Source organism: Theropithecus gelada, chromosome 2, assembly GCF_003255815.1.
Source record: "Theropithecus gelada isolate Dixy chromosome 2, Tgel_1.0, whole genome shotgun sequence".
NCBI lineage: Eukaryota > Metazoa > Chordata > Mammalia > Primates > Cercopithecidae > Theropithecus > Theropithecus gelada.
In genome coordinates, this window is record NC_037669.1 from 191,613,089 (window position 1) to 191,828,451 (window position 215,363).

Consider the following 215,363-nt stretch of genomic DNA (forward strand, 5'->3'; position numbering starts at 1 on the left):
TTTTGAGATGGAGTCTCGCTCTGTCACCCAGGCTGGAGTGCAGTGGCCGGATCTCAGCTCACTGCAAGCTCCGCCTCCCGGGTTCACGCCATTCTCCTGCCTCAGCCTCCTGAGTAGCTGGGACTACAGGCGCCCGCCACCTCGCCCGGCTAGTTTTTTGTATTTTTTAGTAGAGACGGGGTTTCACCGTGTTAGCCAGGATGGTCTCGATCTCCTGACCTCGTGATCCGCCCGTCTCGGCCTCCCAAAGTGCTGGGATTACAGGCTTGAGCTACCGCGCCCGGCCAAAATCACACATTTAAAGGAAAAAAAAAAAGCAGTTTTCATCACAAACAGAAAAATTTACAAAATATGAACTAAAAAATAATGGGAATGCCAGGTGCAGTGGTGTGTGCCTGTAATCCCAGCTATGCGGGAGGCTAAGGCAAGAGAATCGCTTGACCTCAGGAGTTCAAGACCAGCCTGGGCAACACAGCAAGAATTCTTACCAAAAACAAAACAAAACAAAGAAATGGAGTCCAGGCGCAAAGGCTCACGCCTGTAATTCCAGCACTTCGGGAGGCCGAGGCGGGTGGATCACCTGAGGTCAGGAATTTGAGACCAGCCTGGCCAACATGATGAAACCCGGTCTCTACTAAAAATACAAAAAATTAGCCACCACAAAAAATTAGCCAGGCGTGGTGGCACGCGCCTGTAGTCCCAGCTACTCAGGAGGCTGAGCCAGGAGAATCGCTTGAACCTGGGAGGCAGAGGTTGCAGTAAGCCGAGATCACACTGCTGCACTCCAGCCTGGGCGACAAGACCAAAACTCTCTCTCAAAAAAAAAAAAAATTAGCCAGCGTGGTGGCGGGCACCTGTAATTCCAGCTACTCAAGAGGCTGAGGCAGGAGAATGGTTTCAACCCAGCAGGCAGAGGTTGCAGTGAGCCGAGATCGTGCTGATGCACTCCAGCCTAGGCAACAAGAGCAAATCTCCGTCTCAAAAAAAAGAAAAAAAAAAAAAAAAAAAAAAAAGGGGGCCGGCCGCGGTGGCTCAAGCCTGTAATCCCAGCACTTTGGGAGGTCGAGACGGGTGGATCACGAGGTCAGGAGATCGAGACCATCCTGGCTAACACGGTGAAACCCCGTCTCTATTGAAAAATACAAAAAACTAGCCAGGCGAGGTGGTGGGCGCCTGTAGTCCCAGCTACTCGGGAGGCTGAGGCAGGAGAATGGCGTGAACCCGGGAGGCGGAGCTTGCAGTGAGCTGAGATCCGGCCACTGCACTCCAGCCTGGGCGACAGAGCGAGACTCCATTTCAAAAAAAAAAAAACGTAATAGGAGCAATGTTATGCCAGGACTGATAAACCCTTATCCGACCACTGATATCTGGCTAGAAGTCCCCAGACACTAGACCCTCACCCCTCACACCTCAACAGAAGAGGTATCAGTTCCCTCCGGTCATTTGCAGCTGCCTCCAGGCCTTGAGTGAGGCTGCTGGAACTGGGCCCAGTATAGTGGGGTAATCCTAGCATGAAACACTTACTCCAAGACAGGATGAGCTCGGCCCTGAGGCTGGATCTACCCCTGGGCCAATATTTCTGATGCCAACTAAGAGTGCCAGGCATTGTACACAGGGATGGATGATAAGACATGATATAGTCACAGTACCAGGGAAGTAGAAGAGGAAAGAAGGGACGGTTCCTTGGCTCCAAGGAGGGGATGGTATCTGAAGATGGGTAAGACTTGGAAATGGAAAGAAGGAGCACCCCAACAGTGGGAATGACAGAAGCAAAGGCAAGTAGGCTGGAAAGCACTGGGTGTGCAGCAAGAGCTGCAGCGGGAGCTCCGGACAAGGGGATAGAGATCTGGCAACGGTGCAGAGTAGGCCCAGAAGAGATGACAATGCTGATATTCCAGGTGGTGTTTGGAGACCTGGTCAAATTCCAAGATCTGCCCAGACTGACCCTATGGCCAAGGGCCCTCAGTTTTCTACCGCGAACTAGTGCAATGTTTCTCAAATATTAGAGTCATTAGGATCACCTGGGACAGGTTGCCAGGCTCCTCCTCCAGAAAGGAGCTTCAGAGGTCCAAGGGTCTAGGGACTTTCTCAGGGGAGGTGAAAGCTGAGTAAAGAATGGCCAAGGGCCCAAGAGGACACTGCAGGCAGAGAGTACAGCACGTATAAGACCCACTCTACACATAGCTAAGGTATGAGGTGCATGTAAAGAAAGGAGGAGAGGTGAAGCCAGAGAGGTGGACCAGGCTCACAACACAACAGCCCTACCAAGAAACTGGGACTTGACTCTGTAGGCAACAAGGAGCCACTGCAGACTCACGAAGCCTGCAGAATCCTGGCAGCAGCTCCCCTAGGCACTCACATAAACAACTCCTACCTCAGCATGCTTCCCCAATCAACATCAGTCTCCACCCTTTAATATCACCTACTACTCCTTTTCCAAAATCTGGCCTCGGATCCCCTCTGTACAACTATTCAAAATCAAATAATTCGACCTAGGTAATTCCCACTATGTCAGGAACCCATCTCAGACAAGGAGAGCCAGGCAGTGAAGAAAGATGATAAACAGAGATGGAAGCTGTCATGGAGGCAGATTGGTCCGGCCTGGGACAAGGCGGCCAGCTTTGCTCTCCCCAGATCATATCTGTTCCTCTTGAGCTTTCTCTTCCTCATTCGGAGAAACTCCAGGCTTCTCTAAATGGGTTCATGACCCTTGGAGGAAGGGGTAAAAGGGACACAGAGAGGAGATAAGATGGTTCACAATGAGTTTGACCAGATCCGACCGAAATACCTTAAGAGCAATGAGAAACATCACTGCAACTTCAACACTTCCAGCGGCCTCACCAAGGCCCTCTCCAGTTGCTCAGAATGACTACTGGTGACCAGTCTCATCCTCATAAGTCAAAAACTGAGGAACATAAACAGAGGTGCAGACTCTGAAGGCAGTGCTGAACCCTGCAACGTTAGCAAAATGGGGGCGTGCGGACTCTCCCGGGGGCTGCACTTAATTGGGGGAGAGGAAAGCGAGGCGGTCATTAAAAACGCAGCTCCACTCCTCAGCACCAGCTGAGCGCGTCTGGCTCCGGGACACGCCCCCGAACGACACCTCCCGCAGGTTGTGAACACTAGCTTGCAAGCTAGTTCCCCGGATCCCCTCCGGGAGCGCGCACTGACCTCGCCTAGGATGGGGTGGGCCACCCACCGGGAGCCCCCAGCTGCGGCCCGCTCACCTTGCACTTGAAACCAGCGGCGGGCGGCATGAGCTCCCGCAGCAGGCCCTTGGCCACCTCGCGGCTGGCCTCCTCGCTCACGAAGTGAAGGTTAAGCACCTCGTGCGCCTCGAACTTGGCGAGGCGCAGCAGCGAGCGCAGCGCGACGCGGGCCTTGGCCTGCAGCGCGGCATTGTGCTCCGCCTTGGTGAACATCATCAGCAGGTGGTAGTCCACCGGCCCGGCCCCGCCGCCTTCCAAGCTCTTGGCCTTCGCGCCGGGGGCTGGCGCCACGGAGCCTCGCGCCACCTCCAGCGCGGGCGGCGAGGGCGCGGCGGGAGCCCCGGCGCGGGCCTCCTTCAGCCTCTTGGTGGCGCTGGAGAAGGTCTCCCGGCCCGAGCCGAGGTAGTAGAAGGCGCAGACGGCCAGCGCCGCGGCCAGCAGCAGGGCGCAGTAGTGGGAGCGCACAGCGCCCAGGCGCGCCATGGCCCGAGCGCATGGGAGCCCGCCTCGGAGGAGGCCCATGCGCTACGAGACCGCGGCGCCAGCGGTGCCAGCAACGCGGGAGAGCCCTCGGGGACCCGGACGCCGGCGGCCACTTAGCCCCGGCGGCAGGCGGCGGCCATGGCGGGGGCGGGGCCGTGCCGCCTGGAGCCAATCGCGGGCGCCGGTGCGTGGAGGGGCGGGGCCGGTCTGCCGTAACCGCTGGGTCTTAGGTTCCGAGGGTGTTAGAGGCCCGGCTGGGGGTTCAGTGGGATCCCGTGCCCGGCGTGGGAGGGGCGGACTGGGGACCCCAGCGTGCTGAGGGCCGGCCCGCTGTCCCGGCTGAGAAATGGCGGCCTGCGCGCCGAGCCCCAGAGGATAGCTACCCAAGCTGAGCCTTGAAAGGAATGGAGGCGCCCGAACGGAGGAACTTAGGTTAGCAAAAAGCGAAGCTGGAGGCACCAAGAGGGAAAGCTTTAATCTCTGCACCTTTTTTCCCCCAGTTTCTTGGAGGCTTTAAGCCTTCTCCGCCTCTCCCTGCACCCGAGCTGGAGCTAGGCAATTTAAACCGGCAGCTCCTCCCTTTTCCCGCTGCCCTGGGAGGAAATGGCCCGGGCCGCACGTCGTCCCGGAGGCCGAGCGGAGGGAGGCTGGAGGATGCGGCCAGCAGGGGGACCCCGCCGCCCGCACGAACCTGCGAGGCTGCTCCCCGAGCCCCAGCGCAGCAACGCCCTGGAGGGCAACTTTCATCCGTTTTTGTTTTATAAGCAGACTTTTAACACTTTATCAAGAGCCTTTTTGGGAGTATCAGGGAGTTTTGCACACCGAGGTCCCCCGCCCAAAGTCACACAGCTAGCCAGTGGCAATTTCGACCCTAGGCAGTTAGTTGTACACTGCTAACTAGATAAAAACGTACTAACTTCAGGCTTCTAAGAATTGAGGCTATCCCAGTAGGTTTTAAGTAAACACGCACAAGTGCTGTGCATGCTTGAGAGAGGAGGAGGTGAAAATAATGGACAAACGCACATATAGATTGGTCTCTCAGAGTTTGTTGGGCTCTGCCATCATTTCTCAAAGTGTGGATAGAGCCCACCTTTCCCAGATCTTCGGTCCATCTCATTTCTAACTCTTGTTCTTTTCTATTGGAGCAACACTTTTCTGGAAAACACCGGATCTCTGAAACAGGCCTGCAACAAGTTCACACATACTACTCACCTAAGGGGAAAACCCAAATAGCAAAATTACCACACTCCAGCAGTTCATGTGATCCTTACAACTCTATGAGATAGAAGTATTTTACAGTGGAGGAAATTGAGATTTAGAGAATTACCCAAATGTAGTAGGCTAGTAAATAAAGGAGCTGGAATCCTAACCCAAGTCTTACTGTTTCCAATTCCAAGCGTCTAGTCAAGATTAGCTCCAAAAACAGTTAACTCAAGCTCTGAGTTGTGTGTATTTTACCACAACTGTTAGCATATGGTTAACAGCTGGTTAAGAGAGCAAGCCCTGGGGTGGATGATCCAGGCTGAAATTCAGGCTCTTCCACTACAGGTTGTTGGACTTTACACAAGTTACTTAATTACGCCGAACTGCAATTTCACTATATAGAAAATGGGGCTACTACTAGTATCTATGCTTCATTGGCTTATGAGAGACAACATTTAAAAAGCAGTTAGAACAGTGCCTACCAATAAACTCTACTAAAGACACCACACTCCTTTTTTAAAGCCTAAATATCCAACACATGTGAAAACACAATTCGGCAACCATAAGCTTTTCTGGGGTATTTACAAATAAACCCCAAATCTCTATTAAAGCTTTATTATATGTTCCACAGGCTCTCCAAGAAGCATGCTAGAGTATTATTAAATTCTAATTACTGTTCACTAATAAAGGAGAATTCTAGAATTTGTGCCTTTTCGTCCCCTACCTACACCATCAATAAGGTGAGTTTTTTTTTTCCCCCTCTTATTTTATAATCAATTTATTCAACAAACATTTCTTCAAACCTTTGTAAGAACACTACTCCCGGAATTTATGGCTAAGACATAATGATCATTTAAATTTTACATAAGGTGTGACCGGATGTGGTGGCTCATGCCTGTAATTCCAGCACTTTGGGAGGCTGAGTTAGGCAGATGCTGAGTGTGCAGATCATGAGGTCAGGAGTTTGAGGCCAGCCTGACCAACACGGTGAAACTCCCGTCCCTACTAAAAATACAAAAATTAGCTGGGCATGGTGGCTGGCGCCTGCAGTCCCAGCTACTCAGGAGGCTGAGGCAGGAGAATCGTTTGAACCCGGGAGGTGGAGGTTGCAGTGAGCCGAGATCGCACCACTGTACTCTAGCCTGGGTGACAGGGTGAGGCTCCATCTCAAAAAACTAAAATTTTTAAAAAATCAAAAATACAAATAAAGTGCAGTGGTGGCGCGATCAGGCCACTGTAACAAAAAATAAATTTTACACAGAAAGTCAGAAAAATAATTCTGACTTATTATATTGTTCTGACTTATCACTGATAATGCATCATTCTGACTTATCAATATTATTGTAGCTTATCATTCCCAATTATTTGCCTATAAATAAAAATTAAAAGTTGCAGCTTCCTGAAGTGTATTGCGGACAGAAAGCAAAAACAGTAGGTTCAAAGTAGCCAGTCAGCTATTTATCCAATAGATACTGAGTGCCTATAACATATGAAGCATAGTGGTAGCACAATTAAAAAGGATGCAATATGACTGATGGTAATATTCGCTGTTTTCTCAGAGATAGGTAACTGGTGTATCATAACATGTCTAAATACACAAAGAACTTGAGTTAAGCACAATAACCTTTCAGTTCTAACTTTGGCCAAGTTCTCTGATTTCTGACCAGAGATTAGGTAAATGTTTTTCCTGTTGAGCCATTTCCACATTGTAAGGTTGCATAGATTATCCAATCTCTCTGCTTCAGACCCTGGCTTACATGTCACTGCCTACACAAATGATCTTTAAATACCTCCTATCCAGTGTCTGGGCTAAGTGCCATCCTCCACAATTCTGTGAGGGCCACCTATATATATACTACCCTAGTCTCATCTTTCTTCATTGCAAGAACGTGACTCCAAGAGAACAGAATATACATTTGTTTTTTATTAACCACAATATACCAAGAACCTAACAGTGCCTACCACATTGGATGAGTCTCAAAAATATACTCAACCACTGAAGCAGCATTATTTCTAGGAATTCTTCCTAATTTAAGAATGTTCTAAAATATTTAACCATAAGAATAAAGCAAGGCCAAGTATGGTGGCTTAGCCTGGGAATGGTGGGTTACGCCTGTAATCCCAGCATTTTGGGAGGCTGAGGCGGGCGGATCACCTGAGGTCAGGAGTTCGAGACTAGCCTGCCCAACATGGCGAAACACCATCTCTACTAAAAATACAAAAAATTAGCCAGGCATGGTGGCGGACACCTGTAATTCCAGCTACTTGAGAGGCTGAGGCAGGAGAATCGCTTGAACCCAGGAGGCGGAGGTTGCAGTGAGCCGAGATTGCGCCTCTGTACTCCAGCCCGGGGAAACAGAGCAAGACACTGTCTCAAAAAACAAACATAAAAATAAAGCAAAGTTAGGTTCATGAAGGCAAAAAATTGGAATCAAATGGTCATCAATGAAGTAGTTAAAGCTAAAATAATGCAGTCATTAAAAGTGAAGTTTTCAACAAACTGCAGGTGGAAATTTTAAAAACAAATGGGTGAGGTGGCTCATGTCTGTACTCAAAGCTATGTGGGAGGCTGAGGTGGGAGAATCACTTGAATTCAGGAGTTCAAGGCTGCAGTGAGCTATGATTGCCACAGGACTCCAGCCTGGGCAACAGTGCAAGACCACATTTCCAAAAAAAAAGAAAATAGTAATGGTAATAAATGGAAGAAAAGTCTATACAAACTAAGAAACATATTCACTAACTGCAATGTATGGAACTTATGTGAATTCTGATTTGCACAATCTATTTTTAAAATCATATTTGAGACAACCAATTTGAATACTGATTATGTAGTTTTGTAGCTTAAGAAGTGTTACGATTTTTTAAACAGTCCTTAACTTTTAGATGTACATACAGAATGATTTGCTGGTGAAAGGTCTAGGATTTGGTTCAATAAAAAGTCCAGGAAAGGGGAAAAATGGGTAGGAGAATAAATATAAGCCATGGGCTTATATTATAGCTATTGAAGTTATTTTCTCTACTTGTACATGTTTGAAATTTCCCATAAATGTTAAGGTCTCCCCATCTATTAAGTGAAAAAGTGGGTAACAGTATGATCCCATTGCATAACTGTATAAATACACACACCCAAAGGTCTAGAAGGGTATACACCAAAAAAGTAACAGTATCTCCCTCAGTACTATCCAGTAGAACTTCCTGTGACAATCTTCCTCCTACAATCTCCCCCGTTCAAAACAATAGTCACTAGCCACATGGGGCTACCAAGTTCTTAAAATGCAGCAGTAAGATTGAGGAAATGAACTCTGTCTAATTCCAATTAAGTAGCCACATGTAGCTAGTGAGTTCCATTTTGGACAGCACAGGTAAGACAATGGAATTGTGAATGAGTCTCTTGCTGCTTCTTAACATTTCTCCACAAGCAAAAAGCTTTGTTTTTGCAATAATTAAAAAATTAAACTGTTTTCACTTAAAATATTTACAGACTACTGATGTGGGTTCTCCACAGAACTATTCTGAAAATGAAATGAAGCTGAATAAAACAAGTTATATTGAAAAGTTTATGTGTCTGCTTTCAATTAGCTCTTTTTAAAAGCAAATGCAGGTGATTCACTTCGTTTGGTTTTTTCAACCTTCCATTCCTTCAGTCCCAATCACAGACAAACGTGTGTGTCTGTTTACTAAAAGGATAAAATGTGAATGTACTGCATAGATTAGGAACATTAATGTCCATCATAATGGAAAAAAATTAGAGCAAGCCCCTCCCCACTCCCCCAAAAAAAGCTTTTTATCTTTTTGCCAATGAATTAGGGGCCATAACAGCTCTGCGAACAGAGAATTGTATAGTTAAAAGATCCAAATGGATTTATTGATTGAAGTAATCAGCAAATAGGATGAATGTGGATTTGAAAGGGCTGGGAAGAAATACAGTACCTTAAAAACAACTGCTGGTGACAGATATGTTCACAGTGTATTTCACAAGAAAATGTAAGTCAGCATGAAAGAACTAAGCCAGAGGTGAGATTTTTATTGACTTATTGTAATTTTTTGGCATACAAAGTACTTAATCAAGTATATTTACAATTCTTACATAATGTACATTTTGGAATAAAGATAATGTACTTTGCTCCATTTATAATGAGAAACTATTGTAAAACTACATTCATGAATTAGATACAAATCCTCTACATACTAATAAAAAGTAAATGGACTGTTGGTTATACATTCTTTAAAATATACCTTTTCACAGGTAGCAAGAAATAGTACATGTAATAAGTCTCTATGACTGGAATGATCCAGAAATATCACAAAGCACGAGTAAACACATATATAAAAGTAGCTCATCATTTCCAAAAGTTAACCTTTAGCCTTTGCGTAAAATAAATGGTGCCAACAACCTTTATAATGTAGCAAGCTTTCCCTGTTTAATATCCAAAAAATGGAGGGTGGGGAGGTTGAAGAAAATTAAGAAATTCAGCAAATAAGATAGTGAAAAGACCAATGCAGAGAAAAGTTTATGTAATCAAACCTTGCTTTGTCTCCACATTATCACATTTTAAGTGGATAAATTTATGTAAACAGAAAAAGATGTCCACAAAACCATATCTGTAGATGTCATCTGGAAGCATCAATAAATTGATAAGTATATGGTGAATTAAAATTACTTTTATAATGTTTTGCTTTCATTAATGTTATGGCAAAAATGTAAGATTTCCTACAATTTTGTCTTCAGATCCCAATCGAGCCCTTCAAACTTTTATTCAGGTTCTCCAGATTATTTGGAGTCTTTGTTATCAAAGCACAAGGAAAGCTGGCATTCATTATCAGACTTTGCTGCTTTACAATGATTTCAAATCATTTCATGATACAAATAAAGTGCCTCTGACTGGTAGTCAGACCTGGGTAGTGGTGCCAACTTTGCCACCAGCTAGCAAATCAAATGACCCTGCTCTGTAAAACAAAAGGAGCACCCTAGGGTCAAAAAAGTAGACAACTTCGGAGCTCTTAGATTAAGATCTCAGAAATCCTACCGTGAGAATCCAGGGAGATAAAGCAATGCCAAAGTACACTGTAAGTAGCAAAACAGTATACAAAGGGATGTTTTTATGTTTTCACCTTGTTTCATTCCACTCATTTTAATTGTGAGGAGCCCTGAATCCAAAAAGGGTAGTGACTACTAGTCCAGTGCTCCTTCCACTGTATCATGCGGTTCTAAAGTCATTCTGGACATACAATCTATAAAAATACATCATTCTTCCAGCTCATGTCCATGGTCCAAAGTGATATTATACAGAAGTGTTATCTGACAATATAAGAATGATCTGGGAATGTCTGATTATTCAAAATGGTAGTAAATTTAGTCTTACACACAATTTACTGCGACCATACTTAATATGCATAAAATATTTTTAAAATACAAACTTAAATTGGCCAGATTCTGAATGTATATTTTTTTCTTTTTCAAAATGCACTCATGAAGAACCAAAGTTCATATTCCAAATTAAATCTGTATGTCTGGAAAAGTAACCAATCAAAGTTCATTAAAATCTACAGTGAAAACCAGTATAAATTAGGCAAACACCATAATCTAATATCAGGAAATTTCTGAATTTCTAAGGATTGTATTAAAGGTAACTTTTAAAACCTTAGAAATCTTAAGCACATAAATGTTGTAATGAAACACTGCAAATAACTGCTCAATTACTTTTATTCTAGCTCTAACATGAAATTGCATTTTATTAACTCTTCATAGTGCTATTCTTATTTTGATATTAATCTAATTTTTAAGTTAGTAAGCTAAAGATAATGAGCTAACAGATTAATAAGGAATAAGAAATTAATAATAGCAGATTTAAGTTATGGAAAGAAAATAAAAAGGCCAATTACACTGACCAACGAAGCCCAGAAGCATGACTCACATTGTTTAAACTATGATTGCTTATAATGCACTGAATAATTCACAGCATAACATAACTCAGATTTGTTACACACCATAGAAAAGCTATTAGCTGACATGGCTAAATTCACCTAAGAGCCAACCTACCTTGTAACTATTAATTTAATTTAAAGCCTTGCTGTTTACTCCATCATTTCTGCCAAATGCAGTCCAAATTGGGTCTCAGCATATTCAAGAAATGAAGTCACAGAAATGTATTTCTGTATTGCCAGCCTCCCTGCAATATTAAAGATTTTGCTTTCTCTGAAGATATTCTGAACCATGATCATCTTTAGGGCACTTCAAATACATTTCTGACCACTAAATTTAAGTAGATACTAATTACTGCCACATTAACAACTCATAACTCAAGCCGCAGGAGGTAAGCATGTCATAAGGAATTGCCTTTGCAACCACAGAGACTCCAGAGGCGATCTGAAGCACACACCAATGGCCAGATCCAAAAGGAAAACTGCCTCGATTTCCTCAGACAAAGGTCAGGATCTTTAGGAATGAAATCCTGGGATTAAAACAGGCAGGGGCACTATCATTGATGGAAAAGTGAGGTTTCTTTCTTTTTAACATTCTTCTTTTCTTTGAGCTTCTTGGTCAAATAATTTCAAGGTACACGCTAATAAAAACTACAAATCAGATTTTTGCCTTTAGTGAAGGTACCTAAAAAGCCAGATGATCTATGACTTTGAGATCACACAGCAAAGATAAAAATTTAATGTTCCTGTTATTGTTATAATTAAATACAATGCTGTGGGAGTTAGCATTTCCTCAGAAATAATTCACAAATATATTTTTATCCTCATCTAACATATAGTGACTATTACTAAATAAGCATTGCGTGCATGCAATTTGGCCAAATTATGGAACCTTTTCTGTGATGTGAACTTATTTCAATATAATTCCTGCTTGGCTAGATTCTGATTTGATGTTTAATCAATTTGTAAAACTCTAGTTACTGGGAAATGTTAGAAAATTTATCTATAATTGGATCATAACATTTTTAAATATTTAAAAACCTCTTTTATTTAGAAAGTATCAATAATATCATTTACATATAATTTCTAAAAGAAGAATAAACTTAATTGTTGACAACAATGGAAAGGAATCAAAACGCAAATTAGGCTGGGTGCAGTGGCTCACGCCTGTAATCCCAGCACTCTGGGAGGCCAAAGCGGGCTGATCATCTGAGGTCAGGAGTTCGAGACCAACCTGGCCAAAATGGTGAAACCCGTCTTTACTAAAAACACAAAACAGCTGGGCATGGTGGCGGGTGCCCGTAGTCCCAGCTACTTGGGAGGCTGAGGCAGGAGAATGGCGTGAACCCGGGAGGAAGAGTCTGCAGTGAGCTGAGATCACACCACTGCACTCCAGCCTCAGTGACAGAGCAAGACACCATCTCAAAAAAAAAAAAAAAAAAAGGCAAATTAATTATTTTATACTTGATAAGACATTTCAAAGATGGAATCAGACTAATTTGTGGCATATAAATGGTAATATGTTTATCCATAATATTTTGGAATTCAGGGGTCTGTGAATCATGTAACCAAACACTAAAGCTATATACATGATATAATTTAAAAGAATGTACACTGTGTACAAGTACACAAAATAGATGTAGAAAAAAATAAACAGCAATTTATTGCTATATATTTTAGTATTAACTAAGAATAAGTGGGGTTCTTTTTCTCCTTTGTACAGAGATTCTTTCACTAGGAGCAACAGCAAAACTATATCTTTAAAAGGACAAATTTCAAATATAAAAATGGCCTATATTATTTTATAAATTGATTTTTCCTTTAAAAGTTAAATTTTGATGAAAGCATAATTTTGCAACATTCAAGCAACCTGTTAGACACAGTTTTATTACATCGATACATCTGTCAAGGCTTCAGGAAATCAACCCAACAATGAAGAACTACATATTTTGAACTGGGTTTTTTTTTTTGTGATTAAAATTTGCTGCATAAAATAAATCTAAAGGACTGAATTATGGTCTACCTGTACAGCCATTATACATACATACATTAAAGTACTGGACAATAACCTGTCATCTAAGAAGTATAACTGCATTTATGAACAAATGGGGAAAACACATTCTCTGGTTCTAATAAATCGTATATTGAGTGTATGAAAGCTAGGTTACCAAAACACATAAACACACACACCTATTTCTGAACCACCAAAAATCATCAGGAAAGCTAAAGAAAAAACATATTCTTGAGGCAGGCAGGACAGTTGGCTCCCACTTGATGAAGACATGCTTGACTGAATGATCCTGGGCAAGACGCACGGTGGGAAAAATTCAGTGCTACCACCCATTGGCAAAAGAATCATTTTCATCTGACCTCCTAGCATCTTGTAACCTAGAGATGGCCTAAATCTAGACTGAACTTTTATCTACAGAAATAGCCCTTTAAATAGGCTTTTTTAATAAAAGAGGTCCTAAATTAGGTTCCTCTCCAACTACTAGATAACTGTTTTAATTTGTAAATATATGAATGGGTACCTTTTTCCCAAGCCATTCAATATCTACCAAAATTAAGTAGAATTAAAGCAGTAAAAAATTGTGAAGTTTTAGCTGTATACATTAGGGGGTCACCAGATTTCATATTTTCCCATTTAAAAAAAAATTCAGAATTTCTGTGAATCTTGCTGGAAACGATTTAGTTTCTCTGGATTATTGGATGCCATTTGGGAAAAATCACGAAATATGTCCTGGTAAGTTTCATCACCTGCATGAAATAAAATAAAGACACTTTAAACATTTACACAAGTATTAATAAAACAACATTCATATTTATTACTAGTACTATTTTATAATTCATTACATTAAAATTTTGTTCAGATGAGCATTTTTGGAAGAAAAGGGGCAACTAAAAATAAATGCTGAAAAATTATGTAATGAAAGAAAACAAAAAACTATACCTGAAAAAAGCACCTCAGATGCAGCCACAGAAGAAAGCTCGGAGTTAGAAAAGAGCAAAGATGCAAGTGTGTTAAAGCAATGTGAAGAAATACGTTTATTAACACATGAGGGGGAAAGTCATTCTAAATGAGGTATAGTAAATGAGACCTCCTTTCAATAAATGTTTCCCTTGATAAAGGCCAAAAGAAATGACTAAAACCTAAATACTAATGTTTTGGATGGATGCAAGTTATTAACAAGACAAACCGATAATCAGGACAAACTGATACTCAGGGAAAAATAATACTGTCTTTTAATTAAAAGGAATTTAAAAGAGCATGTAAAAAAGTAATTTTTTAAGTCAAACTTTAGTGCGTAATTAAAACTAATGCACCTACATCCACTGCTTACTAAACTCATAAAATCTGGTCAGGTGTAGTGCCTCACGCCTATAACCCCAACACTTTGGGAGGCTAAGGGGTGGTGGGGGGAGAACTGGTTGAGGCCAGGAGTTCAAGACCAGTCTGGGCAACATGCTGAGACTATGTCTCTACAAAAATTAACAACAAAATCCTAGAAAATGGCTTTAAGGTAGGGCGTGGTGGCTCATGCCTGCAATCCCAGCACTTTGGGAGGCCGAAGCGGGCAGATCACCTGAGGTCAGGAGTTTGAGACCAGTCCAGCCAACAGGATGAAACGCTGCCTCCACTAAAAATACAAAAATTAGCCAGGCGTGATGGTGAGTGCCTGTAATCCTAGCTACTCGGGAGGCTGAGGCAGAAGAATTGCTTGAACCCAGGAGGTGGAGGTTGCAGTGAGCCGAGATCGCGCCACTGCACTCCATCCTGGGCGACAGAGCAAGACTCTGTCTCAAAAAAAAAAAAGAAAAAAAAAAGGCTTTAAAATCATAGTTTTGCATATTTAAAGTTGGGTTTGTTTTTGTTTTGCTGCAGGTCATATGAGCAAGAATGCTATGACAAAATGCAAGTAAATACCAAGGACATCTGTTAAATTAGAAAAATAAATGTGTATATGTATAAATATGTTGTCGAGAAAGAGATTATAGATACTGATATTATAGCTGACTGAATACCGTTTTTCTTGTCATGAGAAACTAAATATACACACACATACAGATCAATCCCTCAGACAAAGGAATCTTATTTTCAAGACAAATCATTCATTATTAATGCTTCCTGCTAACATTAGCCTTATACAAATGCTTGGCATAATTCTGTTCTTAAGATTTCAACCACAGAATACTGTTTTTGAATATTATTGTTGTAACATGTTTCATAATTATCTCCTATAAGATAACTTGCATTCTCAAGCCTGTAATCCCAGCACTTTGGGAGGCTGAGACGGGCGGATCACGAGGTCAGGAGATCGAGACCATCCTGGCTAACACGGTGAAACCCCGTCTCTACTAAAAATACAAAAAAAACTAGCGGGGCGAGGTGGCGAGGGTCTGTAGTCCCGGCTACTCAGGAGGCTGAGGCAGAAGAATGGCATAAACCCGGGAGGCGGAGCTTGCAGTGAGCTGAGATCCGGCCACTGCACTCCAGCCTGGGTGACAGAGCGAGACTCCGTCTCAAAAAAAAAAAAAAAAAAAGATACCTTGCATCCATCTTATAACACACTCATTGCTACAGTTGTTGTTAATAGTGCAGTAAGTTTTGTCAGTTTTTAAAAGGTGAGATTTTTGAGGCAAGAGATGTCATACCAAAAGCTAGAGAATTTAAAAAAAGTGAGGATAGGAATAAAGATCTAGTAAAAAGGTCTAACAGCATAAGCCAAGATTTTGAATTAAAAAATTTTAATACTTTTGGCCGGGCGCGGTGGCTCACGCCTGTAATCCCAACACTTTGGGAGGCTAAGGCAGGCAGATCACAAGGTCAGGAGATCGAGACCATCCTGGCTAACACGGTGAAATCCCGTCTCTACTGAAAATACAAAAAATTAGCCAGGCGTGGTGGCGGGCGCCTGTAGTCCCAGCTACTCAGGAGGCTGAGGCAGAAGAATGGCATAAACCCGGGAGGCGGAGCTTGCAGTGAGCCGAGTTCAGGCCACTGTACTCCAGCCTGGGTGACAGAGCAAGACTCCACCTCAAAAAAAAAAATGTTTTTTTTAATACTTTTTAGTCACTTTTTATATTTAGTCTAGGTAAAAAGCAACTTATTAACATCTCTATATAGTTTTCATTTAGCCCTGGAAATTTATTCCTGACTTGAATCAATCGATTAAACCTAATCAGTCTACTTTAAAAAGGAAAAAACAGTAAGAAGAGATTATTAACAGGTGGCTGAGAGTAACTAACATCTAACTCATATTGACATGACCAAAATAAAAGGTTGATACGCTGGAACAACTGGTAAGACAATCCAATTATACCCATGATTTCGTAAAAGTTTACTTCCACATCAAAAGACAAACATTGCTATTCTCATTTTTAACCATTCTAAAAGATATAAAATAAATAGAGAAGAGAGCAACAAATAGCAACAAACCATATAAAATATTTTTTCTAATTTTTAGATATTGAATTAAAATATTTAAAATATTTATTGTAAACATTATAAATATTTTTAAAAGACTATTTAAACTGGATAGTCTGGAATTTTCCTTTCCAAGAAAGTGTAAAGTGCAGATTATAATACAAAAATACCACAAAGATTTTACCATTCAACACTAGAAGTAACTTAAAAGGCACACATTATACATTCAAGAAGAAACAGGAAGAAGGGTCTAGCAGACGTGAATACCAAACAGTCTACAGGTAGCACCAGATGAGCACTGTTAAGTATTACAACAGTACAATGGCAATATATGGCTTCTACTATTAGCAATGCATATTTTGTGTAACAAGCTATGGAATTTTTTAAATGGTTTCTCTGTTTTTGTTTTTAAATCATCTAGTACCTATTACAGAAGTCTATTTTAGTAGAACCATTGTACCATGCAAAACAAATTATAAGACTCTATTAAATGTTTCCTTGAATGAAAGTGTTGGTGCTATAATAATCATTGGTTTCACTGACTGAATACATTTAAAAAGCGTTAATACAAAAGGAAGTTGCCACCTTCACATACACACACAAAACTTTTTGTTAACATTTAGCTTCTAACAAAACATTAATTAATGCACTGTTAAAGTACTACCTTTCTTAGATCTCAAAACGTGTTGCCAAAAGCAAAGCAAACGTTACAAGAACAATAGTGACCAAGATATTTAATACAGCTAACACAAATTGAACTTCAATGTGATTTTTTAATATTTAAATATAATTTTGATTACTTAGAATTTTTCCCAAGGCAAATATAATTTGTCTACATAACAACAACCCAGAATATGCTGCCATGGAATGTTCCCAGAAATACATTTAACAGTTTATTATAAATGGTAAACAACTAATCACTCAACATTTATAATACTAAGCATATTCTTTAAACTTAACCACATTCTATTTCCCTTCAGACACTTAACTATTCTATGTGCCTGGACAGCTCTGAGTTTTTAAAATGCAGACTGCTGTGTTTCCACTGACAGTTTAAATTTATTTTTAATTTTTGGTATTCAGAATATCTACCACAACAGCAGTTATGACAATTCAAGAGTTTGCTGATTTTGCTCTTGAAATGTACTCCCCTCAAAGGGATGGCAGCATGTGAGACCCACCCCCAGGTCATCATATGCATGACCTTACCCCCTCTGGGTTGGTAACAGCTTACTTTCATAATTGCTTAGATCAACGATTCCCAACTTGTGCTTGCTACATACTCACATAACCAGCAGTGGGTCCCTAAAGCAGTGATGATTCTCAACTGGCTGAGAGCCTGCCAACAATCAAGAAGAGTCACAGAGCCAGAGACTGTGGGAACCACCAAACTGGTTTCCAATAATTGAGAGAAGAGTGTGCTGTTTCCCTTACCCACCCACGTCTCCTAAGGGCTACAGGGACTGCCAAAGAGAGACACACCTTCTTTTGAAAAAAAACGTGTGCTCTCACATCACCCCACGCAAGAAACAGGGAGTCCCAGGTCCTTAGGGTTGTACAGATAGAAAGTTCACAAGTGGGGTTTCTTAGAAATAAATCAGTGATTGCCAAAGATTACATCTGAATCTTTTAAAGGATAGAGCTCTTCATTATCAAAAGATTAAAAATACCTGCATTTAAGTTACCCAGAGTTCTGAAGTCTTCATAGTATTGCTAAGAAAACCAAAAAAGGATCCCAATAAAACAAGTAACCAAAGCGTTTGATAGAAAAATGTCCAGTGATAAGCAGAGGAAAAACAAAGAGCCGCTGCCTAAGCCAAACATACCCGCTCTCTAAAGACTCATAAAGGAAAAGAACAGTAACCGGAGAGCAACTGCTACGCCATTTCACCATGTCCCCTGTCTACGCATAAAATTATCCTGCTTTAAATATCAGGCCCTCTGAATGAGTTAAAAATCTAACCCTTTTCAAGATGATCCTCACATAAATTACAAAAATCTCAATTTTATTCTGATATACTATTTCCAGAACTCTGATCTTTTAACCTGTAGAATGTGAGAATGGTAGGAGAGCTTGTTTTAAAACGAGGCTTTTTTTTTCAAGTTTTCATTAAAATAAATTGGAAAAATCTTTTTTATACATTTTAAGTTTATGTATATATAAACTCAAAAATGACAGTGAAAGACATTTGAACGCTCCTAAATGATGGCAGCAGAAACCCAAGCAATTTGGGTGCAACTAGAAGTGGCAAGAACTTAGAGGCCCTCTCCTTTCAAGCTTCCCAACTTCAGAGAAGAGTCTACCACTGACCACCTGGCTAATCAGCCGGGTGAACGTCATCAGCAAACACCTTAAGGAAAGAGCAGCTAACCAAACATTGAAGTTAAAAATTTCAGGGGGAAAATAACTGTTCAACTTAAAATCTTGAGGTTCACTCTTCTCTCACAAATAGCAGGTCATATTCTTTAAACAATTTTTATTTTAAAGTGCTTAAACACAAAGGCCTCAAAAGTGGCCTAGTAATACTATCAGTTAAGAATATCTGTTACAAAATTATAACCTATTTAAAATCTAACATTCAAGTTTAAAACAAATGGGTGAAATCCAGAATTAATGCTAGAGCTTCACCCTTAATCAGCACTCTTACATCCTGGAACTTCATGAGCCGCCTAGTATTGTACGATCCATAGGATTAAAGTGGGACACCCTAGATGAGAAATATCTAGCTGAAGTGCCTCTATTCTTAACGTTCTTACTTGTTCCATATTAAATTAGGCCAAAAATAAGCAGTAGTACATATGGTCCTCTGAGGAAAGAATGGCCTCACATTAATTATATATTAATCTCGCTAAAATAAATGGCTGAAGTACAGAAATTTCAAAATGTATTTAAGCAGGAAGAAGAGATGATATTACCAGGTCACTTTAAAAATAATGTAACCATATTCATTTTTAAAAAACCAAACCTACTCATTGCAAACTGAACATTCTCAAGTATTTTAGTCATGAATTCCTGAAATTTTTTACTAATGTGCATATAAATTTAAAACAGAGTAATTCACATACTCAAATTCATGAAACAAGAGAACCAATAATTACTCTCTTCTCTGTGAAAAATGTCTAATCAACGTGTTCATCAAAGAGAAGAATCTGATGGGCAATATTTCTTCCTTGACATCTTGATTCAAAGGTGAAAATTACTCAAAATGAAACTTCAGGTGATCATGAATTGAAATTTCTCAAGTAGAATAAATCTACTCTGCCATCAGCTGCAAAAAGTATTGTTCTAAATAATTCCACTTATCTAAGAGATAATGTACAACTGCCTGGAGGCAAAGCTTTAGATTTAGATAAAATGAGACCTTTGCCCTCAGTCTTTCAAACTAGCTCCACTCACATCATGGACTTCTCCACCTGGTGAATTTTCATTTTAAATCTTCAACTCATTTTTAGATTGTAGTACAAAACTCATCAGTAAACGTTTTCTTGGTATTTTCCATACTGGCTTTTTATATGCCAGACACATGGTGATTTTTTTTTTTTTCCCTGAACGTAATTTATAGAAATTCCCTGAATAACAAAAAGAAAACAATTTTGTTATATTCACTTGACAGCTAAAAAGAATTCCAAAAAGAAAACAACTATTTTGCTGCTGTAAGTATATAAAGAATATTTTTACCATTCCATTCACTTCACTGGAATGTATATGGAAGACATCTGTACAGCAAATAAAGAAGTCAGCAGCCAGAGTTAAATAGAGCAAGTCAACGTGTACTGTCATAGGAAGAGTTACGAATTTTTAAAGGCCCAGGATTAGCCACCCAAGGATTCAGTTAAGTACAGTACAAAGCTAACAACTCACAATTTACAAGTAGGTTATAAAAACTCTATAGTATCACATTAGTTTGCTAAAGAACTATGAATCTTCCAGTTGTAAACTGATAAATTCCTGAATGCATTTCTTATACTGCATTTCAGTATGGTTATTAGTAGAATATTGACCTGGCTGTCCATAAAGTCCTTCTGATTCCCGCATCTCTTCATTCATTCTTGCTAAACGTAACCTAAAAATAAATAAAATAGTGTTTTAGATGACATTATACAATGTCATAAATAAAGTCTATAAACAGGTAATACATGTACTAATGTAATTGTCTTTTATTTGCCATTAAAATAATCTGGCTTTTAGTTTATCAAACCCAGCAATCTGAGGTACAAAGGTAACTATCTCACCTTCATACAACTCTCAAGAGAAAGGACAGGCCGGGCGCGGTGGCTCACGCCTGTAATCCCAGCACTTTGGGAGGCCGAGGCGGGCGGATCACGACGTCAGGAGATCGAGACCATCCTGGCTAACACGGTGAAACCCTGTCTCTACTAAAAAATGCAAAAAATTAGCCGGGCGAGGCGGCGGGCGCCTGTAGTCCCAGCTACTCGGGAGGCTGAGGCAGGAGAATGGCGTGAACCCGGGAGGCGGAGCTTGCAGTGAGCCGAGATCGCGCCATTGCACTCCAGCCTGGGCAACTAAGCGAGACTCTGTCTCAAAAAAAAAAAAAAAAAAAAAGAGAAAGGACAATAAAACTTTTCCAACCACTGCATTTTAGTTCTATTTCAGCAGCATCCCTGCAGTACCTCTAGTGGCTTGCTTCCTCCAGATGCCTGAGAATTCCTGGCTCTTACAGCAACCTGTCAAATTTTAACTGCCAACTGTTGAAATTATTGCTTCTACAGTGCAGAAGTGAGACCCTGTCATAAGTTCACTCTGGTTCGCCCTGAAGTGAGGTCGTTCCAGACATATAAACAGCATGTGTCGCCTCTAAATACTGGGAATATATTTTGATATACAAACATTATAATAAATGACTATGGGTTATCAAGAATTTTCCAACATTACCATATTGCTTATATATTCTTTTTAGGTTATTCATCTTGGCAGCAGATGACATGCAGCACCAGGTTCAGAAGCTAAGTATTTCCTTTAAGCAACATTTTAAAATAGACAAATACTGTGTTTGGTACCCCTCTCCTACTCTGTACCTCTCGTCTGTCCTTCTGGGCCACCATAATTCCACTGCCTTCTCAGACCTCCATCACCCTCTTCTGAAATGTTCTCTTTGGCAACTGCAGCGTGTGACATGAAATTTTCCTATCTTCAACGTTCCACAATTCCCTTCATCTCCTCACCTGACCACTCTGTGTATTAACAACAGTTCCACAAATCTTCCTTTGGCATTTGGGTTTTTACAGAGGATGCTTACTTACAAAAATTTTTAAGTGAAACTGAAGCACTCACACCAAGTAAAACAAGAAAATTTAGACGATCTGAGAACAGATTATTTTTAAGGGAAGCGTCCATTGCTATATAGGTATTGCCTTGGAAGCTGCCTGCAGAGCTTCTTTATATCATTCCTATCTTTTCTTGAATAACTTATCTTTCTTCTACTGTCAATCTGTAATGATTTAAGAGTTCTACATTTTCCTGCAATAGCCTCCATAATAACAGTAACCCCTCCTTGGGGGAAAGGATCTGAGAAAGTATGTTTTGCTGTTTTGATTTTTTATTTGGCAGAAGGGTGACATATGAGAAGTCAAGAATTCTCAGTAGGAGCTCAGGAGTGTGAATGGACCTATTTCTTCTCCAATGATGGGGGATAAGCAATTATGGGCTTCATTTAGCCCAGGATAAAATGAGTAAGTGACAATACAAAATATGCTTGAGATTTCCTACATAATAAGGTATAGGTGGCAATTAATTTTCTGAATTCCATGTGTAATAAACTACTTTGATCTGATATGTAAATCAAATTAAGACCTCAAAATTATTTAAAAGATAACATTAAATTTTATTCAAACATTCAAAAGCATGCATTTTAATCTTAAAATTAAGTATTCAGGTAAATAATTTTTTTTTTCTCGTTCATCCTCCCAAGTAGCTATGACTACAAGCATGTGCCACCACACCTGGCTAATTTTTAATTTTTTGTAGAGACAGGGTCTCGCTGTGTTGCCCAGGCTTTTCTCCAGTTTCTGGGCTTAAGCAGCCCTCCCACCTCAATCTCCTGAGCAGCTTGGATTAGGGGTGGCAGCACCTGGTTTTATGTGAACAATTCTTTTTAAAAACAAGTACAAATTCCTACCACTGCCCAAAGGTAATGGAACTTCACAAATTACTAACATCAATGCAACTGTCTTGCCTACAGAATTGTAGAATCCTCTAATTCTCAAGGTAGTAGAATAATTACCTGTTACTCTAACAATCCCAGCCTCTGCCCTAGTACTATACAAAGAGATAAAGAAACCATTTTAGCCAGGTGCAGTGGCTCATGCCTGTAATCCCGGCACTTTGGAAGCCCGAGGTGGGCAGATCACCTGAGGTCAGGAGTTCAAGACCAGCCTGGCCAACATGGAGAAACTTCATCTACTAAAAATACAAAATTAGCCAGGCATGGTGGCGCATGCCTGTAATCCCAGCTACTCAGGAGGCTGAGGCGGGAGAATTGCTTGAACCCAGGAGGCAGAGGTTGCTGAGTTAAGATCGTGCCGCTGCACTCCAGCCTGGGTGACAAGAGCAACACTCTGTCCCAAAAAGAAAAAAAAAAAAAAGAAACCATTTTAAAGTCACTGGTTTTCTGTTTCTGTATCAGGCAGTATAGCACAAATGGCTAAGAACATGGGTTTTAGGGACACAATTCTTGGTTTCCTATCCCAACTCCACCACGTACTAACATCTCAAATGATCTACGGTTTGGGTTCTTTTTCTATAAAATGAAGACAATATTAACAATATCTTCCTCATAGAGCTGCTGCGAGAACCAAATAAGTTCATGCATTTAAAGTGTTTAATACATTTAACGTGCTTAGAGAAGTACACGGCACAAAATAAATACCAGCCAACTTCGAGCTCACACAATGCACAACGCTATGTTAACACTGTGTGGAAGTACAGTTGGCTGTCCTTCTCTGTGGGTTCAACCAATCACCAATGGAAAATAATCAGGGGAAAAAAGGCAATAAAAAATAACCATACAACAATTTAAAAATACAAATAATCAGCCAGGTGTGGTGGCTCACACCTGTAATCCCAGCACTTTGGGAGGCTGAGGTGGGTGGATCACCTGAGGTCAGGAGTTCAAGACCAGCCTGGCCGGCATGGTGAAACCCGTCTCTACTAAAAATATAAAAAAATTAGCTGGGCGTGGTAGTGGGGGCCTGTAATCCCAGCTACTAAGGAGGCTGAGGCAGGAGAATTGCTAGAACCCAGGAGATGGGAGGTTGCCAACATGGTCCCACTGCACTCCAGCCTGGGTGACAGAGTGAGACTCCGTCTCAAAAATAAAAATAAAAGTAAAAATAAAAAATAATCACTACGCACAGTGGCTCACCCCTGTAATCCCAGCACTTTGGGAGGCCGAGGTGGGTGAACTACTTGAGGTCAGGAGTTCAAGACCAGCCTGGCCAATATAGTGAAACCCCGTCTCTACTAAAAATACAAAAATTAGCAGGTTGTGGTGGATCATGCCTGTAATCCCAGCTACTAGGGAGGCTGAGGCAGAAGAATCTCTTAAACCTGGGAGGTAAAGGTTGCAGTGAGCCAGTGCAATCCAGTCTAGGCAACAGAGCGAGAGTCGGTCTCAAAAATAAATAAATAAGTAAGTAAATACAAATACAAAACACTATAGTATAAAAACTACATAGTATTTCCATTGTATGAGGTGTAATAAGTAGAGATGATTTAAAGTATATGGGGGGAGGTACGTAAGTTACGTGTAAATGCATACCATTTTATATAAGGGACATGAGCATATGTGGATGTTGGTATCCACAGGGTCTTGGAACCAATTCACTGCGGATAACCGAGGGACAACTGCAATTCACTGTATGGAAATAATCAAGTAAAAAGGAAGTACTTACAAGGTTACTATATCAGCATTGGCTGCTTCCACAGCTATACTCAAAGGGTCTTTCCCTTCTTCATCAGTGGCATGTTGATTGGCACCTCGTTTTAGGAATAAACATACCTGCCTGTTTAAGAAAACAGCATTTTTGAGATATTGTCAGTAAGAAAAAAAAATTAGTATTCACCTTAAAAAAGTACTACTTAACTTAAAGAAATAACATTTTCATTAGGAAATTCTTCTTTCATTCTACAACTATTAATTGAACACTAACTCTACTAATAAAAGCTTATCAAGATCAACATTTTACAAGTCTCAAGGTATTTTTGCATACGTTATCTTATTTAATCTGGTGCTATAAAGACAGCATGGTGGATATATAAGGTGTGGTCCCTACCCTCAAAGAGTATCATAAAAAGGCCAGGCGCGGTGGCTCACGCCTGTAATTCCAGCACTTTGGGAGGCCGAGGCGGGCGGATCACGAGCTCAGGAGATCGAGACCATCCTGGCTAACATGGTGAAACTCCGTCTCTACTAAAACTACAAAAAAAAAATTAGCCTGGCATGGTGGCGGGTGCCTGTAGTTCCAGCTACACAGGAGGCTGAAGGAGCAGAATGGCCTGAACCCGGGAAGCAGAGCTTGCAGTGAACCGAGATCGTGCCACTGCACTCCAGCCTGGGCGAGAGCAAGACACTGTCTCAAAAAAAAAAAAAAAAGAATATCATGCAAAGATGCGCACAGGTATCCATAAACCTAAATGAAAAAAAGATCACTCAAGGTCACTATTTGAAAATGAAGAAAGCCAAGGCAATGTAAACTTCACAATAATGATAATACAACAGCAAAGAATGGGAAGTAATCTCCTTGCTGTACTCGCAAATATTAATGACTTGAATAAACTGATAAAAATTTAAAAATATGAAAGAATGACTAAATGGAGTCTATGAAATAAAATGGAAAGAATTTTGATAGTTTAAGAAGAAAATAATGGCTGGGCAAGGTAAGCACCTGTAATCTCAGCTACTCAGAAGGCGGAGGTAGGGGGTATCACTTGAGGTCAAAAGTTCAAGACCAGCCTGAGCAACATAGCAACACTCTGTCTCTAAAAAAAATTTAAAAATTAGCTGGGAGTGGCAGGGCGTGCCTGTAGTCCCAGCCACTTGGGGAGCTGAGGCAGGAGACCCTGAGCCCCAGAATTCAAGGCTGTAGTGAGTTGTGAATGTGCCTATGAACAGTCACCACACTCCAACCTGAGCAACACAGTGAGACTCCCATCTCTTAAAAAAAAGAAGAAAATACAAAGTATGAGTTAAGTACTACCTTAAATACTACCTTTTTTAAGTGTAGCAAGTTTTAATGATGAAGTTGTCAGACTGAATCTCCTTGCTTCTTGCTGATAGAAGAAAAGAAGCCAATGTAAAAATGCCCAGACATGACCGGGCACGGTGGCTCATGCTTGTAATCCTAGCAGTGTGGGAGGTCGAGGCAGGCGGAACACCTGAGGTCAGGAGTTCAAGACCAGCCTGGCCAACATGATGAAACCTCATCTCTACTAAAAATATAAACAATTAACCCAGGTGTGGTAGCGTACACCCGTAATCCCAGCTACTCAGGGGGCTAAGGCAGAAGAACAGCATGAACCCAGGAGGCGGAGGTTACAGTGAGCTGAGATCGTGCCACTTGACTCCAGCCTGGGTGACGGAGCAAGACGTTATCTCAAAATAAACAAATTAATTAATTAATTAATAAAAATAGCCAGACACAGGGCTCACGCCTATAATGCAAGCTACTAGGGGAGGATCACTTGAGCCTAGGAGCTCAAGGCTACAGTGAGCTATGATCGCACCTCTGCACTCCTGCCTGGGCAACAGGGTGAGATCCCATCTCTAAATAAATGAAGATGCTATTTTAAAAATATTTTAAAATAAGAGCTTCTTGCTTATCTGCCACGTAATAATCGGATACCCTGAGATGTCTTATTAAGAAACAAGCTTAAGACACAAATTTTTTATATAAAGCCAACATTTTCTTTCATGTATACTTCCTAATAATAGAAAGTCAATTTTCAAGGTTTTATTGTTCTGTGAATCTTACTATCACTCCAGAAGACACATCCATAACCCAAAGTAAGAATTTAGTTTAGAATTTGACTTTAGTTATCCTATGGAAAAACTAAAAATTACAAAGTCATCAAATTATCCTTAAATAGGTTATGTGTGTGCATGCTATGGAAATAATGTATATGTACCTGCATAAACACAAAACATAGGCTTAAGTTGTCTGACAAAATCACCAAATTTTACTAACAGAGAAAGTTAAGTACTAAAACTGATCTATTTAGTGACAAGTTAAGGTCAAAGTAAGCCTTGAAATTTTCATATCTGAAAACCAATAGTAGCTTTTTCTGAATGAGATTTTTTTAACTTTCAAATTCCATCATGACAAAGTAAGTCACGGAACACATCTCCTTACAAACACGACCTAAAAACTTTAACCTGAGAAAAACTACAACATTAATTCAAAACAATTTTTCAAATAAAGTCTCCTTAAATATTAAAGCACTGCAGTTACCCTGTGTGCCCTAAGACGGTGGCATGGTGCAATGGTCCCCGCCCTTGGACATCTCTTTGGTTGACATTAGCACCATTCTGTAGGAGGAACTCACATGTCACCAAAGAGCCCTTAAAGGAAAAAAGAGGATAACTATATACAAAAGCAAATAACAAGAAACAGTAATACATTTCTTTTTAAAAACAATTAGTTCTCTTTACTCAAATAGCATTTCCATTTCATTCTCTCCAAAAGAAAGAATATCCCTCAGCCAAAGCAGAGAAATTATAAATTATATTATTTTCTTCCCAAGAATTAATTCTAATAGAGATTCATTTGCAGTTTGTGAACTAGCAAAACACACTACTTTCATTATCAGAATTCTCTCCCACTGCAAAAAAACTGTTGAAACAATCAAAGTGATGCTCAAAAACCACTACTATTAATAGCACAGAGGCTCCTTCTATTTTCCAACCCATCTCTTGAAGCAAAGATAATACTAAAGCCAGTTCAGAATGTATTATGATTTTTTTTAATATTCAGTTGCTACTGAAAATGTCATTGTATAAACACATACCCCTAATACAGCCTGAATAAGTGGTGTTGCTTTGTTTTCCTCGGAATTGGCCCAATTCACATCTGCGCCATGAGCCAAAGCCTCAGCCATTTTAGGAAGGTTTTTTTCATATGACGCCCTGTAAAGCTGAAGTCCTGGATTAAGATGTTTCGAGTCCAGAAACACGGAAGAATCTTGCCTTTCTCCTTCTGAAAAGCAAACACAAATACATCAATAAAAATGAGCTCTTGGCAGAAAAAGAAAAAAAATATTTAATAGGTATAGTTTCAGTTTTACAAGATAAAAAGAGTTCTGTGGATGAATGGCACTAATGGTAGCACACTAATGTGAATACACTTAATGCCACTAAACTGTACACTTAAAAATGGTTAAGATGGGCCAGGCACAGTGGCTCATGCCTGTAATCCCAGCACTTTGGGAGGCCGAGGCGGATGGATCACTTGAGGTCAGGAGTTCAAAACTAGCCTGGACAACATGGTGAAACCTCATCTTTACTAAAAATACAGAAATTAGCCAGGCACAGTAGCAGGGACCTGTAATCCCATCTACCTGGGAGACTGAGGCAGGAGAATCACTTGAACCTGGGAGGCGGAGCTTGCAGTGAGCTGAGACTGCACCACTGCACTCCAGCCTGGGCAACAGAGTGAGACCCAGTCTTCAAAAAAAAAAAAAGGTTAAGATAAATTTTATGTGCATTTTATCATGATTTTTAAAAAATAAAGCTATGATATAAGAAACCATTAATCTATCATAATGAGCTTATGGGAGATTTTCACATAGATATTCCCCAACATTCCACCTTCTTCTCCTATAAAGACAATCACTGATACGTCAGGCCTTTCTGTTCTTGCCAGTATCCAAGGGATAGGCTAATTACTCTGTACTATATTAAAATTGAGTATATTCCTAAATGTTGGGACTTAAGAAGCAGCAAGAATCCATAAAAACTTTTACTACTAGACCAAACCTCCCTTCATTCCTAGGATGGTCCAATTCCATCCCAATTTGCACTACAAGCACTTCAAATAATTTAAGGAGTGCTGACTCCCCTGAGTATTCTGCAGGACCAAAATCACTGAAATCATGGAGGAGAGAACAAAGGCATAAAGCACAAGTCAAAAGAGAAATCTAATGGGAGGGAGTTGCCGATCTCGTTCTCCTGGTAGGACAGCCACAAGGAATGATAAAGGATAGTAAGACACACAGTTCACGTGGATTAAAAATTATCCATGGCAGTTGGTAAGGCAATTTTAGCACATACCATGAGGCTTGGAAGAATGTACAATTATGGGTCAGGTGTGCTGGCTGATGCCTATAATCCCAGCACTTTGGGAGGCTGAGACACGTGGATTACTTGAGGTCAGGAGTTCAAGACCAGCCTGGCCAACATGATGAAACCCCATCTCTACTAAAAATACAAAAATTGGCTGTGCACGGTGGCATACGCCTATAACCCAGCTACTCGGGAGGCTAAGTGGGAGAACTGCATGAACCCAGAAGGTGGAGGTTGCAGTGAGCCAATATTGTGCCACTGCACTCCAGCCTGGACAACAGAGTGAGACTCAAAATAAAAAATAAAATGTACGCCAGGTGCGGTGGCTCACGCCTGTAATCCCAGCACTTTGGGAGGCCGAGGTGGGTGGATCACGAAGTCAGGAGATCGAGACCATCCTGGCTAACGCATTGAAACCCCATCTCTATTAAAAATACAAAAAAAAAAAAAAAAAATTAGGCATGGTGGTGGGCATCTGTAGTCCCAGCTACTCAGGAGGCTGAAGCAGGCGAATGGCGTGAACCCAGGAGGCGGAGTTTGCAGTGAGCAGAGATCACACCACTGCACCCCATCCTGGGTGACAGAGTGAGACTCCATCTCAAAAATAAATAAATAAATAAATAAAAATTTTAAAAATGTATGAACAATATATAACTAGGACAGAATTTCCAAATATGAAGAAATTGCTGCTTTCTCATTTAAGAGTATTACTCCTCCCCTAGTTACCTTCTAAAAAACTAACCCCTTCCTTTAAAATATTTCATCAAGAGTAGGGCCGGGCGCTCAAATCCCAGCACTTTGAGGGGCTAAGGCGGGTGGATCACGAGGTCAGGAGTTTGAGACCAGCCTGGCCAACATCGTGAAACCCCGTCCCTACTAAAAACCCAAAAATTAGCTGGGTGTGGTGGTGGGTTCCTGTAATCCCAGCGACTCAGGAGGCTGAGGCAGGAGAATCACTTGAAACTGGAAGGCAGAGGTTGCAGTGAGCCAAGATCACAACACTGCACTCCAGTCTGGGCAGTAAAACTCCATCTCAAAAAAAAAAAAAAAAAATATATATATATATATATAATCAAGAATAGACATTTACCACATGCATTTTTCAGCAAACAAAACCAATTAACATTGAGTTTCATCAGAACTCACCAGGCTCATATAAACTATTGGCTGACACTGTGGAGGGTAAAGATTCTCTTCCATCATCAGAGCTCTGCTGAATTCCACTGTCATTACTTTTGACTGTTTTAAAGAAAAATTAACTAATGATTAAAGTTCATGCCATTTAGAAAGCAATCTCCCACAAACAAGGTTTTAAAATGAGCTCTTACACATCAACATGAACTCAGGCACCACGAGTAGAATGCGTTTAATATAATTTTAACCCTTTTCAACACTTAGCTTATCAAGATATAAATCAATCACAAAACCTGAAAATAAACTTATTTTCAGAGTTGTAACACATCTCATTACTCCATAATATGTCAGGGGTAGTAAAGAGCTTAATTTATGATATGACTGTAAGAATGTGTAATTCTCAGACAATGGGTAACATCTACAGAGATGGCCACACCGCACAATGACCACTGGCACAGACTTGGAATGCTCCACAAGAGTAGTACTTACTACTACGCAGTTTTGAAGAAGTATCAAAGTAGGAGAAGAGTGAATCTAGCTCATCAGGACAAAACAGAGACTCCCGCCTGGCCTCGTCGCTATTTACAGCAATCACTGGGGACATGCAAGTTAGCAAAGCACAAAGCAGGCCATAAGAAGGGAAAAGGGCAGGAAAAAACGTTACTGGGAAAAAATTTAGGAGGAAAAAATAGGAAGGAAATCAGGTAGTTAATCAGATACTTAGGGCTTTTGGAATGTCAGGTTTACAATTCCCATCTCCCCTTGCATTTTAAGCAGTTTTATTCCTTAGAATATACGTATTACCTAGAAAGGTGAAATATTATGGCATTGTTTAAAGGTAACTATTTTAAAGACATAGAAATTCAGTTTTTCTTAGAATATGTAGAAGGGAACAGGTTTTTAACATTAAAAAATATGACAATGACTATTAGTTCAGGGATTATAAAAGTGATCTGAGCTTAAGAAAACAGCTATAGACACAGTAAGAAAGTTTGCAATACCTGAACTTTGGGCAGATGCTCTGACTTGGTCCCCTGGCCCAAACTTAGAAATGCTCAGCCTCTTTTCTTCAGAACTCTTAGAGACAAACTTTTTTTGCTGCTCAGGAGGTGATAATGATATAGAATATTTATCCACAAATTTCCTCTCCACATATTTTGCTTTGATATATGCCTCCTTCTCCTGTCTGATATACATAAAAATGTCATGATGTTGTGCTTAACCTCTTAGCATGGCTAATACTAAACAAACCATTATATACTGAATATATTCAAACAAAGTCACTGAATGTAATACTGGTTAAAACTGAATCTGTGACATTATACACATATATATTATGTTTTCCTTCCAAATACCTAATGAACTATGATTTCACACTCAAGTGAAATATAAACAATAACCTAAGTGAAAAATCACAAATATTAATATGATACTCTTCCTTTCTCTTAATTTCTGTGCTATTCATTTCTATACTCCCCTCATGCTTTTTGCAGAGTAGAAAACATCACCAGAAAAAAAACTTAAACATTTACAGAAAGTAACTTTATTTTCATTTTTACTCAAAGAAATAATTTCACATACTGAACTAGCACTACTGATGGCCATAATTTTTCATAAGACCACTTTAAAACAACATATAGCATTATTAATTTAAGAAGAAATAAAATAAACTTCTAATTTATGATACCATCATAAAATGCCATATCTGTTCTATCCTTTTTACTTATATCCTCTTAAAAAGTTTTGGTCTTTGGTTAAAATAGAAGGCTATTTCAAGGTCTGAAATAACAGTCTTGTTTTAGCAAATAATTAAGATTCTGATTTAAATGATATTGGTTTAGACAGCAATAACTTTCAAATACAATTGGCCATACATAAAGACTTAGAATGAAATCAGTATCAACAACAAAAATCATGTGCTTTGCAGGTACCAACTCTTAGCCACTGCATTCAATGAGCCCTCCTTATACAGAATTGGAAGAATAATTTCAAACACAGCAATCAAGTACTCTCCCCTTCCGGAGGCACACTTTGCATCTTTAGTTCTTCGATATTATAATGACATGCATAAACTATGTGATTAATAAATCTTTGCTAAATTAAGTATGAACAATGTAAAATTATCCACTGTAGATGAACAGAAACTTGATCCTTAGAGACAGTAATGAATAGATTACCCCTTTTGGAATGCTGCTGCCGTGGACAGAACTTAGTTCTGCTTTAACTGACTGTTAAGGGTTTCTACATTCCTATGTAGAGCCCTAATTTTTTTTTTTTTTTTTTTTTTTGAGATGGAGTCTCGCTCTATCGCCCAGGCTGGAGTGCAGTGGCGTGATCTTGGCTCACTGCAAGCTCCGCCTCCCGGGTTCACACCATTCTCCTGCCTCAGCCTCCCGAGTACCTGGAACTACAGGCGCCCGCCACCATGCCCGGCTAACTTTTGCATTTTTAGTAGAGACGGGGTTTCACCGTGTTAGCCAGGATGGTCTCGATCTCCTGACCTCGTGATCCGCCCGCCTCGGCCTCCCAAAGTGCTGGGATTACAGGCGTGAGCCACCGCGCCCAGCCTTGTAGAGCCCTAATTTTTAAGCTCTCTCTACCCTAGAGACTATCATTGATTATATGTTCAATACAATATAATTATCTAATTAACATACTGAAGAAAGAGATAGCCAGCATTTGAACAGAAGTGGCAATGACTGCTTCTAAACACTTTGTCTCAATGTTATAAATCAATCACTACGGTGAAATAAAAATCATAGCTATATTCCTAATTAGGGGGAAACAGACAAGTGAAATAGTACCTTTGTCCTGGTTGTGGTTTCTTTATTCCCATTTTTTCCACATTAGCTTCATAAACTCGATTTATAACATCATTCCCCAACTCACACATAAGCTATTTGGCAAAAAAAAAAGAAAAATAAGCTATACATTAAAGACCTTAAAATAAGCTAAAATTTAAAAGTCCTTTAAGCAAGTACAGTTAACTAATTCCCTTGCATATTCTATAGCTGCTTATTCTACAAAGAAGTTTTATGTTAAAACAAAATGAAACAAGAACTGAGAGTAATATTATCACTTTGCTGTTCTTCACCAAACTACCTCCCCTAGAAGATGATCAACCCCACCAGAGTCATTCTCTCTCTGTACATGTCGATCTATCCACATATCACAGCTATTGTATCTATCTCTATGTCCACAGTAAGGCAAGAAGTATGACAACAAAGCATTATCTATACAGCAAGTACTAGCCAGTCTTAGAATGGTAAGTTAAAAATTAAGTATCTATTCTTTTCAGTTTTCATGTCTAGTTCCTAGAAATATGCAAATCTATCAAATCTACAACTTTCTGGTAATTACTTTTGAACGTACCTCTTTTTGGGTTGGGTTCTGTCTTCAGATAACAAACAACTCCTAGTCATATGTTCCAAATTCTTCTCGATTTTCCTTTCCATCTGCTACTCACCTCTTTAATTCTGTTCAAGCTCTCCTTGCCTCGCTAGTAAATTATATCTCTACCTTCTTGGCTAATCTTATTGCTTCTAGTTATGCCCAATTCCAGGCTTGACCACAAAAACAAACATTTTTACCACCAGCAGATCACCCAAACCATTTCCCTGAAAAATCATATGTAGGTAAAAGGGACCCTAATAGACATTAAGATGACTTTACCACTATCTAGAGAATAGAGGTTAAAGTATTGGGACAGGTGAGATGTGGGAGTGGGCAAGGCCTGGGATGAGATAACAAGAGGATTAAACTGCTCTCTGGACCCAACGACAGGAGTAAAGTCTGGGAAGAGCACTCTCACAGGCAAGAGAATGGTTTCCCTTTTTCTCCTATTTTTATTTTATTTTATTTATTTTATTTTATTTTAAGTTTTTTGAGACAGAGTCTCATTCCATCACCCAGGCTGGAGTGCAGTGGCGTGATCTTGGCCCACTGCAACTTCCACATCCTGGGTTCAAGTGATTCTTCTGCCTCAACCTCCCGAGTAGCTGGGATTACAGATGGCCATCACCAAACCCAGCTAGTTTTTGTATTTGTAGTAGAGACAAGGTTTCGCTATGTTGGCCAGGCCGGTCTCAAACTCCTGACCTCAAGGATGATCTGCCCACCTCAACCTCTCAAAGTGCTAGGATTACAGGCATGACCTATCACACCAGCCTCTCTCCTTTTCCTTAATCATGAGCCCTTTTGAGGTTCCATTACTTCTATGACATCCCTCTTCTGTCATTTCCATTTATTCCTTTTTTAATTTTTTTTTTCCGAGATGGAGTTTCACTCTTGTTACCCAGGTTGGAGTGCAATGGTACGATCTCGGCTCACCGCAACCTCCGCCTCCCAAGTTTAAGTGATTCTCCTGCCTCAGCCTCCAGAATAGCTGGGATTACAGGCAGGCACCACCACGCCCGGCTAATTTTGTATTTTTAGTAGAGACGGGATTTCCCATGTTGGTCAGGCTGGTCTCAAACTCCAGACCTCAGGTGATCCACCTGCCTCAGCCTCCCAAAGTGCTGGGATTATAGTCGTGAGCCACCGTGCCCGGCCTTCCATTTATTGTTTCTATTATTTCTCCCTGTCACTTTCTTTCCCCTCATCCCATAGCCCAGCTACCTCTTAAAAATCTTAAATGTGCTAATTCCTTCTTTGACCAATTATTACTCCTAGTTTTACACAGCATATTTTTCATTTTTAAAGTAAAGATACTAATTATTATATACAAAGTCTTCTTTAAAATCTGCACTGGTACTGTGAGGCATCACTGAGATTAGTAGCACAGAAATCAACCTTATTTACAAGAAATTCAATGTAAGGCAAAGGAAAAATAAGAAAATGATGGGAAAGGAAAGGATCTTTCAATTACTGATGCTAAGAAAGTTGGCTGTGGATTTGGAAAAATTGGTTGGATGTGGTGGCTCATGCCTGCAATCCCAGCACTCTGGGAGGCCGAGGCAGGTGGATCACTTAAGGCCAGGAGTTCAAGACCAGCCTTGGCAACATGGCGAAACCCTGTCTCTACAAAAAATACAAAAAAAAAAAAATTACTCGGGAGGCTGAGGCAGAAGAATCGCTCGAACTCAGGAGGTGGAGGTTGCAGGGAGCTGAGATTGCACCACTGTACTCCAGCCTGGCCGACAAAGTGAGACTCCGTCACAAAAAAAAAAAAAAAAAAAGGAAAAAAAGAAAAAAAAAAAGGCTGGGCACCGTGGCTCTCACGCCTGTAATCCCATCTCTTTGGGAGGCCGAGGCAGGCGGATCACAAGGTCAAGAGATTGAGACCATTCTGGCTAACACTGTGAAACCCCGTCTCTACTAAAAATACAAAAAATTAGCCAGGCGTGGTGGTGGGTGCCTGTAGTCCCAACTCCTCGGGAGGCTAAAGCAGGAGAATGGCGTGAACCCGGGAGGTGGAGTTTGCAGTGAGCAGAGATCGCACCACTGCACTCCAGCTTGGGCGACACAGCAAGCCTGCCTCTCCAAAAAAAAAAGAGAGAGAGAACTTGGAAAAAACTATCAAGAGTTAGGCACACATTTTTTACGTTAAATAAATTCACAATATACTATGATTAAAATTTGAAAAATATTGTCATAAAAATGAGTGAATTTAAAAAAAATAAAAAACATTCTATTTTAAAAAGAATGGGAATTAGTATCTGCTTTCTTTTTATTTTGGAGACAGAGTCTTGCTGCGTCGCCCAGGCTGGAGTGCAGTGGTGCGATCTCGGCTCACTACAAGCTCTGCCTCCCAGGTTCAAGTGATTCTTCTGACTCAGCCACTCCAGTAGCTGGGATTACAGGCATGTGCCACCAACCCGGCTAATTTTTGTATTTTTAGTAGAGACAGAGTTTCACCATGTTGGCGAGGCTGGTTTCAAACTCCTGACCTCAAGTGATCTGCCCACCTTGGCCTCCCAAAGTGCTGGGATTACAGGTGTGAACCACCACACCGGCCACAATTTTCAGACAGAAACAAATGAGTAGATATTCCAACCCTTAAACTCATCTATTTTCTACAATATGGTAAACTAGGTGGCAGGAATTAAAAGGATTATACTACTATTTCAAATTTTGTAAATCTTATCAGAAACCTGTAGTGGTCTAAAATTATTTATGACATTTTCATAGATATAAATTCTTAGGGAAAAAAGGAAGACTTGGTATGATGACTCCTAACCTGACAAATGTAAATTTGCAAATCACCCTATGCTAAAACAACCCAGTGGGGTCAAAAGCTTTACTAATCCATCATGAAGTTTAGTATAGCAATAGACTTCTTATATATTTAATAAGAATCTAATCAGAAAAGATTAAAATTAAGGCATAGAATCTGAACTAGGCCAAGGGTAGTGACTCACACCTGTAGTCCCAGCACTTTGGAAGGTCAAGGTAGATGGATTGCTTGAGCCCAGGAGCACGAGACCAGTCTGGGCAACATGGTGAAACCCTGTCTCTACAAAAAGTATGAAAATTAGCCGGGCATGGTGGCATGAATCTATGGTCTCAATTGCTCGGGGGGTCTGCAGCAGGAGGATTCTTTGAGCCAAGGAAGTCCAGGCTACAGTAAGCTGTGATGGCACCACTACACAGCCTGCACAAGGGAGCGAGAAAACCCTGTCTCAAGGAAAAACAAGAACAGTGAACTAACCTGGAGTTAAGAGTGCTATATACAAATGTAGCCTTTTTCTTTTTTTTTTTTTTTTCTTGAGACGGAGTCTCGCTGTCGCCCAGGCTGGGGTGCAGTGGCGCGATCTCGGCTTACTGCAAGCTCCGCCTCCCGGGTTCACGCCATTCTCCTGCCTCAGCCTCCCAAGTAGCTGGGACTACAGATGCCCGCCCCACCTGGCCAATTTTTTGTATTTTCAGTAGAGATGGGGTTTCACTGTGTTAGCCAGGATGGTCTCAATCTCCTGACCTTGTGATCCACCCGCCTTGGCCTCCCAAAGTGCTGGGATTACAGGCGTGAGCCACCGTGCCCAGCCAAATGCAGCCATTTTTAAAACTTAGAATGAAAACACCAGATTTGCCAAAATAGCCTCAGATATGTTTCAATACAATTTAGCTAGCATACATTGTCAGCATGAAGAACTCATACATTTGCAAACCAAGATTCTAAAATCTTCACTTTTATGTGAAAATATGAAAATTTTAAAGCAAAATTTTTTGTTGTTGTTGTTTTACCTTTAAAAGTTCCGGCTCCCAGGTGTCTAAAGTTAAAGATCGTACTTTTGAAAAATGAACCCCAAGACTCCTAAGTGGAAAAAAGACGACCGCATTACTATCAAGTCTCCGTTTACATATTCGTGCAAATTCTTTTTTAATGCGACACAGGCTCTAATAAAGCCCTCAACATACACAGATAGGGACATATCTTCTGTTTAGTAATGAATGATGAACCAAAGTCCTCAAAAGCTTTTACAAACCAGGATTTTAACCACTTCTTAAAAGGTACAAAGATACAAACTGGTGATTAAATTAGGGAAGTGGAAAAGGGCAGCTAACAAATGAAACATGACCATTTCAATCTGTGTTTATCCAAAAGAAGAAATTCTAATCCTGGGCAGGCCTACCCACCGGTGAATTCCGGAGCACTCGATACACAAGGTGATGCCCAGGTTGATGCTGGCCCACCGTGGATCTGCCAGGCCACAGTCACAACAGCTGGCATTGCCAGGGATACACTGGACCCGCTGAAGCGCACTTTCTCCTTTCAATAATTTCTCTTTTGACTCACTTCCAGAATCTAGGCTTCCTGTGGATGGAGATGATTTCTTATCCAGCTTCTAAAAGAATTAAGAATTACTTGTTTTTTTAAAAAAAAGATTGAAATACTTTGTCGCACACTACATGCTCCAAACTAAAGCTTCCAATCAATAAATTAAAGGCCTGTTACAAGCATAAGCCAGGCAATATTCTAGCTAGAAATTCAAGGATAAAAAGAAGTAGGTTCTTCCACCAGTGAACTTTTATTCTAGTGGGGAGAAACATTGTAAACATTTAAAATTATATATAATAAATGACACAAGGAACATATGTACAGAAAATGAAGACAGAGAGAAAGGGGAACACTAGTTTAACATGCAGAGTGGAGACAGAGGTAATAGGTAAGGGATTATTAAAACTCAAGAATGAAATAAATTATTGTTTTATACCACACTTTTCCAAGGTGTTCAATAAACTTTAAGCTAGTCATTTTTTTTTTTTCAGACTTCTCAGGGATAAAGCAAGTTATTTTAATTACTACAGTGAGTAACTAGGAAAGGTATGAGCTTATATAAATACTAAAGAAGAGATCAACTACATAATTATAACTACAGAGTGAATCAAATATAGAACATATAATGTTTAAAACTTCAAGGGATATCAGGTAAAAGAGGAAAAAAATAAAAGATAGCTGATTAACAAAAAGCTAATATTTTGGCTGACAGCGGTGTCTCACATCTGTAATCCAAGCACTTTAGGAAGCTGAAGCGGGAGGATCACTTGGGTCCAGGTGTTCAAGATCAGCCTGGGCAACAGAGCAAGAGCCTGTCTCTAAAAAATAATAAAAAATAATATGTCTGGGCACAGTGACTCATGTGTGTAATCCCAACACTTTGGGAGGCTGAGGCGGGTGGATCACTTTAGGCCAGGAGTTCAAGACCAGCCTGGCCAACACAGTGAAACCCTGTCTCTACTACAAATACAAAAAAATTAGCTGGGCATGGTGGCACACGCCTATGATCCTAGCTACTCAGGAGGCTGAGGCATGAGAATCACTTAAACCCGGGAAGCGGAGGTTGTAGTAAGCCAAGGTCATGCTGACAGAGTGAGACTCCAACCTGGGTGACAGAGTGAGACTCTGTCATACGAGTGTAAATACATACATACATACATACCATACAAACATACAAATTAGCTAGGCATGGTGGCGCACACCTGTGGGTCACAGCTATTCAGAAGGCTGAGGCATGAGAATTGCTTAAACCCGGGAAAGGGCTGTTGCAGTGAGCCATGCCACTGCACTCCGGCCTGGGTGACAGAGTGAGACTCCATCATACGTACATAAATACATACATACGTACAAATTAGCTAGGCTTGGAGGTGCACACCTGTGGTCTCAGCTACTTAGGAGGCTGAGGCATGAGAATCACTTAAACCCAGGAGGCGGAGGTTGCACTGAGCCAAGATAATGACACTGCACTCCAGCCTGGGTGACAGAGTGAGACTCCATCATATGTATGTAAATACATACGCACATACATACATATGAGCTAGACATAGTAGGACACACCTGTGGTCCCTCAGGAGGCTGAGGTGGGAGGATTGCTTGAGCCCAGGAAGTCAAGGCTTCAGTGAACTATGATCACACCACTGCATTCCAGTCTGGGAAACAGGGCAAGACTCTGTCTCCCCACCGTCCCACTACATGGCCATAATGACCAAATACAAAGATGTGGTACTTAGATCCTAAACAAGGACAGATATGGTCTATAAAAAGTCTTCTGGTTTAAAAAAATTTCAGGTCGGGCACAGTACCTCATGCCTGTAATCTCAGCACTTTGGGAAGCTGAAGTGGGTGGATCACAAGGTCAGGAGTTCGAGAGCAGCCTGGCCAATATGGTGAAACCCTGTCTCTACTAAAAATACAAAAAAAAAATTAGCCAGGCATGGTGGCACATGCCTGTAGTCCTAGTTACTTGGGAGGTTGAGGCAGGAGAATAGCTTGTACCTGGGAGGCAGAGGTTACAGTGAGCAGAGGTCACGCCATTGCACTCCGGCCTGGGCGACAGATCGAGAGTCTGTCTCAAAAAAAAAAAAAAAAAAAATGAATAAATAAAAAAATTTCAACCTTAACAAGCCAGTACATTAGTAAAGAATCAATAAAAATGCAATTTGGCTCTTGTCTTGCCCTTCTTGAAAACGCTATTGAACAGCCATTAGATAGGACCACGCAAGGTGAGAGTGTGTACACAGTATTCTAGAGAGGACCGAGCTGGATGAAAAACAGAAGCATAACCATGCGCAGGCTGTCAGATCCCAAGAAGGGTAAGCAGCATGTCTGCATAGGGAGGCGGCTCAGCAAGGGAAGCTGAAGCCTGAGGAGGGAAAGGAAGGCTGCGAAGCAGGAGTGCCACCTAGTGTGAGGTGTCAGAGTCTGACGGAGCAAGAGGGCACCCCATGCAGAGCTGGGAGGACAAGGTTAGGGCAGGTGGCAACAGATACAGAATATCGGTTACATACGGGGGATCAAACATAAAAGTAAACATGTTAAAGACAAATGGGAGCCAGATTTCTCAACACAGAGAAAGGAATTATTGATATGGAAAAGGAGAAAACCAGAATGAATCCTATCAAATCTGGAGATACCAACAGGCACACTAATGGTTTTCAACGTAAATAAATGTATTTTTAAAAGATGTAAATACGTATTATGTGTATACACACCCAAAAACTTATTTTGATTTCTAAACACCATTCTCTGCCAAAAGTTCATTTCAAAGCACCTCCTCAACAAAATACTTATTACCTACAAAGTTTAAAAGATTAATCCTACAGTAAAGAAACCCACCAGGACACTCCCTGAATCAAATGATCAAAGTTAACATCACCAGTGGGAACAAATCAAAATCATGTGACCCGAGAGTATAAAGTGAAAAGAACACAATATCATTTATGTAACATTCCTGCCAAATTGAGGGACATTCTACAAAACAACTAGTCTTTAATTTTCGAAACTATCAAGATTAAGAAGGTCAAGGTAAGAATGAGGAACTACTCCTGACTGAAAGAGATTAAAGAGACGTAACAAGTAAATGCTATCTATACTTGTAAACTAGATCTTTTTGCCATGAAGAACGTCATTAGGACGATTGCTAAAACTTGAATGATGTTTGGAAATTAAATGGTAGTCACGTATCGATGTTTTATTTCTTGATTGGTGGCTCTACTGTGATTATATAGGAGAATGTCCTAGGTTGTAGGAGGTACTCATTAAAGTAATGATGCAGGCCGGGTGCAGTGGCTCATACCTGTAATCCCAGCACTCTGGGAGGCTGAGGTGGGCGGATCACTTGAGGTCAGGAATTATGACCAGCCTGGCCAACATGGTGAAACCCCAGCTCTACTAAAAAATACAAAAAAAATTAGCCAGGTGTGTTGGTGTACACCTGTAACCCCAGCTACATTGGAGGCTGAGGCACAAGAATCCCTGGAACCCAGGAGGCAGAGGTTGCAGTGAGCTGAGATTACGCCACTTCACGTTGGCCTGGGCAAACAGAGTGAGACTCTGTCTCAAAAAATAAACAAAAGAAAGTAACGATGCAGGACAGGTGCAGTGGCTCAAGCCTGTAATTCCAGCACTTTGGGAGGCAGATGCGGGTGGAGGCAGATGTGGGTGGATCACTTGAGGCCAGGAGTTCCAGACCAGCCTGGCCAACATGGTAAAACCCCACCTCTACTAAAAATACAAAAATTAGCCAGGCATGGTGGTGTGCGCCTGTCATCCCAGCTACTCGGGAGGCTGAGGCACGAGAATCACTTGAACCCAGAAGGTGCAGATTGCAGTGAGCTCAGACTGCACCAATGCACTCCATCCGGGAGGACAGAGAGACTGTCTCCAAAACAAAAAAAGCAATGATGCAGTGATGTGGCATCACGCTGGCAACTTATTCTCAAAAGGTTTGGGGGAAACAGTTATTTGTTCTGTACTTAGAACCTCCCTGTGGGGCTGGGCGCAGTGGCTCACGCCTGTAATCCCAGCACTTTGGGAGGCTGAGGTGGGTGGATCACCTGAGGTCAGGAGTTCGAGACCAGTCTGGCCAACGTGGTGAAACCCCGTCTCTACTAAAAATACAAAAATTAGCTGGGCGTGGTGGTGGGCACCTGTAATCCTAGCTACTGGGGAGGCTGAGGCAGGAGAATCGCTTGAACCTGAGAGGTGGAGGTTGCAGTGAGCCGAGATCATGCCCCTGCACGACCGCCTGGGCAACTGAGTGAGACTCCATCTCAAAAAAAAACTTCCCTGTAAGTTTAGGATTATTCCGAAATTTTAAGAAAGAAATATTTGTTTTACCAGAACATGTTTGATAATGGGAATTAGCTAATGAGCAACTATATAAGGAAAGAATGTCAATATTATATACAGAAATCAGGTTGGTTCATTCCCAAGTTTTCTCTATATGCTAATGTTTTTGCACCAAATTAGAGAACTAAGTACACAAGCACAGCATAACTTGGGTCAGCCACTCCAAGGAACACAGCACTGAATATGACACCAATTCACAAAAGTATTAATAGGAGGAATAATTGTTTAAGCAGGACAGTTCAATCCTATTGTCGCCGCCCCCCATCTCCATGCCACTAGGGGACTGACTGCTCTCTACACATAAACACAATGACGAAGTTATCCTCTGGAGGATTAAAACAGAGTGTCTCTGGATCGACTTCACCTGAAACGTGGAAGCCAGAGGATTAAATGAACATACATACAATATGCTAAGATACCCAGTGCTTAGCTCCCCACCAGTCCCTCACACCTGTGAGGCGAGATCAGTGAGTCTTCTCCGGGAAATCACACCAGCCGAAAAGACTCAAAAAGACCCTGACGATGGTTGTTCCTCAACAAATGGTCCAGACTTAGGCGAAGGCCACAGTCAACAAAGTCCTAATTCTGTGCTCAGAGCTTCCAAAGAAGTTTTTAGTGCCTAACATTTATGATCAGATAGCCAAAGGAAGCCTTTAACGCAATACCTCTCAACCTTGGTTGTTTATGGAACTAACCTAGAAAGCCTGTTAAAGTATTGATGGTCAACTCCATCAAGTGTTCTGGGGTGGTACCTAAGCAATGGGGGTTTTTTAAGCTCCCTGTGTGATGACATCATAGTACGCAATGATGGTTAAGAACCACAGCTCTAACACTGATTCCATGAAAAAAGAACAGGTCTGTATTTATAAACAGTTAGTGAACAAACGGAGCTCTTGGAAATTAAATATGTGCTAGCAGAACTGAAATATTCAATAGAAGACTTGAAAGATTAACTGAGAAGATTTCCCAGAAAGTCGAGCAAAACAACACACACGGACACAAAAATAAGAAAACCATAATACCAATCCAGAAAATACAGAGAAACTGCAGAGGAGAAATACAAAAGATCATTAATAAGAAAAGCTTCAACATCAACACTGGAAACTAAAAAAACAAACAATGCTGTTAAAATTCTCAAGATTATTTCCAATCTTAAAATATCCAGCCAAACTACCAATCAAATATGAGGACAGAATCAAGACATTTTCAGACATGCATGGAATCACAAATGCCTAATTTTCAGGAAGCTACTAGAGAAAGTACTTAAGTTTTTCTTAAGAAGGAGAAAGATACGGGATACGGGAAAGAGAAGAATCTCCAGAAATGATTTTGTAAGGAAATTCCAGACTGACAGCCATACTGCAGGCTTAGGGAGCAACTGGTCCAGACTGGAGACGTGTGATTCTAGAGACAGACATATTGAGGGCTATCTTTGCCAACATGCCCTTTGTCAATGTTCCCATCATTTGTACCCAGACAAGTTCACATAAGCTTGGCTTCTGGTCCACTTCCTGCTTTCATCTCTACGCCTTTCTGCTTGGATCAAGTTAGTCGCCCCCCACAATCCCATGCCTGAAAAGGTTCTGCTTTGATCTATATTTGGGAGCTGGAAGTTGGTCACGGTAAGTTTTGAAATACAGTTTAGAGAAAAATCGATTCCCCACATTCCCGACAATTATCTATCACTAAGCCTATGCCACAGTCTTGCCAGATGACCCAAAAGTGCTGAGTTCCATTTCTCAGGACTCATTTACTCACTCATTGCCTTGCCCAAAAGACTGTCTTAGTAAGCTCTTTGAGAAATGAGGCCAGACTATGACCTAAGTTTCCACATTCACCTTATCTTTTTAAGGGGCCTTCACCTAAGAGTCAATATTGCGCTTCCCTTTTTTGCTTTCATTCAGTTATAAATACCTTTCATGACGATTACTTTATTATATAATTAACTAAAATGGCACAATACTTTGGGGGAAAAAAAAAACAGGGAAATACCTTATTCCAATCTGGTTCACACATTCAAATATTAAAACAAACATACATTCATAAATACTGAAATAAAATGGCAAGTGAAATCAAGAGAAATAAAAAAGAAATCCACATTTTAAAAATAAAACTCATTTCAATTACATAAAATCATCTTCCGTAAAAAACGATGTTACATATAGTCACATAACATTGCAACTAAAATCAAGAATTTTGGCAATATATTATTTGGTATTGCTAATACCTCTACTAACCTCTGATTCATCACCCTTCTCTCTATAAGCAGTAGCAATACTGGTCTGAACAGCCTTAATCCATGCCTGGCGCAGCTTTTCGGAATCTGCCTGGAGCATACAACTTCTAAAAGGAAATAACATATTTTCTCAGACACTCAGTTAATGCCAAAAACACCCTATAAGCTTTGTATGTTTTTCACTTTGCTATTTAATAATTTTCTAGCAAAAAAATATATATATAATTTGTTGAAAAAAGTTTTTATTTCATGTATCTTTAGGGCAAAGTATGTTGATGAAGAAATCAAGGTGCCAATGAAACAAATTATCTCTTAAAAACAAATAACCCATCCCTGAATATTTAAAAAAAAAAAAAAACTCTTAAATTTACCATATAAACATAAAAATACTCATTTTTTTTCTACTGGGTACAAATATAAAATGATAGTTATCAAATAAACTCATATGATTTTAATTCATCATCATAATAGCTAAAATTTTCATATGAGCACATAAATCACCTTTATGGAATTAAAGAATAGGATAAATGGTAGAAGTTACATAAATATCTGACTATATCTGTAACCATTAATTATTGAAATTTATTTTTAAAACTTTTTTTCCTCTTTAGCACAGAAAATTACAGACAAATGCAAATTCCTCCACTCTGGGAAGTTCTTTAAGACAAACTATAGAAACATAAAAGCAAATCACAGATCCTTTAGAACCACTTACTTTGTTGGTGAGACCACCTCAAAGCAGAATCGTCGCTCTATGTCTTCACAATGTTTCACTGTGCAGAGCCTGAGGTCTTCAACTACTACAGTCGGATTATCCTACAGGGAGGAAACCACATTTCCACACTTTTCCACTTAGGTTTTAATACTACCAATAACAAAATACTTAAAAATAGTACTTGGCATAAGCGGTCTAATTTTTTAGACACAGATAGGGGTTATCAATATAGACATAAAAGTAATTTTGTCCTGTTAATAATTGTATCTACCTCATAAATTACATAGAGAGTAAATGAAATGGTTTACATATAAAGAGCCTGGTCCAACAGTTGATACTTAGTAGATTCTCAATAAATGTTAATGTTCTGCAGCTTTTCTTCCATTTTCTTTCATATCCACTCTCCTGGTCCCCACTCACATATAATAAAGCTACTTTCCTCCAAAAGAGAAGCCTTTATTCAGTCAAGTTTTAAATAACTCAAAGAAAGCTACAACTTCCTAAAATACCTAAGTGAATCAAAAAGATTTCATCACTTTCTACTATTTAATACCAAGTTTATCAGAATAGAAGAAACCATGAACTAATTAGCTGATTAAACGGCTTCTGTCATACACACCTGCTACCATAGAACCTTGCAAATAAAATTTCAGTGTCATCTCAAGAGTAGAGATTTGAAATTTGCAGTTTACAGAATGTCATTCAGATAATCATTAGTTATGAGAATAACTAATGATTCATTTTTTGTTTCTAGTTATTTTAATATTCTCAACTCACATGTAATCCCAATATGTCTTTCCCATAAATAATACTTGCTCATCCTTAAAATAAGGTTCAGGAAAACAAACATATAAAACAATATTAACAAATTTAAGGGGTTCTATTTAAATTACTTTCAGCTTACATTTTAATTAATGTAATTTTTAACCATTCTGTCCTATCACCTTTGGCCCTATTGTGACATTATTTAAAAGGCATCCTCTCTTTCATCTTCAAAACAGTGGTATGGAATGGCAGTGTTATTTCTGTCATGCACTAGACAAAGATACATTTAAAGAAATAAAAGTATGTTGTATATTTCAAAATAGCTAGGAAAGGAGATTTGTAATGTTCCTAAGACAAAGAAAAATGTTTGAGGTGATTGATGCCCCAGTTACCCTGATTTGATCCTTACACATTATATACAAGTATCAAAATAGCACATGTACCACAAAAGTATGTACAACTAATATATACCATTTAAAAGCTACCAAAACATTTTTTAAAATCCTGTGACCCAGAAAAATCCATCTCAAAGTGAGGAAGTAAGAATTCAGGATTCAACATCACTTTGCTTTTAAGAATGAAATGTTGAAATTTTCCACCCTAGAGTCCTCTTACACCTGCTCAAACAGAAAACTAATAATTATATTAATTTTACACACATGAGTATTTAGAGACTTCAATGTTTACCAAAACAAGAAGATAAATAACTGAAATTGATAACTCATTAGGTTTTCACTTATTAACACCTACCTTAAATTTTTTCTGGTAAACCAACTGATTATTCTGTATTGAAAACCAGCGCCTACAGAAACACAAAATAGATTAAGCTTTCATAAACATAATTTATTTCCATTGTTGTTAGAAATGAAATATTTGAGAAAGCACTGGAAATCACATTGTGGTAATTATGTTTTGAGAAGTGCATTGTATTATTTTGCTTTATATAAACTGATTCTAATATGGGAAAACTATTGAAAGTAAAAAACAAAACGTTTTAAAACCACAGGTTAGGAAAATTAAAGTACTACATTTTGATTAATTTCATGTCATAAATTTACATCCTAACAAAAGCAGTTACCCTTTATGCTACCACCAAATAGTAACTGTTTTAAAGTACAAATTTAGTTTCTGAGGTTCCTCAAAAATAACTGAACTCTTTCCCCAGAAATAATTGCTTTTCTTATAAAGTTGGTATAAATGTATATTGTGAATAAAAGTATACACTTGTGGCCAGGCACAGTGGCTCACACCTGTAATCCCAGCACTTTGGGAGGCCAAAGCGAGTAGATCACCTGAGGTCAGGAGTTTGAGACCAGCCTGAACAACACAGTGAAACCCAGTCTCTAATAAAAAATACAAAAATTAGCCAGGTATGGCGGCAAGTGCCTGTAATCCCAGCTACTCAGGAAGCTGAGGCAGGAGAATCACTTGAACCCGGGAGGCAGAGGTTGCAGTGAGCCAAAATCACGCCATTGCACTCCAGCCTGGGCCGCAGAGCAAGACTCTGTCTAAAAAAAAAAAAAAAAAAAAAGTATCCACTTATATACAGTAAAACATTGAAACAAATTGTGCTTTATTTTCAACCTTTCAGCAGATAATTCAGTAAGAGTCTGATTTCATAAGCACAACAGAAAACTAATCATGTCAGAACTGACATCTAACAAGAGACAATCACAAATTAGCTTGGTCTTAGTTTCATATAAAATACTCCTAAGCAAATTAATCAAAGTTATTACTACAAATGATTCACTCAAGTATTTATATGGTTCTGCTCGTTACTGTAAATTATTAGGCAAACAATTTACTTACGACCTTCTTTAGAAGAAAAATCTAAGCTATGTATGACATATTTACTAATTCTAATTTATTAAAACAATAAAAGACCTAAAGGCATAAAAAAAAATCACAGCCAAAAGCCATTCAGAAAAGAAAGCAAAACTTCTTATAAAGCATGAAAAGTAAAACAGTATTTGAATCATTATTTTAAAATTAGTTTCATGTGAGATGATTTCTACTGTAACATTAGTTATTAATCAATTAGCAGATAGAGATTCTACCTTTTCACTGGTACTAATATGAAGCATTAGCAATTGTATTTAGACATTTAGAATTTCTATTTTTAAAAATTAAGTTAATTATCCAAAGCTGTTCTCATCTCATGACTAGGAGATGCTTTTCCATTTTTAAGCCATTCACTAGAAAGACTGTTAGGTTTTCTTACCACTTAAAGAGGAATCACCTTTACCATTAAAAAATACATTTGTTAAAGAAGCATCTAGATAAAATGAGCTGGGTTGCCTCTAAATGCAAATCATCAAGAGGTAGGCTAGAAAAGGAAGAACTTCTGGGTTTCTTTACTTTGGGACAGATAGTTGGTTAGAAATGTTAAGGAAGTACCTACAAACAAACAAAATGGTGCAACCCTGCCACATGGGATGACATGCAATGGAAACAATCTCTGATACTGATGAAAGCGTTTATGTAAAAATCATTTGAAGTAGGGTGAACTGTAGTAATACAAAATCATTTGTTTTATATCATAGTCAATTCCATAATTCGATGAAAGCTACCAAGAGTTTTACTGAGCAACAAAAATCACACTTATGTAAACTTTTCACGCTTCTGAGGTCTTCAAAAAATTAACTTCTCTTGACCTGCTGCATCTTAGGACAATATCTTCTAAAAATAGTATCAAAATGCTATATTAAAACGTATGTTGTCAGAGACCTATCCCTCTGATTATTAACTCTAAGGATCACATGTATTTCTGAAACCCAGTTCCTCTGCCATCTATCTGCTTCTGAATGACGTTTTCATATCATCAGTTTTTATAAACTGAGGAAAGAAAATATAAACTCTTAATTTTACATCTCTTAAGGAAAAATGTCATACATCCTAGGTAGAAAACATTTTTTCAATTATTATACTAAGATCTGTGTGTCTTACGACACTATCACTCCTCCATTGTTATTACAAATAAAAAAACTAATAACCTAACATTGACCAAAACTTTAATCAAGTAAAAGGGAATATAATTTTTAATTCTTTCTATAGAATAATCCTAGTTGTTATTAACATTTCATTGTTGTTGTTGTTTTTGTTTTTTTGGTTTTTTTGAGGCAGAGTCTCACTCTGTCGCCCAAGCTGGAGTGCAGGGGTGCGATCTTGGCTCACTGAAACTTCCGCTTCCTGGGTTCAAGCGATTCTGGTACCCTAGCCTCCCGAGCACCTGAGGTTACAGATACACGCCACCACACCCTGCTAATTTTTGTATTTTTAGCAGAGATGAGGTTTTACCATGTTGGCCAGGCTGGTCTCTAACTCCTGGTCTCAAGCGATCCACCCACCTTGGCCTCCCAAAGCGCTGGGACTACAGGCATGAGCCACCACGCCCGGCTCTAATTGTTACTAACATTTCTAAGAAAAGGAAAAGTAAGACTTAAAAACAGCTCATGGACTATGAAATATAGAAAAAATACTTAAGTTTGGATTCAGAAACTGACCACAAAGCCAAAATACAAGATAGCTTTTTGTTTTGTTTTGTTTTGTTTTTTGATTTTGTTTTTGTTTTTGAGACGGAGTCTCACTCTGTTGCCCAGGTTGGAGTGCAATGGCACGATCTCGGCTCCCTGCAACCTCCGCCTCCTGAGTTCAAGAGATTCTCTTGCCTCAGTCTCCCGAGTAGCTGGGATTACAGGCATGCACCACCATGCCCGGCAATTTTTGTATTTTTAGTAGAGACAGGGTTTCGCCATGTTGGCCAAGCTGGCCTTGAACTCCTGACCTCAGGTGATCCACCCGCCTCAGCCTCCCAAAGTGCTGGGATTACAGGCATGAGCCACCGCGCCCAACCAAGACAGTTTTTAAAATAGAAAAATTTGCTTCATTAAGAAAAATAAGGTACCACTTTGTATCTCAAATTGAAATAACTCAATATAATACACATTCTATTAAATTCTAAATATTATACTTTAAAAATATATGTTGTAAATATTAAATTTATAAATTATTAGTTATTAATATTAACATACCAATTAGAGTTTCCAAATGACAACATTTGGGCAGGAAAAAATATATATATATATACACAAAAAAATCTTTTACCATGTTTGATCACTAGTCCCACACTGCTCTTAAAATCAAGAACATGAGTAAAAGTCAAACTTTGAAACCTGTAGAAGCTTTATTACTAGAACTATAAGGATGATGGGTTTATTTACATATCCATTTAAGTGCCAAACAGGTAAACAATTGGTAAAAATTAAAAGCCTGAACATGAATGCTCCTTAACTTCAATTTATATATTTATTTCTTTTTTTTTGAGTCGGAGTCTCGCTCTGTCGCCCAGGCTGGAGTGCAGTGGCACAATCTCGGCTCACTGCAAGCTCCGCCTCTCGGGTTCATGCCATTCTCCTGCCTCAGCCTCCCGAGTAGCTGGGACTACAGGCGCCCGCCACCACGCCTGGCTAATTTTTTTTGTATTTTTAGTAGAGACGGGGTTTCACCATGTTAGCCAGGACGGTCTCGATCTCCTGACCCTGTGATCCACCCACCTCGGCCTCCCAAAGTGCTGGGATTACAGGCGTGAGCCACCGCGCCCGGCCTTCAATTTATTTTTATACAGAGAAAATAATGGCAAAACAAAAAAAGGTAAGGAACTGACAATGTATTCTTTCAACATAATCAATATGGTTTTACCAAAAGGACTAATCCTAGTTACTGCTCAAATTTTTAAAAAGAGTTTACTAGCTTATTTCCCTCTATATTTTTATTTGTTTAGACATATATGTAATTTTTTTAGAGACACTCAGCCTGAAGTGTCGTGGTGCAATCACAGCTCACTGCAGTCTGGAAATCCTGGGCTCAAGTGATCCTCCCACATCAGCCTCTGGAGTTGCTGGGACCACAGAGGCATGCCACCACACCCAGCTAATTTCTTATTTGTTTATATGTATTTTGGCAGAGACGGGGTCTTACTATGTTGCCAGGACTGGTCTCCAATTCCTGGGCTCAAGTGATCCTCCAACCTCGACCACCCAAAATGCTGGTATTACAGGTATAAGCCACATATCCAGCCTTTCTCTTTTTAAAAAAATAAGACATATTTAAAAAAGGAAAATTACTCAATCTGTATCTTCTTTGGGTAATTATAAATAAATCAAATATTCCTTTAAAGATTAAAACAAATTGAGGAGATGTGCAATTAAAAGGTATAATTCCATTTCTCAAATAAAATATTTATATTTTCTTCCCAATTTAAAACATAAAGAGACTTTTTATCCATTGCAAGTAATCCAACTGAAATGCAAGTTAATTATGAGCTTTCTCGTGCCAAAAAGGAAACTGGAGTAAGATGAGGGTAAAGGGAAGGAAGCCATTTGGTACCTGATATGATCGGGCTTTTTCCTGTCATGTGAAAAAACGGGGCAGGATTAAAACATAAAGGAAAGGTGGTAAAAGAATGAAAACGAAAAATGTGCAAAATAAGCAAAGGACTAGCATGATACGAAAATAAAGCAAGAATTAAGAAACAAGCTTAAGCTCTTAACCTAACAAAATAATCAAAAGTATCTATTGCATTTTATTTACTTTTTATACACATATGCATTTGTACAATTAATTCCAATTCTTAGGACTCTGAAAATTTCAGGAATATTCAAAAAGTTCTTCAAATACTATGTCATAGGAAGTTCTGATAGGACTTAGCATACTTGGGCATCTCTCTACTATTATTTTCTGCCTCAAAGTTCATGGCTATAAAATATAGATAGTACCTCGCACCTCATCTTAATAAGCTGCTCCTAAAAGTTAAGGAAAATAATCACTGTAGGAATTGTCTATATAAACCTGAGATAAATGAAGTTTTCATAAAGAAAGTAGGTTCACTAAACAGAGGATGTCAAAGATTATAAAATATAACCAAATAAACATTTCTCCCAATTGCCCATCCCATTTTCATGAAATGATATACGGGACTTGAAGGCCACACATACATAGTATTAACCTTTCATCTATGTATATACTTCTTATAATACAAAAGGCCAATAGAAATAAAACATTTACATCTACATCAGCAGCATACAGAATATTTTGCTCTAAAGTATCGTGTAGTATATTCTATGCTTTTAGTTGTATTTTCTATTTAAACAAAGACAGAGCATAGCAAGCAATTATTCAGTTTTATTAGTTTTTCCAAGTTATCACTAAATAAATTATGTTAGTATCTATTTATTTTCCTTCTTCATTCACCTTTTCTGAATTTATCATAAAAAGCAAAAGAGAAGTTAAGTTCTAATAATCCAATAATGTGAGCCTGAAAGGAAGCTGCCATACTGAGAAAATGACCCGACAAAGAAAAATTATTGTGGTGACCTCACATTATCTTCAGAAAAATACATTGTATAGATTTATAAAATTTTTGAGATATTACAAACTACAACAGTCCACATAAGAAATAAAACTTTTTACTCCTTATGCTATTTCAATCATATCATACAAAATATTATCTATTCAGTTAAATTCCAGATTTTGGAATCATCTGAAATACACTTGTAATTTATGAAGCACAAAGTGAGGTTTAAAAACTATCTGGAAATTCCTAGTCACACTCACATTTCCCTGAGGAAGAAAGTATTTTTTTTAATTTTAATTTTTGTGGGTACATAGTAAGTGTATCATATTTATGGGAGAAAGAAGTTTTTTTTTTTCTTTTTTTGAGATGAAGTCTCGATCTGGTCATCTAGGCTGGAGTTCAGTGGTACAATCACAGCTCACTGCAACCTCTGCCTCCCTGGGTTCAAGTGATTCTCCCACCTCAGTTTCCCAAGGAGCCGGGATTACAGATGCGTGCCACCATGACCGGCTAATTTTTATATTTTTAGTAGAGACAGGGGTCTCACCATGTTGGCCAGGCTGGTCTTGAATGCCTGACCTCAAGTGACCTGCCCGCCTTGGCCTCCCAAAGTGCTGGGATTACAGGCATGAGCCACCATGCCCAGCCAGAAGGTCTTTTTAAATAGTTGATTTTGATAAGACTGTATGCAAAAATTCCACAGAAGTATAGGTAATAGCAAATGTGTGGTACCCTATGGTGACTAAAACAAAAAAGGTGCCCTAAAAGTAATCCATAAACAATCCCCCAAATCTTCATATTTGAATCACTGGATTCCTGAATTTTTAAAATTAACTCACCAATATCATAAATACAGTCGTTTACTCAAAGTCTAGTAAAATAAATTAAGCTGGACAGAGAACTGAATTTTGAGATACTTTAAGAAATTTAAATTCCAAATTTTTAATATTAAAAAGCAGAAGATAATTCTAAATAACATTTAAAAGATTACTCTTCTTTCTTCTCCCTTCTGTCTAGTTCCTTATCTATCGCCTAGTAAATACTTAAAGACTTTAGTCACAAGGTTTGGACTTTTGTTGTTGATTGGCTGATTGAGACAGGGTCTCCGTCACCCAGGCAGTGGCACAATGCAGAGGCTCAATGCAGCCTCAATCTCTTGGCCTCGAGCGGTCTTCCTGCCTCGGCCACCTGTGTAGCTGGGGCTACAGGCACCACACCACCGCACCTGACTAATTTTTGTATTTGTTTTTTGTAGAGATGGGGTTTCACCATGTTGCCCGAGCTGATCTCAAATTCCTGGGCTCAAGCAATCTGCCTGCCTTGGCCTCCCAAACTGCTGGGATTAGAGGCATGAGCCACAATGACTGGCCTTATATGCTATATTCTTGTACAAGTCAGAATTTTACTAGTGTTTTTGGCAAAACGTTCTTCAACAGGATGTGAAAATGGTATTAATTTGCTATCCATAATTTTTCCTAATGTAAGTGTTTCGGGAAGTTCTTTTAAAGTGAAGTATTTTTTCATAGTTGAAGCTGTATTTTGTTCTATCAAAATAAAGATGGTTTGGAATTTTCGCAGCAAGTAAGAAAAATGCCATAGGATACTTGAGGAAGAGTTCAGAGTTCCAGGTTTTGCACCTCAATTTGTTCACAAACCAGCTGTGTGACTTTGAACGAGTGACCACCTCTCTGAAGCTCCATTTCTTTACTGAAAATAAGGGTGTTCTACAGTCTATGATTCTAATCAATAAGTGCCATTTCACTACGGATAGATGGCATCTCCTTTAAAAATAGCCTAATTTCCAAAGCAATGTTTTTTCACTTTGTAAATAGGAGGTAATGTCTACAATTGAAAATTTAACCATTATTCCTCACTTGATTTCAGCTGCATTTTAATATCCATGTCAATGTAATTCAGAAAATAAATAATAATGCAAAGGTTCATGTATAAATCAAAATTACTTTCCTTCTACTGTCCTAAATGGCAGTGCAATATTCCACTAACACTTACTATGCTTCATTTTGAAGTCTGAGACCATCTCTCATTGGAGTAGTCCATGGAAGTTCATTTCTTTTCTTCTTAACATAATGGTATGTTTCTACGGATTTACTGTATTTTCACTTTGCTAAACTCTAAGTAGGTTGTTTTGAAATCTGAAGGCTGAAATTCAATTCTGCCATTATACCATGAAAACATACTGGTGAGTAATCTTTATTATAATGACTCACCAGTCAAGCTGTTTTTTTTGCTTTTTTTTTTCCCCCCCAACTTCTACTCTGGCTACAGAAATTTATCAGGAAAGGCTTAAAAGACTACTACTGTCTTACTTTTTAGAGCTTAGAAAATGTAATTTTAATTTTTCATTTTCACTTTAGTTAGAAATATTATTTCTAACCACACCACTTGAGTTGGTCCTCCTATATTCATGTACTATTCTTATTTTTATTTATTTATTTATTAAGAGACAGAGTCTCACTGTGTCGCCCAGATTGGAAGTGCAGCAGCACAATCTTGGCTCACTACAACCTCTGCCTCCTAGGTTCAAGCGATTCTCCTGCCTCAGCCTCCCAAATAGCTGGGATTACAGGCATGTGCCACCACATCCAGCCAATTTTTTCTATTTTTAGTCAAGACAAGGTTTCACTGTGTTGGCCAGGCTGGTCTCAAACTCCGGGCCTCAGGTGATATACCCGCCTCAGCCTCCCAAAGTGCTGGGATTACAGGCATGAACCACCACGTCCAGCCCATGTATTATTTTTAAAGCTCTCTAACCTCAGGTTTAACATCAAATATAATCATTCTTCTTTCCATTTTTATATTCACTCTCAGGTTCAGAAAAATTATTTTGAATAAAACAAACCATCTACCATGTAAACATCCGTCAATATCAAATGGTGGGGAAATGCTCAATAAATCACTGACATTCAGAAATGTCAGTGAATGCTTTCTTTTTTTTGAGACAGATCTCACCCAGGCTGGAGTGCAGTGGAGCAATCTCGGCTCACTGCAGCCTTTGCCTCCTGGGTTCAAGCAATTCTCCTGCCTCAGCCTGCCGAGTAGCTGGGATTATAGGCATGCACCACCACGCCAGGCTAATTTTTGTATTTTTAGTAGAGATGGGGCTTCACCACGTTGGCCAGGCTGGTCTCAAACTCCTGACCTCAAGTGATTCACCCGCCTCAGCCTCCCGAAGTGTTGGGATTACAGGTGTGAGCCACCATGCCCACCCAGTGAATGTTTTTTCTATATAACCTTGACACCAAGACATAAAAATAATTACACTAGAAATCCATTTTAATAAAACATTAAATTTTTCCATTTAACAAAAATGTACACAAAGTTAAACTTACCAGGAAATTATATTTACTAACGTCCATTTTTTAAAAATAAAAACAACCTTCTTTATCATTAAATTCATATTCTGGTCAATAAACACATTATAACCAATAATAATAAATCAACCAGAATCCAACTACTACTCATATTACAGAATTTTGACTACTTTTTTATTTTTGGCAAAAATAGAGGCATCCTTGAATAAAAGATTAATCACTGATACCCAGAAGAATGATCCTGCGACAACCAATCTTTCAGTTGAAGCTTTAATGTCTGAAGTTATTTCATTTTAGTATATTACTACATGAGAAAATACAATGAAATATTTTATACATTCTTTTAACAGACATTTAACAGATTTATATTTTATAAAAATTTGTTTAGCAACACCTTCAAAGTTTTTGGTAGCCATCAAGTTTACAATAAAGGAGCATCAGCTGCCACAACTTCACATATGAAAAAATTCCCATTTCCTAAAACTCCTGTTTTATTGAAGTTATTGCAAAGAGCTAAAGATCAGGATCACCTAGCTTAAAGATTCATAAACATTTTGTTCACAAAGTGCAGGAAAAAAAAGATTCATAAGTGATATGGACTGGTTCTGTCACTACCCAAATCTCACCTTGACCTGTAATCCCCACGTGTCGTGGGAAGGATCTGGTGGCAGGTGACTGGGTCACGCGGGTGGTTTTCCCCACGCTGTTCTCGGGATGGTGAGGGAGTTCTTAGGAGATCTGATAGTTTAAAAGTGGTAGTTTCCCTGAGCTCGCTCTCTCCTACCACCTTTGTGAGGAGGATGCCTGCTTCCCCTTCCGCCATAATTCTAAGTTTCCTGAGGCTTCCTCAGCCATGGAGAACTGTGAGTCAATTAAAACTCCTTTCTTTATAAATTACCCAGTCTCAGGTAGTATTTTTATAGCAGTGTGAACATAGACTAATACAGAGAACTGGTACCAGCAGAGTGGAATACTGCTATAAAGATAATCTGAAAATGTAGAAGCCACTTTGGAAATGAGTAACAGGCAGAGGTTGGAACAGTTTGGAAGGCTCAGAAGGCAGGAAGATGAGGGAAAGTTTGGAACTTCCAAGAGACTTGTTGAATGCTTTTGACCAAAATGCTGATACTGATATGGACAATGAAGTCCAAGCTGAGGTGGTCTCAGATGGAGATGAAGAACTTATTGGGAACTGGAGCAAATGTCACTCTCACTATACTTTAGCAAAGAGACTGGCAGCATTTTTGCCCCTGTCCTAGAGATCTGTTCTTAAACTTGAAAGAGATGATTTAGGATATCTGGCAGAAGAAATTTCTAAGCAGGAAAACATTCAAGAGGTGACTTGGCTTTTCCTGAAAGCATACTGTTATATGCTTTCACAAAGAGAAGATATGAAATTGGAACTTAGTTTAAAAGGGAAGCAGAGCATAACAGTTTGGAAAATTTGCAGCCTGACCATGAGGTATAAAAGAAAATCCATTTTCTGAGGAGAAATTCAAGCCAGCTGCAAAAATTTGCGTAAGTAATGAGGAGCTGAACGTTTATATCCAAGACAATGGGAAAAATGTCTCCAGGGCATGTAAGAAATCTTTGAGGCAGCCCCTCCATCACAGATCCAGACCGAGAGGGAAAACAGAGTTGTGGGCCAGGGCCCAGGACCCTGCTGCTCTGTGCAGCCTTGGGACTTGGTGCCCTGCGTCCCACCCACTCCAACTTCAGCCACGGCAAAAAAAGAGGCCAAGGTACAGCTCGGGCCACTGCTTCAGAGTGGGCAAGCCCCAAGCATTGGTGGCTTCCACGTGGTATTAGGCCTATAGATACATGGAAGATGAGAATTTAGGTTTGGGAACCTCCAACTAGAATCCAGAGGATGTATAGAAACGCTTGAAGGTCCAGGCAGAAGTAGTCTGCGGCAGGGGAAGAGCCCTCATGGAGAACCTCCCCTAAGACAGTGCAGAAGGGAATGTGGGGTTGGATCCCCCACATACAGTCCCCACTGGGGCACTGCCTAGTGGAACTGTGAGAAGAGGGCCAACATCCTCCAGACCCCAGAAAGGTAGATCCACCAAGAGCTTGCACCATGCACCTGGAAACACCGCAGGCACTCAGTGCCAGCCCTGAAAGCAGCACAGGGCTACACCCGCAGAGCCACAGAGATGGAGTTGCCTAAAGCCATAGGAACCCACCCCCTGCATAGCCTGCCCTGGAATGTGAGACATGGAGTCAAAGGAGACTTTAGAGCTTTAAGATTTAATGACTGCCTGGCTGCATTTCAAACTTGTGTGGGGCCTGTGACCCCTTCGTTTTGGTCATATTTTCCCATTTTTAATGGGAACATTTACCCAGTGCCTATACCTCCATTGTATCTTGGAAGTAACTAACTGGTTTTTTATTTTACAGGCTCATAGACGGAAGGGACTTGCCTTGTTTCAGATGAGACTGTGGACTAGGACTTTTGAGTTAATGCTGGAATGAGGTAAGACTTTGGGGATCTGTTGGGAAGTCATGTTTGATTCTGACATGTGAAAAGGACATGAGATTTGAGAAAGGTCAGGGGTGAAATATGGTCTGGCTCTGTATCCCCACCCAAATCTCATCTTAAATTGTAATCCCCACATGTTGAAAGAGGGACCTGGTGGGAGGTGATTGGATCATGGGAGTGGTTTCCCCCATGTTGTTCTCATGATAGTGAGGGAGTTCTCACAAGATATAACGGTTTAAAAGTGGTAATTTCCCCTGAGCACTCTCTCTCTGCCGCCTTGCGAAGAAGGTGCCTGCTTCCCCTTCACCTTCTGCCATGACTGTTCCCCAGCCATGGAGAATTGTGCATCAATTAAAACTCTTTTCTTTATAAACTACCCAGTCTCAGATAGTATCTTTATAACAGTGAGAAAATGGACTAATACAATAAGCAAACACTAAGTCAAAATGTACATAAACATCATATAGAGGAGAAACCAAAAAAGAAAGCTCACTTGTCCTATTCATCTATCATATTCATAATTTTTACTCAAATTTATTTTATGACAAATACAGGAGGTAGACCATATTCAAAACTGATTTACTATAATGAGCTAGCCAGCCACTATAGACCAAGCATTATAAAAATTTTCCTTGCTTCCTTATTTAATCCTTGCTTACTTTTAGAATTTAGAATTAATGATGTTATTCTTCACCTGCTTCTAAAGGGCATCTCTCTTCAATAGCCTGGGTTCAGGAAAGCTTCTATGGAATTTACAGAAGTTAAAGAATTACGAAGGAGAGAGCTGTCAAATCACAGAGAAAGTTGGAAAATCAAAACTATGTACAGATCAAGACCAGTATTTGAAATATATTACCTGTTCCAAGTTTTGAAGGCATTGCTGGCTCGTTTGAACAGATATCCTTCCATAACTATGCCATTTGCAGCATCTACGTTATATTCTAACTTAGAATCATCACTGGAGAAATCCTAGACAAAACAACATATAAAGAAGTTCATATGACTTGACTAAGTTTCCTAGACAAGAAATGGATCCTAAGGAAAGAGTTCAAAAGGAAGAAAAGGTTTATATTAAGACAGTTACAACAACAATATTAATAAGAAAAATGAAGGGAGACTTAAATGATCAATAATAAATAAATGTTTCAATACATTAAAGTATTTGACTTTAGTGAATTATTTTATGCAATACTTATTGTGATGACCTAAGGACAGATAATTGTATAGAATATAATGCAAAACAGAAAATAAATCAATATAAACTGTATCTACATTGTGATTAAAAGCACAAAATAATATGTATACAAATAAACAAGGGAAACAACTAAATACTACACAGGCTATTATGTTTAAAATTATCACAACTTTTTTTTTTTTCTTTTTTGAGACAGAGTGTCGCTCTGCTGACCAGTGTGGAGTGCAATGAAGTGATCTCAGCTCACTGCAACCTCTGCTCCCGGGTTCAAGTGATTTTCCCGTCTCAGTCTCCCATGTAGCTGGAATTACGGACATACGCCACCATGCCCAGCTAATTTTTGTATTTTTGTAGAGACAGGGTTTCACCATGTTGGCCAGGCTGGCCTTGAATTCCTGACCTCAGGTGATCTGTCTGCCTCAGCCTCCCAAAGTGCTGGGATTACAGGCATGGGCCACTGCACCCAGTCCATCACAATATTTTATGGTGATATGTGTTAACAATTTTTTTAAAGTATATGGTTATATTTAATTGGGATTATTTAAAGTTACCACTATTTTCTAAATATATTACTACCATGATAGTTTTTTTGTTTTTTTTTTTGAGACAAAATCTCACTCTGTTGCCCAGGCTGGAATGCAGTGGCACAATCTCAGCTCACTGCAACATCCACCTCCTGGTTCAAGTGATACTCCTGCCTCAGCCTCCTGAGTAGCTGGGACTACTACAGACGTGTGCCACCACGCCCAGCTAATTTTTGTATTTTTAGTAGAGACGGGGTTTCACCATGTTAGCCATGCTGGGCTCAAACTCCTGACCTCAAGTGATTCACCTGCCTCGGCCTCCCAAAGTTCAGGGATTACAGGCATGAGCCATTGTATGCCTGGGTATGGTAGTTCTTGAATCTGACAGTGTCTATGGCATTTTTTCCTAAAATAAAATTTAGTTTTCAAAGGAAATGGATCTTAGTCTACAGTCTGAAGTGGGCAAGTTGAACTCCCTTTTTTATGAGTACTATGAAATCACTCATAGTCTTCTTCAAGGGTCTTAATGATCTAAATCTTCACCTGAATGCAATTTAAACTTTCAATTTTCTTCCAAACATTCATGAAGTTTGGAAATCAGAAATTCAATATTTAAAATATTGCCTAACAAACTTCCAAAGCATTTTGAGTAAAACTCTAAGACTGCTGTTTTCAGCAAATTTAAAACTCTAAAGCCAGTCCCATAACTTTTAAAATTCCTCCTGGACCAATAATGAAAATGAGAATTCTACCCTACTAAGGAGCAGCAAACCTCCTGTCGTGCGAAACATTGTGGCAGCATCTGCTGAGACGCTGGGGCCCTGCCTGGAGGCGAGCAGAGCGACAACCATCTAAGGGCCCTCCAAATTGAAGAGAGTACTAAGTCAGGAACAGGAAACAGACTAAATTCAGAACTTTAAAAGAGAAAAAAATAATAATAATAACCTCTCCTGACGCCTTTGAAACATTAACCACGAAAAGACATGATAATCCAAAGTAATCAAATGAAGCAGAATCTGTAAACGACTTGCTACATTTCTTCCTACTTTTTCTTTGGGGAAAAAAAATCAGGGAAACTTTAATTCCCTCATTTAAAATTTATTTGAGGCTATAATTTATTTAATTATACAGACAGAATTAAGTAAGCAATAAATATAATTGACTTTGTTAACATTCTAAAGGTTTCGTTTGTAACATCTTCAGTTTTTCATAACTTTGGTCAACTTAAAAGACTTCCTTGAAAGTGCAGTGTATTACAAGTGTTTCTCTAATTTTCAACTATATTTCTTGAGATAAACTGTCTTCACTTTAATTACTATTAATACCAACTAATATTTTGTAGTACTTAAAATGTGACAGATTTCATAATTTTAGCAATGAAATATGTTGGACGAAAGACATAGTGTTAGAATCTCCTTAAATACATTGATGACCTGATAAATCAGGAAGGAATACTCAAAGGCAAGAGACTGAGTGAGCACTGGAATTCAAAGAGGTAAGGAGAGCAAGGACATCTGCCTATCAGGAGAACTTGAGTTTTGGTGTGAGGTCCAGGGAACAGAATGTAAAACCAAGGTTGGTCAAAGGGGAATCTAATAGAAACTTCCCTTTAAAATAGCAAACAAGACAAGAAAAACCACTGTTACCACTTTCACTCAAGATCACAATGAAACTCATAGCCAGCAAAACAACAAAAAAAAGTACAAGATTAGAAAGAAAGGAAAAAACTATCATTATTGGTAGATGATAAGACTTTATACACATAGCATCCAAAATAATTGAGAGATAAATCAATATTAAAAGAGATTACTGGTTACAAAATCAATACAGAAAAATCAATGTTATCACAGACAGAACAGTGGTAAAATAAATAAATTTAAAGATAACATTTAGAATATAAATATCTAAGAATAAATCTAACAAAAGATGTACAAGAAAAATCATAAAACTTTATGAAAGCCATTAAAGAAAACTTAAATAAATGGAGAACATAACAAGCGCATAGAATCAAAGATATAATAAAATAAACATATCAATTTTGATTCATAGAAGCTTGAAGGAGGAAAGGTAGGAAGATTTGCTATTACATATCAAGAATTTGCTTGCCAGGAACAGAATGACAAACATTCATGTTCTCACTTATTTGTGGGATCTAAAAAATAAAACAACTGGACTCAGGGAGCTGGAGAGTAGAAGGATGGTTACCAGAGGCTGGGAGGTGTGGTGGGTACTGGGGGTGTGGGTGAGTGGGGATGGTTAATGGATACTAAAAAAAAAAAAAAGAGAATGAATGAGACCTAGTATTTGATAGCACAACAGGGTGACTACAGTCAAAATAACTGTACATTTAAAAATAATTAAAAGAATATAATAGGATTGTTTGTAACACAAGGATACATGCTTGAGGGGATGGATATCCTGTTTTCTATGATGTGATTATTATGCATTGCATGCCTGTATCAAAATATTTCATGTACCCCATAAATAATACCACCTGCTATGTACTACCAAAAACTAAAAATGAAATTAAAAAATTTTAAAAGCATTTGATCAACAATTAAGCAACCTGGTGGGAAAATGAGATAAAAAGACTAATAGTTCACAAATAGGATATCCAAATGACCAGTAAATATAAGATGCCCATTGTCACTAAAGAAATCACTCTAAAGCCAAAAATAATTAAGACAGCATAGTATCGACAGTTTAGACAAAAAGACAGTGAAACAGAATAGAGAAACTGAAATGGACCTCACATACGTGATATATAACACAGGATATACCACAGAGCATTTGGGAAAGAGCAAACTTTTTAATAACTCGTCTGGATCAACTGACTACCAGTGGGAGAATTAAAGGAAACGATCTCTACCTGACACCACACACAAAAACCCAATTAAAGATCTAAAAAGTAGCACGGTGGCTCACACCTGTAATCCCAGCACTTTGGGAGGCTGAGGTGGATGGATCACCTGAGGTCAGGAGATCAAGACCATCCTGACCAAAAAGGTGAAATCCCATCTCTACTAAAAATACAAAAATTAGCTGGGTATGGTGATGCGCAGCTATAATCCCAGCTACTTGGGAGGCTGAGGCAGAAGAATCACTTAAACCCAAGAGGAGGAGATTGCAGTGAGCAGAGATCGCGCCACTGCACTCCACCTGGGTGACAGGACCAAAAAAAAAAAATAATAAAAATAATCTAAAGAGTAAATCTATAATACAAGATATATCTCTTCATGATCTTGAAATGGAAAGAATTTATTGAACAAGACACAAAAAGCATCAACCATAAGACTGATAAAAATAAGCTATATGAAAATTAAAAACACATATGCCTCAAATGTATTATTAAGTTGATCAAACAGTTAGGCAGCCTGGTGGAAAAATGAGAGAAAGATTAATAGACGTTTTACAAGTAAGATACGCAAAAGACCAACAGATACAAGATAAGGTGCTTAAGCTCATTAGTCACTAAAGAAGTTAAAACTACAAGAAGATGTCAGTATCTACTGATCAAATCGGCCAAAATCTAAAAGTCTCATAATATAATGAGGTGGCAAATAGGAACTCTCATACAGTGCTGTCTGCTAAGATAGTATAATATTTTGAAAAACAATGTAGCATTATCTGCTTATGCTAAATGATCTACTAAAGCTAATACATCTTCTAACTCAGCAGTTTTACTCCTAGGTATAAATATATCAGAAATGCAAAATGCATGCACGTATCCACACATGAATGTTCAAAGCATCACTGTTTCTCCAACTGATCAATTTAAATTTTTGAAAAATCTAAATAACTGCATGAGACATACTTTCCCTTAGTTTTTAGTGGATTTTTTTTTTTTACCTGTAATGCAGCCTTGTGTCAGCATTTAAGGGCAGAAAAGAGGTGAGCATTCATAATGAGCAAAAAGCAGCACTATTTTCTTTAAAGGAAAACAGCTGAATATTATTTAAAATCAAGTAAGTTATTCTTAGAGTTAATAATTTACCATTTTGAACCTTCAGTACAACACTGAACTGTGTTCACAATAGGAAAAGATATTAAAAGATGTGTACTGTTTATTAAATAATTCAATTTAAGGAAATATTCAAATATTCCTACAAATACCATGATATCTCATTTTAATTAAAAACAATTGGTCCCAATTTTTAGCAATCTTTTCATGATCATGTCATTAAAACTCGTTACCCATCAAAACATCAGACTGTACACTTTAATTACGTAAAATTTTTATTTGTCAACTTAAAATAAAGTTACCCAAACAAAAGTTAATCTAACTTTAAACAAAACAAAATAAAACGTGGAGTTTGTCTCACCTGACACTAACCAGAAAGTAACTAACTTAAAGGTGGTCTTGTAGAAATCTTTCCTTTTTTAATTATTTTTCTTTGAGCATTAATACTCCATCATCAATTAAATTTTTCTTACTTTTACTACTGATTTTGTTTTCTTTTTTCACTGACATCTTCTATATCAGATCTAGTTTACTGGTATTTTAAATTCTAAATAAACCATTAAAAAGTTGATTTTACTGCTCAATACCAAGAAAACAGATTTCTTAAAGCAATGCTAGATGGCATCCTGTACATACTTATATTTCTATATTCAACTTTAACACTCTCCCTTTATTTTCAGATAACTACACAAAAAGTACCACTGACGATATAAGAAAGTTGAGTTGCAGGCATGTCACACTCAACTCTTTTAGCATGAAGAAATAAAAACTGGTTTAATATTTGAGTTTTCATTTTTAAAAACATTATTTTCAAAGTCAGTTTTGCTAGCTTTAGGCAATTCAACAGGCAATGCAGGTGAAGCTTTAGCATCTCGTCACAGAGGGGAAAGGCTGCCTTGCAGTGACTGCAGTTGGAAAGTCTGTAAGGCCAAACACGCATGTTGACACTAAGATGCATCCACACCCCCTGCCCCGCAACACACACACAGACACACTCTTTTACAGGGAGTTGGTGGTATCCTGAATGTAATTATGAATAGTGTTTTAAATTCTAACTAAAGGCCACTTTTAGCTTAGTTACGGCTCTAAGAGATTTAAATTTTTATAAACTGATTCAAGGAGCACAGCTTTCAAAGATCCGAAAAAATAACAAAATACGTCCCTTAAAATCTGAAGAACATTTTGCTCTTCAAAAACAGAAGAGGAATTTATCTGCACAATTTAATTATTAGAACCACCCAAAGATGTGTTCCAATACAATGACACCTTGCATAAACCAACAACCAAGCGACTGTGTAAAACGGAATTAATTTTTAATTTCCCCTGAGGTACCTTTTGTTGAATGGTGGAATGTTTTTGCTCCATTTCTCTTTTCTCCTTTGCTGCATCCACAACCAGTCGATCCAACTGTAAAAAGGGAAAAAGAGAAAACTGCAGACTTAAAAAAAGTATGGATTATTTTTTCAAACCATATTCCAAATCATTTCACAGATAAATAAAAAAATCACTCAATTTAAGCTTATTTAAAAAGGTTTTGGCTAAACTTTGAAGTAGAAGTTCATATTTTTTTCTGCTATCAAGTTCTCTTTGAGAAGATCCATATCTCCATTAGAAGAAAAAAGATTTCCAAGAATAGTCATGGTGCCGTACATACATGATTGGAGGCCTTGTCACAGGTACCCCAGTGATACACTTTCAATCCTTAAATAAGGAAAATGACTCTAGCTTAAGCTGCCTGCTGACCTACTAAGCAAATTCAGGTAGTTAAAATCAAAGATACGAAGAAGACACTAGTGACTTCTTTCCCATAATAGCAAAAAGTAGTGCAGCTAAACTAGTACCAACCAGCTACACCAGCTCTCACAAATTCACTCTAACAGCTACTTCCAATCATTCAAGATGTTTCTTCATGTTTTCAGGTTGGCTCCCTAACGTCATAATCAAATCTAAAAAGAAGAAAAAATAATTCACCAGATAAAAGAGAAAGCTAAAAATAATAAAAGAATAGTAATCATTCATAAGACCAAGGTAGGAAATCAGCAATTCTTAAGGCTCATTTTTAAAAGCTCAAAAAACTTAATAAAACTATAAAACCCGACCGGGCGCAGTGGCTCACGCCTGTAATTCCAACACTTTGGGAGGCCAAGTCGGGCGGATCAGGAGGTCAGGAGTTCAAGAACAGCCTGGCCAACACAGTGAAACCCCGTCTCCCCTAAAAATACAAAAAATTAGCTGGGCATGGTGGCAGGTGCCCATAATCCTACCTACTCGGGAGGCTGAGGCAGGAGACTCGCTTGAACCCAGGAGGCAGAGGTTGCAGTGGGCTGAGATCACACCACTGCACACTAGCCAGGGCGACAGTGCAAGGCTCCATCCCCCACCCCCCCCCAAAATAATATACACATATATTAAAAACCCATTTATTTCTTGTTCCTTTGTATTAGAAAGGATATCCATCATAAGGGAAGTATTCAATTTCCAGTAATATGTCACAAGAAATGCACTGGCTTCTTGAAATCATATTTGCTAAACTAACAATAATTGGGTTATACATTATTAATTATGTGGGTTTCATTGTCTAGACAAAGATGATGCTTTCCAACTCTGAACCTCCATCACCCATAAATGATTAACACATGTTCGATAAATGAAAAAATTAAAACATACATATCAGATCAGCAGGAATATGGAAAAAAGCGTTAAATGTCTAAACATTTTAAGTTGTATCTTTTAAAGACTAAATTTTTAAAGTCTCTTTCAAAAAAGCTATTTGATCCTTTATCACAAATGATTTTTTTCTACAGAAGAATAATTCTAGTCAGATAGTATTACTGAATAGTAATAGAGATTAACCAAAAAAATACCCACAATAAAACAGATCTATCACTATTATAAAGTACGTGATACAGCTGGCAACCATACTACTCTAGGATCTAATACACACACACCTTAGTGACATGTAGCATTGATTTAGTGGGTATGCTATACATGGTGCACTAGAAAAATATATTCTCACACAAATTTCTTATGCGGAATGAGTGGACTAACCATCCTATGGTTTTTATGGCTCTGAGTGGCATATAAATATTATTCATTCAGACTGAAATGCAGCACAAGGGAGCCCCCAAATTCAAAATATTTACAAATATGCACGCATATACTTTACATATGAATTCTGCAATGTAGGTGATGGTTTTCTGCCTGTCTAATGGGTAAAGACATATCTCTTGCAGCCAGGCGCAGTGGCTCAAGCCTGTAATCCCAGCACTTTGGGAGGCCGAGATGGGCGGATCACGAGGTGAGGAGATCGAGACCATCCTGCCTAACACAGTGAAACCCCGTCTCTACTAAAAATACAAAAAAAAATTAGCCGGGCATGGTGGCGGGCGCCTGTAGTCCCAGCTACTCTGGAGGCTGAGGCAGGAGAATGGTGTGAACCCGGGAGGCGGAGCTTGTAGTGAGCCGAGATCGTGCCACTGCACTCCAACCTGGGCGACAGAGCGAGACTCCATCTCAAAAAAAAAAAAAAAAAAGAAAAAGGAAAAAAGAAATGTCTCTTGCATCCCTAACCCCATTGCTATTACAACAGGAAAGTGGGGACAATTCCGCCTCTCTGATGGGGAAAAAGAATAAAGAAAAAATATCTTTCGTGATGGTGGGGGTTTGGGAAAAGGCACGAGTTGGGGAAATGTGAAGACTGGCAGAGTCTTATCTTCTAGACACTGGGAAATGTATCAGGAAGATAACTTGGAGCACAGTAAAAAGGGCCCCGTGTTTGTGTTAGTACTGGACATTATCCATTTTAATAGGTTCCTATCACTAAGCAGGTATCCCTGGTCCTTCTGTGTTTTAAATCCCTTCCACTCCCACCAACCTCAGATATCATCACTTCTCTTTCTCCTTTTCAACTTCTCCCTCGAACTACCATCTGCTTTTAAGTTGGTGCAAATCATTCTACCTTAATAAAACCGCTGGGAGTGGGGAGGGATTGCATTGGGAGTTATACCTAATGTAAATGACGAGTTGATGGGTTCTGAGGAGTTGATGGGTGCAGCACACCAACGTGGCACAAGTATACATATGTAACAAACCTGCACATTATGCACATGTACCCTAGAACTTAAAGTATAATAATAATAATAATAATAATAATAATAGAAAAAAAAAAGAATCAGGAAGTTCCAAATCAAAAGCAGTTCCTGAGCTCCACTGAGGGAATGCAATGGGGAGGCTTTTACAGAACAGACACAGAAATAAAGCAAACACAATATTTGGTTATAGTTAAAAATAAAATAAAATAAAACTGCTAACCCATACTCTTTCTCCAGCTACCACATTCTTTCCCTCTTTCCTTCATAACACAACTTCTTTAAAATACTACCACCTTCTCTATTTGCCCCTTCCATATTAATCTACCCACTGTAATTCAGCTTCTACTGCCCGGGTCCCCAGCGCCATGGAAACAGCATCTCTCACAGAGGTAACAACTTTTTGCTGTTAAATCCAACAGGTATTTCTCAGTCCTAGGTTTACTTAACTTTCTAATAATTGAAGCTGATAACCACTCCTTCCCTTTGAAACACTTTTCCTGGCCTACAATGCCAGTCTCCTGTTTTTCCACCCCCTCACTCATCTACGTCCTAGCACAGCTTCTCTTACTGAGCCATCTCAAAATTTAGTCCTTCTTAGGTCCCTGCCCCAAGTCAGTTTTTTTTTTTTAACTCAATACCAGTGGACCTCAACCTTAACTTACAAAATAAAAATCTTTATGTATGGTGTCTAGGCAACTAGATTTTTTAAAAAATAGCTCTATGATTCAGAGATATCTAACTCACCCCCCATCAACTCACCCACTCTTGTGGTTGCAATCAGCAACTATATGCTACTGATTTAGTCTACTTCCCTCTTTTGAGCTCCACAAATACCCACTTACACGTCTTATCCTCACAAATCAATATATTTAAGCGTGAACTCATCACGCCCTTCCACCCTCGAATGGGCTGCATATTAACCCTCAAATCTAACCATTTCTATCTCTACTGCCATGACCTTAGTTGCAGATGCCATTATCTACTAATTATGAAAAGAATATCGCAATTGGCCACCTCCAACCCGGACATCTTATCGACCAGGCACTACAGGCTCTGGGGCTTAGATGTTTTTCAAGGACCTGCAGACTTATTTGAGATCTGGGGTGGGCGGGGGGGGGACCTATAAAACTAAAATGATTAAATGTTTAAAAAATACATAGTTTTTTCAGCTAGCCAACTGCAATTCAACTCACACTGCTTTTATAAATTATGCTGAATATAAGATGACAGTGTAATCTAATATTTGATAGTATGTGAGGAATGTCTAAAACCTAGGAAGGTCTCTCCTTCCCCCCAAGTCCGGCTTACATGTCCTGTCTATATGTTCCTGCAACACTTTGACCCTTCCCCATATGGTGGAAAAGGCCAGCTGTCCCTCAATATCTGTTTTCTCCTTCTTCCTTAACAATGGAACCCCTAAATTCTAGCAGGTCACGTGGCTACCTGGCATTAAGGTTAATTTCCCTTGCAGCTACTGTGACCCTGTGACTAAGGACTTGGCATTGGGATGTATGTAGAAGTGATATGTACAATTTCTAGGAAATGTGCTTAAAAAGAGAAAAACGTATCTTTCATTCTCCCTTCCTTCTTCCTATTAGCTGGAATATGGGTATGTTAGCTAAAGCTTGATTAGCCACTTTGAACTATGAGGTAGAATCAAAAAACAGAAGCCTGCACTCCTGCTAACCAAGTTGCCGCCATACCATGTCTTCAACTTTACATAAGAGAAATAAAACTCTCTTTTTTAAACTACTAATATTCTCAGTTTTCTATTATTTGCAAACAAACCTCATCCCAACTGTTACACACACAAGGTATTCAGCACAGAGATTAAGAGTGTGGTGCCTTGTTGGCTTCTCCCAAGAGAGTAAGTTCTGTAGAGGCAGAAAACAGAATACATGTAATCCACAGCATATGCCCTACATGTCCTTCCCTGTCTCAACACACACACACACACATACACACACACACACACACACACCACAACTCACACATACTCTGGTCAGTAAATGCAATCCCCATTCCACTCTTACCTTTTTCCTTAAACTCAATTTTTCTTTTCCTTTTTTTTTTTTGAGACAGAGTTTCCCTCTGTCACCCAGACTGGAGTACAACGACCCAGTCTTGGCTCACTGAGAACTCCACCTCATGCCTCAGCCTCCCGAGTAGCTAGGATTACAGGCATATGCCACCACACCCAGCTCATTTTTTTTCTTTTTAGTAGAGACGGGGTTTCACCATGTTGGCCAGGCTGGTCTCAAACTCCCAGCCTCATGTAATCTGCATGCCTCAGCCTCCCAAAGTGCTGGGATTACAGGCATAAGCCACTGTGCCTGGCCTAAACTCTATTTTTCATCATCAGTCCCCTCCTCTTGGAAACTAAACTGAAACATCTTGAGAAAGAAAATCACCTAAAAATCAACAGTGTTAAATAAAGAATGCTCATCAACAAAAAACAAAGTCCCCCGAACAGATCTAATATAACGTTATGATCAGATATGAAAAAATAGTTTGAACATAACGACATTTTTATACATATAAAATTTGTATGTATATGTATAGAGCTATTACACATAGCCATAGATAGCCACATGTGACTATATGAAATGAAAAAGTTCCCAAGAGCTCTATAATTTTAAGATTCTAAAATTTTTTTATTCAAATAACAAGATACAAGTTTTTAGAAAATAAAAAAGAGCTCTAACTCAACTGAAAAGCAAATTGGAACAATAATTCAATTATCCAAATGTATGAAATTTAAAAATAAGTCCAGTTATGTAGACTGCAAAACACACACTTTGTTTTTATATTTTTTATTTTATTTTATTTTTTTTGAGACGGAGTCTTGCTCTGTCGCCCAGGCTAGAGTGCGGTGGCACGATCTCGGCTCACTGCAACCTCCGCCTCCCAGGTTCACGCCATTCTCCTGCTTCAGCCTCCTGAGTAGCTGGGACTACAAGCGCCCACCACCAAGGCTGGCTAAGTTTTTTTTATTTTTAGTAGAGACGGGGTTTCAACGTGTTAGCCAGGATGGTCTCGATTTCCTGACCTTGTGATTCGCCCGCCTTGGCCTCCCAAAGTGCTGGGATTACAGGTGTGAGCCACTGCGCCCGGCCACACTTTGTTTTTAAATTCTCCTTTTCAATACCTTCATATACAAACTATAACATAAGGTTCTTTTTACCTTTGATTTCATTTTTTGGGTATACCCAAAATGCAAACATTTGAGTATTAACCCACATATAAATCTGCTATAGCATCCAACTTCATTCTTCATTAAATAAATAAAACATCAAGTCCTCCTTGATATGGTTTGGCTGTGTCCTCACCCAAAATCTCATCTTGAATTATAATCCCCATAATCCTCATGTGTCAAGAGAGAGACCAGGTGGAGGGAACTGAATCATGCGGGGGCTTTCCCCCATGCTGGTTCTCGTGATAGTGAGTTCTCACGAGATCTAATGGTTTTATAAGTGTTTGGTAGTTTCTCTTGCATTCATTCTCCCCTCTGCTGCCTTGTGAAGAAGATGCCTTGCTTTCCCTTTGCCTTCTGCCATGATTGTAAGTTTCCTGAGGCTTCCCCAGCCATGCAGAACTGTGAGTCAATTAAACCTCTTTCCTTTCTAGATTACCCAGTTTGAGGCAGCTCTTTACAGCAGTATGAGAAGAGACTAACACACCTCCAATATGCTAAATTTCTTTAAAAATACAAATACCAGTGTATAAAACAGAATCAAGAAATATACCGCAACATTACCTGTGCACCAAGATCCTTCATGTAGGGTCCAAGTTCACTAAACAGATCATATCCTTGATGAAAGAAGGCCAAATGGGCATACATAAATGACAACATCTAAAGGGGGAAAAAAAAAGATGACCATTTTAAAATCTACTCGTAGATAGACATTCTGAAATATTTTATATATATAAAAAAGACAGCGTCTTGCTCTGTCACCCAGGCCTGGCATGCAGTGGCACAAACACAGTTCACTGCAACCTGTACCTCCCAGGCTCAGGTGATTCTCCCACTTCAGCCTCCTAAGTAGCTGGGACCACAGGCATGTGCCACTATGCTAAGCTAATTTTTGTAGAGACAAAGTCTTGCCATGTTACCCAGGCTGATCTCGAACTCCTGGGTTCCAGCAATCCTCCCACTTCCACCTCCAATAGTGCTGGGATTACAGGCATGAGCCACCGTGCCCAGTTCATCAAACCTATTTGAAAATTAAACTGAGTCATCTGTTTTAAAAGAGTATTTCAAAAATATTTTCAAATACAATGAAAATAAATTTTATTTAAAAGAAATTTCCCAGTGGTTTAAAATTTTTTTAATGTTCAAAATTTTAGTTGTTTAGACTATATTTAGGTGATCAAAATGTATACAGCAGATTCAAATAATCCAATTTTCAATAACTCTACTATTTTCCTAGGTCCATTATAAAGTATTTATGTCCTCCTTCAACCAAGCTCACTGACAAACCTTAAACTGCAAAAAAGGCAAAAAGATAAGAGAAATATAAAGTGCTCAAAATAAAACACAAATACTTTACAATCTACTAGAGCACCAAGCACAACCTAAAGTAGGAGAATGCTGGTTTTTCTCTCAAGATGCCAAAATAAAATGAGTCAACTGAATTTGCCAATATGGAACTTTCTTACATTCATTCCACAAATCTAAAAAGCTGACATTAATGAGCAGAGATTTGTCCACGTTTTCCCATATTTTACCTATTTTAAAGAGAAAAATCACCCTCATTTTAATTAAGTTTTTACATGGAAGGAATTATGTAATTAAATGAATACTGAAAAAATATTCTAAACATCCATGTTATTTTTAACAAGTGGCATCTGTTCAATTTTCTGAAGTCTAAAATAGGTCATAAAGTCCTTAATACTCAAAAATCCTCCAAAAAAAACTACTTAAAAAAAAAACATTAAAACACAGAGGCAAAAGGACAAAACTCAGAAGAGGAAAATTATTCTGGAATTAGATAATAGTGATCATTGCACAAATTTGTGAATAAAAACTGATAAATTATTTTAAAAAATTAATTAACAATTTAAAAAGAGGGATGGGATTAACAGCTAGGACTACATAAAAATATAAAATATGCCTGTACATCAAAATGCAAAACGAGCATATTAAAAGACAAATGATAAACTAGGGAAAAACACATGACAAAGAATTAACAGTCTTAAGATGTAAGAGATGTTGCAAATCAACATGAAAAAGATGAACACTCCAACAGAAAAAAAGACGAACGACATATGAGGTACCTAACTGGCCAAAAAACACGGAAAACCATTCAAACTCATTTGTATTAACAAAATGCAAAACTGAATAATGAGATCGTGCTTTCTATCCAACAAACTAGGGGCAGCATGGGGGAAAAAACTGGAATGCTCAGTGTTGGTAAAATGTGGAGGAAAACCCATTTTCACACAATATTAGAAGAAATATTGTATAACTCTTGAAATTTGACAATATTTTTCTAAAGTCTTAATTCTTTGACTATATAATATCTTCTTTATAAATCTATCCTAAGAAAATAATAGGATTATTCATTAGAATGATGAGGACAAAGCTATGCTTTAATGTCAAAAACAAGGAAATTATTTGAATATCCATTAATAGGTGAAATTAATTTATGGTATATTCCTTCAAGGTCAGTAAACTATGACCTGCAAACTTTCTTAGGCCTCACCACTTTTTTGATAGTCCATGAGCTACATGGTTTTTACATCTTTAAATGATTTAAAGACAATGAAAATAAATGAAATTTATGATATGTGAAAATTACATGAAATTCAAATTTGTGTTTATTTATAAAGTTTTATTGGAACACAGCAATGGCCATTCATTTACATATTGTCTTTCTCGTTATAATAGCACAGCTGAATAATTCCAACAGAGACCATGAGGCCTGTAAAACCCACCATATTTACTACCTGGACTTTTACAAAAAACATGTGCCAAACCCTAGGATATTCAGGTGGTAGAATTCTACCCGGCCACAAACGCCATCATTAAATAAAGGACATTTAATCCAAACCCTAGGATATTCAGGTGGCAGAATTCTACCCAGCCACAAACGCCATCATTAAATAAAGGACATTTAATGACATATAACTTTGCAGTGTACTAGTGAAAAGAGAAAGTTATAAAATAGTATGTAGGAATGATTCCCATTAAAACATTAAATGTGATTTTAAAAGGCATATATTCAAGTTTATGTACACACACACACACGCACACACAAGGACGGACATAGAGAGTAAAAAGACGAAGATGTATGCCATGATATTAATAGTGGCTTCCCCTTGGTAGCAGAACTAGTAAGTCGTTTTTATTTTTCTTCATACACATTCTAATTTTCTACAACTAATACACATTACTGTCAATCTCGAAAACAAGTGGGGTATAAACATTATCTTTAAAAAACAGGAAGTACAATGTGTTTACCTGATAATTTATAACACAAATATATACATACAATTTAGAAAAAAAGCTAGGTGGGGACAAGGATCTAAGGCTACTTAAATATAGCCTTTTGGGGGAAAAGTCAGTAAGTAATTCAGAGTTGAGAGATTATTACTAAAGTTATCAAAATATAAAGATATGATATGCCATACCATATCATGCCCTGCACACTTCTTCGTTAGCTTTTTTTTGAGACAGTTTGCTCTTGTCACCTAGGCTGGAGTGCAACGGCACGATTTCGGCTCACTACAAACTTCACCTCGGGTTCAAGCAATTCCCCTCAGCATCATGAAGTAACTGGGATTACACGCGCCCGCCACCACACCCAGCTAATTTTTTTGTATTTTTAGTTGAGAAGGGTTTTCACCATGTTGGCCAGGCTGGTCTTGAACTCCTGACCTCAGGTGATCCACCTGCCTCAGCCTCCCAAAGTGCTGGGATTACAGGCATGGGCCACCACAGACAGCCTTCGTTAGCTTTTAAGACCAAAAAAACGGCTCCCCACCGCAAAAAAAAAAAAAAAAAAAATCATTGTCATGGGGTGAAGAGGCTCAGGGAAAAAAGTGATCCCCCAATTTCATCCCACTGGTTCTGTAACTGCATACCAAAGAACAAACCAAAAGAATGATCCACCATCAACTCTAAGGGAAAAATTCTCCAAAAATGATACTATTCATATAAATCCTCAATCTCAAATATTTTTAAAGTCCAAATAATGCCAAAAATCATAAAGAAAAATGTAAATATGTTGAAAGAGGTTGGGCAAAAAAATTTTAAAGCAAAACAAGTGAGAAAAAATTCAAAACCTAAGTGTGACAGTTTTTTATGTTCATAACTTTCGAAACAAATTCTGAAATATTCTCACAGGTTTTTACACCAAACATTTTTAGTTATTCACCAAATGGTACTGGGCATCTAGTGCATGTAAAGCAACATATTAGGATAAAAGAAAACAAAAACGTTTAACAGTAGAGAGTGTCCCTTATGGACCTCACAGTGTATCAACAGACGAGACACACAAATAACTCGAACACAAAGGAGACAAAGAAGTCCAGTGCCACATAAGAAATACAGATGAAGATCGAAAAGAAGAGCAATCATAAACCTTATCATGTACATAGCAGATGTTCTTTCAACACCTAAATATGTACATTTAGTTTCATATTAAAATATTTAAAACATCATTTCAATTAATATCTTACTGATTTTAGGATTTCTGATCTCCTTTTTGATTGAAGAACATTAATCTAAGGGAAAACACATGTGGTTAATCACCCATGCATTATTTTAAAGCTAATCCATAACGCAATATTATAAAACTTATTTTAATGGTTTAACACTTTTCCAAAAAGCAAATAAAAACAAAGTTCGAGCTTTTTCATCCTTCAACTATCCTTTTGCAAAACACAGTTAAGACAAACATTCCAGTGAAATTCTCATACATTTCTGAGCTAAAAGAAAAACTGGTTATTTAAATATTAGAGTGATGGAACTATTTTGACATTTGAAACTCTGGGAATTCCATCTTTTTCCCACCCTCTTTATCTCATTGCTCATCAAAGTTCAACATACAACCTAAATGCAAATTCTCATCACTTTACCACTATCACCATCATGTCTTTTCCAGACTGCTGCAAAAGGCTATGAATTAGTCTCTTCTCTGCTTCCATCTGCTTCCATTCTCGACTCCCTACAATCTATTATACCCACAGCAACCAGTCAGCACTTTTTTTGCTTTTTTTTTTTTTTTTGAGATGGAGTTTTGCTCTTATTGCCCAGGCTGGAGTGCAATGGTGCGATCTCAGCTCACTGTAACCTCTGCCTTCTGGGTTCAAGCAATTCTCCTGCCTCAGCCTCCTGGGTAGCTGGAATTACCAGCATGTGCCACCATGCTCAGCTAATTTTTTGTATTTGGTAGAGACACGGTTTCTCCAAGTTGCTCGGGCTGGTCTTAACTCCTGACCTCAGGTGATCCACCCGCCTTGGCCTCCCAAAGTGCTAGAACTACAGGCGTGAGCCACCACGCCGAGCCCACCTTAAAAAAATATAAATAAGATCATGTTACCTCTACCTTAACACCCTCCAACTTCCTACCATGGCTGGCAAGGCCCACTGTGATGTAGCCCCTACCCACCTCACCTCTTCAACCTAGTTTTCTATTACTTTCCCCCTTTCTGTACTCCAACCACAACCTGGGACCACTCCCACCTCAATGCCTTTGTACTGGCTGTTCTGTCTACACGTTATGATGTTCTGCCTAGATGGGTACCAGGCTCTCATACTAATCAGGTCTCAACTTAAATACCATCTCCTCACAAAGGTGTAAGGTAGCTTCTTATGCACTGTCTAGTACACCAACCCTATTTATTTTACTCAGAACATTAATAACTACCTTATATTTTCTGATTTGTGTCTTCTCCCTAACCAAAGTGTAAATTCTAGTGAGAGCAGGGTCTTTGCCTTATTCCCGGCTGTAGTGGCACACACTAAGCACTCAATAAATATTTCTTAAATAAATTAACAGGTTTTGTTTTTAGAGACAGAGTCTCACTCTGTTGCCCACTCTGGCCGGAGTGCAGTGGCACGATCAGATCTCACTGCAGCCTCGAACTCCTGGGCATGCAATCCTCCTGCCTTAGCCCCCAGCAATTCTCCCATCTCAGTTTCCTGAGTAGCTGGGACTACAGGTGCACACCACCAGACCTGGCTAATTTTTTTTACTTTTTGTAGAGATAGGTTCTCACTGTGTTGCACAGTCTGGTCTCAAACTCCTTGCTTCAAGCAATCCTCCCGCCTTGGCCCCCTAAAGCGCTGGGATTATAGGAATGAGCCCCTGCACCCGGCCAGATTTTAAGTAAATGTTTTAATTAGACTAAATTTACTGAAAGATCAATAAATTAAAAGATTTCCCTTTTAGGGGATCTCTCCCAACTCTAGAAATTCACAATAAACATTTTATTTTTGTCTGTTATTATGTATCAGCTTAATGAAATGTTTAAGAATCATTCACTCTTTGCCAATACTGTCAAAAGATTATAAAATATCTCTTTAATATGTCCTTCCGACTGAATTCTGTATTTTATCAAATAATTTTAAAGCATTAAATAAAAGAAAAGAAAAGAAAAATCTAAGTAACTTAACTATAAGACTAGTTTCTGGCTGGGTGCAGTGGCTCATGCCTGTAATCCTTGCACTTTGGGAAGCTGAGGCGGGCAGACTGCTTGAGATCAGGAGTTCAAGTCCTGTCTGTACTAAAAATACAAAACTTAAGCCAGGCGTGGTGGTGGGCACTTGTAATCCCAGCTACTCCAGAGGCTGAGACAGGAGAATCACTTAAACCCTGGAGGCGGAAGTTGCAGTGAGCTGGGATCGCACCACTGCACTCCAGCCTAGGCAACAGAGCAAGACTCTTTCTCAAAAAAACAAAAACAAAAAAAAAGCCTAGTTTCTTCTACATGTATTTCAAAGCCTATTCAGTTTAGAGAACTACAATATTTACTTTCAAGTGCTCTAAGTAAAGCAGAAGCTGCAAATAGCCTACTACTCAAACGCTGAATAATGTTAAAATGCCTGTTTTATATGTCCTTTTTTCTATTTGAAAAAAAATTAAGTGCTATATAAAATTTTTAAATTTAAATGTTATAAATAAAATAAAATGTATATAAAATAGATTTTTATATTATATAATTAAATTATATAGCATTTAAATTATTGGAGGAAAAAAGTAAACTCAAATATTTAGAGTAGTTAAGACAAACTTTATACATTTGGATATTTATTACTTACTATTCTCTAAAGTAGACATAAATGAAATAAACGCCATAAAGTGATAAAATAGTTCCCATCAGAAAAATCAAACAAACTAATAGGTATTTGTTGGGGGGGGGTGGGCATGAGGAGGCAGTGTGAGAATTCCTAACTTACATATGGATACCCAAGAAAATAACATATAACTTTAAAAATAATGAAAATTTCAGCTAATCCTCTCACTATAAAATTTGTAACATTAAGCCATTCGCTCTCTCAAAAACCATTTACAACATATCTATTTTCTAACCACTGGACTAGAGGCTAGGGATACAATCTAGAAATAGAAAAAACATATAAATAAATAGTTGCAATAACGTGTAAGTAGTCTAACTGCAATGTGTACGAAAATACAGGCACACAGAGAAGGCAGGGGCAAAAATTATTCCTTTTGGCCTGGAGAAGTCTGAGTAACTCTGATCATAAAACAGAATGAATTAGTGACAGGGCAAGTAAAAGCAACGCAAGGCAGACCAATTTCATGAGAATACCTTAATACTCCAGACAAGATACGGTAAGGCTTGGTTAGGGCTGCAGCAAAGGTGAAGAAAGAACCCATTTAAGAGGTACATAGGAGGAATTTTCAAGACATTTTGGCAACTACATATACTGGCTTAGAATGAGGAGAATATCTGACATAATTCTCTCATTTCAAACTTCTATGAGAGTAAAAAAGTGACACTATTCAAATAGATAAGGGCAAAAGGGAAAGAGAAGCCATTTTGGAAGATGAGAGATTTCAGTTCTGAACATGAGAACGAAGTACCTCTGTGAAAAAAACATTTGGTCATCTACTTATAACAGGTAGTGATTCAAGCAAGGGGCATGATGAGACTGACAGAAAACAATGAAGAAAAGAAAAGAATAAAACCAAAGATGGAACACTAGAAAGGAAAGTGCAAAGGCAGACAAAGGAGTGAGGCCCAAGACAGAACTGGAAAAGAAACAGAAGTTGGGAGGAAGACCTAAAAGCAGTTTCAGATAAATCAAGATAAAAGAATGTTTCAAGAAGGAGTAAAACAGAATAGCCAAGTTGGTTAAAAACTGAAACATGTCTAGCGAATAAAACCTCTGCATGAGCCATTTTAGTGGGGTAGGCAGGGCGAGTACTCACACTACAGCAGAAAATGGTACAATGTGAGGTAGCTACAGGACCCAGGAAATAGCCTACTCAAGTCTAGCAACCTTTCCTCCAAAAGTACAGTCAATTAATTTTAAAACTTTAACTTCCCACTTACTGAACAGGAACTTAATGGAAAAAAACTTAGTTAATTTTCTATTGTTTTGCAAAGTTACCTAAGTAATTTTTAATTACTAATTTCTATTTGGTATTTTTTCTTAAGAAATACTCTGCGATCATTGTGAAGTAAACAATCTCTGAAGACAACCACTACTGTTTTGAAAAGAAGATTTATATGAGGTAATTCCCTAAGCATTCAAGGTTTTTTGGCTTTAAATTCCATGATATATAGAAACAAGCAATATAATATGCCTTCACTTTTCCCATGTTTCAAATACCTTTAGAGACCTATCACATTCAAACTAGTTTCAGTTATAAATTAGACTGGAAGATCACCAAGCAATTTACCAAATACAGATTTCTAGTTTTTAAAAGCAGCACCTAATGCAAAAATACGGTAACACTACTTCTAGAAAGATTTTTCATTTGGCAATATGGTGAACCTTAGCACCTCTAAGAATCTAATCTAAAGAAATAAGAAGTGTAAAGATGTTATTATCACTCACAATTACTGAAAATTATATTTTCCCTATTGCCAGTAAAAACTTGAACACCGCCGGGCGCGGTGGCTCAAGCCTGTAATCCCAGCACTTTGGGAGGCCGAGGCGGGTGGATCACGAGGTCAGGAGATCGAGACCATCCTGGCTAACATGGTGAAACCCCGTCTCTACTAAAAATACAAAAAACTAGCCGGGCGTGGTGGCGGGCGCCTGTAGTCCCAGCTACTCGGAGGCTGAGGCAGGAGAATGGCGTGAACCTGGGAGGCGGAGCTTGCAGTGAGCCGAGATCGGCCACTGCACTCCAGCCTGGGTGACACAGCGCGAGACTCCGTCTCAAAAAAAAAAAAAAAAAAAAAAACTTGAACACCATAAATGTCTTTTACAGCAACTTAGAAGGAACTAGGGGCCCTTACCCTAAAGGAAGTAACACAGGAACAGAAAAACAAATGTCATGTGTTGTCACCTATAAGTAGAAGCTAAGTTGTAGGTTTTCAGGGGCATACAGAGTGGTATAATGCACACTGGAGATTCAGAAAGGGGAGAAGGTTGGGAGGGAGGTGAGGGATGAAAAATTTCCTGTTGGGTACAATGTATACTACTGGAGTGACAGATACAAAAAAAGCCCACACTTCACCACTATGCAATTCATCATGTGACCAAAAACCCACTTGTACCCCTAAATTTACTGAAATAATAAAATGATATAAAAGATAATTAAATTGATACAACTCCAGAGAACAAAATATAGCAACTAAAAAGATTTTTAACATTTTTAAATGGGGAATATAAAGTTAAGAGAAAAGAGGCAGAACTCAGAACCCAAGGAATATACATCCATACACACATAGATACACTATAGCTATACAGATGGAAATTTTCCACGAAAGATTATGTTTTAACTTTAAGCTCAAAGTAAAAGTATTTATTTACTCTTCTTAGGGCAATCACTCAAAAGTAACAACCTATTTAGTAAGCACTGTCTGAAAACCTACACAGTAAGAAACTACATACCTGAAGCACATAATCGAGGGCTATATGTCGAAAACATTTTCTTGTTGCTGTCAGAATGTTGGTGGCTTCTTCAACTTCATGTTGTTTATTTCTTTGTACTTGGGCATTTTTTACTAATGCGTTTTCTTTTTCTTCACTGACTTTTTCGAATTGCTTCTTGGCATCTTTGAATTTTCTAAGATCTCTAAAAAAAGAAAAAGTGAAACTTTCATAACTTGCTTCATTAAAAAACTTTAGCAGGCTGGGCGCAGTGGCTCACGCCTGTAATCCCAGCACTTTGGGAGGCCAAGGTGGGTGGATCACGAGGTCAAGAGATCGAGACCATCCTGGCCAACATGGTGAAACCTTGTCTCTACTAAAAATACAAAAAAATTAGCTGGGTGTGGTGGCACATGCCTGTAGTCCCAGTTACTCAGGAGGCTGAGGCAGGACAATCACTTGAACATGGGAGGTGGAAGTTGCAGTGAGCTGAGATCACGCCACTGCACTCCAGCCTGGCAACAGAGCAAGACTCCGTCTCAAAAAAAAAAAAAAAACAAACAAAAAACAAACAAACAAAAAACTTTAGCAAAATAACATTTAGAATTGAATTCCTATGTTCCTCCATTTTTTGTTTCACCTCACATTGAAACACATTCACTCTTCAAACTAAAATATGTACTGTTTCTCAATTTTGTATAAAACCTGATGAAGTCAGCTAAAATTTCACTATTTAAATCTATATAACTTGAGGTGACAATAAATTATCAAGTTAACATTACAGAAACATAAAGGAAAAGTTCATTGTTTTTCTAAAGACAAATTCAGGGATACGTACTATTATTTAACCAAATGATTTGTAAACGGTACTATACATAAGAATCACTATAGGGCACTTATTAAAAATGTAATTTCCAGAGCTCTTTCCAAGAGATTATAATTCTTTAGCCTTCAGGAAAAATCCTAGAAATCTGAGGAGTTTATTTTTAAGACACACCCGTGATTTTACTACTACGGGTGGTCTACAGACCACACCCTAAGAAACAACATTCATTTCTCATGCTGTGGCAAGATCATAGCTCACTACAGCCTTAAAGTCCTGGGCTCAAGCGATCCTCACACCTCAAGCCTTTCAAGCAGCTGGGATTATAGGCACATGCCACCACACATGGCTAATCTTTATTTTTTATTTCTGTGGCCTCACATTATTGCCCAGGCTGGAACACATCAATTTCTGAAAGAACCGTTACATCAGCAAAGAATAACAGTATCCCTTTCAATAGTCTGAAAATCTGAAACACTTGGTTCATTAATGACCTTACTCACATAACACCCCTTTGCTTGTATTTTTCTACTAGGGAGCTAGGTAAAATAACTTGAAGACAAATGATTTTATAAAAATCATAATAAAGTATATGTAAGAAAGACATTCAACTCCTCGAAAGAAGCCATAAACTGTATGTGTGCATTCTATGAAGACATTCTAAGTATTAATCTATCACAAAGTAATTTATAAAGAATCTAGTTGGGTGCACTGGCTCATGCCTGTAGTCCCAGTGCTTTGGGAGGTTATGGTAAGAAAATGGCTTTGAGGCCAGGAGTTTGAGACTAGCCTCAGCAACATAGTGAGATCTGCCTCTACAAATATAAAAAATGAAAGAAAAATTAGCCAGAAGTGGTCCACGCCTGTAGTCCTAACTACTCAGGAGGCTGAGGCAGAAGGATCACTTCAGCCCAGGAATTCGAGGTTACATTGAGTTATGATCAAGCCACTGTACTCCAGCCTGAGTAACAGAGTCAGACCGTCTCTATATTCAAAAAAGAAAAAAAGAAAAGAAACTGTGATACATAACCTCCAGAACAACAAATTCTAACCTATTAAAAACAGTGTACTATCTTAATGAGATCTAACACCACCGTACAGCTCTATTATAATAAACTTTATCTGTAATTTTATATATTCCCAGCCAGGAATCAAGAGAAAAAACTGTATTATTAATATGAAAAAGAAAAACTTTCCTAATTTGGAAATTTCTGATTTTTAAAATTTCCAGTTCTATTTTATTTCACAAAGAAAATGTGATGAATGTGACACAAAATACTCATAAGTAACAAAAATCATGTACTTTTTTTTTTTTTTTTTTTTTTTTTGAGACAGAGTTTCACTCTTGTCGCCCAGGCGGGAATGCAATGGCGTGATCTCAGCTCACTGCAACCTCCACCTCCCAGGTTCAAGCGATTCTCCTGCCTCAGTCTCCTGAGTAGCTGGGATTACAGGCATGCGCTACCACGCCCAGCTAATTTTGTATTTTTAGTAGAGATGGGGTTTCTCCATGTTGGCCAGGCTGGTCTCGCCTCCTGACCTCAGGTGATCCTCCCGTCTTGGCCTCCCAAAGTGCTGGGATTACAGGTGTGAGCCACCACACCAGGGTCCAAAAATCATGTACTTTCATGACTCATTCTCATATATTCCATTATCTTCTCTTCAAAGAAAACACCACACTGAAACACTGAAATAACAGAAAACATAGTTTCAACTACAATAGCTAATAGTATTTCATCCACTTTTGGGGTTTTCTTTGATGGTGAAAGAACAATTAGATTATTTACATTAAAAATATTTTTTAAACCTACAGCTATGTATCCTAGCTAAGTATCCTCCAGAACACGTATTTGTGGAAGAAGTGATTCACTGAAAGATATCAAGTCTGATCTACTTATAGAATAATTCAGGAAGAAATGCAGCATACATTTCACAAAGCAAATAAAAACACCAATATTTTCAGTAATTCATGGTATATAACTTCTTCCAAAAGATACCAATTCGCAGATTGATCATTAACTAGTTAATTTTCTTTCCTCTTCACTGCAATTGACTTACTCTTTAACAAAGTTCTGAAGCTGTGCCTTAATTGATCTCTGAGTTTGGTCAAACAGGATCTAAAAAATAAAATGTAATATTAAGTGATTAGAAAAGTAAACAAAATAATTTTCTTATCGTTCTATAAATACCATACCCCTTCATCAATTCTCCAATTCTAATACTGCCTATATTTCTTCTTGAGGGCTACAAAAGAAATAACCATTTAAAAATAGAACCCAAAACAGATAAGCCAATTTCATCTCTCAGAAATAATATTACTTCTATTTACAGAGGAAAACAAACCTGCTTTAATATTTAAATAGAGTGCTCAAACAGTGGAGCAACATAGTTCCTTAATTCTAATTCAGGCTTTGGAAGACAATCTAAAACACGAATACAAATTCTGGTCCACACATTACAGAAATTATTTACTCCAATACACTACAGCATACCAAATGAAAACAACTCCAGAAACACCATATACCTTAGCTGAGGTAGAGGTTACTCATTTGGGAAGACTTGCAGACTTAAATGAGTATTTTGAATTCAAGTAAACATGATATCATCCTTCAGGTTAAGTAACTGCTAACGGTAGAGACAAGAATGAAATCTGATTCCTCCAGATAGTATTTTGCCCAACTTAAAAGATGCCACGTATTTCGCACAGATGGCTCTGTGTAGGATAAACATTCAAATGCTTGTCATGGTGATTCCACCTTTAATAATTTACAGATACACTTCATTCAGAGTTTGAAAGAAAGTTAGATGAACAGGCAGAAAGATCAATATTCAAAAGAAAATCCTCCTTTCTTCTACTAATTAAAAATACCACAATTTCATTATCTCTGAAGCTCTGTCTTCTGTTTTCTCCCGAATACCACATACACACATTCCCCAAGAATCTGGACGTTTCAAAATCTGTCAATTTACTTCCAGAGAGAAATTAAATTTTGTATGTATTATGTTAAACTCAAAGTACTAAGCCCAAGTAAGCAGAAGAAAGAAAATAATAAAGATCAGAGAAGTCAACTAAATAGAAAATAGAAAGTTAACAGAGAAAAATCAAAGAATCAAAACATTTGGTTCTTAGAGATTATAAAATCGATAAACCTCTAACCACAGTGATCAGAAAGAAGACGCAAATTTCAAACACTATGAAGGAGAGACATGTCTTTATTACTGATTGCATGTATATTAAAAAGGTAATCTGCGAAGCTAAGAAACAACTGTAGGCCTGCAAATTCAACAGATGAAATGCATACATTTTGTGAAAGACAAAAACTATCAAGTCTCATTCAAGATGAAACTGATACCCTGAACAGAGTTTAAAAGACACAGTCTACAGTTTAAAACGTTCCATATCATATAAAGTTAAAATTACATGAACATGAAATACAACAATCCCAATCCTACGTATTTGGCCAAATGAAATTAAAACTTATGTTCACACAAAAACCTGTACTCAAATGTTTATAGCAGTTTCATTCCTAATTGCCAAAATATAGAAAACACCCAAATGTCTTTCAACCAGTGAATATAGAAACAAACTATGATACATTCATACAGCAATAAAAAAGAACGATTATTAATACATGCCAACAACATAGGTGAATCTTAATGCATTTTGCTAAATGAAACAAAATTTGTATGGCATCCAGGAAAGGGCAAGACTGAGGGGATGAAAAATCAGCGATTTCCACTGACAGGAGGAAGATGGAAGGGTTAATAATGGGGCAACATGAGGGTTTCTGGGGAGTTGATGGAACTGTTGTACATCTTGACTTTGGTGTGGAAACCCAACTATATGTATCTGTCAAAACCTATGAAGTTATATGCCACAAAAAATCAATTTTGCTATATTTAAATTTAAAAATAATTTTTAAAATATGAAGAATGAAAGTGTAAATATGAAACAATAGATTTTTAAATGAATAAAGAAGAAACAAATAGCATATTAACTAGGTTGGTTGAAAAGACAGAGAAACATAAAACCAATGAAAAGAGAACACCCAATCTTCTCAGGAACACTAACAACATTTAAGAGAACTGACCATATAGTAGGACATAAAGCAATAATATGACATTATATTAAGTTATACTACAAAGTATTAAAAAGAGAGAACTACTGAAACAGGCAACAATACCAATCTCAAAAATGTTATTCCAAACAAAAGAAGTCACACACACACGCACACGCACACACACACACACACACAGACACACACATATGTACAATATGATTCCATTTATATGAAGTTACAGAAAAAGCATAACTACTTTACGGAAGAAAATCAGAACAAGAACAGCACTTGCCTTTGGAGGTGTGGGTTGGGCCTGTCTGAGAAGTAGTATGGGAGAACTTTCTGGATAATGGTAATGATCTGTATCTGTATCTCTCTCTCTCTCTCTCTCTCTCTCCCTCTCTCCCCCTCTCTCTCTCTCTGTGTGTGTGTGTGTGTGTGTGTGTGTGTGTATATATATAAATAAAATAATGAGCCAAGCATGATGGCACACACTTGTAGTCCTAGCTATTCAAGAGGCTAAGGCAAGAGAATTACTTGAGCCCAGGAGTCCAAGGTTGCAATGAGCTGTGATCATGCCACTGCACTGAGCTCTAGCCAGAGCAACAGAGTAAAAGAAGAAAAGAAAAGAAAAGAAAAGAAAAGAGAAGAGAGAAAGGAAAGGAAAAGAAAGGAAAAGAAAAGAAAAGACAGAGAGAAAGAAAGAACTGTAAAAAAAACCTAAACCTGGGAATCTATTTGAAAAAGAAATGTTCTTTTGTCTATAAATTATTTTAAAATGCATTAATAATATTGAGGCATGGATAGAGGGGAGGATAAATGAATAGATATGTGATAAAGCAAATGCAGCATAATATACCTTTGGGGCGAGTATATGGATGTCAACTGTAAAGCAGTTTCAACCTCTAATTATAAAGTATCAGAAAGAAATGGCACACATACCTTAAAAAATAAATAAAAAGGAAAACACATCCTACAAATACATTAAAAATTAAAAATAAATAAAAAGAAAAAATGTGAAAAACTCCACAAAGATGTCTTCACATCTTCATTGCTGAATTCTACCAAACATTTAATGTGGAAAGAACAGTACTTCTACACAAACTCCTCAGAAAAAAATTCTCAGAAAATCTAGTCTCTGAGAAAACAGAACAAAACCAAAGACGCTGTAAGAAAAGAAAGCTACAAAGCAATATCCCTCATGAATATAGATGCCAAAATTCTTAACAATATATAGTAATGACATATCAGAATAATACATAAGAAGGAAAACACATCATGACCGATTGGGATATATTCCAGGAAAGAAAGATGGATTTAACATTCAAAAAAAATCAACGTAATTCACCAGGTTAACAGACTTAAAAAACAAACTGTATGATAGATACAAAAAAGCACTGGAACAAAAACCATCCATTCCTGATTTTTAAAAACTCTCGGGAATACAGACATATAAGGTAACTTCCTCGGTGCAACAAAGGGGACATATGAAAACTCTGTATCTAACACCCTGGCTAGTGGCAAAAGGCTACTTTCACCCTCAGACCAGGACCAAGGCCAGCAATGTCTACTCATCACTTCTATTCAACATTACACTAGAAATTCTAGCAATGTAATAAATAAATTTTTACAAGAAATAAAAAGCATACAGATTAGAAAGGAAGAATATAAAATTGTCTTTATCCACAGATGATGTGATCAGCTCCATAGATAACCCTATGGAACCTGCAAAAAAAAAACTGCTAAAATTAATAAGTGAGTTTAAAAAGGCTGTAGAAACAAAGTCAAAATATAAAAATCAGTTGTATTTCTAAGACCAGCAATGACCAAACAGAAACTGAACATTTAAAAAAAAAAAATACTGGCCAGGTGCAGTGGCTCACGACTGTAATCCCAGCACTTTGGGAGGCCGAGGTGGGCGGATCACATGAGGTTGGGAGTTTGAGACCAGCCTGACCAACATGGAAAAACCCTGTCTCTACTAAAAATACAAAATCAGCCGGGCGTGGTGGTGCATGCCTGTAATCCCAGCTACTTGGGGGGATGAGGCAGGAGAATCACTTGAACCCGGGAGGCGGAGCTTGCAGTGAGCTGAGATCATGCCACTGCACTCCAGCCTGGGCAACAGGAGCGAAACTCCATCTAAGAAAAAACAAAACAAAACAAAAAAACCATTTACAATAATAAATAGGAAATGCTTAAGGATAAATTTGACAAAAAGTATGCAAGACTTGCACAGTGATGACCACAAAACATGCTCAGAGAAACTAAAAAAAAAACAAATGGAGACAATCTTTCATGCTCTTCATTTCTAACTTGGGTCCAGCAGAATGGCTCCACAAAGATGGGCGGCAAGAAAAAGAATCATCCTGCCATCAGTAAGGTGACCTGAGGGTACACCATCAACATTCAGAATCATCCTGCCATCGATAAGGTGACCCGAGGATACACCAGCAACATTCAGAAGCACATCCGTGAAGTGGGCTTCAAGAAGCGTGGCCCTCAGGCACTCAAAGAGATCCAGAAATTTGCCATGAAGGAGGTGGGAACTCTAGATGTGCGCCTTGACACCAGGCAGAACCAAGCTGTCTGGAACAAAGGAACAAGCAATATCTCATGGGTACCCATATGTGGTTTTGAAAACATGATGAAGCTGAACATTCACAAGCTCTATACATCGATTACCTATGTGCCGGTCACCACTTTCAAAAATCTATTGATAAAGTCATTGTGGACAAGAACTAACCACTGATTGTCAAATAAAGTGAGCAAATCATACACAAATAGAATAATTATGGCCCTCTACTTTGAGTAACACATATACTATTTGGATTGGAAGACTGATTATTAGCAAAATACTGATTCACCTCAAATTGATCTATACATTGAATGCCATTCCACTCCAAATCTCAGTAGAAACCGAAAAGTTGATTCTAAAAGTTATATGAAAACATAAAGGACCTAGAATAGCCAAAATAACCTTGAAAAAGAGGAACAGAGTTAGAATACCCATACTACCTGATTTCAAGACTTACTATGAAAGCTACTATAATCAATGGAGTGTGGTAATGTATAAAGACAGGCAAAGGCTGGGTACAGTGGCTCACGCCTGTAATCCCAACACTTTGAGAGGATCACTTGAGCCCAGGAGTTGGAAACCAGCCTTGGCAACAAAGTGAGACCCCACGTCTCAACAAAAATTCAAAAAATTAGCCAGGCGTGTATGTAGCATGTGCCTGTGGTCCCAGCTACTTGGGAGGCTAAGGCAGGCGGATTACTTGAGCCCAGGGGGTGGAGGCTGCAGTGAGTCATTTTCAGTTCACTGCACTCTAGCCCAGAAAACAAAGCAAGACTGTCTCAGGAAAAAAAAAAAAAGAAAAAAGACCAATAAAGCAGAAATTACCCACGCATATGGTCAACTTTTATTTATTTATTTTTTTACCAAAGGTGCCAATAAAGATGGGAAAATGTACAGAGCAAGCTGCAGAGCCATATGCAAATAATTTAATAATAATAAAGAGGAAAAAGAAGAACTTCAACCCTTACCACAGGACATTTATAAAATTTAACCTGAAATAGATCATAGACCTACACTTCTACAAGAAAACACTGAAAAAAAATTACTGACTAGGGTTAAGCAAACATTTCTTAACAGAACACAAAAGAAAATTATAAAAAACTAAAATCAATAAATTGACTTCATTTAAAAAAGTTTGATCTTTAAAAAACACTGCTACAAAAATGAAAAAGGCAAGCCGAAGCATGGAAGAAAATACAAGCAAAGCAAAGCATACGATAACTCAGCACAGATGAAGATAAATCCTTTTTTTTTGGGGGGGGGGGGGGGGGGGGNGTTCTGCACACATTGAGACTGATACTATATTCCTATTCTTTCCCGAATGAGAAGAACATGAGTTAAATGATTCTGAACTTAATACTTCTTTTTTTGGTGGGGGGGGGACAGAGTCTTGTTCTGTCGCCCAGGCTGGAGTGCAGTGGTGTGATCTTGGCTCACTGCAACCTCCGCCTCCCAGGTTCAAGTGATTCTCCTGCCTCAGCCTCCCAAGTAGCTTGGATTACAGGCACGTGCCACCACACCAGCTAGTTGTTGTATTTTTAGTAGAGACAGGGTTTCACCATGTTGCCAGGACGGTCATGAACGCCTGACCTCAAGTGATCCGCCCGCCTCAGCCTTCCAAAGGGCTGGGATTACAGGCAAGAGCCACTACCCCAACTGATAAATCCATTTTTTTCTTTTCTTTTTTTTTTTTTTCTTTTTTTGTGCGTGTGTGTGTGAGATGGAGTCTCGCTCTGTCCCCCAGGTTGGAGTGCAGTAGCGCGATGTCGGCTCACTGCAAGCTCCGCCTCCCGGATTCAGGCCATTCTGCCTCAGCCTCGAGAGTGGCGGGGACTACAGGCGCCCACCACGCCCAGCTAATTTTTTGTATTTTTAGTAGACACGGGGTTTCACCGTGTTAGCCAGGATGGTCTTGATCTCCCGACCTCGTGATCCGCCCGCATCGGCCTTCCAAAGTGCTGGGATTACAGGCGTGAGCCACCGTGCCCAGCCTAAATCCATTTTTTTAATGAACAAAAGATGACACTTCACCAAAGAAGATCCATAGATGGCAAAGAAACAAAATACTCAACATCATTACTTATTAATAAGGAAATGCAAATTAAAACCATAAACAATTTTAAAAAGTGACCATGCCAAGTGCTGCGGGGCACGTGGAACCCCTGCACTCTCCTACACTGCTGATGGAAAATGGTACAACCCACTCCGCAAAACAACATTTGTGTAGGTTTCCTTTACAGATATTAACCTTCTTAAGAAATGTGAAACAGTCATGTGCCGCATAATGACATTTTGGTCAAAAACAGGCCGCACATATAACGGTGGTCCCATAAAATTATAGTACTGTATCTGTACTGTACCTTTTCTATGTTTAAATACACAAATACCTACCATTGTGTTACAAATGCCTAACGTATTCATTACAGAAACATGCTGTATAGGTTTGTAGCCTAAAAGCAATAGACTATACCACATAGCCTAGGTGTGTAGTAGGCTACACTGTCTAGGTTTGTGTTAAGTACATTCTACGATACTCACACAATGAGGAAATCACCTAACAACACATTACTCAGAATATATCACTGTTGTCAAATGATGCGTGACTGTATTAAAAATTAATATAAACATTAATAAAAGAAATTAAATATTTTATTTTCTCTTAGCAATGGTTTATAGTCTTTACTTTAAAAACAGTAAAAATTTAAGCATAACAGTATCTTACAAACTAGCCATTTTACGCCTAGCTATTCACATAAATAAAACTATATGTCTACACAGATTTTTACATGTATTTTAATAAGCATTTTTATTTGTAATAGTCAAAACCTAAAAACAACCCCTAAGTCCATTGCAGTAGTTTTAAAATATGACAACAAATTCTTTAACACTGCTTTCTTCAAAAGCAGCCCCAGTTCTTTGCTCTTTGTGTGTGGGTTGGATGGAGTGACTTATTTCTAGCAAATAGTATCATGAAGAATGTGACAACGTGTGACTGCTGAGACCAGGTTATAAAAGGCATTGAAGCTTCCAGCCAGACGCGGTGGCTTAGCACTTTGGGAGGCTGAGGCAGGCGGATCACTTGAGGCTGGGAGTTTGAGACCAGCCTGGCCAATCTGGTGAAACCCCAACTCTACTAAAAATACAAAAATTAGCTGGCTGTGGTGGTGCACGTCTGTAATGCCAGCTACTCAGGAGGCTGAGGCACAAGAATCACTTCAACCTGGGAGGCAGAAGTTGCAGTGAGCCAAGGTCATGCCACTGCACTCCACCCTCAACGACAGAGTGAGACTTTGTCTTAAAAAAAAAAAAAAAAAAAAGGCATTGAAGCTCCCTGTTTGCCCATGCTGCTCTTGGATCACTTGTTTTAGCAGTTACCAGATTCCATGTCAAAAGGACACTCAATCAAGCATCCCTGCAAAGAGGATCCTTGGTCAGAGGACCAGAGACCGAGGCAATCTCATGAAATTCCTCAGTCAGAGTCACCCAACTAAGCCACTCCCAAATTCCTGGCCCAGAAACTGTAAGATAAGATATGCATGCTGTTTCATGCCACTGAGTTTTCAAATAATCTGTTATACAGCAGTAGATAGCTAATATAACCATCCACAGGTGGATGGATTTTAAAACGTGTGATAAATCCATACAATGCAATCATATTGAGCAATAAAAAGGGAATGAAGGACTGAAACATGCAATATAATTGGATCTCAAAATAACAACACTGAAGAAACTAGACCACAAAAGTCCATTTACATACAACTCTAGAAAATGCAAACAAACCAATAATGATAGAAAACATATTCACGACAGACTAGGAATGAGGGAAGAAGAGAGAGAAATAGAAATTACAAAGTGGCAAAGAAAAACTTTTAAGGCATGATCGTTATATTCACTAAATTATTTGTAGTGATGATTTCATGGAGATATGCGGATCTCAAAAGTTATCAAATTTGTATGCTCTACCTATGCAGTTTATGTCAATTATTCCTTAATAAAGCTGTTTTAAAAATCATTATATTCCAAAGAGAAAAGCAGAACATTTTTCTCTTTTTTGCTTTTCAACTTTTTTTTTTTTTTTTTTTTTTTTTTTTGAGGCGGAGTCTTCACTCTGTCCCCCAGGCTGGAGTGCAGTGGCACCATCTCGGCTCACTGCAAGCTTCGCCTCCCGGGTTCGCGCCATTCTCCTGCCTCAGCCTCCCGAGTAGCTGGGACTACAGGCGCCGCCACCACGCCCGGCTAATTTTTTGTATTTTAGTAGAGACGGGGTTTCACCTTGTTAGCCAGGATGGTCTCGATCTCCTGACCTCGTGATCCGCCCGCCTCGGCCTCCCAAAGTGCAGGGATTACAGGCGTGAGCCACCGCGCCCGGCCGCTTTTCAACTTTTTTTAACTTTTAGGTTCAGGGGTACATGTGCAGGATGTGGAGGTTTGTTACATAGGTAAACATGTGTCACAGGGATTTGTTGTACAGATTATTTCATCATCCAGGTATTACACCTACTATCCATTAGTTATTTTTCCTGATCCTCTCCCTCCTCCTACCTTCCACACTCCAAAAAGCCACAGTATATGCTGTTCCCCTGTATGTGTCCACGTGTTCTCATCATTTAGCTCCCCTACTTATAAGTGAGAACATGTGGCATTTGGTTTTCTGTTCCTATGTTAATCTGCTAAGGATAATGGCCTCCAGCTCCATCCATGTTCCTGCAAAGCACACGATCTCATTCTTTTTTATGGCTGCACAGTATTCCGCAGTGTATATGTACCACATTTTCTTTATCCAGTCTACCACTGATGGGCATTTAGATTGATTCCATGTCTTTGCTGTTGTGAATAGTGCTGCAATGAACATACACATACATATGTCTTTGTAACAGAACCATATTCCTATGGGTATATACTCAGTAATGGTATCTCATCCAGCTGATGTGAGATGGGATCTCACTGTGGTTTGGGTTTGCACTTCTCTAATGATCAGTATGTTGAGCTTTTTTTCATATGATTGTTAGCCACATGTACATCTTCTTTTGAGAAATGTCTGTTCATGTCCTTTGCCCACTTTTTAATGGGGTTGTGTTTTTCTTTATAATTTAAGTTCCTTATAAATTCTGGATGTAAGAGCATTACCAGATGAATAGTTTGCAAATATTTTCTCCTGTTCTATAGGTTGTCTGTTTACTCTGTTGACAGTTTCTTTGATTGTGCAGAAACTCTTTAACTAGATCCCATTTGTCAATTCTTGCTTTTGTTGCAGTTGCTCTTAGTAACTTCATCATGAAACCTTGGCCCATACCTATATCCAGGATGCTATTGCCTTTAAAATGTAACATTACCAAAATTAAATTTTCTATACACTTGAATAGAATGACAAGTATTTCATGAAATTAGATGTCAATAATCTAGGCTATTTACTGATTTTGTTTTGGAGACAAGAGTATAACTCCATCACACAGGCTGGAGTGCAACGGCATGATCTCGGCAAGCAATTCTTGTGCCTTAGCCTTCTGAGTAGCTGGGACACAGGCATGTGCCACCATGCTCAGTTGATTTTTGTATTTTTAGCAGAGATGGGGTTTCGCCGTGTTGGCCAGCCTGATCTCGAACTCCTGACCTCAGCCTCCCAAAGTGCTGGGATTACAGGCGTGAGCCACTGCACCCAGCCACAATAATGTAGGCTGTATACTTTTAATACTTCCATTAGTGTGAAAAGTATGTTGTCAATAAAGCAACAATTCTGTCTCTGACTTGCCAATTCTCAAGTCACAGCTACCTAACAGCTAATTCTTTCTTTTTCTTCTTTTTTTTTTTTTTTTTTTTTTTGGTAGTAGTTGTTGTTCTTAAAGCCCTTCCTCATGGACAGCTAAGTCTTTGCTATACTAAACTGCTACACAGAAATTCCGCAATTAGTCTACTGGTATCTAAATCTCTAGTCTATACCTTCCCAGGAGAAAATTCACACATTTTCCCATCATAAAAGTTTAAAAGCCACCAACAGAAAAGCTAAGGTTCACTTATATTTCTGGAAATTAACAGTTTTATTCCAAGCAACATATATATTACAAATAATCAAAAATGTCAGTTGACCAATCTGCTCATTATGAACTTACAAAAGTGCACAGAATAATGTATGACTCTTTAAAACCAACAGCTCACACTAAAGTTATTCCTCATACATGTATGAACACAGTTAAAGCGGCACTATCTCTGCTCTATTCAGGAAAGGATGAAAGCTAAGATGCACTTCAAAGAGCTAGTCCAGAAACGTTAGTAAAAGAATAGGCTGCATATCCATAGACAGCATTATCCCCATTTCCAGTTCTTACAAGTAAGGTGTCTTTGGCTCTAAGTATACATTTTGTAGTTTAAAGTCCCTGTGATTTATTTAAATATTATTCAGGGACAGGCAAAGTGGCTCATGCCTGCAATCCTAACACTTTGGGAAGCCAAGATGGGAGGATCACTCGAGGCGAAGAGTTCGAGAACAGCCTAGGGAACATAATAAGACTTCATCGCAACAAAAGGCAGAGCAATATGGCCAAATAGAAGCCTCCACTGATGGTCCTCCCTGCAGGAACACCAAATTTGACAACCACGTACACAAAAAGCACCTTCATAAGAACCAAAAATCATGTGAGCAATCATAGTACCTGCTTTTACCTTTGTCTTGTTGAAAGAGGCAGTGAAAAGGATAGAAAAGACAGTCTTAAATGGCTGGCCCCAGCCCTCCCCCACGCGCTCGTAGCAACCACACGGCACGAGGAAGAATCTGTGCTGCGCATGCGGAAAGAGCACAGCCACCGTGGGACCATTCGCCGGAAGGCAGCGCTGCCAACCCCAGCAGGACTCAGCCAGCGCCAATGAATGCAGCACTGAGACCAGCCCCAGGACAGGACAATCACACAGCTTGGAGGGTGGAACTGGAGTTTTCGCAAGCCTCGCCACCACAGGTTGAAGTGCTCTGGGGTCCTAAATAACATTAAAAGGCAGGCTGGGTCACAAGGACTGTAACTCCTAGGCAAGCTGTAGTGCTGTGCTGGGCTCGGAGCCAGTGGACTTGGAGGTACATGACCTAGTGAGACACCAGCCAGTGTGGCTAAGGGAGCTTGTGTCACACATTCCCCAACCAAAGGCAGCAAGGCTCCCAGCTCCAAGAGATTCCTTCCTTCTCCTTGAGGAGAGGAAAGAATAAACAGGACTCTGTTGTGCAGCATAAATACCACCTCAGCCACAGTTGAATAAGGCACCAGGCAGAGTCGTGAGGTCCCCATTCTAGGCTCTAACTCCTGGATGATATTTTTAGACACACCCTGGGCCAGAAGGAACCTGAAGGGAAGGATCAAGGCCTGGAAGAATTCATCACCTGCTGACTAAAGAGACCTTAGACCCTGAATAATCACCAGCAGTAACCAAGTAATACACACTGTGGGCCTCAGCTAAGACTCTCTGAGACATGCAGGCTTCAGGTGTGACCGGCCACATTCACAGTTCCGGTGGCTACGAGGAGAGACTCCTCCTGCTTCAGAAAAGGGGAGGGAAAAATAAAGGGGATTTTGTCTTGCGGATTAGGTACCACCACAAACATAGCTGGGAGGAGCACCACGTGGGCTTCTAGGGTCCCTGATTCCAGAGAATACTGGACAGCACCTCTGGAATCACCCTAAACCAGAAGGGAACTCACTGCCCTGAAGGGTGAGTCCCAGGAATGGCGACATTCATGAAAAGCTGAGCCCTTGGGCCTTAAGTGACCAGTGACAACATTGCGGCAGTACTCCCTGTGGGCCTGTGCGGAGGTGGACACCGGGGGTGACTCCACTGCCTGGGGGAGGAAAGGGAAGGGTGGAAAGGACTGTGTCTTGTGATTTCAGTGCCAGCTTAAACACAGTTGAATACAGCGCCAGGGAAATTTCTAAGGTGTCCGATTTCAGGCCCTGGCTTCCAGGCACTATCTCTGAACCTGTCTGGAGCCCAGAGCCCAGGGGAATGCACACACCCCGAAGGGAAATACACAAGAATGACTAGCTCCAGCCACTCTTGAAATAATGACTGTATAGCCTGAGGGTCTTGAGAGAACACAGGTTGCAGCCAGGTAATAAGTTACAGCAGGATGTGGGCAAGACACAGTGCTTTGCCGGCTTCAGATCCGACCAAGTACAGTCCCCACAATGGTGGCGACAGGAGTGCTTGTGTCACCCCTCTCCGAGCTCCAGGCAGCTTAGCCAGAGAGAGAGACACAGACTGCATTCATTTTGGAGAAAGTAAGGGAAGAAAACAAGAGTCTCTACCTGGTAATCCAGGGAATTCTTCCAGATGTTATCCAAGACCACAGTATTAGTCCATTCTCACACTGCTATAAAGAACTGCCTGAGACTGGGTAATCTAGAAAGGAAAGAGGTTTAATTGACTCACAGTTCTACACGGCTGGGGAGGCCTCAGGAAACTGACAATCATGGTGGAAGGTGAAGGGAAAGCAAGGCACTTTCTTCAGGAGGCAGCAGGAAGGAGAATGAACACAGGAGGAATTACCAAACACTTACAAAATCATCAGATCTCACGTAATGCACTCACTATCACCAGAACAGCATGGGGGAAACCACTCTCATGATCCATTTACCTCCACCTGGTCTCTCCCTTGACACGTGGGGATTACAGGGATTACTATTCAAGATGAGATTTGTGTGGGGACACAAAGCCTAACCATATCAACCACCAAGCTGGTATCTCTGTAAGTGTCTGAGAACTACAGCATTACGAGGCTTGGGGTGCCCTCTAATGCAGCTGTAGTGACCAAAAACTTAGATCATAACAACCAAGTAGGTTTGAATACTTGCTTAGCCTTCTCAAGAAGGATGAGTACAAACAAGCCCAGACTGTGAAGCCTACAATAAATATTTAATTCTTCAATGCCTAGATATTATCAAACATCCACTGGCATCAAGACCATTGAAGAAAACATAACCTCATCAAAAGAACTAAATGACATACCAGGGGCAAATCGGAGAATTGGAGATATGTGACCTCTCAGACAGAGAATTCAAAACAGCTGCTCTAAGGAAACTCAAAGAAATACAAGATAACAGAGAAGAAATTCAGAATCCTATCAGATAAATTTAACAAAGAAACCAAGCAGAAATTCTAGAGTTGAAAAATGCACTTGACATTTAAAGAATGTATCAGAGTCTCTTAACAACAGAATTGATCAAGCAGAAGAAAGAATTCATGAGACTTATGAGCCCTGTTTGAAAACAGAGAAGAAAAAAGAATAAAAATGAATGAAGCATGCCTATAAGATCTACAAAATAGCCTCAACGGGACAAATCTAAGAGTAAGGTAGAAAGAGGGAAATAGAAAGTTTATTCAAAAGGATAGTAACAGAAAATTTCTGAAACTGAAAGATACAAATATTCAAGTAAAAGAAGGTTATAGAATATCAAGTAGATTTAAAGATTTAATCCATTATTAGTTTAATAATCAAATTCCCAAAGATCAAGAATAAAGAAAGGATTCTAAAAGCAGCACAAGAAAAGAAACAAATTAACACAATGGAGCTCCAAAATATCTAGCAGTAGACTTTTCAATGGAAACCTTACGGCCGAGAGAGTAGCATGACATATTTAAAGTGCTAGCAAAAAATTTTTTTACTCTAGAATAGCATATGAAGCAAAAATAAAAATAAAGATTTTCCCAGACAAACAAAAGTTGATGAATTTCATCAACACCAGACCTGTCCTGCAAGAAATGCTATAGGGAGGTTCTTCCCTCTGAAAGGAAAGGAGGTTAACGAGCAAGAAGAAATCATCTGCAGGTGCAAGGTTCACTGGTGACAGTAAGTACAGAGACAAACACAGAACATTATAACACTGTAATTGTGCTGTGTAAACTACTCCTATCTTAAGTATTAATAGAAAGATGAGAAAATAAACCAAAAATAATGAGTATAACTTTTCAACAGAGACAATACAATAATATGGAAACAGTAAAAAAGTTACAAAGTGAGAACACAATGTTAAAGTATTGAGTTTTTATTAGTTTTCTTTTTGTTGGTTTGTTTACGCAATCAGTGTTGATTTGTTACCATAAGCTACTGTTTGCAAGCCTCATGGTAACCTCTAATCTACAAACATATAATAAACAAAAAATAAAAAGCAAGAAAATAAAACATATCACCAGAGAAAATCACCTTCATTAAAAGGAAGACACGAAGGAAGAGAAAACCACAAAACAACGAGAGAACAAATAACAATATGGCAAGTGTAAATCCTTACTCATCAATAATGACATTGAATGTAAATGGACTACACCCTCCAATCAAAAGACAAAGTGTGGCTGAACAGATAAAGAAACAAGACATAATAATCTGTTCTCTTACAAGAGACACATCTCACCTATAAAGACACAAATAAACTGAAAACAAAGGAATGGAAAAAGATACTCCATGCAAATGGAAACCAAAAAGGCACAGAAGCAGCTGTATTTATATCACACAAAACAGACTTCAAGGAAAAAAAAAAATTTTAAGAGACAAGGTCATGATAATGATAAACGGTTTAATTCAGCAAAAGAACATAACAAGTGTAATTACATATGTACTAAACACTGGAGCACCAAGATATATAAAGCAAGTATCATTAGAGCTAAAGGGAGAGACAGACCCCAATATAATAACAGCTGGAGACTTCAAAACCCCACTTTCAGCACTGGACAGATCATCCAGACAAAAAATTCACAAGGAAACATCAGACTTAATCTGCACTATAGGCCAGGCAGAGTGGCTCACGCCTGTAATCCCAGTACTTTGGGAGGCCAAGGCGGGCGGATCATCTGAGGTCAGGAGTTTCAGACCAACCTGGCCAATATGGTGAAACACCATCTCTACTAAAAATACAAAGCTAGCTGGGTGTAGTGGCACGTGCCTGTAATTCCAGCACTTTGGGAAGCTGAGGCAGGAGAATCACTTGAACCCAGGAGGCAGAGGTTGCAGTGAGTTGGGATCGTGTCACTGCACTCACTCTAGCTTGGGCGACAGAGTGAGACTCCATCTCAAAAAAAAAAAAGAAAAAGAAAAAAAGAAAAAAAGTCTGCACTATAGACCAAACAGGCCTAATGAATATCTAAGAACATTTCATTGAAGGAGTGTAGAACACATATTTTTCTTCCCAGCACATGAATCATTCTCAAGGAAAGACCATATGTTAGGTCACAAAACAAGTGGTAAGAAACTCAAAACAAACAAACAAACTTGAAATAATATCAAGGATCTTCTCTAACCACAATGGAATAAAACTGGAAATAATGAGGAATTTTGGAAACTATATAAACACATGGAAATTAAACAATATGCTCCTGAATGACCAGTGGGTGAATGAAGAGATTAGGAAGGAAACCGGGCTGGGTGCAGTCGCTCAGGCCTGTAATCACCACACTTTGAAAGGCTAAGTCAGGCAGATCACTTGAGGCCAGGAGTTTGAGACCAGTCTGGTCAACATGGTAAAACCCCATGTCTACTAAACAATACAAAAATTAGCCAGGTGTGGTGCCACGTACCTGTAATCTCAGCTACTCAGGAGGCTGAGGCATGAAAATCACTTAAACCCAGGAGGCAGAGGTTGCAGTGAGCAGAGATTGCGCCACTGCACTCCAGCCTGGGTGACAGAGCGAGACTCCATCTCAAAAAAAAAGAAACTAAAAAATTTATTGAAGCAAATGATAATGGAAACACAACAAACTGAAGCCTATGTATGGGATACAGTAAAAGCAGTATTAAGAGCAAAGTTTATAGCTAAGAGTGCCTACATCAAAAACAAAAAACCTTCAAATAAACAACCTAATGATGCATCTTAACTAGAAAAGCAAAAGGAAACCAAACCTAAACCTAAAGTTAGCAGAAGAAAATAAATAATAAAGACCAGAGCAGAAATAAATGAAACTGAAAAGAAGAAAACAATACAAAAATCAATGAAAAAGTTAGTTTTCAAAAAGATTAAAAAACTGACAAACCTTTAGCCAGACTAAGAAAAAAGAGAGAAGATCCAAGTAAAAAAATCAGAGATGGAAAAGGACACATTATAACCCATACTGCAGAAATCTTAAGGATCATTAGAGGCTACTATGAGCAGCTATGCGCCAATAAATTAGAAAACCTAGAATAAATGGATACATTCCTAGACACACACAACCTACCAGTATTGAACCACGAAGAAATTCAAAAGCTGAACAGACCAGTAACGAGACCAAAGGTCAAATAAAGTCTTCCAGGCTGTGCCTGGTGGCTCACTCCTGTAATCTCAGCACTTTTGGGAGGCCAAGGTGGGTGGATCACCTGAGGTCAGGAGTTCAAGACCAGTCTGGCCAACATGGCGAAACCCCATCTCTACTAAAAATACAAAAAAACTAGCCAGGCGTGGTGGCACTTGCCTGTAACCCCAGTTACTCAGGAGGCTGAGGCAAGAGAATCAGTTGAACCTCGGAGACAGAGGTTGCAGTGAGCCAAGATCGCGCCATTGCACTCTAGCCTGGGCAACAAGAGTGAAAAATCCACCTCAAAAAAAAAAAGTCTTCCAGCAAAGAAATACCTGAGACCAGATGGCTTTACTTCAAAATTCTACCAAACATTTAAAGAACATCTAATACCAATCCTACTCAAACTATTCTGAAAAATAGCAAAGGAGGGAATGCTTACAAACTCATTCTATGAGGCCAGTTATTACCTTGATACCAAAATCAGACAGAGATGCATAAAAAATAACCACACACACACAGAACTACAGGCCAATATCTCTGATGAACATCGATGAAAAAATCCTCGACAAAATATGAGCAAACTCATTAAACAACACATTAAAAGGATTACCAACTGGGATATAATCCAGGAATGTAAGGATGATTCAACATACGCAAATCAATTTGATACACAGAATTAAAGACAAAAACCATATGATGACTTCACAATTGATGCTGAAAAAGCATTTGATACAAGTCAACATAATAAAAACTCTCAAAAACCTGGGTATAGAAGAAACATACCTCAACATAATCAAGCCCATATGCAATAGATCCAGAACTTGTATAATAGTGAATGGGGGAAAACTGAAAGCCTTTTCTCTAAGATCTGGAAGAAGACAAGGATGCCCACTATCATCACTGTTAATCAACATATTATGGAAGTCCTAAGCTAGAGCAATAAGAGAAGAAAATAAAAAACATCCAAGTTGGCAAGAATAAAGTCAAATTATCCTTGTTTGCAGATGATACGACCTTATATTTGGACTAAAGACTCCACCAAAAAAACTATTACAACTGATAAATTCAGTAAAGCTGCAAGATACAAAATCAACATACAAAAATCAGTAACATTTCCATGGGCCAACAGTGAAGAATCTGAAAAAGAAATCAAGGAAGTAATCCCATTTACAATTGCTACAAATAAAATTAAATACTTAGCAATTAACCAAAGAAGTGAAAGATCTCCACAATTAAAACTATAAAACACTGATGCAAAAAGTCGAAGACACAAAGAAATGGAAAGACATTCTATGTTCATGAACTGGAAGAACTAATATTGTTAAAATGTTCATACTACGCAAAGGAATCTACAGACTCAATGCAATCCCAATCAAAATACCAATGACAGATGAGCACGGTGGCTCACATCTGTAATCCCAGCACTTTGAGAGGCCGAGGCGGGTGGATCATCTGAGGTCGGGAGTTCGAGATCCGCCTGACCAACGTGGAGAAACTCCGTCTCTACTAAAAATACAAAATTAGCTGGGCATGGTAGCGCAAGCCTACAGTCCCAGCTGCTCCGGAGGCTGAGGGAGGAGAATCGCTTGAACCCAGGAGGCGGAGGTTGCAGTGAGCCGAGAAAGTGCCACTGCACTTCAGCCTGGGCAACAAGAGTGAAACTCCATCTCAAAAAAAAAAAAAAAAGAAAGAAAAGAAAAGAAAAAGAAAAAATACCAATGACATTCTTCACAGAAATAGAAAAAGAAATCCTAAAATTTATATGAAACCACACACACACACACACACACACACACACACACACAGAAGAGCCAAAACTATCCTAAGCAAAAAGAACAAAACTGAAGAAATCACATTACCTCAAATTATACTACAGAGCAATAGTAACCAAAGCAGCATGGCACTGGGATAGAAACAGACACATGGACCAAAGGAACAGAATAGAGAACTCAGAAACAAATCCATACATCTAAAGTGAACTCATTTTCGACAAAGGTGCCAAGAACATACAACAGGGAAAGGGCAGTCTGTTCAGTAAATAAAGCTCAGACAACGCCAATGCAGAAGAACGAAACTAGAGCCCTATCTCTTGCCATATATAAATATCAAATCAAAGTGGATTAAAGACTTTAAGACCTCAAATTATGAAACTGCTAAAAGAAAACATAGGGGGAATTCTCCAGGACATTGGACTGGGTAAAAATTTCTTAATACCGTACAAAAGCACAGGCAACCAAGGCAAAGTGGACAAATGGAATCACATCAAGTTAAAAACCTTCTACACAGCAAAGGAAACAGTCAACAAAGTGAAGAGACAATCCACAAAACAGGAGAAAATATTTGCAATCTACCCCTCTAGCAAGGAATTTATAACAAGAATATTATAAAGTGCTCAAATAACTAGGAAAAAATCTAAGAATCTAATTTAAAATGGGCAACAGATCTGAACAGACATTTCTCAAAAAAGACATACAAATGGCAAACAAGTATATGAAAAGGTGCCCAACATCAATGATCATCAGCGAAATGCAAATCAAAACTACAATGAGATTATTTCATGTCAGTTAAAATGGCTTTTATCTAAGGCTGGGTGCAGTGGCTCATGCCTGTAATCCCAACACTTCGGGAGGCTGAGGCAGGCGGATCTCCTGAGGTTAGCCAGGCGTGGTGGTGGGCACCTGTAATCCTAGCCACTGGGGAGGCTGAGGCAAGAGAACAACTTGAACATGGAAGGTGAAGTTTGCAGTAAACTTGACATCCTGCCGCTGCGCTCCAGCCGGGTGACAGAGCAAGATTCTGTCTCAAATAAACAAATAAATAAACATTTTTATCCAAAAGACAAGCAATAACAAATGTTAGTGAGGATGTGGAGAAAAGGGTACCCTTGTACACTGTTGGTGGGAATGTAAATTAGTACAACTACTATGGAGAACAGTTTGGAGATTCCTGAGAAAACTAAAAATAGAGCTACCATACCATTCAGCAATCCTACTCTTAGGTATATATCCAAAAGAAAAGAAATCTGTTTATCAAAGACATACATGCATTCTCATGTTTACTGTAGCATATTCACAGTAGCCAAGATTTGGAAGCAACTTAAGTGTACATCTGGTTGCAGAAAATGTGGTACATATACACAATGCAGTACTATTCAGCCATAAAGAATGAGATCCTGTCATTTGCAACAACGTGGATGGAACTAGAGGTCATTATATTAAGTGAAATAAGCCAGGCACAGAAAGACAAACCTCTCATGTTCTCACTTATTTGTGGGAGGTAAAAATTAAAACAATTGAACTCATAGAGAGTAGAATGATGGTTACCAGAGGCTGGGAAGGCTAGGTGGAGGGTGGCGGGACATGGGGGTGGTTAATGGATACAAAATATAGTTAGAACAAAATCTAGTATTTGCTAGCACAACAAGGTGACTATAGTCAAAAATAATTTAACTGCACATTTTAAAATAACAAGGTGTATAATTGGATTGTTTATAACATAAAGGATAAATGCTTGAGGTGTTGGATACCCCATTTACCCTGATATGATTATTATACATTATCAAAATATCCCATATCATATGTCCCCTAAATATATACACCTACTATGCACCCACAAACATTTTAAATAAAAAAATTGTTTTTAATATTGTTTTAAAGAACAAAATTAGCAGGGCATTGTGGCATACACCTACCATCCTGAGGTGGGAGGATTCCCAGAGCCCAGGAGTTCAAGGCTGCAGTGCTATGATCATGGCCCTGCACTCCAGCCTGAGTGACAAAGGGAGACCCTGTCTCTAAAAACACACATGAAGTATTACTCAGCTACCACAGCATGCTCTTCTGATGATTCTCCACGACACAATCATTCCTGTCCTCTCCAGAATATACAGCAAAGGGCAAGGCTATGGCTTGTGCCACTACAGATTCACTGGATCTTTTGGTTAATCTCATTAGGCCTATAATAGAGAGGCCTAAAATCAATGAAGAGAACTCTTCTTTGCAATCATCATCAGATTGGTCCCAATATGTTAATGAATATTATTTAGTCCTCTCTACTTTCTCTGCCTATAGTAATTTTTTTTTTTTTTTTTTTTTTTTTTTGGAGACAGTGTCTCCCTTTGTCACCTAAGCTGGAGCGCAGTGGCGCAATCTTAGCTCACTGCAACCTCCACTTCCTGGGTTCAAGCAATTCTCCTACCTCAGCCTCCTGAGTAGCTGGGATTACAGGTACACACCACCACACCGAGCTAACTTTTGTATTTTTAGTAGAGATGGGGTTTCACCATGTTGGCCAGACTGGTCTCGAACTCCTGACCTCAAGTGATCTACCCACCCCCTCGGCCTCCCAAAGTGCTGGGATTACAGGTGTGAGCTACCACATCTGGCCCCTTTACCTGTACTAATCTGTTTCTCCAAACCATTTCTTCCTTCCTCTAAGGCAGGGGTTCTCCTCTGGCTTAGGTTTGTATCACAATCACATGGAAAGCTAAAAGAAAATACAAAGACGCAACCGTGTTGAAGAAACACAGGCTGCTTCTGTATTTTTAGGGAGTTTGCTAGATGATTCTGTTATACAAACATTGGTACCAAACTGCTCTACCCAGCGGTTCTCAAATTGGTTGCACATTGAAATAACTTAGGCAACTTTTAAATACACAGATGTTGCAATAATTAGAGACACTGGTGAGACTCCAGAATCAGTATTTTAAAAGCTTGCCAGGTGTGACCGAACATTATCCACATCACCTGGGAGCTGGTCAGAACTACAGAATCTCTAGAACCACCCCATTCTTGTTAGAAATGGAGAATCTGAATCTCCATGTACCAAGATCTCCAGGTGGTTTGTTTACAGGAAACAATCCACTGTTTCTAAAACTGGGCTGCAGACTGGAATGACCTGGGGAGCTTTAAAAATTACTAATGCCTGCTTCTTACTCACAAACAATCTGGTTTTAATTAGCCTGTGTTGCAGCCTGGTTCATCCACCACTTTACTGAGAAGAATTCATCAAAGGCAGCTAAACCACTAAGTCACATTCACTAACATTAAAAGGACCACTCTTCAGTGTGTGTCATGGCAGACACAGTCCCCGTAAATGGGAAAAATAAAGGAGAAATTGCCTTTTTGCTTTCCACAATGGTTGAACCAATTTACACTTCCACCAGCAGTGTATAAGCAAGCATTCCCTTTTCTCCACAACCTTGGCAGCATCTGTTATTTTTTTACATTTTATTAATACCTATTCTGACTGGTGTGAGATGGAATCTCATTGTGGTTTTGAGTTGCATTTCTCTAATTATTAGTGATACTCAACATTTTTTCATATGCTTCTTGGCTGTATATGCCTTCTTTTGAAAAATGTTCATGTTCTTTGCCCACTTTTTAATTGGGTTGTTTGTTTTTTGCTTGTTCATTTGTTTAAGTTCCTTACAGATTCTGGATATCAGAGCATTGTCGGATGAGTAGTTTGCAAATATTTTCTCCCACTGTAGGCTGTCTGTTTACTCTGTTGACAGTTTCTTTTGCTGTGCACAAGCTCTTTAATTAGGTCACAATTGTCAATTTTTGTTTTTGTTGCAACTGCTTTTGGCATCTTTGTCATGAGATTTTGCCAGGGCCTACGTCGTGAATGGTATTTCCTAGATTTTCTTCCAGGGTTTTTACAGTTTTGGGTTTTACACTCGAGTCTTTAATCCATCTTGAGTTGATTTTTGTATACAGTGTAAGGAAGGGGTCCAGTTTCAATCTTCTGTACATGGCTAGCCACTTATCTCAGCAACGTTTACTGAATAGGGAAGTCCTTTCCCTCATGACTTGTTTCTGTCAGCTGTGTTGAAGATCAGATGGTTGTAGGTGTGCGGCCTTATTTCTGGACTCTTTTCTCTGTTCCACTGGTCTATGTGTCTGTTTCTGTTCCAGTACCATGCTGTTTTGGTTACTGTGGCCCTGTAGCATAGTTTGAAGTCTAGGCCAGGTGTGGTGACTCACGCCTGTAATCCCAACACTTTGGGAGGCCAAGGCGGGAGAATCACTTGAGGTCAGGAGTTCGAGACCAGCCTGGGCAACATGGTGAAACTCCGTCTCTACTAAACATACAAAAAATTAGCCAGACCCAGTGGTGGTGTGCACCTGTAATCCCAGCTACCTGGGAGGCTGAGGCAGGAGAACTGCTTGAACCCGGGAGGCAGAGGTTGCAGTGTGCTGAGATTGTGCCATTGCACTCCAGTCTGGGCAGCTAGAGTGAAACTCTGTCTCAAAAAATAAAAAATAAAAAAATAGTTTGAAGTCTGGAATGTGATGCCTCCAGCTCTATTTATTCTTTTTGTTTAGGATTACTTTGGCTATTCAAACTCTTTTTTGGTTCCATATGAATGTTTTTAAAGTGTTTTTTTCTAGTTCTGTGAAGACTATCATTGGTAGTTTGATGGGAATAGCACTGAATCTGGAAATTCCTTTGGGCTGTATGGCCATTTTAACAGTATTGATTCTATCTGTCCATGAGCATTTAATGTTTTTTCATTTGTTTGTGCCATCTCTGATTTCTTTGAGCAATGTTTTGTAATCCTCATTATAGAGATCTTTCACCTCCTTGGTTAGCTGTATTCCTAGGTATTTTATTCCTTTTGTGGCAACTGTGATCAGGACTGTGTTCCTGAATTGGCTCTCGGGTTGTATGTTGTTGGTGTACAGAAATGCTACTGATTTTTGCATGTTGATTATGTATCCTGAAACTTTGCTGAAGTTGTTTATCAGCCGAAGGTGTTTTGGGGCTGAGACTATAGGATTTTCTAGATATAGCATCATGTTGTCTGCAAACAGGGATGGTTTTACTCTCTCTCTTCCTATTTGGATGCCCTTTCTTTCTTTCTCTTGCCGGATTGCTCTGGCCAGGACTTCCAATACCATGTTGAATAGGAGTGGTGAGAGAGGGCATCCTTGTCTTATGCTGGTTTTCAAGGGGAATGCTCCCAAATATTTTTTTTTTTTTTTTTGAGACAGTATTCCTCTGTCGCCCAAGCTGGAGTGCAGTGGTGTGATCTCGGCTCCCTGCAACCTCCACCTCCCAGGTTCAAGCAATTTTCATGTCTCAGCCTCCCAAGTAGCTGGTTATATAGGTAATACAGGCACACACCACCAAGCCCAGCTAATTTTTATATTTTTAGTAGAGATGGGGTTTTGCCATGGCCAGGCTGGTCTCAAACTCCTGGCCCCAAGTGATCCACCTGCCGTGGCCTTCCAAAGTGCTGAGATTACAGGCATGAGCCACTACACCCAGCCCAAAATTCTTAATTTTATAGTCTTTCAAAAAAACTTACATTGAAACATTTTAAGAATGCAGAAGTACATTCATACAGAAAGATTTGTATGCTAAACCTCTGCAAACACAAAATTAGACAGAAAGTTATTTTCGAAGATTAGTTACAATAATATCAGATTAAGAAGCTAACTACAAGGTTACTCAATTAAGAGCTACAGCCAGAATGCTGCATACAATTGCAGAATTGTACAATGTACCAGCCTACAGAAAAAAAAAGTCAAGAACTTTGTTAATTTACAAAGCAGCACAAGAAATAGAAAAGGTGCCACATTTCGTCAAGAGAATAACATTTTATGGCATGCCACATAAACACATGCATAATGGCTAATCCTAAAGACTCTATCAAAAAGTTTTCATTGCTGAGTGATGCTTCTGCACATTAGTAACTGTGCTCAATAGCAGAAAAAAATATCTGAGGTTGGACACAGCGATTCATGCCTCTGATCTCAGCACTTGGGAGTCCCAGAGAGGATCGCTTTAGCACAAGAGCTCAATAGTGACCTGGGCAACATAGTGAGACCCTGTCTCTACAAAAAAAAAAAAAAAAAAAAGCCAGACACAATAGCTCACATCTTGTAATCCCAGTACTCTGGGAGGCTGAGGCAAGAACATCAATTGAGTTCAGGAGTTCAAGACTAGCCTGGGCAACACAACAAGACACCCCTCTCTACAAAAAAAAATTATCCAGGAATGGTGGTACACCTGCAGTCCCACTACTTGGAAGGCTGAGGCAGAAGGATCACCCGAGCCCAGGAGATTGAGGCTGCAGTAAGCTATGATCATACTACTGCACTCCAGCCTTAGTGACAGAGCAAAATTCTATCTCAAATCAAAATAAATAAATTCTGAATATGGTATCTTGGAAGAGCACTGACTGTTTGCAAACTACCTAAAGAAATGCCTAATGATAAATGGCATGTACCCAGGAGGCGGAGCTTGCAGTGAGCCGAGATGGGACCACCGCACTCCAGCCTGGGCGAGAGAGAGAGAGACTCCAGCTCAAAAAAAAAAAAAAAAAAGGCCTAATGATAAAAGTAAAAATGCTGAAGAAAAACTTTGAAACAAAAAAGATATTATGGAAACACTGAATTTTGCATACTGATAGTGTAGCTAACAATGACCGCAAGATGTAAATTTACATTAAGAATTTATTTGGGGCCGGGCGCGGTGGCTCAAGCCTGTAATCCCAGCACTTTGGGAGGCCGAGGCGGGTGGATCACGAGGTCAGGAGATCGAGACCATCCCTGGCTAACATGGTGAAACCCCGTATCTACTCAAAATACAAAAAACTAGCCGGGCGAGGTGGCGGGCGCCTGTAGTCCCAGCTACTCAGAGGCTGAGGCAGGAGAATGGCGTGAACCCAGGAGGCGGAGCTTGCAGTGAGCCGAGATTGCGCCACTGCACCCCAGCCTGGGCGACACAGCGAGACTCCGTCTCAAAAAATAAAAAATAAAAAAAAAATAAAAAAAAATAAAAACAAAAAAAGAATAAAAGAATAAAATACACAGTGGACTTCTGGGTATAGTGTCAGACAAAAAGTTCTTCTTGTATAGAAACATTTATGTAAACACAAACAAGCTGACCAACATGCAGCCTTCAGAGCTCCAGGCAGACGGACAAAGAGTGATTTTTTCTTAGTATACAAATTATCTTTTTTTTTTTTTTTTTTTTTTTTGAGACGGAGTCTCGCTCTGCCGCCCAGGCTGGAGTGCAGTGGCCGGATCTCAGCTCACTGCAAGCTCCGCCTCCCGGGTTCACGCCATTCTCCTGCCTCAGCCTCCCGAGTAGTTGGGACTACAGGCGCCCGCCACCGCGCCCGGCTAGTTTTTTGTATTTTTTTAGTAGAGACGGGGTTTCACCGTGTTAGCTAGGATGGTCTCGATCTCCTGACCTCGTGATCCGCCCGTCTCGGCCTCCCAAAGTGCTGGGATTACAGGCTTGAGCCACCGCGCCCGGCCTTACAAATTATCTTTTTAAAGCAACGAGTTTTATAGTCAACAGAGAGTATGAGGTTTCTCAAGTATAAGGAATAGCAAAAAAAAAAAAAGGGAGGAAGGAAGGGAGGAAGGGAGGCGGAGGAAGGGAGGAAGGAAGAAGAGAGAAAGAAAAGTGAGAAAAGTGGAATCTGCACAGGTTTCAGGAGTGTAGGTGCACACTAAGATTAAGAGCACTGGTATTAAAAAGACCAATCTCGGCTGGGTGCAATGGCTGACGCCTGTAATCCCAGCACTTTGGGAGGCCAAGGCAGGCGGATCACAAGGTCAAGAGATCGAGACCATCCTGGCCAACATGTTGAAACCCCAACTCTACTAAAAATACAAAAAATTAGCTGGGCATGGTGGCGGGCGCCTGTAGTCCCAGCTACTCCAGAGGCTGAGGCAGAAGAATCCCTTGAACCCAGGAGGCAGAGGTTGCGGTGAGCCGAGATTGCGCCGCTGCACTCCAGCCTGTCAACAGAGCGAGACTCCGTCTCAAAACAAAACAAAACAAAACAAAGACCAATCTCTATTCCTCCAAAGGAAACAATACATATATACCTTGCTTCAAGGCCAGGTGCAGTGGCTCACGCCTGTAATCCCAACACTTTGGAAGGCCAAGGCGGGTGGATCACTTTAGGCCAGGAGTTTGAGACTAGCCTGGCCAACATGCCAAAACCCCGTCTCTACTAAAAGTACAAAAATTAGCCAGGCACGGTGGTGCATGCCTATAGTCCCAGCAACTTGGGAGGCTGAAGCACGAGAATCACCTGAACTCGGGAGGCGGAGGCTGCATTGAGCCGACATCGCCTGGGAGACACAGCCAGACTCTGTCTCAAAAAAAAAAAAATTATTTGCCAAAAGTTTATCTTAATCATAACTTTTCACATATAAAACCGTAACAAAGAGCAAGGTATTATTATATAAAGAAACAGCATAAGATTTACTGCTTTAAGGAGAGGAATATTTCAAAGGATAATAAATTATAGAGAAAACATTTAGTCTATTATGTCAATTTAAAGTCAATCACTTATATCAACAGGAAAAAAAAACTTTCTTACTAAATTACATTTGGTTTAAAGAGAAATCAAATATACCAAACACTGCCATCTAAATTCAACAGAAGGCAAAAAGAAAACTATTATGTGGTCAAATGGTGTCAAATACTAGAGCTAAAACCATAAAACTCTTAGAAGAAAACATAAGGGTAAATCTTTATGACCTTGAATTTGGCAATGAATTCCCTCACACATAACACCAAAAACACAAACAACAAAAGACAAAGTAGAGAAACTGAACTTCAGACTTCATCAAAACTAAAAACTTTTGTGTGTCAAAGGATATTTTCATGAAAGTAAAAAAGAAAACCTACAAAATGAGAGAAAATATTTGTATAGCATATACTGGTAAGGGTTTAATATCCAAACTATGTAAAACAAGTATAAGTCAACAACAACAACAACAAAAAAGCCCAATTAAATAACTGACAAAGGGACTGGGTGCAGTGGCTCACACCTGTAATCCCAGTGCTTTGGAGGCTGAGGCGGGAGGATGAGTTGAGCCCAGGAGTTGAGGACTAGCCTGGGCAAAAGAACAAGACCTCATCTCTACCAAAAAAAAAAAAAAAAATTAGCCTGGCATGGTGGCACACGCCTGTAGTCCTAGCTAACTGGGAGGGTACAGCAGGAGGATCACTTAAGCCTAGGAGTTCCAGGCTGTAGTGAGGTATGACTGTGCCACTGTACTCCAGTCTGGGTGACGGAGTGAGACCCTATCTCTAAATAAATAAAGGACTTCAATAAACAACAATGCTAACAATGATAGAAGATACACAAGAAACCAGTAAGCACATAAAAGATACTCAACTGCATGAGTCATTAGAGAAATGCAAATCAAAACTACAATGAGATACCACTTCACACCTACTAGGATGGTTATAATTTTTTTTAAAAAAAATTGAAAATAACAAGTGATGATAAGAATGCGGAGAACTTGGAACACTCAAACACTACTGGTGGAAATGTAAAATGGTACCGTCTCTGCAGAAAACAGTTTGGCAGTTTCTCAAAAAGTTAAACATAGAATTACCACATGACCCAGTAATTCTACACCTAGGTACATGCCCAAAAGAACTGAAAACAGTCACTCAAGCAGATACTTGTACATGTCAATATTGGTATAGCTAAAATTTGAACTGCAATTAAAATAAACGTTGTCATATTACTTCATCCTAAATATGCTAACCAACAAAAAAATTAAGAAAATCAAATTAAGAACCAAAAACAAGCAGATTTTATGAAGATTATAAGTATTGATATTCTTAGTACAGACAGCGGCTAATAAATTTTAAAGCACTGATTAAATAATTATACAACAGCCATATCAATTAAGCTTTTTTAAAAATGTAAGAAACATGCAGCTTATAAGCTGTGATTTTTGCAGTAAACTTTCATAAACTTTGTAAAGGAATTTTGTACATTCCCAAAGTAATATATATCCCTCATTCTTGAAGGATAAATGTCCACAAATCTTAAATGCACATATAAACAGCTCAAAGAATATAGCACTCTTTAATATTGGTCATTGTTTAGATAAAGGGGATATATTGGTAAGTATCTAAAAAGAAATAGCTACATTTAAAATGACTTTTGCTTCTTTATTCTTAAATACATGCTTAAAAATTTTTAAAACCACAACTTAAACAGAAAAAAAATTAACTTTTGGGGGTATGTCCTTCAATGATATTAAGTTCACTATATTAGAATGGAAAATAATACTCTTATTCTCTTCTTTCACACGCACACACACTCACACACAAATACACACACAGTGTACGTTTTAGATTCACCCAACTAAAAAGCTGATGACGAATCAAAGCCATGTAATTCACTTTTAGTCATTTCATAAAATATTGCGACTCAAGAAAAATACTAAAATGTTAATACGGTCATAGTTAACACCTACTTACTGACACTTACTGTGTGAAAATTTATCATTTCTTGAAGACTGTCGGAAAACTTGGTCAAACTTGTCTATGAGAAAGAAATCAAAAGAAAACCAAATCATTTAAGAGCCATTTAAATAGGTCACAAAAATGTGACCTCAGCATTTCTGACAGATCAAGTTACACTGTAAACAGTAACATTTATTTCCAGGGACAATCTCACTACCTCACAGGTACACTCTGCAGAGATCAAGTCTACATGTGGTAACAAATAAAACCCTAAAAATGTGAAAGAATTAGTACTGCCCCTTCAATAGTATTATGCTACCAATAGAAATGGCAAATATAAACCTAAGGTAAAACTGTTTTGAGTGTATCAAGATGACCCATGTAGGCATCTAGGATCAAATAATCATCAAACTACAATCATTTCTTCACCAGTTATGATTTCTCATGAAAGAAATATAACACCACACAGCATACCAAGGGATCTAAGGTAACCCAGCATAAGCTGGCTAACCAGTACCTATACAGACCCCATACATAGCGTTAGACACTACACTCAGGTTAAGGCCCTCTGTGTGCCCCTATAAGCAGCTACTAGGAGGCATGATCTTGATCTTCCTGCTCAGGCCCTCTGACAGTTGCTTCAGCTCACCTAGCAGCAAGTAAACTTAGTAAACTAAACAAAATAATAAGAAAGTAGGTGAGAAGAGCCATGCTAGATAATGCGCAATGCAAATAAACCATCAACTTCTTTTTTTTTTTGAGACGGAGTCTCGCTCTGCCGCCCAGGCTGGAGTGCAGTGGCCGGATCTCAGCTCACTGCAAGCTCCGCCTCCCGGGTTCACGCCATTCTCCTGCCTCAGCCTCCCGAGTAGTTGGGACCACAGGCGCCCGCCACCGCGCCCGGCTAGTTTTTTGTATTTCTTAATAGAGACGGGGTTTCACCGTGTTAGCCAGGATGGTCTCGATCTCCTGACCTCGTGATCCGCCCGTCTCGGCCTCCCAAAGTGCTGGGATTACAGGCTTGAGCCACCGCGCCCGGCCACCATCAACTTCTATCGTAGAAAACAGAATTATACAAGACAGCACCAAGGGGTGATCACTTTTCTACTTCTAAGTATCACCATAACTAAATAAGGTAGATGAATGCACAATTCTTTAATGTCTTATTGCTTTTTTTTTTTTTCATTTTTAACTGTAATTTCAGTAATACTAACCTCCACCACAGCATCGTTACTAGAATACTGAGCCAGGTCTCGAATCCCATTCATGAACTGTTTATTTGCAACACAAAAGGCTTTTCCAGTATCAATCATTGCAATACAAAGCTTCACAAGCTGAAAAAGAAAAAAATATTCATCAGGTTGAAGATAATTTTACAAATTACTTAGCTGAACAAGTGCTGGCAGTAACTATGAGGTGACCTAGTTAAGTTCAATTTGTTTCATCAACAAACTCAAAACAGACTAATTGAAAAGTATTCTTTTTTCCTTTGGCTTATAAAGTAAATCCATAGCAGAGTTGTACCAAAGAAGTTGACCTTTTAGGATCCAGAGGTTGTGTGATAACAATAACAAAAGTACGTTGGAGGAAAGGTAAGTAAACTAGTATGATAGCTTACTGATCATTTCAACGTTAGTCTATCAAAGCAGATGTCTAAAGTGATTGATCAACCATGTACTCAAAAAAAAAATTTCTCTAATACCCATTGTTCCAGGCATCGTCTACGCCTTCGTACTGGGCTCTTCTCTTTCTTTCATCTTTCTCTTTCTCTCTCCCTTCCTTCTTTTCATTCCCTTTATCCCTCCATCTCCCTGTTCTTCCATTCCTTCCTTCCTTCTTTCTCTTCTTTCTTTCAGGCACAGAACTTTTTTTTTTTTTAACCAAAATCTTGGGTAAATGTCAAATATTAAAAAACAGATGAAAGTGAAACTGTTGTAGAGAAAGGAGAGAAAAGTACTGAGGGGATGGAAAGGGGGGTCACCAAGAAGAGGAAAAAGAGCCAAGAAAAACTTTAGAAAACCCCTGAAGGATCTCAAGAGTATAAATCAAAACTGCTGCTCAAAGACCTAGGGGAACAGAAATTGAAAGCATAATCTCTGCTCTCAAAAACTCTAATTCTATAATTCTAACAAGTAGATAAATTCTATAGAGCACAAACACAACTACTATGACAAAACTATGCATGAAAGAAAAAAGGAAGACCATCTAACCAGGGCTGTGGGGACCAGGGCAAGATTCCTAGAAAAGGCAACAGAAGATATTGCTATACTCTTACGGGCTTTTGATTTATCAGTGTGCATCCAAGAGGGGAGGTATAAAATATGTAGCATTTCCCAAAAAGAATTCGTGTGAGAGGAAGCATTATTATATGACCAACGTTCCACAAAACCCACTGTGAGAAATGCTGGCACAGATGTCTTTTAAATCGTTTGCTATTTACAATATAAAATAAAATGTCTTGCCAGAAAAAACTGATTCTAAAGTTCATATGGAGTAACCGCTATGCAAGAAGAGCAAAAAAAAAATGTTTGAAGAAGAGTAATAAGGTAGGAACATTAGCACTATATGATATTAAAATACAAAAGGAAAGTAAATTAAAGTCTGGTAGTAAATGCAAATAGACAAACTGATAATGTAAGAGAATACACAGTCAAAAAAACAGATAGAAATATGCCATATTTGATTAAAGTAATATTCCAGCCAGTGGGGGAAAAGTTATCTGATAAATGATATTAGGGACACTGGATAGTCAACTGAAGGCGATAAAAAAAGAAATTAAATTGTATTACAGACCCCCAAGTTAATTACAGATAAAGATTTAAACATAAAAACAAAATCAGAAATCAAAGAGAAAACAGAAGCTTTTTCTTTTTTTTCAATAATCTCAAAGTGGGAAGTCTGAGAAGGATGCAAAGCTCAAATACTATGCAAAAAAAAAAAAAAAAAAAACTGATCTATCCAATTATATAAGACATTCCTATAAGGAAAAAACAGACACAGTCAAAAGAAACAACATAGGAAAACAATATTAAGATAAGTCACAAAGGACAAATTTCCCTACCATAAGAAAGGGTATATAAATTACTTTGAAAATCCAACTATTCACTAGAAAAAATGGGTAACACACATGCAGAGATAATTATCCCCCCAAAAAAGAAATACATGTGTCTTAAACGCATGAAAAGATATTCATTCTCACTCATAATAAAAGAAACAGAAATTACTTTTTTTTTTTTTTTTACACTAACGGCAAAGATCAAAAAGTTTGATAACATGCTGTTTTAAAGAGGGTAAGTATGGGGAAATAGTCACTCTCACGCACCCTTGCTGGTAGGAGTGTAAATTGGTACAGTATCTACAGAAGGCAGTTTAGCAAGAGCTATCAAAATTTAAAACCCACATACCATCTAACTTCGCAATTTCACTTTTTAAAATGTATTATACAACAATATTTTACAGATAGCCATATGACACATGTGAAGTTATTCACTGCAGTCACAGTAAAATACTGGTAGCAAGCTACGTGTCCGTCAGTGGACAGCTAAATAAATTACGATATATCCATTCAAGGTAATACAATTCAACCATTTTTTTAAAATGAGACAGCTCTATAATAACAAATAGCATCCATGATATATTAAGAGAAAAATCAAAATGTAGAACAGTGCTAAAATTTTTGTTGAAATCGGGGAGTCATTTGTACTGAAGAGTACAAATACTTTTATATGCGTAGAAAATTTTGTGAAAACGCCAGGCACAGTGGTTCACACCTGTAATCCCAGAACTCTGGGAGGCCGAGGTGGGCAGATCACTCAAGGTCAAGAGTTCAAGACCAGCCTGGCCAACATGGCAAAACCCCATCTCTACTAAAAATACAAAAATTAGCCAGGCATGGTGGTGCGCACCTGTAGTCCCAGCTAGGCGGGAGGCAGAGGCAGGAGAATTGCCTGAACCCGGGAAGTGGAGTGAGCTGAGATCATGCCACTGTACTCCAGTCTGGGTGACAGAGCAAGGCTGTCTCAAAAAAAAAAGAGAATTGTGCAAGGGCGCAAGAGAAACTAGTTCAGTGCATTCCTCTAGGAAAGAGATTCAAAAATGACTGATTTTCACTGGGTACACACTTTTTTACCTTCAAATTGTGTACTACACAGGTCGTATTATGCAACAAATTAAATTAAAAAATAATTAAAAGTTTCCATAAAAACAAAGAGAGACAGGTTAATAGTAAAACATATGGTAAAAAACATAGGGTTCTCAGCTAAGTCTGCTTAGGTTCCACCTACTGTTAAACATCTAAGTGAGCCTGAGTGACCTTAACCTCAACAAACTTCCATTTCTTCTTCTGTATCATACATAACAATGGTACCAAACCATATATGGTTACTAAAAAAAAAAGAGTAAGATAATGCACATAAAGATTCTTAGCACAGGCCAGTGGCTCATGCCTGTAAGCCCAACACTTTGGGAGGCCAAGATGGGAGGATCTCTCGAGGCCAGGCATTTGAGACCAGCCTGGTCAACATGGCGAGACCCTATCTCTGTCTTTAAAAAAAAAAAAAAAAAAGATTCTTAGCACAAACTGTTACTGGCACATGGTAATTATTCAATAGAGATTTGTGCTTCCTTGTCAGAGGGGGAGGTTTTCTTATTGTTGCTTGCTTTTGTTTTGTTTTACTAAGAAACAAACTTATTTTAAAAATAAATAAATAAATAAATAAATAAACTTTATCAATTTAAGGTAGAGGTGGCAGAGAAGGAAAACGAGAGAGATGCTAAAGCGAAGTCCTGAGGAGGTAGGGGGCTTGCAAATGCATAGAAAAAGGGATACTTTTATCATTCAAAGAAGCAGAAAAACTAAAATGGTAAGAACAGAGCCTGTTAAACTTCTAGATTAGGAGCAAGAAATAAAGGCATTTCCCACCAAGCAGAAGAAGAGACAAGGTCATCTGCTAAGAATGAAGAACAATGTGGCAAATCTTGAGGTCTTGAAGAGCCACTAACAGTAACAAGAAAGGAACCTGACTGGGTTTGGGGGAAACTGCTTTATATCAAGAATTCCAGGAATGTGTAGCACCATCAGTTGGTTTCACCAAACAGTTGTGTAACTTCCCCTGTAGGGTTTTGTAGGCCAGATATGGGACAAATAATATAGATGGTTAGACTTAAAATAGTGGAGAATTCTGCAGAGTAGGTGTTACGGAAGGGACATGAAAGTCTCTGAAGAGAAATAATGATGTAATAAAATTCAGAGTACTCTGAAAGGGATCATAGCAGCATTATTCACAACAGCCAGAAAAGAGAAACAACTCAAATGTCCATCAACTGATGAATGGAGAAACAAAATGAGGTACATCCATGCAATGATGCATTATCCGGCTATAACAAAGAACTGATATATGCTATAACACGGATGAATCTTAAAAACGTTATGCTAAGAGAAAGGAGCTAGTCACATAAGACCAAATATTGTATTATTCCATTTATTTGAAATGTTCAGAAAAGGCACCACGCCAGGGACAGAAAGTAGATTCTGTTGCCAGAAGATAGAGGGAGAGGAGAATTGGGAGTGAATGCTAATAGATACAGGGTTTCTTTCTAGGGTGAAAATTACTTTGGAATTAGATAGTGGTGATAGTTGTACAACACTGGGACTATACTAAAAACCATGAATCACACACTTTGAAACAGTGGATTTTATGTTAGGTTAATTTTATCTCAACTTTTTTTAATTACAAAAAAGAGGAATACATTGAAGTGTATTTAAAAACTATCTGAGCAGCCATAAAAAAGAATGAGTTCATGTCCTTTGCAGACACATGGATGAAGCTGGAAACCATCATTCTCAGCAAACTAACACAGGAACAGAAAACCAAACACCGCATGTTCTCACTCATAAGTAGGAGCTGAACAATGAGAAAACATGGACACAGGGAGGGGAACATCACACAGCGGGGTCTTTCGGGGGTGGAGCAAGGGGAGGGAGAGCATTAGGACAAATGCATGCGGGACTTAAAACCTAGATGATGGGTTGATAGGTGCAGCAAACCACCATGGCACACGTATACCTGTGTTACAAACCTGCACATTCTGCACATGTATCCCAGAACTTACAGTAAAATTAAAAAAAAAAAAAAAAAAGTGATCTGAAATATCACAAGTGGATAGTGAAAGACCAGAGATAGGGCTGAAGAACAGAAGCAGTAATGACGCTGAGAACTGGAAGGACTGGAGACTCAAGTCAGAAAGTAGGATACCAGCATTCCAGATTTCAAAGATTAGAACCCTGGGTGATGAGGCACAGAACATAGCCACGAAATAGGTATCAGAAGTAGAACAGTGGTCACTATCACAGGAGTTACAGAGAAAAGGAAATTGTCATACAGCAGAACCACATATACACTGCGGCCATCCAGGAGGAAGGATGGGCTTGGCAATGAAGAGGGAGGGAGGCAGAAAGAGAGAAGACTGAGATTTTGCCAGCTGTCAAAATACTTGTTAGATGACGCTGATAAATGAGATTATAACTGAATAATATAAACCTACAAAGAGGGAAGATTTTTACCTACAACAAGAATAAATGTCAAGTCCATCTAAATTATCAAACTAATATCCCTAATTCATTCAACAACTTTTTACTAAGCAATCACTATGTCATAAACACTTTGCCAGATGATAGGAATACAAACAACTTATCTGCTGACTATCTTTGAGTAACATACTCTCCGATTCTTGTTTTTTCATGTGCAAATTAGGGATATCCACTTTGCAATATTGCTATAATGGTAAGAAATAATATAAGTAAAAGATAGGACTTTGTATACACTAAGTATACAAAACAAATAAGGGTTTTTTCTTTTTCTTTGGAAACGGGGTCTTGCTCCGTCACCCAGGCTGGAGTGCAGTGGCACACACACGCACGCACGCACGCACGCCACCACGCCAGGGGCACCATAACCAGCCAATTTCTGTATTTTTAGTAGAGTCAGGATTTCACCATGTTAGCCAGGCTGGTCTCGAACTCCTGACCTCAAGTGCTTCGCCTGCCTCGGCCTCCCAAAGTGCTGGGATTACAGGTGTGAGCCACCACTCTGGGCCAGTTTTTTTCCTTTCTAAGGACAGTCTGTCTTCAAGGAGCTAACAGTCTGTTGAAGAGACAGCATCATTGTTTACTTAGAATTTACCACATGGCAAGAACTGTGCTAAGTACTTTACATGTATTATCTCACTTTAGTTTCAAATAATCCTATGAAATAGACACTCTTATTTTCCCCATTTTGGAGAGAAGAAACGGAGGCACAGAAAGGTTGAAGAGCTTGTCCAAGGCCATACTGCTAGTAAATGAGAGAGCCAGACTCAAACCCGGCAGCAGCTCCAGGCTTTGTGTTCTTAATACCAGGCTATGCTGCCCCCCAAAAATTACAGTATTATAACATTGTATATATTGTGTATATTATATTGTGTATAACATTGTGTATATTATAACATTGTATAATATTATACAAAATTATACAATATTATAAAGTACATGCACGAAATAATGCAACAGAAGAAAAAGAGCCAACACTTGGTAGTACTTGGCTGAGATTTAAAGAGTATCTGCTCAATGGGGAACAAGCATGCCAGTGAGACAATGCAACACATGCAGAAAATAAGTCTAGATGGCAATGATGATGCACTATGATGCTGTCAATGACAGAACACCAGGAAGAATGGATCAATAATTGAACTCCATAGAGCAATGCCACTCATAAAGCATTATTCACCAGAAAGAATAGAACTACTGGTGGCATACATTATAGGCAAAGCCAACAAGCTAGTTTAACCTGTCCCTGGTGTGATTTACAATGATACTATAGGTGGAACTTGCCCCACACAAAGCTATGCAATCATTAACCTAGACTTGGAGCAACCCCTCCACCACCCCCATTAGTCCTTCAATGCCACTACCTTCAGTAACAACCATTTCCTCCTCTCAGCCTCTCTTCTCTATGCCAACTCCCCACAGTTTCTAAAATAAAAATAATAGTTAATAGATTAACAATTTGAGCTAGGCATGGTGGCTCATGCCTGTAATCCCAGCACTTTGGGAGGCCAAGGCAGGTAGATCACCTGAAGTTAGGAGTTCGAGGTCAGCCTGGCCAATATGGTGAAACCCTGTCTCTACTAAAAATACCAAAAAATTAGCCAGGCGTGGTAGCGTGCTCCCATAATCCCAGCTACTCAGGAGGCTAAGGCCGAAGAATTGCTTCAGCCTGGAAGGTGGAGGCTGCAATGAGCCGAGATCACACCACTGTACTCCAGCCTGCGCGACACAACAAGACTCCATTTCAAAAAAAAATTTTTTTTAATTAAAAAAAAAAAAGAATTTGGGAGAGGTACAGAAACCAGAGAAATATAAAAGTAACTATGGAACCTCAGTGGGAGGGAAAATAGGTGATATTTTTTAAGCTGTCAAGTTTCCATGTGTCCTTAGTAGCCCTTTGGGTAAGACAGACTCTAGAATGGGCTTATAGTTCTTAGTACTGAATGTCAATACTTCAAAAACTTGTTTTAGATTTGAATCTTTTGGTTTGAAGATTGTAGCAGTGTGCCCTACCCCAAGTGAATAATACAAAGGAAAAAAGAATTCACTCATAACAGCAAAATAATCAGCAAAAACACTGTCAGTGGATTCTATCTGTTTAGGTATTTTAAACTCTGAGGTGTCCCACCACAGTGTTTCATATGAATTACATGCAGTTCTACATTATTACATTACTCTTATTTCATGTATATTATATGTAACAATATATGTATTATTTTTGTATATATAAGTAATAAGATACCCTTCTTATACCACTCTGTGATTCTTTAAAAGGCCTTGCCCCTCTACATACTCTCTCATACATCTTCCATAACATCAAAACTATATTTTCTGTTTTCTACCTTAAGAGTTTAAAATTTTGTTTCAAAGAGTACTTGAAAATAAATGTAATGCCTCAGGGTAAAAAAAAATAAAATAAAAGAGTAATAAAAAGCCAGACATGTAATTTTTAAGTGGAAAACGAAGGAAGGCATTTTCAAATATCCTTATCCAAAATTAAAACATTAATTTTTGCAAAGACTTGCCTGGAGGCTAGCTAGCATTCCTCAGAACATGGTGCAGGGTGCACAAGAAGAGCACTGAACTGATCATACAGACAGAGGGGGCCGGGTGCGGTGGCTCATGCCCGTAATCCCAGAACTTTGGGAGGCCAAGGCGGGCAGATTGCCTGAGTGCAGGAGTTTGAGGCCAGCCTGGGCAACACAGTGAAATCCCATCTCTACTAAAATACAAAAAATTAGCAGGGCATAGCAGAATGAGCCTATAGTCCCAGCTAATAGGGAGGCTGAGGCAGGAGAAGTGCTTGAACCTGGGAGGTGGAGGTTGCAGTGAGCTGAGATCGTGCCACTGCACTCCAGCCTGGGTGATAGAGCAAGATTCTGTCCCAAAAAAAAAAAAAGAAAAGGGGTTCTAACCCTGGTCGTGCCTCTTCTACTCTGTGATTTGAAGCAAGTCCCCGTCACTTCCTCGGGCTTTGCTATCCTCATCTATAAAATGGGAATAATAACACTTGCCCTACCTACACTACAGAATTATTGTAAAAATTAAAAAGATACTACATATTACAGGGCTTTAAAAATTATAGAGTACTATACAAAAATAACTTCTCTCTAAACATCTAAAATTTTGATGTAATTTGTTTACATATAGAACTAATGCTATTTTATATAGTTTCTAAACTATTTATATGATATAAAGATGTGTGTTTCATGGTTTCAAAACATTTGAAAACCTTCAGCTTAATGTATTTAATATCCTTGCTACTCAAAGTGTGCCCCATGGGCCAAGAGTATGGGCGTCACCTGGAGTCCGGTTACAAACACAGAATCTCAGGTATCTCCAGCTACTGAGGCAGAATCTGTTTTTTCACAAGATGAGATCCCCAAGGGATACCTATGCAAAGTTTAGGTTTGAGAAGCACTACATTACACAGCAATGCCATTTATAATAATCATTAAACTAGAAAATTATTTCCAGAAAAGGTATTTCAAATATATACATCTGATTTATCTCCAGAAATTTAAAGAGAAACATTTTAATGAGCAGTGGCTTCAGAAGTACATCTAAACAAATGGATCAGAAGCTGTCTTCTCATTCTACTACTTCTGCCTACTATATAGCAAACAATGTGTCTTGGACAGACACCAAAAAAATCATCAATAATATAGATGGAGGAAATCAATGTACATTTATCCTTCCACAAAATATGACCATACCGATTACTAAGTATATTTTAAGCATTTCTGGCATTAGCTTAAAAATTGAATTAATATTTTAAATTGTATTTATATTTGAACGTGGTCACACCCAAATTTATACAATGGTCAGGTTATATATGAAATCCATTAAGCAACAAAAAAGAAAGATGTTTTTAGTAGAAAATACAGAAAAGGCTTCTTTTTTTTTTTTTTTTTTTTTTTTTTCTTTGAGACGGAGTTTCACTCTTGTTGCCCAGGCTGGAGTGCAATGGCGCGATCTCAGCTCACAGCAACCTCCGCTTCCTCAGCTCAAGCGATTCTCCTGCCTCAGCCTCCCAAGTAGCTGGGATTACAGGCATGCACCACCATGCCCGGCTAATTTTGTATTTTTTTAGTAGAGACAGGGTTTCTCCATGTTGGTCAGGCTGGTCTCGAACTCCCGACCTCAGGTGATCCGCCCGCCTCGGCCTCCCAAAGTGCTGGCATTACAGGCATGAGCCACCACACCAGGCCCCAGAAAAAGCTTCTAACAACATAAAGGATGTTTAGTGAGCTTTGAAGTCATACATGGATTCGAATTCCTGCTCTGGCACTTAGATTAGACTTTATACACAAGCTACTTAGTGTCTCTAGTCTTAACTTTCCTCATGTGTAAATCTGGGATAATAATAGCATTTACCCTCATAGAGATAAAAAGCTACCAGGCCGGGTGTGACAGCTCACGCCTGTAATCCCAGCATTTTGGGGGGCCGAGGCGGGTGGATCACCTGAGGTAAGGAGTTTGAGACCAGCCTGGCCAACATGTTGAAACCCCGTCTCTACTAAAAACACAAAAAATTAGCTGGGCATGGTGGTGCACGCCTGTAATCCCAGCTACTTGGGAGGCTGAGGCAGGAGAATCGTTTGAACCCAGGAGACAGGTTACAGTGAGCTGAGATCATGCCACTGCACTCCAGCCTGAGCAAGAGTGAGAGTCTGTCTCCAAAAAATAAAAAAGATACCTACTATTGTAGGTACTAATAGTTATTTACGGCAAACAAGAATCGATGTTTTAAAAAGCTAAACATGTAAAATTTACCTTATCAAGTTTTAGTTCCAATTCTGCCACATCACCTTCTACTTCTTCCAAAGCTGCCCTAGAAAAATTAAATATAAAATAAGTTATTTCATTTGTTCAAATGTATACTTTACTCTTGAAAAGTAACTCTAAATGAAAAGATAGATATGAATGCTTAAAAATTACACTTCACATGAAGTAATAATTACCTTGGAATTTAGTATAAATACTTCATCATCATGCAATACAACAGATAACACAATTATTGTTTAGGACAACAACAGAACACATTATGCTAATTTATACTCAAAGGATTAGTATTATTCCAATTAATAACACTAAATACAGCTATTTAGCATGCACTTTTTAAATAAATGAGAAATTTTAAAAGTTGAGGCGTACAAAGAATCAGATTTCTTGATAACAAAACACATGCAACCAAACTGCAAGGCATTGTCAGCAACCAAAAAGAAGAGCTTTTACTTTTAGAAATAGCTCAGAAAAATATCACCCTTTTTTGTTTCCAAAGTATTTTTTTAATCAGCACCTAACACTAATTTTAGTCTCTCTTCTTCTCCTAGCAATATAATTTTAATACAGAAAAATTAGCGAAGGTTAGATTATGAAAAATGCAGAAACTAAATAAGCCAAATACTTTATTGACAAAAGAGAGTACAATTATAATGCCAGTTAGCACTTCATATCACACTACAAGACAACATTTCAAAATTGGAAATCCGTCTGAAACAAAATAGTAGCAACTAAGTTTTTAGGGATGAAAACATTTTACACTCAAGAGTATGTATAACAAAATGTAATTCATCTACTTTAAGTCATTTATGCCATTTTTGTATATCTACTTGATAAACTAGCAATTCTCAAAGAGGTATTTTAAGATTTAACTAAATTTTTTAAAAGTTGGATAATAATGGGGATTTACACTGAGTAAGATATTCTCAGGAGACAGAGGTAGAATAAAAACTATTTCCGGAACAAGCGTGGTGGCTCACACCTGTAATCCCAGCACTTTGGGAGGCTGAGGGGAAGGACTGCTTGGGCCCAGGAGTTAAGAGACCAGCCTGAGACACACAGGAAGACCCTGTCTCTACAAAAAATAAAAAGATGAGCCAACCGTGGTGGCTCATGCCTGTAGTCCCAGCTACTCAGGAGGCTGAGTGGGAGGATCATTTGAGCCTGGGAGGTTGAGGCTTCAGTGCACTCCAGCCTAGGTGCCCCTGTCTCAAAATAAAACAAAAAACTCTATTTCCAGAACTCCCACTTCACCTCTGTGACACCTCTGAATAATCACCTTATCGGCTTGTGATTCTGCTTCCCCATCGGGTAATATTTATTTTTAAGAAGTTTTTAAATCTCTAAGATAAGAAAATAACCATGAATTATTCAGTAAAGAAATGCCTGTGATAAAACGAGATGCGCTAGCATATGACTGGGGAGAATGGAAGGTGCCGCACTCTCTAGCACAGAAACAGAAATACTTCTTCCTAAGAGCTTCTCATTCGCTTCAGCAAAGTTTTTCAAACTATGCACTGTCCCCTTGACCTAGAAAACATTTTTCATCCACATCAGTCCTCAGTCCCTTTACCTACTCATCATCTAAAACTTAATTTACACAAGAGAACAAATGTATGTGTATGAGGATATTCACTGTAATGGGTTAGAAACCTAGATGTGCAGCAATAGGAAATAATGTAAATAAATTACGATATATCCATACCATTAAGTGAGGCAGATTTTATATGAGGTTGATCTATATCTACTAATATGGAAATATGCACAGGATAGAATATTATATGGGGGGAAAAGCAAGCTACAAAATTATATGCATAGCATAAGCTCAATTTGGGAGCATATTTATCAGTCTGCAAACTACAACTCTGAAGAATGGGAATTCGACAGCAGAAAGGATAAATAAGGATTTGCACTTTTTACTAAATTCTGGATTGTTTATTTTCAATAACTATGCATTTTTAAGTAACTTTTAAAGCTAATAAAGGGGAAAAAGAAGTCCAAACACCACCTCCCCAATACATGGTCCTTTTGGAACCCCTCAACCACTCAAGCTCAATGGCATACCCTCCTGTGCCCCTCCAGCACCTCACACACATTCTATCACTGTGCACCTCGCTCACCAGTCTCAGTTCCCCATAGCAGTACAGACACACAAACAAAATGTTGAGCCAAGGGAGAAACTCACTAAGTACTCTAATTGTCAGATACCCTCTTCATTTACATTTTAACCTTTATTTATCTTTACTCAATCTTCCATTTCTTTCAAGCAAATTAGTTGAAATGACCAGTTTGAGATTTAATCGTTGGTTTCTACTAAACAAATGGGTTGGTAGAAACTTTTTGTAACTTCTCCAATCTTATTTCACTGTGCAATTCTACTAATTCACTTTTGTGAAACAACACATTTAAAGAAAGGTAAGAGGCAAGGCAATGTGGCTCACGCCTGTAATCCCAGCACTTCGGGAGGCCCAGCCAGGCAGATCACTTGAGGTCAGGAGTTCTAGACCAGCCTGGCCAACAGAGTGAAACCCAGTCTCTACAAAAAATACAAAAAGTAGTGTCAGGCCAGGAGTTTGATACCAGCCTGGACAACAAAGCAAGATCCAGTCTCTCAAAAAATTAAAACTAAAAAATGTCAGTTAGGCATGGTAGTGTGTGCCTGTAATCCCAGCTACTGGGGATTCTGAGGCAGGAGGATTGCTTGAGCCCAGGAGTTTCAAGTTACAGTGAGCTATGACTGCACCACTGCGCTCCTGCCTGGGCCACAGGGCAAGACCCCATCTCGTTTAAAAAACAAACAAACTGGCCGGGCGCGGTGGCTCAAGCCTGTAATCCCAGCACTTTGGGAGGCCGAGACGGGCGGATCACGAGGTCAGGAGATCGAGACCATCCTGGTTAATACGGTGAAACCCCGTCTCTACTAAAAAAGTACAAAAAACTAGCTGGGCGAGGTGGCGGGCGCCTGTAGTCCCAGCTACTTGGGAGGCTGAGGCAGGAGAATGGCGTGAACCCGGGAGGTGGAGCTTGCAGTGAGCTGAGATCCGGCCACTGCACTCCAGCCTGGGCGACAGAGCGAGACTCCGTCTCAAAAAAAAAAAAAAAAAAAAAAAAAAAACAAACAAACTAAAAAACAGGGAGTGTAAAGACTAAATGAGTACTGTTCATATCATCAATCACAGTACATGACACAAGGAACAAAATCAATTCACAGATTCTTCCTCTCCTTTAGCTTACCACTGAGATGACTTCTATTCATTAATGAGATAGAACCATTCTGGGACATATGTTTAATAAACTAATAAGTGAAATAAAAGAATTTACACAACAATCTTTCAAATATTAAATGATAGATATTATTTCTCTGCAAGCCTCCCAAATTCTTTTTTTTTTTTTTTTTTTTTTTTTGAGACGGAGTGTCGCTCTGTCACCCAGGCTGGAGTGCAGTGGCACGATCTCGGCTCACTGCAAGCCCCGCCTCCCGGGTTCCCGCCATTCTCCTGCCTCAGCCTCCCGAGTAGCTGGGACTACAGGCGCCCGCCACCTCGCCTGGCTAGTTTTTGTATTTTTTAGTAGAGACGAGGTTTCACCGGGTTAGCCAGGATGGTCTCGATCTCCTGACCTCGTGATCCACCCATCTCGGCCTCCCAAAGTGCTGGGATTACAGGCTTCAGCCACCGTGCCCGGCCCCAAATTTTTACTAAGCATATAACTTTTATAAAAATGCAAGGTAATAAAGAGGCCAAAATTATAGACCCCCACCCTCCATAGCTTAAAATTTAATCTAAAAAAATCAAGTTATACACACATTAACAATGAAATAAAATATATGATTGAGCAGCAAAACAGAAAATAAGAAATAAAGGAGACAGACGTTAAGAGAAAGGGAAGAAAAGAGAAGACAATGAACAGTCACAACGGTCAGCAAACAATTACCCAACAGCCAAGTTTGACCCATAACCTGTTTTTACAGAGTCCGTAAGCTAAAAATGGTTTTTACATTTTTAAGTGGCTGAACAATATTTTTTAAAAATAATATTTTGTGATGCATGATAATTATATTAAACTCAAATTTCTGTTCCTCTAAAGTTTTAAGGAAGCAGAGACAAGTTAATTCACTTCCGTACTCTCTATGGCAGTTTTCACGCCATAATGGCATAGTTGAGTAGTTGCAAGAGAGACCATATGGCCCACAAAGCATAAAATAGTTACTATCTGGCCCTTTACAGAAAAAGTTTACTGACTATTATGAATGTCAAATATAAGAATATGAATGAAAATCTTTTCTCATATATGAAATATATAAAAGAAAATAAAATTTGGACTTAGCTCTAGCTGTCTGTACTCTAAGAAGCTGAATAAGCCCAGAATTCCGAAAAACAGATACCTTATTTTTAATAACAATATCTTCATTCTTTTATCTATTCATGCATCATAGTTTGTTATTGTCAACTGAGAAAACAGTTACCTCAAAACATAAAACTAGAAAAGAAGCCGGGGGCGGTGGCTCATGCCGGTAATCCCAGCACTTTGGGAGGCTGAAGTGGGTGGATCACGTAAGGTCAGGAGTTCAAGACCAGCCCAGCCAACATGGTGAAACCCCGTCTCTAATGAAAACACGAAAATTAGCCAGGCGTGCTGGCGGGCACCTCTAATCCCAGCTACTAGGGAGGCTGAGGCAGGAGAATCGCTTGAACCCAGGAGGCAGAGGTTGCAGTGAGCTGAGATCACGCCATTGCACTCCAGCCTGGACCGTAAGAGCAAAACTCCATCTCAAAAAAAAAAAAAAAACAAATAAGAAAACTAGAAGAGAAAAAAATCCAATAGCAAGTTTAACACCAAGACATGGCTATGAAATGAATGAGGCTCAAAAATAGAACTCTCTCCACTCAGATAACTGTATATCCTTGTTGTAGCAATAAACTTTTTAAGCTACTGTTTATAAAAGAGTATACATTAAAATAACTAAATAGTATGCGTAATATGAGCATTACATTTTCTTTATAAAATTATTTGAAAGAAAAAATAACTATGGGCAGGGCACAGTGGCTCACGCCTGTAATCCCATCACTTTGGGAGGCTGAGGCGGGCAGATCACCTGAGGTCAGGAGTTCAATACCAGCCTGGTCAACACAGCGAAACCCTGTCTCTACTAAAAATACAAAAATTAGGCAGGCATGGTGGCACATGCCTGTGATCCCAACTACTTGGGAAGCTGAGGCAGGAGAACTGCTTGAACCCAGGAGGCAGAGGTTGCAGTGAGCCAAGATCGCGTCACTGCACTCCAGCCTGGGAGACAGAGTGAGATTGTGTCTCAAAAAAGAAAAAGAAAAAGAAGAAGTAGTATGCTAAAAAATTATTTTTCCCATCCATTTAAAATCCTTAAAAACTAACAACAACCAAAGAAAAAAAAAAACCCTTCACTCCAACTTGGCAATAGCTTTAAAATGAAATTAATAATTTAAAATTAGGTCACATGGTGATGCAATCTAAATTGCCAATAGCAGGATATTCAAGATCATTAATAGGCACATAAATATCCTCAAACATTAAAGGTTGATTTCAGGCTCTAAGTCATAACTACCTAATAAAAAATCATCAAATAGAAATAGATATTCAAAACGTGCAGATTTTGAAACTGTTGTATTCCTTTGTTTTATATAACATATGTATTTCTAAAAGTTGCATGTGAATTGAATAACCGTTTAGCGACTCAGGAGAGGTGCCTGTATGTATGTGTCCATCACAGTACCTATCATCCTAAGCCAGCTTCCTCTTTCAGCTCAACAGCCTTACGCACCTTGGGCAATGCTGGACTATTCTTTGCAAGGAAAGGACAACAGCTGCACCAAGGAAGGCCCATTGGCCCAGGGGTAATCCTGGGATTTGGTAAGTGGTTAAAAAAAGAGTCACGAAAAGGCCCTATACCAATGAGATTACTCCCTCTGTTTTGGACCAAAACAACACAGCACACACTCTAGAAACCTGCTTTTTAATAGAAATCCCCCACTAAATACTTTTATAATGTGAATGGCCACCCCGTACTAGTTTGGTTAGGTTCTGGGTCCTTTATGCTGGGACTCTACAACATCTTTATGTTGAGAGGCAGTAGAATAAAGTTTAAAAAAAATAAAAAGAAAACTTCTGGTGTTTGAATCCCTACTCTACTTTGTACTAGCTGTGTAATGATGAACAAGTTCTTTGTGTTTCAATTTCTTCTTTAAAACACAGATAAACAACAGTCTCTCCCACAGAGACATATGACAAATGTTAATATACATGTGAAAACACTAAGTAGTCAGTGAATGCCCGCTATGATTATTTATATAGTGTTAAAGAAAATATACAATCTCTTTTTGTTTTCATGTTACGGGGCCACATGAGAAGAAAGCAGTAATAAGATCATCACATACTTCCAAACTGAATTTGAAATAGTGTGAAAAAGGGGCAAAAGACAGTTAAAACAGGCCTAAGATCAGCAATTAAAACAGCAAATCTAATTTCCTTTAAGGGAAAACACTTCTAGGAGTGCAAAAGGCTTACTGGAAGAAAGATAAAAACACTTCAATACTGCTGTCCCTTTCCAAAGATCACATGTCAAATACAGACTGGAGTCTTCTTCTAACTTCCTAACTTCAGTCTAGGCTAGAGGACTACATATGTATGATACATACGATGATGATATATTTTAAAATCCACTTGGTTTCTAGGGTTATCAAGGTAGGTTCTATCCAGCTCCTTTAAGAGCCTAAAAAACAGAGGAGAACCAATACAGAATCAGTAAAAAGGAAGGTTATAGTTCTAAATTTATATTTACACTTAATCTTAGCCAAAAGGCCAAGAAGCAACTGTGTATTCGTTATATAATAATAACCTTTTATAAACATCTCTGCTGGCCAGGTGTCATGTGGTGGCTTACGTCTGAAATCCCAGCACTTTGGAAGGCTGAGGCAGGTAGATCACGGGAGGTCAGGAGTTTGAGGGCAGCCTGATCAACATGGTGAAACTCCCATCTCTACTAAAAATACAAAATTAGCCAGGCGTGGTGGTGTGCGCCTGTAATCCCAGCTACTCGGGAGGCTGAGGCAAAAGAATCGCTTGAACCCGAGAGGCAGAGGTTGCAGTGAGCCAAGATCGTGCCATTGCACTCCAGCCTGGGCAATAAGAGTGAAACTCCATCTCTAAATAAATAAAGAAAATAAATGTCTCTGCCTTCATTGTTTTCAGAAGTTTCAATGGATGAAATTAAAAGGCCTTTCTTCTCTATTTATTATCTTAGAAATGTTGTAACTGCTCCTATGTGCTCAAATTGGTCTACTAAGCAAACTTAGCAAGATCCATGAGAAATTCAATCCTGTAATAGGAAAAGGAGTAGTGGAAAAACAAACTAGAAATGAAAACCAACGTTTTAGTCTGTCAACTAATATGAGTCCCTGAGAAAATCATTTAACCACACCAGACCTCAGTTCTCTCACTCTGGAACATCTTTAATATCACTTCAAGACCTAACATTCTATTATTCGGGATTAAGCATTCAAAGGAAAGCCATTGGGTTGGTGCAAAAGTAATTGCGGTTTTTGCCATTACTTTTGCACCAATCTAATAGAACCTGGATTTGTTTCTCTTCTAAGTAAGATTTCCTCCAGGTGGCCCTTGCTTGTGCTCTCAACAGAGTTAAGGGGGGAAAAAATGTTTAAGCCATAAAAAAAAAAGCCTCATCAGATTTTATATTAACAAGTTTCATCCATCTTCTCAAAAGTCTCCTCTGCATACTTCTTAAAAGACAAGGAGTACGAATATAGATGAAAATAGTGGGATTTTTCAAGTTTTTTGTTTGGCTTAATATTTTGGAGGAAAACAGATGTATTTTTTATTTTTTGTAGAGACAGGATCTCACTATGTTGACCAGTCTTATTGAGCAGTCTGGTCTCAAACCTCCTGGCCTGCAGCAATCCTCCCATCCCAGCCTCCCAAAGTACTAGGATTACAGGTGTGAGCCACCACACTTGGCCAGAAAAAAAATTTTGTTTTCCATCCACATTTGTATTTTTCTTAGCAAGCTCCATTATATTTCTGTTTTACGGATTGTAAACATTACTCTGCCACTTCCCAGTGATGGAGGGGGGTGGGGAAAAACTTTTTTTAAAAAAAGTAGCTTAAAAAAAAATCTATAACCCTTTTGCCCTCAAATTTTCCCCTGTCAATACATAGTATCCAAAATAAAACCATCAGGGAGCCAGGGAGGTGTATAATTGAAAAAGCAACCAAATCACAGCACAAGGTTGAGATGCAAATGGTATGGCCCTGGTGAATGAATATCATACTCTTAAGTCATAACTCAGATATCAATAACCCCTTTAAATCCCAGCTCATGATTTAAAAAAAAAAAAAGGAAGAACTTAAAATATTATCCAGATAATAGGGCCGGGTGCAACGGCTCACGCCTGTAATCCCAGCACTTTGGGAGGCCAAGGTGGGAGGATCACCTGAGGTTGGGAGTTCAAGACAGCCTGACCAACATGATGAAACCCTGTCTCTACTAAAAATACAAAATTAGTCGGGTATGGTGGTGCATGCCTGTAATCCCAGCTATTCGGAGGGCTGAGGCAGGAGAATCGTTTGAACCTGGGAGTTGAAGGTTGCGGTGAGCTGAGATTGCACCATTGCACTCCAGCCTGGGCAACAAGAGTGAAACTCCATCTCAAAAAAAAAAAAAAATATATATATATATATATATATGTTCCAGATAATCATCCTACATAGAGAATTTGAGGTGGGAGGAGAGGTCTATAGAATCTTCTGTTCCTGGGGCTTCAGCTTCTCATATTAACAGGTAGATGATTTCAATAGTCACTTCCAAATTTGCTCTGCATAAAGATAGTAGCTATATACAGTCATTTTTAACATGTGCAGTGGCAAATATTCATTATTTACAGAATACTAATCTAAGGAAATACTAGTAATGTTTTAAGTGTGATCAGATATTAAGTTATTCTTTTTCCCTGAAAAAAACAAAAAAAATCCGTTCTAGGTTAGAAAGCTCTATTTCTATTTCACCCTCCTCCTTTAATAGCCTGTGTTTCTTGTTTAGGGAATTAGCAGACCCAAGTAGGCGAAATGGCACTATAATTACAATGCCAGTTAACATCATCCTACTGTGCCATAAGAAAAAGGTGGCAGAAGAAGGCATGGCCATTTATCATGTTGGGATCAATAAATTATTGGTGACAAATGGCTAAGAGTCGCTTCCAGTTTTCACCACACAGGGTGTAAAACTAGAATGAAGACACTGGTCATCTAAAGAGGGGTAAGGTTACATTAATGAGAAAAATGAGCATTACGGGGAGAAAGTCTTAAAAAAAAAAAACTTTTTTTAAAGTTGACTTTCTACAAAATCATTCCATTTCCAAGAATTCTTACCATTGTAGTAGGCTTCAACATGACAGGAAAATTAGCTTATCATTGCTTAAAGGGTTAAAATCAAATTTTCAACCAAAGCAGTTAAAGTTTGGTGTTATTAGTAGAGTGTCACAGGCAATACATCTAAGGAGAAGACAGCATTGTAAACTTCATGATTCACAAAAGGGGCAGAGGAGATTTCCATGAAGAAAGAACATGGTGGCTGATAATAATGAAAAGACGACCAAGTATTTCAAAGATGGGATATAAGCAGACCCTCAATGAGAGAAGGAAGCAAGATGGTAGGGGTATTTAGGGACAGGCCCAGACAAAACTGTCAAAAATTAGAATCAGAGGCCAGGCGAGGTGGCTCATGCCTGTAATACTGGCAGCAGCTTGGGAGGCCAAGGCAGGAGGACAGCCTGAGCCCAGGAGTTTCAGACCAGCCCCGGCAGCATAGCCAGACTCTGGTCTCTATAATTAACTAATTAACTAACTACGTTATAATCAGAAACCTGCCACATTCCTGCTTTTATGGCTGTTTCCCATTACCCTTTTCAGGAATTGGAAGTAATACGGGAGGCACAAAATATTCTGCAATTCACAGCAGGTAGGGAACCAAATACTCAGCCTTGCAGGGTTCTCTCCACAACATATCATGGGCTGCTCAATAGTCACATTTATAACTTTCCCAGGCTCCTCCATAAACAACCAAGCATCTGTATTAATACATAAAAGTTAATCTGCATTACATCTCCCTATGTTTTATAATCTACATGCCACCTTCATGCATGGTATCACACTTGTATGTTAAGAGAAGACCACTAGGCTGGGCACAGTGGCTCACGCCTGTAACCCCAGCATTTTGGGAGGCCTAGGTGGATCTCTTGAGGTCAGCAGTTTGAGACCAGCCTGGCCAACACAGTGAAACCCTGTCTGTACTAAAAATACAAAAAAATTAGCCGGGCGTGGGGGTGCACACCTGTAATCCCAGCTACTCCAGTGACTGAGGCAGGAGGATCACCTGAACCCAGGAGGCGGAGGTTGCAGTGAGTTGAGACTGTGCCACTGCGCTCCAGCTTGGAAGACAGAGTGAACTCTGTCTCCAAAACAAAGAGAGATGACTACAGAACAGTAATGCAAAACACAAAGAGAAAAGCATTGAGTACATGAGCGACAACCCCAGAATCACAGAATCTTGAATTGAGAGAAAACTTAGCTGCTAAATGACAGAACTATTAGATGAAAGTAAAGCAGCTGTGTTTAAAAAAATCATTTTACACAGTATTTCATCTCCATTAAGCCCCAGAAATTTTACAAGATCTGTAAAGAGGAAGCTGAATACAAATTTAAGAGCCTAATAAACAGGCTCAGGGTTTTAAAGACAATCTTCACACATAAACCACCTGGGATGGTAAACGTCTAACACCGAAGCACCTTCTACTCCTCAGCAGAATGAGCAACCCCCCACCACCATTTCCACAGAGCACTCGGCGCACTTCGAATAGAGCGCCTGACATTCAATTTACTAATGATAATTAAATTACTGGTCATTATGTCTAGACTGAGGGCCTCAAAAGCAGACACTATGATTCATTTAGCTATCTCTAGTTCAGTTAGTTACCAGGTAAACACTTGTTGAATGGGTGGATGAATGGAGCATTTAAAACAACTGTTATTTGCGGCCTGGGGTCACTCAAAATGGTTACATACCTGTATCTCAGTATACATGTATTTATGTGCAACTTTCCAATTCCCTCTTGCTGCATGCAGCCTTGTTATTCTAATCTGCTATGGCCTCTCCAGCCTTATATAAATGTTACTATGAAAGTCACCAGAAAAAAATAAAATAATAAAGAACTACAAATAATTGCATAAACCTTAAAACTAAAGTTACAATGAAAAAAGGAAAAAGTCTTCTTTTGGCATACAAGGTGGTACCTATTTACCTATGTGTAACCATTATTATAGGTATAATTTTTTAAGTTGACAGAAAAGGAAAATTTTTATAATATAATACTCTTCTAGAATAACACAGATTTGGACTTCTAAAACAGGCCTTGACAGAAATTTGACGGGAGCTAAGGAGGTATTTGCTCCACCAGGAGCACAAAATTACATGATCATGATTTCTTCAAGGCATTCAATTTACGATCAGACAGGATCTGTGGACACTTGAAGAAAAGAATCAAACAAGTCATACTAATCAGAAGCAGGGAAAAGTTTAAAACCAATAACTAAAAATTTATTTTTAAAAAAATACCATTCCGGCCGGGCGCGGTGGCTCAAGCCTGTAATCCCAGCACTTTGGGAGGCCGAGGCGGGTGGATCACGAGGTCAGGAGATCGAGACCATCCTGGCTAACATGGTGAAACCCCGTCTCTACTAAAAATACAAAAAACTAGCCGGGCGTGGTGGCGGGCGCCTGTAGTCCCAGCTACTCGGAGGCTGAGGCGGGAGAATGGCGTGAACCCGGGAGGCGGAGCTTGCAGTGAGCCGAGATCGCGCCACTGCACTCCAGCCTGGGCGACACAGCGAGACTCCGTCTCAAAAAAAAAAAAAAAATACCATTCCTAGAAAAATTCTGGCAAATGAAGAAATTTCCCTTTTCTCTAACAACAAATGGCAGCAAATATGTATTGTTTGGAATATAAGAACAAAATAAACAATGATCCTTGCCATCCTAGAGCTTACATTCTGAAGGGGAAGACAAGCTATAAACAGTAAACATCATCAAGACGTCAATTGGATGCTATGCGATAATGTGGTAAGTACTAAGGGAAAAAAGGAAAGCGAAACAAGGGGAGAGAGGGACGGCTACAATTTTACTATTTAAAATTGATCAAAATAGTTCTCACTGAGAGTGACATTTGAGCAAAGACCTGAAGTAACACAGTGAGCCATGCAGACAAGGGTGTTACAGGCCGAAAAAGCCACCAATGCAACATTCCTGAAACGTTCAGTAGCAAGGAGGCCTGTATGGCCGAAACAGAACCAGAAAGGGGGAGTAGCAAGGAGGCCTGTATGGCCGAAACAGAACCAGAAAGGGGGAGAGCTGCAGAAAAAGTCAGAATACTAACGGAGCGCCCCATCACATTCAGAGCCTTGTAGGCCCACAGCAATGATAACAGCAGCTATACTGGGTAACCACTGAAAGGTCTGCCCCAGAGAAGAAACAGGCTGTAACATACTTTGTCAAGACTCATTCTGGCTGCTATGTGGAAAAGACTGCAAAGAAACAAAAGAGGAAGAAGCAAAGAGACTAGTAAGGAGGTTACAGCAGTCATCCAGATGAAAGATGAAGACGGCGCAAGGTAAGTAGCAATCAGTGGTGAGAAATGCTAAGATTCTGGATATATTTTGTATGTAGAGCCAAGAGGATTTCTTTTTTTTTTCATTTTCTTTTTTTTTTTTTTTTTTTGAGACGGAGTCTCGCTCTGTCACCCAGGCTGGAGTGCAGTGGCCGGATCTCAGCTCACTGCAAGCTCCGCCTCCCGGGTTTACGCCATTCTCCGGCCTCAGCCTCCCGAGTAGCTGGGACTACAGGCGCCCGCCGCCTCGCCCGGCTAGTTTTTTTGTATTTTTTAGTAGAGACGGGGTTTCACCGTGTTAGCCAGGATGGTCTCGATCTCCTGACCTCGTGATCCACCCGTCTCGGCCTCCCAAAGTGCTGGGGAGGATTTCTTGATGAATTAGATGTGACATGCAAGCATATGCATGGGTACACCAGGTACAGGTAAATGTGTAATCAAGTATAATTTCAAAGTTTCAGGCTGGAGCAAAAAGAAAACTAGTTATGACCAACTGAGATGGGGAAGACTACAGGCATAACAGATTTAGGGAGAGAAGATCTAGAGCTCAGTTTTGGATTTGACTCCAAAATATTTATTAAGATATACAAGGGTTGACTTCAAATAGGTGGATGCACATGAGTCTCGAGTTTAGAAGTCTGAGTTGGAGGTGTAAGTTTAGGAATCAAGAGCACATAGACAGTATCGGCAGCGATAAGACTGGACATTATTAAAATAAAAAGTAAAGGCAGAGATGCCTTAAGCTTGGGGCATTTTGATAGTAAAGGTCAGGAAGAACAAAAGGAATGAGGAAACGAATCTGAGAAGCAGCAACTGATGAATTAAGAAAACCAGGCCCCACGAGGTGGCTCATTCCTACAATCCCGGCACTTTGGAAGGCTGAGGCACAAGATCACTTGAGCCCAGGAGTTCAAGACCAGCCTAGGCAACACACGTATATACACACATAAAGTAAGAAGAAAACCAAGAGAGTGCCACAGAGAAGGGAAGTGAAAAGAGTGTATCAAAGAAGGAGGAGTAAGTATGTCAAAAGCTGCTGACAGGTCAAACAAGAGGACTAAGAATTAACATCAGGCTTAAGTCAAATTAAAATGGCTGAAAAACAATTTTAGAAACATTGAAAAACACTTCTGGCCTGAAATTTTGATGAACCAAAAATGTGCTTCTAAGGAAGAGATTAATCAAATATTTTTAAATATCCCAGAAATATAAAATTATTGAATTACAGGCAGCACATGAGAATAAAAATGTTCCCAACTAGATACCCTGAAAATGCGTTGTAGCATTCAGGAAGAAAGGTAAGTAAGCAGATTCCCTGCCTCCTCTTTCCATTCTCAACCCATTCCCCAAAGTGAAAGGTAATTCACTGGATGAAAAAGAAATCTTCATTTTCTTTCTCAGAAGGCTGAGGCAAAAGTTCTACTGCCATATATATACACACATACATATATTTATATATATACACACACATCATATATTTATATACATATATATTTTATATACACACATATTTATATAATGCAAATATAATTTAACAATATAATTATAATATATAATTTTTTTTTTTTTTTTTGAGACAGAGTCTTCCTCTGTCACCCAGGCTGGAGTGCAATGGTGCAATCTCGGCTCACTGAAAGTCTGCTTCCCAGGTTCAAGCGATTCTCCTGCCTCTGCCTTATGAGTAGCTGGGATTACAGGTGAGCACCACCACGCCCGGCTACTTTTTTGTGTACTTTTAGTAGAGACAGGTTTCACTATGTTGTCCAGACTAGTCTCAAACTCCTGATCTCAAGTGATCCACCCGCTCCAGCCTCCCAAAATGCTGGGATTATAGGCATGAGCCACTGCAACCAACCTATTGCCACTTACATTAAACACGGTCTAACTCCTACAAATATAAGAACTCCTGATCTAGCTCTCACTCTCCACGAGACAAGGCACAGACAGACTGAGATCTGTGCTTTCTTGTCTTTCTATAAAATTAGGATTGATTGCATCCAACTCTATGTTTCATTTTGTATGGCTATGGTTACTGTTGCCCTTTGCTGATGAACTCTCAAAATTAAAGGAACACATATACAAGTCCAATCATTTCCAATTAATTTCATTAACTGTTAAGGATGATGTATTAGTCTATTTTTGCATTGCTATAAAGAAATACCTGAGGCCTGGTGCGGTGGCTGACGCCTGTAATCCCAGCATTTTGGGAGGCAAAGGTGGGCAGATCATGAGGTCGGAAGTTGGAGACCAGCTTGACCAACGTGGTAAAACCTCATTTCTACTAAAAATACAAAAATTAGCTGGCTGTGGTGGTGCACGCCTGTAATCCCAGCTACTCAGGAGGCTGAGGCAGAAGAATTGCTTGCACCCGGGAGGCAGAGGTCGCAGTGAGCCGAGATTGTGCCACTGCACTCAGCCTAGGCAACAGAGCGAGACTCCATCTCAAAAAAAAAAAAAAAAAAAAAGTATCTCAGACTGGGAAATTAATAAAGAAAAGAGGTTTAATTGGCTCATGGTTCTGCAGGCTGTACAGGAAGTGTGATAGTGGCTTTGGGAAGGCCTCAGGAAACCAAATCATGGCAGAAGGCAAAGGGGAAGCAAACGCGTCTTGCATGGCCAGAGCAGGAGCCAGGGGCACGGGGAGGAGTTACACACTTTCAAATGAACAGACCTTGTGAGAACTCCATCATAAGAACAGCACCAAGAGCATGATGCTAAACCATTCATGAGACACCGTCCCCATGATCCAATCACCCCCACACCAGGCCCCACACCTCCAGCAATGGGGATTACAGTTTAACATGAGATTTGGGTGGGGACACAGATCCAAACCACATCAGGTGGATTATACATTCTGTCCTACAAATTTAGCAATCTTGTTTTTCAGCAATAAACATAACTGGAAAATTGGGTTACCTTTGCTTGAATAATCAATCTAGCTACATTAACCTTAATGCAATCACATCAAGAATCAAGAGTCAAGAATCTTTATACTTCAAAATTTATTTTCTATCAATAAGTCCTCACCCTCTTATTTAAATATCTTCATATATATTCTAAAGGAGATTGTGTAATTTAAGTGATAAGATTGTAAAATTTCAGTCATGTGTACTCAGGTTGGGCGTTTATTTATATTCCCTAGTTTATCACTAGATATAATCCACTGATTTACCATGGCTAGGAAAGGACTACAGATACAGTGGATACTCATTAAAACAGCTGTTGATCTCTACAGTCTCATAGTTGCACATTCCTGGTGATACCTAATATTACCACCTAAATAACAGAAAACTATTCATCGCAAGACACCAGATTGAGAGAACTAAAAATCCTGGCCTCAAGTGATCCTCCCACCCTGACCTCCCAAAGTGTTGAGTTTACAAGGGTGAGCCTTCTTTTCTTTCTTCTAAGCTACAGGTTTGATCACTCAGTTCCCCTTTTGTTCCCGAGTGTTCGTATTTTGAGTAAATATTTCATATGTCTGTATTCTTGGCCCTAGATTTTACCACTTTACATTGATTGGATTTGAGTAAGTCTGCTGACAGCTTTGACAGTAAGTCATGTACTTAGCTTCACAAAACTCGTAAGTATGACACTTCCAAGGAAGTATAAACTAAGACACGCTACAAAAGTTCAAAATATGTTGTGTTTAACAGAATTCAAGGAGAAAGAAATATAAACTACTAAAATTTTTGCAGACTGATTGGCTTAAATGCTTAAATATTATTTGTCCTATAGCTTAAATCTTGTCATGCAACATATTTAAATATGTCTTTAATGACCCACCTTATAAAAGGATCCTATGTGAGAGAGAGAGGAAGAAAGGAGAAGGAGAAGGAGGAGGAAGAAGAACAGGAAGAAGAGGGAGGGAGAGAGGAAGGAAGTAAGGCAGACAGGCAAAAAATGACATTTTCACTTCATAAAAATTTAAATTTCTGTACATGCAATATAAAAAAATGCAGTTAAATAATTTTTAGTAGTGAATGGAAATAAAATTTGGAAACTAAACTTATGGAAGGAACATTTTGTTATTAAAAAACAAAACAAAACAAAAAAAACAAGCCAGGGGTGGTAGCTCCATGTCTGTAATCCCAGCATTTTGGAAAACTGAAGTGGGAGGACTGTTTGAGCCCAAGAGTTTGAGACCATCCTGGACAACATAGCAAGCCTCCATCTCCACAAAAAAAAAGTTTGAGTTATTTTTTAAATTAAGAAAAGTAAAAAAAAAACATTAAAATACAGTTATAAATGCTCATATTAAAAAACAAGAAAGGACTGGGCACAGTAGCTTACACCTGTAATCTCAACACTTTGAGAAGCCAAGGCAAGTGGATCACTTAAGCTCAGAAGTTTGAGACAAGCCTGGGCAACATGACACAACCCCATCTCTACAAAAAATACAAAAATTAGCCAGGCGTGGTGGTGCATGCCTGTAGCCCCAGCTACTTGGGAGGCTGGATCACCTGAGCCTGAAGGTAGACGTTGCAGTGAGATGAGATGATGCCACTGCACTCCTGCCTGGACAACAGAGTAAGGCTCTGTCTCAAAAGAAAAAAGAAAGATAGATCTCAGATCAAAAACCTAACTTTATGACTTAAGGAACTAGAAAAAGAAGACCAAACCAAACCCAAAGCCAGCAAGTGGAAATAAGGAAAGATTACAGCACATATAAAAGAAACAGAAAATAGAAAAACAACAGAGAAAAGTCAATGAAACCAAAAACTGGTTCTTAGAAATATCAACAAAATGACAAACCTTTAGCTATACAGAATTTTTTTTAAAGAGAAGACTCAAATTACTAAAATCAGAAGTGAAAATGGGGACATTATTACCAATTCCAGAGAAATAAGATTATAAGAGAGTACTATGAGCAAGTACATGCCAACAAACTGGACTACCTAGGCGAAATGCAAAATTCCCTGAAACACAACTTATCAAGACTTTAGTCTTTTCTCATAAAGAAAGAGAAAATCTGAATAGACCTATAACTAGTAAAGAGACTGAATTTGTAATCAAAAATCTCCAAAACAGGTCAGGGCATAGTGGCTCATGCCTGTAATCCCAGCACTTTGGGAGCCCAAGGCAGGCGGATTGCTTTCAGCTCGGAAGTTCGAGACCAGTCTGGGCAACATGATGAAACCCTGTTTCTAGAAAAGATACAAAAATTAGCCGGGCATTGGTGGCTCGCAGCCTGCAGTCACAGCTACACGGGAGGCTGAGGCACAAAAATCACTTGAGCCCAAAAAGCAGAAGTTGCAGTGAGCGGATATTATGCCACTGGACTCCAGCCTGGGTGACAGAGTGAGATCCTGTCTCAAAAAAAGAAAAAAAATTAAGTCCTAGACCTAATGGCTTCACCGGCAAATTCTATCAAGCATTTAAAGATGAACTTACACCAATCCTTCTCAAACTTTTCCAAAAAAGTGAAGAGGAGGAAAACTTCCAAACTCATTTTATGCTGCCAGCATTACCCTGATACCAAAGCCAGACACAACTGGAAAACTATGGAACAATATCCCTTATGAACACTGAGGCAGAAATCCTCAACAAAGACTAGCAAACTGAATTCTACAGCATAGTGAAAGGATTATACACCATGACCTAGTAGAATTTATTCCTGGAATGCAAGGATAATTCAACATATGAAGAAAAAACAATGTACTATACCACATAAACAGAATGAAGAGAAAAAAATCCATGATCATCTCCATTGATGCAGAAAAATCATATTGACAAAATTCTTTTTTTCATGATAAAAAACACTTAACAAAAAGGAATAAAAGGAAACTGCTTCACCAAAATAAAAGCCATATACCAAAAAACCACAGTGAACATCATACTCTACTGAAAGCTTCCCCCATGAGATTAGAAACAAGGCAAGGATACTGCTTTCAACACTTCTATTCAACATAGCACTGGAAGTCTTAGTCAGAGTCACTAGGCAAGAAAAAGAAAAACAAAAAGCAATCAAATTGGAAAGGAAGAAGTAAAAGTATTTCTGTTTACAGACAATATGACCTTATTTTGTATGTAGAAAACCCTAAAGATTCCACAAAGGAACCTGTTAGAATAAATAAATTCATCAAAGTAGCAGGATATAGTCAACACACAAAAATTAGTTGCATTTCTATATACACTAAGAATGTACAATTTGAAAAGAAAGTTAAGAAAACAATGCCATTTATAATAGCATCAAAATAGTCAAAACACATAGAAAATCACTTAACCAACGAGCTGAAAGGCTTGTACAATAGAAACTATGAGACATACCTAAAAAAAAAAGAAAGTATAAAAGAAATAAACAAATGGAAACATATCCCATGTTAATGAAATGGAAGACTTAATATTGTTAAGAGGTCAATTACCCAAAGCCTTCTACAGATTTAATGCAATTCTTGTCAAAATTACAATGATGTTTTTTGTAGAAATAGAAAAACCTGGCTGGGCACAGTGGCTCACGCCTGTAATCTCAGCACTTTGGGAGGCCGAGGTGGGAGGATCACTTGAGGTCAGGAGTTTAAGACCAGCCTGGCCAACATGGTGAAACCCCATCTTTACTAAAAATACAAAAATTAGCTGGGTGTGGTGGCGGGCACCTGTAATCCCAGCTACTCAGGAGGCTAAGGCAAGAGAATTGCTTGAACCTGGGAGGCGGATGTTGCAGTGAACCAAGATTGCACCACTGCACTCCAGCCTGGGCGATAGAGCGAGTGAGACTCCATCTCAAAAAAAAAAAGAAACAGAAAAACCTATCCTAAAATTCATATGAAATTTCAAGGGACAATAGATAGCCAAAACAATCCTGAAAAAGAAAAGTAAAACTGGAGGATTCACACTTTCTGATTTCAAAACTTACCACAAAGTCACAGTAATCAAACAGATTAATACTGTCATAAAGACAGCCATGTTGACCTCCAGAATAGAACACAGTCCATAATTAACCCTCATATATATAGTCAAATGATGTTTGTCAAGAGTGTTACTATAATTCAATGGGGAAAAGACAGTCCTTTCAACAAATGGTGCTTGTAAAACTGGATATCCACATGCAAAAGAATGAAGACCCTTACCTAACACCACATACAAAAATTAACACAAAAGAGATCCACGACTGAAATGTTAAGATCTAAAACTATAAAACTCTTAGAAGAAAACATAGGTTAAAAGCTTTATGACACTAAATTTGGTAATGATTTCTTGGATATGATACCAAAAGCACAGGCAACAAAAGACAATAGACAAACTGCACTTTATGAAACTGAAAAATTCTGTGTATCAAAAGACACAGAGTAAAAAATCCATCCACAGAATGGGAGAAAATATTTGCAAACCATCTGGTACGGGATTAATATTCAGACTACACAGAGAACTCCTAAAACTCAACAAGAAAGACACAAACAACATGATACAAGAATGGGCAAAGGATCTGAATCGACGTTTCTCCAAAGACGATATACAAATGGCCAATCAGCACATGAAAAGAAGGTCAACATAATAATCATTAGGGAAGTACAAATCGAAACTACAAGATACTACCTGCTATGGTTTGAATGTTTGTGTCTCTCCAAAATTCATGTTGAAACTTGATCTCCATTGTCACAGTGTGAAGAGGTGGGGCCTTTGGGGAAGTGATGAAGACATGAGGGCTCCGCCTTCATGAATGGATTAGGGCTCTTATAAAAGAGGTTGAAGAAAGGGTCCTAATGCTCCCTTTTTTGCCCTTCCACCTTCTGCCATATGAGGACACATCAACAAGGTGCCATCTTGAAAGCAGAGATAGCTGGCCCTCACCAGACACTAATCTGCTGGCATCTTTATCTTGGACTTCCCAGCTCCAGAACTGTGAGAAATAAATGTACATTATTTATAAATTATCTAGTCAATGCTATTCTGTCATCGATGCAGGAACAGACTAAGAAGCCATCTCACACCCGTTAGGATGGCTACTAAAAAAAGCATAACAAGTATCAATGAGGATGTGGAGTCACTGGATCGCTTGTGCACTGCTGGTGGGAATGTAAAATGGTACCACTGTTGTTGAAAGCACTACGGCAACACTTCAAAAAATTAAAAAAGAATTACCATGCGATGTAGCTATTTCATTTCTGAGTATATACTCAAAAAACCCGAAAGCTGGGTATCAAAGAGATATTTGTATACCCATGTTCACAGACGCATTATTCACAACAGATGAAACGTGGAAGCAATTCAAGTGTCTACCAACAAAAAAATGGATAAGCACAACATGACATATGCATATAATAGAATATGCATCCTTTACACAATATGAATGTACTTAATATCACTGAGTTGTATACTTAAAAAATGGTCAAGACGGTAAGTTTTATGTTATTTGTATTTAAACACAATTTTTTAAATTGGAAGAAAAAACACATTAAAACAATTTTTCACATCAAAAGGCACACATTTATTTAGCTATTTCCTTGGTAATCTACAGTATTTTTCCTCTAACTGACATATTCCTAGAACATGCCAATTTCAGACAAACAAATTTCTAGATCAAACCATGGAGAGACTTACAGATAATTAACAAAATAAAATAAATATGCAGGATTAAAACACACTGTAAGGCCAGGAGTAGTGGCTCATGTCTATAATCCCAGCACTTTGGGAGGTCGAGGCAGGAAGATCTCTTGAAGCCAGGAGTTTGAGACTCGCCTGGGCAACAAGCAAGACATTGTCTCTATTTAGTACTAAGGGGGAAAAAAAAAACTCACAATGAATGTCAAAAACAAATTGTTCTTAAGCTGGGTCTTGATGATGGTAAAGGATTGTATCATCACTTACCACACAGACCTGCCAGCAAAATGCTTAAGAATCTACACTTGGCTAAAAATAAGAACTGGGGGCTGGGTGCAGTGGCTCATGCCTATAATGCCAGCACTTTGGGAAGCCAAGAAAGGAGGATTGCTTGAAGCCAGGAGTTCAAATTCAAGACCAGCCTGGGTCACAGAGTGAGACCCTGTCTCAAAAAGAATTGGCCTGTTACATGAGTAAATTGCAAAAATAAATAAATAAGAAAAATTGGCTCATACTATACTCTATTAGGTAGCATAATTTGTTGCTCAGATTATGAAATGTGAGCCAGGCATGATGACTCACACCTGTAATCCCAGCACTTTCAGAGGCCGAGGTGGGCAGATCACAAGGTCAGGAGTTTCAGACCAGCCTGGCCAACATGGTGAAATCCCATCTCTAATAAAAATACAAAAATTAGCTGGGCATGGTGGCAGGCACCTGTAGTCCCAGCTACTCAGGAGGTTGAGGCAGGAAAATTGCTTGAACCCGGGAGGTGGAGGTTGCAGTGAGCCGAGATGGTGCCACTGTACTCCAGCCCGGGCGACAGAGCAAGCCTCTGCCTCAAAAAACAAAATAAAAAATAAGATTATGAAATGTGAAATTTGAAGCAGTAGTTAGTAATAAGCAGAGATTTTAAGCCCTTTTGAGCTATAAGAAGTCTTTGTAAAGTCCATCTTGAAGATAACAAATTAAAACCATAACAATTACCTTTGAAATAAGCAGTAATTTTAAAAATAACTTAAATAGTAAAGTAATGTTTTTTGTTTCCTCGAAAAAAATCCCTTGAGCATTTACTGGATGTCACACACTGTACTAGAGACTTAGGAAACAGCGAGCGGTAAAACAAGCCCCTGATCTCATGGCGTCTAAGTGAAGGAAACACAATTAGTAAACAGATATGAAATACGTATACATGTAAGGGGTTATAAGTGCTTTTAAGAAAAGCAGGATAAGAGGACACAGAGTAACAGAAGATTCAATTTTAAATATTTAAGAAAAATTAAAATATTCATGGCTGAAATATACTGAGGAATGAAAAGAAACTACTTCCACAACATAAAGATACAGTGATGAAAACAGTTAATTTAATGTGATTTTTGTTATATTAAAATAGTTAAATTTAGACCTTAAGGCATTTAAACTTTGTTCCTTTTGTAAGTAGTTTTGGTTGAAAGTCTTTGCTTATTTAAAATTGTATTGCTATTGCCGTATTTTCTTTGGTTGAGGGACACCACAGTCTTAATTTCTTATGTCACGACATTCATCAGTTCATTAGAAAATTATAGTCCACAGACTAAACTGCCTGACATTTATTTTAAAGTAAATATTGCTTAAGACAATGAGAAGCCACAGAATGAGAGAAAGTATTTACCAAAAAAAAAATTATATGTATATTTCTGATAAAAGAACTGTTACCCAAAATATACAAAAAACTCTTAAAATTCAACAATAAGAAAACATACAACCCAAATAACAACTGGGAAAAAGGGGATCAGACACGATGGCTTATGACTATAATATCAGCACTTTGAGAGACTGAGGCGGGCGTATCACTCAACGTCAGGAGTTTGAGACCAGCCTGTCCAACACTGTAAAACCCTGTCTCTATGAAAAATACAAAAAATTAGGCAGGTGTGGTGGTGCAACTGCAATCCCAGGTACTCAGGAGGCTGAGGCACGGAGAATCGCTTGAACCCAGGAGGCGGAGGCTGCAGTGAGCCAAGATCATGCCACTGCACTCCAGTTGGGGCAATAGAGTGAGGATCTCTGTCTCTCAAAAAAAAAAAAAAAAAAAAAAAAAAACCCACTGGGCAAAAGACCTGAGCAGACACTTTACTAAAGAAAATCCACAGACAAGTCAGGCATGATGGTGCACACCTGTAGTCCCAGCTACTCTGGAAGCTGAGGCAAGAAGATAATTTGAGGCCAGGAGTTTGAGGCCGCAATGAGCTATGACTGTATCACTGCACTGCAGCCTGGGCAAAAGAATGAGATCCTGCCAAAAGGAAGGAAGGAGGGAAGGAAGGACGGAAGGAAGGAAGGAAGGACAGAAGGAAGGAAGGACAGAAGGAAGAAAGGACGGAAGGAAGGACGGACGGAAGGAAGGACGGACAGAAGGAAGGAAGAAAGGAAGGAAGGAAGGAAAGGAAGGAAGGAAGGAAGGAAGGAAGGAAGGAAGAAAGAAAGAGGAAGAAAGGAAGAAAGAGGAAGAGAGGAAGAAAGGAAGAAAGGAAGAAGGAAAGAAGGAAAAAGAAAGAAAGGAAGAAAGAGAGAGAGAGAGAGAGGGAGGGAGGGAGGGAAGGAAGGAAGGAAGGAAGGAAGGAAGGAAGGAAGGAAGGAAGGAAGGAAAGGAGGAGAAACACAGATGGCAAATAAGTAGGTGAAAAGATACTCCACCTAATATGTCATCAGAGAATTACAGATTAAACAAGGAAAAACCACTACACACCTACTAGAATGATCAAAATCTAGAACACGGACAATACCAAATGCTGGTGAGGATGTTCAGCAAAAGGAACTCTCTCAGTTTTTGCTGTTGGAAAAAAAATGGTACAGCCATTTTGGAAGACTTAAGCAGTTTCCTAAAAAATGAAATACATTCTTTTTATTTATTTATTTATTTTATTTATTTTTTTGAGACACAGTCTCGCCCTGTCGCCCAGGCTGGAGTGCAGTGGTGCAATCTTGTCTCACTGTAACCTCCGCCTCCCTGGTTCACGCCATTCTCCTGCCTCAGCCTCCCGAGTAGCTGGGATTACAGGCGCCGCCACTACGCCCAGCTAATTTTTTGTATTTTTAGTAGAGACAGGGTTTCACTGTGTTAGCCAGGATGGTCTTGATCTGACCTCGTGATCTGCCCGCCTCAGCCTCCCAAAGTGCTGGGATTACAGGCGTGAGCCATCGCGCCCGGCCCTTTTTTTTTACTTTCTATAGAGACGGGATTTCACTATGTTGTGCAGGCTGGTCTCGAACTCCTGAGTTGACGTGATCCTCCCACCTCAGCCTCCCGAAGTGCTGGGATTATAGGTATGAGCCGCCACACCCAGCCTACAAAATACATTCCTGCCATACATTCCAGCAATCACTCTCCTTGGTATTCACCCAAATGAGTTGAAAACATATCCACACAAAAACCTGTACAAGGATGTTACACCAGCTTTGGAAGCAACCAAGATGTCTTTCACTAGGTGAATGGATAAAGTGTGTACATCCAGACAACAGAGTATCATCCAGCACTAAAAAGAAATGAAGAAACCTTAAATGCATAGGGTTGAGCATCCCTAAATTAAAAATAGAAAATACAAAATGCTACAAAATCTGAGGCTTTTTGAGAAACCACATGACACTGAAAGAAAATAATCACTGGAGTATTTCAGATTTCGAATTCATGGATTAGAGATGCTGAACCAGTATAATCCAAATATTCCAGAATCAAAAAAATCTGAAACCCAAAACACCTGTGGTCCCAAGCATTTCAGATAAAGGATACTTAACCTGTACTAAGTGAAAGAAGCCAATCTTTAAAAGCTATACACTATATTATTTCAACAACATGACATTCTAAAAAAAGACAAAACTATGGAGACAGTAAAATGTCAGTAGTTGCTGGGAGTTGGAGTAAAGGGAGGGATGAATCAGTAAAGCCCAAAGAATTTTAAGGCAGTGAAACTATTCTGCATGATCCTATAACAGTAGCTACACGTCATTATACATTTGTCTAAACATCAAGAATGAATGTTAATGGAAACCACGGACTTTGGGTGATGATAATGTGTCAAAGCAGACTCACTGCTTGTAACAAATGTACCATTCTGGCACAGGATGTTGATAGTGGGGAAGGTTCTATGTGTCAGAGCAGAGAATATAATTCTCTGTACTTTCTGCTCAATTTTGCTGTGAAACTAAAACAGCTCTAAAACATAGTCTTTTTTTTTTTTTGAGATGGAGTCTCGCTCTGTCGCCAGGCTGGAGTGCAGTGGTGCAGTGGCTCACTGCAACCTCTGCCTCTGGGGTTCAAGCGATTTTCCTGCCTTAGCCTCCCAAGTAGCTGGGACTACAGGCGTGCGCCACAATGCCCAGCTAATTTTTGTGTTTTTAGTAGAGATGGGGTTTCACCATGTTGGCCAGGCTGGTCGTGATCTCCTGACCTCGTCCATCTTTTAAAAAAGTAAATATTGCCTTCAGCCAAAAAAGATAAGTTCTTTTTATTAAAGAGAAACCAGATAAACCACTTACTGACATTCGTATCATTTATTTTTAAATATTTTCAGATATATGATTTTATTGCATAACATTGACTGGATAAATTTTTGCATGTGCAAAAGATAAAAACTTTATTTAGAAAAAATAAAACATACATGCAAAATGATAAATGTATTTTCATGAGTCAGTAAATTTTTTAAAATTTCAAGTCATAGAAGATGAAATTTTAGGATGGGGGAAAAAAGAATGCTAATAAGGTGAATACAACCCACAAACTGGGAGGTGTGATTTTTATTAACAAAGGATTAGACTGTCTACAAATTCTACAAATCAAAAAGAAATGGACAAACAGGCCAACAGAAAAATAAGAAAATATAAATAGGCAACTTATAGAAGAGGAAATATGAATGAACAATTAACATGAAAAGATGCTCAACGTCAGCTGAGCACGGTGGCTCACGCCTGTAATCCCAGCACTTTGGGAGGCCAAGGCAGGCAGATCATGAGGTCAGGAGTTCGAGATCACCCTGGCTAACACAGTGAAACCCTGTCTCTACTAAAAATACAAAAAATTAGCCGGACGTGGTGGCACACACCTGTAGTCCCAGCTACTTGGGAGGCTGAGGCAGGAGAATAGCTTGAACCCGGGAGGTGGAGGCTGCAGTGACCCGAGATCATGCCATTGCACTCTGGCCTGGTAACCGAACGAGACGCCATCCAAAAAAAAAAGATGCTCAACATCACCAGTGGTTAAGAAACACAAATTTAAAATCACGAAATACCATTTCACACCCATCAGATTAGCAAAAGTTTTAAAGTCTGGCCATACAAAACATAGGAGAGGATATGAAACATACACCATCTCCATCTCCTATACAGCTTGTAGGAGTGTACACTAATATAACGCCTTTAGAAAGCATTTGACGCATACCCTTCAACGCGGTAGTTCCACTCCCTAGCTCTCACACGTGCACAAACTTACATGGAAATGTCATAGTAACACTATGAACACAAGTGTTCATTTTTCACAAAGAAAAATAGGAAATAAATATCCAGAAGAGAATGGATAACTGCAATGAAGTATTTTCTTACAATGAATTTCCAAGTGGCACAAAAACTGTGAAAAAAAACTAAAGGAATGTGTCAATTTGGTTGAATCTCACAACACTAGAACATGTCCAACAAAAGAGCAGCTCTTTCAACTTAAGTTTAATATGCATCTATCTTAAAATGTAAAAGAAATTATCCTCACTTGTAAAGCCAATTTACCTTCAAGATCATAAATATCAAGATCTCAAGTCTTTTTTTTTAAGAGACAGGGTCTCTGTCACCCATGCTGAGGTACAGTGACACAATAATGACTCACTGCAGCCTCGAACCCTTGTGCTCAAGCAATCCTGCCTCAGCCGCCTGAGCAGCTGGGACTACAGCTGGGCATCGCTATGCCTGGAATTATTATTATTATTTTTTTTATTTTTTATTTTTTTATTTTTTTACTGTGACTGGGTCTCCCATTGTTCCCCTAGCTGGTTGTGAACTCCTGGCCTCGAGCAATCCTCTCGCCTTAGCCTCCCAAAGTGTTGACATGACAGGCGTGAGCCACCACACCTGGCCTCAAATCTTTATCTCCAACCTAGATCTCTCTCAGAGCTTTCAGACTGCCTAATGACCATCTCTACCTGAATGTGCCATGCATAACTCAAAACCGGGCATCAAATTCTCCAAAAATATGTTGTTCTCTCTCTGTGAGCAGCAACACCATTCACAGGTGCTCAAGACATAAATCTAGACATCATCCTGAAATCCTCCTTCCTCGTGCCCCATGTCCAAGCAATCACAATGTCCTATTATCAGTCTACCTCCTAAATACCTTGAGGCTATCTCACTCTTACCTCCACTAACTACCAAAAGCAGACCATCATTTCTTCTCACCTGGATTACAGCAACCACCTTCTAAAGGACTCTCCTGCCCCAGTGAAGTTAATTACATTGACACGCTACAAGCATCATGTTCTTTAACAAGCATAAATATGATCAAGAAACTGTCAACAGCTGGGTACAGTTGCTCACACCTGTAATCCTAGCACTTTGGGAGGCCAAGGTCAGAGGATCACTTGAGCTCAGGATTTCAAGGCCAGCCTGGGCAACATACAGATACTCCATCTCTACAAAAAAATTTAAAAACTGGCCAGGCATGGTGGTATGCACCTGTAGTCCCAGCTACTGAGGAGGCTGAGGGGGGAGGATCGCTTGAGCCTTGGAGTTTAAGGTTGCTGTGAGCCACAGTCGCACTCCAGCCTGGGTGACAGAGTTATATCCTATCTCAAAAAAAAAAGATACTGTCACCTACTACTTAATATTTTTCTATGGCACTCCCACTATCAAGTTACAGTCCTTAATGTGACTCAAAAGGCCCATGATCTGACCCTTATTTAAAATGCCTCCATCCTCCACATTCTACACTCTTTTCCTACATTTTGGCCTTTGAACTTACAGTTTTCTCTGCCAGAAGGCCTCTTCTCCTCTTAAACTGTACTTCACCTTGGTAATTCTCAATTTGTCTTTCACCTGTCAATTTAAATACTCCTTACCTTAAGAAGCTTTCCTTTCCTATGCAAGACAGAGGTCTTTCTTCTCTTCTCCCACAGTTTCCAGGATTCACTTAAATTATATCACTTACACTGTAACTTAAGTGTCCATTTGCTTTTCAATAATCCAGATATGACAAGCTACATGAGGGCAGAGACGGGAGTCTTGCTCACCAGTAAAGCTGCAAAACCTAGCTCAAAGGATTAAAAGGTAGACTTTCCTTCAAAAAGGAAGAAACTGCTGTTTTGTTGTTCTTGCTAGCGCAGGGGTGCAGTGGTACCATCACAGCTCACTGCAGCCTCAAACTCCAAGGCTCAAGTGATTCTCCAACCTCATGCTTCAGCCTCTCAAGTAGCTGGGACTACAGGCACACACCTCCACACCCAGCTAACTTTTTAATTTTTGTAGAAACAGGTCTGGTCTCAAACACCTGGCCTCAAGCAATCCTCCCACCACAGCGTCCCCAAGTGCTGGGATTACAGGCAGGAGCCACCGCGCCCAGGCCAAGTCACTGCTCTATCAATTTGCCATTAACTTGTTTCAGGTCCTTGCTCAGTCTGCCTTAAAACGCATCTTCAAGATTGTTTCTAATAGTCGTTTAACTATTAAAGAGATAAACAATAATCCCAGATAAAAACACTGTCCTGTAGAAGTGTTTTGTAGTGAGTACAACCTCCTAAATATTATATATGGGGCTATTCAAAAATATTGAGACACTATATAATAACATGGAGATGCTTGCAATAGACTGTATTGTTTTCTATTCTATTTCTCTTTGCTTCAATTTCCTTTTTTATGATATTAGCCCATTTTCTACAGAGGTAGTATCAGCATAAAAAAATGTTTAGCTGCCTTGTTGAGACAAAATTCAAATACCATACCCATTTGAAGTGTACAATTCAATATTTTTAACATACTCAGAGTTGTGCACCCATCACCCCAATCTAATTTTAGAACATTTCATCATCCCAAAAAGAAATCCCATACCCATTAGCAGTCACTTCCCATTACCTCTTTCCCTGCGCCCAGCCCTAGGCAACCATTAATCGACTTTCTGTCTGGATAGATCAGCCTATACGCAACATTGCATTCAACTGGAATTGCAGGACATTTTTCTGTGCTCTCCAAATATACAGGATTTGAAACTACTTTCACATTTTTTCAAATATTTTCCTATCTTTCACTTGCTGGGGAAGAAGAAACTTTTTTTTAAGACTAGTTAAACGCAGTAGTGAGAAGAGGGGAAAGAGCAGAACCAGGAGATCAATCTGTAACTGACTGAACAATCAACTGAGATCACTGACTACCTTCAGACCGGCTGGGGGAGGGGTAATATTTTTATATAGTAAAATCTATTTCAAGGCCTTTGTCTTTGCTGTCATGCTTAGAAAGACTGTCCTGGTCCCAAGATAGCATACATTTTCACGTATATTTTCCAATACTACATTCACAGCTTCAATTTTAACATCTAAAGCATTACACCATCTAAAATTTATTCTAAGGAAATGTATGTATCCTACCCAAACAGCCAGTTGTCTCTCATTATTATCTAGTAACGATACTTTTCCCCTTGATTTTAAATAGTACTTTCACCATTCTCTAAAGTCTTATATGCACTGGGGTCTTTGGATTTTTAAAAATTCTATTCATCTGTCTGTTCTAGGATCAATCTCTATACTTCAACAATACATTTTAAAGTTTGATATGGGACATTGTCCTTACTGCTTTAATTTTTCAAAATCTTCTTGGCTAGTCTCACATGTTTGTTCTTTTATACAAACTTTAAAATGCTGATTGACATTGCATTTATATTTATAAATTAGGAGGAATGGATATTTTTGCAATGTTAAGTCTTCATGTAACAGATGATTCCTTACTCATATTTCCCCCTTTCTGTCAAGTTTTATAGTTGTTTTATAAATTATAAAGGCCTGGCCGGGCGCGGTGGCTCAAGCCTGTAATCCCAGCACTTTGGGAGGCCGAGACGGGCGGATCACGAGGTCAGGAGATCGAGACCATCCTGGCTAACACGGTGAAACCCTGTCTCTACCAAAAATACAAAAAAAATTAGCCGGGCGAGGTGGCGGGCGCCTGTAATCCCAGCTACTCGGGAGGCTGAGGCAGGAGAATGGTGTGAACCCGGGAGGCACAGCTTGCCATAAGCTGAGATCCGGCTAGTGCACTCCAGCCTGGGCGGCAGAGCGAGACACCGTCTCAAAAATAAATAAATAAATAAATAGATTATAAAGTCCCATACATTTTATGTTAATTTCATTTCTAGTTATAGTTTTTGTTATTAATATAAATGGAATTTCACCTCTACTTATTTCCTATTTGCTTACTGGTATACAGTAAAGTTCCTTACTTTATTTAATGTATACACCCTCTTGGAGGTCTTTTTGAATTATTTTATTAATTTTCATTATATCTTTTTTTTTTTTTTTGAGATGGAGTCTCATTCTGTCTTCCAGGCTAGAGTGCAGTGACACGATCTCGGCTCACTGCAATCTCCGCCTCCCGGGTTCACACCATTCTCCTGCCTCAGCCTCCCGAGTAGCTGGGACTACGGGTACCCGCCACCACACCTGGCTAATTTTTTGTATTTTTAGTAGAGACAGGGTTTCACCATGTTAGCCAGGATGGTCTCGATCTCCTGACCTCGTGATCCACCCTCCTCAGCCTCCCAAAGTGATGGGATTAGAGGCGTGAGCCACTGTGCCTGACCAATTTTTATTATATCTACTTCATAATGAGATCGAAATATTCTAAGCTGAAAAAGGCATACAGGGATAAGATCAGAAAATACACCCACTTGTAACCATACTCAACAAGCTAAATCTCCCAAGGAAGACAGGAGATATTTCCAAATAAACAGCAGAATGAATTACACAGCCATGAACATCTGCCATAAAAAAGTGACTGACAGCCAGGCGTGGTGACTCACCCCTGTAATCCCAGCACTTTGGGAGGCCAAGACAGGCAAACAGCTTGAGGTCAGGAGTTCGAGATTACTCTGGACAACACAGTGAAACCCCATCTCTACTAAAACTAGCCAGGTGTGCGAGACTCTCTCTCTCAAAAAAAAAAAAAAGCAACTTACTACTTAACTTTGAAATACTGAATTTGTCTAACAAACTGACATATATTTATTCTCCTGGGGGAAAAAACTGACATGCCACAAAAACATATCTTTAAGAGGAATCTCACTAAATCTGGAACAAATTATGATAGAAAGATAATGAAAATTTATTCAGTGGTGAACTATTTGGAATGATTTTTGTGTTGATTTTGGGGTGAGGGGGATAGCTGTGTTGCTTTTCCTTCTTTTGGGCATTTGGATATCCTTTCAGAGACTCACGATCAAAATTAATGACCTGACTATGCTAATCATAATAAATGTCGTTTTTTGTTTTTTTGAGACAGGGTCTCTCTCTGCTGGCCAGACCACTGTAGTGGCATGATCACAACTCAATGAAACTTCAAATTCCTGGGCTCAAACCAAAGAATCACTTTTTCACTTCTTCGCTTCCTTTCTTCTTTTCCTTCTTCTTTACATGGTCTTGCTCTATCACCCAGGCTGGAATGCAGTGATGCAATCATAACTCACTGAAGCACAAACTCCTAGGCTCAAGGGATCCTCATACCTCAGCCCCCCAAGTAGCTAAGACTACAGGAGAGTACCACCATGCTCAGCTAATTCTTTTTTTTTTGAAATAGAATCTCGTTCTGTCGCCCAGGCTGGAGTGCAGTGGCACAATACAGGCTCACTGCAAGCTCCGCCTCCCAGGTTCACGCCATTCTCCCACCTCAGCCTCCCTAGTAGCTGGGATTACAGGCACCCGCAACCATACCCAGCCAATTTTTACATTTTCAGTAGAGACAAGGTTTCACCATGTTGGCCAGGCTGGTCTCGAACTCCTGACCTCAGGTTATCCATCCGCCTCGGCCTCCCAAACTGCTGGGATTGCAGGCGTGAGCCACTGCGCCTGGTCTAATTCTTTATTTTGGGTGTTTTCTTCTTTTGTATTTATCTAATTCCTTTCAAGCACTTCAGTGGAATTGATTTGTTTTCTCTATTTTTAAAATAAAGAGTTAAAATGGGTTATTATTTCTCTGATGTCTCCCAGCTCAGATTTTAGGATTCTCAAAACTTTGAGGCCAGAACGACTCGCATCTGTAATCCCAGCACTTCGGGAGGCCATGGTGAGAGGATTGTTTGAGGTCAGGAGTTCAAGACCAGCCTGGGCAACACACTGAAACCTCATCTCTACAAAAAAAAATAAACAAAATCAGCCAGGCGTGGTGGCACATGCCTATAGTCCCAGTTATTCGGGAGGCTGGGGTGGGAGTATCGATTGAGCCTGAGAGGTTGAGGCTACAGTGAGCCATGATCATGCCACTGCACTACAGCCTGGGTGACAGAGTGAGACCTTGTCTCAAAAAACAGTAAACAAGAAAGAAAACTTCTTTGAGAGAAGTAGGGTAATTTTTTTCTTTTCTTGTTTTTTTAATAGAGATGGGGTCTTGCTTTGTAGCCCAGGTTGGTCTTAAGCCCCTGGCTTCAAGTGATCCTCCCACCTCATCCTCCCAAAATGCTGGTATGAGATACCACACCCAGCCAATGATATTAACTGGATGTTTATAGATAATAAACAAGTCAGATGTAAAGTACATAGACCAATATGACAGCAAATTAATGACAGTAAGGATTAGAACACAGAACATACTCCATTGTCCAGGTGCTAGAAATGTTGAGATTTGCTTTCTACTAAGGAATGTTCACACACACTCCCCACTTCATCCCCAATAATTAGTTTATTATTACTAGAATGGAAAAAGCAGGAATGAGAATTACATTAATTAAGTCTGGCTGGGTGAAATGGCTCATGCCTATAATCCCAGCTCTTTGGGAGGCTGAGGTGGGCAAATCATTTGAGCCCAGGTGTTTGAAACCAGGCTAAACAACATGGTGAAACCCAGACTCTACCAAAAAGACAAAAAATTGGCCAGGCGTGGTGGTGCCCAGCTATTCAGGAGGCTGAGGCAGGAGGATCGCTTGAGCTCAGGAGGTGAAGGTTGTAGTGAGCTGAGATCATGCCACCACACTCCAGCCATGGGCAACACAGTGAGAACCTATCTCAAAAAAAAAAACCTTTATTAAGTCTCATTTATTAAGATATTTTACAGTCTTTGCTTTACATTATGCAATGCGGAGTTATCAAAGTAATATATTGATCAGAAACCACCATAGTAGGCCAGGCAAAGTGGCTCATGCCTATAATCCCAGCAACTGGGGAGGCCAAGGCAGATGATCACCTGAGGTCAGGAGTTCCGAGACTAGCCTGGCCAACATGGTGAAACCCGGCCCCTACTAAAATACAAAAAGAAAAATTAGCCAGGCTTGGTGGCATGTGCCTGTAATTCCAGCTACTAGGGACGTTGAGGCACAAGAATGGCTTGAACGCGGGACGCAGAAGTTGCAGTAAGCCAAGATTGCACCACTGCACCGCAGCCTGGGTGACTGAGTGAGATTGTCTTGGGTTTTAAAAAAAAAAAAAAAAAAAAACAGCATTTGACAAAATTAGCCAATCCTGATTTAAAATTCTATTTTAAAAATAAAAGAGACAGCCAGGCACAGTTGTTCATGCCTGTAATCCTAGCACTTTGGGAGGCTCAGGCAGGAGGATTAGTACTTGAATCCAGGAGTTTGAGACCAGCTTGGGCAACATAGCAAGGCCCATCTCTACAAGAAAATTTTTTAAAAATTGGGCACAGTGGCACAAGCCAATAGACCGAGTTACTCAGGAAGCTGAGGTGGGAGGATCGCTTGAGCTCAAGAGTTCAAGGCTACAGTGAGCTATGATCTCACCACTGCACTCCAGCCTAGGTGACAATGCAAGACCCTGTCTCTAAAATAAAATAAAAATAATATTTAAAATAACTATGATAATGCACACTCACAAAAGAAAGATAGTATATGTAGTTGAACTTGATCTCCCTCATTTTCTTTTTTTAATGGAGCAAAATTTATGAACATCTTCTAGAATTTTAAGTAAATACCCTCTTTGAACCAAATTATTATGACTCTTTTAGGTATTTATGCTATAGATATGTCAAGGCAAATACAACAGAAGTGCAGAGGGAAGTTTATAGAAAAAAGTAAATAAACCAAAAATGAAAACCCCATCAAGGGACTGGTTAATCAAATTACAATACAGCCATTGAATTAGTGTGCAGCCATTTAAAAGAATAAGGTGGATCTATATACACTGATAACAAAGAAAAATGAATACTGTATTGGTAAGTGAAAAAAAAGCCAAGTGCAGAAGACCAAATAAAACCTGATCCCATTCATGACAGAAAAATATGTTAGCATAGTTACACCCCAAATCAAATGCTAAGTTAATACTACTTAGAATTTATTTTAAATGTTTGTATTTTATTTTTCCAACTAACAAATTGTTTTTTAAAACTTTTACAAGAAAAAATAAAGCTTCACAATTTTTTTTTTAAAGACAAGAGAAAAAGCAGGGGCTTGCCAACTGAATGTTTGAAGTGGTCACTATGGCAATGTTTAGGTGACATGAAAGACGAGTTTATTGGAGAGTAGAAGACACACCGGAGGGCGTAAATTAGAAGGCTTTAGCAAAGTTTAAATGAAATGTAAACTGAGAAATTTTGTGCATAAAAGTAAAAATGATGAAATGAGTATCACAGGGAGACTATCATTAATACAATGTAACAGTAGGTAGCAGTGGGGTGGACAGATTATCTCAAAACAAGCTATGATGAGGCTGTCTATAGAGGGTTTGTTACTGACATCAGTTTGGGGTGTGATACAATAATTTTGTTTGATTTTTTTTTTTTTAGACAGAGTCTCGGTCTATCACCCAGGCTGGAGTGCAGTTGTTCAATCTGGGCTCACTGCGACCTCTGCCTTCTGGGCTCAAGCAATCCTTCTGCCTCAGTCTCCTGAGTAGCTGGGACTGCAGGTGCATGCCACCACACCCAGTTAACTTTTGTATTTTATGTTGAGATGGGGTTTTGCCATGTTGCCTAGGCCGCTCTTGAACTCATGGACTCAAGTGATTGGCCCACCTCGACCTCCCAAAGTGCTAGGATTACAGGCTTGAGCCAACGGGCATGCTCATTTTTATTACTAATTGCTACTAATAATTTGTTACTGAAATACAAATGTTAACATATCACTTGCCTGCTAGAAACATTTTAATGGCTATCCATTGCAATTCTGTTTTTGTTTTTGAGACAGTCGTGCTCTGTCTGGGCTGGAGTGCAGTGGCGCTATCTCAGTTCACTGCTACCGGGTTCAAGTGATTCTCCTGCCTCAGCCTCCCAAGTAGAAGGGATTAAGGGCACGAGCCACCATGCCCAGCTAATTTTTTGTATTTTTAGTAGAGACAGGGTTTCACCATATTAGCCAGGCTGGTCTCCAACTCCTGACCTCAAGTGATCCACCTGCCTCAGCCTTCCAAAGTGCTGGGATTACAGGCGTGAGTCACTGCACCCGGCCCTATTGCAATTTTGAATGACTTACTTGTTCTATAGTGATAGAATAAGAAACAGGGCTATAGACAGCCAATGGAAAACTATGCCTTACCTTTTTAACCATTAGGTTAAAAAGAAAGGACTAAAAGTCATTGCGCTTTATTATTATCTGTTTATATATAATGAATAGTATGTAATTCATTCTGAGAATTCTGAGACCTTTAGAACAGTGGTCCTGAAAGGTTCACATCAGAATCACCTACAAGGCATTTTGAAAGTATCTATGCCTGAGTCCTGTTCACCTCCAGAAGTTCTCATTCGGTAGGTCTGGGGCAGAGTCCAAACAAAGGCATTTTGGAAAAAGCTCCTCGGGTCATTCTGATGTGCATCGCCTATCTGACTTCTCAAATGATGAAATAAACATTAAAATAAGCCAAATGAAAACATTAATAATATAGAAGGCAAAGGTCTTAACACGAAGTCATCTGCTATCTTTCTTAGGATCAAACTCTACCGTCATAACTTTTACTTCAATGATCGCTACTAGCACCTGTCGCCAGGATACAGCTGCTGGGTTCAAACCAAAAGAGATGCCATTGTTTGTATCTGTTGGAATCATAGGAAAGCAGTACTAGCAATGCATTAGTGCTGTAGTCATAGGAAAGATTACATACTACTTACACAATAGCTGATTGATGAGCAAGAAATCTCTACAATAGTTGCTGTACAATTGTGAGTGGTGGTTTGAATTAAACAGTTTTGTAATTTGTACAGAAGTTTTCTATTGTCATAGTTAGCTTTCTTCCATACCTAAAAGATTTGAGTTTTTAAATGAATACTGTAAAAGCAAGATTTTTTAAAAAATTTTCTTGCACACTTCACCTGGAAAGATTATTTCTTAATATCTTAAAATATGCTCAAGAGATTCAGAAATACATAAGTTATTCTTGCTCTGAATTCTTTTCCTAACCAAATATTTAGAAATAAGTTCCTTTGTTATACACATCTTGACATTATTATATAAAGAACATTTCTGCTATTCTGTTATATCCAAAACAGAAGTTTTGGATAAGAGACAACTTTCACATACAAGCTAACCTTCCAGTTCATTTTTTGTGTATCAAAAAAAAAAAAAATGAGGTATCAGAGGTTATGTCTTTTTCTAACCTCTTATGAAATGAATCAGACACAACAATAGATAAGTGTATAATGTACTCCTTTGTACCCATTACCTAGTTTCAATTATCAGAACTTTGTCATTCCTACTTCATACGGTCCTGTCCCTTTTTAACTGATGTATTTTAAAGCAAATCCTAGATGCTGTATTATTTTATTGATCCTTCACAGATAACATTTTTTAACAGAACTTTGTCATTCCTGCTTCATACGGTCCTGTCCCTTTTTAACTGATGCATTTTAAAGCAAATCCTAGATGCTGTATTATTTTATTGATCCTTAACAGATAAGATTTTTTAACAGAGCCTCTTTATCATTATCACACATGATAATAACAAAAAATCCTTAATGCCTCACGCTCATTTCATAATTCACTTTCCCGTATTGTCTCTGAATGTATTTTTACACTTAGTTTTCTCTCAAGGTTGTATCTTTTTGTTCCATATTGTGAAACGCTAAAATATTTTTGCCTGGAAAGTCCATTCTGTGTTCTTTTTTATTTAGAGATGGAGTCTTGCTCTGTTGCCCAGACTGGAGTGCAGTGTGAGTTGATCACAGTTCACTGCAGCCTCAAAAGTGATTCTCTTGCCTCAGCCTCCCCAGTAGCTATAGAACTACAGGCATGCACTACCACACCTGGGTAATTTTTTTTTTTTTTATTTTTTGTAGAGACAAAGTCTTGCCATGTTGCCCAGGCTAAAAGTCAATGTCATATGTACTATGCAAATCTGAACATGTCACATTTCTTTAAAAGATTCTCACTATATTTTCTATGATGATCCCCCAAAATGCTTAACATAACATAAAATATCTTGCATGATTTGGCCCTTATTCAAATCCAAGGCCTCAGATATGACTGAGACTTCTCCTAGGCTCCACCATAATCCAAATTTTTCATAGTTTTTAAATCATTCCAATGAGATATGAAGGATTAAAAGATCAGGAACGTGCCACTGGCTAAATGTAATGAAAAAGCAACCACTGCATGAACCTTGATGGAATATCCTGATTCAAAGAAATAAAACTAGTCAAATTAGTTACAACAGGTACAACAGGCACAACTGGGAACATTTCAACATGAAATTACTTTTAGTGTTATAAATGTGGTTATGTAGGAGAATGTCCTTATTTTTAGGAGATGCAGGTCAAACTTTCAAAGGATTCAGAAAAAAAAAGTACATGTGGGATGTATTTTATATACCTATGTATACATGTGTGTAAGATAGAGAGACAGAGACACACATAAAGCAAATGTGCCAAAGTATTAACAACTGGTAACTCCAGATGAAGGTTAGACAGGTGTTCATTGCACAATCCTTTCTTGGATTTGTTCACTGTACAAATATTTCAGCCCGGCGTAGTGGCTCACGCCTGTAATCCCAGCACTTTGGGAAGCCAAGGCAGGCGGATCACCTGAGGTCAGGAGTTTGAGACCAGCCTGACCAACATGGTGAAACCCCATCTCTACTAAAAATACAAAAATTAGCCAGGCATGGTGGCAGGCACCTGTAATCCCAGCTACTTGGGAGGCTGAGGCACGAAAATCGCTTGAACCTGGGAGACAGAGGTTGCAGTGAGCTGCAACCACACCACTGCACTCCAGCCCAAACAACAAAGTGAGACACTGTCTAAAAAAAAAAAAAAAGTAAATACTTTAAGTTTTGCAGGTCATACAGTTCCTGTTGCAACTACTCAACTCTGCTGTTGTAGCAAAAAAAAAAAAAAAAAGCAACCACAGACAATATGTAAATAAATACACATGGCTATATTCCAATAAAACCATATTTACAAAAAAATGTAATTTCTTAAGTCATGAAATTTTTTTAACTTTTAAAATGTAAAACCTTAGCTCACATGTAGAAATGATGATATAATTTGCAGGGACTATTGAAAAGAAAAAACAATGGAGTCTCTTGTTTAAAAGTTATTAAGAATTTCAAAATAGTAACAGCAGAGCATTAAACCAAGCACAGGGCCTTTCTCAGGGAGGGTCCCTATATGACTACAAAGCATGTACATCCACAAATCATGCAGGCCATAGTTTACCAATTCGTGGCTTAGATTCTACTGAAGATGGTTCAAGATTCAGAGCAGAAATGACAGAGTTCAAATCTTCCTCCTACCACTTAATAGTTGTGTTCTCTGTCCCCTAGTATAAATAGTATGTATCTCACAGAGTTGTGAATAAATGATTTAATATATATAAAATACTTAGAATGGTCGTGTGTGTGTGTGTGTTTGTATCTTTTTTTTTTTTTTTTTTGAGACAGAGTCTCATTCTGTCACCCAGGTTACAGTGCAGTGGCGTGATCTCAGCTCACTGCAACCTCCACCTCCCTGGTTCCAGCAATTCCCCTGCCTCAGCCTCCCAAGTACCTGGGATTACAGTCGCCTGCCCACCATGCCCAGCTAATTTTTTTTGTATTTTCAGTAGAGATGGGGTTTCACCATGTTGGCCAGACTGGTCTTGAACTCCTGACCTCAGACAATCTGCCTGCCTTGGCCTCCCAAAGTGCTGGGATTACAGGAGTGAGCCACCGCGCCTGACCAGTCCTCGTATATATTTTTTATACATGCTAGCTATTATTATATTTTAGTAACAGTATTGACCAGGAAGCACCATGCCTCACACCTGTAATCCCAGCACCTTGGAAGACCACAGTGGGTGAACAGCTTGAGCTCAGGAGTTCAAGACCAGCCTGTGCAACAAGGTAAAACCTCAGCTCTACCAAAAAACAAAAACAAAAACAGTATTTTACGTAGCCAACATACTACATACATTATTTTTCACTTTTCCTATGTTCTGATAAACAACCCAGGAAATAAATCCTTGTTCATGTAACATTGCATGCTTATCCTGTAATTCCTTAAAGATATTCCTAGATGTAAAAATGCTAAATCAAAATATATGTATTTTTTAAATTCTGAAATACCTTACTACTTTGTCCTTCAAAAAAGCTCTATCAGGCCGAGCACAGTGGCTCACACCTGTACTCCCAGCACTTTGGGAGGCCAAGGCAGGTGGATCACTTGAGGTCAGGAATTCAAGATCAGCCTGGCCAACATGGGAACATAAAAATTAGCCAGGCGTGGTGGCACATGCCTGTAGTCCCAACTACTCAGGAGGCTAAGGCAGTAGACTGCGTGAACCCAGAAGGTAGAGGACACAGAGCCGAGGTCAAGCCTCTGCACTCCAGCCTGGGCGAGAGAACAAAACTCTGTCTCTAAATAAATAAATAAATGTTACTAAACATTAGGTCGGTTTGTTACACAGCAATAGATAACCAGAATATGATTTAAAAGTAAACATTGATTTTTAGGATTATAGATCTCCAAATGGATCTGTGCTTTCAAAGATTACCTTAGAAAAACATACTTATTCCAATGATCTGGGGACTGCCCAAAAGCGTCTTTTAAAATCACTCAAGGAGGCTGCGCATGGTGGCTCGTGCCTGTAATCCCAGCACTCTGGGGAGGCCAAGGCAGGCAGATCACTTGAGCTCAGGTTTCGAGACCAGCCTGGGCAACATGGTGAAACCCCGTCACTACCAAAAAAAAAAAAAAAAAAGTTAGCCAGGCATGGTGGCAGGCGCCTGCAGTCCCAGCTACTAGGGAAGCTAAGGTGGGAGAATTGCTTGAGCCCAGGAGGTGGAGGTTGTAGTGAGTGAAGATCGTGCCACTACACTCCAGCCTGGGTGACAGAGTAAGCCTCTGCCTCAAATAAATAAACAAACAAACAAATAATAACTCAAGGAACCTTAGTTGCATTTTTTTCAAATATCTCATTCTGATTCAGGTGGTCCAGGGACAATAGAAAAAGACTGTCTTATGTTTTTCAAGTTGTCTTATATTTTTAGTTTTGACTACTTATAGTCAACTAAAAAAATTTTAAGACCAGGTGCGGTGGTTCACGCCTATAATCCCACTTGGGGAGGCCAAGATGGGAGGATAGCGTCAGCCCAGGAGTTCAAGACCAGCCTGGGCAACATAGTGAGATTTCGTCTCTACAAAAAAATTTAAAAATTAGCTAGGCACAATGACACACACCTGCAGTCCCAGCTATTCAAGAGGCTGTGGTGAGAGGATCGTTTGAGCCAAGAGGTCGAGGCTGCAGTAAGCTATGATTGTGCCACTGCATTCTAGCCCGAGTGATAGAGTGAGACCCTGTGTAAAAAAAAAGTTTTTAAGAGTTGATCAAGGTAGCAGGATATCAAACACATTTTTTAAATTTGCTATACAACTACAAGTATTATCTGAATAGTTGTTTGTCAAAATGTTTATGAAATTAAATATAGTATTTCCTTAGAGTCCTCATATAAAAATACCCTGGTAGCTTAGACTAGTCAGAGTTTCTCAAGAATTATGACAACTACACATCAAGACATAAAGATTTTGGACTGACTTAATTACTACATTGTAAAAGGAAATTTAAATAAGCCCTAGCAGCTGTCATAAGTTACTTACAGTTTTGCAATTCATCAATTGTACAATAACAGAAAAATTCCTAAAATAAAAATTATAGTATGTTATGTGAAAATGGAGAATGTATAACTATTTTAAGAAAGTACTTATTGGCAGTAAAAGCCTGCTGCCTATCTACTGTTTGCAAGAAATCGTGCTCAAGAACAAAGGAATAAAAAGATACTGGTGGTCTCTGTCCCAAAGAGTTTACCATCTAAAAGGGAATATAGGATGGAATCACATCAGTTTTTAAAGTAAATTACACAAGGCTGCACAGCAATGCCAGCCCTACTTAACAACTCTACCTCGGTGTCTACTAGGTATCTCAAACTTAACATGTAAAAAATATAACTCTTGATTTTTTTTTCCAAAAAAAACCTATTCTTCCCTTGCCTTCCTCTTTACCAATAAACAGAACCTCCATCCACCCAGTTGCTAAAGCCAAAAATGCTATTTTTTTATTCTTCTAATTCCCTATAAAAAATTCAACAGCAACTCTTCTTGATTGTACCAAAAAATGTTCTCAGCTATCTCCCAAGTTGTCTCTCACATGGCCCAGCCTGATAACTAGTTTCCTACAATGGCTTCCTATGTAGTCTCTCTCCATTCACTCTTTCCCCATACAATCCATTATCCAACAGTAGTCAAAATATTTTTAAAACATAAACCTTATCTCCCACCACTGCTGAAAGCTTTCTAATTGCTTCCCATTGCACTAACCACAACATTCAAACTCATTACTACAGATGAATTATAATGCCTAACATGATCTCATCCTTGCCTACCTCTGATCTTAATTCTTAACTATCCCTTCCTTTTGCGCACCCTGCTCCAACTACATTGGCCTTCCTTCTGTTCCTTGAAGATCAAGCTCCTTTCTCCCTGAGCCTTTAATCTACAAGCTACTCCCCACAACCACCACCACCTGCTAGCCACCCTTTCCTACCCATAACTCCAGGGATCAAACCTTGCATTCCCAACAGGAAGACAGGCAACCATCATGGGTTTCCAGGTGGAGATGACACAATGCATCATCACCAATGAGTATTCGTGCCAAAAAAGTTTAAACTGTCTCCGCCCCAGGGAAACAATCTGAAAAATTCAGAAAGGGGGTCATTCTAAAAGATGATTAGTCTAAACTCTTCAGAAAAGCAAGTAACATAAATTGTTAGTTATCAAATTATCAATAATCTAGAGCAGTATTATGTCACAACAACTTCATAGAATATATGATGCAGTCTTTAACCACAGAACTTTCCTAGCTAGTTCTACTCTTTTCCCCTTTCTCACTACAGCCATTGAGTAGTCCAAAAAAGAAATGCCTTCCTAACAATATTAAAATTTTGTAATATACTCTTAAATTAAAAATAGCAAAGCCACCAAAATTTTCACTATGATTATAAGGTCATATGTAAACTAATGAACACAGATTAGATCTTTGGCAAAATTACAAATAAGTGTTGAGTTGAGACTTTTGAGGATATTGGGATGGGGTGAATATGTTTTATGTTTTGCATGTGGAATAGAGGTGAATTTTGGGGAACCAGGGGATGGACTGTGGTAGACAAAATAACGCCCCCCCCCCCCCCCGCCCCCGGCAAGGATGTCAACATCCGAATCCTCAGAACCTGCAAATACGTTAGGTTACACGGCAAAAGGAAATTAAGGTTGCTATCATCTGACCTTGAGATTGGGAGATTATTCTGGAACATCAGTCCAACATTATCACCAGGGTCCTTATCAGTAAAAGAAGAGGACAGAAGAGGGAGTATCACAACCACTGCGGGCTTTGGAGATGGAAAGGGGCCATGAGCCAAGGAATACGGGCAGCCCTTTGAAATTGGAGAAGGCAAGGTATAAAAAACTAAAATAAAGGATTCTTCCCCAGACCTTCCAGAAAAGAATGCAGCCCTGCCAACTGGCCTTTTATTTTAGCCCAGTGAGATCTGTATCAAAACTGTGATCTCCAGAACTGTAAGATCATTTTGTGTTGTTTTAGGTCACTAAGTTTGGGGTAATTTGCTATAACAGCAATAAAAAGCTACAGTCATCCATCATTTAACAAAGGCAATACCTTCTCGGAGGTGCACTGTTAGGGGATTTCTTCACTGTGCAAGCATCACAGACTGTAAGCCACCTCGACGGTATAGCCTATTACACACCTAGGGTACAAGGTATAGCCTATATGGTTCCTAGAATACAAACCTGTACAGTATGTTACTTTACTGAATACTGTAGGCAATTGTAACACAATGGTATTTGTGTTATCTAAACATATCTAGGCCGGATGCAGTGTCTCACTCCTGTAATCCCAGCACTTTGAGAGGCTGAGGTAGGTGGATAGCCTGAGCTCAGGAGTTCGAGACCAGCCTGGGCAACATGGCAAAACCTCATCTCTCCCAAAAATACAAAAAGTTAGCCAGACATAGTGGTGTGCACCTGTGTTCCCTGATACTCAGGAGAATGAGGTGGAAGGATCACTTGAGCCTGGGAGGTGGAGGTTGCAGTGAGACAAGATAACACCATTACACTCCAACTTGGGTGACAGAGTGAGACCCCATCTCAAAAAAAAGAAAAAACAATGCATTCAATTTTATGTGCATCTGTATGTATATATACACACAGAGATGCATATATATATATATACACATGTCTAAAAGATTAGTCTAAACTCCAGAAAAGTAATAGAAAATTATTAAATTACCAATAATCCAGAAAAGCAGGGTATCAACATGTCCAAAACAGGACTAAGTAGTATTACATCATAACAACTTAACAGAATATATGATGCAATCTGTTGTTGACTGGAATATGACTGTATATATACACATACATGTATACATATATGTATATAGTCATAATTATATATACATATATAGTCATATAGGTATATATACGTGTGTATATATACACATATATACGTGTGTGTGTATATACGTGTGTGTGTGTATGTATACACACACACAGTCATAATTATATTCCAAACAACAGACAACAAATACAACAGTGGTCCCATGGAATTATATATTTTTACTGTACTTTTTCTATGTTTAGGTATGTTTAGATACACAAATACCACCGTGCTAAAATTGCCTACACTATTCAGTACAATAACATGCCATACAGGTTTGTATCCTAGGACCCAGAGGCTATACCATATACCCTAGATGTGTAGTAGGCTATATCATCTAAGTTGTATAAATATACCCTATGATGTTTACACGACAAAATCATGATGCATTTCTCAGAAGGTATTCTGGTCATTAAGTAACATACAACTGCAATTAAACACACACACACACACAAGAATACATTATACACTCACACAATGGGCAATATCTAAAAGTGATATTACCAAATGCTAGCAAGAATGTGGAGGAACAGGAACCCTCAAACATTGTTGGCAGATTTATAAACAGTATAATCACTTTGGAATAATGCTTTGCAATTTCTTATAAACACATTTATCCCTTGACACAGCAATTCAACTCCTAGGTATTTATCTTAAGAGAAATGAAAACCTGCCATAAGAAAAGTTGTATAAGAATGTTCGTAACAACTTTATTCACAACGGTCAAACAATGGAAGCAATTTATCCATCATCAGGAGAATGAATACATTATGGTACATTCACAAAGAAATACTACATAGCAGTAAGAAAGAACTAGTGACACTGGCCAGGGGCAGTGGCTCACGACTGTAATCCCAGCACTTTGGGAGGCTGAGGTGGGTGAATCACTTGAGGTCAGGAGCTCGAGACCAGCCTGGCCAACATGATAAAACCCCATCTCCACTAAAAATACAAAAATTAGTTGGGTGTGGTGGGGGATGCCTGTAATCCCAGCTATCCAGAAGGCTGAGGCAAGAGAATAGCTTGAACCCAGGAGGCAGTGAGCCGAGATCGCACCACTGCACTCCAGCCTGGGTGAAAGAGCAACGCTCCGTCTCAAACAAAAAATGAACTAGTGACACACAGAAAAACATGGATGAATCTCATAGTCAAAATGCTAAGCAAAAGTACCAAACTGCTGAGAAGAATAATTGACATATAAACGGCAAGAATCTATTTAGAATGTTTAACAACGGGCAAAACGAATCTACAGTTTACAAAAAGTACCAAACTGCTGAGAAGAATAATTGACATATAAACGGCAAGAATCTATTTACAATGTTTAACAACAGGCAAAACGAATCTACAGTTTACAAAAGCAGAACAGCGGTTGTCTTTGGGTGGTGGGGGAAGCGTTCCGGGAAGATGGAAAACAGGCTGTATTGTGACAGAGGTGCCGCTGATGGGTAGTGTACAATTGTGCATTTCAATGTATGCAAGTTTTTATCATGAAAAAAACTCTGAATACAAATTAATACTTTTTAATTTCTTTTCTTTGGGTGCTTGTACTTTAGGTTTCATATCTAAGAAACCATTGCCTAATTCAAGGTCACAAAGATTTAATCTTATGTTTTCTCCTAAGAGCTTTATAGTTTTAGGTCTTCCATTTAGAACTATGATCCATTTTGGGTTAACTTTTGCCTATGGCATAAGAGAGAGTAAGTATAATAGAAACATAGATGAAACAAGAATGACACAACATTGGTATTTGCTTAAACTGGATAATGAGGGGTCACTAATATTATTCTGTTTAATTTGTATATATTTCAAATTTTCTATAATCAAAAAATTAAGTGCAAAATACCAGGACAGCAACAAATTCAGGTTAGAAAGGAAGATGAGCAAGTATGAAAAGTATAGGTCCAAAACGGTCCATGGATGACTGCCAAATGTTCTCTAATGATTTGTTTCTGCCAAGATGATCTACCGGGATTTCTTATCTACAGATTATAGGGGAGGGAATGAGGGAATTTACTTGATAAAGAAGGGACACAATCTTCTACCATGATAAAGGACACAAAATAAATCCTACATAAGCTATGAAGCTTATTTGATGGATGTTTGATGCTATTAATTATTGTCACTTTTTTCTGATGTGATAATGGTGTGTAGTTATATAATTTTTTTAAAGTGTATATATTTTCAGAGACATACACATACATACTGATGGAATTCTATACTCTGAGATTTGCTTCAAAAATCATATGGAGAGGCCAGGAGCAGTGGCTCACACCTGTAATCCCAGAACTTTGGGAGACCGAGGTAGGCAGATCACTTGAGGTCAGAAGTTCGAGACCATCCTGGCCAACATGGCGAAACCTCGTCTGTACTAAAAATACAAAAATTAGCTGGGCATGGTGGTGCGTGCCTGTAATCTCAGCTACTTGGGAGGCTGAGGCAGGAGAATCGCTTGAACCCGGGAGGCAGAGCTTGCAGTGAGCCGAGATTGTACCACTGCACTCCAGACTGGGTGACAGAGTGTGACCATGTCTCACTTAAAAAAAATAAAATAAAATAAAAATATATATATATGCGCGCGCGCACACACACACACACACACACACACACACACATATGGGGAAACAAGGGGGTGGGGTTTAAAGATCATCATGCATTGATAACTGTTAAGTCAGGGTGAAAGGAATATGGAGGCTCAACATGTATTTTCTATTCTACCTATGCATTTGATTATAAATGTTCTATGCTTCAAACCTTTTTCAGTAACAGCTATATTGAGATTTAATTCACAACATAAATTCACCATTTAAAAATACACTTCAGTGGGTTTTAGTATATTTAGTAGTTCTACAACCATTACCACTATCTAACTCCAGAAAATCTTCATCACTCCCAAAAGAAACCCCATATCCATTAGCAATCACTAATTGCACTTCCCTCACCCTCCAACCCCTAGAAATCACTAATCTATTTTGACACTACAAATTTGCCTATTCTGGACATTTCATATAAAATTATATAATATGTGGCTTTTGTGTTTGGCTTACTTCATTTAGTAAAATGTTTCCAAGGTTCATCCATACCTCATTCCATTTGACAGCTGAATACCTTCATTCCATTTGTATACTCCATATTTTATTTATCCATGTACGGACACAGATTGTTTCACTTTTTGGCTGTGAATAATGCTCCTATGAACATTCCTGTACAAAGTTTTGTGGGTATATACCTTCATTTCTCTTGGGTATACACCTGGAAGTGGAATGGCTGGCTAGAACTCATATGGTAATTCTATGTTTAACCTTTTTTTCCCCCCCCGAGACGGAGTCTCACTCTGTCACCCAGGCTGGAGTGCAGTGGCGCGATCTCGGCTCACTGCAAGCTCTGCCTCCCGGGTTCATGCCATTCTCCTGCCTCAGCCTCCCGAGTAGCTGGGACTACAGGTGCGAGTCACCATGCCTAATTTTTTTTTTCTTTTTTTTTTTTTTTTGTATTTTTTGTAGAGATGGGGTTTCACTATGTTTGCCAGGATGGTCTCGATCTCCTAACCTCATGATCCACCCACTTCGGCCTCCCAAAGTGCTGAGATTACAGGCGTGAGCCACCGCGCCCGGCCTCTATGTTTAACTTCCTATCTTAGGAGCCACCAAACTCTTCCAAAGTGGCTCACCATTTTACATTCCCACTGGCAATGTGTAAGGTTTCTAACAGCTCCACATTCTTCCCAACACTGGTTATTACCTGTCTTTTCCAGTATAGCCATCCTAGTGGGTATGAAGTGGTATCTCATCATGGTTTCATTTGTATTTATATGCATTGCTGGTTAATGATATTGAGCATATTTTCATGTGCTTATTGACCATCTGGGCATGTTCTTTGAAGAAATACTTACTCAAATCCTTTGCCCATTCTTTAATTGGATTATTTGCCCTTCAAGTTGCAGAGCTTTATATTCTCTAATACAAATCCCTTAACAGGTATAATCTGCAAATATTTTCTCCCATTTTGTGCATGACTTTTAACGTTCTTACTGTGTCCTTTGAAGCATGGAAGTTTTTAATTTAATGAAATCCAATTTATCAATCTTTTCTTGGGTTGCTTGTACTTCAGATTTCATATCTAAGAAACCATTGCCTAATTCAAGGTCACAAAGATTTAATTCTATGTTTTCTCCTAAGAGCTTTATAGTTTTAGGTCTTCCATGTAGGCCTGTGATCCATTTTGAGTTAATTTTTGCCCATGGCATAAGATAGGGCTCCAGCTTCATACTTTCATGTGTAGATATTCAGTTGTCTTTGCACCATTTGTTGAAAAGACTGTTCTTTCACACATTGAATTGTCTGGGTACCTCTGTTAAAACTGGCTCACCATAAATGTAAGGATTTGTTTCTAGACTCTCAATTCTATTTCACTGATCTATATGCCTATCCTTATGCCAGTACCACACGGTCTTCATTACAATCACTTTGTAGTAACTTTTGAAATTGGAAACTGAATCCTCCAACTTTGTTCTTTTTCAAGATTGTTTTGGCTGTTCTGGGTTACTTATACTTCCACATGAATTTTAGGATCGGCTTGACAATTTCTTCAAAGAAACCAGTTGGAATTTTAATAGATTGTGGTTAGTTTGAATATCAATTGGGGGAGTATTGCCATCTTAACAATATTCAGCCTTCTGATCCATGAACATGGGATGTATTTCCATTTACTCAGGTCTTTAAGGTCTTTCGCTGGTGTTTTCAGTGTACTGTCTTCTAAGTACTTTCCTCTTTTTGATGCCACTGTAGACAGATTGGTTTTCTTTGCTAGTATACAGAAATACAAATAGTTTTTGTACATTGACCTTATACACTACATCCTAGATGAACTTACTAGTTATAACTGATCCTTGTGGATTCCTCAGCATTTTCTATATACCTTCATCCCTTGGTATCCAAAGGACATTGGTTCCAGGACTCCCCCTGCCCACCCCCTGCACTACCCACTAACACCAAAATCCACAGATGCTCAAGTCTGTGTATAAAATGGCATTGTATTTGCAAATAACCTTCATATATGGTCTTACATACTTTAAATCGTCTCTAGATTATTTCTAATACCTAATGCAATGTAAATGTTATATGTAAATAATTGTTATACTATTTTTTATTTGTACTTTAATTGTTATAGTTATTTCTTATTGTTTTTTCCCAAAATATTTTCAATCCATGATTGACTGACTCACAAAAGTGGAACCCATAGATACAAAGGCTGATTGTATAAGACATATTATCTAAAAATATAGTTTTACTATTTCTTTTCCTATATGGATGCCTTTGTCTTTCCAGCCTAACTGCTCTGGCTCTATCCTCTCCAACATTGTTGAACAGAAGGGGTGACAGGCTTCTTGCTCCTTATGTTAGGGGAAAGCTTTTTAGTCTTTCACCACTAAATATGATGTTAGCTGACGGTGTTTTAAAGATGGCCGTTATCAAATTAGGATCAAGTTAGGAAATTTTCTATTCTTCGTTTTTTGAATAGTTTTATCATGAGAGTGGATTTTGTCAAATGCTTTTTCTGCATCTATTGAGATGACTGTGTTGTTTTAAATCTTTACCCTATTATTATAGTATATTGCATTAATTGATTTTTGTATATTAAATCAACTTTGCATGCCTGGGATAAATACGACTTGGTCATGGTATACAATCCTTTTTATATGGTGCTATATTCAGTTTGCTAGTACTTTTGTCAAAGATTTTTATATCTGCATTCATAAGGAATACTGGTCTATAGGGTTTGTTTGTTTGTTTGCTTTGTTTTTGGTGGATTTGTTTCATTTTTGTTTTGAGATGAGGTCTCACTCTGTCACACAGGCTGAGTGCAGTGGCACGATCACAGCTCACCACAGCCTCAACTACCCAGGCTCAAGTGGTCCTCAGCCTCCTGAGGAGCTGGGACTATAGGCATGCACCATCACACACAATTAATTTTTAATTTTTTTATAGAAACAAGGTCTCACTATGTTGCCCAGACTGGTCTCGAACTCCTGGATGCAAGCAATCCTCCCACCATGGCCTCCCAAAGTACTGGCATTACAGGCATGAGCCGCACGTGTGGCCTGGTTTTGTTTTTTTCTTTTTTGAGACAGGATCTTGCTCTGTCACCCAGGCTGTAGTGCGGTGGTGCAAATATAGCTCACTGTAGCCTTGACATTCTGGGCTCAAGCAAACCTCCCATCTTAGCCTCTCAAGTAGCTGGGATCACGGGCACATGCTATCACACTCAGCTAATTTTATTATTTATTTATTTATTATTGTTATTATTATTTTGGTAGAGACAAGGTCTCCCTACTATGTTGCCTAGACTGAACCCCTGGGCTCAGGCAATCCTCACGGCCTCCCGAAGTGCTGGGAATACAGGCATAAGCCACTGTGCCCAGCTGGTCGGTAGGGTTTTTTGTGATATATCACCTGGCTTTGGTAGCGGGGTAACAATGCACTAATGATGAGGAATGTGGATGCCTTGGAAAGTGATGTCTCCTAATGATGAGGAATGTGGATGCCTTGGAAAGTGATGTCTCCTCTTCTATTTCTTAAAGGAGTGTGAAGGAATGTCATTAGTGCATCTTTAAACACTTGGTAGAACTCACCAGTGAAGTCATCTTGGCTTGGACTTCTCTTTTTGGGAAACTTTCTGAATATCAATTCAATCTCTATTTTTTATAGTTCTGTTCAGATCTTCTATTTCTTGAGTCGGTTTCAGCAGTTTGTGTCTTTCTTGAAATATATTCATTTCTGCTAAGTTACTGTCATACAATTATCTGCAGTATTTCCTCATAATCCTTTTTATTTCTTCAAATGAGTAGAGAAGTGCCCTCTTTCACTCCTGAATGTAGTAATCTGAATCACTGCTCTTTTTGTCTTGGTCACTCTAAGGATTTGTCAATTTTGCTAGGCTTTTCAAAGAACCAACTTTTGGTTTCAATTATTTTTCTCGATTTTTCTCTTCTCTGTTTTCTCTTATTTCTGCTCTACCTTTTTTAGTTTCTTCCCTTTTGCTGCTTTGAGATTTGCTTACTCTTCTTTTTCTAGTTTGTTGGGGTAAAGATTAGGTTACTATTTTGAGATCTCTCTTTTTTTTTTTTTTTAAGACAGAGTCTCACTCTGTTGCCCAGGCTGAAGTGGGTGGCGCACTCTTTGCTTACTGCAACCTCTGCCTCCCTGGTTCAAGTGATTCTCCCGCCTCAACCTCCCGAGTAGCTGGGAATAGAGGTGTACACCACCATGCCGATAATTTTTGTATTTTTAGTAGAGATGGGGTTTCACCATGTTGGTCAGGCTGGTCTCGATCTCCTGACCTCGTGATCCGCCTGCCTCGGCCTCCTAAAGTGCTGGGATTACAGGCATGAGCCATCGCACCCAGCCTCTTTTTTTCATTTTTTTAATATTGGCGTTTGGAGGTATAAATTTCTCTGTAAGCAGTGCTTGAGCTGTACCCCATAAGTTTGGCACGTTCTATTTTTGTTTTCATTCATCTGAAAGCATTTCTTCATTTTGCTTGTGACTTATTTGATCCACTGTTTACTTAGAAGTGTACTGCTAATTTCTACATATTTGTGAATTTTTCAGATTTCCTTGCTATTGATTTCAAATTTTATCCCCTTGTGGTCAGAAAACATTTTGTATGATTTCAATACTTTAAAATTTATTGAGGCTTGTTTAATGGCCTAACATCATAGTCTATGCTGAAGGAAACTTCAAGTAAACTCAAAAAGAATGTGAATTCTGCTGCTGCTGTATGAAGTGTCCTATAGATAACTATTAAGTCTTCTTGGTTTATAGTGCTGTTCACATTTTCTATTTCCTTATTAATCATCTGCCTAGTTGTTCCACTCATTATTGGAAGTATTTATATCTCAAACTATGATTGCTGAATTGTCTATTTCTGCCTGCAATGCTGTCAGTTTTTGTTTTGTGTATTTTGGAGCTCAACTAAGCGAATATATATTTATAGTCATTATGTCTTTGTTATGGATTGACCCTTTTATTTATACACACACACACACACACACACACACACACTGTTTTCTTTTTTTTTTTTTTTTGAGACACAGTCTCACTGTCACCCAGGCTGGAGTGCAGTGGCACGATCTCAGTTCACTGCAACCTCCACCTCTCCCAGGCTCAAGTGATCCTCCCACCTCAGCCTCCTGAGTAGCTGGGACCACAGACATGTGCCACCACGCACACCTAACTTTTTTTGTATTTTGGGTAGAGACAGGGTTTCATCATGTTGCCCAGGCTGGTCTCGAACTCCTGAGCTCAAGCCATCTGCCCACCTCAGCCTCCCAAAGTGCTGGGATTACAGAAGTGAGCCACCACGCCCAGCCCTCTTACTATACTTGTCTGTAGTAATTTTTGTCTTAAAGTCTATTTTCTCTGCTATTAGCACAGCCACTCCACCTCTCTTCTGGGCACTGTTTGCATGGTTTGTCTTCTACTTTCAAACTATTTATGTCTTTAAATCTAAAGTATGTCTCTTCCTAAATACCATATAGTTGAATCATCCCTGAAATTTTACATAATAAAAGTTTTAAATAAGTAAGGCCAAAATACATAGAAAGACATACCCTCTTCTGAAATTGAAGAAAAAAGTACTGTAAAGACTAAATTTGTAAAACATGTAACAAGGGGAAATTTGTTCTCCCACACATCACAAAAGGGGTGTGCAATTCATTTTAAATTAATGAAGAATGAATTTTTTCAAAGGTGTTAGAACAAGTGGTTTTCACTAGGAAGAAAACAGATTATCTTCTACAATCAAAACTAAGACTCAGCTGCATTATATGAAACTTAAAATCACTATAAAATGACAAAAAACTATAATGGGGTAGGGAAGACTTTTCTAGGCAATAAACAAAAGCCAGCTTTTAAATTTCTATATGATAAAAGATACCATAAACAATGCAAATTTAACTGACACAATTTCTTAAATAATTTTTTTTAAAGAGACAGGGTCTTGCTCTGTTTTCCAGAGTGGAGTACAGTGGCATGATCATAGCTCACTGTAACCTTAAACTCCAGGGCGTCGCAATCCTACTGCCTCAACCTCCTGGGTAGCTGGGACTACAGGTGTGGGCCACCACATTCACCACATTTGGCTACTTTTTGTTGCTGTTCTAATTTTTGTAAAGACAGGGTCTCACTCTGTTGCCTAGGTTGACTTCAAACTCCTGGCCTTGAGTGATCCTCCCTCCTCAGCCTCCCAAACTGTTGAGATTATAGGCATAAGCTACCGCACCCAGCCTAACAAATGAAATTGAAGCCTTTGGCTTAACATATGAAGTAAACGAGTGAATTCCCTTCCAGGTCCACCATGTGAAAGTCCACCATTAAGAAAGTCAATTACTAGCAAAAGAAGTAAAAAGTCAACTCATCTATCAAAATGTCCAGTTGCGGATTTTTTAAAACATTTTTTAGGCTGGTCGAGGTGATTCACGCCTGTAATCCCAGCACTATGGGAGGCCAAGGCTGGCGGATCACAAGGTCAGGAGTTCAAGACCAGCCTGGCCAACATGGTGAAACCCCATCTCTAGTAAAAAATTAGGCAGGCGTGGTGGCGGGCACCTGTAATCCCAGCTACTTGGGAGGCTGAGGCAGGAGAATCGCCTGAACCCGGCAAGTGGAGGTTGCAGTGAGCAGAGATCACACCACTGCCCTCCAGCCTGGGCGACAGGGTGAGACTCGTCTCAAAAAAAACAAAACAAAACACACACACACACATTTTTAAAATGAGGATAAGTCCTACTTTACAAGCTTTTTTTTTAAAATTAAAATTAGAGACAAGGTCTCTATGTTGCCCAGGCTGGTCTCAAACTCCTGGGCTCAAGTGAGCCTTCCACCTTGGCCTCCCAAAGTGCTAGGATTACAAATGTAAGCCATTGCACCCCACCTACAAGACTTTTTTTTTTTTTTTTTTTTTTTTGAGACGGAGACTCACTCTGTCCCCCAGGCTGGAGTACAGTGACGCCATCTCGGCTCAATGCAACCTTCGCCTCCCAGGTTCAAGCAATTCTCCTGCCTCAGCCTCCCGAGTAGCTGGGATTACAGGTGCCCGCCACTACACTCCGCTAATTTTTTTGTATTTTTTAGTAGAGATGGTTTTTCACTATGTTGGCCAGGCTGGTTTCGAACTCCTGACCTCAAGTGATCCACCCACCTCAGCCTCCCAAAGTGCTAGGATTACAGGTGTGAGCCACCACACGCAGTCAGGATTTCTGTATTTTGGTTCACAATAAAATTACTTTATAATTCCATTCTATTGCTTCTGAGATTAAAAAACACACACACACATTTCCCCCTAGCCCTTGCCCACTGTATTAACTGCCAGTTGCTAAAAGTTTATTCTAAAGATGGAAGGCAAAGGAAGGAGACAGGATTGGCACCAATCCAGACTTAATAGCAACATATAACTGAGGTGTATTTAGTAGTCACATTTTATTCCAATGTCTTTCACCCATTAAAACCTTTCACCTGGCTGGGCATGGTGACTCATACCTGTAATCCCAGCTACTCAGGAGGCTGAGGCAGGGGAACCTGAGTCCAGGAGTTGGAGACCAGCCTGGATAACAAAGTAATACTCACTCTGTCAAACAAAATTCACCCACAAACACCTTTTTTTTAAAAAAAAAAAAAAAAAAAGTTATTCTAAGTTACTGAACAAGAATCATATCTGAAATAGAATCTAGAAATGAAAAACCTTCAGGATGGTATATGATAGACATTGTTAAACGATAAAAATAAATTATCAGATAAAAACTAAAGCATACTAAGGCTAAGGCCAATTTTTTTTTCTTTTCTTTTTTTTTCTTTTTTTTTTGAGAGAGAGAGAGAGTCCAGCTCTGTCACCCAGGCTGGAGTGCAGAGGTGTGAACATAGCTCACTGCAGCCTTGACCTCCTGCCTCAACAAATTCTTCTGCCTCAGCTTCCCGTGTAGCTGGAATCACAGGTGCACACCACCACGTCCAACTAATTGTTTTATTTTTGTAGAGACGGGGTCTCACTTTGTTGCCCAGGTTGGTCTCAAACTCCTGGCCTCAAGCGATCCTCTTGTCTCAGCCTCCCAAACTGCTGCGATTACAGGCATGAACCACTGTACCAGCCATAATGTTTTTATACTTGAACATTGCTCAGGACAAAAATCTCACATAATTCAGAAAGATTTTTATTTATTCAATTTATTTATTTTACGTTTTATTTCAAACAGATATTCACTTCCTAAATAAAACAGAACACGTTTTGGGTTTTTGTTTGTTTGTTTTGAGAGAGTCTCGTTCTGTTGCCCAGGCTGGAGTGCAGTGGCGCGACCTCAGCTCACTGAAGCCTCTGCCTCCCGGGTTCAAGCAGTTCTCATGCCTCATTCTCCCAAGTAGCTGGGATTACAGGTGCACACTTGTACCCGGCTAATATTTGTATTTTCAGTAGAGAAGGGGTTTTACCATGTTGGCCAGGCTGGTGTCAAACTCCTGACCTTAAGTGATCGGCCGGCCTCGGCCTCCCAAAGTGCTGGAATTACAGATGTGAGCCACAGTGTTCAGTCCAAGAGTATGTTTAAATAAAAGAAATGCAGTATTTTTATGGAGGTTTTGTAAAGTTTTAAAGACCTACTACATGCAACTACATACAATGTAGGGCCCAAACAAATTCAAACTTCAACATATTTTGGCCAAAATGCAAATTTCCACTCAAAAAAAAAGTATACTTACGCACTTTACATTCCTGTAGATTTTTAGATGAACAAGGTTTTTAGATTTTAGATGAACAAGATTTTGACCTTTAAGCTGATTTTAAACTGGTATTTAAAAAACCAAAAAGGGAACCCAAAATTACACAATGAAATGTACCCTCCAATCCAAAACAAAAAAATATTCACTGGGATGTAAAAGTAACCATTGACTATTCAAATTACAAAAGACAATGTTGCAACTGCAACATCCTTCTCCCTGTTTCAACCAGTCCCCTTGTATTCTCCTCATTGATTTAACAGGAAAATGAATGTTTAAAGCTCCAACAGTGGTGAAATTTTCATCAGCAAGATGCGCCTTTTGCAGTAATTCTACAGCACCAAGGCAGTTATGTGCACACACTAGACTTAAAAGCCATAAGATTCATTTATGAATAAAAATAGGTATTAGTTTAAAGACAGCACAATAGATCAGGAGACAAGTGCAGCTGCCTTACTATCAAAAAACAAGCCCAGGCCTCACAAGTTTCTTTATTTTGATACAAGTTTCACTATCACTCAACAGACAGAATACTCTCAAAAGTAAAGCTCTTCTTATACATACAACATGTGAATGAAGACTTCTGAAATATTCTTTTCAAATGCTACACAAATCCTCATAGTAACAGGATTATGGAAAAAACATAAAAAATTAAGAATATGAATAATGAAACTTCTATTTATTGGCAGTCTTCCCTCTACTGCAAATCTAATTTGTCCCCAAAATGTATATAAGATGTTGAATTTACTGAAATTTTGATATCTCTTCCCAATTTGCAGCTAACAATAATTGGAATATGGGAAATAACTCTTGAAAACCTCTAATATTTTAATTAACATAGAATTTATGTTACAATCGAGCTTAATAAAAGTTCACTATAATATTCCCTACAACTTTAATCAGTATCTTGCCCTCTCATTTTATATTCAATGATTCCTTTATTTCAAAAACAAAGACATCACATGGTTTGTGACCAACCCCAGTAGCTAGAAGTATTTCCAAATCACTTCTCTCAACTTAAAAAAAAAAAAATTAATGTGAAACAAAGGGAGCTCAGAGCTACACCTTCTAAGAGAAAAATGCTGTGATTATTTCACTTAAAAATAAATAGCTGAGTCATAGTAACAAAATTTCACAAAAAGCTTTCTAAGGTGCACTTTAAAAATTACTCCACTTGCCACACTGTTCTGGAAATCAACCTGCACGCCTGTCCTAGGCAATCTATTTGTGTCTCTTGAGTCCTTCAATTATGCAGAACATCAAAGTTTCAAAAACGAATCGCAACAACAGCTATCAAAGGAAGTGGGTTTTGTTAAATAAGCAACAGCCCTAAGCTCCAATAAAATTAACACCCCAAAATCATCAAAGGGCAAAGGCAAAAAGCGTTCTTAAATCTTCTCTAAGTAGCAGTGCCTTAGTTTTACAATTCTTTTCGTTGCTTTTCACTGAAAGGAGAATAAGAAATTCAATTAACAGTGTTAAGGATGAGAACAGTTAGTTCCCAGGCAGAAGATGCAATTTACAATCCAGGTTTGGCCCAGACATCAGCGGGCACACACACGCCAATGTTCAGAGGAAGCTTTCAAGAAATGTCACTATCTAACGGAAGTGTTAAGGCCTTATATGTGTAAGGACTATGGCCAGCCCTGTAAAATGCAACCTAGAAAAACTCCATTGTCCAAAACAACTGAGAGTTTCCTACCATACTCAAAACAGAAAGAACCTGTGTCCTGGACGGCCACTCACATGGAAAGAAGGGCAGCCCATGTGAGTCGTAGTGCCCCCCTGTCAGCTCTGTGACAGATCCACTGGGAGCATCCGACTGTGATTCGGGCCCTCCAAGGCAGAGGCTGCTGGAAGAGGAACACACAGGCAATCTTCACGGCCCTCCTACTTCCGTTCTCAAAACAGAAATGCACTTTTCTCCTAGTCCTCCGCCCTCAGCCCAGTACCCCTCGACAGCTGCGCCCCCTTCAACGAGCTTAAGTGGAAAGAAAAGCAGGTAGTCACCAACTAGGGTCCATGGACCGCGGTTGGTCACAGCGCTTCCCCCCGCGATTCCCCCACGCACCCACCGCCGGCGCCCTCCGGAGAGTCGCTCTGGCCGGGGGCACCGCGAAGCAGAAGCCGGCGTCCCAGTCCGCCCCCTCCTCCCTCCTCCCCGGGGAAGCGGGGCAGAAAAGCGCAAAGAGGAACTAAGTGAACTGCAAGAGGATGCCCTGAAAGCTCCCTCAAAGAGGGGGTGGGGAGGGGGTGGAAACCAAGAAGGGGCGGAAGGAAGGGGGAAGGAAGAGCAGCCAGAGGAGGAAGGGGGCGAGAGCGAGCGCCCGAGAAGGGGACGAGACTTCGGGAGCGCGGCTGCACCCCATTTGCCCCAGCGGGAGCGGGTGCGCCGGCCTTCGGGGCGCTCCGGCCCGGCAGAGGGCGAGGAAAGAAATGAGGAGGCGACGTCCCCGTCCCCGCCACTTCCTCGCCCCTCGGGAAGGCTCGGTGGGGACTGCAGTGCCCTCGCAGGCTGGAAGCGGTGGCAACGGCCGCTCGCCCCGTCGGAAGGCGCGGACGGCGGGGCCTCCTCCCGGTGCGCGGCCCCGGCTTTCACGCCCCCAGCGCCGGGAAGGCAGCTCCGCGGTGACGCCGGGCGGCCGTGCCGGTTACCTGAAGCGGGGCGAGTCCTTCAGACACTCCTCGAAATCCACCGTCATCTTCATCCTGCCTCCGCCTCTCCTCGCCTCGCCTCGCAGGCGGCGCTGGCAGAGCCGAGGGGGCCGCGGGAGCGGCCGCGCTGGGGACGCAGACGGCTACGGCGGGCGCACGGCCGCGACTAGCGTTGCGCGGAGCTGCGGAGGGCGCCTAGCCCGCTGGTCATAGCAGCCGCGAAGACGGCGACGGCTCGTCAGGCCCCAGTCCGGCCCCTCTTCCTCCCGCCCCAAGTAGAGCGCTGGCCGCAGGGAAACGGCCGGGGAGTGACAGCCGCGGCCAGCCAGCCACGAACCTGGCGGCCAAGGGGCGGGGCATCCGACAGCACCGCCTGCGGGCGCCCGGGCAACGGGTCTGATCGACGGCAGCGCGAACCAATGAGCAGCGCGACCGTGGGCACCGCCTTGCCACAACCGCCCCCGAGGGCCAACCGGGATGCGCAGGCGTCGCTAGGCGGGACGCACCGGTTGCTGGGAGGCCGGCAGCTGAGGCTCCTTGGGAAGGAAGTCACGTGGCTGCAGCCGCGCTTCCCTCCGAGCCCCCGCCTCTTCTCCTGCTCCCCGAGCCCCGCCCTGCTGAGCTGCCAGCCCGGAGGAGCTGCCTCCTGCAGGTCTGAGGAAGGAAATTTGCTTTTCAAAGCAGATTGGCAGAAATCTGAAGAGGTTAGAGGCAGAAATTATAAAAGGAAGAGATAGGCTAAGCCACCTCTTCTTTTCAGTTTAGAGAAACTGAGGCCAGGAGAGGAGCGAGGATAACTTTAGTGATAAAATCCATCTTTCACGTATTGGTTCCATCCCTTCATAATTTGAAAATTGCTCCCATGTGCATCTTCTCATATAGCCACAGACCACTTCCTGAAGGAGCTGCCGTTTGGGTTGGACATAGATTTAGGCGGGTATGGGAGGTAGGGTGCTTCGTGTGGAGGAACTCCTCTCAAAACTGCAGAAAGCACTCCGGCTGACTGACACTACTCCCGGTGGTTTTCACCTGTTCTGCAATGGTGGGGTTCTGAAGACCAGGCTCAGCATACTCACCTTGTAACACCTGCCCCTCTAATCCACTTTTTCTAGAAGCACTTTAAGATACTTATCATCTGATCCTACGGCAGGTATTTACCATACTCCTTGATTTTAAGATGCCATTGATTGTAAAAAGTACAAGGATGTCTTATATGTAATGAATAATTTTTAAGGCAACCTAAAAAGCATGGGCGTATCTATAAAAATGCATACGTAGGGTGTTCTAACAGCATAGTGGCTCTGAGTGAGACTCTGGAGGCAAACCTCCTGGATTTAGGTCCCAGCTTTCTCACTTTAAAATGAACATAACACCACAGATGTGATAAAGCTGTACGGTTAACACAGTGCCACATATCAATCATTCAGTAAATGTTGGCTATTGTAATTGTACCATTTGCCTCTTCAGTACTATAATCAAAGGGCTTAAGTCTAAGCTCTCTCACTTTCACTGTCTGAGGTTTTTGTTTGTCTCAGAAATAATTTCGTTCCGTTCCCCAAGCTGGTCTCAAACTCGTGGCCTCAAGTGATCCTCCTGTCTCAGCCTCCCAAAATGCTGGGATTACAGGTGTGAGCCACGCACCTAGCCTTCTAAAGTCTTAATATAACTTTCTGACCATCTGGCTAAGTATGGCATGATGACATACTGTTTTTTATAACCCATCAAGAGATATCTTGATCTCTTTAGCATCTTTAGAAATTAACAGTATAGACAGGGCATGGTGGCTCACACCTGTAGTCCCAGCACTTTGGAAGGCCGAGGTGAGCAGATCCCTTGCTCCAGGAGTTCCAGACCAGCCTGGGCAACATGGTGAAATCCTGTCTCTACAACTCTACAAAAAAATACAAAAATTAGCCAGGCACATGCCTATAGTCCCAGTTATAGTCCCAGTTACTCAGGAGGCTGAGGTGGGAGGGTCACTTAAGCCTAGGAAGTCAAGACCGCAGTGAGCCATGATTGTGCCACTGCACTCCAGCCTGGGTAGACAAAGCAAAACACTGTATCAAACAAAAAAAAGAAAGAAAGAAAAAAAAGAAAGGAAGGAAGGACAAAGAAAAATTAACAGTATAATTTTGAGGCATTTCAAAGAATATAGAAGCATTATATACATTTATTCTTTGCTTATATACTTGATTTCTTTTTTTAATTGTATATCCCTGGAATCTATACAGCTTTTCTTGTTAGCTAAAAACAGACTATTGACTGTTAAATATTCAGGGTCCTCAAGCACATTAGTGGTCAGGCCTAGCTTCCCCAACATTGTAACTTCAATGTCAGATTTACCAAGAGCGTTGGCAATCTCTACTACATTTGGTTGCATTCCTGATGTGTGACAGCTAATCTGCATATACAATAACTTATTATTTTAATACTCCACCACAGTGTAGCCTTTTAGAAGATACCTAAAGTGACACTTTGGGGTTCAAATTAAAATTCAACTGCATGGCACCACAAAGGCAAATAACTAAGCTAATTATCAAGTGAACATCTTTCTGTGGATGGCTAAATTTGCATATACCCAGTTAGTGATAACACTGTCACAATTTTTCTTCCTTGCCCTGTGGTAAAGCAAGCATTTTGGGGTGTCATTTGTAAGATAAGTCCTAAATAAAGAAACATTAAAGTGGGATGGGGTGGGAGCAGTGGGTCTTAGAATAAAAGAAATACAATATTATTATCCTCATTTTTTTTTTTTTTTTTTTTTTTTGTGAGACAAAGTTTTGCTCTACTGTCCAGGCTGGAGTGCAGTGGCACAATCTCGGCCCACTGCAACCTCCTCCTCCCAGGTTCAAGTGATTCCCCTGTCTCACTTGGGAAGATGTAGCACATCTGGCTAGTTTTTGTATTTTTAGTATAATAATGGAAACCAAGGTCCCAAGATATGAAAATAAATTGCCAGGTGACTCAGGCCACGCACAGGCTGCATGACGCCAGATCCTAACTGCTAACTGCCCTCCCTCCCCTTAAGAATTCTGCCTTTGCAGTTGTAACTCTGTCTGCCCGTGTAGCAATCTCCCTTTCATCTTCTCTGTAAAACACTGCTCTTATGCCACCCCCTCGGGAAGCTTTCTTGGCTGAAATACAAACCTCTCTATTCAACACACAGTAAAAGCTCCTTACTAGGCCCAGTCTGCACTCCAAAAGAATATAAAGTATCAAACCTTAAAAGTCTTCCAAATTTCTTCTCCCCAGACTTCTCAGTCCCTCTCTAGGAACCCTCCGGAACCCTGGACAGCCATAGTTCTTCCTGAAAGCTGCTGATTTCCTCTGAGAACACTGTTGACCATACATCCTCTTGAGCAGAGGTTGTTCAATCTCTCCTCCCTGGTACTCCTTGGTCAGGATACACGGTCAGCAAGAGCCTTACACTGTCTTACTTTCCTTGTTGCTGTTATCCAACAATTTCTAGTAACTCCCTGACTTAGTATGGCTAATTGCGTTGCAGATTATCTCAAGAAAAGGAAATTGCAATGAGGGTGACTGTGGGCACTACTGGAACTCACAAGGGCAGAAACTCAGGCAACTCTTAGAACTGGTTTTGTCTCTTGTCATCTGCATCCTCTTTCTTTCCTACTTGCCCAACCCCATCAACTTTCCTTTCTGCTTTCTTCTAGGTTCTGCTCCCCTGTGAACCTGGTTTGCATAGAATCTATCATTGCTACTGATTCCTCTAGAGATGCCCAGCAGGTAGTATAAAACAATGAAACTTTCCAGGTGTGAGCAGCATGGGGTGGTGGAGGCTATGACAAACAGAAAGCATGTGCCCTGTATCCTCAGTTCCAGTCAGTTCCTGCCATACCAGACCTCAGATTTAATGAGAGAAGCCAAACAGCCAGATTTTCATGTGAAATCTCCCTGTTTTCAAATATTGACAACCCTTTCAAAATATTACAAAACATTGCACAGGTTATACAAATAAGTTTCAGGGCCACTCTGCAACTTCTGCTAGATATTTCTTGACAATTATTATTATTATTTTTTTTTCCTTTTTCTGAGATGCAGTTTCACTCTTGTTGCCCAGGGTGGAGTTCAATGGCACAATCTCGGCTCACTGCAACCTCTGCCTCCTGGATTCAAGAGATTCTCCTGTCTCAGCCTCCTGAGTAGCTGGGATTACAGGCGCATGCCACCATGCCCAATTAATTTTTGTATTTTTAGTAGAAACGGGGTTTCACCATGTTGGCCAGGCTGGTCTCGAACTCCTGACCTCAAGTGATCTGCCCGCCTCGGCCTCCCAAAGTGCTGGGGTTACAGGCGTGAGCCACAGTGCCCAGCTGACAATTCTTTATACAGCCTTTCAACTTAGGCTCCTGGTGTTAATTGCTTCAATCTGTTTCCCAACTCCCAGATCCCAGGACACAATTGCATTAGCCCAGCTCATCTTTTCATATCAGGCCACACAGGTAGTGGGTCCCTGGCAAGCCAGTAGAGGGATGGAAACATTCAACCTAATCATTTCTACAAGGATGGGGGCTGCAGGACGGCTGACTAGCAGTCAAGGCAATTTCCCTGTAAGAAGATGCTGATGGCTCAGCCCCACAAAAGACAGCTATTTAATACTCACATTCATCCAGGACTTCGGCCCCTGACTCACAGTCCTGTACCCCAACTTATACCATCAACTAAGGTGACATCAACATTCACTCATTTTTCTTTCATTCAATAATATTCATTGAGCATTTATTCTGGCCAGACCTTATAATAGGCTCTGGGAGGCTGGGCACGGTGGCTCACACCTGTAATCCTAGCATTTTGGGAGGCCAAGGTGGGCAGATCACTTGTGGTCAGGAGTTCAAAACCAGTCTGGCCAACATGGTGAAACCCCGTCTCTACTAAAAATACAAAAATTAGCCAGGCATGGTGGCGCATGCCTGTAATCCCAGCTACTTGGGAGGCTGAGGCAGGAGAATTGCTTGAACCAGGGAGGCGGAGGTTGCAGTGAGCTGAGACCATGCCATTGCACTCCAGCCTGGACAACAAGAGGGAAACTCCATCTCAAAAAAAAACGTGACCAGGCGCGGTGGCTCACGCCTGTAGTCTCAGCACTTTGGCAGGCTGAGGCAGGCGGATCACCTGAGGCCAGGGGTTTAAGACCAGCCTCGCCAACATGGTGAAACCCTGTCTCTATTAAAAATACAAAATTAGCCAGGTGTGATGGCGCATGCCTATAATCCCAGGTACTTGGGAGACTGAGGCAGGAGAATCGCTTGAACCCAGGAAGTGGGGGTTGCAGTGAGCTGAGATTGCACCATTGCACTGCGGCCTGGGCAACAAGAGCGAGACTCTGTCTCTAAATAAATAAATAAATAAATAAATAAATAGGCTGTGAGACTTATAGGTGAAAAAATAATCTTTTCCCCCTACAACTCTCAGACTATGGTAAGTTCTGTGCCAGGAGTCTTTGAGTATTTACAGGGGCGTACCATAATCTGATAGTCATTTCTACTAAGGAAGGAAATTAGGGTTCTCATATCTCTGTAGATATGAAGAGTCTTGAAAAAGTAAGATCTAAGAAAAGGCGAGTAATGTCTTTCAAAGGATCAAAGGACTTAGTCACAAGGAACTATTTTGACTGAAGCACAGAAGCAAAAGAAACACATGGTCTTCAAGCATTGTAAATCGAGAATATGGCTTTAGAAAAGAAGTAAGAAATGAATTTCTGATACCTACACCATCTGTATCGGAAAGGATCGTACACCATCAATACAGACATTACAAAGAACCTTGTACGCCATGCTAAGGACTGTGTATATTAAAGCAAAGGAAAGCCATTGGAAGAATTTAAGCATGGGAGTGACATAATCTTATTTGCCTTTTAATGGAGAGTGGGACATTTTCAACTGATGCAATTGCAAGCAAGAGATCTTTAAGAAATAAAATTGAGGGCTGGCACGGTGGCTCACGCCTGTAATCCCAGCACTTTGGGATGTCAAGGCGGGCAGATCACAAGCTCAGGAGATAGAAACCATCCTGGCTAATACAGTGAAACCCCATCTCTACTAAAAATACAAAAAATTAGCCAGGCGTGGTGGTGGGCACCTGTAGTCCCAGCTACTCGGGAGGCTGAGGCAGGAGAATGGTGTGAACCCGGGAGGCGGAGCTTGCAGTGAGCCGAGACCGCACCACTGCACTCCAGCCTGGGCGACAGAGTGAGACTCTGTCTCAAAAAGCTAAATAAAAATAAATAAATAACATTGAAAGAATCTGATGGCCAACCAAATGTGAGGAGGAGGAAAAAGTAAAGACAACTCGTCAGATGACTCCACGTTGCAGATCTGGATGACTGGGTAATAGATAGTGCTATTCATAGAAAGGGGAGAAAGTTTATCTCAAAATATGTCACTTCAGAAAGTCCTTAAATGTTCCCACCTTGTACCATTGTCTCACCCAGAACATCCCATGCATAAGCTCAGCACAGATGTCTCTAGTTGTCTCATTCCCGTATATTCACTTCATGCTCATATTCCCACTCCCACCGCCACCCCAGTATTCCTTTTTTCTCCCAGGCTGTTGGTATCCACCCTGTCTCACCCTCCACCTCAGGGCAGTTTCATACCCACAGCTCGGGATCGATCCATACATTTTCCTTCTGCTTTCCCCTCTCCTAGTTACTGAGCAAGATTAGAAATAATTTCTATTTTAAAGCAGTAGGAAGCCATTTGAAAAATCTAAACAGAGGAATGGTATCATCTAATTTGTGCTGGAGTGCAGTGGTGTGATCATAACTCACTGCAGCCTCAACCCTCCAGGCTCAAGTGATCCTCCGTCCTCAGCCTCCCGAGTAGTTGGAACTACAGGTGCATGCCACACACCTGGCTAATATTTGTATGTTTTGTAGAGATGGGTCTCACTATTATTGCCAGGGCTGGTCTGGAACTCCGGAGCTCAAGGGATCCTCCCTGCCTCAGCCTCCCAAAGTACTGGGATAACAGGTATGAGTTGCTGTCCGTGGCCTGATTTGTATTTTAAGGGGGAATAGGTAGGCAAATGAGTGAAGGCTTTTAGGGAGACTCTATCACTGCATTCACCAGCACATGCTTAGGATTCTCAACTGTCTTTTTTGTTTGTTTGTTTGTTTTTGAGATGGAGTTTTGCTCTTGTCGCCCAGGCTGGAGTCCAGTGGCGCAATCTTGCCTCACTGTAACCTCCGCCTCCCAGGTTCAAGTGATTCTTGTGTCTCAGCCTTCTGAGTAGCTAGGATTACAGGCGCCCACCACCACACCCAGCTAATTTTTGTATTTTAAGTAGAGATGGGGTTTCACCATGTTGGCCAGGCTGGTCTCAAATGCCTGACCTCAGGTGATCCACCCGCCTAGGCCTCCCAAAGCGCTGGGATTACAGGCATGAGCCACCGCACCCGGCCTCAACTGTCTTTGTATTATTTATCTGTGACCAGATCCCTGGCCCGCTGGCACAACGGCTGTTCTCAAACCTTGCCACTCTCCTCAAGTCTCCCAGCAAATGTGCCCCACACCACTCATGATTTGTAGATCACATTGAGTCTTCAAAAAGAAAATAAGAGTCATTAGGAACACTCTTCTACCCCCAGCCCACATACTCATGTATGTTCGCACTTTTCTCACTTCTTACCCACCTGTCTCAGAGGAAGGTGGCATCTCTTTCTGCCACTCCTGATCTGTGCTCTAGGGACTCCATCCCTTCTGTTCTTTTTGGAGAATGGCTCTATCAATTATCCACTCTTTCTCTATGTCTTCAAACTCTCTACTGACCATTCTTCTCTCTTTGGAAAAAAGGGAAAGAAAATCATACACCATCTGTACCAGAAAGGATTATTTTTGTTGTAAGAGAAATGATGTGAGTTAATGAAAACAAAGGGTTCCTGTTGGGCTAGTTTCACCCAGAACCCAAATGGCTGGCTTTCCTTGAACCTTGAGAAGGATTTAGAACGGGGGCCTGTAAAGCCAGCAGCTCTTTCCTGTCTGTCCTGTCTGTCCATCTGCACATCTGCAGCTTACTTCATCTGACCCTCCAGGCAGCAGCTCCCAACACTACCCAACTAACCAGAGAGGATGGGCTTTCTCTCTAGGCCCCAAATCTGAATTTCTTGGGGAAAGTATTGGCCCAGCTTGGATGCCGTACCCCCACCAAAGGCCAATCAACCATAGTTAAGGAGGCAGCTGTGTACAAACATGGCTCCTGAGAGTCTGCCCCTGTGACCTTGTAGTCGGGAAATCACTTAGCTAAGAAGGGGGACTTGTGAGTTAGAGAAATTCCCCCTGGCTATTGCCAAATTTCCTTCTGTTGCTTTATATCTAAGACTAAGAGCACCGTCTCCACTCCCTAGCTCCACAGTTTCTCCTCCCATTCATTCCAATATCCTCTGCCTTCTGTTCTCCACTCTCTCCAACACCCCTACTCCCTACCAGCTGCTTCAGGAAGGTCACTTTCCAATAGCCAAACCCAAAGCACACTTTCAGTACTTGTTTTCCTGACGTCTCCTCAGCATTTGCCACTGTTTCCAAGTCTTTCCACCTTGGAAACTCATGCTGCTTTCCTGCTTAAAATTCTTCAAGGGTTGGTCATTGCCTAAGCTATGATTTTTCAACTTTCCCCAATTGTGAAACCCTTTATCTAAAAGAAAAAGCATTTCACTGATGCCGACCATAAAGTAAGTAAAAGCAAAGTTGGTGAGGTTGAAACAGGAATGGGAGACCCAGAGCCTTGCCCACCTGGCCCCACTGCCTACCCCCAGATGACCCCTGTGTGGACTCCAAGGAGCACTCACAGCTCCACTGAGTATAGTTTGAAAACCGCAGGTCTGTAGGACAAACACTGAATTTCTAATTTCATAAATAAGGTCCCTTCAGTATCCAGCACCTGCCAACCTTTCCAGCCTTCTTTGCTGCTGGTCTCTCTACTCCAAATAGGTTCATCCGTCCATGAAGGAGCTGAATTCTCTCGCTTGTTTCAGCGTGCCTCTCTCTCACGCCCATCTGGGTACACGAGGTTTCCTCAGCCTGAATGGGCCTTCCCCCTTTTGTGGACCTGGTGAACTCCTCCTTGTTATTTAAAATTTGGCTTAAATGGAATCTCCTCAGGTACTTTCCCATCACAGTGATGTGACTTTGGGACTCTGGCTGTTCCGTCACCCGTTGTACATAACTGTTGGAACAGGGTTCAGTTCCGTATTACGATCTGAGATTTTTATGCCTGTATACTTGCCAGACCTTCTGCGCGGTGATGTTGTGTTCATTTCATCTTTGTAGCTCTAGAATCTAGCCCAGCACCTGATACTCTTTGCGTCTTAGTCGGTTTTATGTTGCTTATAACAAAATCCCTGAATCTGGGTAATTTGTAAAGGAAAGGATTTATTTCTTACAGTTATGGAGACTGAGAAGTCCAAGGTCTTCTCGGCGGGGGGGACCTTCATGCTGATGGGGACTCTGTGGCATCCCCAAGGTAGGGCAAGGGATCACATGGTGAGAGGCTGAGCGTGCTAATGCTTGCTCAGGTTTTTCTCTTCTTCTTTTTTTTTTTCATTTTCAAAGTGTATTTACTACTAATCATTTTTTGAGACAGGGTCTCACTCTGTCACCCAGGCTGGAGTGCAGCGGTGTGATCACAGCTCACTGCAGCCTCGACCTCCAGGGCTCAAGCTGTCATTCCACCTAGGCCTCCAGAGTAGCTGGGACTATAGGTATGCACCACCACACTCAGCTAATTTATTTATTTATTTATTTATTTATTTATTTATTTATTTATTTATTTTTGAGATGGAGTCTCACTCTGTTGCCCAGGATGGAGGGCAGTGGTACAATCTCAGCTCACTGCAACTTCTGCTTCCTGGGTTCAGGCGATTCTCTTGTGGCAGCCTCCCAAGTAGCTGGGACCACAGGTGTGCACCACCACGCCAGACTAATTTTGTACTTTTTGTGGAGATGAGGTTTCACACTGTTGACCAGGCTGGTCTCAAATTCCTGACCTCAAGTGATCCATCGCCTTGGCCTCCCAAAATGTTGGGATTACAGGCATGAGCCACCACGCCTGGCTTCTGATTTTTTTGTAGAGACATGGTCTCCTTATGTCGCCCAGGCTGGTTTTTAACTACTGCCCTCAAACAGTCTCCCACCTTGACCTCCCAAAGTGTTGGGAACACAGGCATGAGCCACTGGGCTCAGCCTCTTTTCTTCCCCTTCTTAGAAAACCACCAGTTCTACTCTCTTGATGACCCATTAATCCATTAGCCCATTAGTCCATTAACCCATGAATTCATTCATGAGGGCAGAGCTCTCACAATCCAACCACCTCTTAAATGCCCTACCTTTCAATACTGCCACACTGGGATTAAGTTTCCAACACATGAGATTTGGGGGATACAGTCAAACCATAGCACTAGGTGCCTAATAAATATTGAATAAATAGATATATTCTTCTCCCAGTATGACTCTGCTTCTATAATTACTTATGCACATGCATATATTTACCTAACAGATGATACCTAGCTGTTAGGGTGGCTGTTAGGATAAGATACAGATAACAGGGCCTGATTCATCAGTGGTTTACAATCATATAACGGAACTGTCTATATCATTTTCTGTGGTTATTGTTTGTTTGATTTAATATAGATGAGTGGGTCCTACCTCCTGAATCCGGTTTTCCAGGGGTGGGGCCTGGACGTGAGTCTCACAGATGACTCTGATGCCCAGCCTTCACAATTGAAACTCAGGTGCTTAGGCTCATTTTGTAACTCTAGGACCTAGCACAGAGACCAGGAACATAGTAGGTATTCACTAAATATAGGTGGAGTTAAATTGAAAGACGTTTTCCACTTTCAAAACGTGACCATTTTTATAATCTAACAAGCCAAGAGGTTGAGGTGAGAAGGTAGGTTGAGGCTAATGGGACCCAGACCACAATTTAATTGGGTTCCTTATTGCTGGATCTGTGTGCAAGTGAACTCTGCTGCTCCTGCTTCCTTCTACCCCTGCCCCCCTTCCTGCTTTTATTACATAGTAAGGAAAAAATGTACTCCACCCAGCTACAACCCCCAAAACCCAAAACACCCAGGTTTCTAAGAATTTGCTTCCTAATGTCTTGATTTGGCTGCAGCCTACCCTCTGGGAGCCCTTCTGAAAGTTTTCCTGTCTCGTAACCATGACATTTAATTGACCCGTAAATCCTGTGAACTCTTTTCATGTGACAACTCTTCCATTTGTGTCCTCCTTCCAAACCCCAGGGACATTTCCTTGATTCAGGCCTTTATTCTTCCTTGCCTGGATTACTCCAAATGGCATCCAACTGGTCTCCCTGCCATAGTCTCACTCTCTCCAACTTAGCCCCTCTCTGCTACTAAAAACTATCTTAGGGCTGGGCGTGGTGGCTCACACCTGTAATCCCAGCACTGTGGGAGGCTGTGGTGAAATCCTATCTCTACTAAAAATACAAAAATTAGCCAGGCGTGATGGTGGGTGCCTGTTATCCTAGCTACCTGGGCAGCTGAGGCAGGAGACTCACTTGAACCCAGGAGGCGGAGGTTGCAGTGAATGAGATCACACCACTGCACTCCAGCCTGGGTGACAGAGCAAGACTCTGTCTCAAAAACAAAAACAAAAAAAACTTAAAAGCCATTCTGGTCACTCATTTCCAGACTCAAAATACTGTAGTGTCTGTAGTGTCTTCCCATTGCTTCCAGCTCACAAGAGCAGTCACTGGCCTTTCTCACCAACCCCATCTTTAATCCTCTCACTGCCACCTCCAAAACTCCAATCATACAAACCATTTCAGCCATGGCCTTTAACAAGCACCAGAAACCAACTCTGGCTAGTCTAAGCAGGAAAAGTATTCCTTGAAATGCTGTTAGGTGTCCCTAGAAGCTTTATTAATGGTAGCCCCAAACTGGAAACAATCCACATGTCCATCAGCAGGTAGAAGGATAAACAAATTGCAGAACAATACTCAGCAATTAAAAAGGTAACATGGGCAAATTCTAAAAATGTTACACCAAATGAAAGAAGCCAGACACAAGAGTATATACTGTATGATTCCATTTCTATAAAATACTGGAAAACACAAAACTCATCTATAGTGACAGTAAACATACCAGCGATTGTCTAGATGGGGGGTGGGGAAGGACTAACTACAGTGGGGTACAAGGGAACTTTTTGGGATGATGGGATTGATCTACATCTTGATTGTAGTGATAATTATACAGGTATAGACATTCATCAAAACCTATCAGCTTACACATTTAAAATAGGTATATTTTAATTTGTAAACCATACCAGAGTAAATTTGATTATTTGTTTACTTATTTATTTATATGTTTCAGAGACAAGGTCTCCCAGTGTTGCCCAGGCTGGTCTGGAACTCCTGGGCTCAAGTGGTCCTTCCACTTCATCTTCCCGAAGTGCTGGGATTACAGGTGTGAGCCACCACACCCGGCCTCTACTCTATTTTCTTACCAGTACACAGCATTCCCTGTTTTGGGATCAGTGTTCCTCGGGTCTTCAGCAGGATCACTGCCACCGATTCTTCAAAATCCATTGCAATGTCTTCTTCTCCAGAAAACCTTCCTCTGGATTTGGGCTCCTTATTTGTTCTCTCCATACACTTTCTGTACCCTCCCCACCATAGCACTTACTAGTCTGTCCATCCATAGAGTGTGAGCTCAAGGGCGGGAACCGACCCTTTTACTTGCATGTGCCAGAGTGTAGCACAGCGCCTGGCTCTTAGTGCACGTTCTACAATTGTACGTCGAAGGAGTTTCTCACCATTCCTCTTCGCACACTTTATGTTCAAGTAGTGACAAACTGCCTATAGTTTCCCAGGTGTACCATGTCATTTCAAGGCTTTGGGGTCCCTTCATCCAAGAAATGACCTTTTCCCCCTTTGCCACCCCCAAAAGCCTCTGTAAGTGCCTGTGTGTGTGCATATGTGTATGCCTCATACCCACAACCAGTGTTATGAATGGAACATTACCTGCTCTGTTGAACCCCACTGTGAATTCCTCCTTGACTGCCTGTCCTTACCAACTCTTCAGAAATATCCACTATCTTGAATTTGGTGTTTACTACTTCCTTCTTTTCTTTCTACTTTTATATGTATCCCTAAACACTATATTATTTAGTTTTATTTTGGATCTTTATATAAGTGATATAATACTGTATATATTACCTGTAACTTTTTTTTAACGAAAAAATTGTGTGAGATTCACCCACTTTGTTTTTTGTTTGTTTTTGTTTTTGTTTTGTTTTGTTTTGTTTTGTTTGACACGGAGTCTCGCTCTGTCACCCAGGCTAGAGTGCAGTGGCGCAATCTCGGCTCACTGCAAGCTCCGCCTCCTGGGTTCACACCATTCTTCTGCCTCAGCCTACTCCCAAGTAGCTGGGACTACAGGTGCCCGCCACCATGCCTGACTAATTTTTTGTATTTTTAGTAGAGACAGGGTTTCACCGTGTTAGCCAGGATGGTCTCGATCTCCTGACCTCGTGATCTGGCCATCTCAGCCTCCCAAAGTTTTAGGATTATAGGCGTGAGCCATCCCGCCCGGCCTGTTTGTTTTTTTTTTGAGATGGCGTCTCGCTGTGTCACCCAGGCTGGAGTGCAGTGGCACGATCTCAACTCACTGCAACCTCCGCCTCCTGGGTTCGAGCAATTTTCCTGCCTCAGCCTCCCGAGTAGCTGGGATTACAGGCACACACCACCACCCCCATCTAATTTTTGTATTTTTAGTAGAGATGGGGTTTCACCACGTTGGCCAGGCTGGTCTTGAACTCTTGATCTCAAGTGATCCGCCCTCCTCAGCCTCCCGAAGTGCTGGGATTACAGGCGTGAGCCACCACACCCGGCCTACCTATGTTGATCCTATAGTTCTACATCATTCATGTTCACTGCTCTATGAGTGTAATTTATTGATCCATTCTCCTCTGGACATTTGAATTGTTTACAGTTCTTTGTTCTCAGAAACAATGCTGCTGTGAACATTCTTGTCCATGCCCCCTAGCGCACATTCACCCGATATCTTCAGGGCCTGCGCCCAGGAGTAGAATTGCTGAACCATGGGAGGATGCATGTCTTCAACTTTATAACAGGCAGCTTGTTTGCCAAGTGTTTTTGTTTTGATTTGGTTTGGGGTTTTTTGTTTGTTTTTTTTTTGTTTTTGTTTTGTTTTGTTTTGTTTTGAGACAGAGTCTCACTCTGTTGCCAGGCTGGAGTGCAGTGGTGCCATCTCAGCTCGCTGCAACCTCCGCCTCCCGGGTTCAAGCAATTCTCCTGCCTCAGCCTCCTGACTAACTGGGACTACAGACACGTGCCACCATGCTATCGGGGGAACCCGCCCCCAATAATTCAATGGGGGTCCCTGACTTCCCGCAACACATGCCCAGCTAATTTTTGTATTTTTAGTAGAGACGGGGTTTCATCATGTTAGCCACGATGGTCTCGATCTCTTGACCTTGTGATCCACCTGCCTCGGCCTCCCAAAGTGCTGGGATTACAGGCATGAGCCACCACGCCTGGCCTGTTGGTTGATTTTCAAGACAGAGTCTTGCTTTGTCGCCCAGGATAGAATACAATGGCTATCATAGCTCACTGCAACCTTGAACTCTGGGCTCAAGCAATCCTTCTGCATCAGCCTCCTGAGGAGCTGGGAGTGCAGATGCTCCAGCATGCCTGGCTAATTTTTTATTTTTTGTCGAGACACGGTCTTGCCATGTTGCCCAGACTGGTTTCAAACTCCAGGGCTCCATCTTCCAGCCTTGGTGTTAGGACTACAACAATCCTCCCAAAATGTTAGGATTACAGGCATGAGCCACTGCACCTAGTCAGGATACTCTTCTTTTTTATGGTGTCTTTTGATAAACGGAAGTAATTAATTTTAATGTAGTCAAATCTATCTTTTTCTTTATGATTTGTGCTTCTTGTGCCTGAAGGAATTCTTTCATACCCTGAAGTTCTGAGGACTTTCTTTTATATGTTCTTTAAAAGTTTTGTTTTACTCATGTAAGTCTTCAATCCCACATGTTATCAATTTCTGTCAATGGTATAAGAAAGATAACATTTTTTCTTTTCATTGTCAATATTCAATATAAAAAGATAACTTATTTTGTTTTTGAAACAAAGTCTCGCTGTGTCATCCAGGCTGGAGTGCAGTGATGCAATCACTGCCCACTGCAGCCTCTGCCTCATGGGTTCAAGCGATTCTCCTGCCTCAGCCTCCCGAGTAGCTGGGACTACAGGCGCCGCCACCATGCCTGGCTAATTTTGTATTTTTAGTAGAGATGGAGTTTCACCATGTTGGCCAGACTGGTCTCTCACTCCTGGCCTCAAGTGACCCACCTGCCATGGCCTCCCAAAGTGCTGAGATTACAGGTGTGAGTAACCACACCTGGCCAAAAGATAACACTTAAAAAAAATTGATAATTAATTTTTTCTAATTATGTGCATTGGAAAATCCATTCATGTCTATAGCTCTATTTCCTCTACAAGCTCATGAATTCTTTTTTGTGTTGGTTTGGTCTTTTTTGAGACAGGGCCTCACTCTATCACCTGGGCTGAGTGCAGTGACACAATTGTGGCTCACTGCAGCCTCAGGCTTCTGGGCTCAGGCAATGCTACTTCAGCCTCCTGAGTAGCTGGGTCTATAGGGATGCACCACCATGCCTGGCTAATTTTTTATTTTCTCTAGAGACAGGGTTTCACTATGTTGCACACTCTGTCTCCAACTCCTGGATGCAAGCAATCCTCCCACCTTGGCCTCCCCAAGTGCTGGGATTACAGACATGAGCCACTGTGCCCGGCCATCATGAATTATTATTATTATTATTTTTTGAGATGGAGTCTTGCTCTGTTGCCCAGGCTGGAGTGCAGGCTGGAGCCGCCATCTCGGCTCACTGCAAGCTCCATCTCCCGGGTTCACGCCATTCTCCTGCCTCAGCCTCCCAAGTAGCTGGGACTACAGGTGCCCACCACCACGCCTGGCTAATTTTTTTTAATTTTTAGTAGAGACGGGGTTTCACTGTATTAGCCAGGATGGTCTTGATCTCCTGACCTTGTGATCTGCCGGCCTCGGCCTCCCAAAGTGCTGGGATTCCAGGCGTGAGCCACCGTGCCCGGCCCATGAATTCTTTAAAAGTAGGGACAGTGTATTAGTTTTCAGTGTTTTCTCAATGCCTAGAATAGTTTCTTGTGCTACAAACGTTCTATAAATGTTGTTAAATTTGTTTCTGTACTCTTAAGTTCCTAAATACCATAGACCACCTGAGCTAGAAGGAACCCAAAAGCATTATCTTGGTTTAGTGCCTTTATTCTACCGGTGAGGAAATGGAGGCCCTGTAAGAGTAAACGGTGCATTTGTGAGCTCACATGATTCGGTGCTGGGGCCAGGGCTCAGTGCATCGCTTCCTGTTTCTCCTCAAACTCCAGGCACTGAGTCTAGCTCCACTTACCCCGGTCACACAGTCCCGAAACAAAATCAGAGCTCCGTTACCAAGGACAAAGACAGGGGCTGGTGTCGTTACAATGGCAATGGATTAATGCATTTAACTCTTACAAATCCAAAAGGGAAAGAAGGAAAAGCCCAAAAAGTAGTTATGTTAAAAAGTGGAAGAAATACAAATGGACAAAAAAAAATTGAATTCAAAAATCAAACACATGCAAGTTAGAAAGGTGCACCTCTTCATCCCCCATCACATGGTCAAGATAGAAGATAATGCCTTAGAAAATACTGCATGAGAATGTGTACTTCCTGAGAGCAGAGACCAACTGCTTTTTTCACCATCATATCCCTATCATGTGGCATTGGGCCTGGCCAATAGTTAGGCTCAATTCATATTTAATATTTAATATACAACTAGCACACCTGCCAGATATGAGCTTTCCTTATTGCTGAGAGGTGAGCAAATCCAAATCCTCCAGCCCTCCTTCTCACACACACAGTCCATTAGGAAATGCCTGTTCTGAAAAAAAAGCCTGGCTTGCTGTGCTGCGCAGTTCTGAAAGTGCTGGTTCAGGAGAAGATAAGTTACCTTCAAAAACGAAACAGGAAACATCTAAGAGGAAACATTATGTAAGTATTGGTGAGACTCTGTGGATAGAGATTCTCATACACCCTATTGGTGGGATCATAGAACTTTTCTAGTTTGGCAATATATATCCAAATTTTAAATATGTTTATCTTTTGAATTTATCCTCAGAAAAGGACAGGACAAATAATAAGGATACACACACACACACACACACACACAAATATGGCTGTTTGCTGCAATGTTGTTTCTAGAGGAAAAAAAAGGATACATCCTTAATTTTCACTGATAGATGGGTTAAATGAATTACAGTATATCCATACAGTAGAATACCATGTAGAGCATGTTTAGTCCTAAAAAAAAAAAAGAAAAAAGGTGGAGGGGGAAGAAAGTCAATCCAGTGTTAGCAGTGACTATGTCTTTTGCTTTATTCCTTTTTTTAGGGTAAACAAGTAGATTGTTTTATAATCAGAAAAAAAAATTCCAATTGAAAAAAATATTTCAGACCTATTATTCCAAGAAAGGTGAACCCTGAAGAATGTCAGTTTTTATTTATTTCTTTTAATCACTTGTATCGTGTATGTCTCCTGAATTTAAAAAAATTAAATAATAACAAAGTTAAACTGAAAGTTAAACAATGAAAAACTTATGAGGAGGAGAGTAAAAAGTTATAGTGAGAACCCAGGCTTTTTCGTTTTTTAGACAAAGAAAAAAGTAAAATGCACTGTGATGTTGTAATTAACTGAGGAAAGAGCTCATACCAGTTTGTCAGGAAAGACAAACATCTTCTTCAGTTCCAAGAGAAAATAATGTGCTCACTTCAGCAGCATATATACTAAAATTGGAATGATACAGAGAAGATTAGCAATTCTCTTTAAAATAAATAAAAAATTAAAAAAAATAAACTCAGAGGAAATTATAAGACTTAACTTCTATTCCTATTACCTGTTAGCTGGCAAATATGCCCTTCCACTGGATCCTCACTTTCATGCTTAGTTCATGGCTTTGAAAGTGCTTACATAGGCCAGGCGCGGTGGCTGACACCTATACTCCCAGCACTCCCAGCCCTTTGGGAGGCAGGCGGATCACGAGGTCAGGAGATCGAGACCATCCTCACCAACATGGTGAAACCCCATCTCTACTAAAATACAAAAATTAGCCGGGCACGGTGGCACGCACCTGCAGTCCCAGCTACTCGGGAGGCTGAGACAGGGGAATTGCTTGAACCCGGAAGGCGGAGGTGGCAGTGAGCCCAGATGGCACCACTGCACTCCAGCCTGNAATACAAAAATTAGCCGGGCACGGTGGCACGCACCTGCAGTCCCAGCTACTCGGGAGGCTGAGACAGGGGAATTGCTTGAACCCGGAAGGCGGAGGTGGCAGTGAGCCCAGATGGCACCACTGCACTCCAGCCTGACAACAGAGAAAGACCCCGTCTAAAAAAAAAAAAAAAAAAAGGAAAGATAAGATAAAAGAAAGCGCTTCCACATAAGCATGCAATATTATCAAGGACATTTTGATATTTCCTTTGAGGAGGCACCAAATTACATACCTTATCTTAACTTTTTTTTTTTAATGTTGATATTCCTAAATACAAAAATGAAGAGGTTTAATCCAAATATTAGGGAGCTTTAGTTTTGTTGCTATTGTTTATTATTTTAAAACTGTAAGAGTTTGCACATAGTACAAAGGGGTCTGCAGTGACTAGTAATTGCTCTTCCCACTGCCGCTGATGCCTGGGGCGCTCAAGTCTGGGACTTCGTGTTCTCTCCTTACCTGCCAAAAGTCACTCACCACCTTCAACATGAACATGTACTGCCTTTCTTTTATCTGCCTTTTCCCTTGAACTGCCTCTAGACTCTTGGTGGAGGTGCTAGGGAAACATAAGCCAATAGAAATTACTTTGTCTGTTTCTTCCTCTTCCCCCATCATGTGATCAAACTGGTACTGATCGAGAAAGCCAAGCTGTTTACTTCTTTGCTGAAGTTAAAGCATTTCTTTAATTTTTGTAAGTAATAGGAATGGAGCCAAATACGACCCTTACTAGAAAACTCAGCTCCCTACCCCAAACTACCTCCTAAATATGGTTTGTAGATGCCTCATTCCTTAATCTCTTAAAATGACAGGAGATTGTTATTGATGTCATATTTGTTTAAAAAACATGTGTGTTGAGGGGATGAATTTTACCAGTTTATTAGTCCCTTTGTAGACACTGTCCTATGTCATAGTACAAGTTTATGTTACCATCATGTCGTCAAAAAAAGTTTTTTAAAAAGAGGTTTTGTTTCATCAGAAAGAAGTATTCGTTTTTAAAATGTTCTAATGTTGACATTACTAATAGCCCTTTGCACCAAAACAAATGCTTGCTAAAATGCTACAAGTCCAAAACTACACATTCAAAATACAAGACGTGGCCGGGCGCAGTGGCTCACGCCTATAATCCCAGCACTTTGGGAGGCTGAGGCAGGCGGATCGCTTGAGGTCAGGAGTTCGAGACCAGCCTGACCAACATGGTGAAACCCTTCTCTACTGAAGATACAAAAATTAGCCGGCATGGTGGCCCCCGCTACTCAGGAGGCTGAGGCAGGAGAATCACTTGAACCCGGGAGGCGGAGGTTGCAGTGAGCTGAGATTGCGCCATTGCACTCCAGCCTGGGTGACAGAGCAAGACTCTGTCTCAAAAAAAAAAAAAAAAAAAAAAGTGTGTGCTCTGGGAATGCAATAGGAAGAATGATGTTTTGAGTTAGTAAAAATAGCCAGAGTGAGGAATAAACTGTTAGAGAAATGGCAGAGTCCAGAAGGGCCAGGAGTGATCCACCCCCACCCTTGAGCCTCTGTGCCTCCAAGTGCACTGCTGTTCAGTGGACTGTGATTTCTACATGATTGGTCACAACATAGTTAATTCAAAGAACAGAAACTGTCCAACTCCCCTGGTCCCAGCTCCCACTGCTCTGGATCCTCATGGTTCCGTCTCCTGGCTTTCTTAACTGCTCTCAGATAATTAGATTTGTTAGAGCAAAACTAATTGGTAGGCTAGTGCCAAGGGCATGCTGCCACTGACAAAGCGGGTGTGTAGCACTACTGCATTGGCTAAATTGCTACATACATGCAATTAGTCAGAGTCAACCCTTCCCTCCACCCATGGAACAGCTGACCTGCCAGGCAACTATCTGGCAAAGGAGTTCGGCAGAGATGACCAGTGGGCCTGTGGGCCTCCAATCTTCTGGTGATCATACCAGCCCTACTTTCCTCCTCAGCGGATTCCATAATTGGCAACTAAAAGGGGAGCCTGGGTAGGCAGGGGCATTGCCCACTGAGCTGTCGGCAGCTTGTCGATGTGACTCTCGAACACAGCAGAGGTGGGTGGCACTATGGAGATAAGCAATTCACACCTCCCCATATTTCCTCCCACTCCCTAACTTGGAAACACAAGGTGCTCTGGGATCTGGAATCAGCCTCCCTCAGCTGTTGTGCTATGACTTATGCTTTGCCAAATGCTTCCTTAGGGCTGTCCCTTGAGGAGTGGTTAGGTTTTGCCTTGTAACTCACTGTACATCACAGCAAGACATTTAGCCACACTCCCAAACAGGGAGGATTTCCTACATCTAGAGTCATCGTCTTACAGAGCTATAAGAACTTCAAAGATCCTGGAAAGGACTCACCCAGGTTGGCACAACTAGCTTGCAGAACAAGAATTAGAGCAGGTCCCATGAAGCAGCATTTCTTAAACTTGGGAAACTGGGATCCATAGGCAGGTATACATTTTACCTGATGAGCAATGAGTATAAAATATACATATGTGTGAGGATAAACATATGTGTGTGTATATGTATGTATATTTATCCTCAATTATATCTATAATATATCCTTCAATTATGTGTGTGTGTGTGTGTATATATATATACACACACACACACACACACACACACACATATATATATAATTGAAACAGAGATGTCACACACATTACTTACCCTTTCTAAATCCTAATCCTATGTTCCACTTTCTATTCTTGAGTGGGGGATTTTTTTTTAAATTTTATTTGAGACGGAGTTTCACTCTCGTTGCCGAGGGGAGTGCAATGATGTGGTCTCAGCTCACTGCAACCTCAGCCTCCTGGGTTCAAGCAATTCTCCTGCCTCAGTCTCCCAAGTAGCTGGGATTACAGGCGTGCACCACCACACCTGGCTAATTTTGTATTTTTAGTAGAGACAGGGTTTCTCCATGTTGGTCAGGCTGGTCTTGAACTCCTGACCTCAGGTGATCCACCTGCCTCAGCCTCCCAAAGTGCTGGGATTACAGGTGTGAGCTACCACGCCCAGCCTCTTGTTGGGAATCTTTTAGCTGCTTTTGATCCACTAAATTGGTTTATGACCCATTAATGAGTCACAACCTTAAGTTTAAAAAACGCTGTACAGGGCTGGGCACAATGGCTCTTGTTTGTAATACGGCACTTTGGGAGGCCAAGGCGGGAGGATTGCTTGAGCACAGGAGTTGGAGACCAGTCTGGGAAACATAGTAAGACCTCATCTCTAAAAAAAAAAATAAAATTAAGGCCAGGCGCTCAAGCCTATAATCCCAGGACTTTGGGAGGTCGAGGTGGGCGGATCACGAGGTCAGGAGATCGAGACCATCCTGGATAACATGTTGAAACCCCGTCTCTACTAAAAAAATACAAAAAATTAGCTGGGCGTGGTGGCAGGCGCCTGTAATCCCAGCTACTCGGGAGGCTGAGGCAGGAGAATGGCGTGAACCTGGGAGGTGGAGCTTGCAGTGAGCTGAGATCGCGCCACTGCACTCCAGCCTGGGAGACAGCGAGACTCTGTCTCAAAAAATAAATAAATAAATAAATAAATAAATAAATAAATAAATAAAATAAAATTGAATTTAAAAAAAAAAGTACCATACAGGGCTGGGCACAGCGGCTCATGCTTGTAATCCCAATGCTTTGGACGACCAAGGTGGGAGGATCACTTGAGCCCAGGAGTCCAAGACCAGCCTGGGCAACATAGGGAAACCCTGTCTCTACAAAAAAAAAATTAAAGAAAAGTAGCCAGGGCACGGTGGTGCTGGCCTGTGGTTCCAGCTACTCAGGAGGCTGAAGTGGAACGAGCTTGGGCGCAAAGGGTCAAGGCTGCAGTGAGCCAAGATTGCACCACTGCACTCCAGCCTGGGGAACAGGGTAAGACCCTTTCTCAAAAAGCAAACAGAAAACTGAAGGCCTATCAAGTTAATCCTTTTAATAAAATTCCAGCATCCCCCTGTTGCTGGTAATAATACTAGCTAACACTCACGCCATGCTTACAATGTACCAGGTACTCTTTTTTTTTGAGATGAAGTTTCGCTCTGGTTGCCCAGGCTGGAGTGCAATGATGCGATCTTGGCTCACTGCAACCTCCACCTCCAGGGTTCAAGTGATTCTCCTGCCTCAGCCTCCTGAGTAGCTGGGATTACAGGCATGCGCCACTACACCCGGCTAATTTTATATTTTTAGTAGAGATGGGGTTTCTCCATGTTGGTCAGGCTGGTCTGGAACTCCCAGCCTCAGGTGATCTGCCCGTCTCGGCCTCCCAAAGTGCTGGGATTACAGGCGTGAGCCACCGTGCCTGGCCAAGTACCAGGCACTCTTCTAAACACCTTGTTTACATTTAGCTTATCTATTCCTCACAACAGCCCTAGAACAAGCTTGTCCAACCCGTGGCCTGCAGGCCGCATGCAGCCCAGGATGGTTTTGAATTCGGCCCAACACAAATTTGTAAGCTTTGTTAAAACAATATGAGAGGTTTTTTTTGCTATTATTTATGTATTTATTTATTGAGCTCATCAGCTATCATTAGTTTTAGTGTATTTTATGTGTGGCCCAAGGCAATTCTTCTTCCAGTGTGGCCCAGAGAAGCCAAAAGATTGGACACCTCTGCCCTGGAGGTAGGGTTACTATCATACTCCTCTTAACAGAGATGATGAGTAACGGCCCAAAGACACACAGCTAGTAAGAGACGGGGCCAGGATGTGAACCCAAGCAGCAGTGTAATTCCAGACTAAGCAATCTTGGCCAGAATTCCCCACAGTGATTAACAGTGAATCCAGCTGCTTAAAATAAGTTTCCAAGCCGTATCATGCTGCCTCTGTATGCTCCAGCCTGCTGGCCATTTGCATGACCTCATACTTGCTGTTCCCTGTGTTTAAAACATGTCCCCTCTGCATTTGGTTAATTCCTACACAGGCTTCACTTCAGGTCCTCCCCTATTTTCTTATACTACCTGAGATATCAGTGTTCCCATAACACTCTCTCCTTTCTTCCTTCTCTGTCCCTCATTCATCCATCCATTCAATTTTTTGTTTGTTTGTTTTTGAGATGGAATCTTGCTCTATCACCAGGCAGGAGTACAGTGGCACAATTTTGGCTCACTGCAATCTCTGCCTTCCAGGTTCAAGTGATTCTCCTGCCTCAGCCTCACGAGTAACTGGGATTGCAGGCGCATGCCACTCTGTCCGGCTAATTTTTGTATTTTCAGTAGAGATGGGGTTTCACACATGTTGGCCAGGATGGTCTCAATCTGACCATGTGATCCACCCGCCTCGGCCTCCCAAAGTGCTGGGATTACAGGTGTGAGCCACCACGCCCGACCTGTCCATTCAATTTATCTGATAATAAATTATTTACTGAGCACTTACCCCATGCAAGGAGATGCAGCAGCCATGAAGACAAAGTCCCCGCCCTTGTGAGCTCATATTTTCCGAAGGGGGAGTATGGAGATAATAAACGATTAAATAATATGTCAAGTGGTGATAAGTGTTAACGAGAAAAGGCAGGGTTAGGTGGGCTGGACACGTGCCTATTTCGTCGGGAGGCTGAGGATGGGCTCATGGAGGAGGTGACATCCCAGCAGAGACCAAAGGAAGTATGAGACAGCCTTGTGGATTTCTGGGGGAGGAGTAGTCCAGAAAGAGAGAACAGCCGGTGCAAAGACCCTGAGTGGAAAGAATGCTTGGATGGTCCAGGAATGCAGTGTGGCTGGAGCAGAGTAAGCCAAGGGTAACTGGAGAAAGTGAGATCCGCAAGATACCGGGGCCCAGATGGCTTAGGGCCTTGGAGGTCACTTTGTCTTTTACCCTGTGGTGAGCTGGGGAGCCGCTGGGGGATTTTGAGCAGAAGCCTGATGTATTAGTTTTCTATTCCTGCTAGAACAAATTACCACTAATTTAATGGCTTAAAACAACACAAATGTATTATCTTACAGTTCCGGAGGTCCGAAGTTATCTCCCTGGGATGAAATCAGTATGTTGGCAGGGCTGCATTCCTCCTGGAGGCACTAGGGCAGCGTCTGTTTCCCTGCCTCTTCCACGCTCTAAAGGTCCCCTCGCTCTGTCTTCGAAGCCAGCAACATTGCCTTTCTCTGACTGTTTTTCTGTGGTCATGTCTCCCTCAGACCACACTCAGGAAAGGTTATCCTCTTTTAAGAATTCATGTGATTAGGTTGAACCCACCTGAATAATCCAGAATAATCTCCCTAGCTCAAGGTCCTTAATCATATCTGTGAAAAAAAATTTTTTTTTTTTTTTTTTTTTTTTTTTGAGATGGAGTCTCATTCTGTCACCAGGCTGGAGTGCAGTGACATGATCTTGGCTCACCGCAACGTCCGCCTCCCAGGTTCAAGCGATTCTCCTGCCTCAGCCTCCCAAGTAGCTAGGATTACAGGCGCACGCCACCATGCCCTGCTAATTTTTGTACTTTTAGTAGAGTCAGGGTTTCACCATGTTGGTCAGACTGGTCTTGAACACCTGACCTTGTGAGCCACCCACCTCAGCCTCCCTCAGTGCTGGGATTACAGGTGTGAGCCACCACACCTGGCCTGTGAAATCTTTTTGGCCATGTAAGGCAACATATTCATAAGCCCCAGGGATTAGGACACGGCCATGTTTGGTGATGGGGAGGGAATATTCTGCCTATAGCAAGTGACATAATCTGAAGAGTTTTAACAGGATCACCCTTGGCTGCTCTGTGGGGAATAAATTATAGGGGACAAGGGTGGAGGCAGGGAGACAGATATTTAGGAGAGTACTGGCATAATCGAGGTTCTCAAGAGTTGATCAAAGCCCAGACCCGGGTGCCAGTAGAAGAAGTGGCAGGATATGATCAAGGTCTGGCCTTTTTCTGAAGGTAGAACTGACAGGATTTGCTGAGGGACTGGATGTGGAGTGTGAGAGAAGAGGAGTCAAGGATAACTCCAAGACTGACCCTCCACCCGCTTATAGTACTTAACAGATGCCTCCTTTATTCAACTGTTCAACCGTCTTCCTTATCACACTAAAAGTTCTGACAGAGAAGGCCCCAAATCTAGCTTCCTCATTGTTGTATCCTCACATCTATGAGTGCACGGAACACAGCAAAACAGTGCAGAGCTACTACTTATTGAGCCATTATTATACAGTAGGCACTTTATGTACTCTGATTTAATAATCAGAACAGCCGGCCAGGCGCGGTGGCTCACACCTATAATCCCAGCACTTTGGGAGGCCGAGGCAGGTGGAGCTTGAGGTTAGGAGTTCGAGACCAGCCTGACCAACATGGTGAAACCCCATCGCTAGTAAAGATATAAAAAATTAGCTGGGCATGATAGTGTGCACCTGTAATCCCAGCTACTCAGGGGGCTGAGGTGGGAGAATCGCTTGAACCTGGGAGCGGGAGGTTGCAGTGAGCTGAGATCGTGCCATTGCACTCCAGCCTGGGCGACAGGTCAAGACTCCATCTCAAAAAAAAAAAAAATCAGAACAGCCTTATGAAGTAGTTACTATTATTATCCCCACTTACTAACTGAGGATACTGAGGCCCAGAGAGATCAAATGACTTATAACAGTAAATAGAAGAAGAACTGAGATTTAATCCATATTAAATAAATAAATTCATTCAAATTAAGCAAAAATTTGGGTTTCTCTAAATATTCTGACTGCATATGAAATGGGAGATGGGGAAAAGGATACAGATTTGTAAACCTGTCAAAGTTTTAGTCATAGAAGAATCATGTCAGGAAATAGCAAAAGTTAGAGCCACTAACTCAGAATTGTCAAACTCTGTAGTCAGTCTTACCTGTGGTATGGTTGATGTCATGAGTGAAGCAGGCAGTAATTTCAGAAATGTTTTGTAACTACACTGGAGGCAAAGAAGAGAAAAACAGATGACATCAGAGAGACGATGCTGGTTCAGTGAAAAATGCCCAGACCTGATAGTGAAGGAGAGATTTTAGTCTCACTTTAGTCCCAACCACTTATTAGCCAATACATTTGAGGTATTGACTTCATCTCTCTGAGACCATCTCAACTCTAAAGGGAATACGATACTATCTGGCTTATCTACCTCATGGACTCTTGGGAGAAACTAAATTTATTTGTTCCATCAATACAGAGCATCTATCATGTGCCTGGCGTTGTTCTAGACACCAGAGTCATGTCATGAACAAAACAGACAAAAAAGAAAGAAGTGTATAGGACTTACAGTTTCACGTAGTGGGGGAAACCTCACAATCTTGGCAGAAGATGAAAGGCATGTCTCACATGGCAATAGAAAAGAGCAGAGGGCTGGTGCAGGGAAACTCCCCTTTTGAAAACCATCAGATCTCCTGAGACTTGTTCACTATCATGAGAACAGCATGGGAAATATCTGCCCCATGATTCAATGAACAGACACAATCCTCACCTCCATGGAGTTTGCATTCTAGTGGAACGGGAGATTGACAAAAACGAGAATAAACAAATAGATAATTTCAAGAGTGATAAATGTTACAATGAAAAATAAAACAGGGTGGGGGTTATAGAGTAATCAAGGAGGAGGTAACACTGGACAGCAACCTAAGTAAACTGAGTGAGCAAGTGATAGTAATCTGTGGAAAGGGCAATCCAGGCAGAAGGGACAGAGTGCTTTAAGCTCCTGTGGTAGGAATGAGCTGGGGCTATCTGAGGAATGGCAAAGAGTGAGCACGGGGAAAGAGCAATGGATGATGCTGGAGACGCAGATCGGGCCCCGATCATGTAGACCTTTGCTGGCCATGGTAGAGACCTTGGATTTTATGCATATCCCAGAAGATAATAGAAACACAAATATGCAAAGAGCAATACAAACAAATAGCCGATGAAAGAGGTGTAACATGGACTTAGGTGGCAACACTGGTGCACCTGCTTCAAGAGCACAGGCTCCAGAGGCTACTTAGGTTGGAATATCGGATGCACCAGTACCTAGTGGAGGCACCTTGGAAATGACCTGTGTGATACATGGCTGTGTCCCTACCCAAATCTCATCTTGAATTCCCACTTGTTGTGGGAGGGACCCCCTGGGAGGTAACTGAATCGGGGGGCAGGTCTTTCTTGTGCTGTTCTCGTGATAGTGAATAAGTCCCAGGAGATCTGATGGTTTTAAAAAGGGGAGTTTCCCTGCACAAGCTCTCTTCTCTTGTCTGCTGCCATGTGAGATGTGCCTTTCATCTTCTGCCATGATTGTGAGGTCTCCCCAGCCATGTGGAACTGTAAGTCCAATAAACCTCTTTCTTTTGTATATTGCCCAGTCTTGGGTATGTCTTTATCAGCATTTTGAAAACAGACTAATACACTACATCATGTCAAGTTTTCATTGTGTGGTTGTCCCTCATGTCCACAGATGATTGGTTCCAAGACCTCCTGTGATACCAAAATCTGCAGATGTTCAAATTCCTGATTTTAAAAAAAAAGGCATAGCACTGTATTTGCATAAAACCTGTGCGCATCCTCCCATATACTTCACTTTTGTTTTTCAAGACAGGGTATCACTGTGTCACCCAGGCTGGAGTACAGTGGTGCAATCATGGCTCACTGCAGCCTCAACCTCCTGGGTTCAGGTGATCCTCCTGCCATGGCCTCCCAAAGCACTTGGATTACAGGCATGAGCCACCGTGCCTGGCTCCCATGTACTTTCAGTCATCTCGAGGGGGGACGTTTAAGTAATCTTGAGATTACGTATACTGCCTAATACAATGTGATGCTGTGTGAATAGTGGTTATAGTGTATTGCTGAGGGAATAATGATAAGAACACATGTCTGCACATGTTTAGTACAGATGTATTTTCTTTTCCAAATATTTTTTACCCAAGGTTGGTTGAATCCATGGATGTGGAACCCAGGAATACAAAGGGCCAACTGCATTTGTTAATTTTCAGGGGAAATGATTACAGTCACAGTAAAACCTAATATATGTAGTGACATAGTGCTGCTACTGTGGCCAACTTCATGTCATAAAAAGGCATCCTCTGTTTTCAAAGGTGTAGTGTGGTTCCATATCCACAAATTCACCCTATTTCCTCTTTTCGTCAGTTCTCCTTTACTTTGACAATACTTAGTAAAATCTTATTGTTGCTGTTTGAATGTAAGAAGAAAATTTGAGTAATGTCTAACTGAAGCAAACCAAATTAAGAAAAAAGCTATTCTAAACCCCAGCTGCCAACCGGCTATCCAGTCACCTACCTTAAATTGTTGTCTTGGAATTGAATAGCAGCCAAAACCAAATTATCTTCAAAGCTGGATGAAGATGCACACGGATAACAAAATGCTATTAAATAAGCCTTCCCGTGTCAATAAATAGCTCGAAAGGAAAGAAGCAGATGAAAACTCCTGGGAATTTATGAAAACTCGGCAGAGATATTTGTCGTTCGGGTTATGCAAGAAACTATCCCGATAAGAAGTGCACTGAAAAAGTCCTTGTGTAGAGCGTATTTTACCAGTGTTTGAAAAATATGTCAAAATGTTTTTGTTTTATTTTTAACCTTTCTACATCCAGGGACCCATTGCCTTTAAGAAGCTATTTTTGGTGATGGTACAATGTCCTGACACCTTTTACTGAGCAAAATGGACACATCTGTTGAAATTAACATTTGTATCTCCATACACTGACATGTCAGTAAAAAATATAAAATATCACCATGTTTCCCTGCTAAGCAGCATTTGGAAATAGAGGGCTCTTCAAACCAAACTATTCCAGTCCTCCCTGAGACAGGATCCAAGTATCACTAATTTTGCACTGATCCCTATCACCTTTGAATACCGTAGGACCACAGGGTAGATAAACTCAGCTCAAAGTAAATGGAATAGAAGTTTCTGTGTTAGGCCAAATCCCATCTGTTAGAATCTACACATACCTTGCATCCTTGCATACCTTGACAGTCCAGCAAGTTTGCTTTTGGGTCCAGATCTAGAGAAAAGAGAGGAAGAACAGCGCAGCTGGAACATCTTCTTACCTCCAATCGAGAAAAAAATCTAAGGCATTGGAATCTCTGCAAACTTCTTCTTGGCCCGTCCATTTACATCCAGCTGTAGATGAGCAACAGGGCTCCATCATTACAGATTGGAATCACATACTAATGCTTCACTAGTTACTGTACCTCAAGACTCGAGAATAATTAAACATTCAGCGTGTACCTTCCTATGAGTTAGAAAATATTGAAGAAAGATGTGATTAGTCCAGGGAAAGAGAGGACAGGTAGACATAATTTTACAATGCAGAGCAGCAGATGCGATATGGGAGAAAGAAGCGTAAAATAATAATAGGGATTCAAAGGAAGAAAATCACACACACAAAAAGCTTAATGTAGGAGGTGGAATTTGACCTAAAAGGCAGAAAATACCAGAATGTTAGAGAGTTGCTATTCAGAGAAAAGAAAAAGAAAGTAAGGAAACAAGACCTGTGTTAGAAAAAAAAAGAACAGCTGAGCTTCATGCGAACCCAGGGGACATATAGAGGGCAGAAAGAAATATGGCTTGGAAATATGCTTGTGGACCAGGGCCATGGCATGAAGGGACTATGGGCAAATTAAATTTTGATTTTATCCTGCAATCTATAGGGAACCACAAGTGGTAAAACTGGGAATATTTTCATGTATGATTACATTTGTTTTAAAAAGATAACCATATCCAGGATGAGCGAGGGTGACAGAGGAGGGACTGAAAAAGACTAATTGGGGGGTGGGTAATAAAGGATCAAAGAAACAGTAGATACTGAAAAGCTAGACAAGGACAGAGTCAAGGGTCATTCTGATGGCAATATTGACAGAGCGTAGAAACCTATGAGATGTAGGCGTGAGGACAAGAAGAGCAGCAAAGACGACTTGGTGCCTGGCATGGGTGTCGGGAAGACACTCCTCCACAGTTGTGGCATTATTTGGTGGGGAAAGTTTGACTTTAGTTTTGTGCACATGGAGTTTAAACAACAGAATGTAAACTTAAGCCCTGTTTTTTCTCAGATACCATTTTGAAAAATTTTGCTTTGACGGCTGAGCTCCAAAATTAGCTCTGAGCTGTCTAGCTCTGTGCTCAAGTGTTTTGTTATGGGGCGTTGGAATATCGCCTTCCTACAAGACCTGCCATTTTACCGTCCAAAATGTCATTTAACAAAAAATAGGGGGTGGTGATTTAAAAATTTTTAGTAGCTTTTTCTTTTTTTTTTTTTTGCCACCAGTAGTTATTTTAATTTGTATTATAACTAAAATTTGGATGCAATACCTATTGTTAATAAGATGTCTGAACAAAGAGCCACAAAGTTTGGGGTTCTAACAATATGTACCAAAGCCTCTAACTCTGAAAAAGATTTCAGTTGTTGTGCCATCTGCTTGGAAACTAATTAATGGTTTAAAAATAGATGAACTTTTGAAGGCAAATAACAGGAAAATAATGGAAAATATTAATATAGATCTCATAAACCTACAGCATAGAAAACAGTGATGTGTTTTAGGCATTGCTTTAAGGAAAAAAACAGGCTGAGAAGATGCCACTCTGAAATGCTTAACACTAGGCCGGGCACAGTGGCTCATGCCTGCAATCCCAGCACTTTGGGAGGTCGAGGTGGGCAGATCATGAGGTCAGGAGTTCGAGACCAGTCTGGCCGACATGGTGAAACCCTGTCTCTACCAGAAATATAAAAATTAGCCGGGCATGATGGTGGGCGCCTGTAATTCCAGCTACTCAGGAGGCCGAGGCAGCTCAGAGAATTGCTTGAACCTGAGAGGCGGAGGTTGCAGTGAGCCAAGATTGCGCCACTGCACTCCAGCCTGGGTGACAGAGAAAGACTCCATCTCGGAAAAAAAAAGAAAAAGAAATACTTAACATTATGTGCATAGTATAATATGCACAGCTTTAGTGCCTACAGAAGCATAGGGAAAAAATAACATGCACAGATAGGGAGGTAGCTGATTCAAAGAATAGGAAGGCAGGATTATTGGTTGGGTTCTTTCTCCTTCCTTTCCTTCCTTCCCTCCCTTCCTCCCTCCCTTCCTTCCTTCCTTCATTCTTTCCTTCTTTCTTTCTTTTCTTTCTTTCCCTCCCTCCCTCCCTCCCTCCCTTCCTCCCTTCCTTCCTTCCTTCTTTCTTTTCTTTCTTTCTTTCTCGGAGTTTCGCTCTGTCACCCAGGCTGGAGTGCAGTGGTGTGCAGAGGCTCACTGCAAGCTCCGCCTCTCGGGTTCACGCCATTCTCCTGCCTCAGCCTCCCAAGTAGCTGGGATTACAGGTGCCCGCCAGCACGTCTGGCTAATTTTTTTGTATTTTTAGTAGAGATGGGGTTTCACCATGTTAGCCAGGATGATCTCTATCTCCTGACCCTGTGATCCGCCTGCCTCAGCCTCCCAAAGTGCTGGGATTACAGGCGTGAGCCACCGCGCCCGGCTTGGTTGGGTACTTTCATAGTTCTTTTTTCAAACTTATTACTGGTGATTAATTTTTAAACAGTATCTAGTAATGTGAGCACTTGTCCTATATATGAAGTGAAACTTCTCTTCCCATATCCTATACTAAATAATTTCTAAAATATAAACATACAAATCCCTGCCCTATCTTGTCTATTCTACCTCTGTCTTCATTTTCTTTTTTTCTTTTTTCTTTTCTTTTCTTTCTTTCTTTTTTCTTTTTCTTTTTTTTTTTTTTTTTTGTTGAGACGGTGTCTCACTCTGTCGCCCAGGCTGGAGTGCAGAGGCACAATCTCGGCTCACCGCAACCTCCGCCTCCCAGGTTCAAGCAATTCTCATGTCTTAGCTTCCCAAGTAGCTGGTCTCGAACTCCTGGCCTCACGTGATCTGCCCGCCTCGGCCTTCCAAAGTGCTGGGATTTCAGGCATGAATCTGTACAGTGCCCAGCCTCTGTCTTCAGTTTCACAACTAAACTTTTAAAACAAGCTACCTATACATGCAGTATCCCTTTCCACACCTTCCACTCGTTCCTCAGCCCCATGCAATGTGGCTTTCCACCCTCAAAAGGCCAACGAGCACACTCTCACTAAGATCGTCAATGATCTAGGTGACCCTAAATCTAACGAAGTCTTTCTCATGTTAGCTCTATTGTTTTGGGGATTAAATGAACTAATTCATGTAATACACTTAGTAGAGTATCTGAAATGTTCAAGATATGTTCTGAACTTATATCTTGTATTGGTCTATCCACATCTTCTGAATACAGGTACATCCAGCAAGTGGATCTTTTTGTCATTTAAAAAATTGAACTAGGCTGGGCATGGTAGTTCATGCCTATAATGCCAGCACTTTGGGAGGCTGAGGCAGGAAGTTTACTTGAGGTCAGGAGTTTGAGACCAGCCTGGCCAACATGGTGAGACATCATCTTCACAAAAAATTTTAGAAATTAGGCGTGGTGGTGTGCACCTGTGGTCCCAACTACTTTGGTGGTTGAGGCAGGAGGATTACCTGAGCCTGGGAGGTTAAGGCTGCAATGAGCTGTGATTGCACCACTGCATTCTAGTCTGGGAGATAGAGGGAGACCTTGAAAAAGAAAGAAAGAGAGAGAGAGAGAGAAGGGAGGAAAGGAAGGAAGGAAAGGAAGGAAGGAAGGAAGGGAGGGAAGGAAGGGAGGG

At 40.0% G+C, this 215,363-nt stretch overlaps 2 protein-coding genes across 3 annotated transcripts in view; both read right to left on the minus strand.

The window, feature by feature from the left end:
* The window catches only part of XXYLT1 (xyloside xylosyltransferase 1), a 202,469-nt gene extending 198,636 nt beyond the window's left edge, over positions 1 to 3,833 (minus strand). Inside the window, exon 1 of the mRNA XM_025377570.1 lies at positions 3,228 to 3,833. Within this exon, the coding sequence (XP_025233355.1) occupies positions 3,228 to 3,731 (504 nt within the window). The 5' untranslated portion in view covers positions 3,732 to 3,833. The remainder of the gene's footprint in view (positions 1 to 3,227) is intronic.
* Positions 3,834 to 8,892: 5,059 nt separating this feature from the next.
* Positions 8,893 to 182,792, minus strand: ACAP2 (ArfGAP with coiled-coil, ankyrin repeat and PH domains 2). 2 transcript variants are annotated; one of them, XM_025376092.1, is made up of 25 exons: positions 182,454 to 182,792; positions 123,715 to 123,772; positions 113,570 to 113,689; positions 112,381 to 112,434; positions 83,292 to 83,350; positions 80,432 to 80,615; positions 75,076 to 75,120; positions 71,150 to 71,245; positions 64,634 to 64,708; positions 63,190 to 63,201; positions 58,478 to 58,590; positions 46,206 to 46,257; positions 44,691 to 44,791; positions 43,977 to 44,082; positions 37,248 to 37,456; positions 36,855 to 36,924; positions 32,477 to 32,568; positions 30,674 to 30,858; positions 30,162 to 30,266; positions 29,685 to 29,777; positions 27,266 to 27,453; positions 26,710 to 26,819; positions 24,154 to 24,264; positions 20,245 to 20,306; positions 8,900 to 13,574 (listed from the first exon to the last, which is right to left on the minus strand). In XM_025376092.1, exons 1-25 carry the CDS (start codon positions 182,504 to 182,506, stop codon positions 13,474 to 13,476), a joined length of 2,454 nt encoding a protein of 817 aa, XP_025231877.1. In that variant the 5' UTR covers positions 182,507 to 182,792; the 3' UTR covers positions 8,900 to 13,473. The 2 variants fall into 2 exon arrangements, with proteins under 2 accessions (XP_025231878.1, XP_025231877.1); XM_025376093.1 differs by lacking the exons at positions 30,162 to 30,266; positions 63,190 to 63,201 and having other exon boundaries at positions 8,893 to 13,574.
* Positions 182,793 to 215,363: the final 32,571 nt, after the last annotated feature.

What these genes read in the sequence shown, in the direction of transcription:
- ACAP2 (XM_025376092.1), bottom strand. Translation starts at nt 182,506, where the DNA reads ATGAAGATGACGGTGGATTTCGAGGAGTGTCTGAAGGACTCGCCCCGC. An exon ending in TGGAACTAAAACTTGATAAG is followed by an intron (nt 113,690 to 123,714) that starts GTAAATTTTACA and finishes TTTCTTTTTCAG; the next exon opens with CTTGTGAAGCTTTGTATTGC. An exon ending in AAATGATAAATTTTCACACA is followed by an intron (nt 83,351 to 112,380) that starts GTAAGTGTCAGT and finishes TTTATTTTTTAG; the next exon opens with ATCCTGTTTGACCAAACTCA.